The following is a 240,000-nucleotide window of genomic DNA, read 5'->3' as shown; positions in this document are numbered from 1 at the left end:
GGTTCTGTTCTCTGTGACTGCCCTGACTTGGAAGCTGCTAGTGATAATGGGCCCATAAGATGTTTTTGTCATGACATTAAAAGGTTTTTGGACAACTCTCTAGAAGTATGGCTGTAGAAAAAGGGCTGACAAAAGTTTTGAGGATCAAGGGATTCACAACTTGTCAGCTGTGCCTATATCAGCTTTAACAATCTGGTTTTGGGGATTTTACTTATTTTCTTATCAGTATAACGCAGTGTTCGAAATTATAAATGGAATTGAAGACTAGTCTTTGGCTGGCACATTAAAACATTCCCCATCATTTCTGACAACATGCCAGTGTTGGTTTAAGTACTTGGACTTAACCTTTAGTATTGCCTGAATTTGATTTTGACATCTCCTAATGCTGAATACATCATTTTAGTATGATGCTGCCACAAACATTCTTTGTTGCATGCTATAAGCGGGCAGTGGCAAAGACCCTGCACTTTAATCCTAATTGATTGCCTGCCTCTGCATTCAAACTGTCACTCACAAAAAATGTAAACTGTTATAATGTATCCTGATAATATATGTTCATATTTAATAGAGGTCATGTTATAGAGTTAATTAAGTATTTTTTAGTTTACATTTATGTGTGAGTCAAACTTTTGTTTAATTCGACGAGGCTTTTGACGACTACCACAGATACTAGGAATTCATTCTTGTTTTCTTCTGTTTAGCTATTCTGCCAAAGAGGTAGTTGCAAAGAATGTTATTTTTGTTTGGAATAGTGCTGTGTTATTGTTAATTTTGTAAAATGTTTCTTGTTTCCTGATTGAATAGTGTGCACGGTTTTGTGTTTTTCAGATTCCTAGTTACAGATTTTGAACCTGTTCCCTAGATTCTGCTGTTCTAGTTCTAGAGTTTCTGCTGTGATATGCACTATAGTTACCTTATATTGCCAGGTGTGATTTGTCTAACATAGTATTTACTTTAAATAATTTGTCAGTTTCTCCATATATATTATGGAGATATTGAGGTAAAATACTATGAGGTTTTCAACAGATTTACATGATGTAATCATCTGTGACCTTAATTTTACCACTTTTGGAGTGATGTCTTTGTGTCTTGTTAACCTATGGGTACAATAACAAAAATTTATCGCATAATCTGAGGTGATTTTTCATTTTTTGTTCCACATTTGCAGAAACTTTGAAGCAGGAGATTGTATATGTTTATATATGTATATGTATGTATGTACAGTGCATCCAGAAAGTATTCACAGCGCATCACTTTTTCCACATTTTATGTTACAGCCTTATTTCAAAATGGATTAAATTCATTTTTTTCCTCAGAATTCTACACACAACACCCCATAATGACAACGTGAAAAAAGTTTACTTGAGGTTTTTGCAAATTTATTAAAAATAAAAAAACGGAGAAATCACATGTACATAAGTACTCACAGCCTTTGCTCAATACTTTGTCGATGCACCTTTGGCAGCAATTCCAGCCTCAAGTCTTTTTGAATATGATGCCACAAGCTTGGCACGCCTATCCTTGGCCAGTTTCGCCCATTCCTCTTTGCAGCACCTCTCAAGCTCCATCAGGTTGGATGGGAAGTGTCGGTGCTCAGCCACTTTAAGATCTCGCCAGAGATGTTCAATCAGAATCAAGTAAATTTTTAATAAATTTGCAAAAATCTCAAGTAAACTTTTTACACGTTGTCATTATGGGGTGTTGTGTGTAGAATTCTGAGGAAAAAATTAATTTAATCAATTTTGGAATAAGGCTGTAACATAACAAACTGTGGAAAAAGTGATGCGCTGTGAATACTTTCTGGATGCTCTGTATGTATATATGTCTATATAAGATATATGTGTGTGTGTATATATATCGCTTCGCTCGCCCACCCCCGGGTTTGGTTTACCAGATAAACAATTTAAAGAGTTTGTGAGTTTAATGGGAATTGTTACATGTGCATTATTTTTACTTTTATTTGCAAACTTTTGTAAAAACAGTACTTTATTTCTGGCCCCTGGTGTGGTTAAATCTCTTTCTTGCAGGACGTATAATGCTGCTGGAGGGAGTGCAGCTGAACGAATGCTAAGGAGAAGCCGTCGGATCATCTGCTGTCTTTCTGTTGCTGTTGCACTGCCAGTCAATCATTTAAAAGCCTGTACAGCAGCTGTCCTTTTGACACTTCGTGTCTCTGCCGCTCACGTTGTAAAGGGGTGGGGAGGGGGGTTAGGGTGACTGAACGGACGCAAGGGGAAGCAGTCGGATCATCTGCTGGGTTTCTGCTGCCGGCGAGCAAGAGCTAGGAGCAAGTTAGGCATTTGTATTGTGGCAACGTTTTTTGTGAGCCTTTTGAATTCCACTGCTTTCATAATCTCTAACCTGCTCTGCATGTGTATAGCGGCAACGTTTTTGAACGTCTTTATGAAGTTCTACTTTGTCTTTTACTCTTTGTTTTTTAATTCTGAGCCAGATTGGACCTGCTTTTTTTTTTTTTATTCCACTTCAATTTTGGGCTAATTATTACTTTACTTATTTTCTGAATTTGCACCTAGATTATTCTTTTTCATTTTTGCATTTTTTTTTTTTCCAACGCTTTTGAGTCTCTTTTCTCTGTGCTGCTCTTTCTTCTTCGCTTAGTCATCGACGTTTCATTTATAACGTATTGTCCTTATATGCTTTATATGCACTGAGAGCCCTGGATCTGTGTGTGCTTCAAGCCTTTACTTGACTGGGTGTTTTGCTGCCTGCGGTCTTATTTGATATTGGTTCTAAGTAGGGTGTTTCTTGCAAGAATCTCATGTTCTGTGTTCCCGTGAAACGGTCCTGGGTCAATCTCTTGGCAAGAGTCTCATGTTTAAGGTCCCCGCAAGACGCTCCATGGCCAATCTCTTTCATCTCACGAGTCTTTTAAGTGTCTTCTGTGATCTTCCCGTGAAGATCATGCCTCGTCTCCCTAGTCTTTCCCTCCCAGGATTTTTTTTTATAATGCGTACTCTTTACATTATTTGACAGCAAAAACTATTTCAACCATTCTATGATCTGCTTCTCGCAACTGAAAGAGGGCACCGTGGCGGATGTTAACCGACTTGCTGACCAACCACAAGCGTTACCATACAATAAGATTGTGATTCAGACTACGAATGCCATGAATGAATATATATATACATATGTATATATGTATATATATACATATGTATATATATACATATATATATTCATTCATGGCATTCGTAGTCTGAATCATACATACATACATATATACACACATACACATATATATACATATATGTATACATATACATACAATGGGGCAAAAAAGTATCTAGTCTGCCACCAATTAAGTAAGTTCACCTACTTAAAAAGATGAGAGAGGCCTGTAATTTTCATTATAGGTATACCTCAACTATGAGAGACAAAATGAGAAAAAAAAAAATCCAGAAAATCACATTGTCTGATTTTTGAAGAAAAAAAAATATATATATATATATATTTGAACAAATACCAGCAGAAATATTTTCTTTTATGAGGGAGCAGCATAAACAGTCATATGTTTCAGGGCTAATATTTTTTCCAAAGACCTGTTTTCTGAAAAGCGAACAAAGCAATGGTTTTACACATAAATCAACATAAAACATCTGTTGCTGCCTGTTGTACCTGCTGTCAGCGCCTGTTTGCGGCGGTTGCACGGGGCGGGGGGGAGCTTGACAGTTAGCAGGAATGCATGGTGGGCTAGCTGCCTTTTTGAGATGGGTGCGTGGGGGTGGCAGTTGCAGTGAGACCCAATCTGGTTTGTACATCGTGTCATCGTAAGTGGCTGTCCTCCCAGGCGAACATTGCCATAAGTGCATCAGCTACACGAATGTGTTCAGCACCACGATCAGCTGGGGATCGATCAGCTGATGCCGGTACCTCACTTTTGTTTTTGGCCTACATCTTCAGATCACTTGCATCAAATTCGGAGTCCCGACAAATCAGAGTCCGATTCAGCGATATTACGAAAAAAATCATCCATGGATTATTTTCCTTTTAGCATTCACTTAGGTATCTCTCCACATGCCATTTTAGAAGCTGCTTTCTCTTTGTTACTCATGCACACGCAAGGAATCGAGGTCAAATCAACAAAGCTAACATATCCTTCTACCAAAAGCGTATTGAAAAACGCTGTAACAAGAAGATCACTGATTTTTTTCGATCACTAGTAAGACTGAGGCTTTCAAAGTAATAATAACAAAAACTGCTGCAAAAGATAGCCCGGCCACAGACAGACATGACACCAGAATGTCCAAAACACACACACATTTTATTTTACCTATGTACAATATTTACAGTGTTTGCTCAGTCCTTGCTCTTTTCAGCCGCCTCCACTCCTCTCTCGCAAGCTCCTTCCTCTTCTGCCTGACTCCGGCTCCCTGATTGGAGTGAGGCAGCCCCCTTTATCTTGCCCCAGATGTGCTCCAGGTGCACGATGACGACCTTCCGGCAGCACTCCCCAGTGTGGCGGAAGTGCTGCCTTTGCACCCGGAAGCACTCCAGGCATACACCATCCCTGGTCCGTCAGCACTTCCTGGCGTACCCAATGCGCTGTCCTCCAGGGTTCAAGGACTTTCCAGGCACCCAAGGAAGAATAGTGCCACTCTCCCGGTCTGTCCTTCCTCCAAGCGTCCCGGCAGGGCAGGGTTCCTGGCCGTCTATCACACTGCGTTAATGTACGATAAAATAATTGTCGGTGTTAATTAATTAATGCATTTACTTGCCCAGCCCTTAGATATATATACACCTCTCTTCCACATTCCCCTTTACTCTGTACTGTTGACTCCCAAGTATTTAAACTCATCCACCTTCACCAACTCTACTCCCCTCATCCTCACCACTCCACCGACCTCCCTCTCATTCACACACATGTATTCTGTTTTGTTCCTACTGACCTTCATTCCTCTCCTCTCTTCTCATATCTCCACCTCTCCAGGGTCTCCTCAACCTGCTCCCTACTATCGCTACAGATCACAATATCATCAGCAAACATCATAGTCCATGGGACTCCTGTCTAATCTCGTCTGTCAACCTGTCCATCACCACTGCGAATAAGAAAGGGCTCAGAGCCGATCCCTGATGTAATCGCACCTCTGTCACTCCTACTGCTGACCTCACCACTGTCCCACTTCCCTCGTACATATCCTGTACAACTCTTATGTACTTCTCTGCCACTCCCGACTTCCTCATATAATACCACAGCTCCTCTCTAGTCACCCTGTCATATGCTTTCTCAGGTCCACAAAGATGTAATGCAACTCTTTCTGGCTTTCTCTAAACTTCTCCATCAACATCCTCAGAGCAAACATTGCATCTGTGGTGCTCTTTCTTGGCATGAAACCATACTGCTGCTCACTAATTGTCACCTCACTTCTTCTTAACCTAGCTTCCACTACTCTTTCCCATAACTTCATACTGTGGCTCATCAATTTTATCCCCCTTTAGTTACTGCAGTCCTACACACCCCCCTTATTCTTAAATATTGGCACCAGTACATTTCTTCTCCACTCTTCAGGCATCCTCTCACTTTCCAAGATTCCATTAAACAATCTGGTTAAAAACTCCACTGTCATCTCTCCTAAACACCTCCATGCTTCCACAGGTATGTCATCTGGACCAACGGCCTTTCCATTTTTCATCCTCTTCAAAGCTGTCCTTACTTCCTTGTTCAGCCTCTCAAAATACTCTTTCCATCTGCTCAACACACTCTCCTCACTCGTGAGTACGTTTCCATCTTTATCCTTTATCACCCTAACCTGCTGCACATCTTTCCCAGCTTGGTCCCTCTGTCTAGCCAGTCGGTCTTTTTCTCCATCCTTAGTGTCCAACCTCTTATACAACTCATCATACGCCTTTTCTTTAGCCTTCGCCACCTCTCTCTTTACCTTGCGCCTTATCTCCTTGTACTCTTGTCTACTTTCTGCATCTTTCCAACTATCGCACTTCTTCTTTGCCATCCTCTTCCTTTGTATATTCTCCTGTATTTCCTCATTCCACCACCAGGTTTTCTTTTCCTCCATCCTTTTTCCAGATGTCACGCCAAGCACCTTTCTTGCTCTCCAATGTCATCCTACAGACCACCACCCTATGCTGCTTAACTACACTTTCCCCTGCCACCACTTTGCAGTTTCCAATCTCCTTCAGATCAACTCTTCTGTATAGGATGTAATCTACCTGTGTGCATCTTCCTAAACTCTTGTACGTAACCCTATGTTCCTACCTCTTCTTAAAATACGTATTCGCCACAGTCATGTCCATCCTTTTGGCAAAATCCACTATCCTCTGACCTTCTCCATTCCTCTCCTTGACACCATACCTACCCATCACCTCCTCGTCTCCACTGTTTCCTTCACCAACATGCCCATTGAAATCCGCTCCAATCACCACTTTCTGTCCCTTGGGTACACTGTTCACTCACCCATTGCACACCCAACTTATGGTGCATATGCACTAACAACATTCATCATCACGTCTCCCATTTCCAGTTTCATAATCATTACTCTGCCTAACACTCTTTTCACCTCCAAAACACTCTTGACATGTTGTTCCTTCAGAATAACTCCTCCCATCCACACCATGATAGAACAATTTGAATCCACCTCCGATCCACCTGGCCTTACTCCCCTTCCATTTAGTCTCTTGCACACACAATATATCAACCTTCCTTCTCTCAATCATATCTGCTAACTCTCTCCCCTTACAAGTTATACTGCCAACATTCAGAGTTCCTACCATCAGTTCCACTCTCTTTACTTTCCTTCTCTCCTCCTGCCTCCAGACACGTCTCCCCCCTCTTCTTCTCCTTCTTTGGCCAACAGTAGCCCAATTTCCACCCTTTTGGCTAACAGCGCTGGTGGCGGTCGTTGTTACCCTGGGGCTCGACCGATCTTGTATGTAAATTTGTATTGTTGTCCGCATATTGATTTGGCAAAATTTTATACCGGATCCCCTTCCTGACGTAACCCTCCCCGTTTAACCGGGCTTGGGACTGGCACAAAGAAACACACTGGTTTGTGCATCCCATGTGTCTGGGATATGTGTATGTGTGTGTGTGTGTGTATATATATATATATATATATATATATATATATATATATATATATATATATATATATATATATATATATATATATATATATATATATATATATATATATATATATATACACACACACACAGTGGAACCTCGAGGTAAGAGTTTAATTCGTTCCAGCACTGAGCTCGTATAGCGAATTTCTCGTATCTAGAACAAACTTCCCCATTGAAAATAATGGAAATCCAGTTAATCTGTTCCGCACCCCCAAAAATATTAACATAAAAATCAATTTTCCTAACAAATAACACTGATAAATAATATATACTGTAGTTTACCTTTAATAAATAACACTGGTATCTAATATAACTGTAATTTACCTTTATGAAGAGTCCTGGCTGGCTTGAGGGAGACGATAGGGAGTTAGGGAGGAGGAAACGGGTTACTGTGGGGAAGGAGAGTTTCCCTCTGATTCAGGAAGGCTCTTTCTTCTTGGGAATTTTACCCCACTGGAAGCAGGTTCTGGGTCAGAATCACTTAACTTTCTTTTAGTTGCTGGTTGCTTTACCAAAAACTTATCTAATGACACTTGCTTCTGTCTTCTTTTTAAGATGCCCCTAAAATGCGACACTACATTGTCATTACACAAGTTTATGGTGTGAATACCGGTTCTCTTTTTAAATTTTTCAAACCATCCATGGCTTGCCATAAATGCCTCCTCATCTTCAGCCGACGTACCTGGTGTTTTTCGGAGAAGGACCAAGTACAGCTTCTTAGCCTTAGCGCAAGTGATAGCTTCCGACACCGAATCGCCTTTTAACTGCTTCTCGTTAATCTACACCAAAAACAGCTTCTCATCATCTTCTAGGAGTTTGACGGTGCTTGGAAGTCACGGTAACTCCTTTGGCCACATCAAGTTTCTTAATTTCTTCCTTTTTCTTCAGATTAGTGCAGATCGTCGATGTCGAACGACCATAAATCTTCACAAGTTCCATCACTCTTACACCACGCTCATGTTTATCTATGATTTCTTTCCTAATTTCAACGGCCATGGCTTCCTTTTTTTTCTTTGCAGCACTATCTGAGGCAGCAATCTTCTTGAGAGGCCTCGTGGAATAATTATTTTCACGTTAAATGCAAAAAAAACAATGAAGTCACAAGTGCACAAACGTGTAAATCCTCACGCTACGGGAGAACAAGGAACACTGAGTGAGCTGAAGGGCGGGCAGCGTCAGCTTGGGTGAATCCCCGAGTCGAGGCGGATTGGGAAACGCGTCACGCATACCCACAGCCTGGCTCGTGGCTCATTACGCGAGCCAATGCTCGTATTTAGATCCGAATTTTTCGCTCATACTTTCCTCGTATCTTGAATTTCTCGTATACAGAGCTGTTCGTATCTCGAGCTTCCACTGTGTGTGTGTGTGTATATATGTATATATACAGTATATATATATACAGTATATATATATACAGTATATATATATATATATATATATATAAATATGTGTGTAATATATATATTATGTACCAAATGTGTTTTTTAACAAGATATGACAAATATATATATTTATATATTTAAAGATATATATTTATAAGTACAGTATATATTTATAGATGTATTATGCAAAATACATTTTTTAACAAAATATGACTCCTGAATTTTATTCCGTGATAAAATATCGGACTATACAATTTTATTGCTCAAAATCACAGCATTTCATAGGTAAAGCCTTGTGCTGGACACATTAGATTTTCTTCTGTATATAGCTAAAGGACTCCCTTAGTGTTCTTTGTAGTAAGCATCCTTCAAAAACTACTTTCATGTTATAAGATATTCAAAAATGCTGCTGCTGAAGTCAAGTCAGAAATCAAAGATTGTCAAATCATAACTCATTTAGCTAATGTAAACTAGCATCTAGTCTGATGTTCAAATTCAAAGTGAATTTTATTTGTCATGTACAAATTCCAAAGGCAATTCAATTTCTAGAGAAATGCTTATAAGTACTTATGATTGTGGCTGGGTATGTTGATTCTTTTCCAACTATTCCTTGGCCCCTAAAGAAATATATGTTTATGGTTTTCAAGGTTTCTGAGGTCAAGGAATACCGCCGTTATATTTATCTTTTACTTTGTTGTTTTTTTTAACATTGCTCAAGGCAATTCACATTCTCATTTGGCACCATCATGTTATTTACTTATGGACGCTGGCATGTTGGAGACTGGTTGCTAGAAAGCAAGGCCCCATTTTGGCAAGCAGGACACTACTCACACTGATTCAGTAGCAGATATTCACCGCTCTTGAACTGATAAAAGTTCAACTTCCTTCACTCTCTGTTTCTTTCACCCTCGCATGCATGCACTCTTCCAACAGAAATTGCAGCACAAGACACGTCTTTTTTCCCCGTTCTCTCTTCTTGTTTGTACCAACTCATTGATCAAACAGAGAAGACCAGTTTCCACATGCTTATTGGTATGTTGATTTTGTTTTTCTATTCTGTACTTTATTGAACAGTCATTTTCATTTTATTTATTTCTGTTTTTATTGGTACTACAACAACTGCAGCAAATGAAAATGGGAACATACTGGTTTAAGAGGGACGGATGATGTAAATGTATGCTTAAACAACAGCAGTATTGTGCTTGTTTGTAAAAGATTTTGTGGTAATAGATGATTCATTTAAGCAGCTTAATAATTTACCATTTTAGTTTGATCTTTTTAAAATGCACAATCTGATCATAAATCAATCGGTATATCTTTTGTACAGATTACATTCCAGGTGAAGCGAGTAAAAAAGCCAAAGACGGATGTTCCTGACCTGCAACAGGAGCGAATTGAGGAGGATGTTTATTCAGAAGACAGCCCTGCTTTACATTCAGCACTCGAGATTAGTGGACCAAAAATACCTTTTACAGGACCTCCAGGTCACTGTCTTTCTATAATCTGTGTTCTAGTAAAACTTCTACAGTTTTGTTTTCTGTATTTAAATTGTGATCTAAGTTTTCACTGTTGTCTTGTTTTCAGGAAAAATTAGGGACTACCTAAGTTTAGGGTGGCCAAGTCCAGATGAGTGTCAGCGCATACGCAGGGTGGAGCTGACCACAGTAGCTAGCACATGGCTGGCTGTATCAGCGAAAAACATTGAGTGAGTATCTCTGTCTCCATCACTGCTGGCTTGAACATATTCATCAGCTGGCTTTGTCGTTGAAGAGCTAAAGCCCTGGACTTTAAACTACTTTAAACTACACAGTTGCTCTTTAAATTTATAATCACAAAACCCTTATGTATACACTAGCATTCATAAGTTTGGAATCTCTCAGAACTGTTTGTGTTTTTGATAGAAACTGATTTTTTTTTTTTTTTAAGGATAACAATAACAAGTTAAGTCAAGTTGGGGGGCATTGCACTGGTACAACTGGAAACAACTTGGGATCCCGGTTGGCAACCCCCCAGGCAAACATGCAGTCCAGTCCCAAACTCCGGAAATGACCCTCTATCTGCCGCAGCCAGGTGTTATGTGGGCAACCCCTTGGCCTGGTCCAGCCACTCGGGGTCCCCAACAATGAGGATCTTACAAGCTGGATCACCCTCGGGGAAACACGCCACATGGCTGTAGTGCCGTAACTGACACTCCCTCACAATGCAGGTTATGTGCCTCATTTGGGACTCCATGAGCAACACAAAGTTAAACCAATGGTACCCAAGGGAGAAAGACAGTACCAAAGGAGTCCAGTCTTCATCTCAGGTCACCGGATAGCGTCCATGTATCACAACCATATAGCAAGACAGGAAGCACCAGGACTCTAAAGACTTGGACCTTCGTCCTTTCGTAGAGATATCGGGTGCACTACACACCCCTTCCCAGCGACCTCATGACCCCCCATGCTCTCCTAATCCGTCTACTGACTTCATGGAAAGAGTCGCCAGAGACATTACAACAACATTTATTTCTATAGCACATTTTCATACAAACAGTAGCTCAAAGTGCTTTACATAATAACGAATAGAAAAATAAAAGACAATAAGAAAACAAAATAAGTCAACATTAATTAACATAGAATAAGAGTAAGGTCCAATGGCCAGGGGGGACAGAAAAAAAAAAAACAAACTCCAGACAGCTGGAGAGAAAAAAATAAAATCTGTAGGGAGTCCAGACCATGAGACTGCCCAGTCCCCTCTGGGCATTCTACCTAACATAAATGAAACAGTCCTCTTTGGATTTAGGATTCTCACGGAAGTACTTGATGATGATGGTCATGTAGACATCTGCCTTTTAATCCATCCATCATTGTTGGAGCATCATGAAGCTTTGAGTAGGTGGAGGTGGCGCAGGCCACCACCACAAAGAAACCGGAAAAAGAAACAGAAGAGAGAGTAGGGGTCAGTACGGATTATAGAGCCACCATGAATAGTTATTTTGAGGAGATTGAACATATAGAGTATCAGGATTAAGTTAAATTGAAGTTATAAGAAGGCCATGTTAAAGTCATATGTTTTCAGCAGTGTTTTAAACTGCTCTACTATATCAGCCTGGTGAATTCCTATTGGCAGGCTATTCCAGATTTTAGGTGCATAACAGCAGAAGGCCGCCTCACCACTTCTTTTAAGTTTAGCTTTTGGAATTCTAAGGAGACAATCATTTGAGGATCTAAGGTTACGATTTGGAATATAAGGTGTCAGACACTCCGATATATAAAATGGGGCAAGATTATTTAAGGCTTTATAAACCATAAGCAGAATTTTAAAGTCAATCCTGAATGACACAGGTAACCAGTGTAGTGACGTCAAAACTGGAGAAATGTGTTCGGATTTTCTTTTCCTAGTTACATTAATATCACTGTTGAGGTAAGTAAACCTCTCAACGAGGTCGACACTCTCTCTTCAGACAGACACACTGCTGTGCCCAAGAGGTCATTAAAAGCCTGGTTTTTATCAGGACACTCGCAAGCCCAGACACTCAGTCTCTTGAGAGCCCCGATCAGAGCCTCCACTAACTCCACAAGATCACAACATCATCAGCAAAGTCAAGATCCGTAAATCTGTCTTCACCAACTGATGCTGCACTTAATTATTATTCAATTATGCTGAATTAAAAATTACTTGCGTTGCTAATGGGTCCTACTACTTGAAATGACAAATTTTAAATTTTGTTTTGGCTGCAAAACCCCATTCCTTCAGTGTCCTATTGGTAAACTTCCTAAGCTAATCCTTAATCAGTCATGTTTAAATGCTTATTGGTTATTAGGTAAACTTTTGTAATTGCATTAGCACCACTGAAAACTGTTATCTTGTTCAATGAATCAAGTAAATGTTCTTGTAAGGTATGATATTCTTCAAGTTCAGTATATATGCATACATGAATGCAAAAACTGCATTTGTGTAATAAAAAAAATGTATGTTGATGTTGTAAATCACATTAGATAGATAGATAGATACTTTATTAATCCCAAGGTGAAATTCACATAATCCAGCAGCAGTATACTGATACAAAGAAACAATATTAAATTAAATAGTAATAAAAATGACAAGAATTAAAATAAGATTAATGTTCGCATTTACTCCCCCGGGTGGAATTGAAGAGTCGCATTATAGCACTACTGCAGAGGTTAGTTTCTGCCTTGTGTCTAATCCTGCCTTGGATAGACTCTAACCCCCTACAGCCCTGCATTGTTTTAAGAGGTTTCTTATTTCTTTCTACACCTGTACATATTGGTGAAAATTAAGCAACTTTATAAATGATGTATTTCTTTAAAAAAACAAAGCAGGTTTAATTTAATAGATAACTAATTCAAAATGTCAAACACTTCGGGGTTCATTATGCAGAATCAGAAAGTGAGGTACATTTCACACTTACAGTATGTTTTACAAGTATGGCCTAGAAACCTCACTATGTGCAGATCTCATTTCCTCGTTAAGACGCCCTAAGCCAGCCTTGACCAAAAGAATTAAAAAAAAAAAAATTAAATAAATAGGAAGTGGTTCCTGTCCATATACTGTACTATACTGCTTATGACCTTTGGAGTATACTCAAATAGGAACAGTGAGCATGATGTGTTTTGTAAAATTTCAAAATAAGAACTTTCACACCAGTCGTGCTTGTTCAGGTTTGTTTTACTTGCTTCCAGGAAAAAAAGTTAATGTATCCTTCGATTAGTAAGGATTAGTTAAGATGTGATAGGTTCAAGATTCAAGTTACAAAATTCTTTAGGTTAAATTATCAGCAAAAATACTAACATTTTACAAGAAATATTTATTTTACTTTTAATGGAGTAGATGCTTCAGAAGAATGGCTTCAAAAATACAGTCAGTATTTTCATGAGTTCTTAAAGTTTTCATGCTGTTATTCTACACGCATCTACCTATCATTTTGTGATTAAATAAAGTTGTATAGTGAAAAAAAAAATCACAGCAGGCTTTCCCTGTCAGGAATAAATATGACGTTGACCCGTGTGGATATGTTTCAGTGTTCTTTTGGGGTAGTCTGCGTTTAATATCTCCATTAATAACTGGTGTACTGTACACTCTTGTTGAATTTAGACACAGTATTACTAGGAAGCAACACACTCAATTTATAAGTAAGAGAAAATGGTGGTGCATAGTGAGCATTGATGAGAATTCCTAAATGATTAAGAAGACTGTCCTAGAGATGCATTGCAGTTTGTGTGCATTGGGATTAGAAGAATTTGTTATAATGTACTTCGTGTCTCTTCTGAGAATTAACTAACAGTCAGAAATCAGTCAAGACTTGTTGATTTATAAAAGTAAATTAGTCTTAGCCGTGACTTGATTACACAGTGTGTCACAAACATGACTGCAAGACGTATTGCCGTATGTGATCGATTTGTTGGGGAGTGTGGAGTTTCAGACCAGCACTACAATGAGTTTTTGTCTCAATTGTGAACATTTCAACAAAAATTCACTTACAGTCAATTCCATTTATTTAATCATTGTAGCTTTGGCCTCAGCCAGTACTTTAGGCAAAAGTCTTAATGTGGTGAAAGTATGTTAAATACTTTGCTATAGACTTTGTTTTTGATTTTCACTTAACTTGAAAGTAAGGAACACCTTGAGAGCAACGGTCCTGAAATAAAAAAAGTGATAAATACTGAACCTGGCATTGGTAGGTCAGACCTGCTTTTACCAGGCTATTCTTATGCCAACGTGCTGAGCTGATTAGATTTCTTGTAGTTGCCAAATATATTAAAGGAATATTACACCCAAAAGTTAATGTTTTCTATATTTAAAGTTACCCTTGTAGTTTTTAGTGATGGCTGAGGAAGAATTTTTAATCTTTTGGATGATGAGCATAACAATGTTCCTAATATAACATGAGTCAGGCAGTGTGGCCTGATGGCCCAGATGTTTTTGTTGGGAGTCCCTCACCTTAAAATTCCTATCGGGAATCATGAATTGCAAAGCATAGAATTATTCAACTCAAATGATGAGCTCTTCTGTACATGCTATCACAGCAGGAAGGCACCCGTTGTCAACATGTCTGATGTATAGGGTGATCCAGATCTAATTATGCAATTTTCATTACGCTATAACTTACTCAGTTTATTACATAGAAAATCACCCGAAAAATCCCAGACCATCGAGAAGTGTGCAAACTGACCACACGAAGAATCGTCTTCGAGGCAACATCAAAGAATATAAAAAGAGTCCCTGAAAAAATCTTACATTTCTCTTGTCGCATAATCCTCATGTAATGTCTGCCAGTTGTATTCTCACGGCACATGTATTTTTGGCTAAAATATAAAAACTTCCAGAAAATGAGAATAGTTCATAATTACGAAGCCCCTTCATACGAGAAAACAGTTTTGAATTGAAGAACCCACCCTTGATTCATTGGTTAAGAGTCCGGTTATTCTGGCATTTACATTGTGGAAAAAGTGTCACCATTCATTAAAAAAAATGAATGGCTTTATATATTTGAAATGAGTCAGACATTATTGGTAAGATGCTGTCTATGTCTTGTTCACTTCACTTGTTTTTATGTACAAAATTGTCTTTATTAATTTAAAAATGTTCTCAAGTCTTATAATATCTTGTTGTTTCTGTTGTATCTTCCCTCACTTTACTAGTATCACTGAACACATAGACTTTGGTACTCCACTTCAGGAACCAGCAGTGGAGCCAGTCTGTAACAGCAACCTGCCTGCCACAATGCACACTTTGGATCACTTGTATGGTGTTGCTAACCGTGGAGGAATTCACTACACTGGAGAAAGCCAACTTCGAGAGGTGGGAAATGTTTGCACTAAAGTAGCTCAGTGGAGTGTCTTTTCAGTTTAGCTTTTAATTTGCTTTGCAGAAAATTTAAATGTAATAAGCAGCCTGTTACTTATCTGCCTGTGCAGATGCTATTTGTCCTACTTTCTATTTTAATATACTTTATTGTTCCATTTTATTGTTGTGTTTTTATCTCGTGTTATTAGATTTTGTTCAAAAAAATTCATGTTGAATTTGTTTTGTTTGTGTTATTTTTTGGGCATACCTTGTCAATGAATTTTAGTATATTTAGGAAATGAAATTGTCTATCGCGGATTAGCTGGGCACATTTAAAAAGTATTTAGCAAATATTTGGAACCAGTCGACAAAGTTTCAAATTGCAGCTACTGATATATATATATATATATATATATATATATATATATATATATATATATATATATATATATATATATATATATATAGCAGTAGCTATATATAATACAGTGCATCCAGAAAGTATTCACAGCGCATCACTTTTTCCACATTTTGTTATGTTACAGCCTTATTCCAAAATGGATTAAATTCATTTTTTTCCTCAGGATTCTAAACACAACACCCCATAATGACAACGTAAAAAAAGTTCATTTGAGGTTGTTGCATATTTATTAAAAATAAAAAAACAGAAATCCCATGTACATAAGTATTCACAGCCTTTGCTCAATACTTTGTCGATACACCTTTGGCAGCAATTCCAGCCTCAAGTCTTTTTGAATATGATGCCACAAGCTTGGCACACCTATTCTTGGCCAGTTTCGCCCATTCCTCTTTGCAGCACCTCTCAAGCTCCATCAGGTTGGATGGGAAGCGTCGGTGCACAGCCATTTTAAGATCCTTACAGAGATGTTCAATCGGATTCAAGTCTGGGCTCTGGCTGGGCCACTCAAGGACATTCACAGGGTTGTCCTGAAGCCACTCCTTTGATATCTTGGCTGTGTTCTTAGGGTCGTTGTCCTGCTGAAAGATGACCCGTCGCCCCAGTCTGAGGTCAAGAGCGCTTTGGAGCAGGTTTTCATTCAGGATGTCTCTGTACATTGCTGCAGTCATCTTTTCCTTTATCCTGACTAGTCTCCCAGTTCCTGCCGCTGAAAAACATCTCCACAGCATGATGCTGCCACCACCATGCTTCACTGTAGGGATGTTATTGGCCTGGTGATGAGTGGTGCCTGGTTTCCTTCAACGTGACACCTGGCATTCACACCAAAGAGTTCAATCTTTGTCTCATCAGACCAGAGAATTTTGTTTCTCATGGTCTGAGAGTCCTTCAGGTGCCTTTTGGCAAACTCCAGGTGGGCTGCCATGTGCCTTTTACTAAGGAGTGGCTTCCGTCTGGCCACTCTACCATACAGGCCTGATTGGTGGACTGCTGCAGAGATGGTTGTCCTTCTGGAAGGTTCTCCTCACTCCACAGAGGACCTCTGGAGCTCTGACAGAGTGACCATCGGTTTCTTGAAGACCTCCATGACTAAGGCCCTTCTCCCCCGATCGCTCAGTTTAGATGGCCGGCCAGCTCTAGGAAGAGTCCTGGTGGTTTTGAACTTCTTTCACTTACGGATGATGGAGACCACTGTGCTCATTGGGACCTTCAAAGCAGAAGAAATTTATCTGTAGCTTTCCCCAGATTTGTGCCTCGAGACAATCCTGTCTCGGAGGTCTACAGACAATTCCTTTGACTTCATGCTTGGTTTGTGCTCTGACATGAACTGTCAAATGTGGGACCTTCTAAAGACGGGTGTGTGCCTTTCTCAAATCATGTCCAATCAACTGAATTTATCACAGGTGGACTCCAATGAAGCTGCCTGTCACCTGAAATGGTTTTCCAACAGTCTTGAAGGAGTTCCCAGAAGTGACTACCTGTTGAAGCTCATCGAGAGAATGCCAAGAGTGTGCAAAGCAGTAATCGGAGCAAAGGGTGGCTATTTTGAAGAAACTAGAATATAAAACATGTTTTCAGTTATTTCACCTTTTTTTGTTAAGTACATAACTCCACATGTGTTCATTCATAGTTTTGATGCCTTCAGTGAGAATCTACCAATGTAAATGGTCATGAAAATAAAGAAAAAACATTGAATGAAGAGGTGTGTCAAACTTTTGGCCTGTACTGTATGTATGTGTGTGTGTGTGTATATATGTATGTATGTATATATATATATATATATATATATATATATATATATATATATATATATATATATATATATATATATATATATATATATATATATATATATATATATATATATATATATATATATATAAAAATATGCATATGTATATATATTTATTTATTTTGTTTATTCCATTTCCACTTTGGCCGTAATGATAAGTGAAGTACATTGCATTTGTTTATTTTTTTATTTGTAATTACAGATTCTCTAGCAATGCAAATTTCAAGGCAAATAAACATATAGCATGATTGTGTAAAAATAACTTTCAAAACACTAAACTACCTTCATAGTGCTACTGCTAGGAGGCAGTGTGGCCTGATGGCCCAGATGTTTTTGTTGGGAGTCCCTCACCTTAAAATTCCTATCGGGAATCATGAATTGCAAAGCATAGAATTATTCAACTCAAATGATGAGCTCTTCTGTACATGCTATCACAGCAGGAAGGCACCCGTTGTCAACATGTCTGATGTATAGGGTGATCCAGATCTAATTATGCAATTTTCATTACGCTATAACTTACTCAGTTTATTACATAGAAAATCACCCGAAAAATCACAGACCATCGAGAAGTGTGCAAACTGACCACACGAAGAATCGTCTTCGCACCAAACTGGAATCGTCCCCTCATAAATCAAAGTCATCCAGACGATCTGGATCTGCAGAATTAGATCTGGACCACCCTGTACTGACAAGAGACAACTTCCTGCCATGTGCGTAACAGTACAAACAGGCTTGCTATTGAGAATGAATGGGGGCAGCGAGGGGCGTTTCATCACCAGCCCACATCACAGTCACCTCCACTACAGTATGCTGCCTGCCGTGTCCTCCGCATCACCGCTCCCATTCAGCACGCAGCCATCTGAGGCACATTACAATGCAATACCCCCCCCCGCCTCCCCGTTCACCCTCAATGGCCTCCGCTCAGCCAGAACAGGGTCACCACTTGCAGCGGGGGGTGGACAGTGAAACTGCTTGCCACTGGGAGCCGCCCGATGGTCACTACACTGCGTGAGCAGCAAAATCGATCCCCTCCAGCCACCGCTTGCAGCTTCCCCGGGCCGAAGATGACGGAGCGGCAGTTACTGAGGTGCATGAGTCGCAGCTGTGGCCCCGTTCGTATGTTGTAGGTCGGGTGTCTGTAACCTGGGGACTACCTTTATATAATATTTAAAGAGCTTCTGCAAAAAGCCTAAGTTTCCCACGGGACCAAATAAAAGTTCTATCGATTGGTTGATCCACCCACCCTTCCATCCATCCATCTAATCTAATCTGTCTTGGAGAGATGCTTACCTGTTGTCTAATGGTTCTCAGATAAGTTCCAGGCTTTGTAATACTAGAATGGAAGTAAAGTTTAGTTAATAAATAAATGTGTGGGTGTTGTTTTTGCCGTAAAATTCAAATGTTCAGTTTTCTTCATTTTTGGGACTATTTAAAAATAAAATTGCAGCCCCCAGTGAAACAGAGGCATACCAAGGATATTCTGTAATAATTAGAAATTTTTATTACAAGACAAACAACACGTATGCATAACACCATCCAACTTTTAACTGTTAACTGTTAGTAGTTGAAAATTCTATGAATTCTGCTGCTTCCATCAAAATTGTTTTAATCAATTAGTCCAGGCCTACAGTAATTACAGTACCGTAAACATGGGTATTGTGCTAATGAAGAGACATCAGACTGAATGGGAAGTTTAATTTACCAGGAACACAGTGTGCAATTAGATATTGCAGTCTAGACCTTGGTTACCCTCTTTACTTGTACAGAAAGGCAATTTTATGCAATAAAAACATCCACTTGTGAAACAGACTGTTAATACAGCTGCTTAAATGGAGTTTCAACAATGGTAAGCACAGTGAGTTCTCTATTTGGGACTTTATTTTTTAAAGTTGATTTTGTTTTTAACATGGACATTTAATTATGCAGCTCTCTACTTTTTATATTTTTTGAGGCTTATACTCATTTTACTGTTTTTTTCTTTTTGTTTGGCTTTTAGGTATTGCAGAATCTAGGAAAGGATAAATTTTCTCCTCAATCGTTTGAGCAAGTGGGAACACGAATTGCAAAAGTTTTGGAAAAAGTATGTGCCTCAACTGTAGATGTATTGTTTTATTTTCTTTGTTTCTCTGTATTATTAATTATTCTTACATGGTATTGTATGAGGAAGTCGGGAGTGGCAGACAGGTATGTAAGAGTTGTACAGGATATGTACGAGGGAAGTGTGACTGTGGTGAGGTCTGCAGTAGGAGTGTCGGATGAATTCAACGTGGAAGTGGGATTACATCAGGGATCGGCTCTGAGCCCTTTCCTATTTGCAATGGTGATGGACAGGTTGACAGACGAGATTAGTCAGGAGTCTCCATGGACTATGATGTTTGCTGATGACATTGTGGTCTGTAGCGATAGTAGGGAGCAGGTTGAGGAGACCCTGGAGAGGTGGAGATCTGCTCTAGAGAGGAGAGGAATGAAGGTCAGTAGAAACAAAACAGAATACATGTGTGTGAATGAGAGGGAGGTCAGAGGAATGGTGAGGATGAGGGAGTAGAGCTGGTGAAGGTGGATGAGTTTAAATACTTGGGATCAACAGTACAGAGTAATGGGGATTGTGGAAGAGAGGTGAAGAGAGTGCAGGCAGAGTGGAGTGGGTGGAGAAGAGTGTCAGGAGTGATTTGTGACAGACGGGTATCGGCAAGAGTGAAAGGGAAGGTCTACAGGACGGTAGTGAGACCAGCTATGTGTTATGGGCTGGAGACGGTGGTACTGACCAGAAAGCAGGAGACAGAGCTGGAGGTGGCAGAGTTAAAGATTCTAAGTTTTGTGTTGGGTGTGACGAGGATGGACAGGATTAGAAATGAGGACATTAGAGGGTCAGCTCAAGTTGGACGGTTGGGAGACAAAGTCAGGGAGGCGAGATTATGTTGGTATGGACATGTGCAGAGGAGAGATGCTGGGTATATTGGGAGAAGGGTGCTAAGGATAGAGCTGCCAGGGAAGAGGAACAGAGGAAGGCCTAAGAGAAGGTTTATGGATGTGGTGAGAGAGGACATGCAGGTGATGGGTGTAACAGAGCAAGATGGAGAGGACATACTATAATATGGAACAAGATGATCCACTGTGGCAACCCTTAATGGGAGCAGCCAAAAGAAGAAGATTATTAATTATCCTTACAAGTGTAATTCATTGTCTGTCATACTACACCATCATTTTGACAAAATATTCTCATATTTCAGTCAATGTGCAGAAATTTAAAGGCAAATAAAATTTTGGGATATATTGTGAAAATTTTTGCATATAAACCAAGAGACTTTGATCAGATTTTATGATGCTCAGCATTTGGAGTCACAGGTGCAGTTTCTGGTTCATGCTAGTAAAAGGACATACTATAGCAATCCCTGAGGCTCAGCACTAAAAAGCAATTACATGGTGGTCCAGATCTCATTATGCAGATCCTGATTCCAGTTCGGAATGTGGATGTGGTGAGAGAGCACATGCTGGTGATGGGTGTAACAGAACAAGATGACGAGGACAGAAAGAGATGGAAGAAGATGATCCGATGTGGCGGCCCCTAACGGGAGCAGCCAAAAGAAGAAGAAGAAGAAGAAGAAGACTGCTATATAACACAACAACAGCAAATAGATTCTGTGTAAGCATTGTAGATAGATAGATAGATAGATGATAGATACTTTATTAATCCCAAGGGGATATTCACATGTAGTCTACAGATGCACTATGTGTTAAAACATCCATCCATCCATCCATCCATTTTCTAACCCACTGAATCCAAACATAGGGTCACGGGGGGTCTGCTGGAGCCAATCCCAGCCAACACAGGGCACAAGGCAGGAACCAATCCTAGGCAGGGTGCCAACCCACCGCAGATGTGTTAAAACGCCGTGGCTATTTTGTCATGTCACGTTTGCATTTCCAAATAGAGATTAATGTTACATTTCTTTAGTTTCTTGTTTACACATGTAGTCAGAAGGTGGATGTTGTGCAGCCTCATCTGTAACTCGTCTGTTGATTTGGGTGTTTTGGGTACTGGTTTACGTTCAGCTTGGTAAGTGCATGTTTATCATAGAAGGTTCTGTATAAATGCACTGACAGTTGTAGTTCACTGTCAAGTTAGTAATTATGATCCACTGAGTGTGCTACTAATTAAGTTTATATTTTACTATATTGCCTTTTCTGTGCTAAAAAGGTAGTTTAACTAATAATTTTCTTTGTCTTTATTTAGAATCAGACATCTTGGGTTCTGTCAAGTATGGCGGCTCTGTACTGGAGAGTAAAAGGACAGGGGAAGAAGGCCATTGACTGTCTGAGACAAGCCCTGAACTACGCTCCTTACCAAATGAAGGTGACCCTGAACACTGTATAATTATCTTGTTCATCACTATTCTGACACAGAATTTTCCCTTGTTTTCATCTTTCATAATTTGCACATTTCTTGTATCATTTATGATTGCACATTCTGGAAGCATTCACACAACTAAGCTTAAAGATTTAACCACAAGAAAATTTTTAAATATAATAGAATTTTCTGTAATGTGAAAATGCACAATTTCTGTGATAAGCAGGATATTAATATTCGTGAGATTTTTATTTTCATTTTACTTCCCAAGATTACCCCCCTTTCTTCATGCAAGTATTATAACCTCAATCCTCATTAATCCAACACAGGTTTGTAATGAGGTAAAGCCTGTCTTTGCATCATTGAGCCACATGTCATTAATCAGCAGTAACCAAGCAAACATCTCTACACACACTTACATATGTGTGTCTTTGGGAATGTGGGAGGGAAAAGACCAGAAACATTCAGTGTGAACATGCAGGCTCAGAACGGTAAAGGGTTTTAACACGGGATGCTGGGTGTGTGAAGTAGTCATATTAACCATTGTGCCATAGTCCCTCCTGCAGAGATTTCGCCTGTCTCTGTGCATTAGATAGATAGATACTTTATTAATCCCAAGGGGTGAGAAACATTTAAAAACTCTCACACTCCTTCATTTTGTGCAATTGCATATTTGTGGCATAGTGTAGCAGATTTGCCCATTTTAGGATTGCTACTTTGGCATTGTGCAGAAATTTTGTGTGTCTTGGTAATCCTTAGAATTGTGTTGTCTGCATAGATGTGCTTCTGATATGCCAGTTTTCCAGGAGTAAACTTAAGGGAAGGGGCCAGCCAGATAACAATTCAGTAATGACTCTCATGACAGTCTTGATTTAAATTAAAGTGAATCTTGCCTGGAGCAGGGACGCCAAAACCCATTGACAGTGGCTGGTGTTTACTGCCAAGCACCTAGAGGCCAAGGTTTGGCCTGGTCTCATATCTTGCAGAGTGAAGTATCAGGGTCAGGTGCAATGCCAATGGGGTGACAGGGAATAGTGGGATGGATCTAGGCATACTAGTACTTGTCAGGGAACACTGGCTCTTGGGAAGTGGAATGTAACTTTTCAGGCAGGGAGGAGTTTGAGCTTATGGAGAAGGTTGGAAAATACAAGTTAGATGTAATCAGATTCACCTCTGTGCACAGCAGAGTATCTAGGTCCAGACATCTTTGTTTTGAGAGTTACCTCCATTATAGATGTTGCAGGTGGTCATGGAGGTAGTGAAAAGATCTTGACAAGTTAAGAATTTGTTCCAGTTGAAAAAGCGATCACTTCAGGGAACTTTGAATAAAAGTCAAAGTCTTCCTCTCTGCAGTTAGTTTTCATTCTTTTATAGACATTGGATTTGGTGATTGAAAAGGTGCCGTCTACTGTCTGTGAAAACCTTAGAGGTGTGCAATGTGGACAAATTATGTACCATGATAGATACAAACATTTTGAACAGTAATGATATTAACCAAAAATCTAGAAATTTCTAAAATGAAGTCATTCTGACTTAATTGATATCAAAGTTATTACCAGAGTCATTTTTTTGTTCATAAGAAATACATAGGAACACTTTTTTTTCTGTCTTACCAGTAACAGAAAACCTCCACATTTGAAATACAGTTTAACATACGATATATCGATGTCTAATTATGCAAGTCGTCAAGCTGTTTTGGGGTTTCCCCTATTTTTGTCGCTTTAGACCTGAAAAACCCTCATTTTTAGGCCATTTGTGAACCATATTTTGTGGAGGAAATTTGATCCTTATGATAGGTACTGGCAAGCCAAAAAGATAGCAGCTACAGCATTGGTTGTCATCAACACACCGGAAAGTAAAAGTGATAGCACTATTCCTACGGGACACTCCTCAGGCAGCATCCCAACACCTACTTTGAAAAGCTTTGCATTACAGGTTACCATACTATGGCATCTGTAGTACTTTCAAATTTGTTTCTTCTCGTACCTTTTACATCACCTCTCTTACACATTTGTTTTTCTGTATTTTGATTATTATTCTCTGTGCCTTTAAAATGTATAATTTTAGATTGAGAGCACAATAATTTAGGATATCTGAAAGTACTCTGAACTGCATTGTATCTGTCATTGATTAGGCCATATATTACAGAATTGGCAGAAAACATAATAAATATGAAAGCGATTCCAGTTAGTTAACAGTATTTAATTTGTTACAAATGTTAACATTATTGTGTTTTTTCATGCACACATCAAAACACTCACTTCATCTTAGATTACCTTTAAATGGCGTTCGTGGTTAAACAGGACGTTTGTGATCCTCACAGCAGGGAATACAGTTGGCAGACTTTTGTTTTAATAGTCATTGGATAATACAGGAGGTCTCACTAAGGCTCTTTTCAGACTGTTTCCCGGGTCAGTGGGAAATGTCATTTATTCTATTGGTGTGCCAGTGCAATGTTCAGCTTTAGATACTGTAAGTTGACTGTACTTTTTGTCTTTTCAACATTTGTTTCTGAACATCAGACCACTTTTTTACCATAGTCATCATTAAAGGAATATTCCACCTCAAACTAATAATTTAAAAAAATATTAAATTCTTAGGTATGGTAGAGAAACAATTTTTAATGTCATGTTTTCATGCAAAATGGAGCTAACAAAGTTTATTTTTTAGTGGGAATGGGCAGAAAACAAAGCAGGACAACAGCAAACACTTTTAAAACATCAATAAAAAATATCCTGTTGCATAATCCACATCAAGTCATCCAGTCATATACTCAAAATGCATTTTTGAGCATTTTTTGTGCTAAAATATCGTTAAATCAATTCCTCCGGTAAATCGAAAGTAGCCCACAACCTAGACACCCTTTCACATCACGGAGTTGCTCTTTTAAGTTGAAGACCCACCACTCCTCCTGATACGTCAGCCCATGTGAAAGGGCATCTGGGTTGTGGGCTACTTTCATTTAACCAAAAGGAATGGATTTAAAAATATTTTAATAAAATCACATGGAGTTGTGATATTGTTACCATATAAATGACTGGGTGACTTGACCTGCATTATGAGTAACATGAGGCTTTTTTTTAATGAATGTTCTGATATTGTTTGCTGATGTCCAGCATTGGACATTGCCCGCTTCTATTCTCCACCTCTATAAAAGCATAAACTTTGTTAGCTCTGTTCTGCATGAAAATACGAAGTTACATTTTTCTTGGCTAATACTAAAAACCACATATAGTAAGTAACATTTAATATATTGTGTGTGTGTGTGTGTATGTATATATATATATATATATATATATATATATATATATATATATATATATATATATATATATATATATATATATATATATATATATATATATATAGAGAGAGATCTTTGATTGGAGTTTGTATTATGCATACATACATCTCACGGTTGGGGGAGAGATCCTGCCCCAAGTGGAGGAGTTCAAGTATCTCGGGGTCTTGTTCACGAGTGAGGGAAGAATGGAGCGTGAGATCGACAGGCGGATCGGTGCGGCATCCGCAGTGATGCGGGCTCTGCATCGGTCTGTCGTGGTTAAAAGGAGCTGAGCCGTAAGGCAAAGCTCTCAATTTACCAGTCGATCTACGCTCCTACCCTCACCTATGGTCATGAGCTATGGGTAGTGACCGAAAGAACGAGATCGCGAATACAAGCGGCTGAAATGAGTTTCCTCCGCAGGGTGTCTGGGCTTTCCCTTAAAGATAGGGTGAGAAGCTCAGTCATCCGGGAGGGGCTCAGAGTAGAGCCGCTGCTCCTCCGCATCGAGAGGAGTCAGATGAGGTGGCTCGGGCATCTGATCAGGATGCCTCCTGGACACCTCCCTGGTGAGGTGTTCCGGGCACGTCCAACCGGGAGGAGGCCCGGGGAAGACCCAGGACACGCTGGAGGGACTATGTCTCCCGGCTGGCCTGGGAACGCTTTGGGATTCTCCGGAAGAGCTGGAAGAAGTGGCGGGAGAGGGAAGTCTGGGCCTCTCTGCTTAAGCTGCTGCCCCCGCGACCCGACCTCGGATAAGCGGAAGAGAATGGATGGATGGATGGATGGATTATGCATACTCTATGTTGTCTATTGTCGTATTTCTTTCTGTACATGTCTTCATTCACAAACTAAAACTAAAGTTTCTGACATGCTCTAAATGACCACAAGACCCAAAAAGATCAATTTTACTCTCATCTGTCCAAAGAATGTTACACCATTTCTCTTTGGGCCTATCGATGTGTTCCTTGGCAAATTTTAACCGATTCTGCACATGCCGTTTTTTCAACGATAGTGCTTTACAGGGCGCTTTTTCCTGATAGCTTTAATCAAACGTCTTCTGACTGTAACAGTACTTAGAGGTAATTGGAGATCATCTTTAATCTTTCTGGAGGTGATGATTGGCATTCTGACTATCCTTCGACAGTATTTGCTCGGCGTGTTTTGGGATTTTGTCTCCATTTTAAAGCATTTGAGATCATTTTAGCTAAGCATCCTATAATTTGCTTCACTTCTTTGTATGTTTTCCCCTCTCCAATAAACTTTTCAATCAACTTATGTTCCTTCAAACAGTGTTTGGAATGGCCCATTTTACTTAGCAGTTCAGAAGGAAATATATTTTATAACAATGTGTGAAATATTTGCTTCCGTTCTTTCTTAATAAAGGATAATTAATGATGCCTGTTTTATCACAGAGTGAACGAATTGTCTAATTAAACTCCACAATGCTATTATGTTGAACAAGTCCCTTTCATTGAATGACTTGGTTATTCAGAACAAGCAGCGTGCACGTCATGACAGTTAGGTTTGTTGTTTTTCTATTACACTATTAAATGATTTACCATGCACAAATATCACTACTACTAACAGTGGTTCATTAGGTTACTGATATTGTACTGCAATTTTTTTTTAACACAACTGTAACTCCAAGAAAAAAATCCTAGCAGCTGCCTTGCCTTTCAGTAAATTACAATTCATTTCAATTCCAGAAAGCCTATGTGTGGGCCAAACATTTCTGTGATGTATTATTTTGAATTTGTTTTTTTAGGTTGTAAGTTGAATTTCTTTTTTACTCAGTAATGAACACTTCTAGAGTGCGCCAGATAGAATGAATTACTGGGTAGATTTTTGCTTCTTGTAAAAGAATTTATTTTTCAATTATATAAAAGCTTATTTGTATTTATTTCATAGGATGTCCCTTTGATCAGCTTGGCAAATATTTTTCATAATGCAAAACTGTGGGAGGATGCCATCATTGTGGCCAGTATGGCAGTGGAAATTGCCCCTCACTTTGTGGTAAATCACTTCACACTCGCTAATGTCTACGTTGCTATGGTAAGTCGACTCGATATTTTGTACGTCAGATATGATTCACAGTACATTTTAACTTTTAATGTTATGGGATGTCACCTTTTAATAAGAAATTGAACTCAATGCACAAGTCCTCTGAGTGTATTGAATAAGTCAGATTTAGCTTAATTTGAAGTTATCGCTAAATAATGTTCATACTTTTTAAAGTAAACTCAATATTTAAAAAAGTCACAGTTCAAAGCAAGTTTTCCATATGTGCAAAAACTGGAATGGGAGATCTCCACAGCACCCACCATGTGAGTGATTAATTAGGTTTGCTATTCCATGATACTTGGCAGCACCTCTAGTTGGTCACACAATGCAATTTATTTTCGTATAGTAGCCCAAAATCACACACGATGTGCCACAATGGGCTTTAACAGGCCCTGCCTTGACTCTCTAAGAAGACAAGGGAAAACTTCCAAAAAAAACCTAGTAGGGAAAAATAAAATGGAAGAAACCTTGGGAAAAGGCGGTTCAAAGAGAGAGACCCCTTTCCAGGTCGGTTGGTGGGTGTCAAAAAAAGGGGTAATTACAATACAATATAAAAATATTACAAATACCGAGTAGAATTCAACAGTAGATGATATGACAGAATGCGATTTGTTATCCATTCGGCTTACCATTACAAAAGCCAGGATTGAGCAAGATTGGGCCATAATGACCTCTGTGCTGCCGTAACAATACACTTTAAGACGTTTCTTTTCTTAAGTGAAGTAAATTTGGTAGTTCATATTATTCACCTATTGAAATTATTCCGCTTTTGTTATCAGTTAACAGTTATATGTTATGAGTCTCCGGAGTAAATTATCCTGCTGTTTCTACAGTCGATGGTGCATTACGGAAAGTTACCAAAACATGAATGTAGCATGTGCCACAACACTTCTGATGCTGGTGGTTTTTTGGCTTTCTGATGATGATAATCTTTTAATTTTATATAGCGCCTTACTACTCAAACACTGGTACATTTTGCAGTTGTTCTGCTTGTATTTTTTAATAGTGTGACTTACAGTACTTAGGGTCACACAGAGTGACTCAGAGTTAAGAATCTAATCAGCAACTGTGCAGTTTAGAGTCTTGCTCCGTATCCGGTAGGCTATGCTGTTTTCTTGTAATAGCAATAATAACACGGAGTATAATGCACTAAATTAAAAAATTCTTAAATTTGTCTGTACCAGAGATGCCATTATTACTACATTTCTAGACATAAATAACATGTACTTTTATACAGCCTCATTAATTGATTCATCATCACAACACCCTTTTTAATACAAGAAAGATTTGCGGTGAAGTATGAAGTGGAAAGTTAATGATCACAGTAAACAGAGTCTTGGCTCTGTCCTTATGTGCTTTTAATTTATTTATGGACATAGTGTTCTTACCATCGGCATCAAAACTAAGCATTCCACTGTTTGCTATTAATGATCCAAACTTGCTTTCTGTGCTGCCGAGTATATCATCGTGCAGTCTTAAATTAAACCAAGAGCTGTGCCATGTGTACAGGACATAATACTTTCTTTCTTGTATGCAGACCACCATGTCCTGCATTACTGTTTTTCCCTGCCAATCACAGAGAAGCACAGAGAAGTCTTTTCATAAAAAAAATGCATTAAACTAGCAATGCAAAGTTTTACAAGTCAAAACCCTTAGCCACTAGGCTAGACTTCATATTATCTTCTAATTGTGTAACTTTTATATTTAATAAATTATGAATGTTTTCCTCTAGCTGTACAGCTTCTATTCAAATCTATTTCCTTCTTTGTTGTTTCTTCTTTATTTCGCATGCTCACAAACACCATGAGTATCATAAAGAATAAGTTAGATCATGAACCTGTTGTTTTAAAAATTCAAGCCCATCTTGAATAGCTAGCTTATTTCTTATATAAAAAGTGTTTCCTCCTTTTTCTGTCATCAGGTTTCTACCTAAAATTGTATTTCTTCTGTTCTTTGACTCTTTACTCATTCCTTTGAGACTAGTCGTCTTCTTTTGGCTGCTCTCGTTAGGGGTCGCCACAGCGGATCATCTTGTTCTGTCACACTCATCACCTGCATGTCCTCTCTCATCACATCCATAAACCTTCTCTTAGGCCTTCCTCTTTTCCTCTTCACTGGCAGCTCTATCCTTAACACCCTTCTCCCAATATACCCAGCATCTCTCCTCTGCACATGTCCAAATCAACACAATCTCGCCTCTCTGACTTTGTCTCCCAACCATCCAACCTGAGCTGACCCTCTAATGTCCTCATTTCTAATCCTGTCCATCCTCGTCACACCCAGTCTTTATCTTAGCATCTTCAACTCTGCCACCTCCAGCTCTGTCTCCTGCTTTCTGCTCAGTGCCACAGTCTCCAACCCATATAACATGGCTGGTCTCACTACCGTCCTGTAGACCTTGTCTTTCACTCTTGCTGATACCCGTCTGTCACAAATCACTCCTGACACTCTTCTTCACCCACTCTATCCTGCCTGCACTCTCTTCTTCACCTCTCTCCCACAATCCCCATTCCTCTGTACTGTTGATTCCAAGTATTTAAACTCATCCACCTTCGCCAACTCTACTCCCTCATCCTCACCACTCAACTGACCTCCCTATCATTCACACACATGTATTCTGTCTTGTTCCTACTGACCTTCATTCCTCTCCTCTCCTCTCCAGGGCCTCCTCAACCTGCTCTCTACTATCGCTACAGATCACAATCCTCTCTAATCTTGTCTGTCAACCTGTCCATCACCATTGCAGATAAGAAAGGGCTCAGAGCCGATCCCTGATGTAATCCCACCTCTGTCACTCCTACCACAGACCTCCCTCGTTCATATCCTGTACCACTCTCACGTACTTCTTTGCCACTCCTGACTTCCTCATACAATACCACAGCTCCTCTCAAGGCACCCTGCCATATGCTTTCTCCAGGTCCACAAAGACACAATGCAACTCTCTCACTTTCAAAGATTCCATTAAACAATCTGGTTAAAAAATCCACTACCATCTCTCCCAAACACCTCCATGCTTCCATAGGTGTGTGATCTGGACCAACGGCCTTTCCATTCTTTATCCTCTTCATAGTAGGCCTTACTTCCTCCTTGCTAATCCGTTCCTCTTCCAGATTCACTGTCGCCACATCATCCAACCTCTTCTCTCTCTTGTTCTCTTCATTCATCAGCCTGCCAAAGTACTCTTTCCATCTGCTCAACACACACTCCTCGCTCCTCTGTACGTTTCCATCTTTATCTTTTATCACCCATACCTGCTGTATGTATTTCCCATCTCGGTCCCTCATTGGGTAAATGAAGAGGAATGTGGTCAATGATTAAACTCGCAGAAAAAAAAAAACACACCACTCTTCCACATCAGGCTTCAAATCTGAGGGGCTGTAGGAGTCCTTTATCCTCCTTTTACACAGTCACCTTACAGTGGGTATGGAAAGTATTCAGACCCCCTTCAATTTTTCACTCTTTGTTATATTGCAGCCATTTGCTAAAATCATTTAAATTATTTTTTCCCTCATTAATGTACACACAGCACCCCATATTGACAGACAAAAAAAAAATAATTTTTGAAGTTGTTGCAGATTTATTAAAAAAGAAAAACTGAAATATCACATGGTCCTAAGTATTCAGACCCTTTGCTCAGTATTTAGTAGAAGCACCCTTTTGAGCTCATACAGCCAGGAGTCTTCTTGGGAAAGATGCAACAAGTTTTTCACACCTGGATTTGGGGATCCTCTGCCATTCCTCCTTGCAGATCCTCTCCAGTTCTGTCAGGTTGGATGGTAAACGTTGGTGGACAGCCATTTTAGGTCTCTCCAGAGATGCTCAATTGGGTTTAAGTCAGGGCTCTGGCTGGGCCATTCAAGAACAGTCACAGAGTTGTTGTGAAGCCACTCCTTCGTTATTTTAGCTGTGTGCTTAGGGTCATTGTCTTGTTGGAAGATAAACCTTCGGCCCAGTCTGAGGTCCTTAGCACTCTGGAGAAGGTTTTTGTCCAGGATATCCCTGTACTTGGCCGCATTCATCTTTCCCTCGATTGCAACCAGTCGTCCTGTCCCTGCAGCTGAAAAACACCCCCACAGCATGATGCTGCCACCGCCATGCTTCACTGTGGGGACTGTATTGACAAGTGATGAGCAGTGCCTGGTTGTCTCCACACATACCGCTTAGAATTAAGGCCAAAAAGTTCTATCTTGGTCTCATCAGACCAGAGAATCTGATTTCTCACCATCTTTTAGCAAACTCCATGTGGGCTGTCATGTGTCTTGCACTGAGGAGAGGCTTTCGACAGGCCACTCTGCCATAAAGCCCTGACTGGTGGAGGGCTGCAGTGATGGTTGACTTTCTACAACTTTCTCCCATCTCCTGACTGCATCTCTGGAGCTCAGCCAAAGTGATCTTTGGGTTCTTCTTTACCTCTCTCACCAAGGCTCTTCTCCCCCGGTAGCCCAGTTTGGCCGGACGGCCAGCTCTAGGAAGGGTTCTGGTCGTCCCAAACGCCTTCCATGTAAGGATTATGGAGGCCACTGTGCTCTTGGGAACCTTAAGTGCCGCAGAATTTTTTTTGTAACCTTGGCCAGATCTGTGCCTTGCCACCATTCTGTCTCTGAGCTCTTCAGGCAGTTCCTTTGACCTCATGATTCTCATTTGCTCTGACATGCATTGTGAGCTGTAAGGTCTTATATAGACAGACAGGTGTGTGGCTTATCTAATCGAGTCCAATCAGTAGAATCAAACACAGCTGGACTCAAATGAAGGTCATCTCAAGGATGATCTGAAGCAATGGAAAGCACCGGAGTTAAATATACGAGTGTCACAGCAAAGGGTCTGAATACTTAGGACCAGGTGATATTTCAGTTCTTCTTTTTAATAAATCTGCAACACTTTCAAAATTTCTTTTTTTTGTCTGTCAATATGGGGTGCTGTGTGTACATTAATGAGGAAAAAAAATAACTTAAATGATTTTAGCAAATGGCTGCAATATAACAAAGTGAAAAATCGAAGGGGGTCTGAATACTTTCCGTACCCACTGTAAGCCCAGTGTGAAATTCCAGTGAATTTTCTTTGACTACCGTCATCCCGCGAGGTCCATGAAGAATGCAGATAGTTTTTAAATGATGGGCTTAGTACTCTTGAAGTTAGGATGACAAGTCTGTTTTATGAACTGCACACCAGTATTTTTCTTACCTTGCACCTAATTACTGTTAATAACGTTGCTACTCTGTTTCCAGGAGGACTACGAAAAGGCTATGCGGTGGTACGAGTCAACCCTAAAACTGCAGCCAGAGTTTGCCCCTGCAAAGGATCGCTTGCGGACAATTCAGTGCCACTTGTTAACCAAAAAGGAGAGGCGAGCCACATAGGGGGGGGGAGGGTTATACTTGACCTCGGGCTGGGGGGGGGAGATGGGGTCTTCAGTCTGAAAATGATGGTGGTCTTTATGGATGTTTTCAACAGCCTTTCTTAATATCTTCAACCCAGAAACACAATTCATGGACTCGTTTTGTGATTTTTACTAACTTTTTTTTGAAGGCGGGTATGTTTGGAGGCTGGTATGATGATTGTCTTTACAGCAAGCCGTGGGTGTTTTCTTACAATGATCTTAATAGTCTGTTTTATTCAACACTTGTTCATTTGCACTGCAGAATAGTTTATTCAGGGATCATTCCTTAAGGTTTTTAAATTGACAGATTGCCGTCCTTTCTGCTACACCAGTACACATTATTTATCGCACCCCCCCACCCCTTCCCATCATTGAAATCTTCCCCAAAGGGCACAGGTTTGGCTAAAAATGAGTGCATTTGTGTTTTTGTATTCAAGGGGTCGCCTCAAGGGTAGTCTGACAAAAGAAAATGTTTAAAATAGGAAAGGTTAAGACGTTTTGATTTCATTCTTCACATTTGCCCCATTGCGCCCATAGGATGCCGTTTATATAATTTTTTTTTTATCCCCTTTGGAATTCCAGGAGTGTTACCTTTGTCACTTTAATCTTGATACAGTGGCAAACGTTCATAAACGACTGAAAGGCAACTGACAGACAGCGTGAATTGTACCTGTTTATAAACTGTAAACCAAGAAGATCCATTTTAAAATACAATTAAAAGAAACATAAACTGGGTTAAGGAAAAAAGTTCATATGTTTATGCTGTCAGCATGTTTAATCTCAATGCTAAGTTAACAACAATAAAAAAATGAAAAAAACACTTGGTGAAGGTTTTTTTTGGTAAAGTATAAACGTCATCGTGGGTAATAATGGGCAGATGCCATCCTAGTGCAGTATCTTCTGTATACCTCAAGGCTGTCATATACTAGATTGGTGCGGGGCTCCCCAAAATTCAAGGCTGACCCTCAAATGTTTCGAAATGAATATTTCTGAGTGACTCGCTATGTGAGGCAGAAGTGTGACTGGCACTGTTGGTGTGTACTTTGTATTTCTCCCATTGTCTGTGTCGTTTTCGCCCATGCTGTCTGCATTTCTTAAAGATACTGTACAGTGGGTATTGAAAAGAATCCCCCCTTTTGAAATATTCCCATTAATTTTGCTTTACAGCCTTAATTGAAACACACACACAAAAAAAAATTGTCTTCTCAGCTTTACTTACTCAGTGAAATCTTTAACATCCAAGTGAAAAATATCACAGCTACAGTTCAGAAAAATGATAAAAAAATCAAAAGCAAGACCTACTGAGATGAATAAAGGATCAGCCCCCCAATGTCATTTTATTGACCCACCTTTTGCTTTAATGACAGCCTTGAATCTGTTGGGATTCTTCTCTGTCAGCTCTGCACACCTAGATTAAGCCCACTCAATAGTTGCCCCCCACTCTTCTTTACTGTTTAACTGTTCAAGTTCGATCACATTGGTTGGCGAGCGTTGGTGGTCTGCTATCTTCAGATCTTTACACAGATTTTCAGTGTGATTTAGGTCTGGGCTCTGACTGGCCACACCAGGACATTCAGCCACTGAGTGGTCAGTTTTGCTGTGTGCTTGTTGAAAGGTGAACACTGTGCCCGTCTTCAACTTTCTGGCAGAGGGTAGCAGGTCTTACTCAAGAATTTGACGCTATTTTGCCCCGTCCATTTTTCCTTGTACCCTAATTAGAGCCCCAGGCTCCCCACAACAGGACGCTGCCCCCTCCATGCTTTACTGTCGGTGTGGTGTGTTGTGGATGGCGAGCCGCACTGATGTACTGTTTGGTATTGAGGCCAAATAGTTGGATTTTGGTCTCATCTGACCATAAGACATTTTTCCACTTGGCATCAGAATCATTCTGGCAAAGCTCAAACGAGTCTTAATGTGGCCTTTCTTGAGAAGTGCAACCCTCCCTCGCCTCAGTATGTGCGTCTCGGGAACTGCAGGTCTGACATTGTGGTTAGCAACACAGGTGTGCCGCAGGGGACTGTACTTTCTCCGGTCCTGTTCAGCCAACATACATCAGACTTCCAATACAACTCGGAGTCCTGCCATGTGCAAAAGTTCACTGACGACACTGCTATGGTGGGCTGCATCAGGAGTGGGCAGGAGGTGGAGTATAGGAACTTAATCAAGGACTTTGTTAAATGGTGTGACTCAAACCATCTACACTTGAACACCAGCAAAACCAAGGAACTGGTGGTGGATTTTAGGAGGACCAGGCCCCTCATGGACCCCGTGATCATCAGAGGTGACTGTGCAGAGGGTGCAGACCTATAAATACCTGGGAGTGCAGCTGGATGATAAATTGGACTGGACTGCCAATACTGATGCTCTGTGCAAGAAAGGACAGAGCCGACTATACTTCATTAGAAGGCTGGTGTCCTTCAACATCTGCAATAAGATGCTGCAGATGTTCTATCAGACGGTTGTGGCGCCCTCTTCTACATGGTGGTGTGCTGGGGAAGCAGCATAAAGAAGATGGACACCTCACGCCTGGACAAACTGGTGAGGAAGGCAGGCTCTATTGTAGGCACAGAGCTGGACAGTTTGATATCCGTGGCAGAGCGACTGGCGCTGAGCAGACTCCTGTCAATCATGGAGAATCCACTGCATCCACTGAACAGGATCATCTCCAGACAGAGGAGCAGCTTCAGGGACAGACTGCTGTCACCGTCCTGTTTCACTGACAGACTGAGGAGACCCCACACTATGCGACTCTTCAATTCCACCCAGGGGAGTAAACGTTAATATTGTACAAAGTTATTGTCTGTTATACCTGCATTGTTATCACTCTTTAATTTAATATTGTTCTTTATCAGTATGCTGCTGCTGGAGTATGGGAATTTCCCCTTGGGATTAATAAAGTATCTATCTCCCGAACAAGCCGCCATTGTGGAGCGCTTGTGAAATTGTTGTCACAGACACACCATTAATGACCACTCTTTGCCATCAAATCCTGTAACTCCTTCAAAGTGGCCATTGGCCTCTCTTACCAGTTTCCTCCTTGCTCTCACATCCAGTTTGGAGGGTGCTAGTAGTACCAAACACTTGCCACTTCTTTATGATGGACTTTACTGGCCTCCTTGGGATTGATAAAGCCTTTGAGATGTTTTGTCTCCAGCTCCTGCCTCACGTCTGTCCACCACTGAGATCTTTTGAAAGTGGCCTGCCACCCACAGTCAGTTGTTTGCTGTCAGTTGCTCTACCAAGCATGGGAATGAATGGACCAGCAGCAGCTTCACTGATCACACTCATTACAACTGATCACCGGTGGGAGGAAGCCAGTAACCAGGGTCTGCAATGGTAATGGTGGGCACTGACACCCGATTGAGTTTTTTGGTCCTTTATTTATCTCAGGATTTCTTGTTTTTTATTTTTTATAATTCTTCTGAACTGTAGCTGTGATATCCTTCACTTGGATGTTAGAGATTGCATTGAGTAAGTAAAGCTGGAAAAAATATTAGTTTGTGTGTTTTCATTTAAGACTGTAAAGCAAAAAAAAAAAAAGGGATATTTCGAAAGGGGATTCTTTTCTATACCCACTGTGTGTATTGATCTGTGACTTGAAATTGACTGCGTATGAGTGAATGTGGATGTTCGTGTGACAGGCTGCTTTGTGATGGACTGGTATCTGATAATGGATAATGGATGGCTGGATGGAATCTCTGCGTTCCTCCGACGTCCAAAGGTTAATCAATGACTTCCAACTGGCACAGTATGAGTATGAGTAGGTACCACTGAGGAAGAAAATTATCAGCCTCCTCCAATAGAAATTGATCAAAACCATTCGCTTTACAAAGGATGTGTCCTGTACCGAAAGTGTTTACAAGATAATAATAATAATAATAATACATTTTATTTATACAAGGACACCGAACAAACAATCACAAAAGTACATTATAAACAAAACTTAAAACTTCAGAAAATAAATTAAAACCAAGCAAAGCCACTGTAATCGTATTGTGAACAGATGGGTTTAAGAAGTTTACATTTGAAGGTTGAAAATGATTCGATGTTTCTAAGCTCAGCAAGTAGGGAGTTCCAGAACGTGAATGGTGGTTAGACGGGCGAGAGGGACGGACAGACGGATGGAGGAAGAGGATCTAAAGTTACGGGAGGGAACGGCACCATGAAGAAGGTCAGGCAGATATGGAGGGGCGAGGTTATGAATGGCCTGAAATGTTAACAGTAGAATTTTAAAATCAATCGGGAGCCAATGAAGCTGCTGCAAGACTGAAGTGATTTGGTGAATAGAATGGGATTCTGGACTAGCTGAAGCTTATGGAGAGATTTATTACGAGAGACCAAAGAGGAGCGAATTGCAGTAGTCAGACTGTGAACAAGAATGGCTGTGGTGTGTTTTTGGGATGTCATTAATATTACGTAGGTGGAAGTAAAGCAGAAATTATTTTCCTGATAGCTGAATTCGCTTGAGGTATCCAGTATTTTTGGCGTAACTGTGCGAGCAGGTAGTTGCGCCCACGATGTCCAATACGTTTATGAATGTGCTGCAATATGAGAGAAGCAACATGCGAATGCTTGTGTAGAACTGCGGGATGTTTAGCTTCTTCGGGCATTGCAGCTTTACAGAGTCTTCCTCCAACTCTTAGTATTCCATCTTGGATGATCGGGTCAAGTTTATAGATTTGACTGTTCTTTTGAACGCAAGTCTTTTTCTTTAGAGCTTTTAATTCTTCTGGAAACTCCTGCTGTTGACGTAGACGGATGAGCTCTGTTTCAGCTTTAGCTAAGTCATCTAGAGAAATTGCACTTGGTTTTAGAGTCCGTTTTTCGTGTACTTTGTGATGAGTGAGTTTTGTTCTTTTGGATTGATTACCTTTAGTCTGTCTGATGTTATTAATGTGAGATTGGAAAGATAGAGGATGACACCTGAGGTGAAAAAATAAAATCTGCAAAATCTTAACGTTACGTCAATTGCTACTACACTAAAGTTAGCGGTTTAACCTCCTTAGCGTCAGACCCGAGCGTCACTTGGACTGTAAAAAAGTGATAAAAGCATTCATCCCAACAGTCACTCAGACAGTGATACAAAGTTGTCTGGCATAAGACGCAAGGATTACTCGGGCTGTAAAAGTGCCAACAGCGTTAGTGCCAAGCGTTACTCTGGCAATGCTACAGGCGTGTCTCACATAAGCGTCAGTGGGCAGAGTGTTACCCAGGCAGTGGCGTCAAGCAGTGGTGACGAAGTGAATCTGTCTTCAGGCAGTGAAACCAAGTGATGCTACAGTGTGCTGTTTAAATTATTATTACTATTATTATTATTATTATTTGTATCATTGACAAAGTCAGAGAGGTGAGATTGTGTTGATTTGGACATGTGCAGAGGAGAAATACTGGGTATATATGAGAGAAGGGTTCTAAGGATAGAGCTGCCAGGGAAGAGGAAGGCCTAAGAGAAGGTTTATGGATGTGGTGAGAGAGGACATGCAGGTGACGGGTATGACAGAGCAAAATGACGAGGACAGGAAGATATGGAAGAAGATGATCTGCTGTGGTGACCACTAAGAGGAGCAGCTGAAAGAAGACGACGACTAGTCTCAAAGGAACAGTTAAAGAGTCAAAGAATAGCAGAAACACAATTTTAGGTAGAAACCTGATAACAGGAGGCCTAAGAAGAGGTTTATGGATGTGGTGAGAGAGAAGACATGAAGGTGATGAGTGTGACAGAAGAAGACGGAGTGGACAGGAAGATATGGAGGAAGATGATCTGCTGTGCGACCACTAATGAGAGCAGCCAAAAGAAGGAGGAGATTATTACTGATATCATTACTGTACCTTCTGCACTTCTGACTTTCTACTTTTAGTGTTTTGCATGATTTGCAGTAGAAAGATGGAATTTAAAGCCAAAAAATGCAATGCTCTTTACGTGTTTTTTGAGTAAAAAAATGTAACGCGGAGGAGGTTAATGGAGTGACATGATTTGTACTCGTTTTGATGTTGAGTGTTTAACCGTTATTGTCTGCTGTTACTGTACCCAGCTGACGCACAGTTGTGGATAATTTCTTGGCGCCATATAGACCTAAGGACCTACACGCGTTGTTAAACGCTGCTAACGTTAGTCGACGTATGAAGTGCTCCGAGTGCTGTGGTTACACCGAGGACACGTCTGTAAACGTCACCAACACTCTCGGGCTCTCTGCCTTATTAGTTAGTGGTTGGCGGAACTGTGGGAAACGTCCAAAAATCTCAGATGAACTTCAACTTCTGCTTTCATTTTATTGGTAGCTGATGTAGTTAATGTGGCCTGCTGTCAGTGGAAAGACAGAATCGAGTGTAGGTGATACGTTTCTCATATACAGGGTGGTCCAGATGGTCTGGATGACTTTGATTTATGTGGGGACGATTCCAGTTCGGCGTGAAGACGATTCTTCTTGTCGTCACTTCGCACACTTCTCGGTGGTCCGGGAGTTTTTGGGTGATTTTCTATGTAATAAACTTAATAAGTTATAGCGTAATGAAAATAGCATAATTAGATCTGGACCACCCTATATTCAGCTTCATTCAAATGATCTGCACTCTGGTTGTACTAAAGCGTCTGTTGGCAGCACCGTCTTATCGGCGCTCTCCACACGAGGTCCCCGCTGTGCAGGTGTGAGTGTGTCACGTCACGTCACGTCAGGCCATTCGTAACTGTGCTGCCAGAAACAATGGCTGCCCCACATGTGATGGCTACGAACGAACAGCAACGTGCGTTTTTTGTGGTCTGAGGGTGTGCCTGACGCCGATATTTATCAAAAGACTTTGTGCGCAGTATGGAGAAAGTGAGTGTTTTGCTGTGAAGCCTTGTGTATGAATGGAGGGAGAAGTTCAAGAAAGGTCAGCCATGAAGGAGGAGGAGCTGGACACCCGTCCACGAGTGGTGACAACGTTGAGCGAGCACGTGAAACGATTCTGCTGAATAAACCGGTGACAGCAGGTGATGTGGCAAATCGTCCCCGGCTCTGCCTATACAATAATCCGTGACAGACGAAGGAGGACGAAGATTCAGATCTGATGAAGAGGTGAAGACGGCGGTGCATTCGTGGCTCGCAGCTCAGCCTAAAACAGACCGATAAACAGAGATTACGTCGATAAATGATGGATTTGACTTTTATGAAAGTTGATTAAAATCAATTCTTCAGCTGGAGTGTGGATAATTTTTGACTTGCCATCGTATTATTAATAGTAGTATTAAATATGATGGCATGTTATTTTTTTCATCTGTATTATTATTATTAGCAGTAGTGGTAAGATTCAGATTGTAGTTATCTCACACTGACACCCTGGCTCATTATTATTAGTATTAGTGCTAATTAATTAGACCTTCATTTATAAGGGAGACAAATCAATGAATATATACAGTAATTAGCAGTAAACACTCTTGAAGTCCATACTGCATCTATGGGCTGCCCTACAGATGGCAGGTCTCCATTTTTCAACACTCGAGCTCATCACGACGTACACAACAACGTGTGAGCAGCTGGGCCGCCATCAGCCTCCGCTCAGAAGACGTTGTGTGAAATGTAGACGTGTGCTGTTGGGATGTGCAACAAAGAGACTGAAGAGCTCCGGAAATATTCACTTTCAGCCGGGACGCCCTGGGGGCCAGAGGAGGGCTAACGCCTCCTCCACACCACGAGGGGGTGACTGCCCTGGTGGCTTTGGGGACCACGGGAACTGAGCTTGGAAGCTCAATCCTATAGGGGCCCGTGGTCATCGCCAGGGGGCGTCCCGATGCCTGGAGAGCCCTGGTCCTCAGCAGTTCTGCCACACCCGGAAGTGCTGGGAGGGAAGACGACCAGGGACACCCGGTGCGCTTCCAGGTGAGAAGCTGGTACTTCCGCCACACTGGAGCACTTGGAGCACGTCCGGGTGTGTATAAAAGGGGCCGCCTCCCTCGGTTAGGGTTAGGGTTAGGGTTAGGGGGCTGGAGTCGGGAGTGCAGAGGACGAAGTCTTGGTGGAGAGGAATGGAGGCGGACGTGAGAGGAAGGCACTGTGAGGCCTGGACTTTGGTGGGTTTTGGGGTTGTGTGTGGCAGTTTATTTGTAAATATTAGCTGTAAATAAATGTGTGTTGGGTGACTAAACCATGTCTGCCTGTCTGTGTTTGGGCCAGTCGCCACAACATGAATCTGACGTTAGAAGTCATCTGGGCCCGATTAAGGTGGGAGCTATTGATGCTGCAGCATTAGGCCCATTCCTGAAATAGGCTCAGACGAGAATTTTCCGGAAGCTGAACAGTTTTCCTTTACTATATTAACCTCAAAATAATTCTTAGAATGAAATTTGGAGTCCGACTCTCAGACGCTAGACACAGCGTTACTTATTATACAGCTACTATTGTTCTTTGCGATGTGACGTAACTATAACGTCGTCGTTTTTATTGTTAACCGAAGATTTCAAGTTAATGCTATTAATTTTACGTTAAACAGTTTACTCTGCGTTTTTTTGCAATATCTTGGGGATTCTTGCCACTTTATTATTGTTCGGTAAGTGCCACGTAGTCAATTGTTCACCTTGAAAGTTAATTGCACAGTAAAAATCGATGGCTATTTAAATGGTTATCTGTAAAAGTAAAACTAAAAGGCCCGCGGGTACCGGCATGGATGTTTAGAATTTTTAAAATCCTCGACAGGATTCTGATCTATTAGGAAATTAAAATCGTGGACACATTTTTTACCCTCAAGAGCCTGAACTGAGTCACGTTGACCCGACGTCTCTGCAGATTCATTTTTTCTTACTCTGTTTCGTAAGAGAATTGCGACATTTTGTGTATTTCATTGTTAGGTTTTCTGCGTTAAGTGCACTTTTCAGACCATTGCTATTGAATGTGGATGTTAATCTCGAGTTGTTACGATACTCCGTCGTTATTATTATTTATGTCCAATAAAGGCTGGCTGGTGGCGTCACAAGTGATTAAGGCCCCTCGGTCGGTCTGAGCGCGCCAATGGCGAGAAAAAATAGGCGCTGCAGCATCAGGCCCAATGTCGCCTTAATCCGGCCCTGGCAGTCCTAGTTAAGTGTGCGACGTGCGCTGTGTTTTATTTATTAATTATTTACATATCTATTGTTCAAATTAACGCCAGTGTGGAGGATTCAGGGATGGGCAGTTTAGGGGGTTTGATGACCCCAAGATGATTCTGCTTAGGCTTAGAAAACCCCCCAGTGACCTAAAGCCCACCTGTGGCTCAGGGGTAGCGCCGTGCGAGTCCATTTAGTGGCGGACAGTCGAGCCCGACGGGGTTCAGCTGTGCTTTGAAAACTGAAGACCTGCAATTTGCAAAGCTTTTCTTTTTTTTTTTTCTCTTTCTTCTCTGAGGATTTATTATAATTTTGACTGCCCCAATTTTCAGTGAATCACTCTTGGACAGTGGCGTGGGTAAGGGTTTTTGTTGCCTGGGCGGTCTTTGAGTTTATCAAGCCCACTTCCAAAATAAAACGTAATCCATATCAACCAAGAGATGAAAACGACAGAAGTGTTAACTTGGTGTTTAATAATTCATTCTGGTCGCGGTATTTCCATAATGCCCCTTCATTCTTTTTTTCACATTTCTTCCCGCGCCTTTTTCTTTTTCCTGAAAGCGGCGCCACTCTCTTTTGTTCACTTCATCTTGAGATTGAGAGAATAATAAAATATGAATAATGAGACTGAAAGGTTCGTCCCTTTTGGTTGGAATTCATCGACAGAGCGAGCCTTCGGTGAACGGCGTCCTTTGCAGCTTATATATTTGGAACTGTTTTTAAATGGTGTGCTTTCACAATAGCATCCAATTTATTTTTGTATAGTAGCCCAAAATCACACAAGAAGTGGGCTTTAACAGACCCTGCCTCTTGACGGTCCCCCGGCCTTGACTCTCTAAAAAGAGAAGAAAAAAACTCCTAAAAAAAAAAATGGAAGAAACCTCAGGAAAGGCGGTTCAGAGGGAGACCCCTTACCAGGTTGGTACTTTAGCCATCAATAACACACATCAGCTCTCGCGTGCAATGGAAGAACCGAGTTTACCTTTAGGGGGCGCCAGTTCTTTTGTAATTGCGGCATTTTAAGTAAAATTATAGAGATATGATATTAAAATCCCTCCCATAGTGATCCATCCATCCATCCATCATCCAACCCGCTATATCCTAACTACAGGGTCACGGGGGGTCTGCTGGAGCCAATCCCAGCCAACACAGGGCACAAGGCAGGAACCAAACCCCGGGCAGGGTGCCAACCCACCACAGGACACACACAAACACACACTAGGGACAGTTTAGGACGGCCAACACATCTAACCTGCATGTCTTTGGACTGTGGGAGGACCCAGCAGCCTACCCACTGCGCCACCGTGCCACCCTCCTGTAGTGATACAGCGGTAAAAAATCACATAAGAGAAACTAACTTTGCTTTCTTTAATGACGATTTACGCAGCAGAACAGACGAGGAAGCCGTGACAACACTTTGTGTAGAGTCTGTCATCTTCGTCACCGCGTTCAAAGGCTTTTCAGGACGAATGTCCGTCCATCGGCTGCTGTCCACGTCTTTTTATATTGTCTTCTCCACATGTTCCAAACAAGGAAAGAAGACTTTTAACGGGGGACACGATAGTATCCTCCTGCCTTTAGGCTGACTATCCACTCCTCCAGCCGTCTTTGTCGGTCTCGTCCTTCTAAATGCTGAGACCCCCTGTGTGCTAACTTTGGCTTGGCCTGGCCTGTACGTGTGACTGGATTTATAAAATCATTTTTGTGCAGAGCACAGTGACATTAAACTTCTTTCGAGTACCTGCCATTGAGTTTTCATTCGTTTTTGGTCTTTCCTGATGTTAGAAGGTAGTGGAGGTGGCCATATGTGTCTTCATGCCAGTCCTAGCACGACGGAAGAAGAAGCGAGCGTGGACACGGGATTTTACAAACTGCCACTTCACTGACCAATGAGGAAAGAGCGCCTGCCAATGAAAACGTCATGTGATGTAAACGCTGCGATGGCCGGATTGTAAATGGCAGGTGGTGTTGATTCGTGAAATCAGATGACATTGTGTACGTCGGTGCCCTGCAGGGCAGTGGCTGCAGGTTTTCTCCTAATCGGCGACCCGTTTGTGCTGCTAATTAACTTCTTGTCAATTCTTTGTAACTGACTTGCTCTTGAAGACTCGGACTCCTTAATTGACAGCAAAAAACAATAATGAGATACAAAACTGTGACCCTCACCCAATATCTGAACATAAATGTTCATCTGCTCAGGTTCGTCCACAGAACATCAGACCAGAGCTGCGCTTAGAAATAAATGTCTGCTGTGGCACAACGGGAGCAGCAACAAGCCATGGAGTTAAAGAACGGGATTAATGAACGACAAGACTCGGCGCCTGATTAATAAGCGACTGCTTGGAGTTTGAGGCCCTGACTCCGGTGGTCTTCTGTCGGCTCACTCACGTCACAATTCATTTCTGTTTGGTTGCCATTTAAGGAAAGAAATGAAACAATTCGGTGGAACAAATCTTAAAAAAACAAGTCAATTAAAATGAAAGGAAAAGAAGGTGAATTAGCAGCAAAAACTGATTAAGAGAAGGGTTAGAATGAAAACCTGCAGCCACTGCGGCCCTCCAGCACCAGAGTTGGGGACCCCCGGTGTACGTGAAGCTCAAGAAAAATGAAACCTAGAGGGGCGACACCTTTTTCTCAATTTGCTCAAAACTTGAAAGATGTGACATGCGAGGTTTCTCCTTAGTTGGTGCCAAAGCCCTAGCAAACAAAATTTGTCACAAAAAGTCTAAAAAGTCCAATAGTACAGTTGATTAAAAAGAGCTGACACAAAGTCCATAATGGCCTTCACGTTGACCGTCCTCTTCCTCTCTTAGCTTTCATGAGCGTTGTTACCCTCGGACTGGATGCCAGCTGGCTGTCTGTACCGTTTGTTGGAGCGGCTCCTCCTGTTGTGCCCTCACACTGCCATGCCAGGCTCTGGCTGCCCCCGATTTGGAAAGAATCAATGGATTTATAATCCGGAAAAACGCACAACACTCACCGTCACAAATGGACTCCTTTTTTTTGTTTTCCATTGTAATTCTTTATTGCCAAGTCATTAGCACTAAAAAGTAATATTAGTGTTGTATAAATCCATCATTTCCAATCCCTATCGATATACAAGAGTGCATTCTTGACGCCCGGGAGCTTTCACAGTCAACTTTGGCACCCTTACGTGTTTCTAACATGGAGTATCAGAGGCTCAAAGTCATCACAGGACTGTACAGAAAGCAGACCCTGAATGTTGAAGGTGACCCTCAGAGTGCCATCCAGAAGGTGGGTAAGGGCAAAGCATAGTTTACTATTACAAGGAAGAGTATTTGTCTATTTAGGTGGCACCTTCATCCGCGATGATTTGCTGTATAAATGTCTGCACCGTGAGCAGTGGCGCTGATCCAATGACGGAGGAGACACATGTGGGGCACACGCCTCATGCCAGCTTTCCTAGCTGGTAAACTGCCAATACAAGCCGTTCACTGTCTTGCGGGTCATTCGTAGAGCGCTGTTGTGCTGCTAGAGACGCCGCCGAACTGATGACTGGAGTCAAATGAGTGAAGACGTTCATGGCGCCTGCTGTGTGCCTTTAATGTTCTGAGTCCCAGTATTCAGGTGTCCTTTTGTGCTTAAAATGGGCTTTTATTGTGACCTCTAAAGTGTAAGTGACAATCTGACTTCCACTAGCTAATGGCCAGGGAGTCACGTCAAGATTTCACGGATCAAACTGTCTTACCGCCAGAGACTTGGGAGGTGTTACGTTTACTTACACGAGTGACGGACGCCGCGCTGCAGAGCCGTGTCGGTGTCGCACGCTGTCTGAGCTCGGCGGTACATACGAGCAGGACGACACCATGATGCAGATAATGAGTATCGAGGTTAAAATCTGCACACCCAGGGCACATCAGGCTGGCACGTCAGGTCACGTCATGAGTGAATTCAGACGGATATGCTGCCATATTGGAATACGTGTGACCGTCCTTTACATGTCGACTTACACCAACCACACGCGTCATCGATAAGGGGAACTGCTTAGTGATGTTGAGGGGGTCTACGCCTACAAGTACCTGGGGGTCCACCTTAGTGACCGCTTGGACTGGTCTCAGAATACAGGGGCACCGTAGAACAAAAGGGCAGAGTAGACTTTATTTATTTATTTATTTTCGTAGACTTTGTTCCTTTGATGTAGGAAGTGACATCCTTCACTGATTCTCTAAGTCAGAAGTTTATTTATCTATTTATGTATGCATTTATTTAAAGAGCTTCTGTAAAAAGCCAACATACCTTTAATATAGATAGACAGTGTGACAGACAGAGGGCGCTATTGCTCCCTTGAACCCTCGGATCAGACGTCAGACACCAAGCACCCTACACTCCACAATACTCATATAAATCACAATTATTGAACAATACACAGTCCTCCTACTCCCAGACGCGTTGCCACCCTTCCTCCCGACTTGGATCGGCTCCTGGGATTTCCCACAGTCCTTTTATACTTGGTGACCCGGAAGTGTTACTGTCCCTCAGTCCATGTGACTCTTAACACTTCCGGGTCAGGTGAAAACTCCTTCTCTTCATCCCGGAAGTACGTCATTTCTTCTGTCCCTGTGATTAGGACGTAGTGCATATAGCGATGCCTGGGCCTCCCTGCAGCGCCCCCTTGTGGTCCCCATGGTATCCAGCAGGGCTGTGCAGTAAAACTCCAATGTCCGTGAGGCCCTGCTGGAATTCGGGGCACCTCCATGTTGCAGGGAGGGTGCCATCTGGCAGCCTGGGGGTATTGGATGGGAAGAATGGCCGGCCATATCCCACAATAGATAGATAGATAGATAGATGTGAAAGACACTATATAACATATCTATCTGTCTATCTTATCATATAGTGCCTTTCATATTAATTTATGTCTATTTATTATATAGAGCCTCTCACATCTATCATATAGTGCCTTTCATATTAATTTATGTCTATTTATTATATAGAGCCTCTCACATCTATCATATAGTGCCTTTCATATTTATTTATGTCTATTTATTATATAGAGCCTCTCACAACTATCTATCATATTGTGCTTTTATGTCTATCTATCTACCTATCAGCATTTCATGGCTGTCATCCTGCCTCTTGTTGTGTTTAGTGTTGCTGTTTTTTCACATTTTATACTTGATATTATTTTGCTTTTCTTTACTATTTAGAGGTTGTACTTTTCGTACCGCTGACACTTTATATTTTTATCTTATTTTTTCTTGATTGATGCTGTACGTGCGCCATGAGGTTGACCGAGTTGTCATTTTATTGTGTTTTTCTCTCACTCCCTCTCTTATTTCAAAGGGTCCTTCCTTTCATTCATCCTTCCATCCCCGCTTATGCAGAGCACAGGGTCGCGTGGCACCTTTCCCTGCGAGCGGCGGGTATGAGGGTGCCAGCCCAGTTCAGAGTGTTGATATTCCACCCATGTAGCCCAGTTTGGGGAGGTGGGGGTGTCTATTTCAGGGCACACATGCTGATTCAGGACCCTTATGGTGTTGGCCTCCTTGCCATGAGGTACTGTAGGTGCGCCACTGCGCTGGCCATTTTGTATTATTGGATGCTTATTTTTGAACCCACATGCTGCTTTGTGCCAGTCCTACCTGTTAAAACTGTAACTGCTTGGTTGGTGAGCTGGCACAGTTCAGTCAAACTCTTGGGATTGTGACGAGACCTCCTCCCTTGGCCCTGACTGTCTTGTGTTGTAGGGGCTGCGTGGCCCCTCGTCAGATTGCTTTGCCCAACGGTGGCCATCGTGAAGACAGCGAGGTCGTGTGGTCCTCCTCCGCGTGGCGTTTACACTTTGGCTCTGCCGCCTCGACTGTTGGTTTTGTTCATTTTAAGACGACTCCTCCGGAGAGTTCAGCACGCTGGTACGTCATGGTGGTGGTGTGAAATAGTATTGGTCCCCTTCCTAATTTCCCCGAGTTGTTCTTATTCGTAACACTTATGTATTTCATACCAGGGACGTTCAAAACGTTTCCGCACTGTTTTTTTTGTTAACTATTTATTAAGAATTTCAAACACAAATGGCATCACGTTTCTACACAGTCGCCTTCGTTTGCGATGCAGTTTGCCCAGCGTCGTACCAACTTTTTAATACTCAACTCCTCCTAACCGTTTCCAGTGAAAATATAAAAATGCAGAAACTTTTTCAACGTCCCTCTGAGAACTCAATAGAGAAGACGACCTGTGTGGACACAATAGACAGTTTAAAAAATGATCATTTGATTTATTGAGGGAGAAAAAAAATCAGCACCACCTACAGAACATCACCCACAAGGAAAGAGACATTCGACCGTAGTGAGTCCATCGACCAGACAAGTCAACCCACCCTCGCTTCAGTAGACCCTTAAGAGCGAGCCCACCAAGAAATGACACAGTTACTATGGGTTGGACTCCAGTGACCCACCATGAGAGCCATCGTCTCCAAATGGAGAAGACCTGGAGCAGCAGAAGGACTCCAAGAGAGCCAGCTGAACATCGAAGGAAGTGCCGTTAAGGCCGCCATCACAAAGAGAAACGATACGAGTGGGAGAGCCGCGAGGTGAACAAGAGGAACACAACGGCTCGTCTAACATTTGCCAGCTCGATTACCTCCAGCAATCTGTGGGCCGAGGAGTCAAACTTGTTTAGAAGACATGGGTGTCCCGTAACATCTGGCGTGAAGCTAACACAGCTGTCCACCGTAAGAACGTCACGCCAACCGTCAAACACGGTGGTGGCAGTGTGACGGTGTGAGGATGGCTGGCTAGCTGCTGCGGTGCCCGGGCGACTTGTCATAACTGAGGGAAGCGTGAATGGAGTTCAATACCAGAATATCTGCTCATCAGCTCAAGTGCAGGTGGGTGACGCAGCAGGACAACCATCTGAAGCGAAACAGCAACTCCACGGGTGAACGGCTGGAAAGGAGCGGCCTCGTCAAAGTGCGGACTTGAGCCTCGTGGAGATGTTGTGGCGGGACCTCAAATCAGCAATTCATAGTGGAGAAGAAGGACCACCGTGTGTGTGTGTGTGTGTGTGTGTGACACCACATCTATTTGCGTCTCTCGCGCTCTCTCTCTCTAACATATATATATATATATTTAAAGTCCAATGTCTGTCTGTCCGCTGTTCACGAGAGAACGACTTAACAGATTTAGATCGGATTTTTTTCTATAATTTTCTTGAACATTCCGGTTGATTTTGCGTCTTATAGTCTTATAGTTAAGTATTATAGTTTGCTTGCAGTACGGATTTATTTAAGCGAATCCGTCAGACACGGGGAGGGGGCGTGGCCATCCTCACTCGCGCGTCAGCCTTGGGGCTTATCTTACATCTGCTTAGCTAGCAAACGAGAGGACGACTTAACGGATTTAGATCGGGGTTGTTTTTTTTTTTTTTCTATCATTTTCTTGAACATACCGGTTGATTTTGCGACTTCTCTCGTTGCACTAAGTATCAGAGTTTGCTTGCCGTACCGATTTATTTGCGTAAATTTGAGAGAGACACGCAGCGGGCCGAGGGTCTCCTCACTGACACTCCAGCACTCTACCCCTCGCCACATGTTGGAGCGCACCTCACCTCCGCTTAGCTAGCGATGCCCGTCTGTTTCTTGATTTTGAAAGTTTGTCCTGTTTCACTACTGCGTGTGCAGAGCCGCCGAGGTCGGCTAGTCACCAATAAGCGAGAACAGCAAATCAGGAAGAGGGGGAAGACTTAGTGACGACACCACAGCAGTTCAGGCATCTGGGCAAACTGGGCCACTTCAGTCAACAAAGTGCGGTTGGCAACTGAATGCAAGTTTGAACTCAGCTCGGCCTTCTCACTGCACAGGCACTGGTACAGCCACCACACGATCAAAGAACGCGGGGTCCTGGTTGGCACAGATGGTCCAGTCCACCCACCAGAAATGACCCCCTTGGCCTGGTCCAGTCCCACTGTCTATAGGTGGTACGTGGGTATCCCCTGGGCCTCAACAATGAGGGTCCTGTGAGCCGGATCACCCTCGGGGAATGCAGGTCATGCGCCTCATTCAGGACGCCATAAGCAACACAAAGTCAGACCAGCGGGACCCAAGGACTCTCCTTAGAGACTGGACAGCGGCCAGGAAGCACCAGGACTCGAAAGACTCGGACCCTCGTCCTTTTACAGAGATATCGGGAGCGCCACACCCCCCCAATCTGTCTATTTCAGTGTTTCCTGGGGACCCCCAGTGCGTGGCTGCAGGTCTTTGTTCCCACCAGATTCCTAATCGGTGACAACACCTGATAACGCTGCTCTCATTTAATTAGCTGCTATTCATTTTTCTTTTATTCGACATTCAGAAAAGCACAGCAGCGTGATTTTTACATTTATAAGACATTTAAAAATATTGCTGCTTTTCTTAAGAGATTTAAATTATTATATTTTGCCCTTTCTCTGTACAGTTTGCTCCCTTCGTTGTATCTTGTTGATGACAATTAAAAACGAGCAGAGCAGACACGCTGGCAAGGAACACGCAATCATCAAAGCGTCAGGCCACTGATCAGCAAATAATGGATTAAAGAAACAATTACGAATGAAAATCAAGAGGAGAATATTGTTAATAACATAAAAAATACATTGAACTGTTTGGTACATTTTAATATATATATATATATTTTTTTTACCAAACTTAGTTTTAAAATTTCTGTGTTGTTCCCAAAACTGAGAACTTGGAAGATAACACACCACTTAGTCAGCCCAGGAGTCCAATGAAAAACAGAAGCTGATTGGAACAAAAACCTGCAGCCACAGGACTGAGTTTGGGAAACGCTGAGCTACCGACTTCACAGAAAGAGTCACCAGACACATGAATGTCACCGCCGAGGTAAGTAAAAACCTCTCGATGACGAGGTCGACACTCTCTCTGTAGACAGACACGCTGCTGATGGCCGTGTCCAGGAGGTCATTAAAGTCCTAGATCTTTGGTTTTTATCAGGACACTCGCAAGTCCAGACACTCCGACTCCTCACTTAGTCTCTCGAGACCCCCGATCAGAGCCTCCATTGACTCCATGAAGATCACAGCATCGTCAGCAATGTCAAGATCCGTGAATCTTTCTTCATCAACATGATGCCCCACAGCCATCGGGCCCCACGACCCTGCCCACCACTCAGTCCATACAAGCATTGAACAGAGCAGGAGCAGAACCCACCGCTGATGAACCACAGAATCAACTTGGAAGAACACAGAGGTCCTGTCTCCACTCTGCACAGCACTCACAGTACCAGTGTGCAGGCCGGCCATGATATCCAGCAACCTCGAGGGGATCCCATAAACCCACAGGGCAGCTCGATCAACTGAGTCACACGCTTTACGAAAATCGAGAGGCTGCAAAGAAACTCTGCCGATATTCGCGTTTGTACTTAATGAGAACCCTCAGTGCCAGGATGCAGTCGGTCGAGGGTAGACTTCTTAGGTGTTAAACCAGACTGCTCCAGTCGCTGGTAGGTGAGCAAGTGATCACGGATCCTATTGAGGAAGACCCTACCAAAGACCTTACCCGCCACCGAGAGCAGCGTTATCCCCCTGTAGTTCAGGTGATCGCCCTTCCCTTTCCAGATAGGGATGACAAGTCCCGTTTTTCAGTCAGTTGGGATGACTCTCATCTCCCAAATGAAATCAAATATTGCTGGCAATGCCAGGAGGACAGCCTTACCACCACCAGCCTGGAGAAGTTCACCCCGCATACCACAGATCCCTGCAGCCTTCCCTACCCTCAGCTGGTGAGATTGGGGGTTCACAGCTCATTGGAGGATCACCATCACAAGCCGTGGACTCGGAGATATCTAACATGCCAGCCGGAGGATCAGGAGTTAAACAGCCGCTCAAAGTAACCAGGCCAGCGGGTCACGACTGCCGTGTCATCTGTAAGAACCGCTCCATCAGCCACCCTGACTGCGACTCTCCGATGTGTTTAATGCTTCGATTCCTCTGTAAGCAGGACGTGGCTCGCCAGACCACAGACTCCTCCTCGCAGCCGTCCCTCTCAGTTCCCAGTACAGACTGGAGTCGCCATTGAGCCGTGAGCTGCGACTCCTCTCGGTCTTGGCCCCTTCTGCTGGTGTGATAATGGACTGGCCGCTACATGAACAGACCGTTAGCCTTGAGGGATCAGCAACAAGTGAAAAGAGAGCCCACTGCTGGCCACCTCATCCAATCTAAAATGGCTTCTTCTGAAGGGCACTAAAGTGGTAGGTAGGCACACCACATGAATGGCAGGCCTGAGACAAACTAACACCGGACCCTGTGGACTGGAGACGCCTCACCCGCACCCAAGCCACTGGGCCTGTGCCATGCTGACGTGTTCAGGGATCACATAAATGAGGGTGAAGAAGATCCGAAAAGAAGTTTAAAGTCATGGATAAGATGATGGGGTGAGCCTGGCAGAATGAATGGACTAAGCGAGTTTCGAAAAACAATCAAAAATGAAAAAACGTTAAACTGTTAAATCACAAAGCTGTGCCTTGGCACCCAACACCACAGCAGAGCAAAGACAAAAGTAAAATCATAGACGGCGGACGAACGGGACAAGAGGGCGAGTGGGGACGCTTGGCAAAGCTCACAATGAGACTGGAAATCTGACCGGCAAATTATGTATGAATGAGTCAGCTTAGTTTATTACCAATTAGGAAGTCAAATGTTATAAACCGTTCCTACATTTAAAAAAGAAAAAGATGCAAAACCCGAGTATCCTGCCCTCTTATAAATTGGGTTATAATCCACTTTTTAATTGAAGCCTTGCCTTCTGGACGTCAGTGAACAATCGGACGTCTGCGGCCGGCCGGTGTTGCTTTTTTTTGGCTTTTGTCCGTTCTTCTCTAGTTTTCCTTCTGCTTCTTCAGAAAGCGGGCCCGAATGCTCTTGTTCATATTCATGGACTGCTTCATGACCAGCTTGACTGGCATCAGGCAGGTGGTCAGCCAGCCCTGGGGAAAAACAAAATGGAGGAGATCAGCAGGTGACAAACCCAAGGGGAGGCAGTGAGGGTGAAGAAGGGAGTCCACCGGGTGTTCGTTTGAAATCGAATCAACGGGCGGGTGCCACCCTGACCCAGCTGGAGGGCTCGAGGCTGTAGAAAAGGGGTGGTTAGGGGACAGTGGTGTCAGCAGGCACAGTGGACTTTTCACTATCACACTGGCCTGGCTATTGCTAAGAAATATTAGAATGGAAATTAGGAAGAAAAAGTGAATACCACAAAATGGCCGAAACATGAATTCAGTGAACTTTACCCTTTGTATCGCGCCCTTCACCGAGGGAGGCACAGCGCACTCTGACAAGTTCTCAGGTAAACTACAAACGTTAAAAAATAACATAAGGAGTGCAGATCGGCTTAAAATAAGAGGCAGGAAACAAAGTGCTCGGGGATGGATTAACATAAATGGAGTCTGGCAGAGTCAGGCCACACGTCCACCATTGAATAGAACAAGAATGACACACCGTCCTCCAAGTCCAGTGGAACTCTTCCTAATCTTCCATAGCTATTCCCATTTTTATATTTTGGATTTTTTTTTTTTTATCTGTCTAGGGGGCTTCACTTCACTCACCAAACCCCCGGCCTGTGCTGCATGCCAGCCACTTTTGGTGACGCGGTCGCTCCTCCGACACCCCCTCTTAAACGGTGACACAATGGGAAACAAATAGTTTTTTTTACCTCTGCTTTGCTTCATCATCATCATCATCATCATCTCCTCCTCCTCCTCCTCGCAGCGCTTTGAACGTTTAACACTAGAATTACCAGAGCCTACGAAAATCCGTCCCACCTTAAATCGCTTCTTAAAATCGTTCTCACCTCTCCACCAGCGTCTTTTGTCCTCTAAATGTGCTGATAAAGAAAAGTTGCAAGCAGCCGGCTATTCCATCCCCCCCACCGACTTAGAACGTGCACGAACTTCTCCCAGCTCACGCCTTGATTGATTTTCTGGGAGTGAAGTGGAGTTTTAGAGTGGAAATAATAGATCGTTGTTTGGAACACACGCATTTCATGTCTGTTCTGTTTCTACAGTAATCTGTGTACACACATTGTTAAAACAGAAACGTTTTTTATATTCTAGTAGGACATGACAAAATGTAGGCATAAACTGTATAATGTATGAAGCCTGAAGTCCAAACATCAAATAAATACTTTCACAAAAGATATAAATCTAACACAACAACAACAATCGTAACGTTATTGTGTAATTTATGTACGAGTGATGGACTATGCAGTAGGACAAGATTAGTTTCATTGAAAATTGGGCGAACAATTCTGACATGTCAAATTTTAAAAGGCGACAATAAAGTTAATGTAGCACATCTTCAGGAGATAACATGAGACACACCAAGGGAGATCTTGATATGCCATTCGTATTGAAACGTTCACAGTTTCCCGTTAGAATAGTTTTTGCTATGACAATTGACAAATCACAGGGACAAACATTCGAAAAAGTCGGTTTATTTTTTAGAGAGAAAGAAACAAAATTCTCTCACGGGCAGTTATACGTTGAGTTGTCACGATGTAACTCGAACACGGAATCCAAATTCAATGTGCTATTGACGAAAAGTTCATTCCAAATATTGTTTTACAGTAAAAGTGTAAGTTGAAAAAGTATTTGCATGTTAATTTCAAAGCCAAACAGAATGAAAATGTATAACGTAACATGAAACACAATTTTCTTTCAAATGATTACCTTTTACTATTTTTTTTACTATAGTTAATTACTCGCTGTAATGTAAAACAGTTAGTTCTATTATGCATAAGTAACAATTCCCATGAAAGGAACAATCTGTTTAAATTGTACATCCGAGTGGCAGATCCGTGGAGTGGTTAGCGCATAGCACCCACCCGAGGGTGTCCGCAGAGCCCCCCAGTCTTACATATAAATGTCTACACGTGGAAGTCTGTTTGTCTGTCTGTCTGTCTGTCTGTCCGGCCCAGAAGTGCGAGGCTGCAGCATGAAGCTCAAAGAAAGCGACTCCGTCACCAAAGTGAAACCGCTGAGGAGAGAGAAGCTCACTTAGCTGCTGATAGACAATGAAGACGAGTACATCGGTAAAACGAAACCTCCGAGGAGAGAGAACCTCCCTTAGCCGTTAATGCACAAGCGATGCGATTGATTGACCGAGGTGCCAGAATCCATGGTTTCTAGGAGCCCAGGCTTTTTTCAACACGGGTTTACACAGCTAGTTTAGTACAAGAGCAGTGAATCCTTCATATTAACAAGTCATTTTCGCAGCACGTCAATTAGCCACACAGCACAGACACGAACGACCGACCTACTGATGTCTGATAAGCGTTGTGAAGACCCACAGATGTCTTTGTTAAGGTCTCGTTACATTTTTGCAGTACCTGAACCTAAAGTGTTACCAAGATTTCTGTTCTGATCTGTCAAATTTACGAAATAACAGGGAGGAGGCGGAGCCTAAAGGAGCAACTGGTCAAGGCAGAGACCCCCCACAGATGGGTCATCAGTCCGTCACTGGGATCACAAGCCAGCCGGCACACACACGCCAGTTTTGCTTGGGACTTGTGGGATGTCATAAATCGACGTGAGGGTCACATTACGTTTGCCTTCCTTGGCGTCGGCCCGGTTCGGGAAGGTCGGTTTGTTTCTGTTCTTCAGTTGCAGACTACTTGGTTTTCCTGTGTATTTAAACAAATCTGTCTCTTTCCGCGCATTTGTTCAGTTTTTAGGAATCTGCCGACTTTATACTGGTATTTTACCTGTGAACTTGTGCCTGTGCTCAGTGAAGAGCGCGATATCAAAGTCGACTGGCGGGTCCCAACTGTGCTGTGCTCGAAGTTTTCCTCAGGGAATTTTCTAGTGGGGGCTCATGAACTGAGAGGACACCTGAATAATCACTGGTGTAGAAGGGGTTAACAATCAAAAGGAAAAGGCCATTTGAAAATGACGCAGTAACTGCAACAGACAATACGTTTGTGGTGGCTTATGGGTAATTCAAACACGCACAGCACAGTGCTGATTCATGGCAGGCTTGAGCAAAGGGCCAGGAGTGAGTGAGGAGGGCTCAGGGCACAAAGCAGCTCTGGAGCTCACTCATGCCAGTTTGAATGACTCGGCTGTGCCCGGACACCATCTGGTCTTCATCCTTGTTGCGCTGCTAGACCCTGGCGTTCTGGCCACTCGTGTCAATCTCACAGATCCTCTTTGCCCTTGTGCATGACCCCCGTGACGTTTCAGCCCCCCAGTCTCACTACTCACCAGCACTGCGTGAGGCAGGTAGCCGTTGGTTTGCTCTTGCAGCCCCACTGTGCCCAGCGCAGATCGTACGTACGTCTCCGGGCTGGGCTTGTCCAGCGTCGGCCTGCGGATCTTGCTCAGTTTGGTGGCGACGTAGAAGGGCAAAACGCTCTGTGCGGTGGACATTGTGCCAGAGGAGAGAAAGAAAAGAATCACAACATGAAACAAATGGAACATTTAGACTTGTAGTCATGTCAACAAGTTTACCCAGAAACCAACGCCTTTACAGTTTTTTTTTTTTTTTAAAGGCATGATCCCCCAGTTTGTAGTCGCAGATAGAAAAATCTACAACTGTGCTCTGAAGGAACCTCCTTTTAGTCCACACTTATGTTATGTACAGGACCCTCTCGAATTACAAGAATCAATTTGGGGTTGTGAGTCGCACGACTGTCACACTTGTCACCCTGGACCAGTTTTACTTAACATTCTTGGGACTGCGGAACCCCTAAGTAAAAAAATATTGAATCTACAGAACCCCTAAGAAAATTACAAAAAAAAAATCTAATGAAAACTACTTTTAATCAAGATATAGCGCCCTCCCTAAGGTTTGAGATAAAGACCCATTCCTCCTTGATTTCCCCCTCTGCTCCACACTTTAAGATGACAAATCAGACAATTCTGACATTGTGACAGACTTTCATTGAAGGGGATTTGCAGACGTTTCGGTCACACAGCAGGTTTTCTACACTGTCCCCTCATTTCAGGGGATGCACCGTAATGATTGTGACACAGCAATGGCAGGTCTATTAAAGCCGTTGTCATATTTAGTTCTTTGTCGCATATCCCAGCATGCAATGACTGCTTGAAGTCTGCGATTCATAGACGCCAGCAGGTGCCGAAAGTCTTCTCTGCGGATGCTCTGCCAAGCCTCTAATGTAGCCATCTTCAGCTCCTGCTTGATTCGGGGGGCTTGTCCCCTTAGGTTTTCTGTTTCGCATATGGAGGACCTGCTCAGTTCAATTTAAAGTTGGGTGACTTGCTTGGCAAAGAACGGGCAAATTCCACACAGACCATGAACTTGGGGGCAGCGTTAGGATAAAATAATGGAGGCAAACACACACTGATCCACTTGAGCCCGTGTCAACCCTTATTCACTTGTCGCCATTGGAGTCGGACTTTACACACTTGTCACTCTTGATGGGTTTTAGGGGGATTGTCAGATGTGTGAGAATGATGTCATAAACGTCATCTGTACGTTTGCTGATTGGCTGAACCGATCGTCAAGAAATGCTGTGTGTGTGTGTTGCGGTTTGTCTAATGTGAAATACTGGCAATGTGGCTTATTGGGAGACCTGATGTAATGGGTTGGGGGCACGGGCACCCCCAAAAACCAGTTGGGTTGGGCAGAATACAATTGACATTAAGTGGTAAGGCTGATGGGAGGACACCCTGTGTTGCAGTAAGTTTGTTCAGTAAATGAATCATAAAGCAGTAAAATTACTACAAGCCAACTGCACTGCAAGTCTTCACCACACGGCGGAGACATTTTCACATTTTGTAGCGGCCAGTTGGTGGTGTTTTTTTTTTTTTTTTGTTTTTTAATAAATGATCAGGCAGCAAAGCCACAGGTTGACCAAAGCTTAGTTAAATGTTCAAAAAAATAAATTGCAACTAAACAGCTTTGCGTTTTTTTCAGATGAAAAATCGGGAGTGCTCTCCCCTCGACTTTCTTGTATGCTCAGATATGGGTGGATATTTGAGGAATAATCCGCAAGACGATGATTATATATTTATATTTTGTACATTACAGTGCCATCAACAACAAATCAAATCAAATTAATAACATATTGAACAATTATTATAAAAGTTAAATAAATCAGACTCTGCAGCTGCATGAATAAAAGGTAACGTACCACTTCTGGTTAGCGGAAATAACCAAAAAGTTGATAGAAATCTACGTTTTGTACCAAATACTTGGATGCAAAATCTGCTTGACCCAAGTGAAAGTGCACTCAAGTTATCGTGTTTACACACACACACAGAAAGAACTTCAAAAATGGTATTTTCGGACTCATGGAGGTCTAAAACGTCAAGAATCATCAAAATCTCGACATCGAATCTTTGAACGGTTCCAGTTCGTTCACGAGATAAGGAGCCAAAACTGTGCTCAGTGTTTCACGACCCCAGTGTGTTTGGAACCCACCTTCTCTGTCCATGAATTTCGCACAGTGGTCTGGGCAGGGGGCCTCCTCGGTGAATCGAGGGCAATCGTCAAAGTGGGGGTCACCACAGGGCGATCATCAATGCCTTTTCCTCCTCGGCAAATCGAGCACGATTGTCACAACTGGGAGTGGGGAGGTCCCTGATTGGCCACGATCCACCTGCCATGCTGCCGCTGTGAACGGAGCGCGAGTGGTGAGGGTTGTCCACGGTTTTGTCGGGGGGTCGCCCACAGGTTGGGAGACACTGCTGTGGTAAATTTCTGGTCAACCCTCAAGAGGCGTAGGGGTGGACAAACAAAAACCCACCAATTCTGACAAATTCCAAGCATTGAATCGTCAAGAAGGGTCAGCTGCCATCAGTCAGGAGTGGGCCCAGATGTTGATTACCAGCATGTCAGGGTGAATTTCCAGGTATCTCACCTTGACTTTTATCTGCATGAAGATCTGCTCTGTCAACAATGAACACACACGCACACGCACACACTGTGTAATTTATGTAATTAACGTACACTGTATTAGTGTTTTAGTATTCATGAGTTTGTTGAAAAAATACAAACAAATTCTCCGTTTTTGTCTCATTCTGGAGTGGCGGCTCTGATGCTAGGGATCTGCAGGTTCGAATCCCATAGACGTCAATGGTGACTTGACCTGCAAGTGCTTCTTCCTGGGAATGACGTCAGTCCTCATCCAGTGGAGTCAGAGTCGGAGACAATTTTGGGTACCTGGAGTAGGCAAAAAAAAATCTACCAACTCCGACTCCTAATAAATTAAAATTATAATGTAAGTTCAAATGTCCCATTTCACAAACGACAGTCAGAATGAAGCCCTTCTCTGATGTAAGAATAAAGCCGAGTGCATACGAGATAGTGTGAAGTTCAGCTGAGCTATTATAAACCTGACATTCACATATTGTAATCTGGGTTATGGTGCATTACAAAAAGTGTTTTCATTTTATTTCAGATATAATGTGTTTAAAAGTTTCATTTGAGTATAAACAAGTGTAATGATGGAGGTGGAGGTGCGTGCTGTGGGGTTCTTGTCTTTTGTTTAAACTGGCCAATACGGTAGAGAGTCAGCTTCCTATCCAGTAGATCTGTGGTTCAATGGCGTGTATGTTTGCCTTCTTTAATCAATATGGAAGATACATCAGGATATTAAATACAGGAGTCGGGAAGTCGGAGTCAGAAGTACCAGAAACTAAAGATTTATCTACCGACTCCACAGCCCTGGTGCAAGCAGCTCCTCAAACCTGCAGGGAAAACTTGGGGGTTTGCTGGCAGGACTGGCACTCCATCAGTGTGGTGCTGAAGGGTCACAGCTGCACTCGGATCTCAATTCGGGGGGTTGCCGTGTGGTGGGCACAGCAATGCGCTGAACTTCCAACCTTCCTCTCTCCTCTGAACACAACTCAACAGGACGTCACTTCCAAGCTGCCTCTCGGCCTTCAGTCGTTTCACTTCCATCTCCCTCAAAATGGCCACCAATGTGGCAGGGTGGGCTTCCCTCTAGACCAGGGGTGCCCGCACTTTTTCGGCTTGCGAGCTACTTTTAAAATGACCAGGTCGAAATGATCTACCTACGTTAAAAATGCTATATCTATATATACATATATACAGTGGGTACGGAAAGTGTTCAGACCCCCTTCAATTTTTCACTCTGTTATATTGCAGCCATTTGCTAAAATCATTTCAATTAATTTTTTTTTCTCATTAATGTACACACAGCACCCCATATTGACAGACAAAAAAAAAGAATTTTTGAAATTGTTGCAGATTTATTAAAAAGAAAAACTGAAATATCACCTGGTCCTAAGTATTCAGACCCTTTGCTCAGTATTTAGTAGAAGCCCCCTTTTGAGCTCATACAGCCAGGAGTCTTCTTGGGAAAGATGCAACAAGTTTTTCACACCTGGATTTGGGGATCCTCTGCCATTCCTCCTTGCAGATCCTCTCCAGTTCTGTCAGGTTGGATGGTAAACGTTGGTGGACAGCCATTTTTAGGTCTCTCCAGAGATGCTCAATTGGGTTTAAGTCAGGGCTCTGGCTGGGCCATTCAAGAACAGGCACAGAGTTGTTGTGAAGCCACTCCTTCGTTATTTTTTTAGCTGTGTGCTTAGGGTCCTTGTCTTGTTGGAAGGTAAACCTTCGGCCCAGTCTGAGGTCCTTAGCACTCCAACCTGACAGAACTGGAGAGGAATGGCAGAGGATCCCCAAATTCAGGTGTGAAAAACTTGTTGCATCTTTCCCAAGAAGACTCCTGGCTGTATGAGCTCAAAAGGGAGCTTCTACTAAATACGGAGCAAAGGGTCTGAAGACTTTCCGTACCCACTGTATATACACACATACACTGAGTATACTTTACACATAAAATATATGTTGTCGTATAACTGAATAACCTTTATGGCACAATAACAATTCAATACATTTCTGGTCACTACAGTATTTGGAATTAATAATCTTCATGTGAGAAAAGGCTGACTCACATAAATAAGTAGAGCCGAATAATGCAGTCAAGGAGCTTTTGAATTCAGCCGAGTGAAAAATGACAGCTGTCCGATTAACTGCGATTTTAGTTCCCTCTCCTTTCTCTTTCTCAGATCACTTTTCTGAAGGACGTCAGTTTCGTAGTTTTTATGAACAGTTCCAAAGTGCCTTTCCACATTTTCCTTCTTTGGATAGCAATGATAGATTGACAGATCAGACAAACGTACTTCGATTGTGACATTGTGAGAAAAAAAATCCTCTTCCAATTCCACATCCAGCCCATGCCCTCCTCAAACATTTTGTTAAATCCCTTCTTTAGTCGATATAAATTGGAAGGCTAACTCGATCACAGCCGGAGTTTTGCAGTAGCTGGCGCGTTTGATCGTGAGTGCGGGATGACCAGCGTGTTAGAAGAGAAGAGATGTCAGACTGGCCGCCCTGTATGTCAATCAAGTGGCAAATGTCATAGGGAGGATATATGATAGACTTAACGTTTAAAAACATTTTTTTTTATGCAACGTGATCTACCTGCACTACCTTTACGATCTACCGGTCGATCGCGATTGACGCATTGGGCACTCCTGCTTCAGAGCCTCATGTCGGAGTTCCCAACTTTCCTTTCTTTTTCGGCCCCAAACATTCACAAATCCTAGACAGGACTATTCAGATAAATAAAAAGTGGCCTCATCTGGGCCAACACCGACGTTTTCTGCAATTCGTTTTTCTTTTCCGAGAACAGCATCTCTACATTTTCAGACTGTAAACACTTTGTTTCATAACTAAAGCTTTTTTTAAATTTTTTTTTCTAATCCCTCTTGCTGTGGAAAATTATGAATGTCAATCCTCTGAATGCCTTTTTTCTTAAAAGCATTAAAAGACATAAAAACAAAAAAACAACAAAAAAAAAAGACGACGAGGGAAGCCGCGCTATGCCCTTAAGGCCCAACGGCATCACAGCCTTAGGTGAGTGAATGCAAGTTTTTGCTGTTGCTAGGCGAGTGATGGTTTCCACTGCAACGGTATACAATCATGAGAAGACAGAGGAGTCGGCCTCCTCTTCAGTGCCATGGAAGTGCATTACCTGCACAGTGATCCCCCGGCTCTTGTATTCGGCATGCAGCGCTCGGGAGAAGAAATCCACAAATGCCTGTGAAGGAGACACAGAGAGAAAGAGAGGAGTTAGTCATGTGACACCTCAAAGGAGCACAGCCAATCACACGCCAGTCCCGGCTCCTTCATTCCAGCACGTTTTTCTCAAAGCTCCTCAAGTCGTTCCCTTTGTTTGTTGGCTCTATGCCACTGACCAAAAAGAACTGGCGTGGCACCCAAAAACGACTCTCCTGCCAGTTAGCCACTGTTAGCCAATCAACAGGCTTAACATCGGGCACAGTATCTGATTGGCTAGAGTTGCCATTAAGTGTTTTGTCACTCTTAGTTACACTTACGGGCATCCCAGCAGGGGGCAGTCTGGACTCCATATCTGGTCCACTGAAACCCTGGCGGAAAAACAGGACCTTCTAGACGGCGGTGGTCTGCACTGCTGCTTGGCTGCTCTCCTTGTTTCCCCCACCCACATTCCAATAGATGGTACAACAGGTCAGTTGGCATCCTGATGTTCAAATGTGGCCTCCTAGTGGTTGGGAAAGTGGCCACCACTCCGAGAGTCAGTAAGAGCATGAAGGGTTAAAAGCAGGAGAGATGTGTTTGTGTGCAGCTTAGCAAGAGCAAGCGGGGGGAAAGAGACAGATAGACGGACCGCTAGACACACGGCGTACACCGAGGCGGCACGTGGACTTCAGCTCACCTTGGTAGCAGAGTAGAGCGTCAGCAGTGGCACCGGGTACATGCCGCTAGCCGAGGAGATGTTCAGAATCACCCCCTTGGACCTGAAACAAGGAGCAGAAGAAAGCATTGAGCAGTGCAGTGGAGCCCCCCAGTGACCCCAAGTTCACTTTACTAGCGATGAGTCACACTTAGACCCTGAGTGTGTCACTTCAGCTGTAAAGTAATATGTGAAAATAATTGTGAGACTGGTGACCGATCATGAAAATCACTATATGACAGAACCTGGAATGGCAATGTAAACCAACACAGAAATAGAAATATACAGACGTGAAAGGGTCTAGATATGATAGATATAGGTGAAAGGCACTATATAACAGATGGACAGAAAAGATAGAGACGTGAACAGCCATAGATGAACAGAAACATTATGGCAGACAGACGGATATGAAAGGCACTATATAAGAGTAAGATACATAAGAAAGGTACCAGATAGGAAAGACAGACAGTCAAAGGTATTAACTACATGACCCATAGACAGACAGGAAAGGCACTATATAAGAGATAGATATGAAAGGCACTATATAAGAGATAGACAGGAAAGGCACTATATAAGAGATAGATATGAAAGGCACTATAGACCAATCAGCCAATCCATAAATCCCCCTGCCTCATACTGTGTAAGCCCCCCTTGTGCGGCCAAAGCAACTCTGACCCTTCGAGGCGCGGACTCCACAAGCCCTCTGAAGGGGTCCCGTGTTGTCTGGCTTCACGTTAGACGTTAGCAGCACATCCTTCAAGTCCTGTAAGCTGTGAGGTGGGCCTTCCACGGATCAGACTTGTTTTCCCAGCACCCCCCCACAGATGCTCTGGGGAATTCGCAGGCCAAGTCAACACGTTTAAACTCTCTGTCATGTTCCTCAATCCATTTCTGAATGATTTTTGCTGAGTGGCCGGGCTGAAGTGAGGCCACAGCCATCAGAGAACCCCGTCGCCATGAAGGGGTGTATGTGGTCTGGTTTGGTAGGTGGTATACGTCAAAGTTCCATGAATGCCAGGCGCCAATGTTTCCTAGCAGAACATCACCCAGAGCATCCTGCTGCCATCTCTACCCCAGGTAAACTCACTCACACACACACACCCGGCTGTCAACGTGATCTAAAAGAAAACGTAGATCATCAGACCGGGCCACCTTCCTCCTTGGCTCCATGGCCCATTTTTTATGCTCATGTGCCCACTGCAAGGGGTTTTGGTGACCAGCCTGTGGCTATGCCACCCTGTTTGTAGGAAGCTGCGATGCACTGGGAGTTCTGACGCCCTCCTCTCATGGCCAGCATTATGTTTTTCAGCAATTTGTGCTACGGCAGCTCATCTGTAGAATCAGACCAGACAGGCTCGCCTTCACCCCAATGTGCATCAATAAGTCATGAGTGCCTGGGACCCTGCTGTTGGTGCACCGGTTGTCCTTCCTTGAACCCCTTTTGGATGGCAATAACCACAGCATACCCCATAAGACCTGGCACTGTGGAGATGCTGTGACCCAGTCGTCTAGCCGTCACAATGTGGCCCTTGTCAGAGTCTTCCTTCTTCCAACACCTGACCTTCCAGAACAGACTGTTCACCTGCCACCTAATGCATCGCACCCTTTGACAGGTGCCACTGGAAGGAGATGATCGACGTTACAGTGGTTTGAATGTCGTGGCTCATCGGTGTATAGCGGACATGTAGATTGGTATGAATGAAAGTCTACGACAGACGGACAGACGGGCAGACCTTGTCAGACACTCTTTCAGTTTCCTTTGAGATCACTGAAGGTACAGCAGCAGTCTTACAACAAAGAACAAGTCGCCCCAATGAGGAGTCGGCTGTGTTATTCAATGCATGATCACTAATGAGACAGGCCTGCACCTGCCAGGCACCACGGGCCAGTACGGCGTGTTGAAAGGCGCTATATGAAGCAGGAGCTCATTGTCTTTGTGTCATTATTAACATCCAGATAAATATTCTCTGTGAAGTTTTTTTTTTTTCTGGATTCTTACATTTTTCCTCCACACCCCATGCCAATGTGAGTATGTGCCCGTCTGTGCCCTGAGGTTGGCTGCCATCCCCTGCCTTGTACCCAATCCAATGTTAGGCACTGGTCCTCCACGACTTTGAACTGCAGAAGCAGATTAGAAAATGCATGAATGTACAGTATATCACTAAAGCAAATCCATGCAGATGAAATGATTTTAAAATGAAAGAATTTTAGAACTAATATAAACATTACTGAAATAGTGAAAAAAAGAAGCTGTTCTACTTGCTAGAAGACACCAGAACAAACTGTAGACAAAAAGCACATAAGGAAACACTTACGTAATTTAAAACAATGGACATTCGCTATCCCCTGATTCATTGGGAACTACCATGAGTGTCTTGTTTCTCGTGTTTGACATTAATAGCACCTTTTATTATGGTGAGCTCCAGCTACTGTGTTTATGAATAATAACCATGACAATGACTTAACTTAACTTAATGCCACTAGATGGCGACATTGCCTAAGAAAACCCCAGCAGCAAAGCATGAGCGGCTCAGCTGAGGCTTTGAAGAGTTGGCAGCCAATGAGATGGCTTGGAATTCTTACTAACAAAAGATGCAAAATTGATTCATAATAATTATGAAACTGCAAGAAAATCACCGGCAACAACGTTACTGATAATTTCTTGAAAGTTTCTTCATCAAAAATGACACACGCAGCACTTTATTACACGGGCAGCATGGTCACCCTGGAGATGGGCGGGGTCTGGACGGGTGATTGACAGCAGGTGTGCTGCAGCTCTGGAACTTTCTCATTGAGAAACAGGTGGAGACCCTCAGGGCGTTCGAAATGTAGTCACGGCACAGAGAGGGACAGGACAAGTGACACTGGACGACGATCGGGGGCCACTGTGAGAGTGGAACAGCCCGTCTAGTTTAAGTGACTGTCACTTTGACGGGGTGTTTCTCACGGGCTTTAACAGTGAAAGGTGATCTGCTCGAAGTACGACTGTGAATCATTTGTTGGTGTGTCTTTGTCTTTTCGTCTCGGTGCTTGTTACAATGTGTTTTGTAATCCATGTTAGAGTTCATGGTGGCACAGCGACTCACACTCCTACCTGACCGCTCCTGCCCTGCTCGCCTCTGCCACCCATGTTGTGTCTTTATGGGTTGTCTCTCTCGTCCCACAGTGTGAGGTGAACTGCCGATTTTGTGTTTTCATGGGCCCTGCAGTGGCCTGGTGTCCCGTCTCGGGTTAGTTGGTTCCTGTCTTAGGCCTCAGCTCCAGACACCTGTAATCCTGCATTGAACTCTTCTTCTTCTTTCGGCTGCTCCCATTTAGGGGTCGCCACAGCAGATCAGCCATCTCCATCTGTCCCCATGTCTTTTACATCATTTTGACTGCCTTCATGTCCTCCCTCACCACATCCACAGACCACTATTTTGGCCTTCCTCTTTTAGGCTTGCCTGGTGGGTCCATCCTCAACATTCTTTTCCCAATGTACCCCCTCCTCTCTCCTCTGCACGTGCCCAAACCATCTCAATGTAGCCTCTGTCACTTGGTGACCAAAGTGTTGCACCTGAGTTGTCCCTCTAATGTCTTCATTCCTAATCCTGTCTACCATCATCACTCGCAGCATCTTCAACTCTGCCACTTCCAGCTCTGCTTCCTGAGACCCGGCATACTGTGGTGTTCACTTAACTAAAGCCCCCCCCTCCTTGTCTTGGCATTGGCACTGCAGTGGTGGTCCCTGTTCTCAAGAAGGTGAATTCCACTTAACGAGGCTCACGCTTCTAAGCCTTGGTGGTCTATTCAGATCACCTAAACAGAACCTCCATCCAGGAGTTGGACCTCAGATCGGGGAGAACTAATGTGGATTTTGTTTTTGTGTTGACCAGTGAAGAAACGCAGATTGGTCGATGGGGTCCTGACCCTCACATGTGCTGCACGTGCTGATCAACACGCAAATCGTCATCCAGCGCCACGCTTGGTGAGCAGAACGAGCTTATCTGGACACTTCTGATTGTGGGTCCTTGTGGAGATGCTCAGTAGTGGTTTGGATTCATCTACATGTGCTGTGTTAATTTAGAAAAGCTCAGGACCCCTTGATACCTTGTGGAAGGGTCTTCAGCAGTGAGGGGTTTTGAGCCATTCAGGCCCCCGTGTTTGTTGTCTGGGCTTCGGAGTCCATCAAGGGTGGGATCTCCCACATGACGCGTTTAACAAATGAGGGACGGGAATCGGCCCCTCATCATCTGAAGTCCAGAAAAGAGTGGCTTGTTCTCTGCAAGTAAAGGGGGTGAGGAGCAAATCCAGGCTGGAGGATATCAGACGTCTTGGGGGTCTTGTCTTGTTCGATTGACTCAGAACTGATGGAGTGGCACTTTTGCAGACATTGTACCAGTCAGTGTGGCAGAAGTGGCAGCTAATTCCTCAGATGAAGCTTTTCATTTCCCAGTAGGTCTACACCTTATGGTCATGGGCTCTGAAACAATGAAATGGAAAGAATAACCAACAAAAAAAGGAGGCTCCTGTTGTTGGTGGGCTTCACCATTTTAGTCCAAAGAATTAACTTCAACGACTCCTTTGAGAATTTTAAAGACCCTCCACTCCGGACCTGAGCTTGACAGGGTGTTTAACGCACCTAAAGTTGACGTTTGTTTGCGTCTGCCTGGCATTCGGTTTACCTCTATGGAGGTTCTCTGTCCACCTCCAGATTGTGTAACTAACACCTGTACAGTATGAGCTCTCTGTATATGGAGATTTCGAAGAGTATGATCTAGTGCCTTTCAAAAAAACCAACCGCCCGCGGTGCCAAGTCGTGTCGTTTGCCACGCTGTAGGTGCTGCTCAGCTGATGCTGTTTGTCATGTGACAGTCATCGACAATACACAACACATCTCGGCCAGCGGATTTTCTTTTGACGAGAGCGGCTGCTGGCATTTGATGCCATGCTGTAATGGAAAATGAATGGCAATTCATCTTTATCTCGTGGTCTTTGCTACCACCTAGCGGATAAAAGTAAACCTTAGGAACATTTTAGGTGACTTTTCTCAATGGTTAGTTAGTCTTTAATTTTTTATGTCGACTTTTGTTGACACCCACCCACCTTGAAAGTTCTTTAGTGGGGGGGTTGAATGAATTGGTCAATCACTGGAGTGTTCTTCTGTTATTTGCAGATAATGTTGCCGAACCATGTGACGTACGTTGAGGATGATACCAAGATAGGCGGATTGGCAGATAATCTCAAATCTGTTAAATCATCACAGAGGGACTTGGACAGCAGACAGGGTGGGCAGATTTGTGGCAGATGAAATTTAATGTCAGTAAATGTAAAGAATTAGGCATAGGAAGTAAAAATGTAAGGTTTGAATACGCAATGGGTGGTCTGAAAATCGAGAGTCCACCTTATGAGAAGGATTTAGGAGTCGTAGTGGACTCTAAGCTGTCGACTTCCAGACAGTGTTCAGAAGCCATTAAGAAGGCAAACAGAATGTCAGGTTATATAGCGCCTTGATGTGTGGAGTACAAGTCACAGGAGGTTCAGCTCAACCTTTATAACACACTGGTGAGGCCTCATCTGGAGTACTGGGTGACGTTTGGGTCTGCAGGCTACAAAAAGGACATAGCAGCACAAGAAAAGGTCCAGAGAAGAGCGACGAGGCTGATTCAGGGCTACAGGAGATGAGTTATGAGGAAAGATTATAAGAGCTGAGCCTTTACAGTTAAAGTAAAGAAGATGAAGAGGAGACCTGACTGAAGTGTTTAAAATGATGAAAGGAATGAGTCCAGTGGATCAAGACGGTGACTTTAAAATGAGCACACAGGCTTGGGCAGATTTGTGGCAGTTGAAGTGTAATGTAACTTAATGTAAATAATTACATGGAAGAAGTAAAAATGTTAGGTTTGCATACACAGTGGGAGCTCTGAAAATTAAAAGTCCACCTTCTGAGAAGGATTTAGGAGTCGTAGTGGACTCTAAGCTATCGACTTCCAGACAGTGTTCAAAAGCCATTAAGAAGGCTAACAGAATGTCAGGTTATATAGCGCCTTGATGTGTGGAGTACAAGTCACAGGAGGTTCTGCTCAAGCTTTATAACACACTGGTGAGGCCTCATCTGGAGTACTGGGTGCAGTTTGGGTCTCCAAGCTACAAAAAAGACATAACAGCACTAGAAAATGTCCAGAGAAGAGCGACTAGGCTGATTCAGGGCTACAGGGGATGAGTTATGAGGAAAGATTAAAAGAGCTGAGCCTTTACAGTTAAAGTAAAGAAGATGAAGAGGAGACCTGACTGAAGTGTTTAAAATTATGAAGTGAATTAGTCCAGTGGATCGAGATGGTGACTTTAAAATAAATTATGCAGCAAGAACACATAGACATGGTTGGCAACTTCAGGGCAAATTTTTAGACAGATGTTAGAATAAATGGTCACATAGTGTGGTGGACAGCAGGACTTCAGAGACCTTCATATCCCAACTTCATCTTATTTTGGACAATTGAGGTGAATAGGATGGATAAGCTTGTTGGGCTGAATGGCCTGTTCTCGTCACAGTTGTCCAGATGTTCTAACGTTACGGTGACAGTCATGCAGACTGTAATTGAAAGGATGCGTCAGAATCGATGTGGCTTTGTCTGTGGGAAACGGGAGAGAATGTTTGTTAGGGAACGGCAAGGGCCGGGCTTTCAGAGTTTCGTGTTTTCAGAAAGTGCCTGATGGAAGTACACCTCGCTCCTCAAAGTCGAAGGTCAGTGTAAAAGAGGATGACCGGCAAAGAGCTGGATGGGTACAATCACATACGGCCGGACAAAATTCAGAACAGCTACTTGGACTCGACGGCCACTGAGGAGGAGACGCAAGTCTCTAATTCAGTGCAAATGACAGAGAGATTAACTCCGTACAGGCAGGTGTGAGGACACAACACGAGGCAAAAGTAACTAAATACAGTTAAGTTTGCTCATTTTAATAAAGATAAGCAGTCAATACCGTACATAACATGTGGCGAGTGTATAGCGCCCCCTCTCGACCCCTGACCTCATCACTTACATACCAGTAAATGGACTGCATTATGTTAGCCTTTTATTACTATGCCTGTAGACAAATGAAAATACAGCTTTTTTTCTTTAAGTGTTTTGCAAAAAGTGCCTTTCTAAGCCGATATATTAGATCACAATCACTTTTATCTTTGCATATTTGTGGTCTTAAAGCACGCAGCACTGCAAACTCCCCGTCCATCCTTTAAGTCCGACACAAACACAGCAGCAGCATCCACAAGACTGAGACGTCTGAGAAAAGCCCATTCAACAAATCGGCGCGCGCACACACACACACACACACACACACACACGCGGCCATACAGCGGCACGCTCACACGCCCACGCTCACACACAGCATGCTATATTCATTCCAGCTGCCCCTATTGTTGCTATGGAAACTACTTTCCATGCACGACCTACAGTATACGGTTCTGAGGCATGAGGTACCTGTGTGAGCAGGAATTGATGAAGGCGGGAGGGAAGAACAAAAGAAAGACACACAGAGGGGTCCGTCTGTCCACAGCCCTCAGGGAAGTGACATGAAGCAGCGGCCCCGCCGAGGTCCACCAAAGGGGCTTGCACCAAAGTTACAGGCGGCAGCATCCCAGCCTGTAGATGTCTTCAAATATCCACCGGGCACAAACAGATACTTGGGTTTGCCTTAAGGGATACTGTGCGTCTGTCTCTGTGAGAAAACCAAAGCAGAAGCCACGTACACAATCATGAATAACAAGCGCCCTCGTACACACACACGTACACGTATACAGCATCCACACACAACGTCACACACATACTGTATACTGTGTGCACTGCATGTAGATTCATAGGGAGGGCCAATACTGTCACGTGCACAGAGTACAGCGTACATAATCAATACACACACCTTATAGACGCACAAGTGCACACGTGCAGTATGAACACACATACAACTTCCTACTGAAAAATAAAACTGATCAACACGAGGGTTCCTTTGTTAGGTTTCCCTTCTAAAACTTTAATGGTAACTTAATGCTGTCTTTGTCTTCTGGTAGAGACACTCGGACCACAGCCTGTGATCTTGACGCCATCTGTCTGTCTGCCTGTTGATGTATGTACTGTATAAGTCCCTAACTATATACCTATAAAGCAGTATATCTAATTAGACAGAAATACACACACACACACACACACAGTATTTTATATTGGTAGATATGTTAGACACTATAAAATACATAGACATGTAAGGACTATTGAAATAGACAGACACAGACATGTAAGGCACTATATAATAGATAGATATATATAGATTGATAGATAGAGAAAGGCACTATATAATAGATAGATAGATAGATAGATAGATAGATAGATAGATAGATAGATGGATGTCAGGCACTATATAATAGATAGATAGATAGATAGATAGATAGATAGATAGATAGATAGATAGATAGATGGATGTCAGGCACTATAAAATATATAGATATGCAATGACTATTCTATTAAACACACAGACACTTAAGGCATCATATGATATGATAAGGTAGAACAAACAGTAGGCAAGATTAAGATTAAAAATTCATATAAATTGGCAAGTAAGGAATTTTATGATAGATAGATATGTAAAGCAATATATTACACACACACACATTATATACACACACACATATACATATAAACATACATATATATATATATAAAGGCACTATATAATTAGTAGATAGATGTGAAAGGCACTATATAATAGATAGATAGATAGATAGATAGATAGATAGATAGATAGATGTCAGGCACTATATAGTAGAATGACAGATGAGCTGATAGATATGTAAGGCACTGTACAGTAGGTTGATGGATATGTAAGGCACTATATGATATGATAGACAGACATAGCTGTGTAAGGCACTATATAATAGATAGACAGATATTTAAGGTACTGTATGGCAAGTCGATAGACATGCAGGGCACTATATTATAGACAGATATAGATATGTACACCACTATACAGTAGACACCAGTCTGGCCCATAAAATATATACGGTGGGTATGCAAGGACTATTGTAATAAGACACACAGACATGTAAGGCATCGTATGATATGACAGAACAGTAGGCAAGATTAAAAATGTAGATAAATTGACAAGTAAGGAATTTCATGATAGATATATAAAGCACTATATTACACACACACAGATAGATAGACAGATAGATAGATGGATGTCAGGCAGTATATAGTAGAATGACAAACGAAGTGATAGATATGTAAGGCACTATATAAGAGATATTCAGATAGACAGTTCTGCGCTATCCGTGTACGTCACTGTATAGTAGACTGACAGATACATTTGATAATGCGAAGCACTATGTAACTGACAGACTGATAAATATTTTCAGTTTAGTTCATTTTTGTATTGTGCTCTTCACTGAGTGTGGTGCTGAATTGTCACCCGTTGTACGGCTGCACTCGGGTCCTAATTTGGGATCCTCCGGTGGTCTTTCGTGTGGTGGGGTGCAGTAACGTGTTGTATCAGTGCCTGCTCCTAACCTCCTCCTTCACCAAGTGCAGGTGTACTGGCGTTGTGACAAGTTCTCAGGCAAAATACAAGAATACATTTTACAAATTACTAAATACAGTACATATAGTACACATAAAGATAGAATATGTAAGATATATAATAGATATATCTTATGTAAGATATGTAAGACACTATATAACAGATTGTCAGATATTTAAGGAATTATAGAGTAGGTTGATGGATAGGTAAGGCACTACTGTATATGAATGATAGACAGACATAGCTGTGTAAGGCACTATATAATAGATAGATAGGTACTGTATGGCAAGTCGATAGACATGTAAGGCACTATATTATAGACAGACATAGATATGTACAGCACTATACAGTTGACGCGACACACACACTTGCACCTCTGGGACACCAGTGGACCCGTGTAGACTCAGGGGGAGACTCAGCGCTATGCCCAGTGCCAGCCCATCTTCAGGTGAACTGAGCCCATTTATTTTCCTTTTCCAAGCCCCAGTGGACATGAACAATGGTATAAAATGCCCACACCTCACACTCGAGGCTCCAGCGCCTTGTCACACATTCATTTACACACACAGCCCCGTCTACAAAGCAGTAAGTAGATAATAATAGAAGGGGAACTCCCAGCCACCAAGCTTTTCTGATTATTGGCATGCCTGGCATTGAGGAAATCACCCACCCACCTTTCGAGGCTAGGAAATGGCTATGTTAGTCACCATGAGTCAGCTCCAACATTCTTAGCTGTGTTGCGTAAGAAGCGGCCCTGAGCTGTGCCGGGCAGACTGCGAGAGAAGGGGATCCTGAGCGCCGATGATTCAGCAGCTAACTGAGGTGCTTCCACCGCTCCCTGGAACACACCGTTAGTCATAAGAGCTCAACAGGGATCTCCCATGAAAGTGGCATGCAGCTCGCGAGTGGGCGTCTGTGCACGTTCTCCCGAGTCTTTACTGTAAAGGCTGCGCTGCTGTGGGGTGCCCAGGCCTTAGGTGCAGGATTCCATATCTTACTTCATTTGGCATTTTTAACACTGCATTTTTTTTTTGTTTTATTTTGCTCTACCTCATCAACTTGAAGCCACATGCCACTCTCTCCCTGAGTGGCGTGAACTAAAAGCAAATTTGTCGTCGTTTGGGTATTTAAACAATAAACTAATTGTCTGTTTTCAGGTCCGGTCTGATCCCGACATTTGTGGCACACACAGTCCAATTCATTGGGAACGTTTCGAAATCCCTTTCCACTGAAGGTCATCCAGGTTCATGGCGAGTCTGAAACGGGCAGGACGGGACGATCTGACATACAACTCGAGAGACAAGATGGGTGCTGCTCTTGGATGGACGAGTTTGTTGGGCTGAATGGCCTGCTCTTGTCACAACTGTTCTAATGTTCCTAAAATATCACTCCATTCTCCAAGTCTGCGTAACCCTGAGCAGGGTCTTATTCACCTTTGAACTAAACAGTCCAACTGGGGACATACCACAGGGAGTCTCCTGACCTGAAATGTCCCCAAACTTCACACCAGACATGTGCAAATGCACTTTTTCCCCCTGAGATGCTTTGGCCAGACAATCACCCTACCCTTGGATTCCATGTTGTAGGTCTGTCTATTTAGCAGGTCTCCCCCCCCAGTGGGGGAATTAGAGCATTGGTACGTGTTGCCACCACATAAGATGGCCTGCTTCCTGGCAACTGGCAATTCAGCCTGGCATGCTGTCAATCGACTTCTGGGCCAAATCCTCACTGATGGCTGCCCATTCTTGCATAATCGATGCTTGGAGTTTGTCAGAATTAGTGGCGGTTTGTTTGTCCACCCGCCTCTTGAGGATTGACCACAAGTTCTCAATGGGATTAAAGTCTGGGGAGTTTCCTGGCCATGGACCCACAATTGCGCGGTTTTGTTCCCCGAGCCACTTAGTTCTCACGTTGGCCTTATGGCCTGGTGCGCCATCATGCTGGATTGTTCATTGTTCATCACCAAAGTGTTCCTGGATGGTTGGGAGAAGTTGCTCTCGGAGGATGTTTTGCTCCCATTCTTTATTCCTGGTTGTGTTTGTGGGCAGAATTGTGAGTGAGCCCACTGCCTTGGCTGAGAAGCAACCCCACACATTAAAGGTCTCAGGATGCTTTACTGTTGGCATGACACAGGACTGATGGTAGCACCGCTCACCTTTTCTTTTTTCCGGATGCCCCAAACAATCAGAAAAGGGAATAATCAGAAAAAAATGACTTTACCCCAGCAGTCCAATCCCTGGACCTTTTGTAGAATATCAGTCTGTCCCTGATGTTTTTCTTGGATTCTTTTCTGCCCTTCTTGACACCCTCCAGGCCATTCTCCAAAACTCTTTGCCTCACTCATATCTACCTGCTGCCATTCCTGAACAAGCTCTGCACTGGCGGTGTCCCTCGATCCCAAGCAATGGATAAAAAATGGGACCAGAACATCCTTGTGAGAGCAACTTCTCCCAACCACCCAAGAACAGTTTGGTGACCAACATGATGGAACACCAGGCCTTTAGGCAAAAGTGAGAACAAAGTGGCTCGGTGAACAAAACATCAAAATTGTGGGGTCCATGGCCAGGAAACTTCCCAGACCGTAATCCCATTGAGGTGGGTGGGCAAACAAAAAGCCACCAATTCTGACAAACTCCAAGAATGGGCTGCTGCCATCAGTGAGGATTGGGCCCAGAAGTTGATTGCCAGCCTGCCAGGGTGAATTGCAGAGGTCATGAAAAAGAAAGAAGAGCCAACAATGCAAATATTCACTCTGAGCATAAACTTCATGGAGTTGTCAATAAACGCCTTTGAATCTTCTGAAGTGCTTGTCATTCTACTTCAGTACATCAAAGAAACATCTGACTAAAAGATCTAAAAACACTGAAGCGGCAGACTTTGTGAAGACCAACACTCGGGTCGTTCTCAAAACGTTTTGTCCACAACTGTACATTAACTGCCCTCCTCAACTTGGCGTCACTGATGGCGGGAGAATCTAGTTCTCAATTTTGTGAATTCCGTTTGTGTCTGTTTTTCATACAGTAAGTCCAAGTGTTATATTTATTGTTAAATGGTTACATATACTGTACATATGAACTATTTTATGTTACAAAACATTACACAGAATATGTGATGTGCCTACACTTGGTATTACTGCGCACATTTCTGCTGGAACTTGACGTGTACATCGTCAGTAACCTTAACACCTCAAATCTCCAACGCCTGCTCCACCTTCACGACTCGAAGACCTCCTGAATGTTAATGTACAAAATATTTAAGAGTTCACTTAGCTTTGGTAAACAGAATCTCACACTATATAAATGTTCTGTATAGATTGAAGGTTTGTTTTGTCATTAATCTTTGTTAATTTAAAGAAAAAAACATTTGCATTTACACATCCAGGCCGGGAGGGAGGAAGTGTTTTATGTATATCTAACAATTTAAGGCTAAATATGAGGCCTACTTTACGTTACACAACAATTGCACAGTATATGTGTTGTGCCTGCACCTCGGTATTAATGCACACGTCTTTGCTGGAACTTCATGTGTAAATCGCCAGTCAATAAAAAAGAAAAAACAAAAGATTGATCAATTGCTGCATCGGAGTGTCCGTCTATATTAATGCATTGGCTTACCGTTTGTATTGGTGTAAAAACACAACAGAATTGGCGACGAGGATGGGATTCGGTGAAAGCCAAAGAGGTCTCTGCAAGAGAACATTGCAGACTTTCTTCTAGCCTATATAAACACAGGTCAGACTCCAACAATGGCTTTCTTGCGAAGAAGATTGAGATCGTGGCTTGGATCTGCTCAAGGCTGACTTGTGTAAACATATACGAAATAAGCGGTGCCACCGAAAGCTAAAACAAGGCAAGCTTCGAATATCTGAGGTTGGACAAAAAGATGCTTGCCAGAGATTAGCAGCACTCAAATCGGAAATGGCCACCTGGTAAGATTGTGTCACGGACTGGTCCTCTGACATACACAGTTCAGGTTGGGCACGATCCAGTCTGTGCTGCAGACATATTGACCCGCTGCTAGGCGCCCAGGCTCAGGATGTCACAGCACCGGACACTGCAGAGAAGTTGATCGTTCCTCACGACTCAAATGAGTTTACTTTCTGGACACCTGATACATCGCTTGCTGTTGGTGCATCTCAGCGTCAAGAATCTGCTGAATAAACCTCAAATCTCCAACGCCTGCTCCACCCTCACAAGAAAGACGCCATCCTGTGAGGAGAAGCTGAACTCGTAGTCGATGTTAATATGCAAAGTACTTACGAGTTTTTTTTTAGTTTTTTTCTGTCCCCCCTGGCCATTGGACCTTACTCTTATTCGATGTTAATTAATGTTGATTTATTTTGTTTTCTTATTGTGTCTTTTATTTTTCTATTCTTTATTATGTAAAGCACTTTGAGCTACTGTTTGTATGAAAATGTGCTCTAGAAATAAATGTTGTTACGAGTTTGGTTAGCTTTCATAAGCGGAGTTTCACACTATATAAATGTTCTGCATAGATTTAAGGTTTAAAGCTGGGAGGGAGGAAGTGTTTTATGTAGCAATTTAAGGATAAATAGGAGGCCTACTTTATGTTCCAGAAACAATTGCATAGAATACGTGACGTGTCTGCGCCTTGGTATTAATGCACACGTCCTTGCCTGGAACTTGATATGTAAATCGTTAGTAAGTAAAAAAAGGAAAAATGCAAATTTGATCAATCGCTGCATTGTTTTTTTTTTTTTGTTCTATATTTCGCCTTATACAATTTCTCATATTAGGAATTTGTTAGTTTTCACATCCTCCTTGGGGTCAGAGCGCAGGGTCAGCCATTGTACAGCGCCCCTGAAGCAATTACAGGTTAAGGGTCTTGCTCAAGGGCCCAGTAGAGTAGGATCTCTTTTGGCAGTGACGGGGATTTGAACCGGCAACCTTCGGGATACCAGCGCAGATCCTTAGCCTCAGAGCCACCACTCCGCCCCTTTATTAATGCATTGGTTTACCGTTGGCGTTGGTGTAAAGACACAACACCAGGCTTGATGTGCGGCGGTGGAAGGTGAACTTTCTCCACGTCCACAGGTGGACCGTCTACCGCACGTTTCTTTCCTGGGACAAGTGAGGTGTACTGCAGCCTCTCTTTGCGATCACAGTGGCTCCTCTACTCCCAGCACTAAAAACAGGAGTCAAACAAAAGTGCAGCCCCCCCCCTTTAGATCTCCACAGGTATCCCACTTACATTTCTCATACTAAATGTTTTAGAAAAGTGACTTCATGTTCATTCTAGTCAGCCGCCCGTGCTACTGGTGCAGAAGGGAATTTATTTCCATTACGGAGAAGGACAGCCTGCAAGCTGACTATGCCGGAGTTAGTGAACAAGAGCCTATCATCCACATTGTGTTCACGTCCAAGGGTCTCCATAACTGAATTTAAAAAAAATATGTATTACTGCAAATGTGATTAATATTTGGAACATATACATTTATTCATTCATATTTTTATTGCACGTGAATGGCCCACAGGCGACTCTTATAAATCTTTAATATTCTGGGCCTCATGTGGCGTTCTTCACAAGGTGATGCTACATTTGGCTGGCACACGTGAAGTTGCCACGTGGTGTCATACAGCAAACAATTAAATAAAACAAGCTTGGACCACACGGACAGGGCCAGCCTGTAGTGTGCGGGTTTTACGTGGATTGCTTGACGTCGTCTTACGTGTGGGTTTTCTGACAATACGCCCATTTTAGCAGCCCCGTTGGCGGTGGAACATCTGATCTGATTGTGGGTCTGCGCACAAATTTGCACCAAGAAGGCCATTTACAAACATAAGGATAAAAGGCTTTCTGGTGGCGGCTCGAGCACAGTGGATTGTTCCTGGGCTTCAACACGGGGAGTCAAATGCACGGTGGCATCCCAGGCTGGGTCTTGGGGCAGTTGGTGTGCATTTTGTTTTTGTTGAAACATTTCATCGCTGACCCCCGAAGAGGAGGGACGCTTGTAGTGGCCAGGTAAGTTTATTTCAGTTTTGACGTAGCGCTCTTCATTGATCTTTTTGTGATGATTTTTCAAACGTCGCCACTCAGAGTGACATTAAAGATGGCACTATTCACTAAGGCTTCTTCTCTTCCTCCTTCTACACGCTGGATGACTGACAGCCCTACCACCTCTGACATCACTTCTCGTGTCAGTCCCCCTGGACTCACCTCTACCTGCCTGGCCTGTACTTAACCGGAAGTGTCACAGTCTTGGAACAGTCACTTTGAGACTCATGTCTATAAAATGTCTTTTTGCCCTTTTAGATGGCGGGAAGTTGCAAAAGTGTTCAGTGCTTTTATTAACAAACGTGTTTGCTTGCAGGTGCCTCAAACCTTTATGCCTGTCTGTGTGCTTTTCATTACAACAGATAGATAGGATATAGAATATAGCGCCTTGATGTGTGGAGTGCAAGTCACAGGAGGTTCTGCTCAAGCTTTAGAACACACTGGTGAGGCCTCATCTGGAGTCCTGTGTGCAGTTTTGGTCTCCAGGCTACAAAATGGACATAACAGCACAAGAAAAGGTCCAGAGAAGAGCGACTAGGCTGATTAGAGGACTACAGGGGATGAGTTATGAGGAAATAGTGAAGGAGTTGAAAGTTTTAACAGGTTAATATCAGTAAATGTGAAGTATTACACATAAGAAGTAAAAATGTGAGGTCTGAATACACAATGGGCGGTCTGAAAATCGAGAGTCCACCTTATGAGAAGAATTTAGGAGTCATAGTGGACTCTAAGCTGTTGACTTCCCGGCAGTGTTCAGAAGTCATTAAGAAGGCTAACAGAACGTCAGGTTATATAGCGCCTTGATCTGTGGAGTACAAGTCACAGGAGGTTCTGCTCAGGCTTTATAACACACTGGTGAGGCCTCATCTGCAGTACTGGGTGAAGTTTTGGTCTCCAGGCTACAAAAAGGACATAACAGCACAAGAGAAGGTCCAGAGAAGAGCGACTAGGCTGATTCAGGGCTACAGGGGATGAGTTATGAGGAAAGATTAAGAGAGCTGAGCCTTTACAGTTTAAGAAAAAGAAGATGAAGAGGAGACCTGAGTGAAGTGTTTAAAATTATGAAGGGAATTAGTACAGTGGATCAAGACTTGGATTTTAAAATGAGGTCATCAAGAACACGGGGACACAGTTGGAAACTTGTTAAGGGTAAATTTCGCACAAACATTAGGAAGTTTTTCTTTACACAAAGAACGATAGACACTTGGAATAAGCGACCAAGTAGTGTGGTAGACAGTAAGACGTTAGGGACTTTCAAAACTTGACTTGATGTTTTCTTGGAGGAAACAAGTGGATAGGACTGGCAAGCTTTGTTGGGGTGAATGGCCTCATCTCGTCCAGACTGCTCGAATATTCTAAACCACCCAGACAGCCTGTTTTCAGGCCGAACACAACTTTCGGATTCTTCAGATGTGTTTTTGGTTAACGTGATCAGCTTCTCTGGCAATCCGTACAAATGTAAGTGCTGCCCACAGAGAAGCCCTATGTACTGGATCAAAAGCGGAACTGAAATCAACAAAGTTCACTGCACACGGGAGTTGAAACTCGCTGTGTGTTTCATTGATTCGACGCAGGCTGAATTGTTGATGTTGGCAGAGCTCAACACAGAAACCTCTGGCTGACGTTAAAGTGAAAACGTAATCGTGTAGACGTCTTGTGCTCAACTTTCAGTTCTGTTAACTTCACGTATGTTTTACGTGCCGTATTACATTTGATGAACGACTTTGTCGTGATCAGGCTCTTGTTGGGTTTTTTCCCCCATTTTTAATTAAGTCTTGACCGGTAAAAAAAAATGAGTTAGTCCTTGTTTTATGAGCTTTAGAGGTAAAAGACTCTTATCGGTGGTAACATCAGTAAGAGTGCTCAATAAGTTTTTAACGCTGCTGAAAATAAGAAGCGTTTTGAGGAGTATTTTGTGGCGCTGCCAGGCGGGGAGTCACATTCACATCAAGAGTACAAAGGTCATGTGGCACACTTCCCAGTTGTACGCGATTGGATTCAACCCAAACCTTTAAATTCCAATTCCTTTTTGACTACGACATACGATTAACGCTTTGCTTTGCTCTGGTGATGTGTGTGAGGGTCCATTGGTCTTCCATATTTGACTACCATTTGTTTTAGAATGTTTGTTAAACTTCCAGTTACGACGCACTCCCCGATTTTGTTTTCTAATTATTGTCCCGTGAACTCAACACAGACTTTTGGTATCCATAAAAGAACAAAAGCCACCTTTGAGTTCTCCACAAAACAAACAATGCGGGGACACTAAGATAGGTGAGGCCTAGCAGGGAAGGCCAGAGGGAGCAGGAAACGTCTGGCTGACCCTCGGCTGGGAGAACTGGACCCTTTATGCCTTCGGCAAGGCTCAGTGGAGCAGGGACACTAGAAGTCACTAACCTGGTATCCCCCAGTCACCCCCAACCTGGGGAAGTTTAAGGCCCGGCCCAGCCCAGGCAAGAAGGTAGAAGGAGACAGCACAACCTCCATTCTCCAAGGTAGGGGAACAGACCACCATCACCAACCGATCAGGCAGTCAGGAACCTGAACCCATGTGGAAAGATCCAGAGAGGCAGCAGGGGTTGGTCAACAGTGAAAACATAAGACGACTTACAAACGAGAGGAGGCCATTCCATCCATCAATCCCTTCTGCTTATATGGTGGCTATGCTGCCTTGACATCTCATCCAGATACTTCCTAAAGGTTGTTAAGGTCTCGGTAGTTAGTAAAGAAGTGCTTCCTGTTGTGACCAACATGGGGCGCCATTGACACACAAGTCCAAGAACGTGGTCACGGGTTCAAATGCGAGGTTCTATTCAAAGATTGTGGCTATACAATACAATTCCACTCCCGTCTGGCAAGTGTTGTCCTTCTTCTCCCCTGACTCCGACTCCCTGGATGAGGCTGAGTGGCCACTTTGATTTATTCCAGACCCGGGAGCATCTTACACTTTCACAGAATTAACACTTCCTGGTCAGGCAGATCCTCCTTAACTCTTTCTGGGCGGATGTCGACTTTGGTCGAGAGGAGGTGTTGATGGTGGTAATCAGCTATAAACGGTGACCAAGTTTGACTCTCTTTGCTAGAAGGAAAGTTAGCTTTGTTGGTTTGTCTGAGATGCCCTGCACTCGTTCAAGTTGTGAAGGGCAATCAGTGGCAAATATGGCACCGATATCTGGCGAGAGATCGAAGCGAATGTGCAAAGCAAAATACCCCGTGGACGACGTTCTGCATGTCATCGCTGAACTGGACTCGGCACTTGTCAGACTCTGATTTTAGGCGGAGTGGCGGCTCTGAGGTTAGGGATCTGCACTGGCAATCGGAAGGTTGCTGGTTTGAATCCCGTAAATGCCAATAGGGACTCTGCTCTGTTGGGCCCTTGAGCGAGGCCCTTAACCTGCAATTGCTGAGCGCTTTGAGTAGTGAGAAAAGCGCTATATAAATGCAAAGAATTAATTAAAATTAATTGATTTTGATAGAAGTACTCGAAAAAGATTATGAGGTACTGACGGTGGTGCCGAACACGTTTGTGCAGCTGATACGCCTACAGCAGCGTTCACCTTGGAGGACCAACATTTACACTGATGAGAGGTACAAACACCCACACACAGCATAGCAGCCAGCTTGCCACCCATTATGCCGCCCGTGAGCGGCTCGAGCCACAAGAGACTGTGAACTGGCAGCCACAGCACGGAGCAACAGAGGTTTAACGTTGATTTATCTGAGAAACGATTGCTTTGTGTACTTTTCAGAAAACTCTGTTTTTTGGAAAAAATATTCAGCCCTCAAAGAGTTAAAGTATAGGAGCTCACAGCCCACAACTCCCTCTGGTGGTACCCGAGTACCCCTACAGGGCTGTCCATCAGGACTACAACTCTCATGATGCCCTGCCGGTGTACAAATGGGAGCGGCACCAGAGAGATGCTGCCACCCAGCATACTGGGAAATTATGTGTACCCCCCCCTCCAAAAAAAGCCAGCCCTTCCCTGTCCTTCCATTACACCTTCCTAGAAATGAAAGATACCAGCAGCGAAGCCGTCTGGGACGCCTGTTCATCCACATCCTTCCCTTATGGAGGAACCACCTAGTTGGTGTGCCAGTCCATTCACCCTGGCACCCACACTGGCTTCAGTGCTAAATGCACAGCTCCTTAATTTGCATTGGTGGTCTTCAGTATGGAATTTGCAATTTAGTTGAAATAATTCATTTGGATCAACTTTGGATACCTTTGAGGATTCTGAACACCTGAGTAAGAGTGCGTCTCCCTTTGTTCGTCCCTCCATGTAGGCTTTATTTCCTTAATGTGCGCACCATTATGACCTCCTTGGTTGTATTTGGGGTTTATTTATAGCACTTTCTCTTTCACGTCATTTCACAAACACACTTAACCTGATCTGAGGCTTGCTGGGCTCGGCACAAAGAAAGAACCAACTGTGGATGAGGTGACTGACACTCCACCTCTGGGGGGCGACATGGGGCGGCTACTCCACTGCTGTACAGACACTCTGAAGGGCTCTTTGGATCACACATCTGGGCACGCAGAATGAACTGGCTCAAGCACAAGTCCAGCTGGAAAACTGATCGTACAGCGCCTTTCATATCTATATACATATTATAGAGCGCCTTTTAATATCTATCTCTTATATAGTGCCTTTTAATATCTCTCTTATATAGCGCCTTTTAATATCTATTATATAGTGCCTTTTAATATCTATTATATAGCGCCTTTTAATATCTATCTATTATATAGCGCCTTTTAATATCTATCTATTATATAGTACCTTTTAATATCTATTATATAGTGCCTTTTAATATCTCTCTTATATAGCGCCTTTTAATATCTATTATATAGTGCCTTTTAATATCTATCTATTATATAGTGCCTTTTAATATCTATCTATTATATAGTACCTTTTAATATCTATTATATAGTGCCTTTTAATATCTATCTATTATATAGTACCTTTTTGATCTATCATATAATGTATTTTCTATCTATTTATTATATACTGCCTTTCTAATCTATCAATCATATAATGCCTTTTCTATCTATCTATTATATAGTGCCTTTCCCATCTATCTATCTATCTATCTATCTATCTCATATAATGCCTTTTCTGTCTATCTGTCTATCTATTATATAGTGCCTTCCCTATCTATCTGTCATATAGTGCCCTTCATATCTATTGACCCATGTATTGCGTGCTGCCTTTCCTACAGTCAGACCCATAAGTATATGGACAGTGACAATTTTCATCATTTTGGCTCTGTACCCCTCCACAATGGACATGGAACAAAGCCATCAAGATGTAATTGAAGGATAGACTTTTAGCTTTAATTTAAGGGGTTTAACAAAAATATCATATGAGCTGTTTTGAAAAGACAAGACATTTTTATACATATAAAATCCCAATATTTCCAGGGGCTCAAAAGTCCTAAAGGTCCAGCTGGAAAACAGGATGGACATATGAAGGTGTGCACTACACGTGTAATGGCAGCTCTCAGCAACAATAGAAATGTAATTTGACTGTCTTACCTTTTCACCATTCCGGGGAGCACCAACTGTGTCATCTGTAAAATACAAAGAGAGCCACCGTCACCCAAAAGAAAGTCACAGGATTAAATAATACCTGGTATATACAGTAGAGCAAAAACTCTGACATGAACGAATCTGAGTAAATCAAAAGCACTGCTGCTAACTCCTTTAATGTGCGGTATGAGGCGTATAAACTGTATACACAGCCATGGTTTTGTTTCCTTCATAGAGTAAATAAAACATCAAATTGCAAAATGTCCAGTTCATCCATAACACCAGTGAAGGTGCACTGTTTCCAGAAAGTTCTCACCCACTTCATTTTACCAACACGTCACAGACTCAAGTTTTAAACACAATGAAGATTTGTGTCACACGTCTGCATAGGAAGGAGACTCAAAAATAGAATAGAATCGTGAAATGCACGGACCCCCTCCTGCTAGGACCCCTGATGTTTTTGTGAAGTCACTCAATAGTGGCACCCATCTTTGGTCACTTCAGTCTGTTGGCATGACTACTGATGAAATGTGCCAGTCTATAATTCAATTCAATTTTGGCTTATTTTTACATAGAACTCTTCAGTGAGTGCAGGCACAGTGACAAGTAAAATGCAAATATAAACTTTACAGATTACTAAATACAGAATGAGAACACATAAAGACAAAGATTTGTTAAAACGCACAATAAAATAAAGTACTTTGAAAATGCTTAACATAATTGTGTTGTATGTTATTTATCTATCTATTATATAGTGCCTTTCGTATCTTTCTATCTATATATCTGTAATATATTATTCATATTTATCTATCTGCAATATATATTTTATTCATATCTATCATATAGTGCCTTTCACATCTATCTATGTATCATATTGTGACTTTCATATCTATTTATAATATTATTCATATCTATCTCTAATATATTTTTATTCATATCATATAGTCCCTTTCATATCTATCTATCATATAGTGCCTTTCGTATCTATCTACAGTATAATATTATTCATATCTATCTGTAATATATTTTTATTCATATCTATCTATCAATCATATAGTGCCTTTCACATCTATCTACTTATTATATAGTGCCTTTCATATCTTATCTATGTATCTATCTATCTATCTATCATATACTGCCATTCACATCTATCTATATATTTGTAATATGTTATTCATATCTATCTATCTGTAATATATTTTTATTCATATCTATCTATCTATCTATATGGAAAGCACAACATCTGTCCATTAATTATTTGTTGAACTATAGCCAGTTGACATTGTAAGAGATGAAAACAAACTCCAGTCTGCAGCATCCATGAAAAAAAATAAACCTCTGGGGGTCCACAGACAGTCAAGTCAGACAGAGTCAGGGTCCTGGAGACCACCAACCACCCCTGTCCTGGTCATTCTACAGTAGAGTCTGTGCTGGCCGTGCAGGCTCCCAGTATCTGAGGTGACTTTTCCATTGGCCACAGATCACCTTGGCTGTGGTCTATAAGGTCACACTGATGACCGCAGCACCGATCATGAGAACCAAATAAAACATAAGACAAGGAGGAGCTGCTGCAGCTGGAAGAAAAAAAATTCAGGTGGTAATGCAATGAAAACCTGGAGCAGCTCACAGGCTGTGAATCCCGCATTAGGACATTAGGACACTCTGGACGAGAACAGGCCATTCAGCCCTGCACTTAAGTCCTATCCACTTAATTCTTCTTCAAGCCATGTATTGAAAGTCCTCCTGTCCACCACGCTACCTGGTTGCTCACATAAAGGCATTGTGAACGAAATGTAGCTCTGCAGCTTTGTGGCTTCATAATGCCAACTGTAGAACTGGTGGACCAAGCCCACTTAACAAACCAAGTAGTCACTCCACAGTGAGCTGCTGATTTATTGGGTGCACCACGTCCTGTGTCGTGTGATAGCCTTGCATGGTAGAAATCAGGCAGACCACCATCAGTTGGTGTTCACTTGCATGTTGGGAAGGGCAAAACTGCTGGTCTTAATGACTCTGAACGTGGAGCGATAGCTGGTGCTAGGAGTGCGCACCCTGTAGTAAGTTTACATGTTTAATATGTCACTGTGCTCAGTACAAAAAATATTTTATAAATCTGTTTCTTCTCACATGTCCAGCTAACACAAGGCCAGATTTAGCACACAGGGGCTCATCATTTAGAACTGCTAGGCAAACATTAGAAGACAAGAAAGGGACAACTATGAAAATGGGCATTGTACTATTTCAGTGTGCATGACATTGGATCTTCTCTTTGCCTTGTTTGGAATGGCATGATATACCAAAGTAAGGGCCTGCACATGGAGAAAGAGTATAAAGCCTTGGAACATCGCCTGGCACCACTTTGAAGAAGACGGGCGGATGGGAGATCACGTCATCCGATCCTGAAAATCCTACCAGTGCAATGGACGAAAATGGCAGACTCTACACAAGGTCTTGTCATTGGCTTCCCGTCTGTTATGCCGCGTAAACTGTCATTAAAGACAGCTAAGTTATTTCTCTTACGTGATTTCTTACTGCCGCATCACTAAGGGAGGGATATCGCCTCTTTATAAAATATCTATTTCGCTTCGGGTCACTTAAGATGCCACAATTGCAAATCGAACGTATTTCCAGGGAGCTAGCGGCTCCTATAGGACATCATGACATTTTCACATTCAGTTGTTTCAAGGGTATATTGAGAATGGTTAAGAAAATGCTGGCATGGACTGGGTGTTGGGCAGAGTTGTGGGGTTAGGGTTAGGGTTAGGGTTAGGGTTAGGGTTAACCTTGCCTTTGCTGGCGAGGCTGTGATCGGGGCACTCGAGAGACTGAGTGAGGGGTCTGAGTGTTGGGGCTCGTGATTGTCCTGAATTAAAACCAAAGAGCCAGGCCTTTAATGACTTCTTGAGCACGGCCATCAGCAGTGTGTCTGTCTGCGGAGAGAGTGTCGACCTCGTCACTGAGAGGCTTACGCACCTCGGCAGTGACCGGTGGCACTAGGAGTGCCCCCCACACAGCTGTCGACATGGGCTTTTCACATACAACTGTCTCAAGTGTATACTGAGAATGGTGGGAGAAGCAAAAAAGTACAAGTGTTAGGCGATCCAGTGGATGAAAACAGCTTATGGAGCAAAGGGGTTAAAGGAGAATGAAGGCAATCGTGCAAGTAAATCAAATCGACATTCAACCTCCCCGAGCAGGACGTCATCTCAGAACACAACACTTCGGCTGCGCTCACTTTACGGATTTCTTGCTCAGACCGCGTTCACAAGTGCGTCTGACTGTAATGTGAACGCCTCTGTCCACTGTGGCGACACGCAAGCTCACATCGATACGTTTATTATGAAAGTCATCTGTGTCCCCAACAACAAAGAAAGTTGTATTTGTGAAACCAACAAAATGGATACGCTACTAGTGAGTGTTGGCATCGCATTTTGCTCTGGAGGATGCCAACGCATTCAGCCCACGCGTATAGGCAAAAAAAAAAAAACACCCATCACATGAATTCCAATCTGACCGCTCACGTCGCATGGCCACACATCTAGCCCTAAAAGCGCCAGGCTTGTGTCACCTGTTGGCACAAAAATCGACAAGTGGTTTGTGCGCCACACTTTTCTACCCAAGGGTGGACGGTCCTTTTTAATGTAACGCAACTCTTCAGTGCGGCTGTCCCATTGGCAGGATCGGGCATATCTGGCACAGACCTTCCAGCTGGGCCGCTTGTGCTGTAGATGTACGGTGGACCCCTTCGCTGTCTGCGTATGTTATTGCGTTCATTTTAAAAATACACATTTGCCCATCAATCTACACTCAATAACCCATAAACACCAAGTGGAAACATGTCTCAGGAAAGGTCTGTACATTTATTGAAATTAAAAACCGAAAGCTGCCATTCATAGAGGCCTTCAGACCATTACATCAGAACTTTGCAGAAGGCCTGTTGGCAGAAATGGACAGCTTTGGAGTCTTCGTAGGTGAGGCTCTACACGCTTTGCACGCCTGGATTGAGGCAGTTCATTCCATCCTACCTGGCAGATCCTCTCAAGCTCTGTGCGACTGGATGAGAGGTTTCTGTAAAACTGCCATCTTCAGGGCTCTCCACGGATGTTCTATGAGCTTTAAGTGTGGGCTGTGGCCGGGCCACTCGACGACACTCAGTGACTTGTCCCTACGCCGCTCCAGTGTTGTCTTGGCTGTGGCATGCCGGAAGCTGAACCATCAATCTGGTATGTCAGGGTCCTCTCTGTATTTGTCTGCATTCACTCTTCAGTCTCCCTGTCCCGGCCACTGAGAAGCACCACATGGCTTGATGCTTCACTGCAAGGGATGGCATTAGGTGGTCTTCTCCAGACATGGTGCGTGGGAGTTCCATTTTTTGTCTCAGCAGTCCACAGAATCATCTTCCTCATGTCCTCAGAGTCCTTTAAACTGTCACATGCCTTTTAGTCAAATGTGGCTTCTGTCTGGTCACTCTACTACAAACATCTGGTTAATGAAGTTCTGCTGAGATTGGTTGGCTTTCCAGCAGAGGATCTCTGAAGCTCTGCTAGAGTGACCATTGGGTTCTCGGTCACCTCCCAGACATTCCTGCCCAGTTACTTGATTTAGCCGAACAACCAACTCTATGAAGTGTCCTGGTGGTTCCAAACTTCTTCCATTTCACACTTATTGAGGACCACTTTGCTACTGGGAACACCCAAAGTTTTAGAAACGGGTTGGCCCTCTTGCCCCGATCTATGCCTGCCTGCTCACAACCTGATCATTGAGGTCTGCAGAGACTTCCTTGGACTTCATGCCTTGGTTTCAGTCCTGACATGCAGAGTGAATTGTTGGACCTTCTATACACAGAAACACACCTGCGTCTTTCTTAATGACGCCCAATCAGTTCAGTTTGCCACAGGTGGACCTCAATCAAGGTCTGGACGCATCTCAAGAACAATTCATGCAAACGGGACGTACCTGAGCACAATGTGCAGCGCCACAGAAAAGGGCCTGCATACTTCTGGGAAGGACAGGGTTCAGTTTCTGATTTTTAATAAATTTGCATATCTTTCAGAAAACATGTTCATGTTGTCATTATGGGGTATTGAGTGCACACTGACGGGCAAAAATGTCAAATTTATTCACCCACTTGGCTGTGTGTCTATCTGTGTATCCATCCAGTTGCTGTGTCTCGGCAATTTCAACAGATGGCGCAACACAAACATTTGCAGTGTTAAAATGCATTGCATTTGTCATTCCAACAGATGGTGCATCACAAACATGGTCACTGCTTTTATGAATTCCACACCAAATGGCAACTAACAGAGACATACGCATTGCATCTGTCATTCTAGCAGATGGTGCACTGCAAACGTTAATGCTGAGGTGTGCATTCGTTACTTAGATTTCAAACCATCTTAGACAGGCAGTATGGCTAGTCCACATTAATAAAAGGATACGTGTCTGGGTGTCTGTCTGTGTATCCTTCAAGTCGCTGTGTCTCCATCATTCCAAAAAATGGCAAATCACAGATATCTTTAGTAACAAAATACATTGCATTTGTCTTTCCAATAGGTGGCGCATCATAAAAATGAACATTACTTTTATGAATCCCACACCAAATGGTATATAATAGAGACATGCATTACGTTTGTCATTCCAACAGATGGTGTATTATAAAAATTAACATTACTTTTACGAATCCCATACCAAATGGTATATAATAGAGACATGCATTACATGTGTCATTCCAACAGATGGCACATCACAAACATTAACATTGTTCTTATCAATCTCATGCTAAATGGCATATAAGAGAGATTTGCATTACTTTTGTCATTCCAACAGATGGTGTATTATAAAAATTAACATTACTTTTATGAATCCCATACCAAATGGTATATAATAGAGACATGCATTACTTTTGTCATTCCAACAGATGGTGTATTATAAAAATTAACATTACTTTTATGAATCCCATAACAAATGTAATGTAACAGGCATTCGCATTACTTTTGTCATTCCAATAGATGGCAAATTACAAACATTAACATTTATCTTATAAATATCGTGCTACATGGCATATAACAAAGGCATATGCATTGTATTTGTCATTCCAAAAGATGGTGTGTCACAAACATCATCAATAGCTTTATGAATCCCACGCCAAATGGTATGTAACAGACATTGGCAATGCTTTTGTCATTCCAACAGATGGCGTATAACAAACCATCACTACTTTTACCAAATGGCACATAACAGAGACACACGTATTGCATGGTGCCCTGCAAAACGTTCTTTGATTACTTGGATTCCAACCTGTCTTAGAAGGGCAGCACACAATAAAGTGTGCAGAAAGTGAAGCGTCTGAATATTTCCTGAATCCACTGTATATACATTACATTACTTGCACTGTGAGAAAAATAGGTGACTTTAGGTGAGTTTTGTGATCAGCAGGCCAAAATCCATAAGATACACTTTAAAGTGTTCAGGAAGCAAAATCTGATATGCAGTGTGATGGATGGACAAATGTATTCATTCTGGAATGGGCAACATGGTGGTGAAGATTCAAGTATCCAGGTTCAAGTACCACGTATGGGGGTTTCCTCCAATGCCCTAATGATATCTCGCTACTATGAACTGGCCTGGTCTGGGCAAGCGGGTTTCTCTGAGGCTAACTGGCATCCTGCCCTGGCTGGCTTTCTGACTTGATGCTGTGGATCTCACAAAGCAAATGGATGGACAGAAGGATTAATAAACACACTGATCAAGCAGAGATGATCTGATGATGTATTGGCAGCTTTTCAGCGCCTCAAGGGAATTAAAAAAAGAGGAGAAAGTTTTAAAAAAAAAAAAAAAAAGGGAAAGTGCGATCATCCAAAGGTCTGCCATTACAGAAAAGTTCTTGAGAAAGTGCAGGTGTTACTGCAGAGAGGTGTAGGCGAGACAGACTGAGAGAGCGCTGGGGCGGAGGGACTGCGTGGGCGACGGAGCACAGACAGCGTGGGCGTCGCTCTCTGTTACTCAGGGAACTGCAGGTACAAGAGCAGAGCGTTAGCACAAGAAAAGAAAAGCCCCAATCAGGCTGCTCGGCGTTACACAAGCAGACTGGCGAGCGGAGGGAGCACAAGAAGCCAGCGGCTCAGCTTTTTAATCCATGAGAAGATAAAAAGAAAAAACGGAGAGTCAGGCAGATAAGAGGACTTGAGGAGAGCTGAAGGGGGAACTCCGTGCCTTGAGGGTCTGGCAAGATGACATCTAAATGAGCACCAAGCAGCCCAACCGAGAAAGGACCACAAGGCAGCATCATCCCTGGGTGGGATGCCAGTCTGGTGCATGGCAAGCTGACTCCCACCAGTACATCTTTAGACAGACAGATAGAACTTGATTTGTCCCCAGGGGGAAATTTGGCAATTTAGGGTGTCACAGCTAGTGACATAAGGACAGAAGAAATCGGACATTTGAGAGGAGACCATTCAGTCCATCAAGCCCGTTTGTTCAGCTAATGGCTAAGCTGTCCCAATATGTCATTAGGAAACTTCTTAAAGGGTGTCAGGTTTCTACTTCACTTCCATGTCTTGGTAGTTTGTCCCATATTCCCACAACTCTTTGAGAAAAGTGGCGCTTTCAGGCTCATCCACTTTAATTTCTACCAGTGTCTTGGAGTATGTGATTTACCATTAAGCTGTTCCTGGATTTACTTTACCAGTGCTTTTGAGGATTACCTGGATGAGTTCCCCATGTGGTCTCCTCTGCTCGAGACTAAACAGGTTTAATTCTCAGAGTCTGTCACAGCAGGACGTGTCCTAAAGTCCCATGATGCACTTGGCTGCTCTCCTCTGCACAGCTTCAAGTGCTGCTATGTCTTTCTTATAATGTTAATAAAGTATCTATCTATCTATCTAATGTGGTGATTAGAACTGAACACAGGACACTCCAGACGTGGTCCCACTATATAGTCTGGGCATAGCCTAGCTGGGTACATTATGGAGGTACGAATGGTGAAAGCCTCATAACTGGCACCCTTTCAAATGATTCAAATCAATCTGGTTGGAAAGACTTGAATGCCATTGCAGTGATAGTCGAGACAGCCGCTGTAAACTGCCAAACCTTTACAAATGCTTTTGAGGATTTTAGATAGATAGGTCCATAAATATGAGTGAACCAAAATTAGAAAAAAGTTGTCTCTGTCCAAATATTTATGGACCTAACTGTATACACACTCACCTAAAGGATTATTAGGACCACCATACTAATACGGTGTTTGACCCCCTTTCGCCTTCAGAACTGCCTTAATTCTACGTGGCATTGATTCAACAAGGTGCTGAAAGCATTCTTTAGAAATGTTGGCCCATATTGATAGGATAGCATCTTGCAGTTGATGGAGATTTGTGGGATGCACATCCAGGGCACGAAGCTCCCGTTCCACCACATCCCAAAGATGCTCTATTGGGTTGAGATCTGGTGACTGTGGGGGCCATTTTAGTACAGTGAACTCATTGTCATGTTCAAGAAACCAATTTGAAATGATTCGAGCTTTGTGACATGGTGCATTATCCTGCTGGAAGTAGCCATCAGAGGATGGGTACATGGTGGTCATGAAGGGATGGACATGGTCAGAAACAATGCTCAGGTAGCCCGTGGCATTTAAACGATGCCCAGTTGGCACTAAGGGGCCTAAAGTGTGCCAAGAAAACATCCCCCACACCATTACACCACCACCACCAGCCTGCACAGTGGTAACAAGGCATGATGGATCCATGTTCTCATTCTGTTTACTCCAAATTCTGACTCTACCATTTGAATGTCTCAACAGAAATCGAGACTCATCAGACCAGGCAACATTTTTCCAGTCTTCAACTGTCCAATTTTGGTGAGCTCGTGCAAATTGTAGCCTCTTTTTCCTATTTGTAGTGGAGATGAGTGGTACCCGGTGGGGTCTTCTGCTGTTGTAGCCCATCCGCCTCAAGGTTGTGTGTGTTGTGGCTTCACAGATGCTTTGCTGCATACCTCGGTTGTAACGAGTGGTTATTTCAGTCAAAGTTGCTCTTCTATCAGCTTGAATCAGTCGGCCCATTCTCCTCTGACCTCTAGCATCAACAAGGTATTTTCGCCCACAGGACTGCCGCATACTGGATGTTTTTCCCTTTTCACACCATTCTTTGTAAACCCTAGAAATGGTTGTGTGTGAAAATCCCAGTAACTGAGCAGATTGTGAAATACTCAGACCGGCCCGTCTGGCACCAACAACCATGCCACACTCAAAATTGCTTAAATCACCTTTCTTTGCCATTCTGACATTCAGTTTGGAGTTCAGGAGATTGTCTTGACCAGGACCACACCCCTAAATGCATTGAAGCAACTGCCATGTGATTGGTTGATTAGATAATTGCATTCATGAGAAATTGAACAGGTGTTCCTAATTATCCTTTAGGTGAGTGTATATATATATATATTTTTTTTTTTACCAAACTTGGTTTTCTAATTTCTGTATTGTTCCCACAACACTGAATCTGGGAAATAACACATCAATTAATTAGCTCAGGAATCCAATTAAAAACAGAAGCTGTTTGGAACAAAAACCTGTAGCCACACACAGGGGGTCCCCAGGACAGAGTTTGGGAAACACCAGCCTGGTCCAACAGACAAGTTTCTCTTTACGATGAATCGTCTACAGTCGAAAAGTCTCCTAAATAAAAACCTATTAGACATATAAACGTGTGTTGCATGTGCAGAGAGCACATGTCTTAAAAATAAAAGGAAAAACCTGTAAAATCCACATTGGCGTTGGATAGCATCACAGGACGAGTGGTAAACGTGACCAATACGTCATCGCAGGTGCTGTGTGTGCTCTCAGCTATTCGGCATTACGATGACAGATAGAGTCAGAGTCGATGTGAGCTTGAGAGAACTCCTGAAAACATCCATCCATCCATTTCACAGAAACATTAGGAAGTTTTTCTTGACATAGAGAACCACAGACACATGGAATAATTGACTAAGTGGCGTGGTGGAGAGGAGGACTTTAGGGACCTGTTTTGGAGAGTCTTGGTAAATAGGATAGATGGACTTGTTGAGCTGAATGGCCTGTTCTCATCACAATTGTTCCAATGTTCTAATCAGAGGTCCTCCAGCAGGACAACATCCCACAACCAAAACCACAGAGGAATGATGAACTGTGTTAATCTGATCTCAATCTGATCGAAAACCTTTTGAAAGAGCTGACGTTTGAGGAGAGTCAACAGAAGATTGGCAGAAATGACCACCAGAAAGGTGCCAGAAGCTTGTAGATGGTGTCAAACACATGTGCTTTGGGGACAGCTGAAAGGCTTTGATGGGGGTAATTCCACGGCGATCCACAAGGGGAGCTGTTTAGTAACATCTTTTCTCTTCTCCCCCTCTATAGACCAGATGATTGACAGCCCTACCACCTCTGACGTCACTGCCAGCGTCCGGTCTGCTGGACCAAATCTTTATGCTTGTTTGTGTTTTTTGTTGCAATGGTAACGAAACGTCTGAAGGCTAACATTATGGAAGGGGGTCTATAACAGGTCCAGGTCTAATGTTTTAAATTTTCTTCAGTGAAATTGTGTTCTTCTGTATTGTACACTTTGGACATCCTAGTAAAATATTCAGAGAAGTTCTGACACTGATATTGTAAAATGGTGGCTGTGAAGCTAAGTATCTGGTATGTGGAAGGTTGCCAGTTTATATCCCGTTACTTCCAGAAGGGATCCTACTCCGTTGGGCCCTTGAGCCACTTGGAAATTGCTCCAGGGGTGCTGCACAATGGCTTACCCTGCACTCTGACACCCAAATGTCATGTGAAAAGACCATTTCCCTCAGGGCTTAACGAAGTATATAAAAAAAAATTCCAAATGTTTCTGAAGATGCTGTGTATGATATATGAGAAATGCAAGGTGACCAATAGCATCATCCGCTACTGTATGCCGTTTGGACTGGCACCAATGTCCGGGTGTTGTCCCTGCCTTGTGCCCTATACTTGATGGGTTAGACTCCATCTTCCCAGTGACCTTGCTCAGGATTAAGCGGGGTTAGAAAATGGTGTGGTATGGAATGTATAAGGATTACAGGAAGTATAATGAAACAAAGACTATGGCAAGAAGTGACAGATATTTAGAAAAGCCAAAGCTTAGTACTGTGGGAAAAGGATCAACATCCTCAGATAAGGAGTGGAAGGTAGCAATGCACAGAATTCACTCGAGCTCCATATGTGCAAACCATAGAATTATTCAACTCAAAATTATATAATCGAGCACATCTGTCTCAATTAAAATTGTCCAAAATGTTTCCAGGGCGAGAGCCAACCTGCGAACGTTGCAATCGAGTTCCAGCCTCACTGGGCCACATGTTTTGGGTCTGCACCAAATTAACAACATTCTGGACCAAAATCTTTAACTGCCTATCAGATAGCCTTGTGGTCCCAATCCCTCCTAATCCACTCACAGCTGTGTCTGGTGGGCTCACAGAGGGGCTTAAAGTGGAGAAGGACAAACAATCTGTGATGGCTTTTACTACACTATTGGTACGCAGACTTATTTTGCTCAACTGGAAGAATCCTAACTCTCCTCTTTTAAGTCAGTGGGTAACTGATGTTGTATACTATTGGAAATCGGAAAAAATCACATTCACACTTTGAGGATCTGTACAGAACTTTCAAAACCTGGCAGGATCCGACATATTAATATATAATAATATTTTAGAATACGCATTTAAATTGAGGAAGCAGATTCTCTCCCCTCTTTTACCCCATTTATCTTTGTTCATTTATTAATTTATCTATTTACTTATTTTTATTAGCTTAACGTTTTACTCTGTTGGCCTAGTTCCCTTTGTCAGGGGTGGGGGGTTGATTTGTTTCGAACCGATTTTATATGAAACTTGAGTTATCTGCATGGAATGTTATTTGATTTTAATAAAATCAATAACATGAAAAAAAAGAAAAGCCAAAGCATAACAAAGTCCAGCCTCGGCGATCTCTGTCTGGCTGCCAAAGGCTCACCATGTGGCCATTTTGATCATTGTGGGCAGAGGGAGGTGGAAAAATTAACTAGATTTCCAGTTAGACGGTCCCTTGTACCTACCTAACAATTAATGATGGGTACTTGCCCAGTTTTAGAAATGATAATCCCATATTCTCTATTTTAATCAATAACCAATAGGCTAAAACAAGGTAGCAATGCACAGAATTCACTCAAGCTCCATATGCACAAAGCATAGAATTATTCAACTTAAAATTATATATCACACCACACCGTCATTATAATTCACATAACTGGCCACACTGGTTTTGGTTGAGCCTCTCCCAGATGACTTTTCATGTTCAAGTCCCTCCGGTCAGAACTCAGTCCACTTTGGCTCCATTCACATTATCAGGCCAAAGTAACTCAAATCTGACTTGTTGGCTTAATGCGACACAAATCGGATGTTTTCAGGGCTGTGTGGACCCTGAAATCTGACCTTTTCTATTTTTTCTCTTGTTTTATTGATTTGAATTAGAAGCAGATAACATTCCATACAATGAAGTCAAACTTAACAAAGCAAAGCAAAATTCAACCCCATATCCAAGAGAAAGAGAAACTGCAGCTACTCTATAAAAGGAGCAAGAAAGGCAGAGTATCCTTTTCTCCGAAATGGAAGCTTATTCTAAAATGTTATTGGTTAGATTCCTGTTATATTTTAAAAAAAAGTTTTGAAGAGATCTTCTGAGTGAGAATTACCAGGCTGATTTGGCTTAATGTGACACAAATCCGATGTTTTCAGGGCTATGGTCTTTTCAAATCATATGTGGTCCTAGATTAGTGGCCATGCGACATCAACCGTCAGATCGAAATTCATGGGTTTTTTTTGTCTATACACATGGGCTGTGCGCTGTCATCATCAGCCAACAATGGCAGGGCGGCAAAACACCAGTGGAAGTGGGCTAAAGCGGTGACAACAGTCATGGTCGGTCCCTCCATTGCTGGCTTCTTTCCAGTACTCACACATCTCTTGGTGCAGCAGTGCCACCAATAGCTGTGAAAACAGCAAACGCTGGCTGACTAGCTTTTTTTTTTCCCACCTTCTTGACCTAATCGTGTACCGATGATGAACCGTTTCACGTCCTCCAGAGCAAACACTCACTACAAGTCGTCTTACAAATATGATGTTCTGTTGTTGTTGGTGATACAGATGACTTTCATAGACGTATCAAAGTGTGCATGCGTGCTGTTTTTTTACAGGACAGAGATGTTCACATTACAGTTAGACGCAGGTCATTTGTATTTATGAAAGTGTGGCGGATGGCTGGGGACACCCGAAAGACTGGGAGAGAGACAATGCCTCCCCTGGGCCATGACAGGGCAGCCGCCCTGGTTCACATGGGGGCCACGGGATCAGAGCTTAGAAGCTCAACCCTGTTGGGGACCGTTGCCACTACCAGGGGGCACCTAGACGATTATAGCGCCTTGGATTGCAGCACTTCCGCCACACCCAGAAGTGTCGGCAGAAGATCATCGCGAAGCATCTGGAGCACATCCGAGGTATTATAAAAGGGGCCGCCGCACTCCATTAGCTGAGCCGGAGTCGGGTGGAAGAGGATGGAGTTTGTGTGTGGAGGAGTGAGGGTGGTTGAAGGAGAAGAAGAGAGAAAGAAGAGACTGAGTGTTTGCCAATTCTGAGCATTGTGAGGTGATGTACATCCTGGAGAGAATTATTCAATATGTGTGTGTTTTTGGACATTTGGTGTCTGTCTGTCTGTGTACGGAGGCAGAAATATCACAAATGCAAACCGTCAAGATCGGCAAATCCAGTCTGCGCAAGAAATCAGGACAATGTGATGTGAACGTAGCCGAAGTGTTGTGTTCTGAGATGACATCCTGCTTAGGGATGTTGAATGTGGATTTGATTTACTTGCACAGGTTGCCATTATTCTCCTTTAACCCCTTTGGTCCACAAGCTGTTTTCACTCACTGGATCTCCAAACACTTGTAGTTTTTATGCTTTTCCTACCATTCTCAGTACACACTTGAGACAGTTGACTTTGAAAAGCCCATGATGACAGCTGTGTGGTGGATAGTAACTGCCACTCCTAGTTCCAACTATCGTGGCATGTTCAATAGCACTAATACCACCGATTCTTCCCTTTCCAATGTGCAACTGAACACCAACTGATGGTAGTACCTATGAATGTGAACTGTCAAGGCAGGCAAATTTGATCTCAGCAAAATATTGGAATTGAGCAATGAGGCTTGTAATGTGAACAAAACCTTTGTCTACAACGCTAGCTCGGTGTCCTGGCAGAGGGTACACTAGCAACGGCAACCTGAAATCCTGGGCTGCCACCGCTAGGGTATGCTATGTCCCAATATTATGGAGTCTGCACCAGTGAATGGGTTATGTTCTCCCAGGAAGCCAGTGGGGCCATTGATCCATTGGTGAAGTGGGTTATCCTCTGAAAATAAGAAATATGTCACTGGGGTTGAAGAGAAAGTCCTGGAGTTAAGGGTGCTAATTTAGAGAAGGGAGAGTTGGGGAAGAAAATTATTACATCAGCCCTGTCTCTCCAACAGATGGGATAGTAGGGACATTGATAACTTTAGAAATGGAGCCTTTGTATCTATGAAAGTGGGTCATCAACCCAAGCTCTGCTTGACCTGTTCATAGAAGCTGGGACCCAAAATTTATTGGACAGTAAGTGTGACTACTTGGAGGATGACCACAGGACTTAGATCTGACCTTAGAATGTATTACTAGGATTTCCTTAGAGGTGGGTTGTTTGTGACAGGCCTTCTTGACAGACCCTGATTTAGTATGGGGTTGGAAGCTAGTATCAAGCACTAGGACTGGCATTAGCAAGAAAGGCTTAACAGAGCAAGGAAATTTAGAAAGAGAGGGCAGGAGCAGACCAGAAGAGAAGAAGAGTTCTAGGGGGAGATAAGTGAAGCAGACCTTCTTACCAGATGACATCTTAAATAGGAGAGGATTGTGTATGTGTAACAGGGTCTGATAATGTGACTGACAACTTCGGGGTTGTCTGCAAACCCATGGTGTGGCCCGTAAATAATACAGCCTAAAATAGAGGCAATTCTCTTGCGAAATGGCACTGCAATGACGTAACAAAAATAACGACGAAATATCAAAAAAACAGAAAACTATATAATTTTATTCAAAATACTAACATTGAGAATTTCAAGAAATTGTAGCTGCAGTGATGTCGCAATAGCTGGACCAACTAGAGCACCAGAACATAAAGTTACTGCCAATATAAAGAAATAAATGGCAAGAAAAACCACATAAAGCAGAGCAAAAGGCATCTTTAAATCAGCGGCAAAACCTGACATGCAGACTGGCGGCCACCCTGGAGTGAAACTTGAACGACGTTTGTACCAACAACACTGACAAACGGTGTGGTGAGTATTTACTAATAAAAAGCACTACAAAGGGTTCATGATATCACAACATTTGTTGTTGTGCAGCGAAGGTGGGGGGTCACTTTACTGAAACTCACACAACACACTTGGGTGTGATTTGGAATGTGTGAGAATAATACACTGTCTACTTACTATAACGAAAAAATAAAGCAAAAGTAAGACTTACCTTGCAGACTGATGTGACGTTGATTTTAATAATATTACTGATCATCTGTGAAAAGAGAAACAAAATGAAAAGGTGAACTCATTTTGTACCACATACTGTCTAAATTGCTAAAGCTATTTGATGAGTTTAACTCAGGAAGCAAAATTAAAGATTTACAACGTTAGAACATTAGATTACTCTGGATGGGAACAGGCAATTCAAATCAACAAAGGTCATCATTCCTATTCACTTAATTCTTCCAAAGTAACAAGTCTAGTTTTGAAGGTTCCTAAAGTCCTACTGTCTCTCACACTCCTTGGTCACTTATTCCAGGTGTCTATGGTTCCCTCTGTGAAGAACAAATTCCTAATGTTTGTGTGAGATTTCCCCTTAACAAGTTTCCAACTGTGTCCCCATGTTCTTGATGAACTCATTTTAACGTCTCCGTCTTGATCCGCTGGACTAATTCACTTCAGAATTTTAAACACTTCACTCAGGTCTCCTCTTAATCTTCTTTTCCTTAAACTGTAAAGGCTCAGATCTTTTAATCTTCCTCATAACTCATCCCCTGTAGCCCTGAATCAGCCTAGCCGCTCTTCTCTGGACCTTTTCTAGCGCTGTTATGTCCTTTTTGCAGCCTGGAGACCCAAACTGCACACCCAGTACTCCAGATGAGGCCTCACCAGTGTGTTATAAAGCTTGAGCAGAACCTCCTGTGACTTGTACTCCACACATCAAGGCGCTATATAACCTGACATTCTGTTAGCTTTCTTAATGGCTTCTGAACACTGCCTGAATATTGATAGTGTCAAGTCCACGACTCCTAAATCCTTCTCATAAGGTGGACTCTCGATTTTCCGACCACCCATTGTGTATTCAAACCTAACATTTTTATTTCCTATGTGTAATACTTTACATTTAATGACATTAAATTTCATCTGTCACAATACAGTATGCCCAAGTGTGAATGCTGTCCAAGATTATCTGCCAATTCATTCATATCATCTGCAAACTTCACCAGCTTGTTATTTACATTCCTATCCAAATCATTCAAATATATTAAAAATAACAGCAGCCCCAGCATTGCCCCCTGCTGGTCACCATTCTTAACGTCAGACAATTCTTTACACCATAACCCTCTGCTTCCTGTGCCAATTCTGCACCCATCTACACACCACACCCTGAACTTCCACTTCTTTTAGTTTGATGCCCACCTTTTCATGTGGCACCTTATCAAATGCTTTCTTTAAGTCCAGATAAATAATATCATATGCTCCACTCTTCTTGTATGCTTTTGTTGCTTCGGCATGCTAGAAAAACATGACCTCCCTCTTCAGAACCCATGCTGACTCTTTAGTAAAACTCACATTCTTGCCATGTGTTGAATGTAAAGCTTACTGGCCTATAGTTTCTTGGATCTGCCCAGTCACCCATTTTTTATAAACCTGGGGTTTGTTTCCTGCCTTGTGCCCTGTGTTGGCAGGGTTTGGCTTCAGCAGACCCCCGTGACCCTGTAGTTAGGATATAGCGGGTTGGATAATGGATGGATGGATGGATGTTTTAATGCAAAAGGTGAGTTGTGGACACCGACATTTTATAAATGTTCAGGCAAAACAAGCTTATTCAGTTTGTTTGGGTTGAAATGAGCGATGAGAATAAACGTTAGAAAACAGGAGGAGCTCTCGGCCATTTTCATTTTGTAAAAGTAGCTTGCAGGGGAAGAAAGGTTGGAGACCCCTGAATTAGTGACTGTGAGGTCGATATGTGGAGTGAAGTGTGTCGCCTTGACAAGAGTTGCTGCTTCTTTGGCTGAGTTGTGCCATTTCAATTATTACTATCTTATTTAAGTGTGCATTATTAATTTGCAGTATATCCCTTATTCATGATCATTTGTATCTAACTTGTTTTTCTTTGACATCTTGTAAAGCAGTTTGAACTACATCATTGGTCCGAAAATGTGCTAGAGAAACAAAAATTGTTAAGTGTGAAGCCCTTATTCAGTTATTTTATGAACATCCTTAAAGCACTGTGGTCTTACGAGGTACAGGGTGGCCCACCTCCACCGAGATGACTCCAGTCTCGTCTGCGCCGCGAGTGTACATGAACGTGCTGAAACGGCAACAGAGATGTATTTTCATACAAGGAGAACACTTTCAGCATTTTCTGTAAATGTAAGTACCAAATGTGATCACTTGTTTCTCTTCACCATGTAATGCAGTCGACTCGGTGGAGGGGGACCACCCTGTATATTAGGTATATCGATGTAATCAGACCTCCAGTTAGTTGATAAAATTGAAAAGTCTGAAAACCGTAATCCTAAACTTAAAGTTCTTACAAATGCTTTTACAAAAGTGAGTAAAGTAGACAAATAAATCTATAAAATCAGAGCCTGTTTATAACTCACAAATCATCTTCAGTTTGACTGCATGTGAATGAGCACATTGTCTCTGCCCAAAAATGATCTTTATATGGTAGAACGTAATGGCATACAAATGGTAAGAAATCCCACCCATGTGACACAGGAGGTGATCTGAACGTTCACTGGTTGTTGGCATCTCCTAGTCATGTAAGTGTCTTCATTCAGGGGGTGCGCTTGTAAGTCATTTGAAAAAACAAAGTTCTTACATTATCAAGATCCGGAATGTCAAGGAAATATTCAGGATATCCATATGCAATTCCAACATTGTTTACTGAAAAAGAAAAAAGAAATAAACAAAAGATCAGAATTATTATGCTCTCCATGCCTATTGAAATATCCTAAAATACTCAGGGAGCTGACACAGTCTTCACCTCTTTATGTAGATTCTCAAAATCAGTAACTCTATAGATTAGATTAAGTAGAATTTTTTTTTTGTCCCCAGGGGAGAAATTTGACTTTTTACATAAACTCTTTAGATATAAATGCATAAAGAGGTAGATAAATTTACAGACATGGATACATTTGTTGGTACCCTTTCAGCTCAGTAAAAAGTGCCATCTGATTTGTGAAAAGTGGTGAAATGAAAAGCCGCAGTCCCCTGTATACCTGCATGCCTTTGAGATGTCATCGAGTAAAGCAAAGAGATCAAGTATTACTTATTCTATAAAGAAATTCTAAAATGGCCTGGACACATCTGTTGGGAACCATAGGAGACATCCTAAATACAGTATTTGGATTTGAGTGATTTTTCAAACTCTCTGTTTTCTTGAATTCGTATCACACATTTCTGTGCAATCAGCTGATTTAAATGCTGTTTGGTGTCATCGTGTATTCCACACTAACCATGGACCAGAGAAAACAAAGGAGAGAGTCATCTGAGGAGATCAGAAAGATAATGATAGACCAGCATGTGAAAGGCAAAGAGTGTAAGACCATCTCCAATCAGCTTGATGCTACCGTCACAACAGTTACAAATATTATTAAGATGTTTAAGGTCCATGGGACTGTAGCCACGGCTACAAGAGGAATATCGACCAGAAAATGGGCTGCAGGATAATGAGAAAAAGCAAAGTGCAACTTCTAAAGGGATACAAGCTGAACTTCAAGGTTGAGGTCCATCAGTGTCTGACTGCACCATCCATCACTTTTGGAGTGATGGTGGACTTGGTGGAAAAAGACCCAGGAGGACTTCATAGTTGAAATTCAAATATATTAAAGCCAGACTGGAATTTATTCAAATGCATATTGACAAGGCACAATGCTTCTGGGAGAATGTCCTTTGGTCAGATGAGACAACACTGGAGCTTTTTGGAAAGTCATATCAGCTCTGTGTCCAGAAATGAGAAAATGAAGCTTTCAAAGAAAAGAACAGCAGACCTGCTGTGAAACATGGAGGAGACTCGGTGATGTTTTGGGCCTGATTGCTGCATATGGCATGGGGTGCCTTGAGTCTGTGCAGAGAACAATAAAATCTCAAGACCATCAAGACAATCTGGAGTGAAACGACCTGTCCAGTGTCAGGAAGCTCTGTCTCAGTCGCAACTCATGGATCCTTTAATGGGCATAATGAGACAAAACACACAACTAAAGGCATCCAAGAATGGCTAAGAACAAAATATTGGGACTATTGTGAAGTCTACCTATCTATCTATCTATCTAAGTGGACGTCTATGAGCCCTGATATGAATCCTATTGAAAATCTACAGAAAGAACTGGAGAAAGACCCCCCTTCAAACCCGACACTGCTGGAGCAGTTTGCTCAGGACAAGTGGGCCGAACGACCTGTGGACAGGAGCAGAAGTCTCATGGACAGCTGCAGGAATCTCTTGTGTGTAGGGATTTCAAACGGTAAAGGTTGTGTAACAAGATACAGTCGACCCTTGATATACGACCGGCCTGACATGCGAACAACTTGATTTACGACCAAACTATTTGTTTTGATTTATGACCACCATCTTGCATTACGACCCGAATGCGGTCACGTGTATCCGCTTGTGCGATTGTAAACAAACAAACAGAGCGTTCGTAACTGCTGAAAACACATTACTTTAACATGGCCTTTTTATAACTTCATTTTAATCGTAATTTAACTTAATCCTGATACTCTATATGTTTAATCTCCTCAAAATAACTATTCATGGTGGCTCTAAAATCGGTACTGACCCCTACTCTCTTTTCTGTTTCTTTTTCCGGTTTCTTTGTGGTGGTGGCCTGCGCCACCACCACCTACTCAAAGCTTCATGATGCTCCAACAATGATGGACGGATTAAAAGGCAGAAGTCTACGTGACCATCATCATCATCAAGCCCTTCCGTGAGAATCCTAAATCCACAGAGGACTGTTTCATTTATGTTAGGTAGAATGCCCAGAGGGGACTGGGTGGTCTCATGGTCTGGAATCCCTACAGATTTTATTTTTTCTCCAGCCGTCTGGAGTTTTTTTGTTTTTTCTGTCCCCCCTGGCCATTGAACCTTACTCTTATTCGATGTTAATGTTGATTTATTTTGTTTTATAATTGTGTCTTTCATTTTTCTATTCTTTAATATGTAAAGCACTTTGAGCTACTGTTTGTATGAAAATGTGCTATATAAATAAATGTTGTTGTTGTTGTTGTTGTTGTTGTAAGTGTCAGTCGGAGCCCAGATACATGTGTTTGTGGACATCATTTCGGTCAGTGCAGTGATTTATCTATATATATAATTCACTAAGACCATGGCAAGCAAGATGGATAATTGCTAAGGAAGGAAGAAAAGGTAACGAAGGTAAAGAATGCGATTGTTAAGGGATGTTAGCTAGCGGGCTGGCGCGGCACATGATGATGTCATCAGGCTGAGTCAGCACCAGCTTGCTTTGGAGTGTATTAATACAGCAGTTCACAACACGACCAGCTTTGAACCGAGTGCTCGACTACTGTCATTATTAACTTGAGAAACAGCGATCACAATTGAAACGAAGAAGGAAATTGTGGGGAAATATGAGAGTGGTGTTCGTGTGACCGATCTCGCTAATATGTACAGCATGTCGAAATCCACCATCTCGACAATTTTACAAAGAAAAGATTTGCATAAGGAGGCTCCTTCTAACTTTTTGGTAAGTACATTAGAAAAATTATTGGTGTTTTGGTAAATTATGCACATTATACAACCCTTTTTATTATGAAAAGGTTAAGTAAGTGTTGCTGTGGGAGGTTCGGAGCGCATTATGGGTATTTCCATTATTTCTTATGGGAAAAATAGTCTTGACTTACAACCAACTTGAGTTACAATCAGCCTCCGCGAACGAATTGAGTTTGTAAGTCAAGGGTCCACTGTATTAGGTTCAAGTTCCCATCATTTTTGTCTACGCACCCATTGCATGGCTGCACTCAGGTCCGAATATGGATCCTGAGTTGGTTTGTCGTGTGGTTGGTGTGGCAATGCACTGAATCAGTGTGTCCTCCTAACCTCATCCTCATCATTTTCATTTACGTTATGATTTGAAATATTCTGTGAAATCCAAACTCTAAAGCAAAGTCTGATTTTTGTTAAATACTTAATAAACAACGATGAGTGCCAATTACTTTGGTCAGTTTGAGACAATTGCGGGGTCTAGTTTTTCGTGGAGGGCTACCAACAAGTTTGCCCACTCACAGGATTAGAATGTCCACATCAGAATGGCTAAAAATGGAAGAAACTTTAAAAAGAAAGAAAACTTTTAACTTGACAATCACAGTGAAGCATTATGCAGGCATATCTTCTGTTCTTTTTCCGGTTTTCTGTGGTGGCAACCTGTGCCACCACCACCTGATCAAAGCACCATGATGTTCCTACACTGATGGATTAAAGGCCAGAAGTCCACATGACCGTCATAATCAAGTCCTTCCATGAGAACCCCGAATACCATCAGGACTGATTGAGGTCATTTATGTGAGGTAGAATGTCTAGAGGGGGCTGGGTGGTCTCGTGGCCTCAGACCCCCTGCAGATTTTATTTTTTTCTTTCCAGACGTCTGGAGTTTTTTTTGCTTTTTCTGTCCTTCTTAGCCATCAGACCTTATTCTTATTCTGTGTTAATTAGTGTTCTCTTATTTTAATTCTTACTTTGTCTTTTGTCTCTTTCTTCATCATGTAAAGCACTTTGAGCTCCATTATTTGTATTAAATGTGCTATAGAAATAAATGTTGTTGTTATTGCTGTTGGTATAAACATAATAAATAATAATAAATAAAATAAAAATGACAATAATAAGCAGCCACAGCTACAGCTATAATCATGCTTTCTTAGTTAAACAGAGGTTGAAGGACAAGGGTTACAAGCCAGACGTTCCTGGACACACACTGCTGCTAATCGATTGTCTGGAAGGCGCAGCATTTCATGGGCTCCGAGATCTCACGTTTTTTTCTTTTTTTTTTTCTGCAGGGACATTTTAAAAACCAAGTGTACCTCACACATCCTGCAACCACTGCTGAATTGAAAAGGAGAATTGAAGAGGAAGTCGCTGGCATTCCTCTTGACATGTTACTTCGAGCAATTCAGGCTGTTCATGAGGTTTGCTTCAAAACATAAAATGAATATTGATTACCATCATCAATTGCATATCCCGTACAATACAATTCATCATTAAACGTATTTTGTAATGTGTTTATTCGTGCATTGAATGTCAACTGAAAATGTCCTGTTTCCCAGCGCAACCCTGTATTAAAAGGAAATTCTTCGGAAGTGATAGTTACAGAGGCTCAAAGAATGAAAGGTGGCTAATTTTGGGGGCCCCACAATAGGCCATTTTCTTGGCAAGCATTACAACGTTGGGAGTTTGGGTTGTCATATCCAAGGTGGGCATACACTGTGAGATTCTTCAGGCTCATGAAAGGATGGAGGTCCACCAAAGTGAGACTAAGGGTACCCAGGCAATCTGACAATGCGCAAGAATGTGGTGGTAGTTCACCATGGCTAATCTTGGTTTTAGAATTTGCCTGATTAGCCTTGTCTTATGACTAGTGTTCCACACCACTTATGCAAAGTTGTTTAACTCTTTGAGGGCTGAATATTTTTTCCAAAAAGCTCAGTTTTCTGAAAAGCACACAAAGCAATGATTCCAACATAAAACATCTGTTGCTATGTGCTGTGGCTGCTGTTGGCGCATGTTTGGCAACTTTGAATGCACGGTGGGCTGGCTGTCTTCGCACAGCCGGTGGGTAGCGGTGCCAGTCACAGTGTGACGCAATATGGGTTGTACCTCATGTCATCATAAGTGGTGGTCCTCCCAGGCGAATGCTGCTGTAGGTGTATCAGCTACACAAACGATCAACTGGGGACTGATCAGCTGATGCTGGTCCCTCACTTTCATTTTTGGTGTCCATCTCCTGATCACTTGCATCAAATTCCAAGTCCGACAATTCAGAGTCTGATTCAGTGGTAATATGTAAAATGTCCGTGGAGTATTCAATCTCTTGCCAGATATTGATGCTGTTTTCGAGGTTCTTTGCTCTTCGCTACTCATGTAGGGAGTCGAGGTTAAATCAACAACGCTCTTAACTATCCTTCTAGCAAAGTGAGTCAAACATAACTGTAAGGTTGAGTTTTGTTGCAGTTTACAGCTGATTACTGCCCTCTACCTCTGAATTTCGACAAAAGTCGACATCAGCCCTGAAAGAGTTAAAGTACAAACATGTAGTGCTACCAGAAATGTGTAGCTGCTGGTCAACTTTCCTTAGTATTTTTCAAAAGAACAGCCTGTTCTCCTTCTCAAGGGCAACGTTTCACAGTCTTACTTGGGTAAAAGCATAAAACGCAGGGGTGGTTACCTCATTAGTAAAGCGGAACTGAAACACTGAATTGACTCACATTTCGACACATCAGAAAACCATCGGGAGCCCATGAGGCACTTGGATTGGGTCAGAACAAATCTCATTTTTTCACAAGTAGAAGAAACATTACGACTTTCTCTGGATTTTATACCGATGAAAATTCCACAGGGCAGCATGGTGGCATAGTGGGTAGCGCTGCTGCCTCACAGTTAGGAGACCCGGGTTCACTTACTGGGTCCTCCCTGTGTGGAGTTTGCATGTTCTCCCCGTGTCTGAGTGGGCTTCCTCCCACAGTCCAAAGACATGCAGGTTAGGTGCTTTGGCGATTCATTGCCCAGGGTTTGTTTCCTGCCTTGCTCCCGGTGTTGGCTGGGATTGGCTACAGCAGACTCCCGTGACCCTGTAGTTAGGATAATGGATGGGTGGATGGATAGAAAACTGCACAGCATACATCTGACCTTGGTAGGAGGTTCCGCAGTCTTAATAGATTCCCTGTTATAATGTAGGTGACCTTCTTTTATGTGCTATGAGGGACAGGGGACGTTTGGCGTGGACATTTTACCTGGCCTGTGCACTGTGCATCAGTGGTTCCAGATGATTTTCTAGTCCCCACAAGCTAACGCTGGGATGTTTTTTGGATGATCCTACCCATGCCTCTTCCAGGTTGTCTTTGAGGGAGAATGAAGCTGGATAGAAAGCTCTGGGAAACACTAAGCTGCTGGAAAGAAGAGAGACCAGGGTGAGGAGAGGAAGAAAAGAAAGAAAGAGATAGCAAGGTGGAGAGTGCAACCAAAGAGCGGAGACAAGAGGGTAGCCCTACCTTACTGAACAAGCTAGGGACTAACCCATTTACTTTCTACCTCCAGACCCCGTACCCAATTGTTTATTTTGTTTGTAAATGCCCTTTTGCTTGTTGCTCAGCCTATTTCAATAGCCCCTGCACTTCACTGGCATCATGCTCTACACCACATTATACAAAACTATACTTAGGGTCTTTGAGACCCACAATCTCTGCTGATAGTCATCCCAGTTGTATCCCCCTTGGAGAATCACTACCACAGATCATAGCAGAGGAGAAAGAGGAGGTTAGGAGGACTGTGGTGTTATGGGTCCACAGCTCGTTGAGCAAAGGCCATTTTTAAATAATCACCGCACCCGAGGCGGCTTCGTGAGGGGGGCGTTGTTGTAGCGAGCAGGGGGCAGTCGTCGATGTGAGCGTTTCTCACCGTGTGCACAGGTGAAGAACTGCCCACATTCGTGATTGCTCCCGTGGCTAATGCTACAGCTGTGATGGCCCCTCACGTTTTAAAAAGAAGCGCGAGTCGGTTGTGGAGAGGTGGGTGAAAAGGAAACGATCGGAGAGAAAAAGGAAAGGAAATAGGACGGAGGTTACAGGGAGCGAGGAAGCAGGCGGTGCGTGCGTGTGTTGAGCGCGCGATCGAGGGCAGCTGTAAGGAAGCTGGGTGTTAGGCCAACACCCAGACGTTTGAGTTGATGTTGCTCCCGCTGAGTGACCAGGTAGCGGGAGTGCCTAGAGGAAAGCCACGAGCCGCAGAAGGCCGGGGAAAGGCAGCGGAAGTCGGGAGGCTTGGTGGTGGAGTCCCCAATGTGTGCGTCCTGGTCATTGGTGGACATCAAGTCTCGGGGACTGGGATGAGTGCCATACCGGAGCCAGGGATCGGAGGTCTCCAGTCTCGCGAAAGTGTAAGAGGAGGGCAGCTGCAGAGAGCGTCTTGCCTGCTGCTAAGCCCAAACGGGATAAGCAGGTGAGACGCTAATAAACGATGCACCGGATTTGTTGTTGTTTTAAGACTGCTTCCATAAGAAGATTTTAACCTCTGGTTTTAAAGGATTGTTTTTTCTTATTATTTTAACCTCCACGTTTTACCTTTAATGGATTATTTATTTAATGAAGAACTTTTGAATGGACTGCACTATTTATGGAACACTGTTTTGATTGTTTCTTTTAATAAAAGCACTGTTTTCACTTTTAACCATCCCCTTGCTCAGATGCTCAATTATTTGCCTTCACTGACTAGCTCTCTCGGTTTCGTTATCGATGGTGTTGGGTTCAAGGGTTCCCAAACAGCCATGGGAGCGTGGAGCCAGAACCCACATCGTCACAAGGACACGCTGAAAAAGCACGTTGCTGCACCCACCACACGACAAACCACCTCAGGATCCCAGATTAGGACCAGAGTGTGGCCATGTGGCGGATGACACCACAGAACCACACCAGTTCAGATAGAATGGAACAGTGGGAGGTTTTTTCTTTTTTTTTATATGGTGGCTGGAGTGCCAATCACGCCACCAACCCCCAAGTTTTCCCTGCAGGTTGGAGGGCTTACATGCAGCTTAACGTATTCCTCAGGATGGAGCAAATGCTGGTTAAGGGCCTTGCTCAAGAGCCCAATGGAGTAGAGTCACTTCTGGCATTTATGGGATTCGAACCGGTAACCTTCCCGATTGCCAGCGCAGCCTCAGAGCCACCACTCTGCCCAATCATAGTGGACACTGTCGATTTCTTTAACTGCCCGTGGTGACTCATCGTGAAACACTCTGTAAACTGTAGGCGACCCTTTCACATCAAATGAACAGTAATTGTGAATCTCGACCCTGTGTACCCCAAAACCAGGCAACTCGAGACTCAAAACGGGTCACGACCCATCATTTAAGAGATTATGCCACATTAACTTGGTCTGCTAGCTTTCAAGGTTTTTACGAGCATGTATCAACTAACCCCTGCGCCCTCCTTTGGATTTATGCTGTCACACATGCGTGAGTAGGAGGCAGCTAAAGGGCTTGAGTAATTGTAATACCACATCAGACCAGGGGGCGGCAGGGTGTACGGACTGTCTTTCTCAGTTCCTAGCAGACCATTTCCGGGAAATCCCACCAGGTTCTGGCACCTTTGATGATGTCACTTCCAGTCACAATGATGTCACTTCCAGTTTCGGCCTTGATGATGCCACTTCCTTTACGGGCCTTTAAAGCCACCAGCTTACCACCAGTCTGGCAGTTCTGTTTTGGACTCAGTCTTATGAGCATCACTGTTCGATTATTTAAACTTTTGCAGCCAGGATATAATATACTGGTTGCTGCCCCAAACCTTTAACACTAGAATTACCAGAGCCTATGAAAAAACTCGTAGATCCGGCCCACCTTAAATCCATTTGCACCTCTCAAGTAGCGTCTTTTGTTCTCTAAATGTGCCGATAAAGACAAGCCGCAAGCAGCTGGCTATTCCATCCCCCCACCGTTCTCCCAGCTCATGCCTTAATTGATTATCTGGGAGTGAAGTGGAGCTTTAGAGTGGAAATAATAGATTGTTATTTGGAACACGCATTTCATGTGTGTTCCGTTTCTACAGTACTCTGCGTAAACACATTTTAAAAACAAAAACGTTTTTCATATTCTAGTAGTAAATGACAAAATGTAGGCATAAACTATATAATGTATGAAGCCTGAAGTCCAAAGATCAAATAAACACTTTCACAAAAGGTTCAAGTAAAAGACAACAGCTTCCGTGGCGTAGTGGTAGGAAAAAAAGCCGCGTTAGCATGTGACATTGACACGCATTTACTATGACTGCCTCCGTAGCGCAACGGTATCAGCTGCTGACTGGGAATCAAAAGGTCACGAGTTCGATCCCGCATGACTCCGTTTTTGAGGTGGGACAGATCTACGAGTTTTTTCGTAGGCTCTGGTAATTCTAGTGTTTAGATGTCTGGAGTGAATTACTTGTCACAATGTTTCTTTATTGATATTGGCCTAACTTTTATGTCACTTGCTGGTTTTTATATTCAAAACTAAAGTGTAGTCTTGTTGGCTGTGCAAAGTGCTTGGAGGCGCTACAGACTGGTAAAGCCACAATGACAACGACATTTCTCTCTGTAGACATACTGTACATGAAAGTAGCTCAAGGTGCTTTACGGCAATAAGAGCTAAACAGAGCTGCGAAAAAAGTCAAAACTAGAGAGCAGTTATTTAGAACACTACATAAAAGTAAAGATTAATCGATTTAAAACCTCAATGGACATGGGGCAATTACACAATATCCTCATGGATGTCTGAATGTCCAAAGCTTTGAGAGAACTGGAATTATACCGTAGGTCAGTGCCTAAAGAACAGACGCTCAGTCGTTGTCATAAGTGACATCCTCGCTAACTTTCATTAGGGTTAGGGATATCAGTTATGAAAGATTGTCAAGATAATAGTTATAATTAATTATTGGGGGAATAGAGTACAACAAAACTCTTACTCACGTGCCCAACAAACGTACAACGCATTGCCCACAGTCCAGCACCATGATAATGAGAATGTATTAACTCTTTCAGGGTCGGACGTTGACTTTTGTTGAAATTCAGGGGTAGAGGATGGTAGTCAGTTGTAAACGGCGACAAACCCTGCGATTACATTTCAGTCTAACTCTCTCTTTGCTCGATGCAATGTTCGCTTTATTGAAATCGACATCCACTCCCTGCGTGTGTACGAGTAGCAAAGAAGAAAGAACCTCTAAAATGGTATCAACATCTGGTAAGAGACTGCGGTGGGCTGGGGTCCTGCCCAGGGTTTGTTTCCTGCCTTGTGCCCTGTGTTGGCTGGGATTGGCTCCAGCAGCCCCCCCCCCGTGACCCTGTAATTAGGATATAGCGGGTTAGATAATAGATGCATGGATGGATCTGGCAAGAGACCAAAGTGAATGCACAAAGCAAAATACACCGTGGATTACATTTTGCGTATAATTGCTGAATCAGACTGTGACTTGTGATCTGGAGATGAAGATCGAAAACGAAAGTGAGGTACCAGTATCAGCTGATCGGACCCCAGCTGATCATGGTGCTGAACACATTCGTGTAGCTGACGCCAAACCAGATTGTGATGCAGAGCAACTGCCATCGCAGCATGAAGACGGCCAGGCAGCCAGAAATGGCTAACAGGCGCCGATAGCAGCCACAGCATGCAGCAACATATGTTTTATATTGATTTTTGCAAGAAACCATTTGTTTGTGTGCATTTCCGAAATCGGAGTTTTTTGGAAAAAATATTCAGCCCTCAAAGAGTTAAAACACAGAACTGCGTTTTTTTCTAATGGAAAATAAAATCATCAGCTTACGGGATGTACTCCTGACCCCTGCTTCTACAGAACTAGACCATTTGCTTTAAAATATCGTGGACTGTCCTTCAAGGGCGCCACAAACAAAAGGGCCTATAACCCAGTAGCTACACAGCTCCAGAGTCCTGGGGTCTGACCAGCCCTCTAAAAAGTTTCCCCACCTTTTATTTCTGGGGTGGCACACACTTTGTAACCAAAACTATCCCAAAATACACCACTATTCTACTAACTGCAAACACGTACAGGTGGTCAAATGTCTGAAGGGGTGTTGACTCATCGAGAAGCTGGCAAAATAGCAGCTCGAAGATCAGCGTTCCCAGACACGGCACTTAGTGAGCACTTTGCTGGCATCTCCAAGCTGCTTCATTCCTTCGCCTGCCCCTCTCTGCTTCTCATAAGCCCAACTATCTCACAGCTCTGTGAGGCTCACCGGCACCCACGCACTCACGGTGATGGACTAGGAGACGCGTCCAAAGTGCTCCAAAAGTGTTGTGTCTGCAACATAATGAACACAGAGCTGCTTTAATGCCAGCTTCTCCTGGTAGTCCGGCCTAACTACAGAGCTTGTCCCTCTCAGGTGCAGACCCAAGTGAGCCACTCTATTATTTCTACAGCTCACATGGGTAACTCTCATGGCACACCAAAATGTCAGGGCACACTAATTAAAAAAAAAAACGCTGCACACGTTGGTAGTTCTCATGGCGCATCACTATGCTGGGGCACACTAAAAAAATGCTGCAGTAAAAGTTTGAAGCTCTCCCTACATCTGTGTGGGTCGTCTCTCCTGTATGACTACAATAGAGTCAGTGGCCCAGTGGCAGAGCCCTTTGTGAAGTGCGGAATTTCAGCTCAGGGCTAATAATGAAATTATGCCATTGAGTGGATCCCCAGGACTAAAAGACTGGTTTAGTTTATAAACAAATGTTTGCAGGCAAAGATACAGATGTTAAGGATACACAAATACGGGGAGCCGCAATTCCACCTTAAAAAAAGGACAAGCGTGTCTGTGTGTCTTTGTGCCGGTCGGACTGCAATGTCTTTGTTATTCAACAGATGGCGCATCTCACAAATTAGTACGGCTTCTATGAATCCCACAGCAAAGGGCATACAACTGATGCACCATCTGTTGGAATGATAAATGCAATTCAATTTATCATTACTTACATTACAAAATGCATTCCAGTAGATGGTGCACTGTAATCGTTAATGTGGAGAGCCACATTGATTATTTACATTTTAACTTGCAATTTTAGATGGGTAGCACAGCTAGTCACTAACAACTCCTAATATCATTTAATAAAGGATAGTTTATTATTTCTACATTTGTACCGAAGTAGAAATCTCTTTAAAAATACTTATGTTGCGTGTGTGTCTAACCTGGTAATGTCTAAAAGTACTTTTGGGTTAAATACAGTATAATATTTCCATAACACGCTGTCATATATTAATAATTAGAATATTCTTATGTTAAATATGTTGTGATTTTTTCCCGTGAGACAATGCCACAGTTTAATATATACAGTACTATACAATTTCTCATGATTTTACAGTTTGAAACTTCCTCCGCACCTGCTGATGTTAATGAATCGCAGACTTCAAACAGTCATTGCATGTGAGGGATATGCGACAAATTCCAAAATATAACAACGGCTTTAACAGACTGGCATTTGCTGTGCCCCAAGCATTATGGTGGCCCGAAATGGGAGGACGGTGTAGAAAACGTGCTGTGTGACTGAAATGTCTACAAAATCCCCTTAAATGTTAAGTCTGTAATATGCACTTTAATCACAATGTCTGAATTGTTTGATTTGTGATTTTAAACTGTGGAGCAGAGGGGGAAATCAGGAAAAAAAAAAAAAAGTTTTTGTCCTAAACCTTATGGAGGGCACTGTGTATATCTGCCTTTACACACACAAATGCATTTAATCAGTAAAGCCACGTTTTAGTCCTGAGGTCCCCCTCATTTTCCAAAAATCCTGTGCCAAGACTGTACACTTCACACCTCCAGGATGATGTCACATTGGGGTCTGCCACTGGAGGTCTGTAGCCAGACCCTTCTCAGTACAACAGTCACACATATTGTGTCTCTTGTTATTAATCTCTCAACTTTGCACTGAATGTATGCTGTTGTAGCAATGGTCTGGTGCTGCTATTGTACTTGTGTCCAAGTCTGTGGGAGACATGCAGGTAGTAAGAATGTCATGGCAATAAACTTAAACTTGTCCTTCCACATTGCAATGACAATCAGGTGAGGTTACTTGATGGTTCTAATGTCACGAGTGTGTCCTGTGAAGGACTGCCATCTTGTTCAGGGCCGGTCATGATGCTCCATGGGTAAGCGCTGGCCTTTCTCTGATACTACAGTAAGTTGGATTAAGCCAGACTGAGAACATTATACAGAACACTTCTATGTTTTTTATTTGCACATTCACAAAGATATTTGCAGTCCATTAAATTGTTTTTCCCTGCAATACCTTAATTGTCCACAAGATGGCAGGAACTCCAAAGAAGAACACATCTAGCCAGCAATTTTTCACCCTCATTATCCAAAGAAGAAGACACAGCTGAGCCCTGCGGCATCAGATATAAGGTAAGAAACTAACCAAGGATGAGAGGTCAGTCTTTCGTAGGACATATCCATGGGTGTACACACACTCACCTATCCACTGAGCTCCACTGAACTGAGCGCCAGTCCATCGCAGAGAACATTCACTCAGCCAGGCCACTTTAAAGCCAGTTCAGCCTACGAGAAAGAATTCCATTGTACTGTGCAAAAAACAACAGCACTAATTCTGAACTTGAGTTCACCCATCCATCAACCTGTTAACCTTAACTCAAGGCCCAAGCAATTTCAGTTAGAATGGGGCCTGGGACAAGACAGGAGAGACCACCACCACAAAGCCCACACACAGTCGGGAGCAACCGGCATGTCTTTGAGGTTTAAAAGCCATCTGAAGGATGAGGTGAAAGCCCACCGTGGACACGGAGAAAACATTTAGACTTCACACAGACAATAATTTTGAACATATTGATACCACAAATTTGGGGTCTCTCTCCATGACCGTTCATCTAAACAGATAAAAGTGCTTATATACAGTGTATCTGGAAAGTATTCCCAGCGCATCACTTTTTCCACATTTTGTTATGTTACAGCCTTATTCCAAAATGGATTAAATTCATTTTTTTCCTCAGAATTCTACACACAACACCCCATAATGACAACGTGAAAAAAGTTTACTTGAGGTTTTGCAAATTTATTAAAAATAAAAACTGAGAAATCACATGTACATAAGTATTCACAGCCTCTGCTCAATACTTTGTCGATGCACCTTTGGCAGCAATTCCAGCCTCAAGTCTTTTTGAATATGATGCCACAAGCTTGGCACACCTATCCTTGGCCAGTTTGCCCATTCCTCTTTGCAGCACCTCTCAAGCTCCATCAGGTTGGATGGGAAGCGTCGGTGCACAGCCATTTTAAGATCTCTCCAGAGATGGATTCAAGTCTGGGCTCTGGCTGGGCCGCTCAAGGACATTCACAGAGTTGTCCTGAAGCCACTCCTTTGATATCTTGGCTGTGTGCTTAGGGTTGTTGTCCTGCTGAAAGATGAACCGTCGCCCCAGTCTGAGGTCAAGAGCGCTCTGGAGCAGGTTTTCATCCAGGATGTCTCTGTACATTGCTGCAGTCATCTTTCCTTTATCCTGACTAGTCTCCCAGTTCCATCCCCACAGCATGATGCTGCCACCACCATGCTTCACTGTAGGATGGTATTGGCCTGGTGATGAGCAGTGCCTGGTTTCCTCCAAACGTGATGCCTGGCATTCACACCAAAGAGTTCAATCTTTGTCTCATCAGACCAGAGAATTTTGTTTCTCATGGTCTGAGAGTCCTTCAGGTGCCTTTTGGCAAACTCCAGGTGGGCTGCCATGTGCCTTTTACTAAGGAGTGGCTTCCATCTGGCCACTCTACCATACAGGCCTGATTGGTGGATTGCTGCAGAGATGGTTGTCCTTCTGGAAGGTTCTCCTCTCTCCACAGAGGACCTCTGGAGCTCTGACAGAGTGACAATCGGGTTCTTGGTCACCTCCCTGACTAAGGCCCTTCTCCCCCGATCGCTCAGTTTAGATGGCCGGCCAGCTGTAGGAAGAGTCCTGGTGGTTTGAACTTCTTCCACTTACGGATGATGGAGGCCACTGTGCTCATTGGGACCTTCAAAGCAGCAGAAATTTTTCTGTAACCTTCCCCAGATTTGTGCCTCGAGACAATCCTGTCTCGGAGGTCTACAGACAATTCCTTTGACTTCATGCTTGGTTTGTGCTCTGACATGAACTGTCAACTGTGGGACCTTCTATAGACAGGTGTGTGCCTTTCCAAATCATGTCCAGTCAACTGAATTGACCACAGGTGGACTCCAATGAAGCTGCAGAAACATCTCAAGGATGATCAGGGGAAACAGGATGCACCTGAGCTCAATTTGGAGCTTCATGGCAAAGGCTGTGAATACTTATGTACATGTGCTTTCTCAGTATTTTTATTTTTAATAAATTTGTAAAAACCTCAAGTAAACTTTTTCACGTTTCATTATGGGCAATGTTGTGTGTAGAATTCTGAGGAAAAAAATGAATTGAATCCATTTTGGAATAAGGCTGTAACATAACAAAATGTGGAAAAAGTGATGCGCTGTGAATACTTTCTGGATGCACTGTATGTACAGTGGGTATAGAAAAGAATCCCCCCCTTTGAAATATTCCCATTTTTTTTTGCTTTACAGCCTTCAATAAAAACACTCAAAATATTTCTTCCCAGCTTTACTCAATGTAACCTTTAACATCTCAGTGAAAGATATCACCAGCTACAGTTCAGAAAAATGATAAAAAAATCAAAAACAAGACGTACTGAGATGAATAAAGGATCAGCCCCCCAATGTCAAAGTCATTTTGTTGACCCACCTTTTGCTTTAATGACAGCCTTTAGTCTGTTGGGATTCTTCTCTATCAGCTCTGCACACCTAGATTAAGCCCACTGAATATTTGCCCCCCACTCTTCTTTACAGTTTAACTGTTTAAGTTCGGTCACACTGGATGGTGAGCATTGGTGGTCTGCTATCTTCAGATCTTTCCACAGATTTTCAGTGTGATTTAGGTCTGGGCTCTGACTGGCCACACCACGACATTCAGCCACATGGTGGTCAGTTTTGCTGTGTGCTTCGGGTTGTTGTCGTGTTGAAAGGTGAACATTCTGCCCATCTTCAACTTTCTGCCAGAGGGTAGCAGGGTTTTTGAGAATTTGACGCTATTTTGCCCCGTCCATTTTAACTTCTACCCTAACGCGAGCCCAGGGCCTTGCGGCAGAGAAACACCCCCATGACAGGATGCTGCCCCCTCCATGCTTTACTGTCGGTATGGTGTGTTATGGATGGCGAGCTGCATTGGTGGACCATTTGGTATTGAGGACAAATAGTTTGATTTTGGTTTCATCTGACCATAAGACATTTTTCCACTTGCCATCAGAATCTTTAAGGTACATTCTGGCAAAGCTCAAACGAGTCTTAATGTGGCCTTTCTTGAGAAGTGCGACCCTCCTGAACAAGTCACCATTGTGGAGCGCTTGTGAAATTGTTGTCACACGCACACAATGACTGTAACTCCTTCAAAGTGGCCATTGGCCTCTCGGTAGCCTCTCTTACCAGTTTCCTCCTTGCTCTTCCATCCAGTTTAGAGGGTCCTAGTAGTATCAAACACTTACCACTACTTTATTATGGACTTTACTGAGCTCCTTGGGATTGATAAAGCCTTTGAGATTTTTTTGTCTCCATTTCCTGCCTTATGTCTGTCCACAGCTCTATCCCTGAGATCTTTTGAAAGTGGTTTGCCACTCATAGTCAGTTGTTTGCTGTCAGTTGCTCTACCAAGCATGGAGATGAAGGCTCCAGGAACAGCTTCACTAATCACATTCATTATAGTTGATCACAGGTGGAAGGAAGCCAGTAACCGCACTGGTAATGGTGGGCACTGGCACCTGATTGAGTTTAGGAGAGGGGGGTGATCCTTTACTCATCTCAGGATTTCTTGTTTTTTATTTTTTTATAATTCTTCTGAACTGTAGCTGTGATATCCTTCACTTGGATGTTAGAGATTGCATTGAGTAAGTAAAGCTGGAAAAAATATTAGTTTGTGTGTTTTCATTTAAGACTGTAAAGCAAAAAAAAAAAAAAGGAATATTTCGAAAGGGGGATTCTTTTCTATACCCACTGTAAATGAGACACGGTTATATTAAGTTTGTACTTGAGCTCCAAGCTTATTTTCAGTGGACAATACAGAAAAATAAAGTGAATAATCTCATCTTTACAAATTAACAACAACAATATTTATTTCTATTTTCATCCAAATGATGGAGCTCAAAGTGCTTTACAGGATGAAGAAAGAGAAAAAAGACAAAATATAAAAATAAAATGAGGCAATACTAATTAACACAGAATAAAAGTCTGATGGCCAAGGAGGACAGAAAAAACAAAATCTGCAGGGGTCACGAGACCACCCAGCCCCCTCCAGTCATTCTACCCAACATCAATGATCTCAGTCAGTCCTCATGGTTTACAGGCTTCACGTGGAAGAACTTGATGATGACGGTCAAACGAAACAAGCCACAACACACAAACTGCACATTTTAAATGGAGCCAAGAGCATCAAATAATCTCACACATCTGCAAAGTAAGATACAGTGTCCTGTGAAAGTATTCAGCTCACCCCCCGTGTTTGCCCCACTTTGTCACACAACCCCCTGGAATCCAAATGGATTTTGGGATGGTGGGGGGTTAGCACCATTTAATTTACACAACCTACCACTTGGAAAGTGCAAAATATTTTTTTATTGTGACACAAATAATAACACAAAAAAGTAGAAATCCTGAGTGTGCATTGGTGTTCACCCCCCCCAAAATCAATACATTGTAAAGCCCCCTTCTGCTGCAAGTCTGTATTAGCTTAGCACATCTCACCACCTGGATTTTCACCCATTCCTCAAGGCCAAACTGCTCCAGCACCTTCAAGTTCAATGGGTTGTGTTGGTGTACGGCCATCTTCAAGTTCTGCCACCGATTCTCCACTGTGTTCTTATAATTGAAGGGTTGGGTTTGTGCCACACGTTTTGCTAAAAACTTCAATTTTAGTCTCATCTGACCAGAAAACCTTCTTAAATGTGTTTTTTTTGGGGGGGGTCCATCACATGCTGCTGGGCAAACTCCAAATGTGATTTTCATTTTTTTCTTTAAGCAATGGCTTTTTTCTGTTCACTCTTCCATAAAGCCCCACTCGCCTTATCAGCATTGTAGGCCCCCAGGCAAAGCAGTGCACTGGGGCCCCTACCTACACAACCGCTCAGCAAGTCACAACATACATAGATTAGCATGGGGCCCCCGGGCAACTGCCCAGTGTGCCCATGCATTAAGATGGCCCTGACTTTGAGGAGTGTACGGCTTAAAGTGGACAGACACTCCCATCTCTGCATCTTCTTCACTGTCATCCTTGACGTCTTTGTTGCATCTCTAATTAATGGTGTCCTTGCCTGGTCTGTGAGTTTTGGTGGGCTGCCTTCTGTTGTCAGGTTTGTAGTGGTGCCATATTCTTTTCAATTTGTTATAATGGTTTTAATGGTGCTCTGTGGGATATTTTCTTTTTTTTAATAACCCAACCCTAACCTCTACTTCTCCCCAGCTTTGTCTCTGACCTGTTTGGTTTGCTCCTTGGTCTTCATGTTGCTTGCTTAGTGGTGTTGCAGAGTCCGGGGCCTTTCAGATCAGACATACCCAGATCATGTTACCCTAATCCACTAATTACAGTATGTGACTTCTGAAGTTAATTGATTGGAGCAGATCTAATTGAGAAGTTTTCATAGCAAAGGGGATGAAACCACAAGCACTCACAACTTTTCAGCTTTTATTTGTTTTATATATACAGGATATAAAACATATATATAAAAAATGATATATATCTTATTATTAAAAAAAATCTTTAGGAGGGAGACGAGACGTGATCTTCTCGGAAGACAATTTGAAGTCCCGCGAGAGACACTTTAACTTGCTCCCAGTTCTTAAAACAATGGCAGGCGACAAGCAAAACACACAGAAAGCCAGCAGATGATCCGACTGCTTCTCCTTGCGTGCGTTCATCCACCCTAATGCCCCCGAAACACGAGTGGCAGAGATGCGAAGTGGCAAAAGGACAACTGCTGTACAGGCTTTGAAATTATCGACGGGCAGCGCGACAGCAGCAGCAGATGACCCGACGGCATATCCTTAGCATGCATTCAGCCGCCCCCTCAACGCGAGCGGCATTATACACCCTGCGAGAAAGATTTAACTACATCCAGGGCCAGAAATAAAGGACAAGTATTGTTTTTACAAAAGTTTTAAAGTAAAAATGAAAATACAGTGATCCCTCGCTATATCGCGCTTTGACTCTCGGGGCTTCACTCCATCGCAGATTTTAAATGTAAGCATATCTAAATATATATCACTGATTTTTCGCTGGTTTGCGGATTTCTGCGGGCAATGGGTCTTTTAATTTATGGTACATGCTTCCTCAGTTTGTTTGCCCAGTTGATTTCATACAAGGGACGCTATTGGCGGATGGCTGAAAGCTACCCAATCAGAGCATGTATAACGTATTAAATAAAACTCCTCAATGATATACGATAGGCTTCCCGCGCGGTGCTTCGCACACTTAAAAGCTCTAACAACACGTATTGATTTTTGATTGTTTGCTTTTCTCTGTCTCCCTCACTCTCTCTGACATTCTCTGCTCCTGACGGAGGGGGTGTGAGCAGAGGGGCTGTTTGCACAGTGGCTGTTTGCTTAGAAGATACGGACGCTCCTCTAAAAAATGCTGAAAGACTACCTTCACATTGATCCCTTCATTGCAGCCGCTTTATCGCCGCGGTGCTTCATTTACTTAAAAGCCCAACAGCCCTATTGATTTTTGATTGTTTACTTTTGTCTCTCTCTCTCTCTGACATTTTCTGCTCCTGACGCGCACTCCTTTGAAGAGGAAGATATGTTTGCATTCTTTTAATTGTGAGACGGAACTGTGACTTCTGTCTTGTCATGGACCACAGTTTAAACTTTTGACTAAAAGGTGTTATTTCATGTCTAGAGGGCTCTAATAATGTTAAAAAACGTATTTAGAAGGTTGTAAACAGGTTTTCTATGCTCTAACTGAGAAAATATTAGATTTATAAATAAAGAATCCTACTTCGAGGAAATTCATTTATCTGTCTGGAGCGGATTAACCACGATAAACGAGGGTTTACTGTATAACTGTGCGGAGAATATTTATAAACAGTGTGGGAGAGTTTCTAAGGGCTTAAAATATATAAAAATAACCATACAAACATATTGTTTCTACTTCGCGGATTTTCACCTATCGCGGGGGGGTCTGGAATGCAACCCCCATGATCGAGGAGGGATTACTGTAATGCATATGTAACAATTCCCATGAAAATAACAATCTCTTTAAATTGTATATCCAGTAAACCAAACCTGGGGGTGGGTCCGCAAAGTGAGCAGGGGCGGAGCCACCTACTATATATATATATATATATATATATATATATATATATATATACACACACACACACACACACAGTGGAACCTCTAGATACGATCACCTCTGTATACGACAAATTCAAGATAAGAGAAAAGTATGAGCGGAAAATTCGGATCTAAATACGAGCATTGGCTTGCGTAACTAGCCACGAGCCAGGCTGTGGTTATGCGTGACGTGTTTCCCAATCCGCCTCGACTCAGGGATTCACCCAACCTGACGCTGCCAGCCCGTCAGCTTACTCAGTGTTCCTTGTTCTCCTGTAGCGTGAGAATCTACTCGTTTGTGCGCTTGTGATTTCATTGTTTCGCTGTAGCAGTTCGCTGTATAAGCGTATCCAAAAATATTGCGGACATGCAGATGGAGAATAGGAGATGATTGCCCTCAAAAGGAGAGAGAGAGAGACGCGTGCGCGAGCGAGAGAGATAAGGAGAGAGAAATGCGCACAAGAGAGAAGAACCATCAGCTCAGTTTTGCTCACATGACGCTCAGCAGACAAAGTGTATCCATACTACTTGTATTGCAAGACATCGCTTGTTTTATCAAGTCAAAATTAATTATAAAATTTAGCTCATAAACCAAGTTACTTGCAAACCGAGGTTCCACTTGTATATATTATTGTTATTTGTTAGGAAAATTGATTTTTATATTGATATTTTTGGGGGTGCGGAACAGATTAACTGGATTTCCATTATTTTCAATGGGGAAGTTTGTTCTATATACGAGAAATTTGCTATACAAGCTCAGTGCTGAAACGAATTAAACTCGTATCTCGAGGTTCCACTGAATGTATATTTTATATATATATATATATATATGTATATATGTATATATACACACACACACACAAGGTATTTTATTTTCATTCCACTTCAGTAATTTGGACTACCGTATATACTCACGTTTAGGTTCTCCCACAGATAAGACAGGGCTTGATTTTACCATATAATCTGGAATAGCCTGCCAATAGAAATTCGCCAGGCTAATACAGTGGAGCACTTCAAAACACTGCTGAAAACACATTACTTTAACATGGCTTTCTCATATCTTCATCTTAGTTTAATCCCGATGCTCTGTATATGCAATTAATTACCATTATTATTCATGGTAGCTCCACAACCCGTACTAACCCCTACTTTCTCTTCTGTTCTTTTTCCGGCTTTCTGTGGTGCCGATCTGCGCCGCCACCACCACCACCCGATCAAAGCACCGTGATGTCCCTATATTGATGGATTAAAGGCCAGAGGTCCACCTGACCATCATCATCATGTTCCTCCATGTGAACCCTGAATACCATGAGGACTGATTGAGGTCATTTACATGAGGCAGAATGCCTAGAGGGGGCTGAGTGGTCTCGTGGCCTTTGAACCCCTGCAGATTTTATTTTTTTCTCCAGCAGTCTGGAGTTTTTTGTTTTCTTTTTTCTCTTTCTTCATCATGTAAAGTACTTTGAGCTTGATTATTTGTATGAAGGGGTGAAACAAATTGGTAACTGTGCTGCTGCAACAAACTTCGATGTGTTTGAGAAACTGATGTGAGATTGGAGGAGGCAAGAAGATGTAAAAAAAATAAATAAATTGTCGCATTTTTGAACAGGCATATAAGTTGGGGTCTGATTTTGTGATCGATTTTTAGGGTTTCAAGACCCGACTTATATGTGAGTATATCCGGTATATGTTTAGTCCATTACATAAATTCCAATTGAAAATCCATTTTAATTCCAGGTTGTAATGCGACAGAACCGGACAAACATCAAGGAAGATGAATACCTTCTCATGGCACTGTGCTTCATGAGGCGAGTTCACAGCAATACACTAACTGAAACACAAATGGCTGCTTGTTTTTTATTTAATACGAAAATGTGGATAATGAATATTGTGCATCGCTGTTAACGATTTATGTCTTTTGTGATGCATCAATGGCAATCATATGTCCAGCAACCACCCATAATGGTAAAAAGATGGCCGTGACTGTGACCTAAATACTAAAAAAAATGGCAACACAAAAATAGTACAAAAAAAAAAAAAATAATAATTACATTACGGAATCAATAAGAAAAGCATAAACAATAAAATGATGACAGAGCAAAAGAGATTAAGAGGATGCTAAAATTGCAATAAGGGCCTGTCCTAAGAAATATGGAACATTTAGTCACCTCAGAATGTGGGTGGTGTCGACAAGCGGCACAACACGGTGAATATCGAGGTGATATTTTATTAATTGTCTGCACTGGTGACGTCCTCACATCAAAAAGCGTACTGTGGTAAGTCAAATAATCAGATGGGAGGTGATAATTTTATAATAACCCACTTGTAGTACAAAGAAAAAGTATCCGTCATTGCTGTGTGTGTAAAGATGGCATTACATGACTCATGGCGGTGTGACGTGAACCACCACGTCTGTCACAATGTCAAATTTGTCTATGTGAGCCAAATGCATGCTGCCATACTAACAGTGGCACGTGACTATTGAAATGATTCAGGGCACATGTAATGGTGAATCACAGTGACAGTGGACTTCTACTCAGTAACATCACTGCAAAGGCAAATGAAAATTCCCCCGATCCGGTCAGCAGAAATATGATAGCCCAACCCGACCAACAAGCAGTGCTCCAACATCATTGAGATATGCGGCATTGTGAAGGCCGGTACCTCAGAAATTCTTAATAACAACATAATGGCTAGCAGCCCAATGGCCCTCCTGCATGCTGCACATCCTAAACATGTGCACGTTAGGTTTACTGTGTATTGACCCCTAATGGAGGGAGCATCTTCTGCAGAGTCGGCTCTTGCCTTGAACCCAATGGTCTTGGAAAAGGCAACCACTTCTGGATGACGCTGATTTGAATAAGAGGGACAGAAATCGGATTGGATGAATGGGAGCTGGAAAAGAAACACAAATTAAGAAGTCGGTGCACTTCCTTGTTAAACCGCAAGAGGGCAGCAATGCCTTGCAAGAATAACCTGCAAACTGAAATGTAGAAATGTTAGAGAAATTGTTCAGAAATTGCATCATCACCAGGAGTGGAATTAAAACCCAAAACACTTGGATTTTCAGAGTATGAAGGCAGCATTGACATAATAATGGTAACACCAAGTTAAATTTACTCTCTGATTTTCCTTGATAAAGTTTGGAGGGGGCCCACGTCAATTGAATGCACCTTTCACAGAGCAAACCATCATAACGCACTTTACACGGCTAACAAAATGATAACACACAGTTAATAAACAAACACTCGGTTCTTTTATTATGTGATTAACATCTTTATCCATGGAGACAGACTCCATTTCTTTAGTTTCTTGCACACACAGGTGACATGACTTGCTCATGGTCACTTGGTGTCAGTAGTGGGATTGAAACCCACAACCTCAGGGTTTGCCTTAAGCACTACACCATACTGCCTGCCACAGTTTAGAGTCTAGAATTTGGATTTTACAATTTAGAGTATCCAGGTACCCCAGTATGAATGATGGTGAGTTCAGAGCAAAAAGGGAAGTAGATGGAGAGAACCCAAATGTCACACACACACACAGAGACAGTGACTGACCAACCCTGCTGGTACTTGAACGAAGTTCCCTGAAGGCATGAGACAGCAGTGTGAACCATTAATATTTGTTTGGTTATCAAATCGCCTGGACCCTTTTGTCATGCTGTAGCAGCACTGAACATGGAGTGCACAGTAATGGTAAGCGACAAGGTCCTGGTTTCAAATCCTGGCTCAAGCTCTATTTGTGTGGAGTTTTTATCTTTCCATTTTACTTCTTTTAGGACTTTAAATCACATTCAGTACCAGTAAAGCTTTCTGAGTAGTACTTACGCATTTCGATAAAAATAAAGGTGGTTGTTCTGCTGTGACTATGAGGGTCTACACCCACATTCTAAATTATATGTGAATAGACAAGTGAGTGAGAGTGAGAAATACAGGGTGCCAAGGACAGCCTGGGCTCCCCCTGAGAGCAGGGCCGTCTTAACACATGGGCATGCTGGGCAGTTGCCCACTAGAATAGGGGCCCACATTTTTTCTGTTTTGCTATCAAAACAGGGACCTCAGTGCTCTACTTTACCCGGGGGTCTATAATGCTGTTAAGATGGCCCTGCCTGAGAGGATCACTTATGAAATTTGTGTTGTTGGGGGCCTCTGAAATCCTGACAAAACTGAGTGTTTTAATTATATTAACTAAAAATAAAGCTGACAAAGTATGCCTTTGATGTTGTTTTCCTCTTTATGTCAGTTATGCTAGGGGTGTCCCAGTGGTCATGGCTGATGTATTTTCATGGATCTCATCACATGTCAGCTTAACCTCCATGACATTAACCCTGAGCGCGACTTGGACTTAGAATTATTACGGTTAAACCCGAGTCAGAGTCGCGGTGATGTGTGATGATATACTTTATAGTGTTAAGCCTGCCTCACTCTTGGACTGTATTCTGCTGGCATCTAGTGAACGAAATAACATAATGGTGGCAAAATACATAAATATTTCTAAATTTTTTTTTATCACTTTACGGTATTTCTAAGGTAACTCATCAATATTCATGAGAGGAACGGAGCCTCCAACAAAAAACACAATAGCAAGTGAAAAGCCGTTAAGGCAGTTTTAGAACAAACTGACGCTGAACCTTAGCTCAAATCGGCGATTGAGTGATGATGATGTGAATCGGTCATCAGATCGTGAAACAGCTGCAGGATGTGGCACAACATGACCGTACCGCCATGATATGTCAAGTGAATTCAGTCATGTGAATCTCCACCGTGGTGAAACAGTAGCTGCCCGACAAAAAAAATCAATATAACTCTGATCAAATGCAAGGACCCCTAATCACTGTTCACAATGCGGCAACCATCAATGTTTGTAGCAGGGGAAATGTGAAAGTCGCTAAGCCTCGTGCTGTGGTAGCCTACAATAACTGAAGGGGTGCGCCGATTGTATGGATCGGGCACTGACATTCTACCCTCTCACGTGCAAGCAACAGAAAAAAATATTACAAGAAAAGTGCACAAAGGAACAGGCTTGTCCTGTTACAATTGTGACGTCGGGGCTGTGCGTTGGTGCCTGTCTCAAAACATGTCACACAGAGGACATGTACCAAATCTGCATCAGTACAGCAGTGCACACTAGGCATACTTTTTGCACTGTGTTTATATTGACTATGAGGGTCTACACCCACATTCTAAATTATATGTGAATAGACAAGTGAGTGAGGGTGAGAAATACAGGGTGCCAAGGACAGCCTGGGCTCCCCCTGAGAGCAGGGCCGTCTTAACACATGGGCATGCTGGGCAGTTGCCCACGAGAATAGGGGCCCACATTTTTTCTGTTTTGCTATCAAAACAGGGACCTCAGTGCTCTGCTTTACCCGGGGATCTATAATGCTGTTAAGATGGCCCTGCCCGAGAGGATCACTTATGAAATTTGTGTTGTTGGGGGCCTCTGAAATCCTGACAATTGACTGTTTTAATTATATTAACTAAAAATAAAGCTGACAAAGTATGCCTTTGATGTTGTTTTCCTCTTTATGTCAGTTATGCTAGGGGTGTCCCAGTGGTCATGGCTGATGTATTTTCATGGATCGAAGCAGGCCATCACATGTCAGCTTAACCTCCATGACATTAACCCTGTTTTGGTATTCACATGTTTAATTTGCCCCCTGTTTGCTTCCCTCGCCAACTCCACCCCGGCCTGTGCTACACACCAGCCAATCCGCGTCTCTGCAGCTCGCATTGTGAAGAGGGGGGCTGAACGCACCCTAAGGAGACGCGGTCGCTCCTCCCAAACCCCATCTTAAACGGTGATACAATGGGAACAAATACTGGTTTTTCTTTACCTCCTCTTTGCTCGATCAGCTGCTGCCATGCCGTGTGATCTGCATCTCATGCGGCGCTTTCAACATTTAAAAGCCTGTACAGCAGCAGTGCTACTCTTTGTCTTTTATTTCCGGCCCTGGGCGTGGTTAAATCTCTTGGCACAAAGTCTCATCTCGTGGGATGTGAGTTTTTGATATTTTTTAGTTAATAATTTAAAAACAGAATAAGAATCTGAAAATCTAACAACATCACATTAAAGTTCATAAAATTCTAAAAAGAATGATACCAAACATATATATGTAGGTTTTAAAATAAGCCCGATTTAAAGCGTGGGGGAAAAAAATCACTGCACTTAGCCTAATTAGGGTTTTTTATATATAAAAATATTTCTTGTTGGGGAAAAAAAAAATTCAACATTTTTTGGCTTGTTATTCCTGGGGTAAACCGAACGATAAGAGGGTTAAGGACAACAAGGCACCTCTGCCTAGAATCCCGTGATTACTTCCATTTTAAGAAAGGCTGAATTCTTATTAAACATAAAAATAAAGGCACAGATTGATTGTGGTCACTGGCCGTACACACTGATTGCCGATTACATTTCCCTGTCACCCCCAACTACCAATTCATAATCTGCACCTTGGCCCTGCAGTAAAGCGGCATCTTATCTAGGCTTGGTTCACGTCTTGTTTCTGATGCTCCATAATGCTATAATGATCTCCGAAATGGAGATTTGAAAATATTTTGTATCTTGGAATAAAGATCAGGACATGAAAAATTCTAATGGGAACAAACATGCAATAAGAAGCAGGCCAGGGGTCAGAAAAAATAAATAGACAATAATGCAACCAAAACCAAAAAAATGGTAGCAAATTCTGTTTCACTTCTCTGTATCATGTTGGGACACTTGATGCCATTGCTCTCCTGCCAAGCTGTTCTTCTAAACTTCGAAAAATCATCTTAGACGACGAGGACAAAGCTGGCACCACAGTCAGGATAATATTTTTTGATTTTTCTAGTGACTGGGGAAAAAGCTCAAGGCTTTGCATCTTGATGCCCACTCAATCTCCAGGTTCATGGACTACCTGACCAACAGAAGACTGTTGTCTGTAAGGCTGAGGAGCTGTGTGTCAAAAATGGTGGTGTGTCATACTAGAGCACCTCAGGGCACTGTCCTGTCTTCCTTCCTGTTCACCCCTCTACACAATGGACTTCCAGTACAGTATCAGCACTTCCCATCTATAGAAACACTCAGATGACTCGTCCATCATTAGTAATGGAGATGAGTCCCAGTACAGGGAAGTCGTGGAGGACTTTGTCTTGTGGTGCAGAGACAACAACCTGCAACTCAACGTTAGCAACACAAAAGAGCTGGTGGTGGACTTCTGACATGCCAAGGAGCCTCTGAGACAAGTCAGCTTTCAGGGGGAGGATGTGGAAATGGTGCAGAGCAACAAGCATCTGGGGGTTCACAAAGAACAACAAACTGGACTGGTCTGACAATACAGGGGCACTGGACAATACCACTCAGAGCAGACTGAACCTGCTAAGGAGACTCAGGACTTTGGATGTGTGCAGCAAGTGGACGGAAATGTTCTATCAGTCCATAGTAGCCAGTGGTGTGGTGTTCTGCACAGTGGTCTCCCCCGACACACCAAAAACTAAATGTTGATACTCTAAGTTCATTTGCAATTTCTGCACCATGTACATTTATTTATTGATTGACTGATCAATCAGTTAGCTTTATTATTTGTCCTATGGGATTGTAGAATTGTTTTTTTATGTTTCTGCTGCTGTATGCATTTGAGTTACCCCTTAGGATTAATCAATCTGGTCTAATTTAACTTAGATACTGTGGGTCTTAAAATTATCAGAGGTTAAATTTGTGTCATCAGATTGGATGGTCCCGCTCAGACTCCCAGTAGAGGGTGGGCGGCCACTTGGCCGAGGTCTCCAGGACTAGGACTGTGACCATGTCTGACTTTGTCTTTTACACATGATTGTGGGACCCCCAGAGGTTTATTTTCTCCACTGATGCAGTTGACTGGAGTTTTTGTTTTCCTCTCCTCCATTGTCAACTGGCTACAGTTCAATGATGTATGAATGGACAGAAAGTGCTGGCCTCCATTTATGCTGATCAGTTTCAAACTACTTCTTTTCCTGTGTGTATAAACAAGTCTATGTTTTATGTGTACTAATTTTGGATTTAGTAATCTATAAAATCTAGAATTGTATTTTACTTGTCAATGCATTTTGCCCCTGCACTCAGCGAAGAGCATTATACAAAAATAAACTGAAAAGTCAATATAAAAGGATATTTCAAAAAATAGAGACTTAATTTGTTCTTTAGGAACTGCTAGTCAATGGCTAGTACAGCCATAAACATCAACCCCAGTCCTATTGTACTGCCATCTAAAATAAAGCCGGCACACTGACGTAGCAAGCAGCGCATTGACCAGTGACAGCATACAACACGGCTGAAGTAATCAAAAACATGAACAAAAGAAAATAGACAAACAAAAGAGCAACATGATGATATCAGAAACATAAAATTAAAATGACTTAATCACCCAAAAAAATGTACTGAAAATAAACAAAAGGAATTCATGATAGAAATGCATAAATACTTACGAGTAGAAACAACAACAAAAAATGCTGATACACAGACAGATAGATAGAAATGTGAAAGGCACTATATAATAGATAGATCGAAATGTGAAAGGCACTATATAATAGATAGATCGAAATGTGAAAGGCACTATATAATAGACAGATAGATATGTGAAAGGCACTATATAATAGACAGATAGATATGTGAAAGGCACTAAATAATAAATAGACAGAAATGTGAAAGGCACTATATAATAGACAGATAGATATGTGAAAGGCACTATATAGTAGATAGATCGAAATGTGAAATGTGTGTCTATATGATAGATAGATAGATAGATAGATAGATAGATAGATAGATAGATAGATACTATGGTCTGAACAAACACCACAAAGACTTGGTAGTCCCAGTCCCACTGAGGTGCTATACAGGTGTATTGCTGTTTGGTATAAAGGAGCCCCCCCATAGTGTTTCCTGAAAAACTTCTGCCGATTGATTTGTTGGCCAAACGTCCTCAGTGTTGGTGTGTCAGAGAGAGGATGTGCAGCATTGTTCATAAGTTTTGTTTTCATTCTCTCCTTCAGTATTGCCCCAAGGGGGTCCAGAGTGTGTCTCATAACTGAGTCTGCCCTTTTAATTAGCCTGTTGCTTTGGTGGGCTTCTCTTGAAGTGATGTTATCAGCCCAGCTCACCACAGACAGGCCATCACAGAGTTATTTAAGATTGTAAAATACTGTATATCACTTCCCTCATTAATGGAACACAGTCTCATAATGAAGTGGAGTCTGCTCTGCTCTTTCTTATATACAGTAGTTTCTCTGCATTCTGAAATTGGTTCAGTCTGTCATTGATGTGGACCCCCAAGTACTTGTAGGAGTGGGCCACCTCTACCTTCACTCCTTAGATATAGGGGGTCTTTTGGTGTCCCAAAGCAGCTGCCTGTTTTTGCTGATTGGTCCAGTGTCCACCTCAGACATGTGAACATTGTCTTAAACTGCCTGTTCTCTAATTGTATAAAAAAAGATTAAATCCTTTTTCAATGTCGCCTTGTATGTATATCAGTAATGATGCTGGTCCAGCTGGCTTAATGTGAATAATGTATCTCTAAAAAATGAATGAATCCATCTACCTAATTTAAAAAATGTACTTTGTCGCTTTCATAAACCAACAATGTGGTCAAGCTAGAACTGTTTTACTGAATTGTAAATGCCTTGGACAAACTCACCCAGCACTCCAATTTCTAGATCAGCCAGCACCGACTCGATGATTTTGTAAATGTCTTCCTTCTCTCCAAAGTCCACTGCAATGGTCTTGGTATCGACATGAAATTTCTCTTCTGTAAAACAAAAAAGTCTCTTCATTCACCTGTTCATATGCATATGAAAAACAGGATTCAGAAATAATAAGAATCTCTTTTTAATGTATGCAGGAAGCTGCTTGTAATGTTTTACCAGTCTGTAGTATCCTGGGGAAGCAGCTTGAGCTCAAAAGATGCACAACGTCTGAACAAACTGATTGGGAAAGACTGCGCCATCACAGGGCCTACCCTGGAAACCGCTATGGAAAAGAAGATGGTAGCAAGCTTGGATGCCATCCTGAAAAATCCTCTCCGGACCCCCCAGGAGGCACCTCTCTTGGAGCACTTTTAGTCCCAGGCTCATTCCACCATGGTGTGCTAAGAAATGCCTCTGGGGGTCTTTTCTCCTTGCTGCTATCAGGCAATTCAATGCATCCTCCCGAAGTTCTTATTACATTTATTTTGAAATACCCACACAATGTACATTTATGATTGATTGATTGCCCGTATTATTTGTCCTGTCAATCTGTCTCTTTGCTTTTTATGATTCTGCTGCCATATGCATCTCAGTTTCCTTATATGATTAATAAAGTTTATCTAATCTAATTGAATTTAAACTAATCATTACTCCACATGCAAAGCCAACAGCCTTTTTCTTTTCTATTTCTCTACTTAAGTTCTGTAAGCATCCATATCCATAAAGCAAACAGAGCTTCACCCCACACTTCTTGACATGTCAAGTGCAACTTGAACAACAAAGCTTTAAAAGTTTACAACCTTGAATTCAGTGTCTTGCTATTAAAGATAAACAGAAGGGTCACCGAACAAATGTCAACTATATTAATTAAATTGAGAACCATAATGCTTTTGTTTTTATTTGCACCAGTCCACTGTCAGACAAACACGAGTAGGGGGCAACTACAAGGCTATGACAAAAATGGTCGTACTGCCTCCGAGTGTGAGAGGGTGCTGTCGCTAACACCTTCTTCTCTTTTACCTTCAGGACAGACCAGCTTCAGGGATGTGGATATCACTTCCTCTGCCAGTAAAACTGAAGCTCTGCCCCTTTTGCCCACTCCAGACAAAGTACAAAGGGGAAAAAAAAAAAAATCGGGAGTGGTCTCCCCTCGACTTTCTCGTATACTCATATATGGGGATGGATATTAGAGGAGTAAACCGCAAGACAATGATTATATTATAATATTATGTACATTAAAGAACCATCAACAACAAATCAAGCCAAATTAATAATACCTTAAACAATTATTATAAAAGTAAAGTTGAACAAATCGGACTCTGCAGCTGCTTGAATAAAAGGTAAAGTACCAATTCTGGTTAGCAGAAATAGCCCAAAAATTGATAGAAATCTATGTTTTGTACCTAATACTTGTATGCAAAATTTGGTTGACCAAAGTGAAAGTGTACTCAAGTTATCGTGTTCATACACACACACACACACACAGAGACAGAGACATAATTCAAAAAATGGTATTTTCAGACTCAGGGCGGTCTAAGACATTGAGATTCATCAAAATCTCGAAATCGAATTTTTGGCCAATTACTAAACTTTCCATACGAGAAAGTAAATTGGACTCAGTGAGGTTCAAGATGTCGAGACTCATTAAAATCCCGTAGTCAAATTTTTGGACGATTATAATACTTTCCCTACGAGAAAGTAAATCAGACTCAGGGAGGTCTAAAACGTCAAGAATCATTAACACCCCATGGTCAAATTTTTGGACGTTTACAATACTTTTCCCACGAGAAAGTAAATCAGACTCGAGGAGGTATAAAACATCGAGATTCCTCAAAATCTCCACATTGAATTTTTGGACGATTACAATACTTTCCCTATACTTCGTATACGAGAAAGTAACAAAGTCATTTACTTGTGGAACTCGCTTCTGAGTGTGCGTCAGTTTACAGATCTGTGATCACCGCAACTTATACAGTCATGATCAGAGAATTAAGGCAAAGGTTAAAGGTCAGGTTTCTAAGGCAGCGGTAAGAGCAGCAATGAGGTATGGAGTTGAGACATGAAAAATAAAGGGAGCACAGCAGGAGAAGAGGTCAGACATGGCGGCAATGAGAATGTTGAGATGGATGTGTGGCGTTACAAAAAAGGACAGAATAAGTACAACCAAAGTGGAGAGATATCTAAGGAAGTACAGAAAAGTAGGTTGAAAAGGTGTGGACATGTGATGAGGAGAGACAATGAATATGTGGGCAAAAGGGTGATGGGAGTGGAAGTACAGGGGAAGAGAAAAGGAGGGAGGCCAAAGTGGACATGAATGGATAAAGTAAAAGAAGATCTGAAGGAAAAAGGCTTGACTGGTGAGAAAGTGCAGGACTGAACTGTTTGGAGAAGCACATCAACCCCACATAGAAGAAAAAAGACAAAGAGGAAGAAGTGTGATTGGGTGATGCAGTGGCCAGTGTCCATACCTGAAATCATCGGGGCTCAGGTCGATGGGGATGGATGTTATTTACTTTACGGTACATGAAGGACTAAACGTACTTGTAAAACATAAGAAAAAACTGTCACAGGCTTTATGGTCGTTTTTGGATTCTCTGTAAACGATGTTGACATTTAACTTTTGTTGCACAATTTTATAATGTCAGAATGATTTACCAAAGGAGAACTCCAGAAGTGTACTTGCACATTCAAACAGATATTTCTTTTTTAAGTAACCAGGTTTTGGCCTTAACTGGGTTACTCACCTTATCCCGGTTTTGTATGTGCATGTAAACGTGCTGCTTGATTCGTGGCTAGGAGTGGCAGTTTAGTCAAAGTAGCAGTGGCACCAAGTGCATTGTGAGTTCATCCTGCCCAGGCCAAAGGGAAAACCCTACAGGCCCACACATTGACACTTGAGGCTGGCGATTGTGTTGGTCAGACAAAAGTTTCAAAATAAGGTAGGGTCACACGTGTGCTTGGGAGTTAACCAGAAGGACCAGAAAATGCCAATTTCACGTCAGGCCAGGGGGCGGCGGGTGCACAGAAACTCTCTCTTTTCTCTCTGCAGACCAAACACGAGAAATCCTTCCTGTCCCGGCCCCGAGGACATCACTTCCTCTGAACCACCTATAAAAAAACCCTCATCCTCCAAACTTTTAACAGTTCTGTTTTGGACTCTAACCTGTACACATTGTACGCAACTTTCACTGGCTGTAAATTACTTAAAGTATACGGGTGGCTGCCACAAACTTTCGTTGTGCGTCCAGTAGTTATTTAAGGGAAGCAAGATAAGTTTCAAGGTAAGGTAGTAATAGTGGGCAAATATGCCTGATCAACCGGTATAACAGATGAAATTCTAATTCCAAAATAGATTTTGAGAGAACCGTTTTATTGACATATTAAAAATTAGTGGAAAGCTTGTGAACACGGTTAAACATAAAACACGTACACAAAACGTGAATGTGAAAGAAACCGGGAAATGTGAGCTTGCATGGGTGCATTAGGCTACGTCCACACTACTATGTTTTCATATAAAAATGCAGACATTAGTCTCTGTTTTCACCTTCCACCTACACTACCCTGACGTATTGAACACCCCGACAACGGAGACATTTGAAAACGCTCCCCAGAGCCATATATTTCTAAAAAGGCTGGTTCAGTGTTGTAGTGTGGATGGCTGAAAACTGAGAATTTTGAAAACACACACTCTAATCACGCTCTGATTGGTTTGTGCTTATTACAAAGCCTTTCCCTAATTGGATCTTGCTCATTACAATGTCTCACTGCCTGACTAGTTACCCTTCATAGCTGAAAACCATATTGCAACATGGGGTTAAGAGAGGAGTTGTTGTATTGCTTACCTGAATAAGTCTATATTTTTGCTTTTTTGTCTTTTGCCAACTATCATTCTCTGTGTGTAAATGCTAACTGCAAATGAATATCTAGCATGGAGGACACTACCTCTTTCTGTTCCCACCAATAAATGCATGCCAAGTGTAGATGCTTGGTTATATCGTATGTGTTTTTGGTAAGTGTAGCGTGGGTGAAGATACTTTTCTAAAGAATGTGAAAATGCTAGTGTGGACGGAGATTATTTAGATTTAAAAGTGCCAAAACATAACAGTGTAATCGTAGCTTTAGTGTGATAAAGGTAACGTCTATGTATGGACTAGTATGTGAAATGTGTGTAATAAGTAAGCCTATCCCTTTAAAATAATTACCCAGAGTGCTGTGTGTGGTGAGTCAATGCAAACGGGAAGGAAGGATAGCAGACCTCAATATGTGCGTCTTGGGAACTGCAGGTCTGACATTGTGTGCAGCAATACAGGGGCGCCGCAGGGGACTGTACTTTCTCCGGTCCTGTTCAATCTATATACATCAGACTTCCAATATGACTCGGAGTCCTGCCATGTGCAAAAGTTCGCTGATGACACTGCTATTGTGGGCTGCATCAGGAGTGGGCAGGAGGAGGAGTACAGAAAGTTAATCAAAGACTTTGTTAAATGGTGCGACTCAAACCACCTTAACACCAGCAAGACCAAGGAGCTGGTGGTGGATTTTAGGAGGCCCAGGCCCCTCATGGACCCTGTGATCATCAGAGGTGACTGTGCAGAGGGTACAGACCTTTAAATATCTGGGAGTGCAGCTGGATGACAAATTGGACTGGACTGCCAATACTGATGCTCTATGTAAGAAAGGTCAGAGCAGACTATACTTTCTGAGAAGGCTGGCATCCTTCAACATCTGCAGTAAGATGCTGCAGATGTTCTACCAGACGGTTGTGGCGAGTGCCCTCTTCTACGCGGTGGTGTGCTGGGGTGGCAGCATAAAGATGAAAGACGCCTCACGCCTGGACAAACTTGTTAAGAAGGCAGGCTCCATTGTAGGATTAAAGTTGGACAGTTTAACATCTGTGGCAGAGCGACGGGCGCTGAGCAAACTCCTGTCAATCATGAAGAATCCACTGCATCCACTGAACAGTGTCATCTCCAGGCAGAGGAGTAGCTTTAGTGACAGACTGAGGAGATTGTTCCTCCCCCACACTATGCGACTCTTCAATTCCACCCGGGGGAGTAAATGCGAACATTAATTCTATTCAAATTTTTTTTCATTTTTATTACTATTTAATTTAATATTGTTTCTTTGTATCAGTATACTGCTGCTGGATTATGTGAATTTCCCCTTGGGATTAATAAAGTATCTGTCTATCAGGAAGCTGCGTGTTGTGCTGTGTTTGCTTGGCAGCGACGACGTAAGCATGTGAGTGAGAGAGAGACATAGAGAGAATAAAGCTGTAATTTTATTGGCTCAAGAAGGGTGAATACCTGCAGTTGAATCTAATGGAGTACCAGAGCATTAACAAGCATCTTGAATGATACAAGACATGCGTTTATTAATTATGTTAACCTTTACATTAAAACAGGAAAACGTTTTCTGTTTATTAAATAAGTTTTAGTCTAAAAAGTATATACTACTACAGTACATTATACCAGTATCTAGTGAAGCCATCAGGATTTTTAGTTATTACATATGGATTTTTGGCCATACTGTCCACTGCTGTGAGGAAGTTCTACTCACTAACGATGGCCTTGGAGAGCAGAGACGTGTTGCATGTTGATCAGCATGTGTAAGTGAGCATTTCAAGGGACGTTGCTGTGTCTGTGACAATGACAACTCCATAAGCTCAGAAAGCATAAGATCTGTTTTTGTTTGTTTTATTTTAATGCACAGTTTTGTTTTTTTAAACCACAGACTTGCAATCTGGCATAGATAGTACTTTTATTTTTAAAAAACATAACAGGCAGCTTTGCACTTTTGAGCGTGGCATGGTTGTTGGTGCCAGACGGGCCGGTCTGAGTATTTCACAATCTGCTCAATTACTGGGATTTTCACGCACAACCATTTCTAGGGTTTACAAAGAATGGTGTGAAAAGGGAAAAACATCCAGTATGCGGCAGTCCTGTGGGCGAAAATGCCTTGTTGATGCTAGAGGTCAGAGGAGAATGGGCCGACTGATTCAAGCTGAGAGAAGAGCAACTTTGACTGAAATAACCACTCGTTACAACCGAGGTATGCAGCAAAGCATTTGTGAAGCCACAACACGCACAACCTTGAGGCACATTCAAATGGTAGAGTCAGAATGAGAACATGGATCCATCATGCCTTGTTACCACTGTGCAGGCTGGTGGTGGTGGAGTAATGGTGTGGGGGATGTTTTCTTGGCACACTTTAGGCCCCTTAGTGCCAATTGGGCATGGTTTAAATGCCATGGGCTACCTGAGCATTGTTTCTGACCATGTCCATCCCTTCATGACCACCATGTACCATCCTCTGATGGCTACTTCCAGCAGGATAATGCACCATGTCACAAAGCTCGAATCATTTCAAATTGGTTTCTTGAACATGACAATGAGTTCACTGTACTAAAATAGCCCCCACAGTCACCAGATCTCAACCCAATAGAGCATCTTTGGGATGTGGTGGAACGAGAGCTTCGTGCCCTGGATGTGCATCCCACAAATCTCCATCAACTGCAAGATGCTATCCTATCAATATGGGCCAACATTTCTAAAGAATGCTTTCAGCACCTTGTTGAATCAATGCCACGTAGAATTAAGGCAGTTGTGAAGGCGAAAGGGGGTCAAACACCGTATTAGTATGGTGGTCCTAATAATCCTTTAGGTGAGTGTAAATAAATGTTGTTGTTGTTGGCTCGAGGATAGAAACTTCTTCCGAGTCTCTCTGTCCTGGCCAGGATGCTGATTTTAACAGATGAAACAGGCTATTGCTGGGATGATAGGAGTCTTTGATAATCCTGAGAGCTCTGGTCCTGCATCTTCTGGTGTAAGTGTCCTGCATAGGTGGTTGAGCTGACCTACAGCAGCGTTCCGCTGCACAGATCACTCTCTGTAGGGCTTTACGTTCCTGAACACAGCAGTTTCCAAACCAGGATGTAATGTTCTGTGTTAGGAGAATTTCCACAGCGCCAGAGTAGAAAGTCTTTAGAAACCCTGAAGAGACCCCAAACTTCCTAAGCTGTCTGAGATGATAGAGTATCCGCTTTGCCCTTTTGGTCCTCAGAGATGTGAACCCCCCCAGGTATTCCAAACTGTTCACCCTTTCCACTTGAGTCCCGTTAATGATGTGGGGCGTATAGTCTCCTGCTGAAGTCCACCACCAGCTCCTTGGTTTTGCCGACGTTGAGCTGGAGGCAGTTTTCCTGACGTTTGACCCTAAATTGTCTCAGTATGAAGGAGTCTGGATGTGTGTGTGTGTGTTCTGTGATGATCTGGAACCAGGATGAGCATCGACTCCATGTGATCCTGAACTGGGGATGTGCGAGGGAACCCTTTACAACCCTTGACTGGCTTTAACCTAAATGATTCCTTATGAATCATTGCCCCCATAGAACAAACTGTAATGGACATGCAGTTCATTTAGTTATCACGGGTAAAAACTCAAGCATAAGAGACTTTACAAAATCTATAGTGACGAATGCCATTGGGGTTTCCATTCATTTGCAGAAGGCACTCTGTCAGCGAGCACTTGTGCATTTCTGAACTGCAGACGCTGGACCCGCAGTATATATAGCAACAGCGAGTCCCCAAAGCCCTTTACTGTGTGCTATTTCTCATCTTCAGGCGGCTGGTGCTATTTATAGAAATGTCAGTGTGCACAGCCAATTCCAACTGCAGGTTTCTTCAAAGCCCTGGCAACCGCAGGACTGCACCTGAATGCACAGGCTGCACCAATAACAGGCGAGGCAGCGCGGCTCCCAGGAAACACTTGGCGGTGGCGGCGGCAGCGGGGGGATGCTCCAAAGGCACATGCAGCCAAATTAATGGCACAACAGCTACAGATGTACAGAAGCGTTACAGATTTTTATAATCGGCTGGGCAGGATGGAAACAGACATACGGGCTCCTTTGTTATTCCCTGTCGAAGTGAAGCCAGGGTTGACGTACTGCATTTTAATTTTCAAACCCCAGTTTGCTTTAAAGGAGCTATACTCTCAATTTCAACAGGAGGTTGGCAACTTTAAAAATGGGAAACCCGGTAAATAAAAGCAGGGAAAACAAAATGAAAAATAAATACCATACATAGCAAGTGTGATGAATGTGTGTGTGTGTGTGATAGACAGAGTGTGCAAATATCATTATTCATATAAAAAAGTGAAATGAATTATACCTGTATGCCAAGCTCTAGTCTTCCCATAACCCCCTGTTGGAATAAATGTGTGCAGTCAATGAATGAATGAATGAATGAATGAGAATGAAAAATTGTCACTGCTTTTTATTAATACAGGCAGCAATCAGATAACATTTCAACTTTTGTCTATTATCTGCCTCACAGATCCAGTTGGCAGACACTAAACATGCTGTCTGTCACGTACGTGTGCAGAGTGGACAGCTGAAGGGCTCTAGTGACTGTAAATCTACCGCCAATCCAGGGGTTGGCGCTGTGGCCTACTACCTTTCTCTTTTCCTCACCTTGGAGACCAGATGCTATAAAACCTCTGATGTCACTTCTGGTGTCTGTCCATCAAGTCCTTCCAAGAGAACCCTAAATACAAAGAGGACTGTTTCATTTATGCTACGCAGAATGCCCAGAGAGGGCTGGATGGTCTCGTGGCCTGGAACCCCTGCAGATTTTATTTTTACTCTCCAGCCGTCTGGAGGTTTTTTTTTTTGTTTTTTCAGTCCTCTCTGGCCATTGGACCTTACTCTTATTCTATGTTAATTAGTGTTGTCTTATTCTAATTCTTTATCTTTTATTTCTCTTTTCTTCATCATGTACTGTAAAGCACTTTGAGCTGCATTATTTGGATGAAAATGTGATATAGAAATAAATGTTGTTGTTGCTGTTGTCCACCTGGATCCTCCTCTTCCTGTCGGAAGGACCCGAAACTGAAAATTCCACCATCTTGGGACAGTTCTGCTCCGAACTCACATCTCCAAAGACAACTCAGCAAAGATTGTGTGTATTTTTGTCAATCCCAAAATGAATTATATAGGGTGACCAGGCTTGTATCCCAACTCTTTATCATGGTTGTCTGTTTTGCTTATAATGTTTAATTTCAACTTTATAGAGTTTTCTTCTTGGATCTTTCATTTCCAAGAAGGAATCTGTGTCACTTCACATTGGGTTCTTTATCTCATACTTGTTGGGTGATGTCTGTCGATAAACGTAACTAGCTTCTCTGTTTGGATTAGGCTGTTGCTAGTATGCAACTTACTTGTTAAACCGAAGGGCACAGTTCACAACTTCTAGTCAGAGGGGGTGTCAGACTTAATGATTGTGATTGCTGATCTCGTCTTCATGTGGATTTTAAATGCCTGGATGAGGTCCTGTCCTTGGGACTAAACACACAGAAGGACATGTCATTAAGTCCCATGATGCATTATGTTGATCTCCTCTGCACAGCTTCAAATATCTTTCCTGTAGAGTGGTGACTAGAACTGATGAGGGTCTCACTAGTGCATGATATAGTTTGAGCATAACGTCCCTTGACTTAAACTCAACCATTTTTATGATATAACCTAACATTTTATTTGCTTTTTTAATTGCTTCTGCACATTGCTTAGATGATGAAAATGTTGTGTCAACATAAACCCTTAAATCCTTTTCACAGGATCCTGGCTTGAGAAATGGATGTACTTAGTAATTGTTTAAGCTTTTCCCCTGTGCCACATACCCTCCATTTAGATTTATAGTATACTCTTTTTAACTTTTAAACACAATTTTGCATGCCAAATGCATATATAGAATGTTTGTGGAGAAATAACTTTGACATGAAATATGTCAAACTTAGTCTTTAAGACAAAGTCAAACCCGGTGAGTTACAGACTGGCTGGATCAAACCACTGGCTAAGTCAGATGACACGACTGCCCCAACTCACCAAGATTATGCAAATTAGTTTGATACTGAAAATTGTATGTGACAAGGACCCATTATCCAGGCTACAACAGAGCATTGTTATAAAAAAGGCAAACAATCTGGCAAAGGAAATTTAAATCCTACATAGTTCAGAGATGATATGGCTTTGAATTTTGTATGTTCAGCAACTTCAACTGGTGGGCTGGCGCCCTGCCCGTGGTTTATTTCCTGCCTTGCGCCCTGTGTTGGCTAAGGATTGGCTCAAGCAGACCCCCGTGACCCTGTAGTTAGGATATAGTGGGTTGGATAATGGACGGATGGCTATTTAGGAATCTCCAACATCTCAAAGACGTGCATGTTAGGTTGAACAGTGGCTCTAAATGGTCAGGTGTGAGCAGTTCCAGCAATAGTTTAGAGGCCTCATCTAGCACTGGTTCACGCCATACACCCGATGCTGCTCTGATCTGGATTAAGGCTTGGCTCACGCCAATGTGAATGCAGAGAGGTGCGTTAACACAGATGTTTTTGAGTTTATGAGTTTCCATATGCTAATTCCGCATACATCTGCCAGTCATATTGTGTTTAAGTAAAGGTCTCTTGTAGAGGGTTCTGCTACTACCAAGCCCACTTTGCCAGTTATGACAGCAGTCCCAAAGATGTTTCGAGAAACACCAATGTTGTATTCCCATGGGCTCACCACCTATTGGTGGGGCCAAGGAGATCGGGTGCAGCGCGAGTTGGGTGGTGGCCGAAGGTGGGGAACTTGGCGGTCTGATCCTCGGCTACAGAAGCTGGCTCTTGGGACGTGGAATGTCACCTCTCTGAAGAGGAAGGAGCCTGAGCTAGTGCGCTAGGTCGAGAGGTTCCGGCTAGATATAGTCGGGCTCACCTTGACGCACAGCTTGGACTCTGGAATCAATCTCCTTGAGATGGGCTGGACTCTCTACCACCCTGGAGTTGCCCCCGGTGAGAGGTGCTGTGCGGGTGTGGGCATACTTATTGCCCCTCAACTTGGAACCTGTTCATTGGGGTTTACCTGGGCATGCCTTCTGGGGACTCCCTTGTACTGCTGGGAGACTTCAATGCTCACGTGGTCAATGACAGTGAGACCTGGAAGGGCGTGATTGGTAGGAATTGCCCCCCTCGATCTGAACCCGAGTGTCGTTTTGTTATTGAACTTCTGTGATCATCACGGATTGTCCATAATGAACACCATGTTCAAGCATAGGGGTGTTCATATGTGCACTTGGCACCAGGACTCCCTAGGCCTCAGATCAATGATCGACTTAGTGGTCGTGTAGTTGGACTTGGCAGCCACATCTTGGACACTTGGGTGAAGAGAGGGGCGGAACTGTCAACTGATCACCACCTGGTGGTGAGTTGGCTTCGATGGTGGGGGAAGATGCCGGTCAGGCCTGGTAGGCCCAAACATGTTGTGAGGGTCTGCTGGGAATGTCTGGCAGAGTTCCCTGTCAGAAGTAGCTTCAACTCCCACCTCCAGCAGAACTTCGAACACGTCCCGGGGGAGGTGGGGGACATTGAGTCCGAATGGGCCATGTTCCGTGTCTCTATTGTTGAGGCGGCTGACTGGAGTTGTGGCCGTAAGGTGGTCGGTGCCTGTCAAGGCGGCAATCCCCGAACCCGTTGGTGGACACCAGCGGTGAGGTATGCCGTCAAGCTGAAGAAGGAGTCTTAGCAGAACCTTTTGTCCTGTGGGACTCTGAAGGCAGCTGATAGGTACTGGCAGGCCAAGCGGAATGCGGCTTTGGTGGTTGCTGAGGCAAAAACCCGGGCATGGAGGCGTTTGGGGAGGCCATGGAGAACGACTTTCGGATGGCTTCGAGGAAATTCTGGTCCACCATTCGGCATCTTAGGAGGGAGAAGCAGTGCAGTGTCAACACTGTATATGGTGGGGATGGTGCGCTGCTGACCTCGACTCGGGACGTTGTGGGGTCGGTGGGGGGAGCACTTCGAAGACCTCCTCAATCCCACTAACATGCCTTCCAATGAGGAAGCAGAGCCTGGGGACTCGGAGGTGGGCCCCTCATCTCTGGGACTGAGGTCACTGAGGTGGTCAAAAACTTCCCAGGGGGCAGGGCCCCGGGGGTGGATGAGATACGCCCAGAGTTCCTCAAGGCTCTGGATGTTGTAGGACTGTCTTGGTTGACAAGTCTCTGCAACATCGCATGGACATCGGGGACAGTGCCTCTGGATTGGCAGACCGGGGTGGTGGTCCCCCTCTTTAAAAAGGGGGACCGGAGGATGTGTTCCAACTACTGAGGGATCACACTCTTCAGCTTCCCTGGAAAAGTCTATTTGGGGATCCTGTGTCCCTCAGGAAGTCCTGTGGGGGGTGCTCAGAGAGTATGGTGTACAGGACCCCCGATAAGGGCTGTTCGGTCCCTGTACAACCGGTGTCAGAGCTTGGTCCGCATTGCTGGCAGTAAGTCGAGCCCGTTTCCAGTGAGAGATGGACTCCGCCAGGGCTGCCCTTTGTCACGGACTCTGTTCATAACTTTTTTGAACAGAATTTCTAGGCGCAACCAGGGTGTTGAGGGGGTCCGGTTTGGTGGACTCAGGATTGGGTCACTGCTTTTTGCAGATGATGTTGTCCTGTTTGCTTCATCAGGCCGTGATTTTCAGCTCTCTCTGGATCAGTTCACAGCTGAGTGTGAAGCGGCTGGGATGAGAATCAGCACCTCCAAATCTGAGAGCATGGTCCTCAGCTGGAAAAAAGTGGAGTGCTCTCTTAGGGTTGGGGGAGAGATCCTGCCCCAAGTGGAGAAGTTCAAGTATCTCGGGGACTTGTTCATTAGTGAGGAAAGAATGGAGCGTGAGATCGACAGGTGGATCGGTGCGGCGTCCGCAGTGATGTAGGCTCTGCATCGGTCTGTCATGATGAGAAAGGAGGTGAGCCGAAAGGCAAAGCTCTCAATTTACCAGTCGATCTACGCTCCTACCCTCACCTATGGTCATGAGCTATGGGTAGTGACCGAAAGAACGAGATCGCGAATACAAGCGGCTGAAATGAGTTTCCTCCGCAGGGTGTCTGGGCTTTCCCTTAAAGATAGGGTGAGAAGCTCAGTCATCCGGGAGGGGCTCAGAGTAGAGCCGCTGCTCCTCCGCATCGAGAGTAGTCAGATGAGGTGGCTCGGGCATCTGATCAGGATGCCTCCTGGACGCCTCCCTGGTGAGGTGTTCCGGGCACGTCCAACCGGGAGGAGGCCCCGGGGAAGACCCAGGACACGCTGGAGGGACTATGTATCCCGGCTGGCCTGGGAACGCCTTGGGATTCCCATGGAAGGGCTAGAAGAAGTGGCCGGGGAGAGGGAAGTCTGGGCATCTCTGCTCAAGCTGCTGCCCCTGCGACCAGACCTCGGATAAGCGGAAGAGGATGGATGGATGGCAATGGTATAGGGAACATTCATCCATAGTGCCAGGAGTGTGCGTGTGCTCAGCCTCATCTGCGGGAAGCAATAAAAGAGTGGTGGGTAATGTAAGAAGCAGCAAGGTGCAATTTCATGTGTCTAGCTGCAGGAAATATATAACATGTCACATGTGCTTCTCCGTAGTGATGTGAATGGGATCCCATAGAAATAAAATTGAATTTACTGGTACGCTGGAGAAAGTACCTGTGTTACATGGCCACCGAAATAACATACAGATGAGTGAATGAGGACTAAGTGGGTTGAGAATGCTAAGATTAATGAGTGGAACTGGATGAGGAGCTGCAGGAGGGAAGGGGTACATGGGATACGCAGATTTGTGCTTTCTCTTAAATCAAAAAATAAAAAAAAATGTTTGTATTTTGTGACGGTGCAGTTAAAAAAATAAATGAGGTTAAAAACGCAGAGACAGTCCTAAAAACAGTGATCTCCAATGCTTCCCTTTAAACCTTAGGAGGAGATGCCCACCTACAGGTGCAGTCAACCATCTTATCTGAGCTCTGTTTCCTGCTGCCCTTCCTTTGGCGTCTGCAGGGCAACCTGACGAGTGCCACACCTTTGGCCATTGCGGGGAGATGCAGTCACCCAGGCTGCTCCTAAACCGAAGAAAGTGCTCAGTAGGAGCGCCTCTATCACAGCCACCAGCTCCCATGACCCCGAGGCTCATTCCCGACCACCTGCCTCTTTCCAATCAGCTTGGAAGCTCTCGCTTTCCGTTTCTGCCTCTCTGTCTTCCTTTTCCTTTTAACCATCCATCCATTTTCCAACCCGCTGAATCCGAACACAGGGTCACAGGGGTCTGCTGCAGCCAATCCCAGCCAACACAGGGCACAAGGCTCCTTTTAACCTCCTTTTCTCTTTCGTGGTCACTGGCCATTCTGTTTTCCTCTTGACATCAGATCTGCACAGGGATGTGACATGGCGGCCCTGATCAGCAGCCCCACTGCCAATCAGTGCGCCATCACCCGTGACCCTAAGTCCCGCATCGTGCTTGGCAACTGCTCTCGCCATGTTACAACGTGGCAGTCAGAACCATTTATTTATGAAAATGGCCACTTTTCTCAGCCATGGACCCTACTTTACCACAAAATTTAACTACATTCAAATTTATCATGGAACCAGAGTGGTGATGTGCTGCATGTTGCAAGTAAGAATTTCACTGTACTATGTACATGTAACAATCCTACTACTATAATTACTAAGATTCCTAGATCCCCACATACTATTTAAAGAAATTCAATTGTACTGTAACTGTTTTTTGCATAACTGTCACAGAAATTCTCTTTTAAGATACTCTTAACACTTTGAGTGTGAGGTACGATTTAAGTCGTATCTCATTGAGCCTGTCAAGGAGTGCAGTACGAGAAAACTCGCACATCGGTTAGAGCGACTACAGACGCGGCCAGCTTGCTGATGAGCTTTGCTGTTGCGTCTCAAGTTATATACTGTAGTCCTGCCACCTAGAGGAATTGCTGGCAACAGCTTGTAGGAACAAGCGTTATAAATAGAAAGTCCACAGCTATGTCCTCGCAAAATAGGAATAAAGCTGCAGATGCTTTGAAACAACTCAATTTGTTGCAAGGTTAATATTTTGATAATAATGGCAGCTATTAAGATAGTGACAATCAGTTGAATGATGTGGAACCTCTAGGCTCTGGCACTTATGTGGATGGCTGCTATGATGGTGTTTCTTAATCATAAGATGTCAGACTTGTCACGAGTATCAGGACAGCACTACATGGACATTATGTCCCTGTGCCCAAACAGTCATTAACTACCAAATGTGTTGTGGGCAACAAGCGCTGAGAGCACAAATGTGTTAGATTTATGGCACATTTGCTTCTAAGCTTGTGAGGTGCCAAACTTCAAGTTCTCTCATTCAAATGTAAACCTTTCGTCATGTTGCTGGTGAAAATAAAGTGATTAACAGTTTCTTTACATTTTTGACAGAGGTACTGTCGATAATAAAACCGTTGCTTTCAAATAAATCTCTTTACATTTTTTTTTCCAAGTTTTGATAGACTTCACTATTTATCATATATGCACAGACCAATACTGTAGTGTAATGGCAATAAATGATCCAGCAGTCAATGTGTTAAAAAACAGCTGAGTTCACCACTGCACTGAGTCAGGAATGGGACATCCTTTATTATAACATTGAACCCAATGGAGCCTGCGTATCAGAAGAGGAGTTCTACGCAGATTGAAGAAGATGGCAGAGTACCAATCTTAAGCATGTTAGGCTCCTTTGCATAACGCAGTTAACAAACCCATCAGTTTGCACCAATCAACCCACAGATAAATTGCATAATCTATAGCACACCAAATACCCTTGTAAACCAAAAGGTCCCAAAATAGTTAAAACAGATTAAATGTATTTGACAATCTACCATCATTAAACAGGGACTTCTCTATTTCTTATCCAAAAATCTCTTGACCATACATTGTTCTTCTCTCTCTTGTTAAATTAATCTTAGCCTGAGTGAACCTATTAATTTTTTACATTTAAGATTTTTCCTTTAAAGATTTACCATTGTTGTTTCTTGTCCTAGTGTGTGGATATAAACACAGGAAACTCCAGTTTATGTATTACATCTCGCTTGAAGAAGGGGCCTGAGTTGCCTCGAAAGCTGGCATATTATAATCCTTTTAGTTAGCCAATAAAAGGGGTCATTTTGCTTGGCCCCTCCCCCTCTCTCTCTCTCTCTCTCTCTCTCTCTCTCTCTCTCTCTCTCTCTCTCTCTCTCTCTCTCTCTCTCTCTCTCTCTCTCTCTCTCTCTCTCTCTCTCTCTCTCTCTCTCTCTCTCTCTCTCTCTCTCTCTCTCTCTCTCTCTCTCTCTCTCTCTCTCTCTCTCTCTCTCTCTCTCTCTCTCTATATATATATATATATATATATATATATATATATATATATATATATATTACACACACTAGCAAAATACCCACGCTTCTCAGGCAATGTGTTAAAGAGGTTATGAAAAAGAAAAGGAAACATTTTAAGAATAACATAACCTGACTGTCAATCTAATTGTTTTGTGACTGTTATGAGTGTTGCTGTCATCAAGGATTTGATTATCATTATTTCTTTCAATCAGGTTCGTATTTGGAGGACGTGTTGTGTTCAAGTTACATTCCGTGTTTGTCTAGTCTATCCCTGACCATCTCATCTTCGTTGTCAACCGTTGTAAAGATAACAGGTTTCATTCATCGAAGTGATCACTACCCAAATCGGTACTCGTGAATCTAAGATGTTCAACAGGCATTCCCATTATTAAATTGTGGATTTGCCTGGGAATATTTAGCGGCAGCATGTCTATAAACATAAAAAGTTTCTCTCGCACTTTTGCCAAACACTATTCTATCCCTGACCATCTCATCTTCGCTTGCATAAGCACAATCCTTCACCAGCAATTTTAACTCCGTTACAATGTGATCGAAAGTCTTATTTATACCCTGCATCTTCTCATTAAACTTGTATCTCGCGAATATCGTATTTGTCGTAGGCATGACAAACGCCAGCGGCAGCGTGTCTATGAACTTAATTTAAACTTAAGGTGCTTTGTTTCCGCAGTAGCTGCACTTATGAATATGCTTGTATGCGTCACTCGCTTCATATTCTTTTGCTGCCTTCTCAGTTGTGTAATGCGTTTTTTGTTCAACGCTCTATGGAGCTCTTCCTTGTTCTCTGCGTACTGCGTTCACAGTCAGTTCACGTGAGCCGCTCAGAGTAGATGCATCGAAGGTTCTCAGCTGTGCTTGTGCTCTCTCGTGCGATCTTGCGATGTCCATGGCTTTATTTAATGTTAGCAGAGACCTGGCACTCAAAATTTTCTCTCGCACTTTCGCGGAGTTTGTGCCAAACACTAGTCTATCCCTGACCATCTCATCTTCGTTTCCATAAGCACAGTCCTTCACCTGGGAATATTTAGCGGCAGCGTGTCTATTGGATTGCTGCGGACGGATGGCCTTATATGGGCAGGCACTCAATTACGTGGAAGGCGTGACGATGAGGGATGCAACTCCGCCTCACACAGCGACCGAGCAGCAGGCTATGGCCGTATATATGTACAAAAGTAGGTTCCAGTTACGACCGTTACGCGTAGAATTTCTAAATGAAACCTGCCTAACTTTTGTAAGTAAGCTGTAAGAAATGAGCCTGACAAATTTCAACCTTCCACCTACACGGGAAGTTGGAGAATTAGTGATGAGTGAGTGAGTGAGGGCTTTGCCTTATATATATATATATATATATATATATATATATATATATATATATATATATATATATATATATATATATATATATATATATATATATATATATATATATATATACACACGTATATATTACATACATATATATTATATACATATATATCCATCCATTATCCAACCCACTATATCCTAACTACAGGGTCATGGGGGTCTGCTGGAGCCAATCCCAGCCAACACAGCGTGCAAGGCATGAAACAAACCCCAGGTAGGGCGCCAGCCCACCGCAGGGTACACACACACCAAGCACACACTGTCTTTGGACGGTGGGAGGAAACCTGAGCACCCAAAGGAAACCCACACAGACACGGAAGCGAACCCGGGTTTCCTAACTGTGAGGCAACAGCGCTACCACTGCGCCACCATATATATAAATTCTTATTGAGAACAAAATAAAAGGAATTAATTGTCATCATCTCATTGTCTCCATAGTAAATGTGCTGGAAACAAATGGCACAGAATGTCTTTGTTATACAGGCAGGCACATTCAGTAACACTTCACAAGCCCACGCAGAAAGTTCTCCCTAAAACAACTTCGGTTACAAGTCATACTGAAACTTGACTGCAGTTGTGCATAAATCTCTATCACCACAAGATGGCAGTGTGAAATACACCATCTCTGTTTATTCATCTTGCAGTGGCATGGAAGGAAGGAGGAACAGAGTATAAAACGGCAGCACTAGTAGTATAGTAGGTAGGATCATAGGATCAGTACTGTGTAAAATTCCTACTCGCTTGTGCTAATCAATATGTAATATACTGCCTCTCTCTGGCACCATGACCAGTGGGTATTAAGGTCTAACCTCAGATGTGTGCCTTCTTGACGAAGTACAGAAAGCAAGGCTATTAACCGAAGTCCACCATTAGTACTCAGAGAGTACTTGCGACTCGACCATTATTTAGTGTTTAGCTGACTCCATTATCCAAGGCGACTTTGAGATACGACGGAGATCAAATTTGAGACACAACTGGTTACATTTCACTTTGTTTGAAGAATTGGTGGAGACAGGTGAACAGGTGCTCACGGTCACCTAGTGTCGCTAGTGGGATTTTAACCCACAATCTCAGCATTTGAAGTCCAAAGTCTTAACCAATACGCCACCCTGCCTGCTTTTAAAGGAAAGACACTCTGAAAGTGGTCGGTTGTCCTACTCAAGTGTCCACATCACACACAGCACAAGGGACATAGGGTGGCCGAGTCATTTGGGCAGTATAGAGTTTGGAGCCATAACGTCACATTACACATGCATTTCAAAATAATATAGGATTAACATTAATGGACGTTTCACCTGGATTTAAAACATTTATTTACAGCTTTTGACTAGTTGTGTGTCATATGCACATGAATGTTATGACAAGCTCATTGAAGTAGCACCTCTGAGAGTTGGGTTTTAAGGTTCTAGCACAGACCAGAGGGCAACTCTATTGTAGAAGCTGTAAATTCATTTTCGGCTATCTCAAACACACTTGGTCCTCCGTCTTTGGATCCAAATTTCAGCCCAAAAACTTTGTTTGGTTGATTGTTAGCACTGAATAGCCATATGGTCTGATTCATTAGAACACTCTAGATGAGAACAGGCCATTCAGCCCAACAAAGCTCGCCAATCCAATCCACTTATTTCTGCCAAAAAAACATTGAGTCGAGTTTTGAAAGTCCCTAACGTCTTACTGTCTACCACACTACTTGGTCGCTTATTCCAAGTGTCTATCGTTCTTTGTGTAAATTTACCCTTAACAAGTTTCCAACTGTGTCCCTGTGTTCTTGTTGAACTCATTTTAAAATCACCGTCTCGATCCACTGGACTGATTCCCTTCAGAATTTTAAACACTTCAATCATGTCACCTCTTAATCTTCTTTTTCTTAAACTGTAAAGGCTCAGCTCTTTTAATCTTTCCTCATAATTCAACCCCTGTAACCCTGAATCAGCCTCGTCGCTCTTCTCTGGACCTTCTCTAGTGCTGCTTTGTCTTTTTTGTAGCCTGGAGACCCAAACTGCATACAATATTCCAGATGAGGCCTCACCAGTGTGTTATAAAGCTTGAGCAGAACCTCCTGTGACTTGTACTGCACACATCAAGGCGCTATATAACCTGACATTCTGTTAGCCTTCTTAATGGCTTCTGAACTGTCTGGAAGTTGATAGCTTGGAGTCCACTATGACTCCTAAATCCTTCTCATAAGGTGTACTCTCGATTTTCCGACCGCCCATTGTGTATTCAAAAATAACATTTTTACTTCCTATGTGTAATACTTTACATTTTCTGACATTAAATTTCATCTGCCACAAATCTGCCCAAGCCTGTCTGCTATCCAAGTCCTTCTGTGTTGATATAACGGATTCCAAATTATCTGCTAATCCACCTATCTTGGTATCATCTGCAAACTTAACCAGCTTGTTCCTTATATTCCTATCTAAATCATTTATATATATCTTAAAAATAGCAGCGGCCCTAGCACTGACCCCTGCTGGTCACCACTCTTAACATTGGCCAGTTCTGATGAGGTTCCTTGCACCATCACCCTCTGCTTCCTGTGTCTGAGCCAATTCTGCACCCATCTAAAAACATCACCCTGAACTCCCACTTCTTGTAGTTTGATGCCCAACCTCTCATGTGGCACCTCATCAAATGCTTTCTGAAAGTCCAGATAAATAACATCATCTGCTCCACTTTGATCGTATCCTTTTGTCGCTTCCTTATAGAATTCCAACATGTTAGTAAAACACGACCTCCCTCTTCTGAACCCATGCTGACTGTTCAGAATAACTCCTGTCCTTGCCATGTGCTGCTCAATCTTATCCTTAATAATTCCTTCCATTAATTTTCCTGTGATGCATGTTAAGATTACTGGCCTATAGTTGCTTGGATCAGCCCTGTCACCCTTTTTATATAACAGGATGATATTTGCCATTTTCCAGCCCTTCAGAATCTCTCCAGTGCTCAGTGACTTCCTAAAAATATGTGTGAAGGGTTTATATCTGTACTCACTAGCCTCCTTAAGAACACGAGGATAAATATGATCTGGTCCTGGAGATTTGTTTGATTTCATCTTATTTAATCTGAGCAGCACTTCTCCCTCTACTATTTCCGAATCCCTCAGTACCTCCTTAGTAGTCCCTGTTACTGCTCTGAGGTTATCCACTTGCTCACTTGTAAACACCTCAGAAAAATGTAAGATTCAATACAATCGTCCGCAGTCTACCAAAGGGGTGGACTCTTTAATACACAGAACATAATAAGAAATTGGACAAATGAGAAGAGATCACTCAGTCGCTCGCTTATTTAGCCGATAGCTAAGCTGTCCCCAGTATCTCATCCAGAATCTTCTTAAAGGTTGTCGAGGTTTCTGCTTCAACTCAATGTCTCGGTAGTTTGTTCCACAACTCTTTGTGTAAAGAAGTGCTTCCCGGCTTCAGTCCTAAATGCACTTCTGTTTAATTTCCACTAATGTCCTGAAGTACGTGACTCAACCTTGATTGGGGAATGCTGCGTGTATCCTAACAATGCACAGAATGGAAAGGAATTCAAATACAGAACTTAATGGATAAAGGCAGCAAAATGGCTAATGCTCTAAATCTGCGGTCTTCTTCATGCAGAATAGCCTGGGCAGGACCTCAGAGCTGAATGTGGAGGCAATTCCACAACAGAGCACACTCATACAGCTGCCTCTGCTCATTCACCCTTTGGACAGTCATAATGGTCCACTATGGGATGTGGAACAAAGTCCACAGAGACACAAACAGAACATGCAAATTTTAAATTGACAGAAACTGAGCTTGGATTTGAGACCAAAGCAGAAACACCAAAGCACCGTGCTGCCCACTCTCACTGTCTCGGGGACTGCCCACCAAAGCAGGCCTCCTGTCTCACCTTTAAACACAACCTTCAGGGAGAGGTTTGTCTCCTTATTTTGAAATGCTCTGACTCCAATGCCTATCCGGCTGTGGGCACAGAGCAGAAAACAGCCATGGAATGGACACCAGTCCATCGCCTGGCCCACTCACACAGCAAACACCCACATGCTCTGCCAGTTTACAGTTCCCAAATTAAAAAACCGGCACATCTTCAGGAAAATGGCAATAAAATAAAAGCACCGGGAGGAAAACCTATGCAGACTCGGCAACCAAACTGAACCCTGGATGCTGGATCTGTGAGGCAGGAGCAGTTGTGCCACCGTGCTGCTCCTAAAATAGAAATCTGCCTGCACAAAATTGCTCCGCTACATTTTCTTAGGAGTTCACAGTTGCTCAATGAGGACATAACTAGGCAAAAGGACTGGGGGAGGTGTGAGCTGTTTAATTCAAGAAGATCTCATTCATTCATGAGGAATGCTATCCAGAAGCTTCTTTTCCCAACTGTCTTTGCTCCATTGAGGAAATAAGAGTGCATAAGCAGGACTTTTCCCATGATGCCCCGGAGTCCATTCAGGCAGAATGCCTGAAGGCAATGGAGAGTTTGGGAGGAGGAATGAAAGAGAGTGTGAGGGGCCGTCCGAGAGCACGGCATCAGAAACACAACGGGAAACGGGCCAGCGGAGGCAGATGGAGCGTCTCCTGCATGGAAAAATCCCATCCATCCACTGTGGGGAAACTAAATTGGGGGTGCAGCTTGTGATGAGGAGGCTACATCAGAAAATAAAACATCTGATATAGAAGGTTGCATACTCTACTCAGGCTGAACCTGCAGACAACATCTGTCACCAGTGAGAAATGGCTGAGGGCCCCATCCTCCTCCTCCTCCTTTTTCACATGGACAGGCTGACCACAAACCTGAAGCCTGAGAGTGAGCAACCAGTGGCTTAGTAGGCAGAGCTAAAGAGAACTCCCTTCATTCAGCAGAGCAAGTGGGCTATCGACTTCTGGACTTCTTCTTAAACTAAGGGTCTTAGGTTGCAGATTTGTGCTGTTGAGTAACAAGTCACTGTTGGCATTTAATGGAAATGGATCACAGAATGTTTGCAAAATGGTGTGTGGTGGGTCACCACAGGTTGATTATATAACTGACACTGATGATCAGCAACGATCTGCGATGATTCCTGAAGGGGTAGACGGCTTTAATGATCGCCCACAATTATCCAAGGGGCATTCAGGGCATTTAATAAGGAATGGGTTTCAAAGACACTAAGAGGGGAAAGATTGGATTGTGACAAAAAAAAAAATAAATGAAGAAATGCTGTTCTGTTCTCAGTGTGAGAGATGGTGCCACCCTCCACCAACTTCCTAATGGGTAGACCTCAGCATGTGCTTATTTAAGCTTTCTTGGTGTGATCATCAGGGATGAACTAGAGTACGCAAAACCTGTTTCAGCCTTTGACAAGAAGGCTCACCAACCCCACTGCTTTCTCAGTAGTCTGAGGACAGATCGGATTTCTCCATTTATCTTCAATAACGTCTGCAAGTGCACAGTGCAGTACCGCACTTACTCAACTCAAGATCATAAAGAATGGCAGAGGACATACCTCCGCCATCTTTTGTTAATCCTTCCATCTGGGCCAAGGACACTCACACCAGCTGATTTCGGGACAGCATCTGTCCACAAATCTTAATGTTACTGAACAGGTGGTCAAAATAACAAGGACGGTATATGTTGTTGGCTGTAGACAACTGCATGTATAGTATGTTGCATTTATTATATGCGTGTATTTTTATCGCATGCGTTTACATAAAACGTACAAAGCACCCACTGGGTAAGTCCAGGCCTGTCAGTCTATATGAAACAACTCGGCTCACCATGGACCAATTTAGTTGAGATGTTTCACACTCATTCTTCAAAGAAATTTGTCAAAGCAGTTTAACTTTTGTTCAGACGTCTCGAACAGATCACGCTGCATGTAGTCTTACAATTTTTAAAAATATCTCCCATTGAAAAACATTGGTGAATTTGTGAACTCGTCCATCTTAAAATGAAGAAACAGTCTGTGCGACTTCAACTATGAATTTACGGTTTCAATTGTACCTTCACAGCGGTTGTGTGAATGTGAATATTTTGTAGATTTTCCTCTTTTACTTGCCTCTCAGATGCTCGGAGGCCCGGTGCAAGTGAGTCAGACGCTAGGCAGAGCGGGCGGGCGGACGGGGAGGCAGGCAAACATCTCACAAAGCAGTGCCCTCACCTGGTGCTTTAGGTAAGTTAACTAATATAGTAGAAATAAAAGTCACATGAACAGATGATCTGGAATGATAATCTGCCTTCCCACATTCCCAAAATCCTCCCTCCTTTAAAATTCAAGAGGCAGACTTATGGCTGTTGTCTGCTTTGCTGGGGCACGTTTGGTCTGTAAGAGTACCCAAACTGCCAAGCAGTCACTTAGTATAAGGGTCCATTTGTAGGAGCAGTTTATACCCACTGTTGGAAAGTCCAGGCGATGTCACTCATGCACACCATGTGTGTCATCCTTTTCACTCTCTACCTGAATGATCCATCCTGGAAGTTTAGGATATAGAAAAAGTACAGGGAAATTCACTTGAAAGATGCCCTGGATATTCTGTTGTACCTCCCATTAGGATGAAGCAATCTGAACAAAACAAATACGCTATATACCTCTGTTGAGTGAATCTCCATGTATTATAAGCACATGGAAAAATAAGCATTGTTTTATGCTAAACATTAAACATGTGAGTGTTAGGATTAAAAAGATTCATGTCTACATATTCTTTATTATTTTGTACGAGCTAGAAAACACCGATATTTCATAAGTCAAAAGGTCAGATGTGCTAGAGAGCTGAAGCATGGGCCCCTCACTTAGAGAGGGGAATGTTAAACTCCTGGGCTGTAAATAATGGTTGCAATCAAGAATAGCCCTTACCAAACAGATAAGATAGACAGAGCAGGGCTTGACACCCCGTCAACTAAGACATATTGGAGGAAGGATTAGAGCAGGGGAATGTTAGGAGTCAGATGAGGAAGAATTATGGCTAAAATGATAAAAATTATAATAAAAGTAAAAGGTGCCCATTGCTGGAGGCTCATTGTTCCATCTAAGTTGAGTTTGTATGTGCATCATACAATAAAGCCTGATTCTGCTGCCTGTCCTGAGACTCCCTAGTGCCCCTGCCATGTCTGCCTGTTTCAACATGGACAAGTATGACTTGTTTTATCCAGTGTTACAGTTTTAATGGGTAGGAGCAGTTAAAGCTTTCTATACATTAAATACAATGTAAGGGTGTGCCCATAGACATTCCACTATACACTGTGCCCATCGTGTAACCATACAGTGATGAATGATCACACATGTACTGCCTGCTGCTTTTTCCGTCCTCGTGTTTCAAGAGGTGTACGTCTATGTAGATCAGTGGTCCCAAACTCTGGTCCCGGAGGGCCACAGTGGCTGCAGGTTTTCATTCTAACCATTTTCTTAATTAGTGGCCTGTTTTTGCTGCTGATTAACTTCTTTGGAATTCATTTTATTTGCTCTTGAAGACTCGGACCCCTTAATTGTTTCAGAAAGCATTTGATAAGGTGCCACATGAGAGGTTGGGCATCAAACAAAAAGAAGTGGGAGTTCAGGGTGATGTTTTTAGATGGGTGCAGAATTGGCTCAGACAGAGGAAGCAGAGGGTGATGGTGTGAGGCACACTCCTCTCAGGACTTTTCAAAAAAGACAAATCACTGGCAACGAGTGCAGAATGCAGCTGCTAGAATCCTAACTAGGAAAAGAAAATCCGAGCACATTTCTCCAGTTTTGATGTCACCACACTGGTTACCTGTGTCATTCAGAATTCACTTTAAAATCCTGCTTATGGTTTATAAAGCCTTAAATAATCTCGCTCCATCTTATATATCGGAATGTCTGACACCTAAAATTCCAAATCGTAACCTTAGATCCTCAAATGAGTGTCTCCTTAGAATTCCAAGAACAAAGTTTAAAAGAAGTGGTGAGGCGGCCTTCTGCTGCTATGCACCTAAAATCTGGAATAGCCTGCCAATAGGAATTCACCAGGCTGATACAGTGGAGCACTTTAAAACACTGCTGAAAACACATTACTTTAACATGGCCTTCTCATAACTTCACCTTCATTTAATACTGATACTCTGTATGTTCAATTCATCATCATAACTATTCATAGTGGCTCTAAAATACGTACTGACCCCTACTCTCTCTTCTGTTTCTTTTTCCGGTTTCTTAAAGAGGACTGTTTCATTTATGTTAGGTAGATTGCCCAGAAGGGACTGGGCAGTCTCTTGGTCTGGAATCCCTGCAGATTTTATTTTTTTTCTTCAGCCGTCTGGAGTTTTTTTTTTGTTTTTTCTTTCCACCCTGGCCATCGGACCTTACTTATTCGATGTTAATTAATGTTGACTTATTTTTATTGTGTCTTCTATTTTTCTATTCTTCATTTTGTAAAGCACTTTAGGCTACATTTTTTTGTATGAAAATGTGCTATATAAATAAATGTTGTTGTTGTTATCAGAATTGGCCGATGTTAAGTGTGGTGACCAGCAGGGGTCAGTGCTGGGGCTGCTGATATTTTTAATATATACTAGCAAAATACCCGCGCTTCGCAGCAGAGAAGTAGTGTGTTAAAGAAGTTATGAAAAAGAAAAGCAAACATTTTAAAAATAACGTAAGATGATTGTTAATGTAATTGTTTTGTCATTGATATGAGTGTTGTTGTCATATCTATCTATTTATATTATATATATATATATAGCAAAATACCTGTGATTGGCAGCGGAGAAGTAAAAGAAAAGGAAACATTTTAATAATAACGTAACATGATTGACAATGTAATTGTTTTGTCATTGTCATGAGTGTTGCTGGCATATATATATATATACACACACACACACACATCTATACACATATATATACACAGTTATATATATATATACACACATATACACACACACACATATATACACATATACATATCTACATATATACTGTATATACACATATATATACAAATCTACATATATATCCACATATATATATATATAGGGTGGGACTCGATTAAAAAATTAATCCAATTAATTAGAGGCTGTGTAAGAATTAATCTTGATTAATGGTATGTAATCGCACGTAAATTTGCCCCAAATCGCAAATGTTTTTTTTTAATTTAAAAGTGTTTTAGTGGGCGACAGAATCAAATAATAGACATGGACATGAATATTGTAAACTGAAGCTGTTTTAATTTCTGAAAAAAAAGCCTTTAAACTGCATTTGAATTCAAAACAGAAACAAAAATATCATCCCTGGTTAAAATTGGGCAGAGTTAAAAATAAAGTGGTAGTTTAAGTACTTTAAGTACATTTTCAGAATAGTTTTGTCTTTAAATAATAATAACCAAAATTTCAACATAAAGTGCAGTTTTCTTCTTAAAAAATAAGTCAGAAACATAAAAGGTAATTTGACCAACTTAATCTTTAAACTCTGAGTAACCTTAGCCAAAATTATTTTGTACATTAGGCTAAAACAGTGTGATCATTGAACATTTTGTAATTAGATGTAATTAGAATTACTAACGGTCACGGAAGTCCAATGATCCCCAGTAAGAGCCACAAAGTCCGCTTTCTGTAATGCATCTAATTTTGCTTGCTTTTCAGTGTGCACAAAACCATGCTTTTATCAAGGCTTACGGGTAGTCGAAATGATCAGTCGTAAGAACGCGCTTTATTCCGACTCTAACATTTTTGTAGCTGTGATGTGTGCATCAGTGTAATGGATGTACCAGGAAATCATGCATTGACAAAAGTTCCCGTTTGCTTGGAATTGAAAGTGTGATTAAATCGTTATTTTTAGCGCGTTATGGAGACATGCATCGAAGCTTCTCAGCTGTGCTTGTGCTAATAAAGGGAAACATTTTAAAAATAGCGTAACATGATTCTCGTTAACCTAATATTTTTCATCGTCCCAAACCAAGGAGATCGAAGGTAAAATGAATCGGTAGCGTATATACTCAGTGCATCCCCTATCGGGAATCGAACCTCGAATGTCCGCATTAGAGGCGAAGACTCTACAATTGCGCCATTGGCTTGTCTATGCTAAAGTATGTATTGTAGATCGAGGTATATATATACATTTATATATATACCCGTGTATCAGTGGAGAGTAGAAGTTAGAAGTTATGAAAAGAAAAGGGAACATTTTAAAAATAGCGTAACATGATTGTCAATATACAGTATTTGTTTTGTGAGTGTTATTGAATGTTGCTGTCATCAAGGATTTGATTATCATTATTTCTTTCAATCAGGTTCGTATTTGTAGGATGTGTTGTGTTCAAGTTACATTCCGTGTTTGTCAATCGTTGTAAAGATGACAGGTTTCATTCATCGATTAGTTTCTTACTGCATCAATAAACAGCTCGTCTTCTTCTTTATCTGAGACCTGACACACTGCATGCACGGGTTTTTTTTACACTGTCTTCCTTTAGCGGGACATTGACTTTTTCCACCGTGTGCTTTGTTTCCACAGTAGCTGCATTTATGAATATGCTTATCAGACGCTTCATATTTTTGCTGCCTTTTCAATTGTGTAATTCGGTTTTGTTCAGCTCTTTGGAACTGTTGCTTTTATCTGTGCACTGCGTCAGTTCCGTGAGCCGCTCGGTGTACATGCATCGAAGTTCCCCAGTTGTGCTGGTGCCATCTCGTGCTATGTCCATGGCTGTATTTAATGTTACCTTAGTCCTGGCACTTAAAACTTTCTCTCGCAGTTTTGCTGAGTTTGTGTCAAACACCACCCTGACCATCTCATCTTCCTCTCCATAAGCACAGTCCTTCACCCGTGAATATTTACCGTGGCAGTTTGCTATTGGATTTCCGCTGACGGACTGACCTTATATGGGCAGGCACTAAATTACAAACGCCAGCAGCAGCCTGTCTATGAACTTAATTTAAAGTGTAGGTTTACATCGTGCTTTGTTTCTGAAGTAGCAGAACTCATGAACATGGTTGTATATGTCACTTTCGCTTCGCTTCTTTTGTTTCGCTGCCTTCTCAATTATATAATGCATGTTTTCTTCAGCGCTTTTTGGAGGTCTTCCTGATTTTCTACGTACTGCGTGATTACGTGGGAGGCGTGATGATGTCACGAAACTCCGCCCCACGGCGTTCAAGCTCATCTCCATTACAGTAAATGGAGAAAAACAGCTTCCAGTTATGACCATTACGCGTAGAATTTCGATATAAAACCTGCCCAACTTTTGTAAGGAAGCTGTAAGGAATGAACCTGCCAAATTTCAGCCTTCCACCCACACGGGAAGTTGGAGAATTAGTGATGAGTGAGTGAGTAAGTGAGTGAGTGAGGGCTTTGCCTTTTATTAGTATAGATAAATGATTTAGATAGGAATATAAGTGACAAGCTGGTTAAGTTTGCAGATGATACCAAGATAGGTGGATTAGCAGATCATTTGGAATCTGTTATATCGTTACATAAGGAGTTGGATAGCAGACAGGCTTGGGCAGATTTGTGGCAGATGAAATTTAATGTCAGTAAATGTAAAGAACTACACATAGGAAGTAAAAATGTCAGGTTTGAATACACAATGGGCGGTCGGAAAATCGAAAGTACAACTTATGAGAAGGATTTAGGAGTCATAGTGGACTCTAAGCTATCAAATTACCGACAGTGTTCAGAGGCCATTAAGTAGGCTAACAGAATGTCAAGTTATATAGCGCCTTGATGTGTGGAGTACAAGTCACAGGAGGTTCTGCTCAAGCTTTATAACACACTGGTGAGGCCTCATCTGGAGTCCTGTGTGCAGTTTTGGTCTCCAGGCTACAAAAAAGACATAACAGCACAAGAAAAGGTCCAGAGAAGAGCGACGAGGCTGATTCAGGGCTACAGGGGATGAGTTATGAGGAAAGATTAAAAGAGCTGAGCCTTTACAGTTTAAGCAAAAGAAGATTAAGAGGTGACATGATTGAAGTGTTTAAAATTATGAAGGGAATTAGTCCAGCGGATCAAGACGGTGACTTTAAAATGAGTTCATTGAGAACTCAGGGACACAGTTGAAACTTGTTAAGGGTAAATTTCGCACAAACATTAGGAAGTTTTTCTTTACACAAAGAACGATAGACACTTGGAATAAGCGACCAAGTAGTGTGGTAGACAGTAAGACGTTAGGGACTTTCAAAACTCGACTTGATGTTTTCTTGGAGGAAATAAGTGGATAGGACTGGCGAGCTTTGATGGGCTGAATGGTCTGTTCTCGTCTAGAGTGTTCTAATGTTTCTTTTTCCTTACTTAGCAGCCAAACAATAATGAGATACAAAATGAGCCAAAACAACTGGTGTCCATCATTCTATATCTGAAAATAAAAAGGGTGAAGATCTCAGGAATGTCAATCTGCTCAGGTCCACAAAACATTTTATCAGAGCTTTTAGAAAAGAGAAAATCAACAATTTCAGAAACGTCTGCTATTGCACACTGAGAGCAGCAACAAACCATGGAATTAAAGAATGCGTTTAATGAACGATTAGAGCCTGATTAAGCAACTGGTTGGAGTGAAATTGGTTGTCGTTTGAGGCCCTGACTTAGTTGGACTTCTGTTGGCTCCTTCACTTCACATTTCATTTCTGCTTGGGTGCCATTTAAGGAAAGAAATGAAGCAATTCAGAGGAACGATGAAGAAACTCAGGGTAACAAATCTTAAAAAACAAGTCAATTAAAATGAAAGGTAAAGAAGTTTAATTAGGAGCAAAAAGTGGTCACTCCAGGAGTGGAATTTGAGACCACTGGCGTAGAAGGTGGATGATGAAGATGGCCATGTCCCATATCTTGCATTCACAGGTTCTCTTTTTTTCTGGTTTGTTTGTTAAGTTTAGTTTATTAAATACAACAATGTGCAGATGCAATGGCTGCAATCCCCTAGCCCGGCTATGTTTATGGTTATGTGCTTTGATCCAGCTGGCGGTTTCTTGGCCTCACCAAGGTTGGGCTGGATTGTTAATAAAAAAAGTAAAAATCAAATTCTCATTAGAGGATCTGTGCAGAACTTTTTCAGAACCTGGCAGGATCTCATCAATAACATTTTAGAATAAGATTTTAAAGCACTGAGGCTTAATCTATCTTTATTCACTTATTAATTCATCTATTTACTTATTTTTACTAGCTTTAAGTTTTACTCTGCTGGCTTAGCCCTCTTATCTACGTGACCATCATCATCAGGTCCTTCCATGAAAATATGATGATTTATGTTAGGTAGAATGCCCAGAGGGGACTGGGCGGTCTCTTGGTCTGGAACCCCTACAGATTTTATTTTTTTCTCCAGCTTTTGGAGTTTTTTGTTTTTTCTGTCCACCCTGGCCATCGGACCTTACTCTTATTCTATGTTAATTAATGTTTATTTTTTATTGTGTCTTCTATTTTTCTATTCATTTTGTAAAGCACTTTGAGCTACATTTTTTTGTATGAATATGTGCTATATAAATAAATGTTGATTGATTGATTGATTGATTTCTCAGGGGTGGAGGTTGATTTGTTTTGATCTTATATTTATATGGAATGATGTGTGATTTTAATAAAATCAATAAAAGAGTAAAAAAAAGTCTCTCACTGCAGACCTCTGGGGAAAAACAAAGAAATCTAAGAGATATGAATTGGGTGAAGATGGATTTTGCTTTTTAGTTCACAGTCTCCTTACGGCTTACGGTCAGAATAAGGCTCAATTAGGGCGCTTAACTTTTGCGGCTGCTCGTTTTTTGCCTAGCGATGGTGGGCTAACTTGGTGTACGGTGGCAATTCTGAACACTTGGCAGTCCTGTAGATTGACTCTGCTGTAGCATGGCGTCAAACTTGTATAATTTTACCTAAATCCTGGTAAACAGGTTGACTATTTTCACTGCCAAGGATGCACAGCCTTTTCTCTGGTCCAGGGCCTTGTCGGAGAGTAACATCAAAGTACTGATGGACTGTAGAATATTAGACATTTTACTGCTTTGGGTCATTCATTTGGTTTATGAAAGTGTTGTGGAAGGTATGCTGTGTTTTGTATTAGCTGGTGTTTTTTCTTTAATTTATGATTTGCACCCCACTTTGGTGTCGTGGGATATCTCCAATTGTGTTACACTGAATGAGTGAGAAATGGTTGCGGATGGCTTGATGGCAGGAGCAGACTGGGTCTCCAAACCGGCCCGACTTGCCTATGATATGAACTCTACTCGATAATCAAACTGCTCATTTACAATGGAATAAATTGTAACCACAGTTATAATGAAAACCCCACATGATTGAAATGTTCCATTAATTTAACGATAAACTATAAATGTTCCATCCTAATATGAAAAATTCCTATCATCTTGTGCTTTATAACTTTATTTCCTCATACTAATAATCGCAGCTGAAAACCACGCCTACGACCAGCGAACAATAAAATGCATAATACATAATCTAAACTAATCAGTACCGAAGAATTAAAATACTAGATATGAGACAAAATAAACTGCAATAATGTATATGCTAACTGAAATGTAGCGGTATCGAAACAGAAATCGGCCAAAGGCAGTTTTGACCAAATTTTTCGTTGCAACATTGTGTAATGACAACTAAAACAACTCGATGACGTAAGATGGTATATTATAGATAGATAGATAGATAGATAGATAGATAGATACTTTATTAATCCCAAGGGGAAATTCACATAATCCAGCAGCAGTATACTGATACAAAGAAACAATATTAAATTAAATAGTAATAAAAATGAAAAATAGAGGACTATATAAATCGCAGTACCAGACAGATAATGTTTAGTAGTTTAGAAAATTAATTTTAATGTCAAACAGTAACCAGTACATTAAATTTATTTCATGAAACGACTAGCCCATGACCAGACAAGAGTCCGCGGCCCACCAGGCATTGCCCAAAAGCCCTAATGGCCAGTCCGCCCCTACTTGAGGGAGACCTTGCGATGAATCACCGCTTGGATGGCCGAAACCCTCCTGATGCCATTCTTTGGTGATTCTCCATGCCCTCCCCTGCCCCCCAACCAATGGTGTTAGGAGGAATGAGAATGTTTAATTACGCAAAATTGGCTCATTATAAGAACCACTGGCATAAGTAGGTCTAGAAAACTGATGGACGGATGGATGTTAGCTTGGTTTTTTGACGGCAGGAGAGAAGAAGGAACTTCATTGTCTTTGTGACTTTAAGGAATGAAGAAACTAAAACTTCATTCCAACTGTTTTTCAATGAACCATAAAAAAAAATGTAAAAAAAATAGCCCTCCACTGAACTACTGGACTTCCATGACAATCTAGGAACAGGTCTCAGGCCAGAGTCGTCCCCTTCTCAGAACTCCATAAATACATCATGGATAATATTCCTTATTAAGCTGCTACCAAGCGCATCTCGAGAATCACTGGTTGATATAAAGCTCTCAGTTTTTTGGCCCCCATTGTCTGACACACTCCTGTGCATGCTGGGATGCACCAGTGTGAAAAGTGTCCACTTTCCAATAAACTTGTGTGGTTACTCTTTCAGGTGTTTGCCCTTTATAGCCACATCCTGAAAATCCACCTTTAATGGTGAATCATAGCACAACACTATTTACCAGAAATAAAGCCAGCCACTTGCTGAATGAAAAAAAAAAAACTGGTCTGCCATCATGTCTGTTTTGTCTTGGTAGAGCTCTCTATTACTCTACTTTCCCCTTTTGTATTATTAATACGCAGCCTTTGTCAGAATGCCTCAAATCTCCCAGACTTGCTTACCACTGTCTGTAAGGTATTGTACTTTATAACTTCTCCCCACCTTCCATTCTACATTTACCACCACAGGTAATTAATTAGGTGTAGTAAAAGACAAGCATGAGTTAAGTTACACATTAAATAATGTATTATTGAAAATATTCATAAATAATAACAATAAGCAAAATACAAGTGAATACTGGCAACCATACAACCTGATAAGCTGCGGTGGGCTGGCACCCGGCCCAGGGTTTGTTTCCTGCCTTGCGCCCTGTGTTGGCTGGGATTGGCTCCAGCAGACCCCTGTGACCATGTAGTTAGGATATAGCGGACTGGATAATGGATGGACAACCTCATAAGTGTTGATGTGTAGTTTCAGGTGGCATACAGACTTGTGAGTTACTTAAAATGTCTCTAGTTTAGTCCTCATTTGTGGTCAGCTTTCTTCAGAACAGGCCGCATGCCTGCCTCAAAATGGCTGCCGAGCTGTGCTCTTAATTAGTGTTTTCCTTTTCAGTTCATGATGTGTGATGCTCCTTCATCAGTTTGGTAAGAGACAGAGAGAGAGGGTGAGGTAAAGCAAGCAAAATTATAGGTTTTCTGTCCATCCCCTACAGCCAATAGGACGTCATGGTACTTAAATACTTCTGATACAAGCCAATTCCAAACAGCCATACTTCAGGCCAATGGGGGGGTATTTGGGGGACAGAATACCCTCAACACCTGTCCTCCAAACCATGTGTTAAGGTAAAGCTTGTTAGGCAGCCTGACTTTACCGTGGGAGTTGACTGGAGGTCCTGCAGAGGAATATTAGCCAAACTGGTTTGAGGAACTTTCCCTGACCCTGTCGTAAAATTACACAGAGACTCATTCCTAAAAGGGGAGGGTAAACATGAATGCTTCTCATTAATGTAACACTAATATTACATTGCTTTGTCTAAGTTATAAATAAAGACATACAGAATATTTATCAACTTGTATGCAAAATTTCACATCACAACAACGTCCCAGTACTATAGTAAATATGAGCAAAATGTTAAAATTAATCAGTATCTGCATCAAAGTGATGAATCCCAAATTAAAAAGATATAATTAATCAATAAAAATAAAAGTGAAAGCCATGTTCAAAATGCAGATGTGTTTGGGAGTATGCAGTGCGATAATCAAAGGCTCAACCAAAGACAAGACTGGCGCCAATGTACTCGAGATGACTGGCCAGGCCCATCTTGGCGTGCTTGCGTCTCCGAACCTTTGTCGATGTAGTGCCACAGCCTTTCCCCCAGAAGGCTTGTGTCAGCGTGGATAAACAGCTGGCTGAATGCCTGCCTTTCAACTAGGCTAAAAATATCGCCGGCTCATTTGCATTAGCCCAAGTGACATTCATTTAGAAGCCGTCTCGCACACAAATGCCGTGCAGTCGCATCACGACACACGCCGCTGCAGAGCCCTCACTGCACACAGGCAGCTAATGCTTTCAAACAAATGCAATTTCGTTGGGCCTATGTGCCCTTCAAAGGTAAATGCAAAAGAGAGGAAATCACGTCTTCCCGTTTTACTGGATTGTCTCCTCTTATCAGATCCTTCATCACGGCAATTTAGAACATTCTTTCCTAATTTTTTTTTTTTTGAACATTTCAAGTACTTTGTAAACTTATTATACACCTTCTGCGTTCATCAAGGTCTTCTGGGACTTGTCCACACTGCAGCCAAAAGCGATTCAAGTCTAATTTGGGTCTCAAAAACGATAGATTAAGTCTTTCAAGCAACCCAAATCTGATATGAATGTGTACAGAAAGTTGAATTTGGCCCACAAGCACAAATAAAAGTAAAAATAACTTTTTGTTTCAGACAGATGCAACCTAATATGCCACTGTGAATGGCAAATACAGATCTGCTATTCTATTAGTAAAACTGTTTTCAAGAAGAGCTCATGATAGCATGGGAGAAAAATGAAACAGCGAAGAACATACAGTGGCCTCCATAAAGACTCATTTTTCTTTGAATTGACCCCCTGCTCTACAGTTTAAAATTACAAATCAGACAATTCAGACATCGAGGTTAAAGTGCAAATTGCAAACTTTCACTTAAGGGTTTGCATAAAATTCTGCCACACAACAATTTTTCTACACAGTCCCCCCCATTTCACGGCACCACAATGTTTGGACACAACAGTGGCAGATCTGTTACAGCCGTGGTCATATTTAGTCACATATCCCTCACGTGCAATGACTGCTTGAAGTCTGTGATTCACAGACATCACCAGGTGCTGAGCATCTTCTCTGGTGATGCCCTCTCACGCAGCCATCTTCAGCTCCTGCTTGTTTTGGGGGCTTGTCCCCTTAAGTTTTCTCTTCTCTTGGATGGCCTGCTCAGTTGGCTTTAAAGTGGGTGACCCTTGAATGGCCAAACCAATGTTTCATTTGTTAGCTTTGATAAACTCATGTGTGGCCTCAGCAGTATGTTTGGATCATCATCTTGTTGTAGGATGAAGTGCCGTCCAGTGAGTTTTGAGGCACTGATTGGAACTTGAGCAGATCAGATGTTTCTCCACACTTCAGAATTCATTGTGTCACAGCAGTGCCATCATTAATTAAGAGAAGTGTGCCAGGACCTGTGCCAGCCATAACACCACCATTGCCATGTTTAACAGATGAGGTGGTCTACTTTGGATCTTGGGCAGTTGGGTTTTAGAACAAATCACACCACAGAAACTGCACTCGTTAAAGTAGTAAATGACTTGTGGGTAAATGCAGACAGAGGCCATTTACAGTGGTGTGAAAAACTATTTGCCCCCTTCCTGATTTCTTATTCTTTTGCATGTTTGTCACACAAAATGTTTCTGATCATCAAACACATTTAACCATTAGTCAAATATAACACAAGTAAACACAAAATGCAGTCTTTAAATGATGGTTTTTATTATTTAGGGAGAAAAAAATCCAAACCTACATGGCCCTGTGTGAAAAGTAATTGCCCCCTTGTTAAAAAATCACCTAACTGTGGTGTATCACACCTGAGTTCAATTTCCTGATTACTGCCACACCTGTTTCAATCAAGAAATCACTTCAATAGGAGCTGCCTGACACAGAGAAGTAGACCAAAAGCACCTCAAAAGCTAGACATCATGCCAAGATCCAAAGAAATTCAGGAATAAATGAGAACAGAAGTAATTGAGATCTATCAGTCTGGTAAAGGTTATAAAGTCATTTCTAAAGCTTTGGGACTCCAGCGAACCACAGAGAGAGCCATTATCCACAAATGGCAAAAACATGGAACAGTGGTGAACCTTCCCAGGAGTGGCCGGCCGACCAAAATTACCCCAAGAGCGCAGAGGCGACTCATCCGAGAGGTCACAAAAGACCCCAGGACAACGTCTAAAGATCTGCAGGCCTCACTTGCCTCAATTAAGGTCAGTGTTCACGACTCCACCATAAGAAAGAGACTGGGCAAAAACGGCCTGCATGGCAGATTTCCAAGACGCAAACCACTGTTAAGCAAAAGAACATTAGGGCTCGTCTCAATTTTGCTAAGAAACATCTCAATGATTGCCAAGACTTTTGGGAAAATACCTTGTGGACTGATGAGACAAAATTTGAACTTTTTGGAAGGCAAATGTCCCGTTACATCTGGCGTAAAAGGAACACAGCATTTCAGAAAAAGAACATCATACCAACAGTAAAATATGGTGGTGTTAGTGTGATGGTCTGGGGTTGTTTTGCTGCTTCAGGACCTGGAAGGCTTGCTGTGATAGATGGAACCATGAATTCTACTGTCTACCAAAAAATCCTGAAGGAGAATGTCCGGCCATCTGTTCGTCAACTCAAGCTGAAGCGATCTTGGGTGCTGCAACAGGACAATGACCCAAAACACACCAGCAAATCCACCTCTGAATGGCTGAAGAATAACAAAATGAAGACTTTGGAGTGGCCTAGTCAAAGTCCTGACCTGAATCCAATTGAGATGCTATGGCATGACCTTAAAAAGGCGGTTCATGCTAGAAAACCCTCAAATAAAGCTGAATTACAACAATTCTGCAAAGATGAGTGGGCCAAAATTCCTCCAGAGCGCTGTAAAAGACTCATTGCAAGTTATCATAAGCGCTTGATTGCAGTTATTGCTGCTAAGGGTGGCCCAACCAGTTATTAGGTTCAGGGGGCAATTACTTTTTCACACAGGGCCATGTAGGTTTGGATTTTTTCTCCTAAATAATAAAAACCATCATTTAAAAACTGCATTTTGTGTTTACTTGTGTTATATTTGACTAATGGTTAAATGTGTTTGATGATCAGAAACATTTTGTGTGACAAACATGCAAAAGAATAAGAAATCAGGAAGGAGGCAAATAGTTTTTGTTCTGTTCTCATCCTCTTAGATCTGAGTGCTGCATTTGACACCATTGATCATAATATTCTTAGAAATCGCCTTAGTCAATGGGTGGGCCTCTCTGGCAGGGTCTTAAATTGGTTTGAATCCTACCTGGCAGGTAGAAAATTCTTTGTTAGTTGTGATAATCACAACTCAAAGACACATGATATCCGATATGGTGTTCCACAAGGCTCTATCCTGGGTCCGCTGCTCTTCTCAATCTACATGCTTCCATTAGGTCAGATTATCTCGGGGCACAATGTGAGTTACCACAGCTATGCTGACGACACGCAGCTGTACTTATCAATAGCACCTGATGACCCAGACGCTGTTATTTCACTATCACAATGTCTTACTTGTGTTTCTAATTGGATGAATAGTAATTTTCTCAAGCTAAATAAAGAGAAAACAGAAATCTTAGTGACTGGCAATAATGGAGACAATGAGATTATTAGAAATAAACTTAGCATAAACTGCATTAGGATTAAAAGTCAAGATGGAGGTAAAGAACTTAGGAGTAAGTTCTGACTGTAATCTGAATTTTAAATCGCATATTCATCAGACCACTAGGACAGCATTTTTTCACTTAAGAAACATAGCTAAAGTTAGACCTCTTATATCATTGAAAGATGCTGAGAAATTAATTCACGCTTTTGTTTTCAGTCGACTAGATTACTGTAATGCACTCCTCTCAGGACTACCCAAGAAAGACATAAATCGACTGCAATGAGTGCAGAATGCAGCTGCTAGAATCCTAACTAGGAAAAGAAAATCTGAGCACATCTCTCCAGTTTTGATGTCACTACACTGGTTGCCTGTGTCATTCAGGATTGACTTTAAAATTCTGCTTATGGTTTATAAAGCCTTAAATAATCTCGCTCCATCTTATATATCGGAATGTTTGACACGTTATATTCCAAATCGTAACCTTAGATCCTCAAATTAGTGTCTCCTTATAATTCCAAGAGCAAAACTTAAAAGAAGTGGTGAGGCGGCCTTCTGCTGTTATGCACCTAAAATCTGGAATAGCCTGCCAATAGGAATTCGCCAGGCTGATACAGTAGAGCACTTTAAAACACTGCTGAAAACACATTACTTTAACATGACCTTCTCATAACTTCACCATCATTTAATCCTGATACCCTGTACATTCAATTCATTATAATAACTATTCATGGTGGCTCTAAAATCTGTACAAACCCCTACTCTCTTCTGTTTCTTTTCCCAGTTTTCTGTGGTGGCGATCTGTGCCATCACCACCTAATCAAAGCACCTTGATGTTCCTACATTGATGGATTAAAAGCCAGAAGTCTACATGACCATCATCATCAAGTCCTTCCATGAGAACCCTAAATACAAAGAGGACTGTTTCATTTATGTTAGGTAGATTGCCCAGAGGGGACTGGGTGGTCTCGTGGCCTCAGAACCCCTGCAGATTTTATTTTTTCCTCTCCAGACGTTTGGAGTTTTTTTGTTTTTTCTGTCCTCCCTGGCCATCGGACCTTACTCTTATTCTGTGTTAATCAGTGTTGTCTGATGCCAATTCTTACTTTGTCTTTAATTTCTCTTTTCTTCATCATGTAAAGCACTTTGAGCTACATTATTTGTATGAAAATGTGCTATAGAAATAAATGTTGTTTTTGTTCCTTCACATCTTCACACTTTGTCCTCGCCATCACTCTGATGAAGTTCATCTTTGTCTCGTCTGTCCACAAGACCTTTTCCCAGAATTCTGCAGGCTCTTTCAAGTCCTTTTTCACAAACTGTAATCTGGCCATCCTGTTTTTGTGGCTAACTAGTGTTCTGTTCTTGCAGGGTGTCCTCTGTGTTTTTGCTCATGAAGTCTTCTGCTGATAGTCATCTCCGACACACACACACACACACCGGCCCCCTGAAGTCTGTTTCTAATCTGTCTGACAAGCCTTTGGGGGCTTTTTCTTTACCATAGTGAGGATTCTTCTGTCCTCATCAGTGGAGGTCCTCCTTGGCCTACCAGTCCCTTTGTGACTCCTGAGCTCACCAGTGTGTTCTTTCTTCTTCATGAAATTCCACAGAGTTGATTTTGGTTATCCTGAGGTTTTACTGATGTCTCAGATGGTTTTATTCTTGTTTTTCAGCCTCATTATGGCTTCTCTGACTTTCATTGGCACAGCGCTTGTCCTCATGTTGAACAATAGCAGCTGCTGACTCTAAAGGGTAGAAGAAAACTGTGGTATCTTATGAAGCCATGAAACCCACCTGAGGAATCACAAACACCTGTGACGCCACACATTACGGTGCCCTCATTTATAAAGCTTGTGTATGCACAAAAAGAGGCTCAAAATGTGCAGCTGCAACTTCCCACACAAATGACTTGATTTAGAAGAGACAAACCTGACTCTAAATTTTGTGTATATTTCATGTAACTCTCACCCATGCGTACACAACATTTCAGAGAAACTGGGAAATGCAGCCAAAGCAACTAAATGCTGATTCGCACGCAAAATAATTCATGTCAGCGAGTCGTTATTAGAATGTGTGCTGATGTGATAAGCGTATTAGACCTCAAAAGTGAGGTATATGATGTACAGACTGTACTTTAGTTCCCTTTTAAGAGGGCCAATGCTGCATATTTGCACTGAAGAATGTTTTTGGTTGTTTATCAGTTTATGTCGGCTACCTGTTGTCACTTCTCGGGAGACTGGCGGACAGGTCAGGAATATCAGGAATACGGTCGCAATGACATAATATAATATCTCTTTATTATCAACAACAGCAGCATTTATTTATATAGCACATTTTCATACAAACAGTAATTACAGTAAACAGTAATTATAATAAAAAATCATGGGAAACGAGATGCGACTTTCAGAGAGACTTCTTGGAATGAAGTCACATAAGACTTAAGATGAGACTCTTTCAAGTCACGCCCTATTTACAACTATTTTCAAACAAGACCACGGTCATCTAACCTCTCAGTCGTGTGAATGCTTTTGGCAGGCACACTTCCTGCTCTCTCAGCTCTTATACATTTTATCAGGACAATAATTTTATATGTTCTAGATGACATGTCAACGACTAAGCGAAAAAGAAAGAGCAGGGACAAACATTCGAAAAAGTCGGTTTATTTATTAAAGAGAAAGAAACGATAATCACTCCCAGGCAGTTATACATTGCGTTGTCACGATGTAAGTCCAAACACAGAATCAAAATTCAATGTGATCTTGAAGAAAAGTTAATTCCAAATATTGTTTTTAACCAAAGTTTTGGAGTAAAAGTGAAAATAATGAATATGTAACAATTCCCATGAAAATAATCTCTTTAAATTGTACATCCGGTTAACCAAACTCGGGGGTGGTAGAGCAAAGCGAGCAGGGGGTGGAGCCCCCTAGTCTTATATATAAAGCAGAATGTAACAATCATGTACAGTCGACCCTCAATATACGACTGGCCTGACATACGAACAACTTGGTTTATAACCAAAATTTTTGTTTTGAATTACGACCAATGTACGAATGCGGTCACGTGTATCCACTTGTGCGATTGTAAACAAACAGCCGAGAGCGTTCGTAAGCGTCAGTCGGAGCCCAGATACATGTGTTTGTGGACGTAATTTTGGTCAGTGTAGTGATTTATATAATTAATTTCGATAATTGCTAAGGAAGGAAGAGAAGGCAACGAAGGTAAAGAAAGTGATCACAATCGAAACAAAGAAGGAAATTGTGCGGAAATATGAGAGTGATGTTCATGTGACTAATCTCACTAATATGTACGGCATGTCGAAATCCACCATCTCGACAATTTTACAAAGAAAAGATATGTATAAGGAAGCTCTTTCCAAACAATAACCACCTTCCATTTCATTCTCCTCCTCCTCCTCCCTTCCTGCAAGCCAAAGATGTCAACTTAAATGGTGAGTACAGTATGAAACTGTTGTTTCTGGTAGGCTAGGCACTTTTTGTAACTTTTTAGTTAGTACATTAGAAAAATTATTGGTGTTTTTGGTAAATTATGCACATTATACAACCCTTTTTTATTATGAAAGGTTAATTAAGTGTTGCTGTGGGAGGCTCGGAATGCATTATGGGTATTTCCATTATTTCTTATGGGAAAAAAAGTCATGACTTACAACCAACTTGAGTTACAACCAGCCCTCACGAACGAATTGAGTTCGTAAGTCAAGGGTCCACTGTATGTGATCATCCAATTGACACCTAGTAACCACAAGGTGGCATCAGAGAGCCCCAGACTCAGCAATATAGCCCACAATTTAAGAATATAAATACAATAAAGAGGTTTCAATCCACAAAGCGCCTTCCAATGAACACCTCTCCAACAATTAGCCACAATCTTGTATATGAAGCAGACTGTAATAATCTTGGTTATCATCCAGTTGATGCTCAGAATGTTTCTAATGTGCTCCGTAAAGGCAACGGACAGTTTTATCATGAAAAATCCACAGTATTTTTTGTTTGCTGTTTAAAATTTGTTTTTGTTAACTCTATTTTCATCTTGCATTATTCGTACTGTAACAATGTTGTAGTGGTAATACAATTAAGTCAACCTAATAATAATATTAATTGACTATTTTTTTTTTGTCATCAAAAATTCTGCATGAAAAAAATGACTACACCACAAAACAAAAATTAATCTGTCAAGTTGTAGTTTTTTTAATTATATTTTTTACCATCCAGTTGACGCTCAGGACATTTCTGGTGTGCTCCATAAAAGCAACGGTTTTATCAAGAAAAATCTGCAGGATTATTTGTTTGTTGTTTAATGTTTGTTTTTGCAGTCTTGTATGTATGTTATCATCCAGTTGACACAAAGTTTCTGGTGCGCTCCGTAATTATATTTTTCTCAAACAATTAAAAAAAAAAACAAAAAACTTTTTTTTTCTCCTGGCAATTTCATCTAGTAATAAAATATAATAATATTCTAAATGAATTTAAAATGGGTTTTATGGCATCTGTACTTGTATACCATTCCCAGGTTATAAACTGACCGGATCAAACACATAAATTACTAGTCCAATACAAAACGACACTTGCAGTTCCTGTAAATAAAGTCCTGTACACTCAGTTCATCCAGATTTGTTAAACTTAACATAAACATTTTTCAATTGAAAACTTGAACATTTTCCACAGCAGAGCATCGCCTTCATCCACAGATACTGTACAAGTCAAGATTAAATTCTGATATGTCTCGCTCTGGATTTAAAAAAAAAAAAACCTGGAATGGAAAAGCAAGGCGACGATACTGGCCATGCAGGGTCTCGCGGGGACCGTAAACATGAGACTTGGTGCCAAGTGACTGTCCCAGGGCAGTCTCGCGGGGACGTGGAACATAAGATTCTTGCAAGACACACCCTTCTTATCAAATAAGAGCACGGACAGCCAGCAACACATTCAGTCATGTGAAGTCACGCGGCACACACAAGTATCCTGTGCTCTCAGCAAAGAAGAAAGAGCAGCGCGGAGAAAAGAGACCCAAGGCACGATACACATGCAGAGAAAGGTACAGAATATGAAAGCAGTAAAATTCCAAAGTACTGCAGCGTCCCAGCCAAGCTGAAGTCTTTTTTGTTTTAAGTGACTGTCCGGTCCGATCGAGGGGGAGCAGAGTGCAGCACGGAAGACTGATAGCTGGGTGATGATTGATGCGGTAAGGGAGTGGTGAGACCCTGGGAGGTGGGATTGGAGTGGGTGCTAGAAAGTTGCGTTTGGGGTTACGCAGTCGGCGATTGTTAAAGTAGAACTTTTGTGACACTTTATTACGTCAGTCGCTACAGTATCAAAAAAAAGATAGTAAAGATCGCTTTGACGCAAAGCAAAAGGAAATTAGTTGAAGTCAGAGAATTTCAAAAACGGGGTTTAACTCACATGCATTTATTGGTTACTTTGCAAAAAAAAAAAAAAAAAGATTAACTGCTGATGATGTGGATCATTTTGTCTGTGTTGAAATTCCAAACATAGAAACTTATCCTAAATTATTAAACACGCCTCACAGACCTCATTTAAAAGATTCAGCATATTGGAACATGAAAGATTCCAAATATTGTTTTTACAGAAGTTCTGAAATAAAAGTGAAACTAATGAAATATCAATAATTCAAAAAAAAAAAATCTTACAAGTGTGTATCCGGACAACCAAACATGGGGGTTGGTGAGCGAAGCAAGCAGGGGGCGAAGCCCCCAAGTTAAAAAAAACAAAAAACAAAAAACAAAAAAAACACAACAACACTACATGACTAGTGTGGTCATGTGGGACCATATGCATCCACAATAAATGTGCTATTAACATCCTCAGCATTATGTTTATTGCCGACAGGTGATCACCAAACTCTCTATACACACTCGTGCAAATCACAGGAGGCACAAAGGTTATGTAGGCCACAGCCAATCTACTATCTAATAAAACACTAAGGTCTGTGTGTCCAGTCCCTCAGAGCAATCGGATTGGTCAGTTTGATTTTGATGCGATTGGTCAGTTCAGCTTTGGTGATGCCACAAAAGAAGAAGTGGGAGTGTGAGACACAAGAGGAGGAGGAATAAAGGCACACGCTGAGAGAGTCACCTTCAAAGATGGAAAGTATAAAACCAGACAGGAGGCAAGAAGGGTGCCTTGAAAATAATGACAGAGTCTGAGGAGCAGTCTTTACAGGAGTAGACTGTTCAGACACACGTGAATACAGAGGGAAAAACGCCGAAGGTACAGGTAGGGCAACAGAGACTACGGCTAATTCTTTATAAAGTCACTATGAAAATGCGCTCTGAAGTAAAAGGACAGGAGTTCAGCAAGAGGCCATCAAAGCATATTGAAGCTTAAAAGGTGTGCACTTGGCTGAACAACCACAAGGTTTTCTAAATTTACACACAATAATCTGGAAGGAAAGAAAGGAGGAAAGAATGAAAGGAAAGAAAGAAAAATTATTTAGAAATTAAACTAAAACAGCTACCGCAATAATGCATAAATGGGAGAAAAGAAAAGAACTTACTGATTTCATTGGAAACTTGATCAAGTTTCTCCTGGGATCTACTGATGAGAACAACACACATGCCACTGCGAGCCAACTGGAGAAATAAGAAAAAAAATAAATGGGTCAACACAATTCACTAGTAGTGTCACAGATCTGTTAATATACTGACATGTTTTTGCACATTGTAAAAATTCTGCTAAGGAAAAAGTTGTGTTAAGTTTTAAGTAACTTTAAATCGACCCAAGGTGGCAAAACAGCTTTGTGATTAGCACAGTTGGTCCACAGATCCAACATCTTAGGTTTGACTCTTTGCCTGTTGTGAACGTTGTCTTTGTGTTCTACTCAGGTCTTCTTCCCACTTCCACAAAGAGAAATTAACTGTTGACTCTAAACTGAAATGTGTAAGTGTAAGCAGAAGTATGAGTTATGGTGTGAGGAACTCAATCAGAATTCGCTGTCATTAAGAGTAGCGACCAGCAGGAGTCAGTGCTGAGGCCACTACAATTTTTAATTTAAATATATATATATCATTTTATATTATACTGTATAATATAAAAACGGATATTTGCCAACTGGCTGACCACCCACAAAAGTCATCTGGTAGGTGATCACCCAAATAATCAAAATGTGAACAGACCTATGGATATACTGTAATACTCCGATCTACACCCTGTCAAGTAAAAGAACCAACCGCCATGACACAACGTCCGAGGTTCAATCCCTGCAAGGGGAAGCAAAGGTGCTTACACCTGAAGAGCCCCAAACAGGGCAAAACACGTGTTGTTTGTGTGTGTGTGTATTATGATTTTATATATATATATATATATATATATATATATATATATATATATATATATATACTAGCCATGTGCGCCCAACTACGTTGCGTGTGTTAAAGTTATCTGTGAAGGGCTTCCTGTTTAAACGCGGCTGCCAGTCGTGAACTGGGCCCTTCGTCGCACAGCATTATGATTTTTTATAAGGGAAACAAAATTACAAAAGAAAACCCTTGGATATTGATTCGATAGGAGCGGCCTACTCGGAATCACTGTCCGAATAGTAATTATGTGGTGGTGTAGGAGCATTCTGTCCGTTCACAGTCCGTCTCGTTTTCACGAGGCTGTCGTTTCCTCTAATTCTCAACCTTTCTCCAATCTCGCAGGTTGCTTTGTGCCAATCCAAAGAGTAAGGCAATATACACGGAGCAATGGTTATTAAAGGGGGACACATAGGTATCCAGGCTCTTTAAAGCATAAATAGGGATCACTTCACTGACATGTGAGCAAGCCACGGTACAACTGTGAGACGCGCAGCACTCGCCGGATACAACGTAACAATAATAATTTTCGGAACGTGCTGTTACGTTGTCATTCAATTTACCCACTGTCTTTCTTTCATTCATATGTTACGTAGGCACGTATCTTTTATCTTCAGCAATCTCATTCTCTAACCAGGCCTCAGGAGCTAACCAGCGTGACACTGTCCACCACCCCTTTCCTTATTCCGGCACAATGTTGACATCCGTGAGTAACAACCACGTACTAAACTGGAAGGTGGTCTACGCATGCGTGGAATTCGCAGACAAACAAAGATCAAGATCTAAATGAAGATCTCTTTAGTTAATTTAAAGCACAACAATTTGTTTAGTTTGAATGTCTGTGTTTTGAGGTGTGACTGGCGTACTACAGTCTTCAGCAGTATAAGCCTGGAGGAGATTCTTAATGCAATGCCTATGTTTTAGCTGTCTCTCTACTGCCATCTAGTGCTTCTTCTTCTAATTCATTCGTGGACAAAGCTCAAGATCCAAATTAAGATATATATATATATATTTAAAAAAGAAAGTGAACACCAGGTCAAAATCAAATTGTAGAAGCCTCTGATGACACTGTCCGGGAAAAGATACGGTCCTGGTGTGCCACATTCTAGGAAGCTTGCAGCAGGGAAGCCCAAAATAGGGAAAAGTTCATGAGGTACCTACATATCGTGAGGAGGACCTAGGAAATTAATTTTCAAAATTATTAAACACTGTCATCACATGCCTATATAAATTTTACTTACACAAATGCTTCTTTATAACAAAGGTGTACATGGTTAATTGTCTGAATGGTTTTGTATTGTTATAAATTTTTTCACCAACATTTTTGGCTTGGTAAACTGGAAGAATACAAGAGTGGCATATGCGCAGGATTGTGAGAATGGTTACAGACAACCCACAGATCACCTCCAAAGACCTGCAAGGACATCTTACTGCAGATGGTGTACCTGTACATTGTTCTACAATTCAGTGCAATTTGTACAAAGAACATCTGTATGGCAAGGTGATGAGAAAGAAGCCCTTTCTGCACTCACGCCACAAACAGAGTCACTTGTTGTATCAAATGCTCATTTAGACAAGCCAGATTCATTTTGGAACAAAGTGCTTTGGACTGATGAGACAAAAATTGAGTTATTTGATCAGAACAAAAAGCACTTTGCATGGTGGAAGAAGAACACCGCATTCCAAGAAAAACACCGGCTACCTACTGTCACATTTGGTGGAGGTCCCATCATGCTGTGGGGCTGTGTGGCTAGTTCAGGGACCTGGGGCCCTTGTTAAAGTCGAGGGTCGGATGAATTCAACCCAATATGAACAAATTATTCATGATAATGTTCAAGCATCAGTCACAAAGTTGAAGTTACGCAGCGGTTGGATATTCCAACAAGACAATGACCTAAAACACAGTTTGAAATCTACAAAGGCATTCATGCAGAGGGAGAAGTACAATGTTCTGGAATGGCCGTCACAGTCCCCTGACTTGAATATCATCGGAAATCTATGGGATGATTTGAAGCAGGCTATCCATGCTTGGCAGCCATCAAATTTATCTGAACTGGAGCGATATCGTAATGAAGAATGGTCAGAAATACCTCCATCCAGAATCCAGACACTCATCAAAGGCTATAGGAGGACAGCATCTAGAGGCTGTTAGATTAACAAAAGGAGGCTCAACTAAGTTTGATGTCATATCTCTGTTGGGGTGCCCAAGTTTATGCACCTGTCTAATTTTGTTATGATGCATATTGCATATTTTCTGTTAATCCAATAAACTTAATGTCACTGCTGAAATCCTACTATGTCCATAAGGCATGTCAGATATTAAAAGGAAGTTACTACTTTGAAAGCTCAGCCAATGAGAAACTAAAATCCAAATAATTAAGAGGGGTTCAGATTTTTTCATATGAATGTATATTATTTTTTTTTGCACAACACTAAGACAGTACATATGTCTCACGTACTGTATATTGAGAGATTTTATTTTTCACCCGTGATTATGTAAGGGTCTCTTCATTCAGATTGGCCAAAACAGGTTAAAACTGAGACATAACAGTAGCTTTCTCCCAGTTAAATATTTAAAGACATCCATGCAAGCAGAACGACATCCACAGTCACTGTCTATAATCTATTAGCATGTTATTTCGCTATAAGCCAAGGATGCATTCCTGAAGAGCCAAGCGCATTGCATAACAAGTTTCCCCAAAGGAATATTCTATAAATAGGAGATCTGCTTGTGAAGGACAAAAACAAGTAATATCCCAAAATAAATATGGGTTTATTCATAAATAAAAAAACAGCTACAATAGTTAGGAAGTACAATGACTGTACATTGAATGAAAGAAATGAAATGCAGTTTTATGTTGGATTTCCATCATGAAAAGTCCTTAATCTAACAGTGTACTGCACAATTAAAACATTACAAATCCAGGAAAGGAAAAAAAAATATACAGGTTATCTTTTAGCAAAATGGAGGAAACCTAAGAAAACGTAGGGTATTACTGAGTGTTACGAACTGTTCATGAAACGAGTTTGACGTGTTGACTTGGTCTCCAAATTCCCCAGATCTCAGTCTGAGGGAGCGTCTGTGGGATGCACTGGAAAAACCAGTCTGATCCATGGAGGCCCCACACCTCGCAACTTCCATCCATCCATTTTCCAACCCGCTGAACCCGAATACAGGGTCACGGGGGTCTGCTGGAGCCAATCCCAGCCAACACAGGGCACAAGGCAGGAACCAATCCTGGGCAGGGTGCCAACCCACTGCAGGACACACACACAAACACACCCACACACACTAGGGCCAATTTAGAATTGCCAATCCACCTAACAACCTTACTTAACCTCGCAACTTACAGGACTTAAAGGATCTGCTGCTAATGCACTGGCGCCACATACTGTACCACAGGACACCTACAGAGGGCTTGTGAAGTCCATGCCTCGACGGGTCAGGGGTGACCTACACAGCATTAGGCGGGTGGGTGTAATGCTGTGATTGATGGGTGTAATCTTCTAAGGATGGTCACCCCACCCTCACAGTCACTTCCTATGAAAGTTCAAACGTGTTCTCCAGCCGACTGTCTACTAAAGCTGACATTGACAATGGAGAGATGTTTTTAATTTTGTGCTATGATGGCATAGTATAATGAGGCAGGCTAGAGACTAGTATTAAAGTCATGCTAAGGTCTTACTTATTGAACTTTGTGAACCTATCCTTGATAGTTTAGAACATAAGAAATCTGACAAACGAGAGGAGACCATTCTGTCCATCAAGCCCATTTGTTAAGCTAATAGCTAAGCTGTCCCCGATATCTCATCCAGATTCTTCTTAAAGGTTGTCGAGGTTTCTTCTTCAACTCCACGTCTCAATAGTTTGTTCCAGATTGCCATGACTCTTTTTTTGTAAAGAAGTGCTTCCTGGCTTCAGGTTTAAATGCACTTCCTCTTAATTTCCACTGACGTCCACACGTACGCGATTCACCCTTAAGTTGAAAGAATGTTGCTGGATCTGCTTTATCAATGCCTTTGAGAATTTTAAATACCTGGATTATGCCCCCGCAAGGTCGCCTCTGCTCAGACTAAACAGGTTTAATTCCTTGAGTTGGTCACAGCAGGACATGTCCTTACGTCCTGGGGTGGCTGGTTGCTCTCCTCTGCACAACTTCAAGTGCTGCTATGTCTTTCTTACAATGTGGTGTCCAGATGCAGCCTCACTAGTGTACTGTATACAATAGTCTGACCATAATGTCCTTTGATTTCTATTCTCATCACATTCCTCACCCCACTTAAACTTTATGGTTGACAGAAGCCATGGCCTACCCCAGTAGTAACGCATCACAAAAGAGACGCCAGGCCATCATCACAGGACACACTCACTCAGCCGCTCGCTCATGTTGATCATTTGAAATTGCAAAAGGACATGATATAGTTTATTCATCTATGAGGAGTTTGTCTTATTGCATGACCTTTGGCGGGTGGGGGTCACAGTGTACGGTCAGCCATGTCCTTGGAGGAATTTTCATTGATAGACTAAGAAGAAACAGATTCAGGTGATTTGGAGACATGAAGCGAAAGGTGAAGGATGATTGAGTGAGGAAGTCTAAGGGGAGGCTGAAGAAGATGTGGATAAAGGTAGAGTCAGATGATAAGAAAAGTATCGGTGTCCCACCATAGTGCACATAGGAGCAAAGCAAGTGAGGGGGAAAAAAAAAAAACAATTGGGCAGCTTCTGTAAACCCAGAAAATGACCGTCAAACCAATGATGATGTGGACGTTGATGACTACAGTCATTAGATGCAATAATCTCCATGTCGATGGTTGGAATTTAACCAGGGTACCTACAAGTGAAACCCACCATCAACACCCACCCACACAGACAGTTATCAGGCCAGGGTAAAAACTCTGTGACAGCAGAGCATAAATGCCACCAAAAAAGCCTTAATGAACAAACACAATCCACTCATAAACCCACTGTGGTATCCGACAGGTTTTCAGTTCAAATCCTGTTACTGCCAGAAGGGATCCTACTCTGTCGGGCCCTTCACCTGAAAACTTGCTCCAGGAGTGCTGTACGATGGCTGACCCCGCACTGACCCGCTAAAAGGTTCACGCAAAAAGACAATCCACCCCTGAATTAATAAAGCACTGTATGTCAAATCAAATTAAAAAACTCCATCCATTCATTACAGAATCCACTCAATGTAGTTCAGTGTTGAAGGGATATAAACAAATGTAAAAGTGGAAAATATAAAAACACAGCAGTCACCATGTTGCTTGTTATTTAAAGAACAGATTCTTTAAATTCTTACCTCTTCTGCGTAGGCTTTTCCGATTCCATCTGTAGCCCCAGTCACAACTGAAAACAAAGACGTAAATAAACAGAGTCAGATTGTACAACAACACATACACGAGGCCAATTTGTGAATAACAAGAGCAACACTGGCAAGGTACCCAGCTCAGGTGTGCTTCTGCCAATCAAAGATACCACAAAAATAACTTTACACCCCACTGATGTTTACAGAATATGAAATCTGGTCATCCTAAGGTATCACTAATGTCTCTAATGGTTTTATTCTCGTTATTTCAGCCTCAGAATGGCATCTTTGACTTACATTGGCACAGCTCGTGTCCTCATGTTGAACAATGGCAACTACAGACTTTGAAGGGTAGAAGCAAGTCGAGGTATCTTATGAAGGCAGCCATGAAACCCACCTGACGAATCACAAACACCTGGGATGCCAATTATCCCAAACGTTACGGTGCCCTGAAATGGGGGGACCGTGCAGTAAAAGTGTTGTCGTTTCTACACCGTGTGACCAAAATGCCTGCAAAAGTCTGCACTGTGCACCTTAATCATGTCTGAATTGTTTAATTTGTAATTTTTAAACTGTGTAGCAGAGGGGCAAATCAAGGAGAAATGGATTTTTGCCCCAAGCATTATGAAGATTTTCCAATTTAAAAGTAATTTAATTTAGAAACTATTCTACTCCTTGCTTACTTTGTGTTTCGGTTCCTCCATAGGCTTCGTTTGCTGGCTCTTATCGAATAGCTGCTAAGTCTCACTTTTCTTTCTCTTTGTGTTATTTTTCTAAAAGAATTGAACTCTACTACTGTTTAAAAACCAGGGTGGCCGCCTCACGGATCCAGCAGCCCGGGTTTAAATGCCACACGTTCACCCTGTGCCTGTGTTAGGCTTTCCTCCATCATTATAAAAAGGAGGGGTCTTGGCGCCGGAACTGGAAATGAGGTCATTAGGCGGTGGGATCTTCTGTTGGTTTGGAAGCGATGTCTTCTGGGAAGGAACCAGAAGTGACATCATGGGAGCCAGACAGAATGACAGAAAGGATTAATGCACCCTGCCACCCCCTGGTCTGACTTCTTTTGAGCCCTTTAGCTGCTTCCCATGGGCATGTGTGACAATACATAAATGTAAACTGTGCATAATAGTAAGGGGGACTTGGAGGATCCCCCTCTAAATTAATTATTGAGTTCAGGGGTTTCAGCCTATGGTGCATATCGTCAAGCACACAGCCGTGCAATCTCCATCGATTTGCACTGAACTCCTCAGTGACTAGCATGGTCATAGGATGCCGCCTTTGCCACAAGTTAGTATGTAAAATTTCTGTTCTGTCCTGATCAACTGTGAGTGCAGTTGTTGTGTAGTGGAAACGTTGAGGAACAATAGCAGCTCCACCACACAAACTCACATAGTGGGGCTGCCGAGGGCTGAAGTACGTAAAAAAAAAAAAAATATCACCTATCGTCTGCGGCATCACTCACAGCCGAGTTCCAAACTGGCACTGGAACTGGGAGTCAGAAGATTCATGAAAAGGCCTTCCATGGCCGAGCAGCTGTACACATGCCTGACATCACAATGTGTAATGCCAAGCAAGCATTGGCTGGAGTGGTGCAAAGCACGCCACCATGGGACTCTGCGGCAGTGGAATTGTGTTTTCTGGAGTGATGAATCGCTCTTCACTGTCTGGCAGTCTGATTGACCAATCAGCTTTTGGGGGATATCAGGAGAACACCACTTTCTGGACTGTACAGTGCCTACTCTAAAGTACAGTGGAGGAGAGATAATGGCAGGGTTGAGCTTAGCCCCCTTGGTTCACGTGAAGGGTATTCTTAATACTAAAGCAAACAAAGACATTTTAGACAATCGTGCACTTCCAGCTTTGTGGAGGGCCCTTTTCTGCTCCAGCATGTGTACAAAGCCAGCGCCCATAAAAGTACAGACCCCATACCTCCACTCTACTGAACACCTTTGGGATGAATTGAAATGCTGACCGTGAGCCAACATCAGGACCTGACCTCACAAATGGGGTTTTTCAGCTCAATGGCACACTCCAAACTCCTGTGGAAAGCCTTCCCAGAAGTGTAAGCTCTTATAGCCACAAAAGGGGAAGCCAACTCCATATTAATGTCCACTGAGCTCATAGAGGCATGACGGTCAGGTGTCCCTATGGTGTACATGCAGGTTACATTATGTGCCGACTACGAAGAGGCCTTGTATGAATGTGGTGGGTGAGTAAACTCCATGATCTGTGGCTGGTTCCTGTCTTACGTCCACCATTTCACAACCCAAAACTGGATTCATTGAGTTTCAAATTGTTAAGTTATCGTTCATAAGATATGAATGCCCAAGGAATGAATACAAAATTTTGGGCGGCACGGTGGGTAGCGCTACCTTGCTGCCCCATCCACCATACAAATGTAAAGAACTATTTATTATTACTATTAATGTAAGAACCGATCTTTGAAAGTTGAAGCTTTTTGAGTTAAACTCATATTAGTGTTTGCTTAATTCGAAAAGAATATTCTTTCATAGTCATAGACTATGGTATAGCCTTTTACCCCCTGTAAGTTAATATTAGAGGTGCCCCGGATTCCCGTTGGGCACTATGGGAGATGGAGTTCGGCTTCACAGCCCTGCTGGGAGCCGTGGGTGCCGCTGCAGGGAGACAGGGGGATTTTTATTTTCCCTGTAGCCCGGAAGTACTCCCAAGTCACGGGGACGGAAGAACAGAAGTACTTCCGGGCTGAAGAAAAAATACAAGTCTTCATCTGACCTGAAAGTGCTATCGAATCACGTGGACTGAAGGACAGGAGCACTTCCGGGTCACGGACTATTTAAAGGACTGTGGAAAACCCAGCAAGCTGAGCCGGAGTTGGGAGGTGGAGTGACAGAGCTGCTGGGAGTGGAGATTTGTTTATTTGTATTGATTATTGTTGCGGAATAGTGGCGTGTACGGTGCATTGTGCACTTTATTGAATAAAAAATATTAAAAGATTCTTCATGGTGCTTTTACAAGTGTGTCCTGGACGTCTGTCTGCGGGGTTTATGGGGCAACAGCGACCCCAAGCGTCCACACTAAGATACGGTGTGATAGCCGAGTCAGTTGTTGTTTAGAATAGCTCGGTCTCAGTACACAGGGACGTAAAGACCGATTTGCAGCATAGAAACGGGACAGGCGTACAGTTTTCAGTCCGTTTAGATGTGATTTTGTAACGTTTAGAAATAGTTCAACTATAAGCAAACTTAAGGAAATGAAACAAGATTTATAAGCTTTAAACAGAACTCCTCTTAAACAAGAGCTTTTCTTTGTTTGTTATATTGATTTTCTTTTTGTGTAAACTGTTTTACTTTGAATGTTTACTCAAGTTTTTAAAACTAAGATATTTTGTCTGTGGAATCATTTCAACGCATCAAACCTTTGCTGAATCCCATATGCAAACTAGAGCTGCTGAACTTTGGTAATTTTGGGTAAACACAGCTACAATTATTGTACATACATATTTTGAACTATTAAAGTTCCACAACCAGAAGGAAAAGTTAAGGAAAAAAAAAAAAGAAAAAGATTTTACTACTGACAATAGAAGTTTCTCAGGTCTTAAACTATGCTAACAGTTATCTGTATGATACGCTTTATTAACACTAACCACGATAAAGGCACAAAAAAGAAAGTGACGCCTTCCCTGGCTTCATTTACAAAACGCTCCTTATGTCTACATTAAACGGTCAATATCGGTATATCATGTGTAACACTCGCGTTAATCCAATACTTTCAACTATTTGCCAAGAAACACCCACAAAGAAGGAGCTCCTGCATGGTGTCTGAAAACGAAAAATGTGAACAGTCTGAATTACATACGGCGAAAAGGAGAAACTGAAAGAATCTGCACACCGTTACATTAAAACAAAAAAAAAAAAAAGGCAATCAAGTTAGACCCTTCGTGAAAAACTTCAATCCAAGACTCTCCATCGGGTCCTAATCTGGAGCCTGAGTTGGTTTGTCGTGTGGCGAGGTCGGCAATGCACTGAATCAGTGCGTGCTCCTAACCTCTCTCTCACATCCCATTTGAGAAATCTGCTTCATCATGTCATAATTAGCTTATGAAACCTGTAAGTCATAAGGGAGGTAATCATAAAAAACAACGTCAGACGTCTACCCCCGTTTAACAGATGACCCAAATCGCCCAACATGTGCTCTTAAATTAACAAAAGAATTGGACCAACGGTCCGTTCTTTGTGCTCTTCACGATTCTGCTCGTCTGTCATCTGAAGCATCCTTACTGAGAGAAAGGGTCCACAATGCCAGTTGACTTCCGTCCTGGGATGTGACTAGAGTCGTTGGGCTGGACATCATGGCATTGTACATCTTGAAAGTTGTCCTCTACTCTGAGAGAAACAACAGGGGACGAGTTAAGGACAGGGTGACAACTTGTATACTTCTGTTTTAGAACCAGGCGGCAGCTCCTAAAGCTTGTGTGTGGGGCAGAGTAAAAATAAAGCATACTATCATACAAATAGACATAGCAGCACTAGAGAAAGTCCAAAGGAGAGCAACTGGGCCGATTCAGGACTGAGAGGTATGAATTTTACGTTGCAAATGGAGATTAAAAGAAGACATTATTTGAAAATCGCATATTAATCAGATTACCAGGACAGCATTTTTTGACTTAAGAAATATAGCAAAAGTTAGAACTCGTATAACATTGCAAGATGTTAAAAAATGAGTTCATGCTTTTGTTTTTAGTCGACTAGATTACTGTAATGCACTCCTCTCAGGACGACCAAAGAAAGACATCAATCGATTACAACGAGTGCAGAATGCAGCTGCCAGAATCTTACCTAGGAAAAGAAAATCTGAGCACATTTCTCCATCTTATCTCTGAGAATGCCTCTCACCTCACACTTCAAATCGTAACCTTAGATCTTCAAATGAATGTCTGCTTAGAATTCCAAGAGCTAAACTTAAAAGAAAGGGTGAGGCGGGCGGGCGGCCGGCCTTCTGCTGTTGGGCACCTAAAATCTGGAACAGCTGACCGATAGACATTCACCAGGCTGATACGGTGGAGCACTGCTAAAAACACATTACTTTAATTATTTTTCTAGTTTTCTGTGGGGGTGATCTGCGCCCCCACCACTTGATCAGGGCACCATGATGTCCTTTACATTGAAGGCCAGAGGTCCACATGACCATCATCATCTAACTCCACCATGTGAAGCCTGAAAACCACAAGGACTGATTGATGTCACTGATGTGAGGTAGAATGCCCGCTAGGGGCTGGTTGGGTGGTCTCGTGGCCTCGGAGCCCCTGCAGATTTTGTTTTTTTTTTTCCTCCAGCCCTATGGAGTTTTTTTTTATTATTATTATTTGTTTTTTTTCTGTCCTCCAGGTATTCCGACCTTACTTTACTCTTTGTTGTTTACTATTGGGGTGGCACGGTGGCGCAGTGGTATCGCTGCTGCCTCGCAGTTAGGAGACCCGGGTTCGCTTCCCGGGTCCTCCCTGCGTGGAGTTGCATGTTCTCCTGTGTCTGCGTGGGTTTCCTCCGGGCGCTCCGGTTTCCTCCCACAATCCAAAGACATGCAGGTTAGGTGGATTGGCGATTCTAAATTGGCCCGTTTGTGTGTGTCCTGCGGTGGGTTGGCACCCTGCCCAGGATTGGTTCCTGCCTTGTGCTCTGTGTTGGCTGGGAATGGCTCCAGCAGACCCCCGTGACCCTGTATTCGGATTTAGCGGGTTAGAAACTGGATGGATGGATGGATGGTGTTTAGTATTGCCTAGTCTTATTTTGATTTGTTTCTATTTTATAAACTTTTCTTTCTTCATTGTGTAAAGCACTTTGAGCGACATCATTTGTATGGAAATGTGCTACATAAATAGATTGTTATTAGGAAGGGTATATTAGTCCAGTGGATGAAGATTCCAACATTAAAAAGGAGGTCAGCAAGAATACAGGGTGTAAGTGCCCAGGAGGACGGATGGGCATCCCAGCCAGGACTGAGGAGGATTTCTTGCCCGGCTGGGAAGCCATAATAGAAGGATGGCCAGATTGTGGACACTACCCAGACGGGGCGCCTTCCAATTCCCATCCTGGCTGGGATACCGGAAGGAAGGATGGACTGGTTAGAGCTGGAAGTCAACCCCCAAATTAACAGGTGGCAGTGTCCAGTGTCATAAGTAGGCACCTGTAGGGATGCATGAGAACTGGAATTCAGAAGTGCCACCTTGTGCGTGTTGGTCCTTGGGAGATGGTAGAAGGCACTGTTGGGGGAGGACCTCCCTGGTTTCTGTACGACCCGGATTGCTTCCAACAAGCCACGTGGCGCCACTGCAAGTACTCCTGGGTCCAGTTTAAAAGGAGCCCACCGCCATACTGTACCTCAGGAAGTCCGAGTAGGGAGGCATTAAGAGAAGGCGTTGGCACGACATTGTCGTTGTGAGGCAGAGTTTGCTGCCCACAGGTCTTTTGTAGTGAGAAGTGAGATGTGGTTGAATGTGAGCAGAGCGGACTGCGCCACACACACACAACAACAACAACATTTATTTCTATAGCACATTTTCATACAAACAGTAGCTCAAAGTGCTTTACATAATAAAGAATAGAAGAATGAAAGACACAATTATAAAACAAAATCAATCAACATTAATTAACATCGAATAAGAGTAAGGTTCAATGGCCAGGGGGGACAGAAAAACAAAAAAACTCCAGACGGCTGGAGAAAAAATAAAATCTGTAGGGACACACACACACACACACACACACACACACACAAGTCTATCGTTTACATATGGCTAATGATGGTCAGATTTTGTAGGGTGTGACTCGAGAGACCAAAATAAAACTCACGGTCCGAGCCTCAAAATCTTAGCAACACAGCCAGAAGACAAACTTAAAAAAACAATTTTTAGCGCAACTGTGTGTGCAAAGCGTTAAGAGTCACACATGGACGATTTTCATGGCTGCACAATTTGTTTTTGCTCAGTATGGCTTCACCTTGCTCAGGCAGCGTTCTATTTTAAGCCAACAACGAATCACCCCTGTTTCAATTCGCACATCTAAAAATAGAGCGCCAAAGGCAGCTGGGTATTTTTAGAAAGAGAAAAAAAAGAAAGAAAGAAAGAAAGAAAGAAAGAGTGCTTTTATTCTCTCTCTCTCTCTCTCTCTCACACTCTCTCCCTCGCTCTGTCTTTTCAGTATTCCAGGCAAGTCCTCCTGACCTCTGCTTGCCTCAATGCTGACAATTCGGGACTGATTAAAGATTAATATCGGCAGCCACAAACGAGCAGAGCTCCACTGTTGAGGGATGGAGATGACGAATAATAAGAGTGAAGGAGATGCGCAAGAGGGCTAAAAATAGAAAGGGGGAGAACGAAGCAGCGATGAAACAGAATTTATGATATTATGATATGATAGATGGAATCAGGGATGTGCTGGGAAATTTTGGAGCGAGATAGAAAACGTCACGCTCCATTTGCTGGGCTGCAGGAAGCCTGCTTGTTTGTTAGGGGTGGCCATAAGACAACAGATTTTAGGAAAATGAGAGACTGAATACACTTCATAAAACCAAGGTGTGTACATTAAAGAGAACAACGAGGAAAAAAAAGAACAAAAGGGGGAATCAGTGCAAGCATGAGACAGCCCAGTCGAATCTGTATTTAGAAAGCTTCAGGATCCCACAGAGTGCGTGGGCGGCAGACAAGCGCGTGAGGCCAAATATTTATGAGGTAGTTGAGCAAGCGGAGGCGGCTGTGCGTGGGCAATCTGAAGTGCAGGGATCTCAGACCAGACTAGAGGGGATTCTTAATCTGGGGGGGGGGACGACAAAAATAATAGATATAAAGGGAAAGGCTTTGAAAAGATGATAGACACGGACCACTGAAAAAGTATTCGGCTCCCAGCCCCTTTGTTTGTTACCTAAATGGTTGTCACAACCTGTGCCCCCCACAACCCACAGTGCTGCACACAAATAAAAAAAAAACTTCCAAAAATTTAAAATAGCAAGAGTTTGTAAAGCATTCACCACTCCCCCCAAAACTACTTTGCACCATGTCTCACAGCTATTCCTGCTTATTACTTATCTTTATGGAGAAGACAACAGTGTGATTTTGTTTGCTGTGGTGTGCTGGGCTGGTAACATCACGTCAAGAGAATCCCACCGAAGCTAATTCAAAGGGCAGGTTCAGTTATGGGGACACACTCTGGACCCCGATGGAGAGAATGAAGCCAAAACGGGAGTGCCATTATGAACAACACTGCTGTACATCCTCTCTCTGTGACACACTGAGGACTTTCAGTCTTCGGATCATTCAGCAGAAGTGTGTCAAGAAACGCTACGGGGGGCTCGTTTATACCAACAGCAATATGTCTGCATAATGCCTCACTCAGACTGAGACAGCCAAGTCAGAACTTGTCTTCCAGTGTGTGTTCAGAGCAAAGTGTGTGTGTGTGTATTTATTTATTTACTTATTTATCTACCTACTTAAAGAGCTTTTATCAGTTCTATCAGTTTATTCATTGTGCACAATGTGGTGGGACCAAGATTTGTCCAAGCTGAGTCAGATCTTTTGGGGTCTAACACTGCACAGCAATTTTTTTGGTCTTGTATAATCCGGAATGGGTTACTCAAGAAGTAGTGAGGAGTGAACTTCTCTAAATTCACTTCACCTTGAGTTTGGTGAAAACACAAAATTTGGAGAAATACATTGAAGTCATCAGGGAAGGATGAACTAAACTAGTTTGGACTGTATTATAATGGGGCAGTGTTGTTATTATTAAGTGTCCCCTCAGGACTAGGGGGGCATCAGACAACTATCCATCCATCCATCCATTTTCTAACCCGCTGAATCCGAATACAGGGTCACGGGGGTCTGCCGGAGCCAATCCCAGCCAACACAGGGCACAAGGCAGGAACCAATCCTGGGCAGGGTGCCAACCCACCGCAGTCAGACAACTATGCCGGACTTATTATTGTGGCCAAAAATGTGACCTGAGCTGAGCATAATGTCCCTTAACGTGAGAAATTCTGCTCAAGATTTATAATACACTAGTGAGGCCACATCTGAATTCAATCGTTCTCTCATTCGCTAGCTAAGCAGAGTTAAGGCACACGCCCCGAAGCTGACCAGTGAGTGAAGAGGGTCTCCTCCCGGCCCGCTGTGTGGATCTCGGATTCGTGCTAATAAATCGGTACTGTAAGTGAACTTTGATACATAGCGCAATGAGAGAGGTCACAAAATCAACCAGAATTGTACAAGTAAATTACAGAAAAAAAATCCGATTTAAATCTGTCAAGTCATTCTCTCGTGAAAAGCGGGCAGACATACAGACAGACAGAGAGACATTGGATTTTATATATTATCCTTATCTATAATTTGATACTATCCGTATGTATGGTGTTTGCGTCAATACCTCGACTGAATACAAGTTAGAACCATGCAATGGGACTCTGCCTCAGTAGTTAGAACATAACGTGGCAAACGCGGACGCAGTATTGCGTGATTGGCTAAGAATGTTCGAATGTTTCAGTGACACCGCTGCACGGCCGAGTATAGTAAGTCGGTGTTGGTTCGAGCAGATAACAGTAAGTTCAGTTGGTTTTTTGAACGTTTGTATGATGGGGCGTACTTTCCAGGACTAACATCGTCTACTGACTTAAACCCTTCGACAGCTCCAGAACTGTAAGTAATTTAGAACGTATCGCCATTTGCTTGGTACATTGAAATCTATCTTTGGGCAGTTCGGTTTTGGCATCCGTCCTTCTGACATCTATTGGCAAACTGAGTAATGACGGCTGGGTATTGACAACAGTCATTGTTTAAATTTTAGCCGATCTCAGATCTAAAACGACCACGGCAAGATAATTATCACTCCGACTCTGATTAGAGTCGTAAAATACGGTTTGTTTTGAAAATTTGTTTGCCTGAAAAAATCAAATGAGGTGCGCAGAAGAGCCGAGTTCACGTCTCGCAGCCCCTTTTAAACAGGAAGCTCTTCATTACATCGGCCGAAAAGGTCTATTTTAAGCACAAATCAGCACCATGATCATTTCATTTCAAAGACTTAAAAAAACAAGTTATTCTTTGCAGAGAAAGTATGGATTTCACAAATGTAGAATTTGTAGCCCGATTCAATTGGGCTCCTAGTCGCTAGTATATTAGTAAACCTTCACAATAATGTGCAGTTAAAGTCTCAAGATAATCCTCAGCTTTCTGTAGAGTCAGATAACTATAAGAATCTTCACCAAGCAGCTCTGAAAATGTCTGCTTTGTTTGGTTCTCCATACCTCTGCGAGTCTGACGTGAATGTCATGAAGTCAAAGTGCAGAACAAGACGGACAGACGAACATTTAAAAGAATCCATCAGAGTGAACCTCAGTGGCTCCACTCCACCAGACACCTGCCTCTCTTGTTGAGTCACCTGACTAACTAAAAACACGTCACACACGCAACTGGACCTGTGAATAAAGTGACACAGTGACATGTGACAAAATGACAAATGAATGAGTAATATCTGTGGATTTGGAATTGCATTGTTTTGTTTTGACAGCATTCATGTTTTAATTCAATAGTGTGAGATACACCAGAAAATGCAAACAGGCGTACAAAATGCACTTGCAGGTGAACTCAATATTGTTTTGTGTTGTTTTAATGCAAAATGTGAGTTGTGGACACCGACATTTTGTAAATGTTCAGGCAAAACAATCTTATTCAGTTTGTTTGAGTTGAAATAAGCGATGAGAATAAACGTTAGAAAACATGAGGAGCTCACGGCCATTTTCATTTTGTAAAAGTAGCTCTCAGGGGAAGAAAGGTTGGAGACCCCTGGTCTATCGAGTCTTCCTCTCTCGATTAGCTCCAGTGTACTGTCAGGGTCATTATTTTATATTGTGATGTTTGCCAGCTCTATTAGCTACTGTCTTGTATTTATCTTGCGATACATTTCTGTTGTCTGGTCATCTAAATTCCGGTCCCATGTTGGTTTGTATTACACCAGTAGTGGGCAGCGTTGGTCCTGGAGGGTCACAGTGGCTGCAAGTTTTTGTTTCAACCCAATTTCTTAATGAGAAGTCAATGACTGCTGATGAATTACTTATTGGTCAAGTGACATTTTCATGCTTCATTTTAGTGGTCTTGTGAAAGAAAATGTAACTGCTTGCAAGCTACTAAGGGTTAAAAGCTGTTTTGCTATAATGGCAGGTTATTCTTACAGGCGTCTGTCATAAGACAGGGTGCAGTAAGCTGACCTAGAACAACTTCTTTATTTAGCTTGGGTCTGTTAGACACAAGAAAGATGACTTTTCCTTCTTTGGGGCCCATCTTGATACGTACACAAAGAAGTAACGGTTGGCCGATTTGCGTAATATAAGATGAAATGTGGCGGCACAGTGGCGCGGTGGGTAGCGCTGCTGCCTCACAGTTAGGAGACCCGGGTTCACTTCCCGGGTCCTCCCTGCATGGAGGTTGCATGTTCTCCCTGTGTCTGCGTGGGTTTCCTCCCACAGTCCAAAGACATGCACGTTAGGTGCATTGGCGATCCGAAATTGTCCCTAATGTGTGCCCTGCGGTGGGCTGGTGCCCTGCCCGGAGTTTGTTTCCTGCCTTGCGCCCTGTGTTGGCTGGGATTGGCTCCAGCAGACCCCCGTGACCCTGTGGTTGGGATATAGCGGGTTGGATAATGGATGGTTGGGGAGATATATATATATATACACAGGGTGGTCCAGATCGTCTGGATGACTTTGATTTATGTGAGGATGATTCAATTTCGGCGCAAAGACGATTCTTCATGTCCTCAGTTCGCACACTTCTCGATGGTCTGGGATTTTTCGAGGTGATTTGTAATATCATAACTCCAGCAGACCTCCGTGACCTTGTAGTTAGGATATTGCTGGTTGAATAATGGATGGCCTTTTTATAACTTCATTTTAATCGTAATTTAACTTAATCCTGATACTCTATATGTTCAATTCATTATAATAACTATTCATGGTGGCTCTAAAATCCATACTGACCCCAACTCTCTTTTCTGTTTCTTTTTCCGGTTTCTTTGTGGTGGTGGCCTGCGTACACCTCCACCTACTCAAAGCTTCATGATGCTCCAACAATGATGGACGGATTAAAAGGCAGAAGTCTACGTGACCATCATCATTATCAAGCCCTTCCATGAGAACCCTAAATCCAAAGAGGACTGTTTCATTTATGTTAGGTAGAATGCCCAGAGGGGACTGGGCGGTCTCATGGTCTGGAATCCCTACAGATTTTATTTTTTCTCCAGCCGTCTGGAGTTTTTTTGTTTTTTCTGTCCCCCCTGGCCATTGAACCTTACTCTTATTCGATGTTAATGTTGATTTATTTTGTTTTATAATTATGTCTTTCATTTTTCTATTCTTTAATATGTAAAGCACTTTGAGCTACTGTTTGTATGAAAATGTGCTATAGAAATAAATGTTGTTGTTGTTGGATGGAAGACGAAATGCTTAGATGCGGTTTCATAAATAAGGGGAAGAGAGGAAAATGAATATTAAAAGCCGAAACAGGGGAACTTTGCTCTTCTGCTTTGCAAAGCATGAATCCATGTACTCATCAGCGACTGAATAAAGATGGATTGATTGAACTATTCCTGTCTTCCTTTTACTTCCACAGTCTCACCTGTTAGGGTTCCCCACCCTTAATTGCTTATTTCAGTCCTAAACAGCTACATTCACTGTTTTAATGCCTTCTTGTTATAGCAATCCGACGCAAACGGCAAAGGTGCCAGCAGTTCTCCGTCTAGCTTGTTTCCATTTCCACCTGTGTGTGGATTCATCCTGCACTCTTTGGTTTAACAGAACACTTAAGAGAGAAATGTGATCGACTGAAAATGATCCGTTTTAGGCTTCAAATCATTTGGACGATATCCTTGGAAAGCAAACATTCTATGATAAATGAACCTAACATGACTAACAAGCCATAAAATTAAATGAGGTCTGAGATGTACATGGACGGATTTCTAATTAAGAAATAGAGCTGGAACGAAAACCTGCAGCCGCTGCGGTCCTCCAAGATCGACGTTGCCCACCCTCGTATCACACCATTCTTTGCTCCCTAAAGTGATGTTGCACTTTTCAAAATCAGCTACTCAACAAAGAACAATTTCATTTATCTGATTCCGTTGTCTTTCCTGAACTGCCCTTGCCCACCTGAAAGGTTTTTAAGCAAATGATTTGCGATTCCAAGACAATGTATAAAAATTATATTATTAGGAACATTAATCTATTATGGTGCAAAAACTCCCTTCCGAGAATGGGCACACAGAAAGGGGCACAAAGGGAGGCAGGGCTAGTCAGTTGTGACATGCGATGTTCAAACAGATGCGTAAGCAGACAAGGACTGGGGAGGGCAACACGTATGCAGCTCTCTGACGTTTAAGGATCATTGGATCAAGGTGGAAAGACGGGTGGGAGTGAAGAGAAGGAAGGTTAAAATACAAAATTAAAAAAAAGCAAGAAAAAGAGTGAAAGGGGGCAGAGGATGAACATTTAATAATAATAACAATAATAATACAAAAAAAATGGCAGAGAGCCTCAACCCCTTCACGTTTAGAAACATTGACATCCTGACAACACAACACTACTACTAAATATTCCACAGGCTAAAAAAAGAATAGGAGAGATTATAAATAGCAGCTCACTGCTGCAGTCCTGTCTGGTACTGCAACGGCACTGGAATACAAACTAGCTAGCTGCTCAGCTTCTTGGCATTAAACATTCAGTACTCTCCTAACGTAAGCTGCAGAACAGAATGTTCTCACGTCAGACGCCAAGACAAGTAAGATAGCTGCTTGAATGGTGAACGTTGCAATGGTGCACCGTTTAAGGCAAAAAAAAAAAAAGAAATAAGACACCAGCACAGAGAAAACATTAAATTACATGGCTGCCTTCCCATTGGCTTCTATTGGGCAGATTTTAGTTATCTACAGTGGTGCTTGAAAGTTTGTGAACCTTTTAGAATTTTCTATATTTCTGCATAAATATGACCTAAAACATCATCAGATTTTCACTCAAGTCCTAAAAGTAGATAAAGAGAAACCAGTTAAACAAATGAGACAAAAATATTATACTTGGTCATTTATTTATTGAGGAAAATGATCGAATATTACATATTTGTGAGTGGCAAAAGTATGTGAACCTCACGGATGATCAGTGAGTTTGAAGGTGAAATTGAGTCAATGGGATGCCAATCAGGTGTGAGTGGGCACCCTGTGTTATTTAAAGAACAGGATCTATCAAAGTCTGCTCTTCACAACACATGTTTGTGGAAGTGTATCATGGCACGAACAAAGGAGATTTCTGAGGACCTCACAAAAAGAGTTGTTGATGCTCATCAGGCTGGAAAAGGTTACAAAACCATCTCTAAAGAGTTTGAACTCCACCAATCCACAGTCAGACAGATTGTGTACAAATGGAGGAAATTCAAGACCATTGTTACCCTCCCAGGAGTGGTCGACCAACAAAGATCACTCCAAGAGCGAGGCGTGTAATAGTCAGCGAGGTCACAGACGACCGCAGGGTAACTTCTAAGCAACTGAAGGCCTCTCTCACATTGGCTAATGTTCATGTTCATGAGTCCACCATCAGGAGAACACTGAACAACAATGGTGTGCATGGCAGGGTTGCAAGGAGAAAGCCACTGCTCTCCAAAAAACATTGCTGCTCGTCTGCAGTTTGCTAAAGATCACGTGGACAAACCAGAAGGCTATTGGAAGAATGTTTAGTGGACGGATGAGACCAAAACAGAACTTTTTGGCTTAAATGAAAAGCGTTATGTTTGGAGAAAGGAAAACACTGCATTCCAGCATAAGAACCTCATCCCATCTGTGAAACATGGTGGTGGGAGTATCATGGTTTGGGCCTGTTGTGCTGCATCTGGGCCAGGACGGCTTGCCTTCATTGATGGAACAATGAATTCTGAATTATATCAGAGAACTCTAAAGGAAAATGTCAGGACATCTGTCCATGAACTGAATCTCAGGAGAAGGTGGGTCATGCAGCAAGACAACGACCCTAAGCACACAAGTCGTTCTACCAAAGAATGGTTAAAGAAGAATAAAGTGAATGTTCTGGAATGGCCAAGTCAAAGTCCTGACCTTAATCCAATCGAAATGTTGTGGAAGGACCTGAAGCGAGAAGTTCATGTGAGGAAACCCACCGACATCCCAGAGTTGAAGCTGTTCTGTACGGAGGAATGGGCGAAAATTCCACCAAGCCGGTGTGCAGGACTGAGCAAAAGTTACCGGAAACGTTTACTTGCAGTTATTGGGGGGTCACAGGAGATACTGAAAGCAAAGGTTCACATACTTTTGCCACTCACAAATATGTAATATTCAATCATTTTCCTTAATAAATAAATGACCAAGTATAATATTTTGTCTCATTTGTTTAACTAGTTTCTCTTTATCTACTTTTAGGAATGAGTAATAATCTGATGATGTTTTAGGTCATATTTATGCAGAAATATAGAAAATTCTAAAGGGTTCACAAACTTTCAAGCACCACTGTATCTTTCGATTTTCTAACCTGCTTAAATAGTTCATGGGCCATACATGAAGGTGTCCATCCCAAGAACACAAGTAAGACCACCAACTAAGGAGGGAAATTGGTCCACTGAGTGTGGCATTAAAGGTTAAGCCTGCTGCATGTTTTTTTTGGAATACATCTACAAGAGTGATCTTGAATAGTAAAAGAAATTGGGTAGGAATACAGTCCACGTGCAGTGGGCCTCCGCTCCAAAATGACGGAGATAAGGCCAAGAATACTCGACACAGGCAGCTGAAACAAGAACGGACTTTTCTAGACTTTGAACCTTTGCTTGGTGTGTTGGCTTTCACGTTCTAACAGGCTATTAAACTTGTATTCTCTTAAGTCATAAAACATGTGGGACTGACAGGTATGAGCTCTGAGGAAGGGGAGTCAAGGAGTTGAACCTTCAAGTGTAAGGAAATGAAGATTAGGAGGAGACCTGACTGAAGTGTTCAGAATTATGAAGGGAATTAGTCCAGTGGATCAAGACGGTGACTTTAAAATGAGCATACAGGCTTGGGCAGATTTGTGGCAGATAAGGTTTAATGTCAGTAAATGTAAAGTATTACACATAGGAAGTAAAAGTGTGAGGTTTGAATACACAATGGGGGCTCTGAAAATCGAGAGTCAACCTTATGAGAAGGATTTAGAAGTCATAGTGGACTCTAAGCTATCAACTTCCAGACAGTGTTCAGAAGCCATTAAGAAGGCTAACAGAATGTCAGGTTATATAGCGCCTTGATATGTGGAGTACAAGTCACAGGAGGTTCTGCTCAAGCTTTATAACACACTGGTGAGGCCTCATCTGGAGTCCTGGGTGCAGTTTTGGTCTCCAGGCTATGAAAAGGACATAGCAGCACAAGAAAATGTCCAGAGAAGAGCAAACAGGCCGATTCCTGGGCTACAGGAGATGACTTATGAGGGAAGATTAAAAGAGCTGAGCCTTTACAGTTTAAACAAAGGAAGATTAAGGGCAGACATGACTGAAGTGTTTAAAATTATGAAGGGAATGAGTCCAGTGGATCAAGATGGTGACTTTAAAATGAGTTCATCAAGATCATGTTGACAGTTTGAAACTTGTTAAGGGTAAATTTCACAGAAACATCAGGACGTGTTTCTTTGCACAGAGAACCACTGACACTTAGAATAAGTGACCAAGTACTGTAGTATGGTGGACAGTGGGAGTTTATGGACATTTAAAGCTCAAACTAATGGTATTTTGGACAACACTTCAGACAAGCTTATTGGGCTAAATAGCCTGATCTTGTTACAAAACTTCTAATGTTTTAAAAGTATTTAGAAGAAAACTTACCAATTAATCACGTAAGAACTTGCTTGGTTGCTCTGCTAAGCACATAACAGGGTCTCTCCTAAGCAGGCACATTAAGCACAGGTTGAGGTTTTGCCCCAGCCCAGGGCCACATGTAAAACAATGAATGGTAGAAGGTTTGAAAACACAACTAGTACGTAGCCAGCATTAGTTCTGGAGTGAGAGGGGAGTAGGCTATGAGACTACAATGCCCCACTGGCCCAAAGGATGCAGTATGGGAAGACAAAAAAAAGCATAAATACGAGGTTCTCCCAGAATCAGAGACTCTTCCTTAGGTCATCATTTATATTTAGAGACCACGTCAGATTAAAGACTGATCAGCATGCTAGTACAACATTAAGAGTCTGAAAAGCCACCAGGAACATCGGCTGCCTAGACTTGATAGCAAGAAGAGCAGCTGTCCATCCAGGATGTAATGTTGCTAGTCAATCATTTTCGCTCTGTTCCTGCCATAGGCACATTAAGAACTGAGAATGTTTGAGAATGTTATTCTATATTGGGTAAAAAATAAAAACCTGAACCAGTTCCACTGCTTGCCTTGCACTGCTTCTAAACCACTGAGGTCTAAATACAGAAGAAGGGATCAGTATTTTAACCAGTGTCACACACGTGTGTATGGGAAGCAACTTCAAGGCTCATCAAAGGGTAATTCCCCTCCCAACAACAACAACAACATTTATTTATATAGCACATTTTCATACAAACAGTAGCTCAAAGTGCTTTACATATTAAAGAATAGAAAAATGAAAGACATAATTATAAAAAAATAAATCAACATTAACATCGAATAAGAGTAAGGTTCAATGGCCAGGGGGGACAGAAAAAACAAAAAAAACTCCAGACGGCTGGAGAAAAAATAAAATCTGTAATCCCAGAGTCAAGGGTTTGCGCGCTCTCTTAACGCCTCTTTCTTTGACAGCTTTGAGATTGACAGCTCAAAGACCTCTGGTGTCACTTCCGGTTTACAGTGCCTTGAGCCCACCTCTTCCTGCTTGATAACTCCTACCACCACCACCATTTTGAGTCAGTCCAGCAGTAGACTCATGTTACTCTGATGGACGTTAAATCATTTTGCTATTTTCTACCAACAATTATACAGGGATCACCACTGGCGATCTCTCTTAGTCTTTTGTTTACGCCACAGATTCCGTCAACCCTGTGTTCATCCTGGTAGTGACCACACGTGGAGCTGCAGACTTCACAGAGCAAGAGTCAAACGTTTAGGATAGTCAGGTCTACGTAGAAAGTCCTAAGGTGAGAATAGGGTCACCATCAGACCCTCCCATGACAAAACATATAATGAAAAATTCGGACGTGAGTGTAAGTAGGCTTTGCACCCTAGGAACCATTCTACAACATTTCAGTAATTATTTACCGCTCTGATGCTGATCTTTCCGATCATAAAATAGCAATTGACGAGAAGAATTCATAATTAATTGTAGAATTACTGTATTTGAAGATTCCTCTAGTGTGCCTCTTTTTCTTGCACAATTTGACTCAAAAACTAATCAGCACATTGTTATCTCATTACAGGCTTAAGTTTCGAGTTGGTGATTTTTCCGTCCAGCCATTTTAGTTCTAGACCGTCCTAAGGAAACTGACACACAGGCACACACATTTACACACAGACAGACACCCATCATCGAGATATCAATGTTTTTGGTATCAGGGGACCCTAAGGGCTCATTTATACTTCACGCTCAGAACGCGTACGCGCCCGCATCATGGCTGCCCGCAGCGTTCCCAGCGTTCATTTCATGCGTCCTCTGAGCAGGTCCTCAGAAATTAAGGCCGGAGTTATACTTCACGCGATGCGACGCATGCTGCAGCGGACGCTCCTGCTACGTAGCGTTGTAGTGTTTATACTTGCGCGTACTTTACGTAAATCTGGAGGAATCCACCAGGTAGCAGTGCAAGATATTATCGCGGTGAGAACATGTTCGGCTTCTCTGTGTTGTGAATTGCCTAAAACACCTATTAAATTCCGATAACACCTTACCGCAATATCTCTGAAAAGGGTGTTTATTGATTAAATCCATAAATCCAGGGATGTAAGTGTCCATTCGAGGAAGCATTGGGCACGAGTGAGAAACAGTCCCTTGGCGAGGCCTCAGCTCATCGCAAGGTGAATACAAGCACACACATACACTAGCGTCATTTTAGCGGCACCAAATCCCCAAATCTGCATATCTTTGGAAGGAAACGGGCACAGTGTGGAATACCAGCAACATAACTCCCTGCGAGACAGCAGTGCTATCGCTCCGCCACCATGACACCCCCATGTGTGTATTTATTCCCCATGTGTGTATTTATTATTTAAACGAAATTATATGTAAAATGTAATATACACATTTTAATGCATTTCATCATGAAAGTGATATCAAGTATAAATCTGAAGATTCTAAATGTGCAGAGAGTTGGAATATCAGACATTTAATTTGTTCTGTTTGGCAATCTATTGCTGCTTTCCGCTGCAGAAGCAAAATGCCGACATACAGATGCATTCGTGGTGCTTTTATATTCAAGCGTCGCATATTACCGATCGTAATGACACGATACATTTTAAAAGTCTCACATACCATCTTTTGTGCCATCTATTTTTATTGCTTTACTTTACCTGCTGTCAGGTCCAAGAAGGTAGCGATTAAAACTGGGATGCGTTCGACCGTCTGCTTTAATGATAAAGTAAACTACGAGGTTAAAGTGGACATTTGAGATTAAAGCCGAAATTTCCACTTTAATCACAAAATACACGTTTTCACCGTGTCCTTTATTTTTTTTCTCAGTGGCTCAAATATAAACGCTATACATTATGTTGCTGTTGTTAAGTTGCAAAAATTAAAAAAATAAAAGACATATATAAATGACACGATACATTTTAAAAGTCTCACATACCATCTTTTGTGCCGTCTATTTTTTTTTTACATACATACATACAAGCGACTCGGAGCCCAATTGAATGGGGCTACAAATTCTACATTTGTGAAATCCATACTTTCTCTGCAAAGAATAACTTGATTTTTTAAGTCCTTGAAATGATTTTGTTATCATGGCACTGATTTGTGCTTAAAACAGACCTTTTTGGCCGATGTAATGAAGAGCTTCCTGTTTAAATGGGGCTGCAAGACGTGAACTCAGCTCTTCGGCGCACCTCATTTGATTTTTTTCTGGCAAACACATTTTCAAAACAAACTATTTTACGACTCTAATCAGAGTCGGAGTAATAATTAATCTTGGCGTGGTCATTTTAGATCTGAGATCGGCTAAAATTTAAACAATGACCGTTGTTAATACCCAGCCGTCATTACTCAGTTTGCCAATAGATGTCAGAAGGACGGATGACAAAACCGAACTGCCCAAAGATAGATTTCAACTTACCAAGCAAATGGCGATACGTTCTAAATTACTTCCGGTTCTGGAGCTGTCGAAGGGTTTAAGTCAGTCGATGATGTTAGTCCTGGAAAGTACGCCCCATCATACCAACGTTCCAAAAACCAACCGAACTTACTGTTATCTGCTCGAACCCACACCAACTTATTATACTCGGCCATCCAGCAGCATCACTGAAACATTCGAACATTCTTAGCCAATCACGCAATACTGCGTCCGCGTTTGCCACCTTATGTTCTAACTACAGAGGCAGAGTCCCATTGCATGGTTCTAACTTGTATTGATTCGAGGTATTGACGAGAACACCATACATACGGATAGTATCAAATTATATATAAGGATATATATTTTTTTACCAATCTGGTTATTTTTGTGTCTCATCTCGTACAGCACATTTAAACATTAGCAAAATAGGCCATTCAACTCAACAAAGCTCTTGGGTCCTACCCACTAAATTCCTAGTTCGGTTTTGTAACGTTCACCTTGTCTCTTAATGGGCCTTAATCATGTTTATTATGAAAGAAGAAAAAAAAAAAATTGTAGCTGGGGAAAAAAAAAAAAAAAAATCACCGCCTTTCCACGCGATTCCATTAGAATTTGGCTAATTCATTGATTGGATTCCATCTGCAGATTTAAACTGAATTTGCTCATCTACGTACTGTTAAATAAATCTGCCATATGTATGATTACTCGGCTGGTTACTGCATACAAAACAACAGACAGACAAAAGAGCTACCCCCAAGAATAGCGAGGAGAGAACCTCGTCAAATTCACCTCGCCTTCGAGTTTGGCAAAATCGTGGAAATGTTTGCTAAACTCCTCAAACTGCATTGAAGATGATGGGGAAGGAGAAATTTAACTTGTTTTGTGTGGATTATAAATGGTACACTGGTATTTTAAGTGTTCCTGATGGCCAACTATGCTAGGCTGATTATTGTGGTCAAAAATGTGACCTGAGCTGTGAGGTGGTAGTGTTAACCACTGTGCCACCATGAGATAAAAATCAAACCCTGAATCCTTCATCACTCTCTGCATCTCCGAAGTAGGGCTGTGGAGTCGGTAGATAAATCCCTCGACTCCTTAGTTTCCGGTACTTCCGACTCACCGACACCTTTGTATTTAATATCCTGATGTATTTTCCATGTTGATTAAAAGAAGGCAAACATACACGTCAATTAACCACAGAACTACTGGCTAGGAAGCTGACTCTCTACTGTATTGGTCAGTTTAAACAAAAGACAAGAACCCCAGAAGACACATCAAGCCATTGCACACACATCCACCTATATCATTACACTTGTTTACACTCAAATGAGCTTGTTAAACACATTATATCCAAAATAATGAAAACACTTTTTGTAATGCACCATAATCCAGATTACAATATGTGAAAGTCAGGTTGTATAATAGCTCAGCTGAACTTCACATTAGTAGTAACACAACTATTTATTTATTATTATTTATTTTATTTTATTTATTCTTACATCAGAGAAGTACTTAATTCTGACTATTGTTTGTGAAATGGGACATTTGAACTTACCGTATTTTTTTTCCATTTAAATCTATTAGGAGTCAGAGTCGGTACATTTTTGTCGACTCCAACCCAGACTCCAGGGGCCTCATGTATAAACGGTGCGTACGCACAAAAACGTTGCATAAAAACGTTTCCATGCTCAAATTGCGATGTATAAAACCTAAACTTGGTGTAAAGCCACACACATTTCCACGGTACCTCATAACCTGGCGTACGCAAGTTCTGAGCTCGGTTATGGAGACTGGCGGCACCCAGCGTCAAAGCAGTTCTACTGTTCCTGTGTGGTTTCCCTTTCCTTTTTAGATCCACATCCCTGTGGGGAATCACAGCTCTACAGAACCTGAGAAAGAGAGACAGCAAGGCTGAGGCAGCGTGTGCTTGATGTTGTATCCTGATAACTATTTGAACTGCTCTCAGATGGCAAACACTTCAGAGCCTTTCCTGTAAGGACCTCGCGGTTCAGAAACAGTTTCATCCCAAGAACTCTAAACACATTCAATAAGTCCTCAATGCTCCTTGTAGAACTGTTTGGACTTATTAGTATAATTACCTCACTGTAAACTTGCACTACAGTTATAATATTGCACAACCTGAGCCACTTTATAAAGCGCGTATTTACTGTACATATGATGACGATGTTCTAAGAAGATATTTCAATGTTCCTTAAAAGTTTTGAAGAATCGGCGTTCTAAGCTTACAGATGGCTTAACGCCTAACACAGAGCTGATTGTGTGGCAATTCAGTATTTGGAGAAAGAAAAGTAAGGACGGAAATTAGGGGATAGTACATTTGAAAGAGACAGTACTGCTACAATAAATTATTTTATCGAAGGTTGTACACAATCACTGCACCACCGTGTTCCCATGTTTAATAACATGCCTTAACTCCTGTCATCATGAAAATTATAATCACATATACATCTCAGTATTTTATTTATTCAGAGAGCTGTAATATCACGAATGTAATGGATTCTGTGTCCTGTTGGAGGAAGAGAAAGCCCAGAAGCACGTAGTGATTCACACACACATAGAGCACATAGAAGATCAAATAGAAAACAAAGCATTTAAAGTGCTACTTTAGTTACGATGGGATTGAGAAACTAGTAAATTTAACGATTTTGAGATGAAGTTTATGATGTTCTACTTTAATGACAAAATAAACTACGTGATTAAAGTGGAAATTGAGAGATTAAAGTTGATATTTCCTGCTTTTTTCTCACTGTGTCACTATTTTTTTTTCTCTCTGTACCCTATTAAGCTTTCATGACACTCAGACAGTGGGCTATGAACTCGCCTTTTCATGGTGACTTTGATATCTGACAACTTCTTTTTTTTATTTTGGACACTTTGCGAACTTGAGCTTTCGAGTTTCTCCGACACGCTATGTCACTCGATCAACTTCCTTTTGTTGTTTATACCACTGTTTAAACCAACAAATTATATGTTTTTTTTGCCTCCACTTGGTATTTGCTGAAATTCTTCTATTTCCTCCCATGCTTTTGCCACTGCCTTTTCACAGAAAGCTGAGCTTACGGGCTACTTATATTGATTTGCATATTCAAAGAGGCATAATTCTGGGAGGAGATGGGGCGGGGCAGCAGGCGCGTGCAAGTGCATTACTCTTCACGCTGACTGGGATTTATGGAGCGGAAGAACGTGGAAGCTGGCGTTCGCACAGATTTATGCATCTGGATTTTTTTGTGCGTACGCACATTTCCGCTTTTGTGCTTACTTTATGTTATAGTGTGAATTCTATGCATGGCGTTATGCATGAGGCCCCAAGTACCCAAAATTGCCTCTGACTCTGACTCCACAGCTCTGCTCCTAAGTTATCGTCTGTGACTCAAAGGATCAACGTTACACAGCTTCTTGTTGGTGATCTTGTAGCCCATTCCAGCCTCGTGCAGGTCTTGTCCCTGACGTCCTCTGACAGCTCTTTGGTGTTACCCATGGTGGTGGAGAGGCTGGAATGGAAGAAACGGATTCTGTGGACAGGTGTGCTTTATATACATCATGAGTTGAGATCAGGAGGATCAATGATTGATTGATCGATCGATTGTAATCTTCCAATCTGTGGGAGCCAGAATTCTGGCTGGGTTGTAGGGGATCAAATCCTAATTTCTCTCAATGACATGCAAATCAATTTATAACTTTTATGTTATGTGCTTTTCGTGATTTTTTCATTGATATTCTCTCTCTCCATTAAAATGAAACTACCATAAAAGTTAGAGACTGTTCATTTCTTTGTAAGTGAGCAAACTTACAAATTCAGCAGGGGATCAAATACTTATTTCTCCCACTGCATTCTTATAATGCAATTATTTGTCTGCCTTACATAAAAATTACCTTCAGTACTACATGCAGGAGACACAAAATGCTGTTGAATGAAATCAAATTCTACTAACAATGATTGAAGCCTTTTTATCCAATTCACGTGTTATCTTTCCCAGCAGATTTTTTCCTAGCCTGCCGTCACTGGATGGCCTGATCCTACCCCAGCAAAAGTAGCGGTGGTCCAAGCTAGCCAGTGTCCAACAAGGTGTGGGGGGGGGAATCATGAAAGACAATTGGCGGTAAAGCAGAGTAGTCAATTATGAAGTTCAGGATTTAAATCAAAATGTCAATGGACTCCAGATTTCAACAAATGAAAATAGCCTGCTTGTAAGCACGAAACCGGACCGGTGGGAGTGGGAAGTGCACTTGAGCCTGAAGACAGGAAGCACTTCTTTACACAAAGAGCTGTAGGACTCTGAAACAAACTGCCGAGACATGGAGTTGAAGCAGAAGCCTTGACGACCTCTAAGAAGAATCGAGATGAGATATTGGGGTTAGCTTAGCGATTTGGTATACAAATGGGCTTGACAGGCTGAATGGTCTCCTCTCGTTTGTCAGCTTTCTTATGTTCTTATCCTGCAATAGACTGAAGCCCCTGGCTCCTAAGCAATGTGCCACCAAGACAGGCTCCAGTCACCCATGACCCTGACCCTAACCCTAACCCTAACCCTAACCCAGCAGGTTTGATAATGTTGCATTAAATAATATGAGAAAACATCTGTGCTTTAATGGCTGCATATTTTCAGGATCTTAAAGTTGCTAATAATAATAATAAATTTTATGTACAGTATATAGCACATCTCCCATGCTCCTAAGTTCATAACATTCAACCAATGCAGAACCCAAGTAAATGAATGTCTTTTAATGCCAATAAATGAAAGTCCATCAGTAAGAGAAATTAAATTTATTGTAGAATTCAGGAAGGTTAAGCCCACTATGCCCCCCAAGTTCTCATTGATGATGAAGATGTGGACATGGTGAGGCCATACAAATACCTCAGGGTGCACCTGAAAGACAGGCTTGAGTGGAGTACCAACACGGATGCTACATACAAGAAGGGTCAGAGTCGCCCCGATTTCCTGAGGAGGCTGTGGTTGTCTGATGTATGCAGGCCACCATTAACTTGCCTTCTATCAGTTTGTAGTGCCCAGTGCCATGTCCTATGCAGTAAGTATGCTGGGTACATAGCGTTAGTGCAGGTGATGCCATAAAACTTAATTAAACTGATTAAAACAGTTGGGTCAGTGTGTAGTAGTAGAGATGGTCACTCAGAAAGCTGCCAACTGTCCTGCACAAAGACTCTCACCTCCTGTATGAGGTTTTGGTTAAACAGAGGAGCGCCTTCAGGAACAGACAGACAACTGTGGTGCTCCAGGGAATGCCATGGGAGATCATTTCTGTCCTCAGTCAACCAATGAGTCCCACCTCAGCCGAGCTGGTCAGCCAGACATCTTAACAGACAACGTGCCATGTTTCAGCCAGCAGGTCTCTCCTGGCTGGGGATCATATTGGTGTTTGTTATTTTATGCCATTTAATTTGGTGTGTGGATGTGTAGGTGTATGCCCTGTGGTGGGCTGGCGCCTTGCCCAGGATTTGTTCCTGCCTTGTGCCCTGTGTTGGCTGGGATTGGCTCCAGCAGACCCCCGTGACCCTGTGTTAGGATATTGCGGGTTGGATAATGGATGGATGGATGGATTTGTGTTGGGTGGGAAGCACTGTAGCGCGATGTGATGTACATAAGTAAGTGTGTGTATGGTCTTCCAATAATCATTTTTTACTTAACCCTGCTTTCACTGGAGTGTCTCTATACTTGCAGTGGTGTCGTAGGGAAGTAGTGTTGGTCACTCGCGCCCCGGATTATTTTTTTTTTGCTTTTTCCTATTATAATCATGCTGGTTCTAAGAGCAGTACGCGCTATTAGTAAAAGGGGACGTGTTCGACCGAGCTGGAAGGTCAGCATGCAGCATCTAAAGTGGACGTGCCCAGTCATTTTTAGATGTTGAAACTCACAAAGTGTGACGACGAGAGTCTGATATTCCTACGACATAATGTGACGTCGGCTTTAGGGGTGACATGTTGACTACTGACTTGTCTTCACTGTAGCTTGAATGTGTTCTGCACCGTTGACAGCTGCAAAATTTCCACTTTTGCATGTGACAAAGGCAATTGGAAATGCTCAACAACGTATCCATTAGAAACAGAAGTGTTCAGGTCAGGATTGCTAGAACCAAACCCAGTAGCAATGGATCAAGGCATTGCCGCGAAATTCCCAAACACTCTCCCGAAACCTGGAAATCTCGCCAAACTGTGCAATGTGAGGCACGAGACAAGAGTTCAAATATAAAGTGGGCATTCGTCACGTCGTTCTTTCTGCGATACAGATGGGGTTCCTCCTTACTAATTGGGGCTCGTCACAAAGCCCCAATTAATGAAGGGAAAGTGAAAGTCCTCACCAAATAAAATAAGCCTCATAAGTAACTTCCTAAACATTCGGCGGACTGCCTCGCTCGTTTTCAGGTAGCAAATGGCGTCTATTCTGTGAGCTTAATGCAGCCGCTTCAGTGCACGCATGGCAAGGGGTACTCGAGTTCTCCTTTCCAACAGGTTGCTAGGCATTTGCTTGTTTCCTAATTCCTTAATTACAATGGGAGACTCAGAGTGGGGCTGAATAAGTCAACAGAATGAAAGACGGGCTCAAAGGAGGAAGGGAAAAAGGAGAGAGAGAAGAGGAAAAAAAAAAAAAAAGAAGCAGCAGCAGCGCCTCGGCGATATTAATAGAAAGGAGATGGCAGAGACAACTGGCAGGGATAGAGAATTAAGATAGCAATAGCCCAAGGGCAGAGGCCGCATGTTAGCTGTGTGCTCTCCCCAGCAGTCGTGACCATGGCACATGTCTAAGCCAGTGTTTTATCACGTGGGGGAGCACATACATCCCATCCTCACTGCACAACAGCCAGTCAGCTCTTGTCACCATTCAGAAACCAGATCTGCCCACTGTGCCACATTTCATACATAACACTGGCTCTCGGCTTGAATGATGCCTTCCTAGATTCACAAAAAAAAAAAAAAAATCAATAAGAAAAGCAATTCATAAACTGCTGCCTCCATTCTTTTGCCTGGATACTTCTCAGTAAATAATTGTTAGAAGACACAAAGGCAGGAATAGCAAAGCACCCTTAGCTGGGCTAATGTAACAAGGCAGAGGGGCCACTGATGCTGTACATTCTGAGAAGCGTTTTCCAGGCGACTGAATCCTATAAGCGAAATGACTAAGAAGCGTACATCTCCTCTTAAAAGAGTCCCGAGACAAGGACAAGCAAATGTCATTGAAAGAATCAGAGGCATAGGCCGTCAGAAACTGGCAAGGTGTTTAAAAGCAATTCTTCTTAGATAAAGGACGCCAGTGGATTTTCAAAATATGTACTATAAAGGACAAAAGCACCACAAAAATAACCTGAGACTTAGAGAGCCGATGCCTAATATGGAGACTTTGGGAGCAAGGAACCAACTGGCCATGCACTTGACGCCAGTCCAGCACACTAATTTAAAGATACAGTACATATAATTTAAAACACGGTGCCGTATATCTCATAGGACTCAGAAGACCACTAACAAGGTGAATGGAAGAGACAGAACACGTGCTTGGAAAAGTAAATCAGTCAGTCAGTCAGTCAGCCATTATACAATCCGCTATATCCCAACACAGGGGTCTGCTGGAGCTAATCCAGGCGCAAGGCAGGAACAAATCCTGGGCAGGGCACCAGCCCACCACAGGCCACACACCCTAAGCACACACTAGGGACAATTTAGGTTCGCCAGTGCACCTAACCTGCATGTCTTTGGACTGTGGGAGAAAACAGGAACACCCAGAAGAGATCCACACAGACATGGGGAGAACATGCAAACTCCATGCAGGGAGGACCCGGAAAGTGAACGCGGGTCTCCTAACTGCAAGGCAGCGGTGCTACCCACTGCGCCACTGTGCTGTCCGGAAATGTATATCACTCCAACTTAATTCAAAATAAAAAGACCACAATGTGAACGTTTGACAGACTTCCATAAATGTACGCACACAAAATGCTAGACTGACGACTGCAGACAGATACAAACAGTGTGGCATATGTATTCCACTTGTATGGATTCCTCTTTTAATTCATCTCCATTTTTATACACACACACACACACACACATACACATAAACCCTTGATGAGGATTAAACAGCCAAAATCATGCATCTCTAACTACATTTACATTTATAAGGGCAGTAATAAGCTTTACATACATTTTTAAACATTTTCTATGCAGATGTTCAACCACACATTATTTGCTATCCATCCAGCATCCAACCCACTATACCCGAACTATAGGGTCACGGGGGTCTGCTGGAGCCAATCCCAGCCAACACAGGGCACAAGGCAGGAAACAAACCCCGGGCAGGGCGCCAGCCCACCGCAGCATTATTTGCTATATGAGAGATGTGAAAGGTGCTATATAATAAATGGCTACCAAGATAGATGTGAAAGACACTATATAATATTTCATAGACATACAGTCTAATAGATAGATATGGAAGGCACATATAATGAAATTGATTCCATAAGACAGACAGTATGATAGATCGATATGAATGGCACCATATAATAGACAGACAGATAGACGACAGACTAAAGGTTATTTCCAACCTAAAAGGAAAAGAAGTTTAAAGACAATGTTTCACAGCTCGCTCTCTCTCTCCATTATATATATCGATATAAAAATCCGACGTCTGTATGTCTCTCTGTCTGCATTTCACGAGAGAACGCCATACCGGATTTAGATCAAGTTTTTTTTCTGTAGTTTGCTTGAAGTTTCTGCTTAATTTTGGGACCCCTCTCATTGTGCTAAGTATCATCGTTCAGTTGCTGTACCGATTTATTTGAGCGAATCCGAGAGAGACTTGTCGGGCTGCTTGTCCTCGGGGCGTAACCTTAACTCTGTTTAGTTAGTGAATGAGAGAACTACTTAACAGATTTAGATTGGCCTTTTTTTCTGGAATCTGCTTGAACGTTCCAGTCGATTTTCCAGATAAAATACGCTACCGTGGCTGTCCGTTTGTCTGTCCAGGATTTTAAATCACCTGTAGCTCACAAACCGTTTGAATTATACACCTGAAATTTGGTCACATATACTATGTGACGTGTACTATCCGCTATCGGGATGATGATTGACCTCCAAGGTTATTTCTCTTTTTAATTTTTATGTTATTGTAGAATCAACTCTTGGCAGCAGCCAGCAGGGCGGTCTTGCGGCGCAAGTGTATGGACGCCATTTTCATTCCTACCACCTTCGCCATCACTTCCCCTACCTCTTCATATCTTAAAGTGTCAGCTTTAGTGAATAATTAAAGAAAACGTACTAAGTAATTGCAACACAAACACTGACTTAATCAGTTTTAACGTGAAAAGATGCTGACGACAGAAGAGAAGAAGCGGGCTGCTAGAGTGGAGGAAAGAAGAGCTGCTCAGGAAGGAGCAAGCACATCAACCTCTGAGCAAACGAATGATAAACGTACAGAGAAAGAGAATAAAACTGTGAATGCATGTTATCGTGCAGTGCACCGTTACTGGTATACACACACATAAATATATGCAAAAGACACACGTGTTGTATCGGCACTAAAATTGTGACTATGGTATCGATACCTGCTTTTAGACCCAAGTACCAGTACCAAAATGGTACTGAAGCAAATAATGGATAACCTCTCCACCCCAGCCTCACAGCTGCATTGTTCCCCCTACCCCTCAAACGTGTGTACCTCCCTGCAATGTTGTCGCAAATCATGAACAACAGTGGTTCGTTCTTTTGTGTCTAACGCCCATTTACATAAATATATATGTTCAAAGAATGGAGGGGGCATTTCATGATAATTTAAGAGATACAGCACAATTGTTTCCACTCATTTTGGATCACAAGCAGGTAAAGCCATTGGCTTTCAGGGCCACAGAATGCGAGTCAGAGGTGAGGCCGGACCAACACCTTGGAGTGCCTGATCTACTGAGATGTAGCAGTAGCAACTATAGCAATAAAATGTGAAAATATCTAAGGGGGTAAACACTGTAGACAGAAAATAAAATAAGAAAGATACTATAGGACAAACATGCACGTGTTTATACACACAATCACACACTTCTAGTAGAGAAAGTAATTCACAATTTGCCTTCCCCCCAACACACCCTCAGGAATCATGGGAACCAGAAAGACTTCTCAGCCAGCAGCTGCCTGTTCCTGATTGGACAGTCAAAGTGAGGCTTAGGAGGAGGAGAGCTTATTTCAACCATTCAAAAAAAAAAGATTCATCTCCCATCCTCACCCCCCCAACACACAGATACAAAAAATGCTGAAACACACATTAACTACAATAACGCACTTTGGCACTCTTACATAACCTCTCTTTTCTGCTCTTGCCTTACAATTAGAGGACTGCTCAGTCTTAGCGCACATCATTTCACCTCATCATTTATCCCAGTTTTTTGGGGTTGAAAAAAGAAAAAAAAAAAAAGAAAAGAAGCCACATACAATTTTTAAAAATTGCAATACAGCACTTAAGAGTTTGTGCCACCTACATCTGTGTTCCTCAAAGTGGGGACAGCAGTGTCATCAGGGTGCTGTAATGAAGCAAATAAGGTCAAGTTTTTAAATCTTTGCAAACAAGCCATTCATGTGGTGGTGCTGGTGGTGGTGGTGCTGGAGGACTCTTCCAATATGGAGTGAGAGAGTCAAATTGTCAACTGAAGCCCAAGGAAATGTCTTTTGGTTCAGATTGTTTTTAAATAAATAAACGTTTTCTCTTACACATATGAATGTGAAGGCAGACAGGCACAGCTTTTCCAGGGATTACTGGAGGGGGAGTTGAAAGCAGCTTTACCTAATAAGTCAGCAGCTGAGCCCAATTCACTTTACCAGCGTGGTCACCTTCCCTGCACTGATGATTGATTCCCAGCCAGGATGCTACAAGAGTGGAGTTTGTACTTTTGTTCCAATACCTCCATTCCCCCATTATATCCCAATTTTCCTCCATCATCCCAAAGACATGCTACCTAGATAGATGTGAAAGGTGCTATATAATAGATATACATAGGTCGATAGATGTAAGGCACTAGATAGATAGATAGATAGATATGAAAGGCACTATATAATAGATAAATAGATAGATAGATAGAAGCGATTTGAAAGGCACGTTGCATGTTGGGTTAACACAGAATAGGCCATTTCTTCTCTGGCCCAAGGGGTGACAGAGGTCACACAGTGCTAGATGGGGTTGTGTTGTCCCTCCAAAAAAAGGCAGGCCTTGAGAAGTGACTACTCTGCCAGACACTTGAGCAAGGCCCTTAACCTGCAGTTGCTTCGTCCTGGGGTTGAAGTTAGCGTGCATCAGCCATGCAAGCAGGTCCATCAACATACAGGGAAAACATGGGGGTTGTTAGCAGGTTGTTGGCACTCCAGCCACCATAATAAACCTCCCAATCTTCCAGTGTGGAGCGGAGGTGTCACACACTGCACTCGAGTCCCAATACAGACGGTTCATCGTGTGCAGCAATGCGTGGTCATTTTAGATCCGAGATCGGCTAAAATTTAAGCAATGATCATTGTTAAATACCCAGCCGTTATTACTCAGTTTGCCAATAGATGTCAGAAGGATGGATGCCAAAACCGAACTGCCCAAAAATAGATTTCGACGTACCAAGCAAATGGTGATACGTTCCAAATTACTTACGGTTCCAGAGCTGTCTAAGGGTTTAAGTCATTCGATGATGTCAGTCCTGGAAAGTACGCCCCACCAAACCAACGTTCCAAAAACCAACCGAACTTACTGTTATCTGCTCGAACCAACACTGACTTACTATACTCAGCCGTCCAGCGGCGTCACTGAAGCATTTGAACATTCTTAGCCAATCATGCAATACTGCGTCCGCATTTGCCACGTTATGTTCTAACTACAGAGGCAGAGTCCCACTGCATGGTTCTAACTTGTATTGAGTCGAAGTATCGACGCGAACACCATACATACGGATAGTATCAAATTATATATAAGGATTATGTTAACATTTGAATGGCGAACAAAATTTATTCACAAAACATACTTCACATGTGCAAGATGATTTACAGGAATGTCTCAAACTGTTCGCCATCATGTTCAACACACAAAAACCAACGAGCAACAGCACCATTTAAAGCCCGGACACACATTTCGTGGGGAATATTTCATACCACAGTCCGCATTCTGTCCTTCAAGTCATTGATATCATGAACTTTTCTGCTATCCTTCACCATACCCCATAACCAGAGAAATCTATTATATATATCCATCCATCCTCTTCCGCTTATCCAAGGTTGGGTCGCGGGGGCAGCAGCTTAAGCAGAGGGGCCCAGACTTCCCTCTCCCGGCCACTTCTTCCAGCTCTTCGGGAGAATCCCAAAGGCGTTCCCAGGCCAGCCGGAGACATAGTCCCTCCAGCGTGTCCTGGGTCTTCCCCGGGGCCTCCTCCCGGTTGGGCGTGCCCGGAACACCTCTCCAGGGAGGCGTCCAGGAGGCATCCTGATCAGATGCCCGAGCCACCTCATCTGACTCCTCTCGATGCGGAGGAGCAGCGGCTCTACTCTGAGCCCCTCCCGGATGACTGAGCTTCTCGCCCTATCTTTAAGGGAAAGCCCAGACACCCTGCGGAGGAAACTCATTTCAGCGCTTGTATTACGATCTCGTTCTTTGGTCACTACCCATAGCTCATGACCATAGGTGAGGGTAGGGCGTAGATCGACTGGTAAATTGAGAGCTTTGCCTTACGGCTCAGCTCCTTTTTCACCACGACAGACCGATGCAGAGCCCGCATCACTGCGGATGCCGCACCGATCCGCCTGTCGATCTCACGCTCCATTCTTCCCTCACTCGTGAACAAGACCCCGAGATACTTGAACTCCTCCACTTGGGGCAGGATCTCTCCCCCAACCCTGAGAGGGCACTCCACCCTTTTCCGGCTGAGGACCATGCTCTCGGATTTGGAGGTGCTGATTCTCATCCCAGCCGCTTCACACTCAGCTGCGAACCGATCCAGAGAGCTGAAGATCACGGCCTGATGAAGCAAACAGGACAACATCATCTGCAAAAGCAGTGACCCAATCCTGAGTCCACCAAACGGACCCCTTCAACACCCTGGCTGCGCCTAGAAATTCTGTCCATAAAAGTTATGAACAGAATGGTGACAAAGGGCAGCCCTGGCGAGTCCAACTCTCACTGGAAGCGGGCTCGACTTACTGCGGCAATGCGGACCAAGCTCTGACACGGTTGTACAGAGACCGAACAGCTCTTATCAGGGGTCCGGTACCCCATACTCCCGAGCACCCCCACAGGATTCCCGAGGGACACGGTCGAATGCCTTTTCCAAGTCCACAAAACACATGTAGACCGGTCGGGCAAACTCCCATGCACCCTCAGGACTCTGCTAAGGGTGAAGAGCTGGTCCACTGTTCAGCGACCAGGGCGAAAACCACACTGTTCCTCCTGAATCCGAGGTTGACTATCCGGCGGACCCTCCTCTCCAGAACCCCGAATAGACTTTTCCAGGGAGGCTGAGGTGTGATCCCTCTATAGTTGGAACACACCCTCCGGTCCCCTTTTAAAGAGGGGACCACCACCCCGTCTGCCAATCCAGAGGCACTGTCCCGATGTCCATGCGATGTTGCAGAGGCGTGTCAACCAAGACAGTCCTACAACATCCAGAGCCTTAAGGAACTCGGTATCTCATCCACCCGGGGCCCTGCCACCAAGGAGTTTTGACCACCTCGGTGACTTCAGTCCCAGAGATGGGAGAGCCCAGAGTTCTGCTTCCTCATGGAAGGCATGTTAGTGGGATTGAGGAGGTCTTGAAGTACTCCTCCCACCGACCCTAGCGTCAGTGAGGTCAGCAGCGCACCATCCCCACTATATACGGTGTTGACACTGCACTGCTTCCCCTCCTGAGGCGCGGACGGTGGACCAGAATCTCCTCGAAGCCGTCCGAAAGTGTTCTCCATGGCCTCTCCAAACTCCTCCCATGCCCGAGTTTTGCCTCAGCAACAACCAAGCGTTCGCTTGGCCTGCGGTACCTATCAGCTGCCTCCAGAGACCCACAGGACAAAAAGTCCTATAGGACTCCTTCTTCAGCTTGACGGCATCCCTCACGCGGTGTCCACCAGCGGTTGGGGATTGCCGCCACGACAGGCACCGACCACCTTGCGGCCACAGCTCCGGTCAGCCGCCTCAACAATAGAGGCACGGAACATGGCCCATTGGACTCAATGTCCCCACCTCCCTCGGGGCGTGGTTGAAGTTCTGCGGAGGTGGGAGTTGAAGCTACTTCTGACAGGGGACTCTGCCAGCCGTTCCCAGCAGACCCTCACAACACGTTTGGGCCTACCAGGTCTGACCGGCATCTTCCCCACCATGAAGCCAACTCACCACCAGGTGGTGATCAGTTGACAGCTCCGCCCCTCTCTTCACCCGAGTGTCCAAGACATATGGCGCAAGTCCGGCGACCACGACCACAAAGTCGATCATCGACCTGAGGCCTAGGGTGTCCTGGTGCCAAGTGCACATATGAACACCCTTATGCTTGAACATGGTGTTCGTTATGGACAATCCATGATGAGCACAGAAGTCCAATAACAAAACACCGCTCGGGTTCAGATCGGGGGGGCCATTCCTCCTAATCACGCCCTTCCAGGTCTCACTGTCATTGCCCGTGAGCATTGAAGTCTCCCAGCAAAGCAGGGAATCCCAGAAGGTATGCCCTCTAGCAACCCCTCAGAGACTCCAAAAGGGTGGATACTCCAAACTGCTGTTGGCATACGCACAAACAACAGTCAGGACCCTTCCCCACCCGAAGGCGGAGGGAGGCCACCCTCTCGTCCATCGGGGTAAACCCCAATGCACAGGCTCCAAGTCGGGGGGCAATAAGTATGCCCACACCTGCTCGGCCTCTCACGGGGCAACTCCAGAGTGGTAGAGAGTCCAGCCCTCTCAAGGAGATTGGTTCCAGAATCCAAGCTGTGCGTCGAGGTGAGTCCGACTATATCTAGCCGGAACCTCTCGACCTCGCGCACTAGCTCAGGCTCCTTCCCCTTCAGAGGTGACATTCCGTCCCAAGAGCCAGTTTCTGTAGCCGAGGATCAGACCGCCAAGGTCCCCGCCTTCGGCCACCACCCAACTCACACTGCACCCAACCTCCTTGGCCCCTCCCATAGGTGGTGAGCCCATGGGGACGTATTATATATATTACACTTGTGAAAGGCCAAAACCCATCATGACAGCATAGAGAGCAAGGAAGGAGACCACTCTGGTCAGGGTACCAGTCCATCTTGGGGCTGCACACAAGTGTACACATGGGGTCTTTTTACATTTAACACACAACTCGCACACACATTATTTACAGTATTATGAAATGGACTGCAGGGCAGACCACACATAGATTTTTCTGAACCTATTTCTCCCATTTTACGGACCTGAAAAAGTCGAGGCTACTTCTCTCACATTAGGCACAAAGCAGGATCAACCAGACAAATCTCACTCATAAACACTCACTCACTCAATCTGTGCTGATCCAGAGTCTCCCAATATACCCAGTGGAGACATCTTTGGGATGTAGGAAAACATACTGGAGCAAATAGAGAAAAAAAAGTACGGACAAAAACGGTGAATCTGCAAGCTCCACACAGACACTAGCCAGGCGGTGGTGCAGCAAGTCTAACCATTGCACCACCCTGCCACACAGGGCCATAATTCAGGATACACTGTTGTACACTGCCACATTTTCTTTACCATTTTGACTTGCAAAGATGAGAATACAAATTGTGTGCAACAAGATTAGCACAAGACCCTCACAGAGCCAATGCCCTGGGTTCAAATGACCCTCCCAGTTGCTGTGTCTACACATTCTTCAACTTTTCTCCAGGATTGCTAGTTTTCCCAGACACACCGCCACAGAAATGTCTTATCAGTTGTTCCCATGTAGGTACAAAGAGATGTGTGGGTGTGCTCTGCGATGGCCATGCACCCCATCTGGGGTTTGGTTCCCTCCTTACTTCCGATAGGCTTTGACCTGCTGAAATCCTAAACTGAATAAGAGCATTAGAAAACAGATGGCTGGATTAGTGCAAATTCAGCTTTAACTAATTACTGACTGAACACTGGTTCTGGTTACATGTGAAGCAGCGGTTAGGCCCAGCACCTATCCCAGTTATGCTCAGTATGGAGTTTACACAACCTCCCTACACGTCATGGAGTTTTCTCAATTTCTCCGACAGAAACTCACTTACAGTGAATTGGCTTTTCAGAATCGGTTTGGGCGAGTACAAGGGAGTCCCATAAAAAAAAACCTGTCAGGCCATCCATAGTTAGTTCCACCCTTACACCCTCACTTCTGTTGGGATAAGCTCTGCCTATGGGTGAGGCAGTTGCAGAAAATGAGTGAATGGTACGGTTAGGGGCAAATGAAACTTGAACTCACAGTGTATACTATCATAAAGTGTGTTTTATGGAATGATATTGGGCCGACATTTTACAAAATCAGAATATATGACAACTGCTTTAAATTGGAGCACAGTCAGGGTAGGAGACTTGCACACCGAGTCCAAAGTTGAGCTTCTCCCAACAGCCTTGTGGGGTTTTAAGTCGAAGTCTCACATCCCATCTGTTCAAAGAAATCAAAACGAATCATTTTTTTTTTTAAATAAACCATAAAATATCTGAGGTGTCTTCTCAAAACGTATAAAGTCTCAAACTAACAGGTGGCCCTACATGAACAACCTCAGCCATGCAGTTTTTCCAAACCTTCTTTTTTTAAATGAAGGCAGTTGGCCACAAGATGGAGCTATTGCAGCATTCACCGCTCAGGCAGGGCCTCCGTGGACTTTGTCTTCTTTAAAAATAATCTGCTTTTGTTATAACAATTGGAATGGACATTTTCTCTGGAACAATATTAATGTGAATTCTAAAAACAGGCCATCGGTCATGAAAAAGCACCACCAGTTCAACTCTTTGTATTTTATAACAGGTGCAGAGACTTCTGTAAAAGGTGAAGTAGCAGACACATTTTGTACACCTGTTTGTATTTCAGGGGGCGTTGTATGGTTGTTACATTTCTGTAAAACGTTCAATTTCCATCTTGGGACAAATAAAGGACTACCTACCTACTGATTTCTTTTTTGTTGCAGGAATAGGCCGTGGGCCTCGGAGTTTGATGAAGTGGGCTTGTGAATGCAATGCTGCATGTTTTTAGGAGTCTTTGATAGCTTCAAGAGTCTTTATTTATCACAGACACAGATGTGCAAGTACAACAGTGGCAGTGAAATGTGTCCCGAATCCTAGCCATGAGACTGTGCCATAAAGTGAACAAGTAGATAATTAAAGTAAGTCACCTTTAAATTAAAAAAGAAAGACAAAATTTAAGTTAAAAGGAAAATTAAAAAGAGTAGAACTAAGGTGACAATATATTTGGAAAAAAAGTATACATGAAGAAAAATGAATTAAAACAATAAACAGCCATGTGCACAAAAGGCTTAGGCACCAACATAAAAAGGGCAACCAGGCACCATGAAGACCAACTTTAGCTCTTTATCTGGCTGTTATTTTCTACAGTGCCCCTTTTTCGAAGTTGTCTTGCATTTCTGGGTCATATACGACTACATATGATACACGCTGACTGGAAAGAAGCACACAGGAAATATCCGCACAGAAAAAGGCGCACAGTCATATACGCGCACGGGAAATAACCGCACGTGGATAAATGGGCACATGGAAAAATACGAACGGCAAAGGCATATATGCAAAGAAGAAAAAAAAATGTATTATACATTGCAATAAACGAAATTGTATAATTGTTCACTAAACGTATTTATAAGCTTGTAAGTTTTAATTTGTGCTAATTGGGGTAGTGGGCTGTTGGATGGTCCATAAAATAAAATAAGTCATTAATCCTTTTATTACTGTCATTGTTGTGCCTAAATTACCATTTCTAGAAAATCATTATTCTTTACAATAGCTTTCAGAATTTATATTATACCTTTTTATTCCACAGGTAGGCAAAGCTAACAGACTGGAGCCTACCAAAAGGAAATACAGACAACTTTACGCACTTCTTGCCAGCTCTGTAGAAAAATATAACGAAACTGAGGACAAACCGTCTTACTTGAGGAGAATAGCTAATTTACAATAATACTGTTAATTAGGGTGTGTTAAACGTTTACATTTTATTATAATAAATAACATCTAGCAGTATGGGTGGTGTATATTTTATATTTGTAATAGTTATATGTCGCCGCCGTGTGATTTTTCCCCACGTGCGCACTTTACCGTATGTGTATTCTTCCACGTGCGTTTTTTTCTGTGCGCTCATTTGACAGTGTGTGGTTATTTCCCGTGCGCATATATGACTGTGCGCTTTTTTCTGTGCGCTTCCTTCCGAGATTCATGACGCACACACACGTCAAGGGATTTACTTCAGTCACTGCAAGCCCAACACTCTCCTGTCAAAAGGAAACATTTAATACAGTAAACTAGCCGTCTGCCACGGCTCAGCCCACGTAGTAGTGAACTTTAAAAATCAAATAAACAAAAAGGTTATCACTAGCTAAGTGGAGACAAGGTACACTCCAACACATGGCGAGGGGTAGAGCGACTCGAACAGAGGCTGGCATGCGTGAGTGAAGAGGGCCCTGCCAGGCTCCCCGCCCCTGACATCACGCTTTGCCCTACCCTTGGCATGCAGCCTCTGTCTCAGATTAGCGCAAATATAAATCGGTACTGCAAGCAAACTATGATACTTAACGCGATGAGAGAAGTCGTAAAAATCAACTGGAAAGTTCAAGCAAATTATCGAAAAAAAACCTCGATCTAAATCCGTTAAGTAGATCTTTCGTGAAACGTGGACAGACAGACTTGGAAATATATATATCTCCATATAGGGTAGTCCAGATGTAATTATGCAGTTTTCATTATGCTATAACTTAAGTTATGATGTTACAAATCACCCCGAAAAATCCCAGACCATCGAGAAGTGTGCGAACTGAGGACATGAAGAATCGTCTTTGCGCCGAAATTGAATCGTCCTCACATAAATCAATCTGGATCTGGACCACCCTGTGTATATTTTACTTATATATCCCATTTCATCCATTATCCAACCCGCTATATCCTTTCACAGGGTCTGTCAGTCAGTCAACCCACTATATCCTTTCACAGGGTCACGGGGGTCTGCTGGAGCCAATCCCAGCCAACACAGGGTGCAAGGCGGGAAACAAACCCAGGCAGGGCGCCAGCTCACCGCAGGGTACACACACACACACACACACACACACACACACACACACACACACCCCCAAGTACACATTAGGGACAATTTAGAATCGCCAATGCTCCTAACCTGCATGTCTTTGGACTGTGCAGACACGGAGAGGACATGCAAACTCGGGTCTCCTAACTGCAAGGCAGCAGCGCTACCCACTGTGCCACCCATATATATATATATATATATGTCTTATATATAAGTCTTGGGTCGAGACGTGATCATCTTGGAGAGAAACTTTGACGTCACGAGAGACTAGACATTACAACCTTAGGAAGCAAGACCCGTAAGCCGGTAACTTTTGCACGTCACACACTACTTACAAACAATTTAAAACAAGTTCTCGGACATCTAACCTCACAGTTGTTGCACACTTCATGTGCTCCCAGCTCTTAAAAATGTTACATGTTCTAGATGGCACGTGAACAACTAAGTGAAGAAGAAAGAGCAGCGCGTCGAAAAGAGACACGAAAGCGCTGGAGTGAAAAGAAGGCAAAAAAGGATGCACAAGAGAACAATAATAATTTATGTGCAAATTCAGAAAATAAGGAAAGTGATAATCAGTCCTGCGAGAGACAGTTTAATGTCCTGCAAGACAAAGGGACAGCTGCTGTACAGGCTTTTAAATGATCGACGCGCAGCGCGACATGCAGATCACACAGAACGGCACAAGCAGCAGAAAGACAGCAACTGATCCAACCTCATCTCATTAGCGTGCATTCATACCCCCCCACTTCACAATGTGAGCGGCAGAGGCGCGGCCATTGGGCTCGAGCGGCAGAGATGTGAAGTGTATAAGGACTTGCCAGTCCTTACTTCATATAGCATGGCACAACTAAGATAAGCATGACCTGGGCTGGATTAAGACTTTTAGAGGCCCTAAACCCTTAAATGATTTTGGTGCCCCCATAATACGAGAGGGAGTCAAGCTAAAGTTAGAAAATGGGATTTATTAGAAAACTGAACAGGGGGCATTTTAGACAAACATAAACACACATAGGAAGGTCAAAGTATACACAAGGTAAAATGTTTGCTAAAATAACAAATTATCGAAGGTGCAAAATGACGCCTTTTCTTGGCTAACTAAAAAGATTACAATATGCAAGCTTTCGAGGCAACTCAGGCCCCTTCTTCAAGCCTGATGTAAGATGTGATTACACCTGAAGAAGGGGCCCGAGTTGCCTCGAAAGCCTGCATATTGTAATCTTTTTAGTTAGCCAAGAAAAGGCGTCACTTTGCTCGACTTTTCTCTACATTCATAATGGCTAACACGGTACAACACGCTCGTACTACTTGAAGGTGCAAGATAAGTAGAGTAACGAAAAAAATGATACAAGTAATTGGGCCCATTCAGTCCCTTAAGCCTGATTAGTAAAACGGTCCCCAAAACAAAAAAAAAACCCACTGCATCGGCCCACATAAGATTTGTTTGGTCCCATCTATCCGGCTGAGTGGCTATCGTTCTGTTCCTTCCTGCCTCTTCTCCCACCAGCCTGAATCCAAGCGGAAATCCTGCTTGATCTGAAGGAACGGCCAGCAACCACTTCAGAAGGATTTCTCAACAACTGCTTTCTTCGGCTGCTTAACACCCCCTAGTGGTCCCCAGGTGTTCATGCACTCCTAGGCCTGGTCTCCTTAATTAAAAATGATTAACTTTGCATTACGGGATGATGACATCACACACACACACACACACACACCCACCATAAAGCACTTCTGCACTGCCAACAACTGGGCCGAGGGACTCTTAATACTCTTCTGTTCCATTCCAGGAATCCTAGTACCACCTCCTCCTCGCAGCAGCCATTTAACTGACAACGTCTCAGCCAACCCTGCGGAGTGATGGGCTGACCGCCCTCTGGTTTCCTTTAGAAATGGATCACTTTTCACTTCATGCCATGCTCCTGTATTAACCTTGCAGGCAGCCCCGCTAACACTTTTACAAGGACACTTAGGTAATTGATGGGGCACGGGATGCACTATGGATGGTGGCCCAGTTCCACTGGCAAGGCCACGAGACTCGTCATTGTGAGAGTGCTAGTTGCCCACTTAGTCAGGCCTGCTTACAGTCTAAATTCCATCTTGTACTACATGAAACAGATAGCAGACCCCATCAAGGCCCAACAAAACATCAAGACTTTACATTACATAACACGTTTCCAGAATGTCCCCAATCTCATGGTGCTTTCCATGTACAGAACTCAAGCAGAGCGCAAACAGGTGAGGTGACACAATGAGCGAGAGGCTCACAGACGTGGACACACTGCTTGCCAGTCCTTACTTCATATAGCATGGCACAACTAAGATTTATCAGAAAATGGAACATACCTTAACAAAACTGATCAGGTCATTTCTCAATGGAGTTTCCACCCTTCACAATATACTTGCGCCGCCTGCCTGGCAGTGCCCAGATTCCAATTGAATAAAAGGTTTTGTCTTGTCCACGCCACCCACTCGTGCACTGCTTTCTTCACGTCGTCATCTGTCTTGAATCGACAACCACCCAGATGTCTTTTTAGCGGTCCAAAAAAACCCACACGATGCCAAATCTGGCAAATCAAGAGGATGTGGCGATACCTCAAACTTCAGTTTCTCCAGACAAGCCTTGGTGTTCTTAGCAGTGTGTGGGCAGCCAAAGGACTCTTTGACACAGCAGACCCCGCCACTTGGATCGCATAGCAGGCTTCACGTTGGTCTCCAGCAAGTCACCATAACTTGCGATTAGTGACTGGAGTACCCCTCGGTATTTAGTGTTCGGGGTGCACGAATGGCTGAGAGGACGAGACAAAACCTTTTATTCTGCTGGAATCCAGGCACTGCCAGGTACGTGGCACAAATGCATTGAGAAGGAGGGCGACGACATGAGAAATGACCTGATCAGTTTTGTGAAGGTTCATTCCATTTCCTAACTTTAGCTGGACTCCCCCTCGTATATGAGCTGCACTCACATTCTCAGTGGCTGAATGAATGGGACAGCCGACATGACCGAAACAAGAACGATCACATATGCCTTGGAGGACCGTGTGGCAGCTATCAGATTCTAATTTTGTTGTATTCCCCCAAGATTAATATAGATCATTAACCTCTATTATTACTATTTCATTACGTCGTAATTGATTACAACCTGCCTGAAGGGGCCACAGTTGCCTTGAAAGCTCACACATTGTAATCGGTTCAGTTAGCCAATAAAAGGCATCATTTTGCTTGACTTCTCATTGTATATACATGTGTGTAATCTGTTCATTTAATGAGGAAGTCCCTTTTTGTGGAACCTGGTTCAGCTGTGCCATTTGCAGTTTTGCACCATATGGTCCCATAGTAAATCCGGTGAAGGAGAATTTCTGTGAGTGGGTTGGCACCCTGCCCAGGACTGGTTCCTGCCTTGTGCCCTGTGTTGGCTGGGATTGGCTCCAGCAGACCCCCGTGACCCTGTATTCGGATTCAGCGGGTTAGACAATGGATGGATGGATGGAGAATTTCTGTGGTGCCCCCCTTCCCTTGATGCCTCAAGTATGTGTTGATTTGCTTAATAGTTAATCCCACCCTGAGCACGAGGACATCAGCAACAAGGAAAATGAGGTTACCAATATCCTCTCAATTTTCACGTGCAGACCAGTGGACAAGTCTCACACCAAACACTGCCATCACTTCAGGTTTTTAACCTGGAGGACCCCCCTTTTCTGCCCTGCAGGCGATTTCAAGAACAAAGACACTGAAAGTTGGAATTCACTTCCGAACCAGAGAGGGAAGAAAATGGAGCTCTGCAGCGGAGTGCAAGCCCGGCATCTGACGTCTGTATATCTTTTTTGGGGCATTTCTCGTTTGCATTAAACAGGGTTCTGATTGGTCTCCAACACTTCCATCTCCCTCTATTATTCATGACAAATGACACCTTGCCAGGCTCAAATGCTTTATTATAACTTAACAAAACTTGTTAATGGTCTCGAGGGCTCAACTGAAAACCTTGTGCTACAAAGTCCAGTGCCTTAGCCGTTGGCCACACAGGAGGTCAAAAGTAAGCCAGTGTAATACGTGAACAAGCAATCAACCCTTATTTTATGTGGTGCCTTTCATAGGCACCATCTACAGTATTTGGAGGCATAGGGGCTTCTCAGAGCAATGCTAGAGAAAAGCTGCAAAGGTAAAAACAAAATGAAGAGTCCACAGCAGCAACATTCGAGTCCACAAGTTGCTATGGATTACTAAGGCCGCATTCAGACTGCAGTTAAAGGCGACTAAAATTCAAATTCAATTCAAAATGTACAAATTAATTTTTCAGGTGATTCATATCTGATTTGACTGCGTACCGATACCTATCATAAATCAACAAAATTAATAAATTATTTAAAATCAGACAGATGGAACCTAATAGAAAACCATGAATATCATTATGGGGCCTCATGCATAACGTTGTGCGAAGAATACACATAATAAATAACATGGTGTAAGGTCAAAAGCAGAAATGTACTTACGCACAAAAAAATCCAGATGCATAAATCTGTGCGTACGCCAACTTCCACGTTCTTCCGCTCTGTAAATCCCGGTCAGCGTGAAAAGTAACACACGTGCACGCGCCTGCTGTCCTGCCCCAACTCCTCTGAGAATTACGCCTCTTTGAATATGCAAATCAATATAAATAGCCCTTAAGCTCAGTTTTCTGTGAAAATGCAACAGCAAAAGAACGAGGGAAAATAGAATTTCAGTGAATACTAAGTGGAGGCAAAGAAAAAACATACTACTTGTTGGTTTAAACAGTGATATAAACAAGAAAGGAAGTTGATCGAGTGACAGAGTGTCAGAGAAACTCAAAAGCTCACGTTCACAAAGTCGCAGTGTGCCCGAAATAAAAAAAACAGTTGTCAGATATCAAAGTCGCCGTGAAAAGCAGAGTCGCAGCCCACCGTTGTCATATGAAAGCTTATTATGGTACAAAGAAAAAAAAAAAACTTCAATCTCGAAACTTCCACTTTAATCATGTACTTTATTTTCTCATTAAAGTAGAGCATCATAAACTTCATCTTAAAATTGTTTAATTTATTAGTTTCTCAAATCCCATCGTAACTAAAGTAGCACGTTAAATGTTTTGTTTTGCATTTGATCTTCTATGTGCTCTACGTGTTTCTGGGCTTTCTCTTCCTCCGAAAGGACACAGAATCCATTACATTCGTGATATTACAGCTCTCTGAGTAATTAAAATACTGAGATGTATACGCGATATCTTTTTCATGATAATAGGAGTTAAAGCATGTTATTAAATAGGGGAACATGGTGGTGCAGTGATTGTTTATGTCTCATGGAAGATGCTTGCTGCGCCACAGGTGACCTTCAATGAAATAATTTATTGCAGTAGTATTGTCTCTTTCAAAACGTACTAACCTCCAATTTCTGTCCATTTCTTTCTCTAAATACCCAATTGCCACACAATCAGCTCTGTAATAGATGTTAAGCCATCTGTAAGCTTAGAACGCCGATTCTTCAGAACGTTTAAGGAACGTTAAAATATCTTCGTAGTACATGTTTAATTATGCTATCCATCTATCCATCCAGTGTTGCGCCAGCCCAAGCAAATATACAGCGCGAGGCAGGAGCAATCCGTGAACGGATGCTGCGGCACTGTGTCCTCACATGTTTAATTATTAAACAGTATACATTTAAATGAAGTTTTATCTGTATAATATAATCACCATATTTTGCTGCATTTCATCTTAAAAATGATATTCTCGTCATAAGTAAATACGTGCTTTATAAAGTGGCTCAGGTTATGCAATATTATAACTGTAGTGCAAGTTTACAGTGAGGTGATTGTACTAATAAGTTTAAACAGTTCTACAAGGAGCAGTTGATTGAGTGCGCTTAGAGCTCTTGTGATGAAACTGTTTCTGAACCGCGATGTCCGTAAAGGAAAGGTTCTGAAGCACTTGTTACACAAGATCAGTTCAACAGACAGCATGGCTGAGGCAGTGTGTGCTTGATGCTGTATACTGATAATTCTCTTTCCGGTCAGCTGCTGTAGAGCTGTGATTCACACTTAAGATACAATGATATAAATACTTCCGAGTGGTGCAGTTAGAGTAATATGGAAAAAATTATCCGCTGTGGCAACTCCTAACGGAGGAAGAAGAAGAAGAAGAAGAAGAAGAGAGAGTTACAACACTAAAGCAGCTTTTGTATTTAGAATAGTTTGGCCATTCTGTGGACCATTATATTGTTACAGGTTAATTACAATCGGATGCATTAAACTAATAAACAATATGCGCTTAATTTCAGTGTATTTATAAAGCCGCGTCAGGAAAAAAAGAACCACCACACAGGAACAGTAGCACTGCTTTGACGCTGGGTGGCGCCAGTCTCCAAAACCGAGCGCAGAACTTGTGTACACCAGGGTATGAGCTACCATGGAAATGTGCGTGGCTTTACGCCAAGTTTAGGTTTTATACATCGCGATTTGAACGTGGAAATGTTCTTACGCAACATTTTTGTGCGTACGCACCATTTTTACATGAAGCCCCTGACCTTTAACCTTCGCCTTAATTCTTTAAAACACACAACACTCCTGATACCTTCTTCAAATTGTTCCATCCACACTGCAGTCAGTGGGTATCTCTGCATTTAGTTTGTCCTTTTGCTCTACCACTGATTCTAGATATTTAAATTTATAAACTTATAGACTAACTTATGAATCCTGATCACCATTAAACCTCAGATATTCTGTTGTCTTCAATCCTCATTCTTCCAAAGTCCTTCTCCATTCTTCCAGTGTCCACACATGCATCACCACATTCTCATTTCTGCCACACCCGACTACTTCTTCTCCTGTGCTCCCTTTACTGTCCACGTCTCAGCCCCATACATCATTGCTGGTCTTACCACTGTCTTAAAAGCCTGACCATTAACCTTCGATCACACAATACTACTGATACCTTCTCCTGATAGTTCCATCCATCACTATGGGTTATCTCTGCATCTTGGGTTACCACTGATCCTAGATATTTACATTTCTCCACTCTTTTCAATAGCTCCCCCAACAGGCTAACTTCTGAATCCTGATCATCGTTAAACCTCAGATATTCTATCTTCTTCTTCCTATGTATCTTTAATCCTCCATCTTCCAAAGTCATTCTCCTTTCTTCCACCTTCCTCTCGACTTTCTCTTCTCTGGTGCTACACGACACAATGTCATCAGCAAGAAGCCTGCACCAGGGGGACTGGACTTCAAAAAGGCTCAGCAGTATGTTATGTTAAACACGGACTCTAAACTGGTCAATATGAGTGTGTGTGCGCACGTAAGAATATGCCCAGTGATGGACTAGCGTCATACTGGCATAGCAAATAGTACCTCCGGTAAGTGATAATCAAACTCTTGCCATGCAGTGGACTTTAGTGCAGTTTTGCATGTATACTTCTATAAACACATACACACACACACATTGTCTATGGGTGTGTATGTGGGTTTTAGAAAACAAATTAAAACAAGTCCGGTAACAATGTTCTACTAGCGTTTCAAGAATATGGGCAACATGAAGACACCTACACATACCTGCCATTTACAAACCTAAACCGTGTGCTTCCTTTATAAAAAAAGTGTTTACTATAAAGGGGCTCAGGTTCCCAAGTCGATCGTGTATAACTTGAAAAGGTCACGGCTGCAAGATTTTTGCCAGCCAAGCTGCTAAAAAGGTCACTCATCTTAAAGCCATGTCACTAAAATTCTGCCGTTGGCCATTAAGAAAGAAGCCCGTATTTTAATGATGTTAAATATCATGGAGAATTCGAGAAAGACAGAAAACGGATTAAAATTACTAGCACTTTGGGCACCATTAGCTACATCATGGGGTGGTTATGATTGTGCAGTGGGTCAAGCATGGATGTCTCACAGAGCAGCCCTGGGATTGAATCCCTGGATTGTGTTGACATAAAAAAAAGGACAAAACAAAAAGCCAATCATTTCTGTAAAATTTGCACATGGATGACTTTTGGGGTGAAAAATGGCAATGAGTCAGCTTCCATCATTTGGCACTAAGCTAGGAGGAAGGGCAGTAGGTGAGTAGAATAGAGTGACCTGAACAGAACCCCGATTTGGGCTGATGGGCAGCAAATGAAAAGTTAATGAAATGAACATCAAAGTAAATAAATGTAGTGCCACGAGTAGGATGTAAAAGTATTACAAATGGTTACACGATGGAGGAAAGGGGGCATCGACTTCAAAGTAAACTGTAGGAGAAAGGCCTACAAGTTGTGATAGTGCCTTGCGAAAGTATTCATCCCTTTCGATGTTTGTCTGGTTTTGTCGCATTATAATCTGGAATTAAAATGGATTTTTATTTGCATTTTATGTGATGGACTTAATAATATAGTCCACATTGTTAAAGTGGAATGAAAATACCTTGTACGAGGGGGTACCCAAAAATAACCAAAATCTCGACTTAGTTGTGAATTACTGAAATACTTACAGTATTCTGTGGCAGTCTGCCAAGTGGCGTTGCTCTGTATTGGTCGTATGGCATTCCGTGTCGGTTTTTTTTAGTGCTTATTAAACGTGTTTTTGTGATGGGTGTTCATCAAGAAGAGCGAGTCTGTGTTAACTTCTTTGTTCTCTCTTAGGGAAACTGTTGTGATGCTTGAAACTGCTTTCAAAGAGGAAGCTTTAAGTAAAACACAGGTCTACGAGTGGTTTTCATGTTTCAAATAAGAGGAGATGTCAGTGGAAAGATAAGGGCCACCCTTCCACAATTAGGAATGACGAAAATCTTGAAAAAGTTCGCAATGCAATTTACGAAGAAGATCGGACTATTGAAGAGATTTCAAACTTGATTTGTGTGTCTTGGAGTTCTTGCCACCTTCCCTACTCGCCTGATCTTTGCTCCGCGTGACTTTTTCTTGTTCCCAAAGAACTCGAAGGAAAGAATTTTTGTACCGGTGAGGAAGTCAAAGAAAAAAAATCGCTGCAGGCCTTGGGCAACGTTCCTCTTCAGGAAATCCAAAAATGTTTCCACCACTGGGAAAACCGTTGGGATGCGTGCATTCATTCACATGAAGGAGACTAAAGTTTCAGTAAAGTAAAAATTATGAAAACAATTTTTTTCCCCTTATTATGGTTATTTTGATATATATATACAGTATCTCACAAAAACGAGTACAGCCCTCATATTTTTGTAAATATTTTATTATATCTTTTAATGGGACAACACTGAAGATAGTCAGAGTACAGCTTGTATAACAGTGTAATTTTACTGTCCTCTCATAATAACTCAACACACAGCCATTAATGTCTAAACCGCTGGCAACAAAAGTGAGCACACCCCTAAGTGACAAGTGTCCAAATTGTGCCCAAAGTGTCAATATTTTGGGTGGCCACCATTATTTTCCAGCACTACCTTAACTCTCTTGAGCACAGAGTTCACACGACCTTCACAGGTTGCCACTGGAATCCTCTTCCACTCCTCCAAGATGACATCACGGAGCTGGTGGAGGTTTGAGACCTTGCACTTGTCCACCTTCTGCTTGTGGATGCCCCACAGATGCTCAAAAAGGTTTAGGTCTGGAGACATGCTTGGCCAGTCCAGCACCTTTACCCTCAGTGGTCGTCTTGGAGGTGTGTTTGGTGCCGTTATCATGTTGGCATACTGCCCTGTGGCCCAGGGAGGAGATCATGCTCTGCTCCAGTATGTCACAGTACATGTTGGCATTCATGGTTCCCTCAATGAACTGTAGCTCCCCAGTGCCAGCAGCACTCGTGCAGCCCCAAACCATGACACTCCCACCACCATGATTGACTGTAGGCAAGACACACTTGTCTTTGTACTCCTCACCTGGTTGCCGCCACACACGCTTGACACCATCTGAACCAAATAAGTTTTATCTTAGTCTCATCTGACCACAGGACATGGTAATCCAGTAATCCATGTCCTTAGTCTGCTTGTCTTCAGCAAACTGTTTGCAGGCTTTCTTATGCATCATCTTTAGAAGAAGCTTCCTTCTGGGACGACAGCCATGCGGACCAATTTGATGCAGTGTGTGGTGTATGGTCTGAGCACTGACAGGCTGACCTCTTCAGGCAATGCCAGCACCACTCATACGTCTATTTCCAAAAGACAACCTCTGGATAGGACGCTGAGCAACTGCACTTAACATCTTCGGTCAACCATGGCGAGGCCTGTTCTGAGCGGAACCCGTCCCGTTAAACAACTGTATGGTCTTGGCCACCGTGCTGTAGTTCAGTTTCAGGGTGTTGGCAATCTTCTTATAGCCTCGGGCCATCTTTATGGAGAGCAACAATTCTTTTTTTCAGATCCTCAGAGAGTTTTTGCCATGAGGAGCCATGTTGAAATTCTAGTGACCAGTATGAGAGTGTGAGAGCGATAACACCAAATTTCACACACCTGAGACCTTGTAACACTAACGAGTCACATGACACTGGGGAGGGAGAATGGCTAATTGGGCACAATTTGGACATTTTTCACTTAGGGGTGTACTCGCTTTTGTTGCCAGTGGTTTAGACATTAATGGCTGTGTGTTGAGTTATTTTGAGGTGACAGCAAATTTACACAGTTATACAATCTGTACACGGACTACTTTACATTGTATCAAAGTGTCATATCTTCAGTGTTGTCCCATGAAAAGATACAATAAAGTATTTACAAAATGTGAGGGTTGTACTCACGTTTGTGAGATATTGTATATAAAGCAAGTAAAAACTGAAAAGTTGAGAGTGCATATGTATTCATCCCCTATGCTGTGAAATAAGATCTGGTCCAACCGATTAACTTCATGTGACACTTTGATTGCATACAGATGACCCGAATCAACTGATCACGTGACTTGTGATCTGTCACATGATGTCTGTATATACAGACCTGCTCTGAAAGGCCCCTGACTCAGCAACACCAGTACGCAAGCAACATGAAGACCAAGGAGCACTCCAGACAGGTCAGAGACAAAGTTGTGGAAAAGCAGAGATAAGGGTTTCAATATCCAACACGGAACCATTAAATCCATTATAACAAAATGGAAAGAAGCACTACTACAAACCTGACAAGACAAAGCCGTCCACTAAAACTCACAGACCAGGCGATACAACAGAGACACCAAGGATAACACTGACGGAGCTACAAAGATCTACAGTGGATAATGGAGTATCTGTCTGTAGGACCACTTAAAGCTGTACACTCCACAGAGTGGAGCTTTATGGAAGAGCGGCCAGATAGAAAAACAATGCTAAATAAATAAAAATAAAACATCTGGGGGTTTGCCCAACAGCATCTGGTGGACTCCCCAAACACATGGAAGAAGGTTCTCTGGTCAGATGAGACTTAAATTGAACTTTTTGACTATCATGGGAAATTCCATGTGTGGTACAAACCCAACACTACCCTTCACCCTGCGAGCATCATTTCTACCGTGAAGCACACTGGTGGCAGTGTCATGGTGTGGGGACAAGAAAACTGGTCAGGACTGAAGGAAAGATGGATGGCACTAAAGACAGGCCAATATAGGTGCCGGTCATAAAATTAGATTACACACAGACTGATGTATTTCAAACGTTTATTTCTTTTAATTTTGATGATTATAACTGACAACTAATGAAAGTCCCAAATTCAGTATCTCGGAAAATTAGAATATAAATTAGGACCAATGGAAAAAAAGGATTTTTTTAGAAATGTTGGCCAACTGAAAGGCATGAACATGAAAAGTATGAGCATGTACAGCACTCAATATTTAGTTGGGGCTCCTTTGGCCTGGATTACTGCAGCAATGCGGTGTGGCATGGAGTCGATCAGTCTGTGGCACTGCTCAGGTGTTACGAGAGCCCATGTTGCTCTGATAGTGGCCTTCAGCTCTTCTGAATTGTTGGGTCTGGCGTATTGCATCTTCCTCTTCACAATACCCCATAGATTTTCTGTGGGGTTATGGTCAGGCGAGTTTGCTGGCCAATCAAGAACAGGGATACCATGGCATTAAACCAGGTACTGGTAGCTTTGGCACTTTGTGCAGGTGCCAGGTCCTGTTGGAAAATGAAATCTGCATCTCCATAAAGTTTGTCAGCAGCAGAAAGCATGAAGTGCTCTAAAACTTCCTGGTAGACGGCTGCATTGACCTTGGACCTCAGAAAACACAATGGACCAACACCAGCAGATGACATGGCACCCCAAACCATCACTGACTGTGGAAACTTTACACTGGACCTCAAGCAACGTGGATTCTGTGCCTCTCCTCTCTTCCTCCAGACTCTGGGACCTTGATTTCCAAAGGAAATGCAAAATTTACTTTCATCAGAGAACATAACTTTGGACCACTCAGCAGCAGTCCAGTCGAGACACTTCTGACGCTGTCTCTGTTCAAGAGTGGCTTGACACAAGGAATGTGACAGCTGAAACCCATGTCTTTCATACGCCTGTGTGTGGTGGTTCTTGAAGCACTGACTCCAGCTGCAGTCCACTCTTTGTGAATCTCCCCCACAGTTTTCAATGGGTTTTGTGTCACAATCCTCTCCAGGGTACAAGTGGTTATCTCTATTGCTTGTACACTTTTTCTACCACATCTTGTCCTTTCCTTCGCCTCTCTATTAATGTGCTTGGACACAGAGCTCTGTGAAGAGCCAGCCTCTTTAGCAATGACCTTTTGTGTCTTGCCCTACTTGTGCAAGGTGTCAATGGTCGTCTTTTGGACAACTGTCAAGTCAGCAGTCTTCTCCGTGATTGTGTAGCCTACAGAACTCGACTGAGAGACCATTTAAAGGCTTTTGAGTTAATTAGCTGATTAGAGTGTGGCACCAGGTGTCTTCAATATTGAACCTTTTCACAATATTCTAATTTTCCGAGATACTGAATTTGGAACATTCATTAGTTGTCAGTTATAATCATCAAAATTAAAAGAAATAAACATTTGAAATAAATCAGTCTGTGTGTAATGAATGAATCTAATATACAAGTTTCACTTTTTGAATGGAATTACTGAAATAAATGAACTTTGTCATGATATTCTAATTTTATGACCGCCACCTGTTCATGAGGAAAACTTATTTCAGTCAGCCAGAGATTTGAGACTGGAATGAAGGTTCACCTTTCAGCAGGACAATGAATGACCCTCAACATACTACTAAAGTGACACTGGAGTGGCTTAAACGGAAACATTGAAATGACTTGGAATGGCCGAGTGAGAATCAGTGACAGCACTTGAAGATGGCTGGACACCATTGAAACCCATTGAACTTGAAGGAGTCAAAGCTTTTTGGCCTTGAGGAAAGGCTGGAAATCTCAGCTAAGCTAATGGAGACATTCACCAGGAGACTTGCAGCTAGGACTGCAGCAAAAAAAAGGGGGCTCTGCAAAGTAATATTTTTGTGGTGCAATGCAACAAAACAGGACAAACACTGATGGGGATGAATACAATACAATTTACTTTTGCATAGCCCAAAATCACACAAGAAGTGCTGCAATGGGCTTTAACAGGCCCCTTTTTTCTTTCCCTACGTTCTGTTCCATGTGTTTTGTGGATGGTCCATCAAGAGTTGACGCAGACTGCCAATCACTGCCATTATCTGTGCTCCACCCTATATGTCTGGAGAGTCTCCCACAGTTCCTGGCGGTTCATTGTAATTATGCCTTGGAGTGGAGAGTTGACTTGACTTGTGTGGGTTTTTTTCCTATGCTTTGTGATTTCTGGTTATTTTGAACATGTCCTATTTTTATTACTTTGACTTTGTTCACCTTAGATTGCCTTTGCACTTCACGGAGCTTCAATGTTATTGAAAAACATTTTTGGTTCCAGAATAAATCTGTTACTATAAAGACAATGGAGCTTTGCCGCCTGCTCGCCAACCCCCAGGCCTGTGTTACACACTAGCCTCTTTGCGGCTCTGCCACTGTATGGGGATGCAGATGTACAATTTAAACAGATTGTTATTTTTCATATGCATAATAGAACTAACTATTTTAATTACAGCAAGTTATTAACCCTATTAAAAAATAGTAAAACGTAATAATTTGAAAGTTAATTGTTTCATGTTGCGGTAGACTTATTCGTTGCGTTATAGGATTTCATTCTGTATGGATTTGAAATGAAGACACAAATACTTTTTAAACTTCAAATTTTACTGTAAAACTTCAGTAAAAGCAATTTTTGGAATTCTCTTTTTGTCAATATCACAATGAATTTTGATTCGGTGTTTGGACTTACATCGTGACAATGTAACATAACTGCCTGTGATTGAATTTCGTTTCTTTCTCTCTATTAAATAAACCAACTTTTTCGAATGTTTGTCTCTGAGATTTGTTAATTGTCTTTGCAAAAGCTATTCTAAACAGGAAACTGTGAACGTTTTAATACAAATGTCATATCAAGATCTCCTTTGGTGTCTAATGATTAATAAAGTATCTCTATCTATCTATCTAATGTTATTCCCCGAAGATGTACTACGTTATCTTTCTTGGATACATCCTTCTTTCTATGGTAATTTGTGCGTTGGAAGACCGGATGGTGTAGAACTGCTTGGTACATTTTATATATATCTCTATCTATATCTATATATCTCTATCTATATCTATATCTATATATCTATATATATATATATATATATATATATCTCTATCTATCTATATCTATATCTATATACATATATATATATAAAAACACATACATGCACCTAATCCTGAAAACAGCGACTTGTACCGTGTCACACACATGCGCATGGAAGGCAGCTAAAGGGCTCGAAGGAAAGCAATTCCACACCTGACCAGGGGGTGGCGGGGTGCACGGATCCTCTCTCTTTTTCCACTGCAGACCCATTATGGGAAATTCCGTCTGTCCTCCATGACATCACTTCCGGTCCAGAAGACACCCCTCCCGGTCACGAGCCCAATGACATCACTTCTGGTTACCTCCCTTAATTCTGTTGCACTTCAAAAACCCACCATCTCAACCTCACCAGTCCGTTCTACTTTGGACTCACAGCAGGACACATCTGTGCTAAAAAAATTTCCATTTGCTGCCCCACATCTTTTTATGGCTCTCGTCTCATCTTTGACAACTGTTAACACTTCATATTTATAGATTTGAGCCAATTTTGTGCATGGGTAACTCCTACTTTTTTTACTTCCCTTTGATTCCCATAGTTTCATCGTGTGAGGCAGCAGGGATAAGCACTGCACCGCTGTGCCCCCCCATTCACAGTACTGACAAAGTGAAATCCAGAGCGAGATGTTATACGACTACATGTAGAACAAATACCACTTTCAAAAGTGCCACTCAGCAACTTATTTATAACTTAAATATTTAGCTTTGAGTCGTATGGATCAGTGAATTGCAACTTCTGCTTTACTGAGTATTCAACTATAGGGCTCGCTGCCACATCTTTGATATGTGAGGAATGTCCTTTAACTCAATTTTGATAAAACTCAAGGAGATGAAGAAACAAAGTGCTGAAAATATGACCAACATTGGCCTTTTTGATATGTGCTGTCCTTGGAGAGAGAGAGAGAGAGAGAGAGACACAGAGAAGAATATTCTTTAGGGCATTTGACTAGGATTAAACATAAAATAATAAATAAAATCACTACAGTTAATTTTCAATACAAAAATTAGTTTTTTTTAAAATAACCAAATCCAAGAGAGGAAAAAAAAAAAAAAAAAAGGGACTACAAAAGAACTTTGAGAATTGTGTCTCTGAAGGAACATGGAGGTGGTATTTGGGGGTCACCCCTAGGAATGTGAACGCTCGAGACACACATTCAGCCTCATGATGGTGTCTTTGACTTTCATTGGCACAGCTCTTGTCGACATGTTGACCAATGAGAACTACAGACTTAACAAAGGGTAGAAGCAAGCCGAGGTATCTTATGAAGAAATGAAACCCACCTGAGGAATCACAAACGTGATGCCAACTGGTCCAAATACCATAGTGTGCTGAAGTCGGGGGTCCATGTAGAAAAAGTGTTTTTTTTTTTTGTTGTTCTTTATTTCGCCTTATACAATTTCTTGTATTAGGAATTTGTTAGTTTTCGCATACCCTTTGGGGTCAGAGCGCAGGGTCAGCCATTTTACAGCACCCCCTGGAGTAATTACAGGTTAAGGGCCTTGTTCAAGGGCCCAGCTGAGTAGGATCTCTTTTGGCAGTGACGGGGATTCGAACCGGCAACCTTCAGGATACCAGCACAGATCCTTAGCCTCAGGGCCACTACTCTGCCCCTCATTTGTACACCATGTAAGCGAAATGTCTGCAAAGACCCTTAAATGAAAGTCTCCAATGTGCACTTTAATCACATTGTCCGATTTATTTGAGTTGTAATTTTAAAAACTGTGGAGCAGAGGGGTAAATCGAGGGAAAAATGGGTCTTTGTCCCAAACATTATGAAGGGTTAGGGATAGGGATAGTCAGTCATTCTCCAACCCGCTATATCTTAACACAGGGTCGTGAGGGTCTGCTGGAGTCAATCCCAGCCAGCACAGGGTGCAAGGTAGGAACAAATCCCGAAATCCCGGGCAGGGTGCCAGCCCACCACAGGGTTAGAGATAGGGCACCATATATATCAGGAGTGATTTTTCTCAAACGTCCATAGGCTTCTAACTTTCTACACTGATCCAACGGACTGGACCTTAAAAAAGAGATCGGATAAAGGCCAGACGTGACTGATCCACACTCGAGATGGTTTAAGAAGCTGCCATTGAGCACTAAATGGACATTTTAGCCTATCTGCTGTCTGATGAACATTATATTCTTATTTTCCCAGCTAACTTTTCTTTGGATGTTTAGATTTTACAAGTTTCTTCTTCTTTTTTTGGCTGCCCCCCCGTTCAGGGTAGCCACAGCAGATCATTGATTTTACAAGTTCATTCTTGAGCTGAAAGTTTTACTCTGGGATTACAATTACTGTTTGTGTTTTAGCCAGTAGCTTCCCAAAAAATAAAGTTCATTAGCTTCACATTCTTTCCTATCTTGTGTACGTACTTTGTTATTCTGTTATAGTTAAGAAGTGAAGCGTATTACCTTACACACTGATTCAGACAGTGAATTACAGATTTAAAACTAATGCAAATAAATAAGCATCAGATCATTACTCTGTAATGGCCTATTGTCCAAGTTCAGGAACTGTAATTGGTGTCAGGAAAGAAAAAGTGGGATCAGTTCGTGCCTACTGATAATAACCTGTCAAGCTCAAGATATTTAAGTCTGAATGAGGAATCTGATTGTTTTTTTTTCCTTTGAGTTTGAATGTCCACAGACCCACACAAACACGCACAACTCAGAACTGGTCACGCCAGGTCACTTGAGAAGGAAGCTTCATTTTGGCCGCTTTTGGACCCAGAACTGAACGTTAAGAATGCCAGCACACTGCAACCCAAGCAAACAGAAGATCAGGTTTTTCTCTAAAAACCAATCGTCAGGTAAACGAGACTAACTGATGACTTGCTGAGGATGCTGACGATTAGGACACTGAAGGAATGGCTGCTGAAAATGGAGCTTTGTGGTCAAATGTGAGAAATAATTTAAAAATCCATTTTTTCAAGCAGTAATAGCCATTTACAATACTAGTAATGTCTTGCCACTATTTTTAAATCTGTTTAAAAAGGTACCTTGATAAAAAAAGAAGGTACAAACTTCAATCAAAAAACACGAAACTTTCTGGGTGAGCCCAAACCTTGACTGGCAGTGTATCTTCTATGTAAATGTCTATGCGAGAGGTGGAGTCGAAGTTAAGGCCTCCACCTCCGAGGAAACCGGCAACTCGCTTAGCCGCTAATAACACAAGCGAGGCGAGCACGTTGGCAAAACGAAACCTCCGAAGACAGACAAATTCGCTTAGCCGCTAATAACACAAGCGAGGCGAGCACGTTGGCAAAACGAAACCTCCGAAGACAGACAAATTCGCTTAGCCGCTAATAACACAAGCGAGCGACACGTTGGCAAAACGAAACCTCGAAGACAGACAAATTAGCAGCCGCTAATAACACAAGCGAGGCGAGCACGTTGGCAAAACGAAACCTCCGAAGACAGACAAATTAGCTTAGCCGCTAATAACACAAGCGAGGCAAGCACGTTGGCAAAACGAAACCTCCGAAGAAAGACACATATCAAAGATTTGGCAGAAAGCCCTATAGTTGAATACTCAGTAAAGCAGAAGTTGCAATTCACTGATCCATACGACTCAAAGCTAAATATTCAAGTTATAAATAAGTAACTGAGTGGCAGTTTTGAAAGTGGTATTTATTGTACATATAGTCTCCGTTTTAATTTAGTTTAGTATAACATGTCACTCTGGAATTCTTTGTCCAGGGTAAGGGCTCCACCTCCGAGGAAACTGAAATCTCGCTTAGCCGCT

The 240,000-nt window shown here is 42.5% G+C and overlaps 2 protein-coding genes across 3 annotated transcripts in view; one reads left to right on the top strand and one right to left on the bottom strand.

Moving 5' to 3' along the window:
* Positions 1-33,372, top strand: part of ttc17 (tetratricopeptide repeat domain 17) — a 106,685-nt gene extending 73,313 nt beyond the window's left edge. The window contains exons 19-25 of one of the 2 annotated variants that reach the window (XM_039744247.1): positions 9,811-9,967; positions 10,068-10,188; positions 15,128-15,287; positions 19,479-19,562; positions 21,717-21,836; positions 27,025-27,168; positions 32,403-33,372. In XM_039744247.1, the coding sequence (XP_039600181.1) occupies positions 9,811-9,967; positions 10,068-10,188; positions 15,128-15,287; positions 19,479-19,562; positions 21,717-21,836; positions 27,025-27,168; positions 32,403-32,534 (918 nt within the window). In that variant the 3' untranslated portion in view covers positions 32,535-33,372. Of the gene's footprint in view, positions 1-9,810; positions 9,968-10,067; positions 10,189-10,409; positions 10,534-15,127; positions 15,288-19,478; positions 19,563-21,716; positions 21,837-27,024; positions 27,169-32,402 lie in introns of those variants that run through there. The other variant, XM_039744255.1, reaches the window with a different exon arrangement.
* An 18,829-nt stretch (positions 33,373-52,201) lies between these two features.
* hsd17b12a (hydroxysteroid (17-beta) dehydrogenase 12a) lies at positions 52,202-182,271 on the bottom strand. Its single transcript, XM_039744235.1, has 10 exons — positions 182,206-182,271; positions 176,104-176,179; positions 131,512-131,622; positions 101,582-101,646; positions 98,978-99,022; positions 83,408-83,442; positions 62,299-62,380; positions 61,576-61,641; positions 55,811-55,960; positions 52,202-52,537 (listed from the first exon to the last, which is right to left on the bottom strand). The coding sequence occupies exons 2-10, from the start codon at positions 176,162-176,164 to the stop codon at positions 52,430-52,432; spliced, it is 723 nt and encodes a 240-aa protein (XP_039600169.1). The 5' UTR covers positions 176,165-176,179; positions 182,206-182,271; the 3' UTR covers positions 52,202-52,429.
* Between the last annotated feature and the right edge of the window lie 57,729 nt (positions 182,272-240,000).

This window comes from Polypterus senegalus, chromosome 1 (assembly GCF_016835505.1).
Source record: "Polypterus senegalus isolate Bchr_013 chromosome 1, ASM1683550v1, whole genome shotgun sequence".
Taxonomy (NCBI): domain Eukaryota; kingdom Metazoa; phylum Chordata; class Cladistia; order Polypteriformes; family Polypteridae; genus Polypterus; species Polypterus senegalus.
This window is presented reverse-complemented; position numbering and strand designations above follow the sequence as displayed.

Coding starts and splice junctions, on each gene's coding strand:
- hsd17b12a (XM_039744235.1), bottom strand. CDS start 176,164: ATGTGTGTTGTTCTCATCAGTAGATCCCAGGAGAAACTTGATCAAGTT. Junction 61,642..62,298: donor CGCTCTACTCTGCTACCAAG/GTGAGCTGAAGT, acceptor TCTCCTTCACAG/GCATTTGTGGATTTCTTCTC. Junction 55,961..61,575: donor GCCGGGGGATCACTGTGCAG/GTAATGCACTTC, acceptor TCCACCGCACAG/AGCGTTTTGCCCTTCTACGT.